Source organism: Thalassophryne amazonica, chromosome 12, assembly GCF_902500255.1.
Source record: "Thalassophryne amazonica chromosome 12, fThaAma1.1, whole genome shotgun sequence".
Taxonomy (NCBI): Eukaryota; Metazoa; Chordata; class Actinopteri; order Batrachoidiformes; family Batrachoididae; genus Thalassophryne; species Thalassophryne amazonica.
Genome location: NC_047114.1, coordinates 103,680,104 through 103,968,461, shown reverse-complemented (window position 1 = coordinate 103,968,461; position 288,358 = coordinate 103,680,104). Strand labels below are relative to the sequence as shown.

The window sequence follows — 288,358 nt, the reverse complement described above, 5'->3', positions numbered from 1 at the left end:
GTCATGGACCTTGACCTCTCGAGTACCTCAATGTTTGTGACCTCATCCTGCCATTTGATACCCAAGATCCTGTGCACGCATCTCAGGTGGTAGACATTCAGCTTGGCCTCTTGTTTGGCATATGGCGTCCAGGTTTCACTGCAGTATAAAAGAGTGCTTAGCACACAGGCCAGGTAGACCTTTAGCTTTGTGTTTATTGTCAGGTTTTTGTTTTCCCAGACTCTCTTGTTAAGTTTGCTCATAATACAGGCTGCTTTGCCAATTCTTATGTTTATTTCAGCATCCAGAGACAGATTGTTGGTGGCAGTAGATCCCAGGTATGTAAACCTATCAGTCACGGCAAGCAGGTAGCCGTTGATCGATATTGAAGGGGGATTGGGGGCATCTTGGGCCATCACCTCAGTCTTCTTTATGCTGATTGTTAAGGCAAACTCTTTACAGGCATTTGAAAACTTGTCTATCAGGCACTGTGGACCATCAGGTGTATGACTCACAAGGGCTGCGTCGTCAGCAAATAGTAGTTCCCTAAGGAGCGCACAAGTTACGTTAGTTTTGGCACATAGATGGGCCAGGTTGTAAAGTTTGCCATTGTGGTGGGTGAAAATATAGACACACCGTTGGAGGAGGACGTAAAGGCATACATCAAGAGTAGTGAAAAGAAAATCCCGAAGAACTTCGGGGCAAACACTCAGCCCTGTTTTACTCCATTTAGGATTGGGAATAGCTCAGACATACTTCCCTCAAAACTGACAGTCTCTGCATGCTACTGTGGAAGGACGTGATTATGCTGAGCAGTTTTGGTGGACAACCTAGTCTCTTAAGTAGCCTGAGCAGCTGATAAGGTCAGAAGCCTTTGTAAGGTCAACAAAGGCGAGATAGAGGGGTTTACGCTGCTCCCAACACTTTTCCTGCAATTGTCTCACAGAGAATACCATGTCAATAGTGGAGCATCCTGCTTGAAACCCGCACTGTACCTCTGGGTATACATGGCTTGCTAGTACCTGTAGTCTGGCAAGAGCCACCTGAGCAAAGACCTTTCCAACTGTGTTGAGAAGTGAGATGCCACGATAGTTATTACAATTGCTTCTGTCCCCCTTGTTCTTATACAGAGTCACAAATGCTAGCATCACGCATGTCCTTTGGTACTTCACCCTCCCTCCAGCATAAGCAGAGAAGTTCATGGAGGTATAGAAGAAGTGCAGATTTCCCCTCTTTGATTACTTCAGGTGGGATTGTGTCATTTCCTGGTGCTTTTCCACCAGTGAGGGCATCAATGGCCTTTTCTAACTCTACTGTACTCAGCGCTGCATCGAGACAGAGTCCGGTCGGAATTAATAAATTCAAGCTGCTTTAAATAAAATCACACCTCTTTCCAAACACTGTAATACAGACAATAAACTACAATCGACTAAAACGTTTTTTCCTCCCAAAATTCTTTATGAATTACATCCTGACGTGCAGCACAGCCAGCTTTAAGAGCTCAGCTCAGATGAATGGAAAGACATTCATGCCAATGAACGCTTCCTATAGCTTCATTGGAAGTTATAGGAAGTGTTTAGAGGCTGTTATTTCTGCAAAAGGAAAATCTACTAAATATTGATGTATTTTTTCAATTGGGGTGCCCAAATTTATGCACCTGCCTAATTTTGTTTAAATAATTATTGCACACTTTCTGTGAATCCTATAAACTTCATTTCACTTCTCAAATATCACTGTGTTTGTCTGCTATATGATTAACTGAAATTTCTGATCCAGACAACCAATGATTTATAAAAGAAAATCATGGAAGTCATCAGGGGGGCCCATTATATATATATATATATATATATATATATATATATATATATATATATATATATATATATATATATATATATATATATATATACGAGGTCTATTAGAAAAGTATCGGACCTTATTATTTTTTGCAAAAACCATATGGATTTGAATCACGTGTGATTACATCAGACATGCTTGAACCCTCGTGGGCATGCGAGAGTTTTTTCACGCCTGTCGGTTACGTCATTCGCCTGTGGGCAGTCTTTGAGTGAGGAGTCGCCCACCCTCTCGTCGTTTTTTCATTGTTTAGGAATGGCTCAGAGACTGCTGCTTTGTTTGATCAAAATTTTTTCAAAAACTGTAAGGCACAACTGAGTGGACACCATTCAATAAATTCAGCTGGTTTTCGGTAAAAATTTTAACGGCTGATGAGAGATTTTGGTCTGGTAGTGTCGCTTTAAGGACGGCCCACAAAGCCTGACGGCGAGCTGCGCTTCGAGGCGGCAGCGTCTCGCCGTTTCAAGTTGAAAACTTCCACATTTCAGGCTCTGTTGACCCAGTAAGTCGTCAGAGAACTTTCAGAAGAAGTCGGCATGAGGAGTTTATTCGGACATTCCATTGTTAACGGACATTTAGTAATGAAAGAACGTGCGGGCAGTCGCATGTCGGGCCGGACCCGACCGCGGGGGGTCGCGACAGGAAAAACACCTCCGTTGGAAACCTTAACGGACAAGTTGGAACATGCCCAAGCTGTTAAACAATTTCTCAGTTACTCACTTGTTGAAAGCCATCAAAAGCCGCCTGAATTTTACAAATGGTTTTCAACACGGAGGTGTTTTTCCTGTCGCGGTGCACACAGATTTGCCGAGTCGTCACGGAAAGGACTCGGCGAATTTGTGCGCACGTCTTTCATTACAAAATGTCCTTAAACAGTGGAATGTCCGCATAAAGTCCTCATGCCGGCCTCTTCTGAATCTTCTCTGTTCTCTCACGACGTCCTGGGTCAACAGAGCCTTAAATTAGGATGTTTTCAGGTTGAAACAGGCCGACGACGGCGCCTGGAAGCGCTGCGCGACGTCCCACTCCGTGGGAAGTCCTTACACCGACAGAAACACCCCATAATCTCTCATCAGCCGTTACACTTTTCACCGAAAACCAGCTTAATTTCTCAAATAGTGTCCACTCGGATATTCCTCACAGGTCCAGAAAAATTTTTGATAAAGCAACGCGCGCCGTCTCGAGCAGCGTGTGAAACAAAGGAATTCAGCTGAGAGGGCAGGACCACATCTCACTCAAGGCCTGCCCACAGGGAAATGACGTCACCGACACGTGTGAAAAAACTCACGCATGCGCACGAGGGTTCAAGCATGATTGGTGTAATCGCACGTCATTCAAATCCATATAGTTAAAAAAAAAATAAAAGGGTCGGTTTCTTATCTAATAAACCTCGTATATGTGTGTATGTGTATATATATATATATATATATATATATATATATATATATATATAGTGACAACCATTATGTCTTTGTTTGTTTACCCATGTTTTCAAAACTTTGTCGGCTTTTTGGCACTGAAAGCAGAATATTGCGGGTGATGTGATGTTTCATTCTGCAGAGTCAGCCCCATCTCTGTGTAAATGTTTGACAGTGAAAGGATTCGTGTGAGCAGGAACAGCTTTTCCTCCTGGCAATCCTGCACAAGCGGGACAACAGACCAGGTTCCATTTGTATGTAAGTCCTTCACATGGTGTCAGATAAATGACAGACGTAGATGAGTCAGCATTTGGAAATGAGTAGTTTCTCTTCTATGGGCTTGGACGGCCTCATGTTCTCTTGGACGTGCTTTGAAATCAAAGCATTGTAACACCTCGACACAGAGGAAAGACTTTGATTGTGAAAAGGTGTCACACGTTCAGGCTCGCGGGGCTGTCGCCATGTTTGGCATCATGTTGTTGAACTAAATAGCTGTTCAGCAGGTCATTTTCTGCACCTAGAAGACGAAAGCGGCTGCAGCAGTGCTTTATTTCTGTACTAAAGAGGTTTTTTGTTCTGTTTGTTTTTCGTTGGGCTTTAGAGCGACCGGCGGAAAGCTCAGGTGGCTATGGAAGCAACCTGGAAATCCATGGAGAAGAAGGAGAAGATTCCATGGATCAAAAAAGCAGCAGAGGATCAGAAGCGTTATGAGGTTCAGTACCAGCCTGTGGTCAGTGAGCCACACCCCTCAGACTCCGCCCAACACCCACTGAGGCCACGCGACACTGTTGCTCCGCCCTTCTTTTGAACAAATAAGATTTTTCAGACTTAATTAAGGAGAAAAACACATCATCATTTTCATAAACTTGGATTAAAAGAAATAATTTGACAGAAATATCACTAACCAGTCAACAGAGAGTCAACCAACATCTATCTATAAAGCAAGAAGCGTGTGTGTGAGTGCGAGTGTGTGGCTCATGTATCTCTCTGTGTGTCAGATTGGCCTCAGCTTACACATATGGCTTGTGCATAACATAATGATAATTTATTTTCAGAACCTTTATTTTAACATTAAACCGTGTGTGCTAAACCTCCGTTTGTACACAGATTTCCTTCAAAATTTGTTTCCATGTTCCGTTTATATCGTCATATAAAACTGCTAACTTAAAAAATATATGTTTTAGGGCTTTATTTTGACACAAAACACACTCTCAAAACGGGTGCCCCATGGGTAAATCAACCTTACCCTTTCTTCTTCTACGGCGTTTGATGGCAGCCAGCATCCTTATTGTTGCACTGCTGCCACCTGCTGCATCAGTCCGTTACGGCAGCACTAAATCCTCTCATTGAGTCCAGTGTCTTTCAAGTATTTAAAAAGCCAACACTTCCCCCTCTCACTTTACTTCATGGCTAAAATACTTCCTACAGAAACTTATTTTAGGCCTTACAATTGATTTTCTTCAGTTTTTATTCTTTAATCAATTCAAAAATGACGAGATATATTTTGAGGTAAAATTAAAGCCCTGTGCTAAATACTGTACAGGTACAGTGAGGAAAATAAGTATTTCATCCACTGTCGATTTTACGAGTTTTCCCACCTACAAAGAATGTTGAGGTCTGTAATTTTTATCGCAGGTACACTTCAACTTTGGGAGACAGAATCTAAAAGAAAAAAAAAAGAAAATCACATTATATGATTTTTAAATAATTAATTTGCATTTTATTGCATGAAATAAGTATTTGATCCAATACAAAAACAGACCTTAATATTTGCTACAGAAACCTTTGTTCAGATGTTTCCTGTAGTTCTTGACCAGGTTTTCACACACTGCAACAGGGATTTTGGTCCACTCCTCCATTCAGATCTTCTCAAGATCTTTCAGGTTTCAAGTTTCAGCTCCATCTAAAGATTTTCTATTGAGTTCAGGTCTGGAGACTGGCCAGGCCACTCCAGGACCTTGAAATGCTTCTCACGGAGCCCCTCCTTAGTTGCCCTGGCTGTGTGTTTGGGGTCATTGTCATGCTGAAGACCCAGCCATGACCCATCTTCAATGCTCTTACTGAGGGAAGGAGGTTGTTTGCCAAAATCTCTCAATACATGACCTCATCCATCCTCCCTTCAACACGGTGCAGTCGTCCTGTCCCCTTTGCAGAAGAGCACCCCCAGAGTATGATGTTTCCACCCCCATGGTTCACGGTTGGGATGGTTTTCTTGGGGTTGTTCTCATCCTCTAAACATGGTAAGTGGAGTTGATTCCAAAAAGCTCTATTCTGGTCTCATCTGACCACATGACCTTCTCCCATGCCTCCTCTGGATCATCCAGATGGTCACTGGTGAACTTCAAACGGGCCTGGACATGTGCTGGCTTGAGCAGGGGGACCTTGCTGCCCTGCAGGATTTTAAACCATGACAACATCATGTGTTACTAATGTAATCTTTGTGACTGTGGTCCCAGCTCTCTTCAGGTCATTGACCAGGTCCTCCTGTGTAGTTCTGAGCTTTCTCAGAATCATCCTTACCCCACAAAGTGAGATCTTGCATGGAATCCCAGACCGAGGGAGATTGACAGTCATCTTGTGTTTCTTCCACTTTCTAATAAATAATCATAACAGTTGTTGTCTTCTACCAAGCTGCTTGCCTGTTGTCCTGTAGTCCATCCCAGCCTTGTGCAGGTCTACAGTTTTGTCCCTGGTGTCCTCAGCTCTTTGGTCTTGGCTATGGTGGACAGGTTGGAGTGTGATTGATTGTGTGAACAGGTGTCTTTTATACAGGTAACAAGTTCAAACAGGTGCAATTAATACAGGTAAAGAGTGCAGAATAAGAGGGCTTCTTAAAGAAAAATTAACAGGTCTGTGAGAGACTGAATTCTTGCTGGTTGGTAGGTGATCAAATACTTATTTCATGCAGTAAAATGCAAATTAATTATATAAAAAAATCATACAATGTGATTTTCTGTTTTGGTTTTTTTTTTCCCTTTGTAGAGTCTGTCTCTCACAGTTGAAGTGAACCTACAATAAAAATTATAGACCTCAACATTCTTTGTCGGTGGGAAAAGTTGCAACATGGACAGTGGATCAAATACTTATTTGCCTCACTGTATATTTATTGGTTATGATTTTTATTATTTATATTAAAACTGGTGGCATTTGAAAGCGCTGCATTCTGGTGATGGTATTTCACAACACTTTATGTAGAATTCAGTTGGTCTGGTGATGGTCTTTTTTTAATTTAATTTATTTAACTATTGCATCAGTTTTACATTACTTATAGTGGCAAAAGACTTTTCATTGACAATAGTTATGTCTTTAAGTGTATTATTTACTAACAGCAGAAAGGGTGCAATTATTGATTTGTTTTATAAGACACACTTGAATTTGATAAATGTAGAATGAAAACAATGAAAGCAGAATTAAAGTCAGTTAATACAGACAGTCAGTCCATCTGTGGAAACTTGTTACAGACAGAACATACAGGTTAGAAAATAAATTTTAATGAAATTAAGACTTGAGCCATATTTTGTTCCAGTATAAGAGTCAAATACCACCGTTTTAAACCAAGAAAAACTGACCAAAGTGCTCTCAGAATGCACTATTTTGCACAATATTTTCAAAATTTCCAGAGGTACATGCCCCCGGACCCCCCAAGGGGACCTCGTGCCTTTGGTGCTTGGCTGTCCACTCACACAAAATGTTCAATCAAAAAAAATGTTCAGTTGCCAGGGCTGTACAGTGCGAGTGTTTTGCTCGCATATTGCGCCTAAAATTTGATTGTGCGAGGAAAACAAAACGGGCGCACGTGTGCGAGAATGTATTTCAACCCTTTCATTCGCATTTTGCTCCTAAAATAAATACAGTGGGCCCTCGCTATAACGCGGTTCACCTTTCGCGGCCTCGCTGTTTCGCGGATTTTCTTTAGTCCAATTTTGCATGCTTTTTTTTTTTTTTTTTTTACAGTGCATTGTGTTCCGCGTCCTCATCAAGCAGCCGGTCACGACACCGCGAAGGGAGAGTACGCGCATTGTGTTCTGCGTGTCTGTTTATAAGAATCTTCTCGCCCAGAAAAAAAAGAGCAGAACAACTACCCATAACTGTGTTCTTCACTCGGAAAAAGACACCTGCAGCGAGGTGTGACTCAGTGGAAAAAGACGTGACAGCGCAACGGTGCCAGGACGAAGAGGCGCGATCAGAGGAACTGTGAAATACTGGTCAGTCACTATTAATCATTTCTTATGTGTCCAACCTCGTATGTTGATTGTTAAAATTAAATTTGTTAGTTCTAAAAGCCATCATAATTATTTATAGGAAAACATTCTGTTTTTATTTCTCAAACAAATGTTTGGGCCTGAAAACAGGTTGGTCTTATTTTTCTACTCAGGTTTGAACTTTGAGAGTGTTTACACACGAGAGAAAAGTGAGAAAATGTTCATGCCTGATTGAGAAAAGTGTATAAAGTGTGTAGTGAGGAGTTTTACAGCCTTAAAACGTCTATAATAATTGTAAAAAATAATGAAGAGCACCAAAAGAAGCAGCCTAGCGGTCTCCACCACTGAAGACCTCATGAGGATCACCCTGGAGGGGCCAGCTTTAGAGGACTTTGATCCACATCCTGCTGTGGACCGTTGGTTGAATGTAGCTAAGCGTAGCAGGCGACCTGAGTATAAAAAGTGGGACGGGGATGTTATGTGTGTGTGAGGGTTTAAAATAATACAAGAAATACACAGCAAAAAGTAATGAAATGGACAAAAGCAATGATGGAAATAACGATAGAAAAGGAAGTAAAAAACAATGAAATAAATACAACAATAGAATCATATAAAATGTGCATGTGTGTGGAAAAGGTACTGTCTGTACAGTATGTGTCTTTGCATTAATAATAAAATTGTATCAAGAAATTTCACAGTGCTCCTAAATTTTTTCATTTAGGAGCACCTGTGCTCCTAGTGAAAAAGCTAAGCGTACAGCCCTGGTTGCTTGCACCCATGATTAAACCTTTATTTTGATTAACATTGTAGCATACATACTTCCAAGATGGCGTGGCTCGCTGATGTTACTGGTAGCCAGTTGTGGCAAATCTGCCAGCCACTACTTAACGAAGATAACTTTTTTATTAGTGGATTAGCTTATCAGCTAACTTTAAAAACCATCAGCTGACCAATTAGCTTCCGCTAATTTTTATTTTTTTTTTTGCTGGCAAGTGAGTAAAGTCAAACAGTCAAAAACATTTATAAACCGTAAAATCATCTAAAGCAAAGCAGTTTTGACTTATGGTTTGATTTATAAACAAAACTAATTCCAGACAGTTTATCGAAATTAATGTCAACTCTGTAATTTTTACAAAGTGAAAATATCATACATATATTTTAGTTTTAAAGTAATGCACTAATTCTGAAGGTTTGAACATTAATAGAAACAGATGCCAAAAGGCATTATGGGAAAATGAGACTCCTCATCAATATACACATTTATTTGTAAAACCAATACACACGTTGCAGTAACTTGTGTGTTGGGATTTAGAAATAAATAAACCAACCAACCAGTGATGAGAGGAGTCTCATTTTCCCATAATGCCTTTTGGCATCTGTGTGTGTTAAAGCTCAAACTTTCAGAATTAGCGCATTACCTTAAAACTAAAACATACATGCGATATTTTCACTATGTAAAAATGACAGAGTTGACGTTAATGTTGATGAGCTGTACGGAATTAGTTTTGCTTATAAATCAATCAATCAATCAATCAATTTTTTTTATATAGCGCCAAATCACAACAAACAGTTGCCCCAAGGCGCTTTATATTGTAAGGCAAGGCCATACAATAATTATGTAAAACCCCAACGGTCAAAACGACCCCCTGTGAGCAAGCACTTGGCTACAGTGGGAAGGAAAAACTCCCTTTTAACAGGAAGAAACCTCCAGCAGAACCAGGCTCAGGGAGGGGCAGTCTTCTGCTGGGACTGGTTGGGGCTGAGGGAGAGAACCGGGAAAAAGACATGCTGTGGAGGGGAGCAGAGATCGATCACTAATGATTAAATGCAGAGTGGTGCATACAGAGCAAAAAGAGAAAGAAACAGTGCATCATGGGAACCCCCCAGCAGTCTACGTCTATAGCAGCATAACTAAGGGATGGTTCAGGGTCACCTGATCCAGCCCTAACTATAAGCTTTAGCAAAAAGGAAAGTTTTAAGCCTAATCTTAAAAGTAGAGAGGGTGTCTGTCTCCCTGATCTGAATTGGGAGCTGGTTCCACAGGAGAGGAGCCTGAAAGCTGAAGGCTCTGCCTCCCATTCTACTCTTACAAACCCTAGGAACTACAAGTAAGCCTGCAGTCTGAGAGCGAAGCGCTCTATTGGGGTGATATGGTGCTATGAGGTCCCTAAGATAAGATGGGACCTGATTATTCAAAACCTTATAAGTAAGAAGAAGAATTTTAAATTCTATTCTAGATTTAACAGGAAGCCAATGAAGAGAGGCCAATATGGGTGAGATATGCTCTCTCCTTCTAGTCCCCGTTAGTACTCTAGCTGCAGCATTTTGAATTAACTGAAGGCTTTTTAGGGAACTTTTAGGACAACCTGATAATAATGAATTACAATAGTCCAGCCTAGAGGAAATAAATGCATGAATTAGTTTTTCAGCATCACTCTGAGACAAGACCTTTCTGATTTTAGAGATATTGCGTAAATGCAAAAAAGCAGTCCTACATATTTGTTTAATATGCGCTTTGAATGACATATCCTGATCAAAAATGACTCCCAAGATTTCTCACAGTATTACTAGAGGTCAGGGTAATGCCATCCAGAGTAAGGATCTGGTTAGACACCATGTTTCTAAGATTTGTGGGGCCAAGTACAATAACTTCAGTTTTATCTGAGTTTAAAAGCAGGAAATTAGAGGTCATCCATGTCTTTATGTCTGTAAGACAATCCTGCAGTTTAGCTAATTGGTGTGTGTCCTCTGGCTTCATGGATAGATAAAGCTGGGTATCATCTGCGTAACAATGAAAATTTAAGCAATACCGTCTAATAATACTGCCTAAGGGAAGCATGTATAAAGTGAATAAAATTGGTCCTAGCACAGAACCTTGTGGAACTCCATAATTAACTTTAGTCTGTGAAGAAGATTCCCCATTTACATGAACAAATTGTAATCTATTAGACAAATATGATTCAAACCACCGCAGCGCAGTGCCTTTAATACCTATGACATGCTCTAATCTCTGTAATAAAATTTTATGGTCAACAGTATCAAAAGCAGCACTAAGGTCTAACAGAACAAGCACAGAGATGAGTCCACTGTCCGAGGCCATAAGAAGATCATTTGTAACCTTCACTAATGCTGTTTCTGTACTATGATGAATTCTAAAACCTGACTGAAACTCTTCAAATAGACCATTCCTCTGCAGATGATCAGTTAGCTGTTTTACAACTACCCTTTCAAGAATTTTTGAGAGAAAAGGAAGGTTGGAGATTGGCCTATAATTAGCTAAGATAGCTGGGTCAAGTGATGGCTTTTTAAGTAATGGTTTAATTACTGCCACCTTAAAAGCCTGTGGTACATAGCCAACTAACAAAGATAGATTGATCATATTTAAGATCGAAGCATTAAATAATGGTAGGGCTTCCTTGAGCAGCCTGTTAGGAATGGGGTCTAATAAACATGTTGATGGTTTGGATGAAGTAACTAATGAAAATAACTCAGACAGAACAATCGGAGAGAAAGAGTCTAACCAAATACCGGCATCACTGAAAGCAGCCAAAGATAACGATACGTCTTTGGGATGGTTATGAGTAATTTTTTCTCTAATAGTTAAAATTTTGTTAGCAAAGAAAGTCATGAAGTCATTACTAGTTAAAGTTAATGGAATACTCAGCTCAATAGAGCTCTGACTCTTTGTCAGCCTGGCTACAGTGCTGAAAAGAAACCTGGGGTTGTTCTTATTTTCTTCAATTAGTGATGAGTAGAAAGATGTCCTAGCTTTACGGAGGGCTTTTTTATAGAGCAACAGACTCTTTTTCCAGGCTAAGTGAAGATCTTCTAAATTAGTGAGACGCCATTTCCTCTCCAACTTACGGGTTATCTGCTTTAAGCTACGAGTTTGTGAGTTATACCACGGAGTCAGACACTTCTGATTTAAAGCTCTCTTTTTCAGAGGAGCTACAGCATCCAAAGTTGTCTTCAATGAGGATGTAAAACTATTGACGAGATACTCTAACTCCCTTACAGAGTTTAGGTAGCTACTCTGCTCTGTGTTGTTATATGGCATTAGAGAACATAAAGAAGGAATCATATCCTTAAACCTAGTTACAGCGCTTTCTGAAAGACTTCTAGTGTAATGAAACTTATTCCCCACTGCTGGGTAGTCCATCAGAGTAAATGTAAATGTTATTAAGAAATGATCAGACAGAAGGGAGTTTTCAGGGAATACTGTTAAGTCTTCTATTTCCATACCATAAGTCAGAACAAGATCTAAGATATGATTAAAGTGGTGGGTGGACTCATTTACTTTTTGAGCAAAGCCAATAGAGTCTAATAATAGATTAAATGCAGTGTTGAGGCTGTCATTCTCAGCATCTGTGTGGATGTTAAAATCGCCCACTATAATTATCTTATCTGAGCTAAGCACTAAGTCAGACAAAAGGTCTGAAAATTCACAGAGAAACTCACAGTAACGACCAGGTGGACGATAGATAATAACAAATAAAACTGTTTTTTGGGACTTCCAATTTGGATGGACAAGACTAAGAGACAAGCTTTCAAATGAATTAAAGCTCTGTCTGGGTTTTTGATTAATTAATAAGATGGAATGGAAGATTGCTGCTAATCCTCCGCCCCGGCCCGTGCTACGAGCATTCTGACAGTTAGTGTGACTCGGGGGTGTTGACTCATTTAAACTAACATATTCATCCTGCTGTAACCAGGTTTCTGTAAGGCAGAATAAATCAATATGTTGATCAATTATTATATCATTTACCAACAGGGACTTAGAAGAGAGAGACCTAATGTTTAATAGACCACATTTAACTGTTTTAGTCTGTGGTGCAGTTGAAGGTGCTATATTATTTTTTCTTTTTGAATTTTTATGCTTAAATAGATTTTTGCTGGTTATTGGTAGTCTGGGAGCAGGCACCGTCTCTACGGGGATGGGGTAATGAGGGGATGGCAGGGGGAGAGAAGCTGCAGAGAGGTGTGTAAGACTACAACTCTGCTTCCTGGTCCCAACCCTGGATAGTCACGGTTTGGAGGATTTAAGAAAATTGGCCAGATTTCTAGAAATGAGAGCTGCTCCATCCAAAGTGGGATGGATGCCGTCTCTCCTAACAAGACCAGGTTTTCCCCAGAAGCTTTGCCAATTATCTATGATTGGCATATCAAATCAATATATTGGCATATCAAATAAGCAAATCAAAGCCATAAGTGAAAACTGCCTTCTTTTGATGTCTTCTGCTACACGTCGGTACTGTTATATGTTGAAAGTAAATGATTCTTCCTTCCTTGCACGGTGCACAAAGACAGATGACGAGTTAGACTCGTTGTTTGTGCTGGGTTTCTGCTCGCCTTTGAGTCTACTCAGAAGTGTCGGCGGTGCTTAAACTCAAAACTGGCTTCTCAGTAGCTGAGTGTACCGGAGTCCATGCTAAAAGTTACCGGGTAGCTGTCGCTTCTGCTAAATAACTGCTTCTGCTAAGTAACCTGCTTAAGAGGAATCCTTTTATTTTCATATAACTGATAAGACTGATTTATTTTTTTTTCAACCATATGAAATACTATAGTCAAATAAAAATGTAACCTATCAAGGAAAACATAAACCTGAATGACATAAAAAAAAGTGCTTACTATCAACTCAATCCTTTATTATAAAGTTTTTGGGATTTATTTTAAAAACCTTTATTTCGAAGAAGCTTGTTGGGACCACCCCCAACACACACACACACACACACACACACTAATAATGTCTGTATCTTTGCACTATTCTTCTTCAAGCTTCAACACTTAATTCAACAGTTAATATTGTGTTTCATTTGATTTTCAGAAAGCATGGAATTAGTTTTGTGGTTATCTTTACTAAACACACTCTGGAATGTTACCTTATTCTGTCGCCAACTCCGACCATCTTAGACTGTTAATGATAATAACCTTGAACAGTGTGAAGTTAATCATCAAATGACAGCAACCAAATGTATTAACTAATATCTTTCTTTCTTTGTTCAACATCATTTTAATTTGATTTTATTTTGCAGTGCAGGTGATATTTGCCCCCCCCCCCTCCCCCATAAAAGTAAAAAAAACAAACAAAACAAACTTCCTTCTGGCTGATTTGGAGGAAAATAAAATAAAATAAAAAGCAGCAGTATAATTAGTGAATATCACTGGGTTGATTATAAATAAAACATAAAGGGGGATGCAATACAGAACTCCACGGTTAAACAACCCTGGTAAAAAAAAAAAAAAAACAACATTCACAGGATTTGAACCTGCACATCCTAATTACTAGACGGCAACTCTACCACTGTGCCACAATCACTGTCTTGTAACAGGAGCGTGAAACGGCTCTAATCAACAGACAAACATATTTTCTCAAAAAAAGAAGAAAAACACTGTGATAACTGAACAAACAGTGTTTGCTATGGTATATTTCTGCTGATATGCGACTGAAAGTGGCGTATTTGTCGTACTATTGGCCTGTCATATGGTTCTGCGTTGCCCCGCTTACGTCCTGTCAGACAGACTTGAGGTACAGATCGCCTGCTACGTGTCCACATGAACTGATGCTCCGGTCCAGCTGAACCTGTCAGTGTGCTTGCTTTCCAGCCGGTCGCAAGTAATATGTTTTTATGTTTTCGATGCGAGTACAGCAAGAGATGTCAACAACTGCCACGCCCCCGTCCGTCCAGTGCACAGACCAAAGTGTCCCTCTGTGATCACATGAAATACGCCTCGCCTGCGGGGGGGTGCAGACCACACACATGCACGTGTTGGCGGGAGCGGGGGAGCGCACGACACATACACACACACACCGACGGCACACCACATCTCCACAACTCCACAGTCTTGTGGAACGTAGATAAATTTCACTCCCGTACAACAGTGGTCGTCTGCAGTCTGCTGTCGTACCAAGAGTGCGACTGGCCACGCATTTTCTAAGTGCCATGTGAGCGGTGTAAGGTGTTTGTGCGTGTCACCTGCAATTTGGCCGACACCTGTCGTGAGAGTGTGCCATGGGATCGCACAGAGCACACTTTGTCTTTCAGGTGCTTGTGTGCACAAATAGTTGTAGCAGCAGGTGTATGAGGCATTAGCGACAGGGACGACATTGCACGGTTTGCACACGATTCCTGCGTCATGTGCACTAAGTGTGCACTTTGTCCAAACTTTGCACTATGTGTGAAGGGGCCCTAAGGAAAAACTCCCTCTGAGGAAGAAACCTCAAGCAGACCAGACTCAAAGGGGTGACCCTCTGCTTGGGCCATGATACAGACATAAATTACAGAACAATTCACGGACAAATATACAAGAATTGCTGTTGGTGCACAGGACACAAGGGTTACAGAAACAGACACCACACCCATCTCTGGATGGAGCTGCACCTCAAACAGAATCAGGCATCAGAAAGACAATAAATACAGTATAATTTGCCAGCATTAAGCTACAAGAAAAACAGAAGAAATACTAAGGTGATCGCCGGCCACTAGCCCTAAACTTCACTAAAAGACCCAGAATTTAGATAAAGTTGAGGCCGTGGCACACTCAGTTTACTAAGAAAATTAATTAAAAGAATAAAAAGCATAGTAACATACTATGCCAGTATGCTAGTCATACGAAAGGGAAAATAAATGCGTCTTAAGTCTGGACTTGAAAGTCTCCACAGAATCTGACTGTTTTATTGATGCAGGGAGATCATTCCACAGAACAGGGGCACGATAAGAGAAAGCTCTGTGACCCACAGACTTTTTATTCACCCTAGGGACGCAAAGTAGTCCTGCACCCTGAAAACGTAAAGCCCAGGCCGGTATGTAAGGTTTAATTAGGTCAGCTAGGTAGGAGGGTGCCAGTCCATGAATAATTTTATAGGAAGCCAGTGAAGAGATGCCAAAATGGGTGTAATGTGGTCAAAAGTTCTGCTTCTTGTCACATACACATATTCCATAGGTATTAAAGGCACTGCGCTGCGGTGGTTTGAATCAAATTTATCTAATAGATTACAATTTGTTCATGTAAATGGGGAATCTTCTTCACAGACTAAGGTTAATTATGGAGTTCCACAAGGTTCTGTGCTAGGACCAATTTTATTCACTTTATACATGCTTCCCTTAGGCAGTATTATTAGAAAGCATTGCTTAAATTTTCATTGTTACGCAGATGATACCCAGCTTTATCTATTCATGAAGCCAGAGGACACACACCAATTAGCTAAACTGCAGGATTGTCTTACAGACATAAAGACATGGATGACCTCTAATTTCCTGCTTTTAAATTCAGATAAAACTGAAGTTATTGTACTTGGCCCCACAAATCTTAGAAACATGGTGTCTAACCAGATCCTTACTCTGGATGGCATTACCCTGACCTCTAGTAATACTGTGAGAAATCTTGGAGTCATTTTTGATCAGGATATGTCATTCAAAGCGCATATTAAACAAATATGTAGGACTGCTTTTTTGCATTTACGCAATATCTCTAAAATTAGAAAGGTCTTGTCTCAGAGTGATGCTGAAAAACTAATTCATGCATTTATTTCCTCTAGGCTGGACTATTGTAATTCATTATTATCAGGTTGTCCTAAAAGTTCCCTAAAAAGCCTTCAGTTAATTCAAAATGCTGCAGCTAGAGTACTGACGGGGACTAGAAGGAGAGAGCATATCTCACCCATATTGGCCTCTCTTCATTGGCTTCCTGTTAATTCTAGAATAGAATTTAAAATTCTTCTTCTTACTTATAAGGTTTTGAATAATCAGGTCCCATCTTATCTTAGGGACCTCATAGTACCATATCACCCCAATAGTGCGCTTCACTCTCAGACTGCAGGCTTACTTGTAGTTCCTAGGGTTTGTAAGAGTAGAATGGGAGGCAGAGCCTTCAGCTTTCAGGCTCCTCTCCTGTGGAACCAGCTCCCAATTCGGATCAGGGAGACAGACACCCTCTATACTTTTAAGATTAGGCTTAAAACTTTCCTTTTTGCTAAAGCTTATAGTTAGGGCTGGATCAGGTGACCCTGAACCATCCCTTAGTTATGCTGCTATAGACTTAGACTGCTGGGGGGTTCCCATGATGCACTGAGTGTTTCTTTCTCTTTTTGCTCTGTATGCACCACTCTGCATTTAATCATTAGTGATTGATCTCTGCTCCCCTCCACAGCATGTCTTTTTCCTGATTCTCTCCCCTCAGCCCCAACCAGTCCCAGCAGAAGACTGCCCCTCCCTGAGCCTGGTTCTGCTGGAGGTTTCTTCCTGTTAAAAGGGAGTTTTTCCTTCCCACTGTTGCCAAGTGCTTGCTCACAGGGGGTCGTTTTGACCATTGGGGTTTTTCCGTAATTATTGTATGGCCTTGCCTTACAATATGAAGCGCCTTTGGGCAACTGTTTGTTGTGATTTGGCACTATATAAATAAAATTGATTTGATTTGTCAAAAGTCTGGCAGCAACATTTTGAACGAATTTGAAACCCCTAATGCTGGACTGGGGTAAACCAGAAAATAGAACATTGCAGTAGTTCAATCTAGAAGAGATAAACACATGAATCAGGGTCTCAGCATCAGCCATAGACAGGATGAGACGAATTTTTGCTATATTTCACAGGTGGAAGAAAGCAGTCCTAGTAATATTTCTAATGTGGAGGTCAAAGGACAATGTAGGATCAAAAATTACCCCAAGGTTCCTCACTTTGTTAGTGTGATGTATGACACAGGAGCCTAGGCTAGGCGCTAGCTGGTCAAATTGATGCCGATGTCTCACTTCAGTCTTATCAGAGTTTAAAAGTAGGAAGTTTCTAGACATCCAGCTTTTCACTGATGCAAGGCAACCTTCTAAGGATTTTATGTGGATGAGATTACCAGCAGTTATCGGCATGTATAACTGAGTATCATCAGCATAGCAGTGAAAGGTAACCCCAAAATGATGCAATATGTGCCCAAGGGGTGCTATATAAAGGGAGAAAAGCAGGGGGCCTTAGACAGACCCCTGTGGAACCCCAAATTTCATGATACTAAGGTTAGAGGTAGCGTTACTGTACAAAACAGTGAGAATGACGGGTCAAGTATGATGTCAGCCATGCAAGGGCACTCCCAGTAATCCCAAAATGATTTTCCAGAGTTTAGTGAGAGCCGTCTCTGTGGAATGATATTTTCTAAAAGCAGACTGCAGTGGCTCAAAGAGATTATTCTCAGTAAGATAGTCCATGAGCTGCCGTGACACCACTTTTTCCAGAATTTTAGAGCAAAATGATAGATTTGATATCGGCCGATAGTTTTCAGTACACTAGGGTCAAGATTAGGTTTCTTAAGTAATGGTTTAATCACTGCATATTTGAAACATTTAGGAACAGATACAGAAGTTAAAGAAAGGTTAATAATTTCCAGCACAGTCGGCCCAAGAGTGGGCCACAGGTCCTTAAACAGTTTTGTTGGTATAGGATCAAATAAACAGGTTGTGCTTTTTGTTGACATTACGAGTTTTGTCAGCATGTCTAGTGAGATACTATCAAATTCTGTAAATCTAGGTAATACCTCAGTAGTGGCGCCCACCTCAATAGCAGGGTGTAGTGGCTGGGTTAAGGCATGCTGGGATATGTTTAACCTAATGTCTTCTATTTTCTTCCCAAAGTAATCCAGGAAATCTTGTGCTGTAAAAGGAGAGTGAACTACAGGTGGTTGTCCATGAATAAGTGCTGCTACTGTGTCGAACAAGAACTTTGAGTTATGCTTGTTTTTGTTGATCAAATCAGAGTAATAGGTCCACTTTGTAGCCAATAATGCATGTTTATAGTCTAAGATAGCATCACGTCACGCAAGGTGAAATACTTTGAATTTTGAACTACGCCATTTCCGTTCTAGACCTCTTGCTTTATGCTTGAGGTCACGCAGGTAATCATTGAACCAAGATGACTGTGATTTGGGGGAGCGGGGTTTTTAACACAGGTGGTGCAATCATGTCGAGTGTAGTTTTGAGCACTGAGTTTAAACTGTCCACAAGTCTGTCTACTGATTGGGCATTTTCCAGACATGAAGCTAAGACATCAGGCAGTCTAGCTTCGAGTTCAGTTTTAGTTGAGGAGTTGATGCATCACCGCAGTGATAAATAAGGTTGTTGTTCCACTAAACACGGCAGCGAAACTGTAAACTTAATAAGTGAGTGATCAGAGACAACTGATGTAAGAGGCATGATGTCAATATTCATGACAGCAATACCACGTGCGAGAACCAAATCCAGGGTATTTCCACTAATGTGTTGAGTCCTGAATGTATTGCTAAAATCCTAATGCATCCACAATTTCCATAAATGATTTGCAGAGGGGATCAGAAGGCTTATTTATATGAATGTTAAAGTCACTGATCAGAATGTTATCTGCACTATTCAACAAGTTAGAGATGAACACACCAAATTCTTCTAAGAATTCAGAATATGGGCCAGGAGGCGTATATATAGTGACAAAGTAATACGGCTGATTTTTTTCTTCTGACCATGGCAATACGTAGCATTGTGGGCCGAGCGGAGAATTAGATGCTCAAATGAGTTCTATTCGTGACCCCCAACAGCTCACGAGGGACGTGACTAAATGTATATGCTGGTGGGCAGGCTTCATTTAAGGGGAGGACAGCTGTAGGTTTACGCCAGGTTGCACATAACCCAGTCATATCTAAGTGATGATCCATTTTCTTGCATATTCTTTTCAAAGTTCTGATACTAATGATAATGTGCACAGATGGACCAAAAGATGAAGTATTTCCTTATTTGTAAAACTTATACTGAAGTACAACTTAACAAAGCGCTCTACAAATCTCATTTTGAGATGCGAAGTTTTATCTTTTTTTATCTTTTTTATCTTTATTCTCATATTATTACAAGTTTATTCTCAAAATATTACAAATTTATTCTCATAATATTATGACTTTATTCTCATAGTATTTCAGGTTTTTCTCATAAAATTGTGAGGTTTTTGTCAGAAAATTACAACTTCATTCTCGTAATATTGACTTTATTCTTGTAATATTACAAGTTTTTTCTCATAAATTTACAACTTTATTCCTGTAATATTTTGACTTTATTCGCATAATATTGCAAGTTTTTCTTGTCATATGGCTTTATTCTCGTAATATTATAACTTTATTCTCATAGGATTGAGTTTTTTCTCATAACATTACGAGTTTTTTCTCATAAAATTTACGTTATTCATATAATATTATGACTTTACTTTATTCTCATAATATAAGTTTTTTCTCATAAAATTACAAGTTTTTCTCTTAAAATTACAACTTTATTCTCGTAATATGACTTTCTTGTAGTATTGAGTTTTTTCTCATAAAATTATGATTTTTTTTCTCATAAAATTACGACTTTATTCTCGTAATATTGTGACTTTACTTTATTCTCGTAATATGACTTTCTCGTAGTATTGAGTTTTTTCTCATAAAATTATGATGTTTTTTCTCATAAAATTACAACTTTATTCTCATATTATGACTTTATTCTCATAGTATTTCAGGTTTTTCTCATAAAATTGTGAGATTTTTGTCAGAAAATTACAACTTCATTCTCGTAATATTGACGTTATTCTTGTAATATTACAAGTTTTTTCTCATAAATTTACAACTTTATTCCTGTAATATTTTGACTTTATTCGCATAATATTGCAAGTTTTTCTTGTCATATGGCTTTATTCTCGTAATATTATAACTTTATTCTCATAGGATTGAGTTTTTTCTCATAACATTACGAGTTTTTTCTCATAAAATTTATGTTATTCATATAATATTATGACTTTACTTTATTCTCATAATATAAGTTTTTTCTCATAAAATTACAAGTTTTTCTCTTAAAATTACAACTTTATTCTCGTAATATGACTTTCTTGTAGTATTGAGTTTTTTCTCATAAAATTATGATTTTTTTTCTCATAAAATTACGACTTTATTCTCGTAATATTGTGACTTTACTTTATTCTCGTAATATGACTTTCTCGTAGTATTGAGTTTTTTCTCATAAAATTACGACTTTATTCTCGTAATATTGTGACTTTACTTTATTCTCGTAATATCACAAGTTTTTTTCTCATAAAATTGAGTTTTTTCTCCTAAAGTTCCGAGTTTATTCTTGTGATATTTTGACTTCATTAAAACAAACAAAAAACAATGTGACCCTAACACGCCGCTGTACAACAAATGGACGGAACAAGTTTGTGGGAACATTTTGGACATGAGCTCATATAAACCTGTCAGCAAAACATGAATATCTGAGCACTGAAGCATCATGGGATATCATGGCTCCAAAGATCAGACCACGTGGGTTAGTGAGCGATGGTTTACTTTTCAGCTGGAGCAGGTTATGTTCAGAGTTTTATTTTAAATAAAACATGAGGCAATTCCAGGAATTTTTTTTCCCAGTTGTACAACATAGAACACACACCCACACACACACAGACTTATTCCTACACATGACAAAAAAAGATCTTTTCAAATTCCCCCAGTTTGAGTGTTTTGTTGCACAGTGGCTGATCCACAGACCAAATCAAAAACTTTAAGAATTCATCATCAAAATCATTTTGTTTTTCAAGGAAGCAACCTCAACGTCTGAATGACTGAATGCTTGTTTTTGTTACACAAAGTTCTTTTATATTGATCAAAAAATGAATTGACAGATGAAGTGAGAATGGAAGTAAACGTTAGTTGCAGTCATAAATTTTGGCCTGCTGGGTGTTTTGAGTTTGCTGTGATGTAACTGGTGATGCAGCATGTTGACCCACATAAACAAAAACAAACTTCTTCTTCTTGTGATAATTGCTCTGCTGGTTTTGTGTGTGTCTGTTTTGTAATAACTGTTGGTGTCCTGCAGAGGGAGCTGCTGGAGATGAGGGCTCCACCAGCAGCACAGGGTCAAAGGAAGCCCAAGTTTGATGGAGAACCAAAAAAACCTCCTGTGTGAGTTTTCCATCCAAATTCTGTTTTCACCAAACATGAAGACGAGGTTGACTCTGACCTGGAAGAGAAAGCTGTGTCTGAAGGGGCGGGACCAAGGGATGTATTGTGAATCTTTTATCGTATGTGCTGTAAAGTAGCCAAATAACATATTGTCTTTTTGAGATCACTTGTTTGCTGTCCTGGATCGTGGTCGACCTGTTTATCAGGCCAATTTATGCCATTTGCCATCCATCTATATAAGAAATGCAACAAATATGAAATTGGTGCAGATTTTACACACACAGTATCCTCAGGGTGCAGAGTGAACAGCATGTGAAGTCACCACTGGCAGAGCAACGCACGTTTGTCTTCATCACGGCATTTTTCTGCCACAGAGAGAATATTTCAATCAGTGCAAGAGAGAAATTGATGACATTTAAATAAAGCTGTTAGTCAAACACCACAAAATGTTATTTTGTGATTGTTTCACTGCGGGTAAGCTGTAAAACACAAACATGGCCACACAGCATCGTGGATTGTGGATTATCTTGCTGAAAATAACCCTCCAGCTGCTGCAGAACACACCGCTCTGCAGAGACAGCACTTATTAATGTGGTGAATGATCTTCTGCTCACATTGGAAATGGATACCACCGCAGTTCTGCTACTGTTACATCTTCATGCTGCGTTTCATATTGTCAATCATTGTATATTATTAGATAGGCTTGAGGGTGGTTATGGCAGTGTTTTCATTTGGTTCACATCTTACTTATCCATTCACTCTCACTGTGTCTTTTATAACAACGTGACTACAAATCTCATTCCAGTAAAATGCATGGGTCCATATTAGGCCCTCTCTTATTCTCTGATGTTTTCAAGAAGAATTTAAAGCCTTTATTGTACTTGCATACATACAATGAAATTTGCATTTAACCCCTCATATTTACAGTTAGACACAATCCAACCACTAGGGGCAGTGGGCAGATTTCAGACAACTTTATTGATCCCAAAAAAGGGCAATTACGTCGACAGCCACAGTCCGACGCCCGGGGACCAAATCCAGCTGTAGAGACACTGTCTTGGTCGGGGCAGAGAAAGGAGCAGACTCTAAACAAGCATGTTTTTGATTGTGGGAGGAAACCCACACAGACACAGGGAGAACACACAAACCCCACACAGAAAGGACGGGAATCAATCCCACAACCTTCTTGCTGTGAGGCAACAGTGTTAACCGTTATACCGTGGACTTACTTTTCATTACTGTGCGGATGCCACTCAATTGCACATGCTGATAACTGCAGATAATCTAACCCACACAAAGACTTAAGAGGACTGTCAGGCTTCAGTGAAAAACTGGATGTCCAGCAACATCTTGCTCTTACATTCTGAGAAGAAGGAGATGATGGTCATTGGTCCTGAGAAACACAGGTGTCAATTTGACCAGCTAATGTTACCCTTAGGCGCATGTGAAAAATCTTGGGGTGTCCTTTGACCGACACATCAGAGAGCAGTTAGACTGCGTTCTATCACCTCCATAATGTTGCAGATATTTGACCTATTCTGTCTATGGCAGATGCAGAAACACTGTTCTGTGCCTTTATCTCTTCTATGCTGGATTACTGTAATGTCCTATTCTCCAGCTGGTTCAGAATTCTGCTGCTAGAATTCTGACTAGGAGAAGAATGTTTGATCATATCACCCAGACTTTGGCCTCCCTTCACTGGATTTCTGTCTGTGCGCAGTCATTTTTAAAGGTTTTGTTATTGGCATTCAAAATCCTTCATGGACTAGCATCTCCCTGTCTGGCTGATCTAATTAAACCTTATGTACCAGCCTGTGCTCTGTGTTCTCTGGATGCAGGATTCCTGTGTGTCCCGAAGGTTAAAAGAAGTCAGCAGGCCACAGAGCTTTCTCGTACTGCGCGCCTGTTCTGTGGAACAATCTTCCTGCAGAGATATGTAAAACAGTCAGATTCTCTGGAGACATTCAAGTCCAGATTAAGGACCCATCTGTTCCCTTTATCATATAACTAACAAAGACTTGCTGTGTTGAATTCCCCTCGATCTTAAATTTCTGTTACGACTAGTGGTTGGAATCAGTCTCATCTAAATTTTGTGATAGTCAAAGGTAGGAGTGTGTTGCCAGTGATCACGCTGGCATCCTGTCTGTTATTTTGCTGTTGTGAAATATTGTTAGTTGTGGGGAAGTGATTTCTGCTGTCTTCTTGTCTGAGGTGTTGCTGTCGAATAAACTGCAGGAGCGATGTCGCTGACAGCCGAGAGGAGCGTCACATGTTTCTTGTGTCATGTCCTATCTGAGCGTTTGTTGTGAGATTTGTGATGTCTGCCTTTTCCTTCACTGGACTGTGATTGGGGCAGGGAGACTAAGAGCCCGGTAAGGATCCATGTGGAGGTTTGGGCACTTGTGATCGCTGCAGAGGTTTTTTGAAAAGAGCTGTCGCTTGGCTGGGAAGTTCTTCACAGGTCTGTGAGTTTTACCACTTGTGAACTGCGGGTCACTATGACCACTGGACATTTTAAGCGCCTGGACACATGGTTCCACCATCTCTGTTTTGCATGTTTGACAAAATTTTTATCAGACGTTTGGCCAAAGCAATTGGTCACCGCTCTGAGTCTGGTTTGCTTGAGGTTTCTTCCTACAATCTAAAAATGTCTGACGGAGTTTTTCCGTACCACTGTTGTCAATGTGCTTGTTCAGGGGGGTTGGTGAGGTTAGCGTGTTAGGTGTTAACCCCTTAACGCCCAAATGTATATAGCTGTATATAAAAAAATGTTTTGTGTGTGTTTTTGCCTATAAGTAGATGGTAAATAATGTTGAGATTGTTCATTTCACTTTTGCACAAAAACTAGATAGTAATATTTGGTATTCTGGTAATGACTTTATGTTATAATAATAATGATGGTATGTTGCAAATTTGCAACAACAGGCATACAGGTCAATTTGGTAAGTTGCATATTTGAGTCAGAGATTGTAGCATATATGCGACGATGGGCGTTAAGGGGTTAATAATGACTGTCAGCTGAGAGCAAGAGAAACTATTGATTGATGGATTTAACTCAATGCAGCTGACGAGATGGAGAAATCTGTGCGTCTGCTCACAGAATTTCCAGTTTGGCATTAAGACACTTGCTGTGGTAAGCTTTGACGCGCCAACCACACCCTCTCATGACGATTCTCCCACCAAATTACTTACAGAAAACTAAACCATGCAAACATTAGAATTGGATTAGAATGGGAATAACCCTGTTGTGTCTGATGATTTGCAGACGTTCATGCTGGATTACAGTCGCAAATATCCCTTTTACCGTTAAAACTCAATTTGCAACCATAAAATCCAGCATGAACGTCTGCAAATCATCAGACACAACAGGGTTATTCACTAATTTGACAATTAAGCATTTGCGCTGTGTGTAAGCCCCACCCCTGATGTCTTTATCCAATAGGAGCGGCTACCAGATGTTCTCACAGGAGCTGCTGACAAACGGCGAGTTGAATCACTTCAGCCTGAAGGAGCGGATGGTGGAGATCGGAAAACGGTGGCAAAAACTGAGCCAGAGTCAGAAGGACAAGTACAAGAAACAGGTGGAGGAGCAGCAGGTGGAGTACAAAGCTGAGCTGGATGCCTGGATCAAGGTACTGGCCGGCTCACGTCCCGGCACAAACCTCCTTCTTTCACATGGTTTTAAAGTTTTTGTTTCCTTTGCTGCCTGATTGTAGGAAACAAAGTCTCCTATAAATGACAGGAAGTTTTTAGCCAGTCAGAGCTCAGCAAGCTCTTAATACCGGATGACTAAACAAGCCTTTGCTGCCCTCTGGCTGCTTTCACAGTGAACACCACTGACTGCTTCTGTTCTTATAAAATCTATAATTGTAAGGTTGCTGTAGTACCAGCCCGGTCTCACATTTTTCCCGTGCCCCGTCATGAAAAACGTGCGCTTTTCATGACCCATTTTCTCGTTTGGATAAAAAAATTAAAACTTCATAAAACAAGCTGGTGAGGCAGGTGGAAATCATCATGCAGCCTTTCTACTCAAAGATATGGCTGCATCGTATTAAATGGTGGCGAGAAGTTCACAAACAAGAGTCTGGCATGTGTCTGTGACTTCTCCAGATGTTTATACAGGGAGTTGAGAATAAAAAGCTTTGCATCCTCCTCCCCCCTCCCTGCCTGGTAACCAAACTGAAGTGTGTCCAGGGCTCCATCCACCGTTTCCAGAATAAGCTTCTTCAGGATTCTCTCAAAGCTTTCATTATTAATGACGTTAAAGTGACAGGTCTAAAATTGCTAAGTTGCTTCAGTTTAGTCGTCTTTGGGACTGGGATCACTGTCAGTGATTTCCAACTGACCAGGATTTGGTTAAAATTGAGAGATATTTGAAAAATATCCTGGAGTGCACCACTAAACTGGTCTGCACAATATCATAATGTGCGCCCACAGATGTTATCTGAACCTGGGGTCTTTCTAATTTTTTTATACCATTCAGAATGTTTCTGACACATTCCTGGTCAATAAAAACATCAGACTAAGGACTGAGAGATTCTCTAAATAGGGAGATGTTTCTGAAAAAGTCGTGCTTTTCAAAGTGAGAATAAAAAACATTAAACTTGTTAGGGAGATCAGAATCCTTCATTCTCCCGATTTTAAGAGGTTCCCTGTCAGTACATCTGTCCCACTGAGTGACTAAATCCCCTCCAAGCTGCCCATAGATCACCACTACTGTACTTCTGTTCCAGTTTATCCTTGTACACTACAACCCCTGGCAAAAATGATGGAATCACCGGCCTCGGAGGATGTTCATTCAGTTGTTTAATTTTGTAGAAAAAAAGCAGATCACAGACATGACACAAAACTAAAGTCATTTCAAATGGCAACTTTCTGGCTTTAAGAAACACTATAAGAAATCAGGAAAAAAAAATTGTGGCAGTCAGTAACGGTTACTTTTTTTAGACCAAGCAGAGGGAAAAAAATATGGAATCACTCAATTCTGAGGAAAAAATAATGGAATCATGAAAAACAAAAGAACGCTCCAACACATCACTAGTATTTTGTTGCACCACCTCTGGCTTTTCTAACAGCTTGCAGTCTCTGAGGCATGGACTTAATGAGTGACAAACAGTACTCTTCATCAATCTGGCTCCAACTTTCTCTGATTGCTGTTTCCAGATCAGCTTTGCAGGTTGGAGCCTTGTCATGGACCATTTTCTTCAATTTCCACCAAAGATTTTCAATTGGATTAAGATCCGGACTATTTGCAGGCCATGACATTGACCCTATGTGTCTTTTTGCAAGGAATGTTTTCACAGTTTTTGCTCTATGGCAAGATGCATTATCATCTTGAAAAATGATTTCATCATCCCCAAACATCCGTTCAATTGATGGGATAAGAAAAGTGTCCAAAATATCAACGTAAACTTGTGCATTTATTGATGATGTAATGACAGCCATCTCCCCAGTGCCTTTACCTGACATGCAGCCCCATATCATCAATGACTGTGGAAATTTACATGTTCTCTTCAGGCAGTCATCTTTATAAATCTCATTGGAACGGCACCAAACAAAAGTTCCAGCATCATCACCTTGCCCAATGCAGATTCGAGATTCATCACTGAATATGACTTTCATCCAGTCATCCACAGTCCACGATTGCTTTTCCTTAGCCCATTGTAACCTTGTTTTTTTTTCTGTTTAGGTGTTAATGATGGCGTTCGTTTAGCTTTTCTGTATGTAAATCCCATTTCCTTTAGGCGGTTTCTTACAGTTCGGTCACAGACGTTGACTCCAGTTTCCTCCCATTCGTTCCTCATTTGTTTTGTTGTGCATTTTCGATTTTTGAGACATATTGCTTTAAGTTTTCTGTCTTGACGCTTTGATGTCTTCCTTGGTCTACCAGTATGTTTGCCTTTAACAACCTTCCCATGTTGTTTGTATTTGGTCCAGAGTTTAGACACAGCTGACTGTGAACAACCAACATCTTTTGCAACATTGCGTGATGATTTACCCTCTTTTAAGAGTTTGATAATCCTCTCCTTTGTTTCAATTGACATCTCTCGTGTTGGAGCCATGATTCATGTCAGTCCACTTGGTGCAACAGCTCTCCAAGGTGTGATCACTCCTTTTTAGATGCAGACTAACGAGCAGATCTGATTTGATGCAGGTATTAGTTTTGGGGATGAAAATTTACAGGGTGATTCCATAATTTTTTCCTCAGAATTGAGTGATTCCATATTTTTTTCCTCTGCTTGGTCTAAAAAAGTAACCGTTAACTGACTGCCACAATCTTTTTTTCTTGATTTCTTATAGTGTTTCTTAAAGCCAGAAAGTTGCCATTTGAAATGACTTTAGTTTTGTGTCATGTCTGTGATCTGCTTTTTTTCTACAAAATTAAACAACTGAATGAACATCCTCCGAGGCCGGTGATTCCATCATTTTTGCCAGGGGTTATAGATTAGCCTTCCTTGTCTCATACTTTACCTTCCTTGTGATTTCTTTCTTTTCCTGGCTATTCCCTGTATAAAAAATATGTTTCTTTTTATTTAAGATGTTTTTCAGTTTAACCCATGGTTTATTATTAGGGAATGAGCAATGACCTTCTGGGGAATATTAGAGTCCACACAAAAAAGGATATATACGAGGGCTGTCAATAAAGTAACAGTCCTTTTTATTTTTTTCAAAAACTATATGGATTTCATTCATATGTTTTTACGTCAGACATGCTTGAACCCTCGTGCGCATGCGTGAGTTTTTTCCACGCCTGTCGGTGACGTCATTCGCCTGTGAGCACTCCTTGTGGGAGGAGTCGTCCAGCCCCTCGTCGGAATTCCTTTGTCTGAGAAGTTGCTGAGAGACTGGCGCTTTGTTTGATCAAAATTTTTTCTAAACCTGTGAGACACATCGAAGTGGACACGGTTCGAAAAATTAAGCTGGTTTTCAGTGAAAATTTTAACAGCTGATGAGAGATTTTGAGGTGATTCTGTCGCTTTAAGGACTTCCCACGGTGCGAGATGTCGCTCAGCGCTCTCAGGCAGCGTCATCAGCCTGTTCAAGCTGAAAACCTCCACATTTCAGGCTCTATTGATCCAGGACGTCGTGAGAGAACAGAGAAGTTTCAGAAGAAGTCGGTTTCAGCATTTTATCCGGATATTCCACTGTTAAAGGAGATTTTTTTAATGAAAGACGTGCGGACGGATCCGCGCATCGGGACGCAGCCGACGGGGTGCGGCGGCACAGGAAAAACACCTCCGTGTTGATAACCATTTGTAAAATCCAGGCGGCTTTTGATGGCTTTCAGTGGAGTGAGTATATGAGAAATTGTTTAACAGGCAGGACATGTTCCAACTTGTCCTTAAGGCTTTCAACAGAGGTGCTTTTCCAGTGGCGGAGCGTCGCGGCGGCTGCGTCCCGACGCGCGGACCCGTCCGCACGTCTTTCATTAAAAAAATCTCCTTTAACAGTGGAATATCCGGATAAAATGCTGAAACCGACTTCTTCTGAAACTTCTCTGTTCTCTCACGACGTCCTGGATCAACAGAGCCTGAAATGTGGAGGTTTTAAGCTTGAAACAGGCTGATGACGCTGCCTGAGAGCGCTGAGCGACGTCTCGCACCGTGAAAAGTCCTTAAAGCGACAGAATCACCTCAAAATCTCTCATCAGCCGTTAAAATTTTCACTGAAAACCAGCTTAATTTTTCGAACCGTGTCCACTTCGATGTGTCTCACAGGTTTAGAAAAAATTTTAATCAAACAAAGCGCCAGTCTCTCAGCAACTTCTCAGACAAAGGAATTCCGACGAGGGGCTGGATGACTCCTCCCACAAGGAGTGCTCACAGGCGAATGACGTCACCGACAGGCGTGGAAAAACTCACGCATGCGCACGAGGGTTCAAGCATGTCTGATGTAAAAACATATGAATGAAATCCATATAGTTTTTGAAAAAAATAAAAAGGACCGTAACTTTATTGACAGCCCTCGTACGATTAAACGGTAAATGCCAGATCATGTATACCAGGCCGTGAGCTATAAAAAACCTCCCAGTCAGTACAGTCAAAACAAGCCTGTAAGCTGGCAAAGCTGTTTTCTGTCCAGCTGTTTCCTATTTTAACGGTTTGCTCACGGCCCTGAAGGCGCCAGGTACTGAGCCGTAGCATAAGTCAATGGTGGAATTCCTTTTAGTCATTGCACAAGTAACATATTGTTCATGTTTTTTAAAATCTTCTGAACCTGACAATGATTAAAATCACCTACCGCACCTAATCACCGTCAGGTGAAAGGGCGTCTAGTCTGTCTGTCACCTCCTCAATCAGCTGTGTGGCTGATGTCACATGAGCACGTGGATGAATTTAAACGAGTGAAAAAGAGCAGACGGAGCTCCCTCGGCAAGTAAAAGGGGTGGAGTCAAATAGACAACAATTCAGTGTTGGGGTGCACATTCTTTCCTGAACTACAACCGTATTGCAGTAGTTTTTGTCGATGTAAAAGTACACTCCACCTCCGCACGATTTGTTTGTAATGACAGGTGACCGATCCATACGAACAGGCTGCCCAAAGTCGCTGATGTAAAGATCCTCGTTGAGATCTGCGTCTCCCAGCCACAACCAACAGACGTGTTTCTGAAGTCCAACCATCATATTCCAAATGGACTGTACATTTAAGAGGATGGATGGAAGCAGAGGGAGCCAATAGAGAGATAAAGAAAATGGGTTTAAACAAAATGTCTCAATGGAACAATGTCCCTTTAATTTTTAATGCATTAGACAAAAATAATAATAATGATAGTTAATGTTTGCTACCACAGCTACTAATCTAAACTTTGTCCCTCTGTGTCCAGGCTCTGTCCCCTCAGGACCGGGCCGTCTACAAGGACTTTGTGTCCTCGGTGAGTGATCCTGTATGCTTTCTTTTATTAGTGCGACTTCACAGCAATCACAGGTGTTGTCTATTGCTTTTATTCCATCCAGACTTTGAACCCTAAACCCTTTGCCAGGCTTTCATCTCTCTCATTCTTGACATAAATGCTGTTAATCAGTTTCAATTCAAATTTGATTTTATATTAATGTTTTATAGTTTGGTTGGCTTTTTAATTAATTAAATTTAATTTAACTTAATTCTCTAGGTATAATGCAGTGACACAAATGAGGCACCATTGTTTTGCTCTTTCTCTATTTATATCTACAGCACAAATTCACAACATGTGTCATATGAGCGAGGTTTAAATCCTGACCCGGCCCTCAAGTGAGCAAATTTCAATTCAATTTATGTCAATCTATATAGTGCCAAATCACAACAAAGTCGCCTCAAGGTGCTTCACACAAGTAAGGTCTAACCCCCAGAGCAAGAACACAGGCGACAGTGGGAAGGAAAAACTTCCACTGAGGAAGAAACCTCAAACATACCAGACTGAAAGGGGTGACCTTCTGCTTGGGCCATGATACAGACACAAATTACAGAACAATTCACAAAACGAACATACAGGAAATGTTGTGGTGCACAGGACAGGAGGGTTTCAGAAACAGACACCACACCCATCTCTGGAGGGAGCCGTACCTCAAACAGAGAGAAAAAACAGAATTAGGCATCAGAAAGACAACAAATACAGTATAATTTGTCAACATTAAGTAACAACAAAAACAGGAGAAATACTAAGGTGGTCCACTCGGTCCGAGTGGACCATGTTCTCCACCTCCATTGTCGATGCGGCTGCTGGTAGCTGTGGTCGCAAGGTCTCTGGTGCCTGTCGCGGCGGCAATCCCCGAACCCGGTGGTGGACACCGGAAGTAAGGGATGCCGTCAAGCTGAAGGAGTCCTACTTATCTTTGTTGGTAGGTGGGACCCCAGAGGCAGCTGACAGGTACCGGCAGGCCAAGCGTGCCGCAGCCCGTGCGGTTGCAGAGGCAAAAACTCGGGTCTGGGAGGAGTTCGGGGAGGCTTTGGAGGAGGACTATCGGTCGGCCTCGAAGAGATTCTGGCAAACCGTCCGACGCCTCAGGAGGCGGAAGCAGCGCTCCACCAGCACTGTTTACGGTGCGGGTGGGGAGCTGTTGACCCTGACAGGGGATGTTGTCGGGCGGTGGAAGGAGTACTTCGAGGATCTCCTCAATCCCATCGTCACGTCTTCCGAAGAGGAAGCAGAGACTGGGGACTCAGAGGCGGACTCATCCATTACCTAGGCCGAAGTCACCAAGGTGGTTAGAAAGCTCCTCGGTGGCAAGGTTCCTGGGGTGGATGAAATCCATCCTTAGTACCTTACGTCTCTGGATGTTGTGGGACTGTCTTAGCTGACACGCCTCTGCAACATTGCGTGGCGATTGGGGACAGTGCCTCTGGATTGGCAGACCGGGGTGGTGGTCCCTCTGTTTAAGAAGGGGGACCGAAGGGGGTGTTCCAACTATAGGGGGATCACACTCCTCAACCTCCCCGGTAAGGTCTATTCCAGAGTACTGGAGAGGAGAATTCGACCGATGGTCGAACCTCGGATTCAGGAGGAGCAGTGTGGTTTTTGTCCTGGTCGCGGCACACTGGACCAGCTCTACACGCTCCATCGGGTGCTCGAGGGTTCATGGGAGTTCACCCAACCAGTCCACATGTGTTTTGTGGATCTGGAGAAGGCATTCGACCGTGTCCCTCGGGGCACCCTGTGGGGAGTGCTCCGGGAGTACGGGGTCCGGGGTCCTTTGGTAAGGGCTATCCGGTCCCTGTACGGCCGCAGCAGGAGCTTGGTTCGCATTGCCGATAGTAAGTCAAACCTGTTTCCAGTGCACGTTGGCCTCTGCCAGGGCTGCCCTTTGTCACTGGTTATGTTCATTATTTTTATGGACAGAATTTCTAGGCGCAGCCAGGGTGTAGAGGGGGTCTGGTTTGGGAACCACAGAATCTCGTCTCTGCTATTAGCGGATGATGTGGTTCTGTTGGCTTCATCAAATCAGGACCTTCAGCGTGCACTGGGGTGGTTTGCAGCCGAGTGTGAAGCGTCCGGGATGAAAATCAGCATCTCCAAATCCGAGGCCATGGTTATCGACCAGAAAAAGGTGCTTTGCCCTCTTCAGGTCGGTGGAGTGTCCTTGCCTCAAGTGGAGTTTAAGTATCTTGGGGTCTTGTTCACGAGTGAGGGACGGATGGAGCGTGACATCGATAGACGGATCGGTGCAGCATCTGCAGTGATGCGGTCGCTGTATCGGACCGTCGTGAAGAGAGAGCTGAGTAGGGGGGCAAAGCTCTCGATTTACCGGTCGATTTACGTTCCGATCCTCACCTATGGTCATGAGATTTGGCTCATGACCGAAAGAACGAGATCGCGAGTACAAGATGAGTTTCCTCTGCAGGGTGGCTGGGCGCTCCCTTAGAGATAGGGTGAGGAGCTCGGTCACTCGGGAGGAGCTCGGAGTCGAGCCGCTGCTCCTCCACGTCGAAAGGAGTCAGTTGAGGTGGCTCGGGCATCTTTTCCGGATGCCCCCTGGACGCCTCGCTGGAGAGGTGTTCCGGGCACGTCCCACTGGGAGACCCAGGACACGCTGGAGGGACTACATCTCTCGACTGGCTTGGGAACGCCTTGGGGTTCCCCGGAGGAACTGGGGGACGTGTGTGTGGATCGGGAGGTCTGGGCGGCTTTGCTTGAGCTGCTGCCCCCGCGACCCGACTCCAGATAAAGCGGAAGAAAATGGATGGATGGATGGATACTAAGGTGATCGCCAGCCACTAGCCCTAAGCTTCACTAAAAGACCCAGAATTTAGATAAAGTTGAGGCCACGGCACGCTCCGTTTACTAATAAAATTAATTTAAAAGGGTAAGCATAGTAACATACTATGTCAGTATGCTAGCCATACGAAAGGGAAAATAAATGCATCTTAAGTCTGGCCTTGAAAGTCTCCACAGAATCTGACTGTTTTAGTCATGCAGGGAGATCATTCCACAGAACAGGTGCATGGTAAGAGAAAGCTCTGTGACCCACAGACTTCTTATTCATCGTAGGGACACATAGTAGTCCTGCACCCTGAGAACGTAAAGCCCGGGCCAGTATGTAAGGTTTAATTAGGTCAGCTAGGTAGGGAGGTGCCAGTCCATGAACAGTTTTATAGGAAGCCAGTGAAGAGATGCCAAAATGGGTGTAATGTGGTCGAACTTTGTGCTTCTTGTCAAAAGTCTGGCAGCAGCATTTTGAACCAATTGGAGAGCCCTAATGCTGGACTGCGGTAAACCAGAAAATAGAACATTGCAGTAGTTCAGTCGAGAAGAGACAACCGCATGGATCAGGGTCTCAGCACCCCCTTTTCTATTTTTTTTTTTTTACTAATAGCCCAATTTCATAGCCTTAAGAGTGTGCATATCATGAATGCTTGGTCTTGTTGAATTTGTGAGAATCTACTGAATCTACTGGTACCTTGTTTCTCATGTAACAATAAGAAATATACTCAAAACCTGGATTCATCTTTTTAGTCACATAGCACTACTATTATTCTGAACACTACTGTAAATGGATGCTGCACTCACTGCAGTTTATTGTCTGGAATAGTCCCAGATTGCATTTCAGAGCTTCTAGAATTCAAACATTTTCGTGCAGGTGGTGTTGGGGGGTAATTTTCGGTTTCATCTTTTTTTGTTTTTCACCACTTTCATCCCTGAATATGTCAATCGTGAGTCACTTTTGTGCAGATTAAAGTTACTAACTGGGACTCCAGTCTTGTTGCGAGAAAGAAACGAGAATTGTCCTCCGTTCTGTTCACACAGATCCAAACGCTGTCCCTATGTATAACTGAGTATCATCAGCATAGCAGTGAAAGGTAATTCCAAAACACCAAAATATGTGCCCAAGGGGTGCTATATAAAGGGAGAAAAGTAGGGGGCCTAAGACGAACCCCTGTGGAACCCCAAATTTCATGTCACTAGGGTTAGAGGTAGTGTTACTGTACAAAACACAGTGAGAATGACTGGTCAAGTATGACATCAGCCATGCAAGGGCACTCCCAGTAATCCCAAAATGATTTTCCAGCCTATCAAGTAGAATATGATGATCCACTGTATCAAATGCAGCACTGAGATCTAACAGCAACAGAACCGTAGTGGTGTCCGAATCCATTGTAAGCAGAAGATCATTCACCACTTTAGTGAGAGCCGTCTCTGTGGAATGATATTTTCTAAAAGCAGACTGCAGTGGCTCAAACAGATTATTCTCAGTAAGATAGTCTACGAGCTGCTGTGACACCACTTTTTCCAGAATTTTAGAGCAAAATGATAGATTTGATATCGGCCTATAGTTTTTCAGTACACTAGGGTCAATATTAGATTTCTTAAGTAATGGTTTAATCAGTGCAGATTTGAAACATTTAGGAACAGATCATTGATCAACAATGATTTTGAGGACAGTGATCTTATGTTAATGAGACCCAGACTAAGGACCTCAGTGAGGTTGACTGTTGGACTGTTTGGATTTAGGGGTAGTTCCAGTGTAGCACATATAAGATGCCTGGAAATCGGTTTAGGTTTGAGACATTCCACACGAGTTGTAGGGAGCAGACACGAAATCTTTGATATTGCTTGAACAGCCAACGGGCCATCCTCAATTTCATCCAATTTAAGTAATAGGTATTAAGTTTGCAAAGCATATCCCTCTATCATTTTTATGGACACATCTACGGAAGCAGTCCACAGTCTCAACTTGATGAATGTCCCTCCCTGGCACAAAAACTGCACTATCACCATAGTGGATTTTCTGCACTGATTTCCCCGCTAAGCTATTGGATTCCACATCCACATTTGTCATAACCCTTGCAGCGTCTCGAATCACCTGCTCCGTGGCATGATGTAAAATCCTGATTTAACCCTGTTAATGTTACCTTCAACCCCCAACCCCCTCGAGTGACCGAGGTTTAACCCCTGACCCGGCCCTCGGGCGAGCAAGGTTTAACCCCGACCCGGCCCTCAAGTGAGCAAAGCGAGGATTAACCCTCAACCTGGCTCTCCAGTGAGCATAGTTTAACTTCTGACCCGGCACTCGAGTGAGCAAAGCGAGGCTTAACCCCCGATCCGGCCTTTGAGTGCGTGAATCAAGGTTTAACCCCCGATCTGGCCCTTGAGTGAGCGAAGTTTAACCCCCGACCCGGCCCTTGAGTGAACAAGGTTTAACCCCCAGCACTCAAGTGAGCGAAGCGAGGTTTAACCCCCGACTCCACCTTCGAGTGAGTGAAGTTTAACCCCCCGACCCGGCCCTTGAGTGAGCAAAGCGAGGTTTAACCTCCAACCCGGCCTTCGAGTGAACAAAGCATAACCCTCGACCCGGCCCTCAACTGCGCAAAGTTTAATCCCGAATTGGCCCTCGAGTGAGTGAAACGAGATTTAACCCCCAACCCGGCCTTTGAGTGAGCAACGCAAGGTTTAATCCCCGATCCGGCCCTCGAGTGAACGAAGTTTAACCCTCAACCCGGCCCTCGAGTGAACGAAGTTTAACCCTCAACCCGACCCTCGAGTGAACGAAGGTTAACCCTCGACCCGGCCCTCGAGTGAGCAAAGCGAGGTTGACCCGGTCCTCGAGTGAGTGAGGTTTAAGTCCCGGCACTCTAGTGAGCCAAGCGAGGTTTAACCCCCGACCCGGCCCTCGAGTGAGCAATGTTTAACCCCCTACCCAGCCCTCAAGTGAGTGAGGTTTAATCCCCGACCCCACCCTCGAGTGAGCGAAGTTTAACCCCCGACCCAGCCCTCAAGTGAGCGAAGCAAGGCTTAACCCCTGATCTTGCCATTGAGTGAGCGAAGCAAGGTTTAACCCCCAATCCGGGCCTCAAGTGAGCGAAGAGAGGTTTCACCCCCGACCCGATCCTCGAGTGAGCAAGGTTTAACCCCCCGACCAGGCCCTCATGTGAGCGAGGTTTAATCCTTGACCCGGCCCTCGAGTACGCAAAGTTTAATCCCGAATTGGCCCACGAGTGAGCGAAGCGAGGTTTAACCCCCGATCTGGGCCTCGAGTGAGCGAAGAGAGGTTTCACCCCCGACCTGACTCTCGAGTGAGCAAGGTTTCACCCCCGACCAGGCCCTCGTGTGAGCGAGGTTTAATCCCGAATTGGCCCTCGAGTGAGCAAAGCGAGGTTTAACCCCCAATCGGCCCTCAAGTGAGTGAGGCTTAAGCCCCGTCACTCAAGTGAGCAAAGCTAGGTTTAAACCCCGGCCCTAGAGTGAGCGAAGTGAGGTTTAACCCCTGACCTTGCCATTGAGTGAGCGAAGCCAGGTTTAACCCCTGATCCGGGCCTTGAGTGAGCAAAGAGAGGTTTCAAACCCGACCCTTGAGTGAGCGAGGTTTAACCCCCGACCAGGCCCTCGAGTGAGCGAGGTTTAACCCCAGACCCCGCCCTCGAGTGCGCGAAGTTTAATCCCGAATTGGCCCTCGAGTGAGCAAAGCGAGGTTTAACCCCCAATCCGGCCCTCAAGTGAGTGAGGCTTAAGCCCCGGCACTCAAGTGAGCCAAGCGAGGTTTAAACCGGCCCTAGAGTGAGCGAAGCAAGGTTTAACCCCTGACCTTGCCATTAAGTGAGCGAAGCCAGGTTTAACCCCCGATCCGGGCCCCGAGTGAGCGAAGAGAGGTTTCACACCCGACCCTCGAGTGAGCGAAGTTTAACCCTCGACCCCGCCCTCGAGTGAGCGAAGTTTAACCCCCGACCCCGCCCTCGAGTGAGCAAAGCGAGGTTTAACCCCCGACCTGGCCCTCGAGTGAGCAAGGTTTAACCCCCGACCAGCCCCTCGAGTGAGCGAGGTTTAACCCCCGACCAGCCCCTCGAGTGAGCGAGGTTTAACCCCCGACCTGGCCCTCGAGTGAGCGGGGTTTAACCCCCGACCTGGCCCTCGAGTGAGCGAGGTTTAACCCCCGACCCGGCCCTCGAGTGAGCGAAGCGAAGTTTAACCCCCGATCCGGGCCTCGAGTGAGCGAAGAGAGGTTTCACACCCGACCCTCGAGTGAGCAAAGTTTAACCCCGACCCCGCCCTCGAGTGAGCGAAGTTTAACCCTCGACCCCGCCCTCGAGTGAGCGAAGTTTAACCCCCAATCCGGCCCTCGAGTGAGTGAGGTTTAAGCCCCGGCACTCTGCTGAACCAAGCGAGGTTTAAACCCCGGCCCTAGAGTGAGCGAAGCAAGGTTTAACCCCCGATCCAGCCCTCGAGTGAGCAAAGTGAGGTTTAAGCTACAACCCAGTCCTCGTGTGAGCGAAGCGAGGATTAACCCACAACGTGGCCCTCGAGTGAGCGAATCAAGGTTTAACCCCCGACCCAGCCCTCGAGTGAGCGAAGCGAGGTTTAACCCCTTGACCCTGCCCTCAAGTGAGTGAAGTTTCACCCCTGATCCGACCCTCGAGTGAGTAAAGTTTCACAGGTTTAAAGTAAACTTTAAACCTGTGAAGAATTTTCAGAACTTTTGTCTGACTTAGTGCTTAGCTCAGATAAGATAATTATAGTGGGCGATTTTAACATCCACACAGATGCTGAGAATGACAGCCTCAACACTGCATTTAATCTATTATTAGACTCAATTGGCTTTGCTTAAAATGTAAATGAGTCCACCCACCACTTTAATCATATCTTAGATCTTGTTCTGACTTATGGTATGGAAATTGAAGACTTAACAGTATTCCCTGAAAACTCCCTTCTGTCTGATCATTTCTTAATAACATTTACATTTACTCTGATGGACTACCCAGCAGTGGGGAATAAGTTTCATTACACTAGAAGTCTTTCAGAAAGCGCTGTAACTAGGTTTAAGGATATGTTTCCTTCTTTATGTTCCCTAATGCCATATACCAACACAGTGCAGAGTAGCTACCTAAACTCTGTAAGTGAGATAGAGTATCTCGTCAATAGTTTTACATCCTCATTGAAGACAACTTTGGATGCTGTAGCTCCTCTGAAAAAGAGAGCTTTAAATTAGAAGTGCCTGACTCCGTGGTATAACTCACAAACTCGCAGCTTAAAGCAGATAACCCGTAAGTTGGAGAGGAAATGGCGTCTCACTAATTTAGAAGATCTTCACTTAGCCTGGAAAAAGAGTCTGTTGCTCTATAAAAAAGCCCTCCGTAAAGCTAGGACATCTTTCTACTCATCACTAATTGAAGAAAATAAGAACAACCCCAGGTTTCTTTCAGCACTGTAGCCAGGCTGACAGAGTCAGAGCTCTATTGAGCCGAGTATTCCTTTAACTTTAACTAGTAATGACTTCATGACTTTCTTTGCTAATAAAATTTTAACTATTAGAGAAAAAATTACTCATAACCATCCCAAAGATGTATCGTTATCTTTGGCTGCTTTCAGTGATGCCGGTATTTGGTTAGACTCTTTCTCTCCGATTGTTCTGAGTTATTTTCATTAGTTACTTCATCCAAACCATCAACATGTCTATTAGACCCCATTCCTACCAGGCGGCTCAAGGAAGCCCTACCATTATTTAATGCTTCGATCTTAAATATGATCAATCTATCTTTATTAGTTGGCTGTGTACCACAGGCTTTTAAGGTGGCAGTAATTACTTAAAAAGCCATCACTTGACCCAACTATCTTAGCTAATTATAGGCCAATCTCCAACCTTCCTTTTCTCTCAAAAATTCTTGAAAGGGTAGTTGTAAAACAGCTAACTGATCATCTGCAGAGGAATGGTCTATTTGAAGAGTTTCAGTCAGGTTTTAGAATTCATCATAGTACAGAAACAGCATTAGTGAAGGTTACAAATGATCTTCTTATGGCCTCAGACAGTGGACTCATCTCTGTGCTTGTTCTGTTAGACCTCAGTGCTGCTTTTGATACTGTTGACCCTAAAATTTTATTACAGAGATTAGAGCATGCCATAGGTATTAAAGGCACTGGGCTGCGGTGGTTTGAATCATATTTATCTAATAGATTACAATTTGTTCATGTAAATGGGGAATCTTCTTCACAGACTAAGGTTAATTATGGAGTTCCACAAGGTTCTGTGCTAGGACCAATTTTATTCACTTTATACATGCTTCCCTTAGGCAGTATTATTAGACGGCATTGCTTAAATTTAAGCTAGAGTACTGACGGGGACTAGAAGGAGAGAACATATCTCACCCATATTGGCCTCTCTTCATTGGCTTCCTGTTAATTCTAGAATAGAATTTAAAATTCTTCTTCTTACTTATAAGGTTTTGAATAATCAGGTCCCTTCTTATTTTAGGGACCTCATAGTACCATATCACCCCAATAGAGCGCTTCGCTCTCAGACTGCAGGCTTACTTGTAGTTCCTAGGGTTTGTAAGAGTAGAATGGGAGGCAGAGCCTTCAGCTTTCAGGCTCCTCTCCTGTGGAACCAGCTCCCAATTCAGATCAGGGAGACAGACACCCTCTCTACTTTTAAGATTAGGCTTAAAACTTTCCTTTTTGCTAAAGCTTATAGTTAGGGCTGGATTAGGTGACCCTGAACCATCCCTTAGTTATGCTGCTATAGACTTAGACTGCTGGGGGGTTCCCATGATGCACTGAGTGTTTCTTTCTCTTTTTGCTCTGTATGCACCACTCTGCATTTAATCATTAGTGATTGATCTCTGCTCCCCTCCACAGCATGTCTTTTTCCTGGTTCTCTCCCTCAGCCCCAACCAGTCCCAGCAGAAGACTGCCCCTCCCTGAGCCTGGTTCTGCTGGAGGTTTCTTCCTGTTAAAAGGGAGTTTTTCCTTCCCACTGTCGCCAAGTGCTTGCTCACAGGGGGTCGTTTTGACCTTTGGGGTTTTTTACGTAATTATTGTATGGCCTTGCCTTACAATATAAAGCGCCTTGGGGCAACTGTTTGTTGTGATTTGGCGCTATATAAATAAAATTGAATTGAATTGAATTAAACTGGGATTTTGTGCTATCTGAAGATCCTCTGTAGTTTTTCTATAGTCTTGCTAAATAAGGGAGAGACACTCCTCTTCTTCTTGCCTCCGTCTCCTGTCTGTCTGGTCTCTTTGTTCTTTGGGACTTCTGCACTTTAGTTCACCCTAAGGACAGGATCCCTCATATTCTCTCAGATGTCAGGATAACTATAACGAACAGTACATAGGTGAGACTAAGCAGCCGTTGCAGCCAGAGAAAAGAAATGGTGTGAGAGGGGTGTGAAAGAAGCATTGTATGTGAAACAGTTGAAACCCAGCCTTAAGGGTCTGAGACACGCTTTGTTTCCTGTTTACAATGGGTACTCAGGTCAAAGCAGTTTCAATCATTTGTTCATGGTAATGAGTCATTCACATCGTCAGGAGAGGCGTCAGTCCCATTGTTAAGCCCCTTTCACATTGGCGTATTCATAGAGCTGCGTATTGCAGTGTTGTGTTTCATTTAAATATGCCTGAAATGCGCGCATACTCAGCCTTTTTCCACGTTCATTTCATACTTGCAGCTTTGTGTGTTCGCTTTTTAATGTGTGCACACAGTCGCATGTACCATGCCGCTATTAAACCAGTTCAGTGCTATTTTCTGCCTCTGTGGAAGTGCGCTCTGTTCTCTACTGCAGGTGTGGTGCAGCTCAAAAACAGAGTCATTTAACATTATTATTATTATTATTATCATTTGTCTTGGTGGATCACTTTCATTGTGTTCAGATGCTGCTGAGTCTGGCTGCTGTGAATGAAACGCTGTGACTCGTTAAACTTTTAAACTTCTGGTTGCTCCGATCAGGTCCGCTGATTTGATCAGACCTGATCGATCAGGGCGATGAGGACACCGACATGCAGCGAGTGCGCTTTTATTTTAAAGTCACAGCTCTTTTCAGATTTGATCAGACCTGATCGATCAGGGCGTTTGATGAACGCACCGACATGCAACAACGAGGCTTTTCTTTTAAAGAGTCACAGCTCTTGTCAGGTTTGATCAGACCTGATCGATCAGGTGTTTGATGAGCGCACCGACATGCAGCGTGTGCACCAACACCAATGCCCTTGTGAAAAAGGCACAGCAGCTTCTGTACTTTTTAAGGTCACTGAGGAAGGTCAACCTGTCCCAGGAACTGTTCTGTAGAGAGCGTCCTCACCAACAACATCTTGGTGTGGTACAGGAGCTGCTCTCAGGCTGACAAGAAGGTTCTGGAGAGAGTCAGGAAGTCAGCACAGAACATCATAGGAGTGCAGCTGTCCTCTCTGTCAGACATCTATAACACCAGATGTCTGCACAGGGCCAGAAGCATCAGCTTGGATGGTTCACACCCTGGGCACAACCTGTTCTCACTGCTGCCCTCAGGAAAGAGGTACCGGTCCATCAAGGCCCGCACATCCAGACTCACCAACATGTTCTATCCAAGTGCAATACGGGTATTGAATGCACATTAGCCTACAGTCTGCACTGTTCATTGCATTTATTTTATAAAGGTGAATGCAATGAATAGTACAGACTTCTATTTATATACAGCTACTGGCTCCTTGTAAATACATGTACTTATTCTTATGTCTTTTTATATTTACTTTTACACCTTTGCACTACGGGAGTTGTCTTTTAATTTCATTGTACCTTGTGTATAATGACAATAAAAAGCATTCTATTCTATTATTTTAAAATCACAGGTTTGATCAGATACAGAGAGAGAGAGAGTGAGCGACCCACCTGCTGTTTCTGTATTTCTGAGTTGAGGTTCGATTCCCTGTTCTGATCACACAGGTGCTGTGGGCTGTGTGATCATGTTCTCAGTTGATTTCTCTGGATTCACACACTCAGTTTTTGGTTGTGTACAGAAGTGCAGTGTTGCACAGACTTGGATGCAGTAACGCTGTGCTGCACAGTGTCAGATCCTGCTATTTTTTTAGATACAGGGCACACGCTCACCCTCCGATGAGTGTGTTTGTGTACTAAACCAGCTCTCCGTCTCTGGGGTCCGACCTTCGTGTCTCCACGGGTATTACCCGGCAGGGCTGCACAAAGGCTGTTCAAGCTGGTGGCGAGGAGATTCGTCTAGCCGCTCACTGCCTCCATCCGGACGTCCACCCCGCTGACGCTGATCTCGCACCCCGGTCGAATAGCCTTCTCTGGAACCAGGATACGAACCGGCCACGCCCGTTAACGGCAGCTCTCCTCTTATGGATCAGGGCTCTTGGAATGTTGCTAGATTTTGAATTTAGTGACTCGTACAGCGAGTCCCCAGGATGTATTAATTTCATTAAAAACCAGACTAACCTTTTAGAGCACTTTTTGATGTTGTACACCCAATAAACTTTAACTTTTACACCTTAAGAAGCATCAATAAATCCAATGTCCAAGCCTTAACACTTTAACTGCATGCTTGGAAATTTATTGCAGGTTTTGCAAGTGCCGACAGCATAATCAAAATAGGTTATATGATGATAATTTCACAACAGTAATTCGAGTATAATTAGAATAATGATTGGCAGAGATTTTTGTTTTTAATTCAATAATACTGTCTGATCTTACTTTGACTGGACTGGATTGACTTCTTAACAATTTTTCTAGGAGTGAGGGAAGGAGGTTTTTGAGGTTAAAGTCCCCAGCTCGATGAACTTGATTTCCTCTTCATCAGCTATTAGTCGTTAGCTTACCACGATCCTTGTGTGATGTTGTAATCCTTCAGGAAATTAATCCACATAAGAGTTTATTCCTTCTTCAATCAACCAAAAGTTGATCTAATCCATTCTGGTATGCTGTGATGTTCCTCGAGAGAGAAAACGTTGAACCTTCCCCACTCAGACTTAAGGCCAGTGATTATTCTCCAATGCTCTGCTACTCCGTGACTGGACGGCCTGAGTGGGAGTTGAAAACTCTCTCAAATGATCTCTTATGGCTCCAATCCTGTCACTTCACGATTCCAATTGCTGCTCACAAGATGGTCAATTCTTGTGATCTCCTCGTAGCAGGGGAGAAGTGACAACAGCACCTCTCCCTGGAAGAATAACCCAGTTTCCTGGTGTTTCACAGTTTATATATGTGCTTGACTCTTTGTTGTCCTCAGATGATCTTGGTTACTGTGGGGACGCTGGTGACTCAAAACCTCCTCCCTTCTCCTTCCCTTACTGGAAGCTATCTGCGGCCCTTTGCCAGTAACTTATTTCTCAAGTTCCTCTTTTCTGTTAACACTTCAGCTTTTCTGAGAATTCATTCTTTTAAATCATTTCTTTAAAATCACATCAGTCATATTCAATCATTTCATTACAACTCTCTTTCACATAAAAATAATTCATATGGTCATATACAAACATTTTCATTCCTTATTATTAATTTCATATTTTACCACATCTTAATCATTTGATCAGTTGTTTATCATCAGCTTTTCTTGCCTCGTTGCAACATCTTCTTCACTTCCTCTTTCTCTCTGACTGCACTCTTTATGAAAAACAACTCATATAATCATTCATTTCACTTATTTGTAACATACTTTTTCTAATCAACTCTTAATTTAACACATTAATTCTTCATTTGATCATACTTGTCATGTTAGAATCATTCTTAGACATATTCCATCGTCTTCACCACTGAGTTCATTCCGTGGGCCTCCCCATTTGCAATGGAAAAGTCCGGTATGACCTCACTTACTCCGGGAAAGTACCAAACACTGTTCAGTTTAATCCAACAGCATGTATATTAATCCCATGGCACGTACTATATTTCAAGATGAAAACAAGCTGAAAGCAAGCTTAAAGTCATCTTTCCTGACAGCAGACCTGCTTAAAACTGTGTCCAGCGCTCTACTCCGAAGAGAATTAAACATGTTTAATTTCTTCCGTCCTACGCACGTAGCCCTCAACATACTGCTGCGTAGGGAGAAAAAACTCGATGTAGAGCTGCTAAAAGTGGGCATAGAGCTGCTCAACTCAGCATAGACGATACGCCACGATGAGCAGCTCTATGAATATGCCAATTTGAAAGCGGCTTTAGGAGGGACAGCTGCCCTGTCATTAGGAGGGTGCTAACTAAAGCACAATAGGTGCTAATTAGAGCAGTTGTTAGTCACTAGCCAATAGCAGTCTGCCTGTTGGTAGGAAGGGTCTGGTTAGGTTTAAAACTCCAGCTTTTGCTGGCTTCTGTTGTTCTTCTCTACAAGAGTCAAGACAGAAGTCAGACTACCAGAGCAAGAATTTTAGCTGAGGAAGCTTCTGCAATTTGAAGTGAAACGTCCTCACGTCAGACAACCCAGTCCAGTCAAAGATTCAAGCTTCTCTACTATGGAAACCACCTGGACAACTGAGAGCCTTCACAGAAACCTGGGCACCTATCTTTGAGCAGTTTGGTCCATTCCTCTTTGCAGCACCTCTCAAGCTCCATCAGGTTGGATGGGGAGCGTCTGTGCACAGACATTTTCAGATCTCTCCAGAGATGTTCAGTCGGATTCAGGTCTGGGCTCTGGCTGGGCCACTCAAGGACATTCACAGAGTTGTCCTGAAGCCACTCCTTTAATATCTTGGGTGTGTGCTTAAGGTCATTGTCCTGTTGAAAGATGAACCGTCGCCCCAGTCTGAGGTCAAGAGCGCTCTGGAGCAGGTTTCAAAATCAAATCAATTTTATTTATATAGCGCCAAATCACAACAAACAGTTGCCCCAAGGCGCCTTATATTGTAAGGCAAGGCCATACAATAATTACGTAAAAACCCCAACGGTCAAAACGACCCCCTGTGAGCAAGCACTTGGCGACAGTGGGAAGGAAAAACTCCCTTTTAACAGGAAGAAACCTCCAGCAGAACCAGGCTCAGGGAGGGGCAGTCTTCTGCTGGGACTGGTTGGGGCTGAGGGAGAGAACCAGGAAAAAGACATGCTGTGGAGGGGAGCAGAGATCAATCACTAATGATTAAATGCAGAGTGGTGCATACAGAGCAAAAAGAGAAAGAAACACTCAGTGCATCATGGGAACCCCCCAGCAGTCTAAGTCTATAGCAGCATAACTAAGGGATGGTTCAGGGTCACCTGATCCAGCCCTAACTATAAGCTTTAGCAAAAAGGAAAGTTTTAAGCCTAATCTTAAAAGTAGAGAGGGTGTCTGTCTCCCTGATCTGAATTGGGAGCTGGTTCCACAGGAGAGGAGCCTGAAAGCTGAAGGCTCTGCCTCCCATTCTACTCTTACAAACCCTAGGAACTACAAGTAAGCCTGCAGTCTGAGAGCGAAGCGCTCTATTGGGGTGATATGGTACTACGAGGTCCCTAAGATAAGATGGGACCTGATTATTCAAAACTTTATAAGTAAGAAGAAGAATTTTAAATTCTATTCTGGAATTAACAGGAAGCCAATGAAGAGAGGCCAATATGGGTGAGATATGCTCAGTACTCTAGCTGCAGCATTTTGAATTAACTGAAGGCTTTTCAGGGAACTTTGAGGTCAACCTGATAATAATGAATTACAATAGTCCAGCCTAGAGGAAAAAAATGCATGAATTAGTTTTTCAGCATCACTCTGAGACAAGACCTTTCTAATTTTAGAGATAATGCGCAAATGCAAAAAAGCAGTCCTACATATTGGTTTAATATGCGCTTTGAATGACATATCCTGATCAAAAATGACTCCAAGATTTCTCACAGTATTACTAGAGGTCAGGGTAATGCCATCCAGAGTAAGGATCTGGTTAGACACCATGTTTCTAAGATTTGTGGGGCCAAGTACAATAACTTCAGTTTTATCTGAGTTTAGGAAATTAGAGGTCATCCATGTCTTTATGTCTGTAAGACAATCCTGCAGTTTAGCTAATTGGTGTGTGTCCTCTGGCTTCATGGATAGATAAAGCTGGGTGTCATCTGTGTAACAATGAAAATTTAAGCAATGCTTTCTAATAATACTGCCTAAGGGAAGCATGTATAAAGTGAATAAAATTGGTCTCTTAGAAAATCTCTTAGATAAATATGATTCAAACCACCGCAGCGCAGTGCCTTTAATACCTATGGCATGCTCTAATCTCTGTAATAAAATTTTATGGTCAACAGTATCAAAAGCAGCACTGAGGTCTAACAGAACAAGCACAGAGATGAGTCCACTCTCTGAGGCCATAAGAAGATCATTTGTAACCTTCACTAATGCTGTTTCTGTACTATGATGAATTCTAAACCCTGACTGAACTCTTCAAATAGACCATTCCTCTGCAGATGATCAGTTAGCTGTTTTACAACTACCCTTTCAAGAATTTTTGAGAGAAAAGGAAGGTTGGAGATTGGCCTATAATTAGCTAAGATAGCTGGGTCAAGTGATGGCTTTTTAAGTAATTGTTTAATTACTGCCACCTTAAAAGCCTGTGGTACATAACCAACTTACAAAGATAGATTGATCATATTTAAGATCGAAGCATTAAATAATGGTAGGGCTTCCTTGAGCAGCCTGGTAGGAATGGGGTTGAAGTTAAAGGAATACCTGGCTCAATAGAGCTCTGACTCTTTGTCAGCCTGGCTATAGTGCTGAAAAGAAACCTGGGGTTGTTCTTATTTTCTTCAATTAGTGATGAGTAGAAAGATGTCCTAGCTTTACGGAGGGCTTTTTTATAGAGCAACAGACTCTTTTTCCAGGCTAAGTGAAGATCTTGTGAAGTGAAGTGTCTGACTCCGTGGTATAACTCACAAACTCGTAGCTTAAAGCAGATAACCCGTAAGTTGGAGAGGAAATGGCGTCTCATCTAGTTATCTAGATCAATCTAACTGCACAGATTAAACAGCTAACAGATACAGCAAAACACCGCTGTGCTCCGGAACAGGAAGTGATCCAGGATGTCTCTGTACATTGCTACATTCATCTTTCCCTCAATCCTGACTCGTCTCCCAGTTCCTGCTGCTGAAAAACATCCCCACAGCATGATGCTGCCACCACCATGCTTTACTGTAGGGATGGTGCCTGGTTTCCTCCAAACATGACGCCAAAGAGTTCAATCTTTGTTTCATCAGACCAGAGAATTTAGTTTCTCCTGGTCTGAGAGTACTAAAGGTGCCTTTTGTCAAACTCCAGGTGGGCTGCCATGTGCCTTTTACTAAGGAGTGGCTTCTGTCTGGCCACTCTACCATACAGACCTGATTGGTGGATTGCTGCAGAGATGGTTGTCCTTCTGGAAGGTTCTCCTCTCTCTACAGAGGATTGCTGGAGCTCGGACAGAGTGACCATCGGGTTCTTGGTCACCTCCCTGACTAAGGTCCTTCTCCCTCGATTGCTCATTTTAGAGTCCTGCTGGATCTGAACGTCTTCCATTTACAGATGATGGAGGCCACTGAGCTTATTGGGACCTTCAAAGCAGCAGAAATGTTTCTGTTCCCTTCCCCAGATTTGTGATTTGTGCCTCCAGACAGTCCTGTCTCTGAGGTCTACAGACAATTCCTTTGACTTCATGCTTGGTTTGTACTGTGACTGTCAACTGTGGGACCTTATACAGTGTTGTGAAAAAGTGTTTGCTGCCTTGAGCTTTTACATGTTTGAAATTTTTTTTAGGACATCCAAAAACAAAACAAAAATCCAGGCTTTTCATATTAAATTTTCTAAAATTGTGCCCTTTAAACTCACTGTGAAAAGTAGTCTCTACATTATGAATGAAAAGAAATAAAAATCAAAAAGCCAAAGTGATGGTGTGAATAAATAAGTGCCCCCTTTAGTATAACACATACAAACCATCACTTTTACATCCAGTCTTCTTCTGTCAAGTAAGGGGATGGATACATTTCCAAGACACTGAATATGTCTTGGACTTTATTCACACCAAACATGAAGAAATACAAACAAAATGGTACTGTATGGTAAACCTGGGTGGAGTAGACAGTTCTCAAAAACTGAGTGACTGTGCAAGAATGAGAAGAGTGAGGAAAGACACCCAGACAACCCAGAAGAAGTTATAGGCTTCTGTGGCTGTGACTGGAGGAATTGTGCACAGTGCAAGTTTTGAATTTTACATCACCAGTTACACTGCTTCATGATTAAGTGGTACAGAGGAGGATTTTCTGAAAAAGAAGACCTGGAAGTACAGCTATCAATCAATCAATTTTATTTATATAGCGCCAAATCACAACAAACAGTTGCCCCAAGGCGCTTTATATTGTAAGGCAAGGCCATACAATAATTACATAAAAACCCCAACGGTCAAAACGACCCCCTGTGATCAAGCACTTGGCGACAGTGGAAAGGAAAAACTCCCTTTTAACAGGAAGAAACCTCCAGCAGAACCAGGAAAATCCTTCAGTTGGGCTTTATATTTGACCCTTTACTTCCTCAACCTCACTGACACCTCGCGCACTTTCCGAATTTTTGGCTTTCCCAATTGAACCTACGATCAGTGATAATTTGTGGGTGTATTTGATTTGTGGACATGCCCCCGTTTGTTTGTCGTTTACCTCTGACAGAAGAGACGAAGCTCCACCAAAGTGCACGGAGCTCCAGGAGCCAAAGTCCATCTGACAGCAAAGGGGAAGGCACTGAGTTCAAGACTCACGACTCCAGGTGTCACCGTCGGCAAGAGGGCCATGGCCTACCGAGCCAAGGTAACACAAAAACACACACAGCTACACACACAGCGACACACACAACACACGACACACACAACTACACACTGTCACACACTCTAACCCTAACACACAGTAATACCCAATATCAAAGGTTGCTCCTGACTTGTGTCCACCAGGTCATTTGCTCAGTCACCCCATCTCTCACTCTGGTGATTGTTCTGTAAGCATGTCTGTCGCTCTACCAGTTGCTCTGCCGGTTCCTCTGCCACCCTGTCTGTTGCTGTGCCGGTTGCTCTGCCAGCCTGTCTGTCACTCTGCCTGTTGCTCTGTCACCCTATCTGTTGCTCTGTAAGCCCGTCTGTCACTCTGCCAGTTGCTCTGCCACCCTGTCTGTCGCTCCGTCAGTTGATCTGTCACCCTGTTTGTTGCTCTTGTCACCTTGTCTGTCACTCTGGCGGTTGCTCTGTCACCCTGTCTGTCCCTCTGCTGTTTTCTCTGTCACCCTGTCTGTCGCTCTGTCTGTTGCTCTGTCACCCTGTCTGTCGCACTCCCAGGTGCTCTGTCACCCTGTCTGTCACTTTGCCGGTTGCTCTGCCACCCTGTCTCTTGCTCTACTGGTTTCTCTGCCAGCCTATCTGTTGCTCTGCTGGTTGCTCTGTCACCCTGTCTGTCGCTCTGGCGGTTGCTTTGTCACCCTGTTTGTCACTCTGCTGGTTGCTCTGTCACTCTGCTGGTTGCTCTGCCACCCTGTCTCTCGCTCTATCTGTTACTCTGCCTGTTGCTCTGTCACCCTGTCTGTCATTCTGGCAGTTGCTTTGTCACCCTGTCTGTCACTCTGCCAGTTGCTCTGCCACTCTCTGTTTGCGCTGTCTGTTGCTCTGTCACCCTGTCTGTCTCTCTGTCTGCTGCTGTGGCACCCTATTTGTCACTCTGCCGGTTGCTCTGCCACCCTGTCTGTCGCTTTGTCACCCTGTCTGTCACTCTGGTCGTTGCTCTGCCACCCTGTCTGTCTCTCTGTCTGCTGCTGTGGCACCCTATCTGTCACTCTGCCTGTTGCTCTGCCACCCTGTCTGTCTCTCTGTCTGCTGCTATGGCACCCTATCTGTCACTCTGCCGGTTGCTCTGGCACCCTGTCTGTCGCTTTGTCACCCTGTCTGTCACTCTGGTGGTTGCTCTGGCACCCTGTCTGTCGCTCTGTCTGTTGCTCTGTCACCCTGTCTGTCTCTCTGTCTGCTGCTATGGCACCCTATCTGTCACTCTGCCGGTTGCTCTGGCACCCTGTCTGTCACTCTGCCGGTTGCTCTGGCACCCTGTCTGTCGCTTTGTCACCCTGTCTGTCACTCTGGTGGTTGCTCTGGCACCCTGTCTGTCGCTCTGTCTGTTGCTCTGTCACCCTGTCTGTCTCTCTGTCTGCTGCTATGGCACCCTATCTGTCACTCTGGTGGTTGCTCTGTCACCCTGTCTGTCTCTCTGTCTGCTGCTATGGCACCCTATCTGTCACTCTGCCGGTTGCTCTGGCACCCTGTCTGTCGCTTTGTCACCCTGTCTGTCACTCTGCCGGTTGCTCTGTCACACTTTGTGTTCTGTCTTCCAGCAGGATATATCTGACTCAGATGAAGAGGAGGAGAAGAGCAATTCGTCGGATTCGGATGAAGATGACGAGACATCTGGAAGTACAGACAGTGATGAAGATGATGATGATGACGATGAGGTGAGGCAGTCATTCCAAACGTGACACACACTGATGACCTGTGACTAGGGCTCTATACATTTTTCAAAACTCGATACCATGCGATACATTGGATGCCTGGTACTCGATAAGTATCACGATATCGTTACATTTATATGTTTAATTGTGCTTATATGAATTTTATTTAAATTCATTCATAAATTACTGTATAGTGTGTGTGTTTGTGTGTAACTGGGTTTTTAATACTTTAGTTGTACTGCTTTATGTGTGTTGTATTAATTTCTTTTGCACATTTTCACCTTTTCTTTGACTTTATACCAAAGTGACATCACAACCTACATGTTTGATAAGATTAATAACACCAAGAGCATCATCATTTTCATTGATGGCTTCCCTCATCCTGACTGACCTGAACCCCAAACCGACCCAGTTATGCCCAAACCTAAGGCCTTGTCACACCTTGACGATTAGCCAGTGTATGCTGACAGCCCCATTTGCACCGAGTGGTTCAGGTCAGTACTGCACGGTGTGGTGCGGGTCAGAAATAGAGTAAGATGTGGTAAACGCTGCCGTGAATGAATGAAGCGCTGTGAGTCTTTAAACTTTTAAAGTGTTGGTCGCAATGAGACCGCGACCAGTGCTTTGATGGGTTCTCACTGTCTGATCAGTCACATGGGGGGGGGTCAAAATGCTGGTTGCGGTCTGATCGGTTCCTCAGATGGGGAACCGATCAGACCAGCATCCTCTGAGAAACACACTTGGAGCAGAAGAACCACAGAGGGACTTGCTTTAAAACTCTACGTTTCCAGCCACGACAAGGAATGAAAGTATTTTCAGATGTCATTTTTGAAAACCAGGAGCTTTATGTGGATACGTTTTTGTCAGATGACAAATCCCACTGAAACAAATGGGTCAGACTTTATATTTACTGTGTGTGTGACTGAAACAGTCTGTCCACATGAGGACTGCTGCTGTCAGCCAATCAATGACCAGCTTTGATGGACATATTTCGACTTATGAGTAAATTACATGAAACGTGTGCCAACAATCACATAACTTACCTACAGCTTATGTTCTGCATGTGCCGGACGTACGAGTCACACGCTGGAATACCTAGAAAATTTTCAACATGTCCAAAATTTTCCAAGGTGCTCGGCGTATTACGACATATTTCAGTGTGCTTCAACGTGCTCTTAACTTATAAAAAACATTCCCATAACATATTAGACGTATGCTAGTGTTTTAATACGGTCGGCATATCCGGGCTAAACCGTCAGGGTTAAAAACTTACGAGGATAACTACTACCTTCAACTCTTACAATTTATTCAAGTTCTCTTTCAAATTGCATCTAAACATGCTGCACTTTCTGTTTACGTCTGCAGAACAATGACGACGATGAGGATGAGGATGAAGACCAGACCTCCTCAGATGAATCCAGCGAGTCTGAGTCAGACTAGGTCTTTGTTGTCAAGAGGACAGGCTGTGCAGGCCACACCTCCTCACATGCCAGTCACCCTGGTGGACCAATAGGAAGTGGTGACTTTAGACCGCTAGAACGCTGGCCCTACCCACCTCCGTCCAAAGAAGGCGGAGTGTGGATGGAGTGTTTGTTACTTGTGTACTTTGAATGTTTTTTTTTTATCTCAGTGCTTTTGTTGCTTTTGACCCTGATGGATGTTTTCAGAAGGACTTTGGTTTATTGTTTATTGTTTTTCAGTGCGACGGGGCGTGTACAGAAATTTGATGGGCAGGGGAGGGGGCGGAGTTCTGCTGCCTGCCAGGTCAAATTACACAAATAAATAAATGCACTTTTTTCATAACAGAAGTTGTTCTTATTGAGTAATCAAACTCACTACGCCGCCTTCAGGTGCAGGTGGAAGTTGTCTATTTAAGAGTTCAGGTCATTTCATGCAACTTTGCACCACTCACTCACTCACTCACTCATCTTCAACCATTTACTCCAATTAAGGGTTTGGGGAGCTAGAGCCTATCCCAGCAGTCAGAGCGTGAGGTGGGGTTGAATGAATGAATGAATGAATTAATTTATTCAGCACACAGATCCAGAACAAAAAAAGAAAGAAAATAATCCATCAACGCACCATGCGCCCAAAAGGGTGTAGGCAGAAGCAAAAGCTTGTAAACACCCACCTCTTTAACCAAAAATAAAAATACATATTTATGTAAAATAATACATATACCCATCATAACTAATACAAAGTATAAATTGATCCTTGAACTAGAATTAAAAAAAAACACAAACATGCAAAGAGCAGTGCACCAAAATCACAACAAAATCAGTAAACCTAATTCATCATGTTATAGCAAGGAATCAAATAATTTTTAGAGAGCCTTTTAAAGCCAACCAAACTATCGAGTGATTTTATATTATCCAGACAATTATTGGGAGTAACTGGCACACACTCTTTGGTCCCCCTTTTTAAATATGGGGACCACCACCCCAGGTTGCCACTCTTTAGTCACTGTCCCAGACCTCAACACTGTTGAAGAGACGTCTCATCCTCCACACCCAGAGCCTTCAACATTTCTGGACGGATCTCATCAACCCCTGGGGCCATGCCACTGCGGAGTTGTTGGACTACCTCAGTGACTTCCAGGAGGGAAATTGTGAGTTGGTGATCCACGCCCTGCTCAGCGTGGCGTGATCGTGGGATCGGGGTGAGACTAACGCACGGGTTGAGTGTGCGGCGTCGGTAGAAACCATTCAGAAAACGGGCTGTCAGCACTCGGTGGAGAGTCTGCTGTGGCTGAAAACGAACAAGATGAGCTACTTGTTGCTCGTCTTGCTGCTCCAACAAAATAGCTAGAAAGATCTGTGGGGAAATGCCTCGTTTCTTGCCCAAGATTTTGCTTTCTATGTAGTCCACGCACTTTCTGTCTTCTTTTTGTTTTGTAATTCTTCTTTCCTATCTTGTTTTATTATGTTCAATAAATAAATCTTGTCTTGCTGATGGTCACAAGCTTCAGGAAGAAGAACCAGATTGTGAATCCTCGAGAATGACATGAACTGAGTGCCATAAACTTGTTAATTCATATTACAAGGGCAATTTCCCAACTTCAAAATTTTATTGTATTGTTTGTTTCTAAGAAAAAAATCATTTTTTTTATGGGGCCTAATATATATAGTTTATCATCCTTGATGTCAGAAAAAACTGATGGGGGGGCATTTTATTATTATTATTTTGTGAAAAACAGCCTGCACACATAAGTGACAGTAGCCTAAATTTCACTGCAAAGCAGCCTTAGGAACAATTACCCCCATCCCAAACAACAACAAAAAAAGGTTATCATCATTGACATTGATGAGGGATTTTACTGCCATAGTTTTGGTTTATATAGGGATGACTTTGGTCTTGGCCTCTACTGGTGGTTGGCTCTCACTGCGGTATTGTATCACTTCCTGTTCCGGAGCACAGCGGTGTTTTTCTGTATCTGTTAGCTGTTTAATCTGCACAGTTAGATTGATCTAGTTATCTAGATTACGATTTGTTTCCCAGTGTAATCTTTACGTGCCTTAACTAAAGCACTCCCTCTGCTGGATCACCTCTAAATTATTTACACATTATTCACTTTGCGTGTTTTTAGGAATCCGCTAGCTTAGTGTAGCTACTAGCTCTTAGCCGGTTTAGCATGGCGGCTTCTCCTGTCTCTCCCGCACTTTTCTGCTCTGGGTGTGAAATGTTTAGTTATTCCTCGGCCTCCTTTAGCACTAATGGTACTTGTAATAAGTGTAGCTTATTCGTAGCTTTGGAGGCCAGGCTGGGCGAATTGGAGACTCGGCTCCGCACCGTGGAAAATTCTACAGCTAGCCAGGCCCCTGTAGTCGGTGCGGACCAAGGTAGCTTAGCCGCCGTTAGTTCCCCTCTGGCAGATCCCGAGCAGCCGGGAAAGCAGGCTGACTGGGTGACTGTGAGGAGGAAGCGTAGCCCTAAACAGAAGCCCCGTGTACACCACCAACCCGTTCACATCTCTAACCGTTTTTCCCCACTCGACGACACACCCGCCGAGGATCAACTCTGATTATTGGCGACTCTGTTTTGAGAAATGTGAAGTTAGCGACACCAGCAACCATAGTCAATTGTCTTCCGGGGGCCAGAGCAGGCGACATTGAAGGAAATTTGAAACTGCTGGCTAAGGCTAAGCGTAAATTTGGTAAGATTGTAATTCACGTCGGCAGTAATGACACTTGGTTACGCCAATCGGAGGTCACTAAAATTAACATTAAATCGGTGTGTAACTTTGCAAAAACAATGTCGGACTCTGTAGTTTTCTCTGGGCCCCTCCCCAATCGGACCGGGAGTGACATGTTTAGCCGCATGTTCTCCTTGAATTGCTGGCTGTCTGAGTGGTGTCCAAAAAATGAGGTGGGCTTCATAGATAATTGGCAAAGCTTCTGGGGAAAACCTGGTCTTGTTAGGAGAGACGGCATCCATCCCACTTTGGATGGAGCAGCTCTCATTTCTAGAAATCTGGCCAATTTTCTTAAATCCTCCAAACCGTGACTATCCAGGGTTGGGACCAGGAAGCAGAGTTGTAGTCTTACACACCTCTCTGCAGCTTCTCTCCCCCTGCCATCCCCTCATTACCCCATCCCCGTAGAGACGGTGCCTGCTCCCAGACCACCAACAACCAGCAAAAATCTATTTAAGCATAAAAATTCAAAAAGAAAAAATAATATAGCACCTTCAACTGCACCACAGACTAAAACAGTTAAATGTGGTCTATTAAACATTAGGTCTCTCTCTTCTAAGTCCCTGTTAGTAATGATATAATAATTGATCAACATATTGATTTATTCTGCCTTACAGAAACCTGGTTACAGCAGGATGAATATGTTAATTTAAATGAGTCAACACCCCCGAGTCACACTAACTGCCAGAATGCTCGTAGCACGGGCCGAGGCGGAGGATTAGCAGCAATCTTCCATTCCAGCTTATTAATTAATCAAAAACCCAGACAGAGCTTTAATTCATTTGAAAGCTTGACTCTTAGTCTTGTCCATCCAAATTGGAAGTCCCAAAAAACAGTTTTATTTGTTATTATCTATCGTCCACCTGGTCGTTACTGTGAGTTTCTCTGTGAATTTTCAGACCTTTTGTCTGACTTAGTGCTTAGCTCAGATAAGATAATTATAGTGGGTGATTTTAACATCCACACAGATGCTGAGAATGACAGCCTCAACACTGCATTTAATCTATTATTTGACTCTATTGGCTTTGCTCAAAAAGTAAATGAGTCCACCCACCACTTTAATCATATCTTAGATCTTGTTCTGACTTATGGTATGGAAATAGAAGACTTAACAGTATTCCCTGAAAACTCCCTTCTGTCTGATCATTTCTTAATAACATTTACATTTACTCTGATGGACTACCCAGCAGTGAGGAATAAGTTTCATTACACTAGAAGTCTTTCAGAAAGCGCTGTAACTAGGTTTAAGGATATGATTCCTTCTTTATGTTCTCTAATACCATATACCAACACAGTGCAGAGTAGCTACCTAAACTCTGTAAGTGAGATAGAGTATCTCGTCAATAGTTTTACATCCTCATTGAAGACAACTTTGGATGCTGTAGCTCCTCTAAAAAAGAGAGCTTTAAATCAGAAGTGCCTGACTCCGTGGTATAACTCACAAACTCGTAGCTTAAAGCAGATAACCCGTAAGTTGGAGAGGAAATGGCGTCTCACTAACTTAGAAGATCTTCACTTAGCCTGGAAAAAGAGTCTGTTGCTCTATAAAAAAGCCCTCCGTAAAGCTAGGACATCTTTCTACTCATCACTAATTGAAGAAAATAAGAACAACCCCAGGTTTCTTTTCAGCACTGTAGCCAGGCTGACAAAGAGTCAGAGCTCTATTGAGCCGAGTATTCCATTAACTTTAACTAGTAATGACTTCATGACTTTCTTTGCTAACAAAATTTTAACTATTAGAGAAAAAATTACTCATAACCATCCCAAAGACGTATCGTTATCTTTGGCTGCTTTCAGTGATGCCGGTATTTGGTTAGACTCTTTCTCTCCGATTGTTCTGTCTGAGTTATTTTCATTAGTTACTTCATCCAAACCATCAACATGTTTATTAGACCCCATTCCTGCCAGGCTGCTCAAGGAAGTCCTACCATTATTTAATGCTTCAATCTTAAATATGATCAATCTATCTTTGTTAGTTGGTTATGTACCACAGGCCTTTAAGGTGGCAGTAATTAAACCATTACTTAAAAAGCCATCACTTGACCCAGCTATCTTAGCTAATTATAGGCCAATCTCCAACCTTCCTTTTCTCTCAAAGATTCTGAGAGGGTAGTTGTAAAACAGCTAACTGATCACCTGCAGAGGAATGGTCTATTTGAAGAGTTTCAGTCAGGTTTTAGAATTCATCATAGTACAGAAACAGCATTAGTGAAGGTTACAAATGATCTTCTTATGGCTTCGGACAGTGGACTTATCTCTGTGCTTGTTCTGTTGGACCTCAGTGCTGCTTTTGATACTGTTGACCATAAAATTTTATTACAGAGATTAGAGCATGTCATAGGTATTAAAGGCATTGCGCTGCGGTGGTTTGAATCATATTTGTCTAATAGATTACAGTTTGTTCATGTAAATGGGGAATCTTCTTCACAGACTAAAGTTAATTATGGAGTTCCACAAGGTTCTGTGCTAGGACCAATTTTATTCACTTATACATGCTTCCCTTGGGCAGTATTATTAGACGGTATTGCTTAAATTTTCATTGTTACGCAGATGATACCCAGCTTTATCTATCCATGAAGCCAGAGGATACGCACCAATTAGCTAAACTGCAGGATTGTCTTACAGACATAAAGACATGGATGACCTCTAATTTCCTGCTTTTAAACTCAGATAAAACTGAAGTTATTGTACTTGGCCCCACAAATCTTATAAGCATGGTGTCTAACCAGATCGTTACTCTGGATGGCATTTCCCTGATCTCTAGTAATACTGTGAGAAATCTTGGAGTTATTTTTGATCAGAATATGTCATTCAAAGCGCATATTAAACAAATATGTAGGACTGCCTTTTTGCATTTACGCAATATCTCTAAAATCAGAAAGGTCTTGTCTCAGAGTGATGCTGAAAAACTAATTCATGCATTTGTTTCCTCTAGGCTGGACTATTGTAATTCATTATTATCAGGTTGTCCTAAAAGTTCCCTAAAAAGCCTTCAGTTGGTTCAGAATGCTGCAGCTAGAGTACTGACGGGGACTAGCAGGAGAGAGCATATCTCACCCGTGTTGGCCTCCCTTCATTGGCTTCCTGTTAATGCTAGAATAGAATTTAAAATTCTTCTTCTTACTTATAAGGTTTGAATAATCAGGTCCCATCTTATCTTAGGGACCTCATAGTACCATATTACCCCATTAGAGCGCTTCGCTCTCAGACTGCGGGCTTACTTGTAGTTCCTAGGGTTGTAAGAGTAGAATGGGAGGCAGAGCCTTCAGCTTTCAGGCTCCTCTCCTGTGGAACCAGCTCCCAATTCAGATCAGGGAGACAGATACCCTCTCTACTTTTAAGATTAGGCTTAAAACTTTCCTTTTCGCTAAGGCTTATAGTTAGGGCTGGATCGGGTGACCCTGGACCATCCCTTGGTTATGTTGCTTTAGATGTAGACTGTGTTTCATAATTATTGTATGGCCTTGCCTTGCAATGTGGAGCGCCTTGGGGCAACTGTTTGTTGTGATTTGGCGCTATACAAGAAAAAAGTTGATTGATTGATTGATTCCTACCAGGCTGCTCAAGGAAGCCCTACCATTATTTAATGCTTCGATCTTAAATATGATCAATCTATCTTTGTTAGTTGGCTATGTACCACAGGCTTTTAAGGTGGCAGTAATTAAACCATTACTTAAAAAGCCATCACTTGACCCAGCTATCTTAGCTAATTATAGGCCAATCTCCAACCTTCCTTTTCTCTCAAAATTCTTGAAAGGGTAGTTGTAAAACAGCTAACTGATCATCTGCAGAGGAATGGTCTATTTGAAGAGTTTCAGTCAGGTTTTAGAATTCATCATAGTACAGAAACAGCATTAGTGAAGGTTACAAATGATCTTCTTATGGCCTCGGACAGTGGACTCATCTCTGTGCTTGTTCTGTTAGACCTCAGTGCTGCTTTTGATACTGTTGACCATAAAATTTTATTACAGAGATTAGAGCATGCCATAGGTATTAAAGGCACTGCGCTGCGGTGGTTTGAATCATATTTGTCTAATAGATTACAATTTGTTCATGTAAATGGGGAATCTTCTTCACAGACTAAAGTTAATTATGGAGTTCCACAAGGTTCTGTACTAGGACCAATTTTATTCACTTTATACATGCTTCCCTTAGGCAGTATTATTAGACGGTATTGCTTAAATTTTCATTGTTACACAGATGATACCCAGCTTTATCTATCCATGAAGCCAGAGGACACACACCAATTAGCTAAACTGCAGGATTGTTTTACAGACATAAAGACATGGATGACCTCTAATTTCCTGCTTTTAAACTCAGATAAAACTGAAGTTATTGTACTTGGCCCCACAAATCTTAGAAACATGGTGTCTAACCAGATCCTTACTCTGGATGGCATTACCCTGACCTCTAGTAATACTGTGAGAAATCTTGGAGTCATTTTTGATCAGGATATGTCATTCAAAGCGCATATTAAACAAATATGTAGGACTGCTTTTTTGCATTTACGTAATATCTCTAAAATCAGAAAGGTCTTGTCTCAGAGTGATGCTGAAAAACTAATTCATGCATTTATTTCCTCTAGGCTGGACTATTGTAATTCATTATTATCAGGTTGTCCTAAAAGTTCCCTAAAAAGCCTTCAGTTAATTCAAAATGCTGCAGCTAGAGTACTGACGGGGACTAGAAGGAGAGAGCATATCTCACCCATATTGGCCTCTCTTCATTGGCTTCCTGTTAATTCTAGAATATAATTTAAAATTCTTCTTCTTACTTATAAGGTTTTGAATAATCAGGTCCCATCTTATCTTAGGGACCTCGTAGTACCATATCACCCCAATAGAGCGCTTCGCTCTCAGACTGCAGGCTTACTTGTAGTTCCTAGGGTTTGTAAGAGTAGATTGGGAGGCAGAGCCTTCAGCTTTCAGGCTCCTCTCCTGTGGAACCAGCTCCCAATTCAGATCAGGGAGACAGACACCCTCTCTACTTTTAAGATTAGGCTTAAAACTTTCCTTTTTGCTAAAGCTTATAGTTAGGGCTGGATCAGGTGACCCTGAACCATCCCTTAGTTATGCTGCTATAGACTTAGACTGCTGGGGGGTTCCCATGATGCACTGTTTCTTTCTCTTTTTGCTCTGTATGCACCACTCTGCATTTAATCATTAGTGATCGATCTCTGCTCCCCTCCACAGCATGTCTTTTTCCTGGTTCTCTCCCTCAGCCCCAACCAGTCTCAGCAGAAGACTGCCCCTCCCTGAGCCTGGTTCTGCTGGAGGTTTCTTCCTGTTAAAAGGGAGTTTTTCCTTCCCACTGTAGCCAAGTGCTTGCTCACAGGGGGTCGTTTTGACCGTTGGGGTTTTACATAATTATTGTATGGCCTTGCCTTACAATATAAAGCGCCTTGGGGCAACTGTTTGTTGTGATTTGGCGCTATATAAAAAAATTGATTGATTGATTGATTATATGCATTTTACGTTGCATTATGCGTATTTTACATGGCATTTGGGAGTTTTTTTTTTTGTTTGTTTTGTTTTTTGGGCACCTAGCACTCGGTAAACTTCGGCCGTCTTTGGCCACAGCATACTCACCACTGAGCACTGACACCCCCCTTCCTCAGAATGGTTTGTGCCGACACTGCACACTCAACCGGTGTGTTGGTCTCACCCGTGGGAATAGCTTGCTGGACTACTTTCTGACCCACTCTAGCAATGCGCTTCTAAGCTTTCACAATGCCTAATGCAAGAAAACTGGTTCCATATCATTGCAGTAGTGTGTGTATAAAACATATGATTCTGAGTGGTGAAATCATTAGGATTTTTCCTGGTGAAAATTCAACCAAAGTAAATGTCTACCTGTGGACAACACAGAATGTGTCTCTTTGTCCCAGATTGATCTCTTTCAGTGCAGCTTCTTGTTCTGACTTATTAACCCCCAAGTCTTTCATCTCCAACTGTAAATGGTCATCAAAACATTCCAATTGTATCTTTCTGAACTCTTCCGCATTAAACTCCATTGTGTCAATGTTTACAATGTGCTTGAGCAAAAACAGGTGAAGTTGGTCATAAACTTTAAGTTTCTTAAATATTTATTACTGCCACTCATTAGAATTTATTCCTGGTAAATTTTAGAATTGATTTAGATGAGATATACTCATTATCTCACAGGAATATATAACAATTATTTGGGATCTACTTTTTGCGCAAGAATTCATCAAGCACATCAGCCGTGTACTCACACTGAATATACAGAAACTGGATATCGTTCTCCACTGCCTGAGCTAGTGGCAGGCATGAGAGTATGGGCATTCCAGTCTTTCTACTTCTATTATCTTGCCTGCCGTTCTATCTTTGCTGTGCGAGCTTTCTGAGGAGTGGTCCATCTTGCCCGCCGTACTATCTTTGCTGTGCGAGCTTTCTGAGGAGTGGTCCATCTTGCCCGCCGTTCTATCTTTGCTGTGGACGCTCGGCGGTAAACATGGCGCTGTTCAGGATTGTTGGTTCTATGTTCCGTGTGAGTTGGACCTTGAGAGGTTCTGCTGCTCTCATCCCGAATAGGTCAGCGCAAACATTTTTTTAAAGGCTGTTTTTATGTTTTATTCGCTAAAGTCAGTGAATGTTAAACAGCGAGCTGTCAGTCATCCAGCTCCGCCCTCTGGCTCCGCCCTCTGAGCGGAGGTTCTGCTGCCGCAAAAAGAGAAAATTTAACAAATTCCAAAACACCAAAAACAGCTGAAACAGGTAAATGCGGGTTAGTTACGGACCACAGAGGAAGTGGTGTCTGTGATACTGGGGGCGGGGCTACGCGCTCACCTTGCTGGACAGAGGTGTTGGCTGAGGTCAAAGGTCAGAGGTGTTGGCTGAGGGTCCGAGCCTTTAGGGTCCTGCTGCTTCCTGCCTCACTGTCTGGGGTCAGGACTGGATGTCCACCTGCTCTGCGTGTTGCTGTCACACACAGAAAGTGTCTCTTTGTCCCAGATTGATCTCTTTTAGTTCTGACTTTAACACCAACTTCAGCATCAAACTCCATCGTGTCCATGTTTACAGTGTGCTGAACAATAACAGGTGAAGGTGCTCATAAACTTTAGTTTCTTAAATATTTATTATGACCACAAAACTTCAGTTCTCTTTAACGAACACAGAAGACCCAGAAACTGGACAGTTGTTCAGCCATAACGAGAACGTCCACTTTTGGCGCTTGTGAGAGTGTGGTGGACGTCTGTGGCAGAGGCGTCGGACTGCGGGGGGGTAAAGGGTACTGTGAGCATGGCGGGGGGGGGGCACAAAAAACTGGCATTAAATACATTTTTGTGTTGCATGTTATTAATGTCCATCCAATTCATGTTGTAAAAGAATATAATTAGAATGAATGTATAAATGTTGCGAAACATAATTCTGCTCTAACAATAATATCGAAAGATCTCTGAGGGCCCCTCCACCCTGCACAGGCGGCATGCTGCCACACACACACACACACACACACACACACACACACACACACACACACACACACACGGCATCTGACAGCATGAGGAGAGGTGTTTAGTAGAGCTGAAACAACTAATTGATTTAATCGATTAAAATTGATTATTAAAATAGTTGTCAACTAATTTAGTCATCAATTAGTTGCTAAATAACTTTATTTTACTGCAAATGTTTTCTGCAGCGCGGCTTTGCTTTGAATCTTGAACCAATCTTGAAGCCTCGCTTCGATCTGCTGCTTCATTGGTCTTTGTTTTAGTTTACTTTCTCTTAACTTTCCCTGCTAAAACCCTAAAGATCATATGTCTGTGAGTATTATTTACCTTTTTTATGTTAAACCAACCTGTTATGGTCTTCTGAAACAGTTGATAGATGTATTTTATAACTTAAAAACGGGACCGATGCTAACATGTTAGCATGTCTATGGCATTTTCAATAGGCCTGGGCAATATATCAATTTTAAAGATTAATTCAATTTTTTTGTTTTGCGGACGATTTAAAAAATAAAAATTTGAGCTTTTTCTCCTTGCTGCTTCGCACCTTTTTGTCCTCAGGACCTTCCGTAGCTTACCCCTCCCCCCCCTGTTTCCTTCACACAATAACAAACATGGCTAACTGTATGGAGCTAAATCAAGGCCAAAAGTGTTATAATCTGAAAATAAAAAAAGATTGAAAAAAATAAATTTTTAAACTGAAAATTCAATGTTTGTTCTTGAATTTTATAATCATTTAAAAAGTATTCTCAAAATAAAATAATTGTAAGATATATGTTTTTTCAGTTTAAATAAATTTTTGATTCAGCTCTGTAATTTTTTTGATCAAATAATTTATTTTCATTCATATTTCTTTTTTTCACCTTCAGATCTTTTTTTCACTTTCACATCTTATTTTTTCAGTTTCAAACTTTTGGCCCCGTTCTGGCGTGGGAGGGCGTGGCTTCGATTGAGAGGGGCGTGGAATTGTGAGTGACAGCAGAGCAATCAGTCCTCATGATGTTGCTTTCAGGAAACGTGGGTACTTTGATAGATAATGACTCTGCTCCCATCTCCATCGTTTATTTACTACACGGCTGGCGTGTGAAAGAAAATAGAGAGAATGAAAGTTTATTACAAGGTTTTAAACCCTCGAGATAAAGCTGTTTGTTGTGATCAATGTGTAGCAGTTGGTTCAGTGGATCGGTATGTTGTACCGGATAGTGAATTTAATGACGATGTAACAAAGTCGACCGCCCGTAAATCCAAAGCTGCCCGTAAGAGCGCTCCGGCTACCGGCGGAGTGAAGAAGCCTCACTGTTACAGGCCCGGTACTGAGAGAGATCCACCGCTACCAGAAATCCACCGAGCTGCTGATCCGCGAGCTGCCGACCAGGTCAGCCTCGCCGGCCTCCTGCAGAGCATCACAGCGGAGCTCTGAAAGCGGAGGTCGGTCTTAAAGTCTCACCAGGTGCTGGAAGGGCAGCTTGTGGATCAGCAGCTCGGTGGATTTCTGGTAGCAGCGGAGTGCCACAGTGCCAGTGTTCTGTAACGGTGAGGTTTCTTCATACCGCCGGTAGCCGGAGCGCTCTTCTGGGCGGTCTACTTGGTTGTGTCCATATTAAAGCTACCTTCAGATCTGCTGAGCCTGGACTCTCTGTGTGTGTCACTGAGAAAGCTCGTAACTCTTCACTGCAGCCTGTAAAATGAGCGATTACAGGCTGCGATGCTGCGCTGCGTTCACGGTCTTGTGTGGATTTGGGACACATCGGTTTTTTAGGGATAGGTGTTAAACTTTACAATCTTGCATATTTTCCAGTTTTTAAACATCAAAAATGACCAAGAGTGGTCTAGAATGACTTGTAATAGACATCTTTAGCATCACTTTATTTACAGGTATCAAGACAACACAGTGAAGAGAAAGTGTTAAATCAATTTTTTTTATATAGCGCCAAATCACAACAAACAGTTGCCCCAAGGTGCTTTATATTGTAAGGCAAGGCCACACAATAATTACAGAAAAACCCCAACGGTCAAAACGACCCCCTGTGAGCAAGCACTTGGCTACAGTGGGAAGGAAAAACTCCCTTTTAACAGGAAGAAACCTCCAGCAGAACCAGGCTCAGGGAGGGGCAGTCTTCTGCTGGGACTGGTTGGGGCTGAGGGAGAGAACCAGGAAAAAGACATGCTGTGGAGGGGAGCAGAGATCGATCACTAATGATTAAATGCAGAGTGGTGCATACAGAGCAAAAAGAGAAAGAAACACTCAGTGCATCATGGGAACCCCCCAGCAGTCTAAGTCTATAGCAGCATAACTAAGGGATGGTTCAGGGGTTAAGTCATTATCAAAGTACCCACGTTTCCTGAAAGCAACATCATGTGAGGACTGATTGCTCTGCTGTCACTCACAATTCCACGTCCCTCTCAATCAAAGCCACGCCCTCCCACACCAGAACGGGGCCAAAAGTTTGAGACTGAAAAAATAAGATCTGAAAGTGAAAAAAAGATCTGAAGGTGAAGATACAAGATAATTTATTGATCATATGCAGGTTAACACAGAGTCAACAGTGCAATGAAATGCTTAGGATGAGAAGGACTGTTTAAACTCGCAGGAAGTACTAATAGCATGCAATATAAGTACCGAAAATATAAGCATATGTAAAAAAAAACAAAAAATAATAATAGTCAGCAGTAGTCAGGTTGTACTATTGTTCATATTGCACATAGTATTATTGCACATGACATATTGCACAGTCGTGTAGCAAGTTATTGCACAGGTAATAATAAATAGTAAAGACTGAGATGAGTTATGGTTAAAGGTAAGGTGGTGACATACAAGATACAGTCACATTGATAACAGCAACAGACATATAGTGTTAAAGAAGTGGCTTAGTGCAGTGTTATCATAGTTCTGTGTTATTTAGAGAAAAAAGAAATATGAATGAATATAAATTATTTGATCAAAAAAATTACAGAGCTGAATCTTATTTTTATTTTGATAATACTTTTTAAATGATTATAAAATTCAAGAACAAAACGTTTTCAGTTTCAAAATTAATTTTTTAAATCTTTTTTTATTTTCAGATTACAAAACTTTTGGCCTTGATTTAGCTCCCGCACAATAAACTTATTCCAGCGTCTAAAATAGAGGCATCCAGCTGCATGGGAGAAATGCCACACTGACTTTACGAGGGGAACAAGAGCGCAAACGCCCGCTAAAAAGCACCTTACTCTGGTGGAATCATTTACCCAAATGGAACAAAATGGAGCCTAATAATCACGAAATGGGGGTAAAAAGTAAAGAAATGGGGCAGATTGACCCAGACTGACTCCAAATCACTCAATTAATTATTTTAATTTAATTATTTTTAAGCGAAATGGAGGCTGATAATAACGAAACGGGGGTTAAATGTAGTCAAATGGAGCAGAGTGACTCCAAATATGAGGTGAGTGCAGATAGAGTTGAATAAATTAACCTTTTAAGCTGAAATGATTGTTTAAAGAACAATAACTATGATTTTTTTTTTCATGAACTTTTCACAACCTTGTTCTCTAAAAAACGTATCACATGTAACTATCACTAACCAACAGTTTATATGTCATAAAACTGTCATTCCTATTACTCCTTATTGGCGGTTTTAAATGGCTGCGCCCCAGTTTAACGGCTGCATTCATCAACCACATGGGTCACCATGATGTCACAGTGGCGCAGCAGTGACGTCATAGTGACATGATGATCAGCGGCTGATGTCTGCAGCCTGTCCCCCGAAAACCCAGGGTGCAACAGGTGTATCCTGAATGACCAAATGAGTCACTGTGTAATTTCTGTTTTAAGACAAAATAGTTGGTACATTTACAACAAAAGTACAATGTCGTGATCCATATGAACTCATGTTTAGAAGTAAAATAAAAATAAGTACAGCCACTACACTAGCTCAAGGTTGCTAGGCAACAGGAAGTACAGGCGGGACAGCAATGCTGTGTGGGCCAGACGGTCGGTTCAGCCTCCGCGGCCTCTGAAGTGCAGGTCTTTGTGGGATGCCGTCGTAGGAGGATGCAGCCCCTGAATTGGGACAGCAACTAAATGATGTCCACTCAAGTGTCTCTTCATCTCTATTATCAGCAGGAACACGAGGTGTCGCTGTCATGCTGCAGGTGTTCACGCACAGTGTAAATATAAAACGAGAGAAGCAGTGCTTCAATCAGTCAAAGGACATTTAAGGATTTAGATGCTTTTTCAAAGTTTAAATTCACAGTTATGTTCATTCATTATATGTTTACTGATGATTGAGATTTCTCAAATCCTTAAGGAGGTTCTATGCAGCTGTCACAAGTTAATTTCACCAGATGATATATATACTCAACAAAAATATAAATGCAACACTTTTGGTTTTGCTCCCATTTTGTATGAGATGAACTCAAAGATCTAAAACTTTTTCCACATACACAATATCACCATTTCCCTCAAATATTGTTCACAAACCAGTCTAAATCTGTGATAGTGAGCACTTCTCCTTTGCTGAGATAATCCATCCCACCTCACAGGTGTGCCATATCAAGATGCTGATTAGGCACCATGATTAGTGCACAGGTGTGCCTTAGACTGCCCACAATAAAAGGCCACTCTGAAAGGTGCAGTTTTGTTTTATTGGGGGGGATACCAGTCAGTATCTGGTGTGACCACCATTTGCCTCATGCAGTGCATCACATCTCCTTCACATCATCCGTGAAGAGAACACCTCTCCAACGTGCCAAATGCCAGCAAATGTGAGCATTTGCCCACTCAAGTCGGTTACGACGACGAATTGGAGCCAGGTCGAGACCCCGATGAGGACGACAAGCATGCAGATGAGCTTCCCTGAGATGGTTTCTGACAGTTTGTGCAGAAATTCTTTGGTTATGCAAACCGATTGTTTCAGCAGCTGTCCGAGTGGCTGGTCTCAGTCGATCTTGGAGATGAACATGCTGGATGTGGAGGTCCTGGGCTGGTGTGGTTACACGTGGTCTGCGGTTGTGAGGCTGGTTGGATGTACTGCCAAATTCTCTGAAACGCCTTTGGAGACGGCTTATGGTAGAGAAATGAACATTCAATACATGAGCAACAGCTCTGGTTGACATTCCTGCTGTCAGCATGCCAACTGCACGCTCCCTCAAATCTTGCGACATCTGTGGCATTGTGCTGTGTGATAAAACTGCACCTTTCAGAGTGGCCTTTTATTGTGGGCAGTCTAAGGCACACCTGTGCACTAATCATGGTGTCTAATCAGCATCTTGATATGGCACACCTGTGAGGTGGGATGGATTATCTCAGCTAAGGAGAAGTGCTCACTATCACAGATTTAGACTGGTTTGTGAACAATATTTGAGGGAAATGGTGATATTGTGTATGTGGAAAAAGTTTTAGATCTTTGAGTTCATCTCATACAAAATGGGAGCAAAACCAAAAGTGTTGCGTTTATATTTTTGTTGAGTGTATATATATATATATATATTACCTCAGAAAAAATCATGAAAAACAATAATATGATAATAATACCATTGATGTCATTTTATGACCATTTTGTGCCATTCATATATTGTACAACCCGAATTCCAGTGAAGTTGGGATGTTGTGTGAAATGTAAATAAAAACAGAATCCAATGATTTTCAAATCTTCTTCAACCAATATTCAATTGAATACACCACAAAGACAAGATATTTAATGTTCCAACTGATAAACTTTATTGTTTTTGTCCAAATATTTGCTCATTTTGAAATGGATGCCTGCAACACGTTTCAAAAAAGCTGGGACAGTGGCAACAAAAGGAATGTTGATGAATGCTCAAAGAACACCTGTTTGTAACATTCCACAGGTGAACAGGTTAACTGGAAACAGGTGAGTGTCATGATTGGGAATAAAAGGAGCTTCCCCAAAAGTCTCAGCCGTTCACAAGCAGAGATGGGGTGAGGATCACCACTTTGTGAACAACTGCATGAAAAAATAGTCCAACAGTTTAAGAACAATGTTTCTCAATGTTCAATTGCATGGAATTTAGGGATTCCATCATCTACAGTCCATAATATAATCAGAAGATTCAGAGAATCTGGAGAACTTTCTCCACGTAAGCAGCAAGGCCGAAAACCAACACTGAATGCCCGTGACCTTTGATCCCTCAGGCGGCACTGCATTAAAAACCAACATCGTTGTGTAAAGGATCTTGCCTCGTGGGCTCAGGAACACTTCAGAAAACCATTGTCAGTTAACACAGTTTGTCGCTACGTCTACAAGTGCAAGTTAAAACTCTACCATGCAAAGTGAAAGCCAAACATCAACAACATCCAGAAACGCCGCCGCTTTCTCTGGGCCCGAGCTCATTTGAAATGGACAGATGCAAAGTGGAAAAGTGTGCTGTGGTCTGATGAGTCCACATTTCAAATTGTTTTTGGAAATCATGGACGTCATGACGTCTGGACAAAAGAGGAAAAATACCATCCAGATTGTTACCAGAGCAAAGTTCAAAAGCCAGCATCTGTGATGGTATGGGGGTGTGTTAGTGTCCATGGCATGGACAACTTACACATCTGTGATGGCACCATCAATAGTTACAAGTTCTCCAGGTGTTCTTTGAGCATTCATCAACTTTCCCAGTCTTTTGTTACCACTGTCCCAACTTTTTTGAAACATGTTGCAGGCATCCATTTCAAAATGAGCAAATATTTGTACAAATACAATAAAGTTTATCACTTTGAACATACACACCGTGTACTTACGTACTTGGATGTTGTGGGGGGGGGGGGGGGGGGGGGTGCATTGTGAGGATGATTTTCTTTGACTTCTCCAGTGCTTTTAATACAGTCTATCCCGGCTTCTTGCAGGATAAACGTAACATCATGGCTGTGGACGCTCAACTTGTACGCTGGATTTCAGACTATGTGACCAACAGGCCACTTTTTGTTTGTGCTGGGGGGCTGTAGGTCTTCCTCATTGATCTGCAGCACTGGAGCTCCTCAGGGCATGGTGCTCTCGCCCCTTCTCTTCACCATCTATACTGTTGATTTTCAGTACAACTCAGGTACATGACATGCAGAAGTTCTCTGATGACACTGCAGTTGTGGCCTGTATTAGTGAGGGTGAGGAGGGGGAGTACAGGGGCCCGGTGGAGAATTTTGGGAGGTGGTGTCAGCAGAATAAGCTCCTGCTGAACACCACCAAGACCAGGAGGTGGTGCTCATTTTTTGACAGAGGCCAACCTCTCTGCAGCCCATCATTATTGATGGATCGGAGGTGGAGGTGGTCTCCACCTACAAGTTCCTACAGCTGGACCACAGGCTGAGCTGGACAGCCAACATGAACAATGTGTACAAGAAGGGGCAGAGCAGGATGTACTTTCTTAGAAGGCTGGCTTCTTTTAGTGTCACTTCGAAACTTCTGTACATGTTTTGTCAGTCCATTGTGTTCAGTGTCCTTTTATGGTGTTGTGTGTTGAGGGGCAGTTTTAAGAAAAAAGACATTTTCAGGCTGAAACGGCTCATTAAGAATGTGGGCTCTGTGGTTGGACTGGGTCTAGACTCTGTGGAGAAGGTGGTGGAGCACAAGACGCTCTCCAAGATCATGGCAGTCCTGTCCAATCAGAACCACCCGCTGAACTCGGTCTTCTCTCACCAGAGAATCTCCGTCAGCAACAGATTCCTCTGAGAGACTGAAGAACTCGTTTGTCCCTCGTGCTGTCAGGCTGCATAATGCAGCTACTTCAGCCAGGGGCAGGACAAGTGAACCGGAAATGTCCCATGTAGGGCTTTAAACTCCTTCTAAAATTTTATTATTTAAATTTTATTGTGCTGTATTATTTAATGTTACTTTTACGATATGCACTATTAATTTGTGTGTTTTATTTGTGTGAATGCAAGACTGCCACATAATTTCCTTTGGGATAAATAAAGTATCTATTCTATTCTATTCTATTCTATTCTATCTCTCTATCTATCTTGTCTTTGTGGTGTATTAAATTGAATATAGGTTGAAGAGGATTTGCAAATCATTGTATTCTATTTTTATTTACATTTTACACAACGTCCCAACTTCATTTTAATTGGGGTTGTATAAAGTAAAACTGGATCCGGATCCAGATCACCTCAAAAATGTGATGACATGATTTCAAACAGTAATGAACTTTTAATTCTCAAGAATGTACAACATTGAAATTGAAACGTGGGAATAAATAAATAAACTATCCTATATCAGTATTTCATATTTCCAAAGGGTGGTAATGGCCCTCAGTGCCTGAAGTAATGGGCCATTTTCTCCATAGAATGGACCCTTTTCAGTGGGCCTGTACAAAGTGGAATAAAATAAATAATTAAATATTTGTCATGTTTTTAATATATTGAAAGAGCCGCACCTTCAGCCAATTCAAGTTAAAGTTACTTTTATATGATATAAAAGTAAAACCCTTCAGCTGCTACTTTGTTTTCACTCAGGGACACCACAGCAGATCCAAGGTGGGTCTGCATGTTGATTTGGCACAAGTTTTACACCAGATACCCTACCTGGCACAACTCCACATTACATAGAGAAATGTGGCTGGGGTGGGGTTTGAACCAGGTACCTTCTGCACTTGCTCTTTGTCGCTCTAAATTTCTTTGTTCACTTTTTTAATTTTGCTCTTAAATTTCTTGTTTAATGGGGGAACTGTGTGTGTGTGTGTGTGTGTGTGTGTGTGTGTGTGTGTGTGTGTGTGTGTGTGTGTGTGTGTGTGTGTGTGTGTGTGTGTGTGTGGCCTTGGTTCCTGCCGGGTCCTGCTTTGGAGCTGATCAGCTGTCACTCATCATCAGCCCAGGTTCCACACCCAAACCCTGACCTCCAGAGATCCGGCACCTTGTCGGCCCCGTGGGCTGCCACCAGGCTTCGGACGTCATCCTCACCATCTCTGATCATATAAAACAAAGTCACGAATGTGATACGCATTCCGCACCGATTGTCATGGTAACCGGTCTGATATGCGAAAACATCAGACTGGAAATCGACCAATCAGAGCGCACGTACATCACATGGCTCTTATAAACACGCCAACTTACAGTATCGCCTGAATATGAAAGCTGCTGAGGGTTTTGGGCTCGTAGTCCGACCTGCTTGCTTCACCTCCATGAAGAACTTGCTAACAGATGGTTTGGTCGTTAGCTGGTAAACTTTCAAGCTGTGTTTGCTCCGATGCTGTTTAGATATTTATGGAGTACGTTCATATCCAACTTGGTTTTTTAATCATGTTTTTTTTTTCTTCCAGGTTTGTAATGAAAACATGTGTTACAGACCGATTGTCATGGTAACCAGTCCGGATATGGGAAAATATCCGACCAGTAATCAGCCAATCAGAGCACGTGTAGCGTCGCAGCCATATTATTTTTCCGGAGATGTGGACTTTCAGCCACCTCTGCTGTGCACGTGCTTCTGGTGCGACACAGCTGCACATACACACACACAGACATACGTGCACATAGAGAGACATGTGCACACACTGACACACACCCATACACACTGACACATACAGAGACACATGCACACAGAGACAGTGACATGTACATACACACACGCACAGACATACGTGCACACAGAGAGACGTGTACACACACATACACACTGACACACATACACACACAGTGACACAGAGACAGAGACACATGCACAACGACACGCACAGAGATACACGGGCACAGAGACACACATGCACAAAGAGACACATGCACACACACAAACACATTCACACACATGCACACAGACGCATGCACAAACAGAGACACACGCGAACATACAGAGACACACACACAAAGACTCATGCGCATACAGACACATGCGCATACAGACACATGCGCACACATGTACAGAGACACACACACACATACACATTCACACACATGGCGAGGTGATAATCTAGTGGTTAAGCGTTAGGCTTTAGACCAGAGGATCCTCGGTTCAAATCCCAGCCTGACTGGAAATCACTAAGAGCCCTTGGGCAAGGTCCTTAATCCCTGAGTTGCTCCTGGTGTGTAGTGGGCACCTTGTATGGCAGGCGCACTGTCCAATGTGACAGTTTGTTGTGATGTCTTGCTTGCCTCTTGCTTGCCTCTACTGGTGGTTGGCTCTCACTGCGGTATTGTATCACTTCCTGTTCCGGAGCACAGCGGTGTTTTTCTGTATCTGTTAGCTGTTTAATCTGCGCAGTTAGATTGATCTAGTTATCTAGATTACGATTTGTTTCCCAGTGTAATCTTTACGTGCCTTAACTAAAGCACTCCTTCTGCTGAATCACCTCTAAATTATTTACACATTATTCACTTTGCGTGTTTTTAGGAATCCGCTAGGTTAGCGTAGCTACTAGCTCTTAGCCGGTTTAACATGGCGGCTTCTCCTGTCTCTCCCGCACTTTTCTGCTCTGGGTGTGAAATGTTTAGTTATTCCTCGGCCTCCTTTAGCAGTAACGGTACTTGTAATAAGTGTAGCTTATTCGTAGCTTTGGAGGCCAGGCTGGGCGAATTGGAGACTCAGCTCCGCACCGTGGAAAATTCTACAGCTAGCCAGGCCCCTGTAGTCGGTGCGGACCAAGGTAGCTTAGCCACCGTTAGTTCCCCCTTGGCAGATCCCGAGCAGCCGGGAAAGCAGGCCGACTGGGTGACTGTGAGGAGGAAGTGTAGCCCTAAACAGAAGCCCCGTGTACACCACCAACCCGTTCACATTTCTAACCGTTTTTCCCCACTCGACGACACACCCGCCGAGGATCAAACTCTGGTTATTGGCGACTCTGTTTTGAGAAATGTGAAGTTAGCGACACTAGCAACCATAGTCTTCCGGGGGCCAGAGCAGGCGACATTGAAGGAAATTTGAAACTGCTGGCTAAGGCTAAGCGTAAATTTGGTAAGATTGTAATTCACGTCGGCAGTAATGACACCCGGTTACGCCAATCGGAGGTCACTAAAATTAACATTAAATCGGTGTGTAACTTTGCAAAAACAATGTCGGACTCTGTAGTTTTCTCTGGGCCCCTCCCCAATCGGACCGGGAGTGACATGTTAAGCCGCATGTTCTCCTTGAATTGCTGGCTGTCTGAGTGGTGTCCAAAAAATGAGGTGGGCTTCATAGATAATTGGCAAAGCTTCTGGGGAAAACCTGGTCTTGTTAGGAGAGACGGCATCCATCCCACTTTGGATGGAGCAGCTCTCATTTCTAGAAATCTGGCCAATTTTCTTAAATCCTCCAAACCGTGACTATCCAGGGTTGGGACCAGGAAGCAGAGTTGTAGTCTTACACACCTCTCTGCAGCTTCTCTCCCCCTGCCATCCCCTCATTACCCCATCCCCGTAGAGACGGTGCCTGCTCCCAGACCACCAATAACCAGCAAAAATCTATTTAGCATAAAAATTCAAAAAGAAAAAATAATATAGCACCTTCAACTGCACCACAGACTAAAACAGTTAAATGTGGTCTATTAAACATTAGGTCTCTCTCTTCTAAGTCCCTGTTGGTAAATGATATAATAATTGATCAACATATTGATTTATTCTGCCTAACAGAAACCTGGTTACAGCAGGATGAATATGTTAGTTTAAATGAGTCAACACCCCCGAGTCACACTAACTGTCAGAATGCTCGTAGCACGGGCCGAGGCGGAGGATTAGCAGCAATCTTCCATTCCAGCTTATTAATGAATCAAAAACCCAGACAGAGCTTTAATTCATTTGAAAGCTTGTCTCTTAGTCTTGTCCATCCAAATTGGAAGTCCCAAAAACCAGTTTTATTTGTTATTATCTATCGTCCACCTGGTCGTTACTGTGAGGTTTCTCTGTGAATTTTCAGACCTTTTGTCTGCTTAGCTCAGATAAGATAATTATAGTGGGCGATTTAACATCCACACAGATGCTGAGAATGACAGCCTCAACACTGCATTTAATCTATTATTAGACTCTATTGGCTTTGCTCAAAAGTAAATGAGTCCACCCACCATTTTAATCATATCTTAGATCTTGTTCTGACTTATGGTATGGAAATAGAAGACTTAACAGTATTCCCTGAAAACTCCCTTCTGTCTGATCATTTCTTAATAACATTTACATTTACTCTGATGGACTACCCAGCAGTGGGGAATAAGTTTCATTACACTAGAAGTCTTTCAGAAAGCGCTGTAACTAGGTTTAAGGATATGATTCCTTCTTTATGTTCTCTAATGCCATATACCAACGCAGTGCAGAGTAGCTACCTAAACTCTGTAAGGGAGATAGAGTATCTCGTCAATAGTTTTACATCCTCATTGAAGACAACTTTGGATGCTGTAGCTCCTCTGAAAAAGAGAGCTTTAAATCAGAAGTGTCTGACTCTGTGGTATAACTCACAAACTCGTAGCTTAAAGCAGATAACCCGTAAGTTGGAGGGGAAATGGCGTCTCACTAATTTAGAAGATCTTCACTTAGCCTGGAAAAAGAGTCTGTTGCTCTATAAAAAAGCCCTCCGTAAAGCTAGGACATCTTTCTACTCATCACTAATTGAAGAAAATAAGAACAACCCCAGGTTTCTTTTCAGCACTGTAGCCAGGCTGACAAAGAGTCAGAGCTCTATTGAGCTGAGTATTCCATTAACTTTAACTAGTAATGACTTCATGACTTTCTTTGCTAACAAAATTTTAACTATTAGAGAAAAAATTACTCATAACCATCCCAAAGACATATCGTTATCTTTGGCTGCTTTCAGTGATGCCGGTATTTGGTTAGACTCTTTCTCTCCGATTGTTCTGTCTGAGTTATTTTCATTAGTTACTTCATCCAAACCATCAACATGTTTATTAGACCCCATTCCTACCAGGCTGCTCAAGGAAGCCCTACCATTATTTAATGCTTCGATCTTAAATATGATCAATCTATCTTTGTTAGTTGGCTATGTACCACAGGCTTTTAAGGTGGCAGTAATTAAACCATTACTTAAAAAGCCATCACTTGACCCAGCTATCTTAGCTAATTATAGGCCAATCTCCAACCTTCCTTTTCTCTCAAAAATTCTTGAAAGGGTAGTTGTAAAACAGCTAACTGATCATCTGCAGAGGAATGGTCTATTTGAAGAGTTCAGTCAGGTTTTAGAATTCATCATAGTACAGAAACAGCATTAGTGAAGGTTACAAATGATCTTCTTATGGCCTCGGACAGTGGACTCATCTCTGTGCTTGTTCTGTTAGACCTCAGTGCTGCTTTTGATACTGTTGACCATAAAATTTTATTACAGAGATTAGAGCATGCCATAGGTATTAAAGGCACTGCGCTGCGGTGGTTTGAATCATATTTGTCCTAATAGATTACAATTTGTTCATGTAAATGGGGAATCTTCTTCACAGACTAAAGTTAATTATGGAGTTCCACAAGGTTCTGTGCTAGGACCAATTTTATTCACTTTATACATGCTTCCCTTAGGCAGTATTATTAGACGGTATTGCTTAAATTTTCATTGTTACGCAGATGATACCCAGCTTTATCTATCCATGAAGCCAGAGGACACACACCAATTAGCTAAACTGCAGGATTGTCTTACAGACATAAAGACATGGATGACCTCTAATTTCCTGCTTTTAAACTCAGATAAAACTGAAGTTATTGTACTTGGCCCCACAAATCTTAGAAACATGGTGTCTAACCAGATCCTTACTCTGGATGGCATTACCCTGACCTCTAGTAATACTGTGAGAAATCTTGGAGTCATTTTGATCAGGATATATCATTCAGAGCGCATATTAAACAAATATGTAGGACTGCTTTTTTGCATTTACGCATATCTCTAAAATCAGAAAGGTCTTGTCTCAGAGTGATGCTGAAAAAGTAATTCATGCATTTATTTCCTCTAGGCTGGACTATTGTAATTCATTATTATCAGGTTGTCCTAAAAGTTCCCTAAAAAGCCTTCAGTTAATTCAAAATGCTGCAGCTAGAGTACTGACGGGGACTAGAAGGAGAGAGCATATCTCACCCATATTGGCCTCTCTTCATTGGCTTCCTGTTAATTCTAGAATATAATTTAAAATTCTTCTTCTTACTTATAAGGTTTTGAATATCAGGTCCCATCTTATCTTAGGGACCTCGTAGTACCATATCACCCCAATAGAGCGCTTCGCTCTCAGACTGCAGGCTTACTTGTAGTTCCTAGGGTTTGTAAGAGTAGAATGGGAGGCAGAGCCTTCAGCTTTCAGGCTCCTCTCCTGTGGAACCAGCTCCCAATTCAGATCAGGGAGACAGACACCCTCTCTACTTTAAGATTAGGCTTAAAACTTTCCTTTTTGCTAAAGCTTATAGTTAGAGCTGGATCAGGTGACCCTGAACCATCCCTTAGTTATGCTGCTATAGACGTAGACTGCTGGGGGGTTCCCATGATGCACTGTTTCTTTCTCTTTTTTGCTCTGTATGCACCACTCTGCATTTAATCATTAGTGATTGATCTCTGCTCCCCTCCACAGCATGTCTTTTCCTGGTTCTCCTCCCTCAGCCCCAACCAGTCCCAGCAGAAGACTGCCCCTCCCTGAGCCTGGTTCTGCTGGAGGTTTCTTCCTGTTAAAAGGGAGTTTTTCCTTCCCACTGTAGCCAAGTGCTTGCTCACAGGGGGTCGTTTTGACCGTTGGGGTTTTACATAATTATTGTATGGCCTTGCCTTACAATATAAAGCACCTTGGGGCAACTGTTTGTTGTGATTTGGCGCTATATAAAAAAATTGATTGATTGATTGATTGATTGATGTCATTTATGTTGCAGAAGCCTTTTGAGCTCACTGGCTGCAGGAGGAGCAACAGGAGGAGGAGGAGGAGCAGCAGGAAGAGGCGCTCTTTTGGCAGCAGTAGGTATGTTCGAAATCAAATTTCTTGCCAATTAAGTTGTCACATACAAGGAATTTGATCTGGTGTTGTTGGTGCATAAACAACAATAAAAGAAAATGAAAAAATACGTCTGTAAGAAGTTACTGAGTCAAGTAAGTGGGGTCTCTGGCATTATTTATAAGTGTAGCTGCAGATGGAAAAAAGCTGTTCACTCGTTCACATGAAAGTCATTCAGGAAACTATTTTGAAATCAGTTTCTGAACCCTTGATTATTTTTGAGGAGTGTGTCATCTGAGAGCGCAGTGCTCATATGTGCCCTCTGTTGGTCACGCAGGGGACAGCAGGCAGCAGTGTGGTCCACACCTTGGGGGTGTGGCCAAACAGCCTCCTGTCACAGTTGTTTCCTGGTCATGTGGCACTTTTGTTTTTGCTCATTGTTGTTTCATGTAATCTATGTTCGTCACGACTGAAGGTTCCAGGTTCCCTTCCCGCCTGGTCCTTTGCGTGTGTGTGCATGTTTGCGCGCATGTTTGCGTGTGTGTACATACATGTGTGTGCCTGCATGTATGTTTGTGCATGCATGTGAGTGTGTGTGTGCATGCATGAGTGTGTGTGTGTGTGCATGCATGTGGGTGCGTATGTGTGCATGCATGTGTGTGCCTGCATGTATGTATGTGCATGTTTGTGCATGCATGTGAGTGTGTGTGTGTGTGTGTGTGTGTGTGTGTGTGCATGCATGTGGGTGCATGTTTGTGCATGCATGTGGGTGCCTGCATGTATGTATGTGCATGTTTGTGCATGCATGTGAGTGTGTGTGTGTGTGTGTGTGTGTGTGTGTGTGTGTGTGCATGCATGTGGGTGCATGTTTGCATGCATGTGTGTGCATGCATGTATGTATGTGCATGTTTGTGCATGCATGTGAGTGTGTGTGTGAATACATGTATGTGCATGTTTGTGCATGCATGTGAGTGTGTGTGTGTGCGTGCATGTGGGTGCGTGTGTGTGTGTCGAGCATTATTCCTTATTTTACTGCGCCCCACGCTCGAAGGGATTTCACCCGCAATTCCTTAATCATGCAGCAGATGTTTTACTCAGATGACGCTGTAACATTTTCCACTTCTTGTTTATTGGGTTTTGCTTTAATGCCACCAGGTAAAAAACCTTAAAACACACATACACACACAACTGTAAATATAATATACCATAAACCATTTCCAAATAACTCAAATTAACTTAGCGACACGTGCCTTATCATTTAATCAATTTCATTTCCTAAAATACATATAAAAGCCGCCAACACCAAATTATTGTCCTCATTATCACTACTGATTGACGCAGCCACGCGATTGAACAAATTACTCCTTACACAATAAATAATCAGCAGCTTATATTATCAAACTATAAAGTAACAATCAAAAATCGTAATTTAAAACATAAGCCCGCAGCCAAGCGGCTTGCAGCTTCAGTGCACGTGAATTTAAATGAATATTCACGCCCACACCACATACACAAAAAATCCCCTTTCGTACAAACAACAAGTATCTACGAATCATCCCATCCAAACTACACACGAACAACGCCCCATGTTGCCTACAGCGCCTTCACAAGCGCATGTAGCGACGTGGGGCAGAAGTAAAGACGCCCAACAGTGTGATCATATTAATACACAAAAATCTTACCGGCTGCCTTTCACAGATTATTTGCAGGTACGCGCGCAGTTGTTTAAAGTCAAACGGAACGAGCATAACTTAAAGCTCGCCCCACAACCACTACTTGTCGCTACAGTAACATCCGGTATGAATAAAGTCCGCCCCTATAAAGGGCCTGGGTACGCGCGCTAACCGGCCGACAGTTCCGCCCTAATCAGCACAAATGACAAACAGCTGATCAGCGCGACACCTCCCACTCGAGCTTCATGCGCACACGCACCCAAGTTACATTGTCCGCATTGAAGGTCACCCACATCAAAATTATAACCCCTGTTCCTCAATAGGTAGCAGAACAACTAGCCGCCTCACATCCCTGTGAAGTACAAGCCCACTACCCCTCGCCCTCAGATCTTCCCCTAATTGTCCGGGCTGTAAGGCAAGAGGACACTGGCCAGAAGTGACGAGCACATCCACATCTCTCACGACACCTCTGCAATCCGGGTTGACAGCAACAATCCTTCCCAGACGAAACTGACCACGCAGAGCATTCTGGTCACAAAGCCAGACAACATCTCCGACAGCAACATTCCTCTCGAGCGTATGCCACTTACTTCTAATAAAGAGATTTGGACCAGCCAATTGACACCAGAACCTCCAAAAGCTTTTAACTTGGGTTTGAATCTCTTGAAGGCGTTTGAACGGATAACCTTCGAAATCAAAGGTCTTGAAGTCTCCATCCTGAGACGCCCGACCCAGCAGGAGATGGTTCGGTGTCACATACTGGATCCGATCTTCTTGACTCTGGATTCTTGCATCAATTGGACGCTCATTCACCAAGTTAGCCGCCATCTGAAGAGCCGTGAGGAATTCGTTGAAAGTGAGATTGACTGTTTTATTGAGATTTTGAAGAGCCCGCTTCACAACCCGCACTGCAGCTTCCGCAGCTCCATTTCGATGGGGAGAGTCAGCAGGTAATACTTTCCAGGCTCAGCTTGTGCCATTACTTGCAGCATACTCCTCCAAGCCAGCAGTATCTTGAGCGAGAAGGAATGCATAAAGATCTTTTAAGACTGGTTTAGCCCCAATGAAGTTGGTCCCAGGGTCTGACCAGACCTTCTGGGGATGACCTCTCAAAGCGACAAACCTTTGATAGGCCATAAGAAAGCTTTCTGTTGACATGCTGCTGACAAGTTCAACGTGAAGTGCTCTACTTGCAAGGCAACTAAAGACGACTCCCCAGACTTTAGTTGTTACCCTTTTTTTGACATCATCCTTCACCAGATACGGTCCAAACATATCCACTGCGATGAACTGAAAGGGGGCAGTAGGCCTTGTCCGTTCAAAGGGTAGGTCACCCATCACTTGCTTACATACTTTTGCTCTTGCTTTTCGACAGACAATACATTGGTTAATGACCTTTTGGGCCACTCGTCTACCATGAACAACCCAAGCCTTGCTCCTCATCCTTAATAGCGTTCCAGCAGCCCCTTCATGCCCTTCTTGATGACTTTGTCGGGCCAAGAGAACACCAAGCCAAGACTCAGCCGGTAATAATGGAACACCGATCTTGTCTTCCTTGAAGTGTTGAATTCTACCACCACAAATCAATAACCCACTTGCTTCATCCTTGCACACGACAAGTCTGTCCATGGTGGTATTAGAGAAATTCTTACCCTCCTGGGCTGCCAGACAGAGATCTCGGAAAGCATCATCACGCTCCTGGGGCGTACAAACTCCAGCCAGCTGGACTGCCTCCCACTTTAATCCTCTGGCCCTTCCTTGAAGGAAGATTTTTGCTGCCCTCCATACCAACGCAACAGTTTTCAGCAGCTTCCTCAGATTGCCGAACCTTTTAACATCCAGCAGCTCTTTCAACATTGTTCCTGCCACGGGCCTGTGTAGGTCTAATTCAGGCTTATCCGAGATCCTGTCAAACTTTTTGGCTCGAACCCGGGTCAGTGAAGCACCAAAAGTCTTCTTTTGGATTTTAATAACATTGTCTCTTGCAGCTGCAGCAACATCCTTTGCAGACTTCAAGGGCCACTCCCATTCTGGGAGATGAAGAAATCCCGGCCCAGCCTGCCACTGGGACCCTTGATCCAAATCTTTGGGTCCAGCTCCTCTAGTGACAATATCTGCGATGTTCAAAGACCCCGGGACCCACCACCAGTCTTGGGAATTGGTGTTACTTTGAATTTCTCCAATTCGGTTGGCAAAAAAAGTTTGATAGCCATAACTCTCTCGCTGAATTGCCCCAAGGACCGTCTGGCTGTCCAACAGATGGTACCACTTCCCCACATTAATCTTACAACTCTTCAGGAAGTATTTCTTCAAACGAGAAGCATAGACAGCCCCACAGACCTCTGCTTTGACCGCATCTCCCTTATGCTCCAACGGTGTCAGCTTGGCCTTTGATTCAACCAACCGAACAAACACCTTTCCTTGGCATCTCCATCTCAAATACAGCACTGCGCCATAAGAGTACTCACTGCCGTCAGAGAAGGTAATGCCCCAAGGCTCAGCTTTTGGGTCAGAAGGAGTCAGTGCCCTCTGGAATCTCAGCTTGCCAAGCTTGATATAATCCTCCAGCAGGCAGATAACGTCTTCTCGAAGCGAGTCAGACAGAGGTGTGTCCCACGTGCTCTCAACTTGGCTGCCCTTTTCCTTCACTTCTTGAAAGGCTCTCCTTACAAGGATAGCTCCCCTTTGCTTAACAGGAGTCACAAATCCAAGAGGATCATATAACCCAGACACTTGACTAAGGAGCTCCCTTCGAGTGAGCGGATTCGGAGCCTGCAGCTTCACTTCCTCCTTTGACAGGTCAGCACCCAGCCTCATCTTTCTCCGCTTCCTCGAGAAGTTTACAGCAACCATTAAGTGGAACTCATCCACACCTGGGGTATAACCCATTCCCAACGCCTTGTTATCTTCCTCAGTAAGCTGATTTGGAAGAACAAAGACAGCGGGGGTAACTCGCTTTCGCTTCTCCAGGTCTTCCCTCCCACTCTGAACGGAGTACACCCAAGGCTTGAGCTGAAACCCACCCGCTTCAAGGATTTGCCCAACATTAGCTGTCAACTGCTTGAGTCGTTCTAAGTTGTCATGGGAGGTAAGTATATCATCGACATAAGAATCTTCCTCCAATATACGGCGCTCTTCCTTAAGGTGGACAAACTCCGGCAAGCTTGCAGTCTCTCGCATTGCTACCTGTGCAATACAACCAGCAGGTTTATCGCCAATGTTGACTCTTGTAATAGCGTATTCCTCAATGTCCTCAGCCTCAGAATCTCTCCAGAGAAACCGATGGAGGTGCACCTCTCTGTCCTCCAACCAAACCGAGTTATACATCTTTTTAACATCACCCAATGCAGCATACACGCCTTGCCGAAACCGAAGTAGGACAGCACGAATGTTATTCAGCACGTCGGGGCCTTTAATAAGGAGGTCATTAAGACTCTGGCTCCTAAATTTCTGACTACTGTTCCAAACAAGACGAACAGGGGTGGTGACTGAATGGGGGTTTGGAGCAATAAGGTGGTTTACGTACCATACGGGCCCAGCCCAACTCTTTACCATCTCCTCTGAGAGCTTGATGGCAGCCTTCCGCTCAAACATATCATGGACTTGCGCCTTGTAGGCCACTTTCCACTCAGGCTCCTTGCCCAATTGCCGCTCTGTCCTCAAGAACATAGCCTCCACAGCCCTTCTGTTGTTCGGTAACGTTAGAGGGTCCTCCGTCCAAGGGTACCTTGCATGCCAATGAGGCTTGTCACTATGGTGGTCCCCAGCTACATAGGTCAGGCCACTCCTCACCTGCTCAAGCTCTCGTTCCTCCAACAGGGTCATCTCCTTTCCCCCGGGCTGACACCTGCCACAACGGCACCCGCCACATCGGGGCTCACAGGCAGCACCAATGCTATCCCACTTCCACCAGCTTATAAAATCTTGACTGGTGCTTAAGGTAGTAGCGAGAGTGTCCTGAGGTAGCCTCTTTTCGCACTTGTGAATGAACTCTGTATACTTTTCCGCAGCACTCCGCATAGAGCGGGCAAAGTGAGTACGTGAGGCATGGGCTGTGATGTTAACTTCCTCCATGAGGTCGGGGTGAGAGCCTGCAACAGTTTTACCCAAAGGGCCATCCCACAGAACGAGGTCTCCTACTGAACGCACCTTTTGTGGAACAAGTCGACCCTCCTTATGGCTGATGAGTAACTGAATTTGTGTCGGACGAACAAGTTCCCTCAAGGGGACATCTGAAAAGATGTTTTGCAACCTTTTGGCAGAGACATGATGGTGAATCTCTGCAATGCTTTCAAGACCATAGCAAACAAGTTGGTGAGATCTCGAGGTGCCCTTTGAAGTATTAACTCTAATTTTCAGCAGGTATCTCTTTGTTTCCACCATAGTCTGCATGCCATCAACTCCGTGCACTACAAGAATGACATCTTCACTTCTCAGCTTCAATTCACTTGCAGCTTTATGAGTAATATAGTTGGTATCTGATGCAAGGTCTATCAAAGTCCCAATTTTCTGCCCGGCATTAGCAGTGACCTCCAAAATCATCATAATAACCGGGAACTCTTCAGGACTGTCGTCATATATCAACTGATCACCAAGTACGGAATTAAATGTCCTTGCGGTGGTGTTACAGAAGACACTACGACATTGCTTGGCCAATTCTGGGGGAAGCTGCGTTAGGAACTCCTCTTGCTCTTCGGTGCACCTTCTCCCACTATGATCCACTGAATTCAGTTTTGGTCTGGCTTTCGGCATGCCTTTCTGAGAACCCAGAGCATTAGGACATAGAAGGTAATGATGCGCCTTCACCCCCCTGCCCTTACAGCTTTCGTCTTTACAACAGAATGACGATTTACATTCCCCCCCCTCATGGACCTCAAGACAGTTAATACATGCCCCAAGCTTCTGAACTGCTTCCTTCTTTTGAGCAAGGCTGAGAGATTTAAACCTTCTGCACCGATACAGACGTCACTTGTGACCATTTTCCCCACAGACAATGCAGCCTCCTTGGGGGTTTCCTGTCCTTGTTGCCTTTGTCCTAGCGAGCTTTGGTTGAACTCTTTGCTCCCTTCTTAGGAATTCCTCATCTTTCAACTGTTCCGATTCCTCATAAATTTGCTCTTGACCTTTTAGAAATGCGAATAGCATCTCAAAGCGGTCCCTTTGTGGCTCTTCACACCTCTTCTCCGCAACAAACAAAAGCCACTCCTTTTTTAACAAATCCGGCAACTTACTTTCCAGCGACTTTGTCATTAGTGGATTCCTTAAAGCCCCTATGTCACCCAGCTCACTTAGGTCACTCAAGGCTTTCTCAATCACCCTTATAAGGTCCACAATTCTCCGAGGCTGATGACCCTTCACCGGGGGCAGAGCCTGCAGCTCCTCCACTATTTCCAGTGCTATAGCTGTTTTGTTTCCAAAGCGATTCTCTAAAACTCGAAATATATCTTCTGCAGTAGCACATGTAGATAGCCGCAGGTCTCTTGCCACCTTTTCCTCCAAACTGTCAAGCAACTGGAACTTCTTGACCTCTTTCGAACCAGTAGGTTCCCCTTGCCTCTGGAGTGCTTCCCAGTCTTTGCGCCAACTATAAAAGCTCCTCTTGTTGCCATCAAATCGGGGAAGGGCAGCAGGTCTCAGCTTAATTGCAGGTGCCTGTGAACAGGGATCAAAGACTCTTTGCACTTCGTTTTCCACCCTTGCCTGAATCAGGAGAACCTTCTCTGAAAACAGCTTAGCTGCACAAATCTCGACTTCCTTAATTCTCTGCTGAAGATCCTCCCTCACCGCAGAAGGGGCCCACCGGCTCCACTTGTGATGCGCCTCCTTTGCCGCTTTGACACGAGTCTCCAGTTGACTTAGCATATACTCATATGCTTCCATCCTCATGTCTGCAGCATGGGCCGAGGATCTCTCATACTCAGCTTCAGCCAACTCTAGTGCAGTAGATAACTCAGGGTGCCCAAAATTGCTCCAAATCATATGTCGAATCCTACTTTGCTCCTCCTCCAATCGCTGTTCGCACACACCTGCAGTACTCTTGATGTCTTCACACTGTTCCCGCTTCAAAGCAGATCCACCATCTTTATCCCAGGTTTCTGACAGAGCCGCCTCTAGGTCGTCATTTGCATCAATCACTTTGTCTGCTTCTACTGCAATCTTGGTAAAAGCATCCTGCAGCTCATCCACGGACATGCTCTTACATGATCTTGCAATTGAGTTAGCTAGTCTTGAAAACTGCCTCTTAGCGGTGATCCTGTTAGTCTTTAGCTGTTGCAAACCTTTTGATTCCGCCATTATTTTAGCTGGAGCTTAAACTTTGTTTCTTATCTTGCTGATGACTGGCTCCGGTTTTTTACTGTCGAGCGTTATTCCTTATTTTACTGCGCCCCACGCTCGAAGGGATTTCACCCGCAATTCCTTAATCATGCAGCAGATGTTTTACTCAGATGACGCTGTAACATTTTCCACTTCTTGTTTATTGGGTTTTGCTTTAATGCCACCAGGTAAAAAACCTTAAAACACACATACACACACAACTGTAAATATAATATACCATAAACCATTTCCAAATAACTCAAATTAACTTAGCGACACGTGCCTTATCATTTAATCAATTTCATTTCCTAAAATACATATAAAAGCCGCCAACACCAAATTATTGTCCTCATTATCACTACTGATTGACGCAGCCACGCGATTGAACAAATTACTCCTTACACAATAAATAATCAGCAGCTTATATTATCAAACTATAAAGTAACAATCAAAATCGTAATTAAAACATAAGCCCGCAGCCAAGCGGGCTTGCAGCTTCAGTGCACGTGAATGTAAATGAATATTCACGCCCACACCCACATACACAAAAATCCCCTTTCGTAACAACAACAAGTATCTACGAATCATCCCATCCAAACTACACACGAACAACGCCCCATGTTGCCTACAGCGCCTTCACAAGCGCATGTAGCGACGTGGGGCAGAAGTAAAGACGCCCAACAGTGTGATCATATTAATACACAAAAATCTTACCGGCTGCCTTTCACAGATTATTTGCAGGTACGCGCGCAGTTGTTTAAAGTCAAACGGAACGAGCATAACTTAAAGCTCGCCCCACAACCACTACTTGTCGCTACAGTAACATCCGGTATGAATAAAGTCCGCCCCTATAAAGGGCCTGGGTACGCGCGCTAACCGGCCGACAGTTCCGCCCTAATCAGCACAAATGACAAACAGCTGATCAGCGCGACAGTGTGCATACATGTGTGTGCCTGCATGTATGTATGTGCATGTTTGTGCATGGATGTGAGTGTGTGTGTGTGTGTGTGTGTGTGTGTGCGTGTGTGTGCATGCATGTGGGTGCGTGTGTGTGCATGCATGTGGGTGCGTGTGCCCTGTGGCAGCCTGTCCAAGTGTAGCAGGTTTTTTATATTTTATTTTTTACAGTGTATGTTGTCACCAAGGCAGGTTCAGCGGAGGGCGTGTGGGTGTGTGCGCATGTGGGCGTGTCCTACAAGGGCACCAGTTTAATTAAGAGATGGTCAGACTTGTGGCTTCATGTGGTGAGTTGTCTTTTATTGAAATGATTTATTTGTTGGCATTTCTGTTTTTATGTTAAGTTTCTTTATGGGGTTATTTTTGTTTTCTTTGAGAGCAGCTTTGTGCCTTTAAGAGAGGAGACGTTTCACTGTGATGTCTGAAGCAGGAGAAAACCACAGCGAGAGACAAAGAATGAGTTGGACTGACTGTCTTACACAAATAATGAATGTTTTTGAGTGCAGTCGCCTTGTTGAATGGAACATTCTATCTTTCACCTTGTGAAATGTACTTTCCATTAAATGAATGAAAAAATCATTATTTGTTTGATATAACACCTATTCATTTATAAGCAAGAGAAAGGGACTGACATTTTGGTTGTGTTCACTAGTCCTTTGACATCAAGAGATCCAAACACTCCAACACGAATTTAAATATCAGTCCAATCCATGGATTGGACTGTTGGTACCTTGCAACTGCCTCTGGAGTCCTCTGAGATAACATATCCGGAAGGCTTCCTTCTTTCAGTCGGATGGCTTCCCTGACCACCAGTATTCACCACCGTGTTTGAGTGTTGCCACCCCTTGAGGCACCTAAGACCTTCAGGCCACTGAAGGCTGCAGCTTCAGCAATGTAAGCTTTGAATGTTGCCACATTCTGGTTCAATGCCTCACCTCCACAGGGATGCTAGAAAATGCTCCACTGGAGGTGTGAGTTGAAGATCTGTCTGACAGTGGGCTCCTCCAGACGTTCCCATTTCACCTGCACTATGCATTTGGGCTTACCAGGTCTGTCCAAAGTCCTCCCCCACCCTCTGATCCAACTCACCATCAGATGGTGATCAATTGACAGCTCTGCTCCTCTCTTCACCTGAGTGTCCAGAACATGAGGCCTCAGATCAAATGATACAATCACAAAATCAATAATCGATCTTCGGCCTAGGGTGCTCTGGTACCATGTCACTTATGAGCTTCCTTATGTTTGAACATGGTGTTCGTTATGGACAGTCCATGACTAGCACAGAAGTCCAATAACAAACGACCATGTCGGGTTTAGATCGGGGGAGGCTATTCCTCCCAATCAGGTGTCTCTGTCATTGCCCATGTGTGCATTGACGTCCCCCAGCAGAACAATGGAGGGCCCCCCACTGGAGGCCCCACAAAGGACTCCATGCAGGGACTCTAAGAAGGTGGAATACTCCAATGCTGTTCGGTGTATACGCACAAACAACAGTTCAGAGCCCCCCCCCCCGTCACACGAAGGCGCAGGGAGACGACCCTCTCATCTTTAACCTGTGTGTAAACTCCAATTGTAGCGGCACTCAACGGGGCTCGTGCGTATTCCCCACACCCAGCCTGGTGCCTTCACACCCTGGGCAGTTCCAGGAGAAGAATATAGGTCCACACCCTTATCCAGGAGAGTGGTTCCCAGAGCCAAGCGCTGTGCGTGGATCACCAGATCTAATCGTATCGCCTTCCCTCCCGGCACAAGCTCCGGCTCCTTCCCCACACAATGAGGGTGACGTTCCAACACCCCCAGAGCTCTAGCCTCTGCCGCCCGGGTCTTGTCCACGAGTCCTCGACTTCTGGACTGCCACCCACACCCATGGAAATTTAGACAGCGCACCTGCCATCAGCGGTTCCTCTGTGCGGTGGTGGTGAGCCCACAGGGTGGAGATGGAAGCTCCACATTGCCTTTTGTTCTGTGCCCGACTGGGCTCCATGGCAAGCCCAACCACCAGGCACTCGCTGACGGGCCCTACATCCATGCCTGGCTCCAAATGGGAGCTATCCAATCTCTGTACTCACAAAGCGAGATTTGTGTTTTGGGTGCTCGGCAGTAAGTCGGACTTGTTTCCAATGGGGGTTGGCCTCCGCCAGGGCTGTGCTTTGTCACCATCCTGTTTGTGATATTCATGGACAGGATATTGAGGTGTAGTCGGGGGGTGAGGGTTTCTGGTTTGGTGGGCTCAGGGTCTCATCACTGTTTTTTGCAGATGATGTGATCCTGTTGGTGTCATCAGCCTGTGACCTCCAACACTCACTGGATCGGTTCGCAGCTGAGTGTGCAGCAGCTGGGATGAGGATCAGCACCTCTAAATCTGAGGCCATGGTTCTCAACAGGAAAACCGATGGATTGCGTACTCCGGGTAGGGGATGAGGTCTTGCCCCAAGTGAAGGAGTTCCAGTACCTTGGTGTCTTGTTCACAAGTGAGGGAAGGATGGAGCGTGAGATTGGCCATAGAATCAGCGCAGCAGGGGTATTCGCTCTACCGTACTGTTGTGACGAAAAGGGAGCTGAGGCCAAAAGGCGGAAGCTCTCGACCTACTGGTCAGTCTTTGTTCCTACTCTCACCTGTGGTCATGAGGGATGGGTCATGACCCAAAGAACTAGATCGGCGGGTTACAAGTGGCCGAATGGGCTTCCTCAGGAGGGTGGCTAGTGTTTCCCTTTAGAGAGGGGAGCTCATAGTAGAGCCGCTGCTCTTAGGAGCCAGCTGAGGTGGTTTGGACATCTGGTAAGGATGCCTCCTGGGCGCCTCTCTAGGGAGGTGTTCCAGGCACATCCATCTGGGCGGAGACTCTGGGGAAGACCCAGGACTAGGTGGAGAGATTATATCTCTACACTGGCCTGGGAACACCTCGGGATCCCCCAGTCAGAGGTGGTCAATGTGGCATGGGAAAGGGAAGTCTGGGGTCCCCTGCTGGAGCTGTTTGCCCCTGCAACCGAACCTGGAAAGTGGTTGAAGATGAGATGAGATGAAATTGTGCTGTGAGCTTTCATAAGTGTGTATTACATGTAATATTAATGATGTGGGGAAAGACTAAAATTTCTGAAAAAAGGTTAGAAAATGATTGATTTTTTGTCTCGATTTGTATTCTGTAAAGTAGTGACTTCAGTTTTACTGCCTGACTGTTTTCTGGTGATAATTATCTCACCATTTGTTTAGTGATTCCATCAGAAGTCTCAGTTATCCCTTTTTAATTAGCCTCTGGTTTGTTTTTTCTTCACATCAGGTTTCCATCCTGAGATTTTCTGTTCAGAGCAAATTCATAAATAAGAATTTTTTTTTTTCTCTCAGTTTGGTGGGTCACATGACAGTCGCTTTTACTTTGGATATTCTACTAATATAAGAATACACGTGAATGAGATTAATTTCTCTGTGATATACTGAATATTCCAGTGAATAATCTGACTTTCACCCTGGCTGGCTGTTTCATTTTATTTATATTAGTTGATATTTCTGTGGAGAAGTGCTGCATAAAAGCAGGTGGGTTCAGATCAGCCTTTAATATTAATATCTTTAATATGATGTGAGCGTGTGAAGCTCTAACTTTCACCCCTGATTATTTGCCATCTTTAACTTCATAATGAAATTAATTAAGGATCAGACTAGTGTCTGGTGTCGTGGCAGACACACAGTGTGTTTGACAAGCTGATGGTATTATTTTCTCTCTGTACTCATTCAGTCTATTCTATAAACAGTCTGATCCTCTTCTGTGTTTGTTTGGAGACATAGTGTCTCAACAAATGTGGGACTGAGTTTGAATAAATGTAAGAGCACAGAAAAAGCAGATTTATCCTGAAACTCTCTTGAAAACAATGATCATGACCATTGATTTCTATTTATGTCTGGTTGTCAGACGCTAACCAAGATGGCGGCGCTCTGGCAACAGCCAGCGAATGAGTGGATGGCAGTGGTCCTCCATCTAGTGAGTAAATAGAAATCGATAGTCCAGTCCAAAGTTGTACTCAGTCAACTTGCAAAAATAGTCAGGTGGTTCAGAAACAATCCTGACCATGTCGTCCATAGCTGAGGCCGTAACCGACGTCTGCTTTTCTCTGTCCAGCGAAAATTTGCGTCAGAAATCTGTTGAGCTCTTCATCTGATAGTGGATCTAGTTCACCTGGAGATGCCCCAGCAAATACTGCAGATGCCTCCAGATGATCTGTGGTGTACTGCATTTGTTTTGTTTTGTATTAGACGAAAAGGAGGGTCAATAAGCTCACGCTATGTTTGTTTTTAGGCTAAGCGCAGCTCAGTGTGCCAGTTAGGGTTAGCACAATAAATGGAACCAAATTGCACAATGGCAAATGGGACAAATGATCAATATCATGTGACATATAAACCCACCAATCAAATGACCAGGATCTATTCAGGTGTTATATAAAAATAAATATAAGACGTAGAAAGGGTGGATCCTAAAACCTGGAAACATTCAGCAACATCTCAGAAACATCTTGGAAACGGAAACATTACTTACTATGAGGATTAATGCACTTCATGATATGTCTGTCTATAATTAAAAGTAATATTGTAAAAGTTGTTTTAAATGGAGTAATTCTGTGCAGTTTTAAGACCGACTTACTGACAAATCGATTTGTTTCCGACCAGGTTGAAGATGTCCTCAGCCACCCCCATTGTAAACATCTCAACAATATTACTTCTAATTATAGTCAAAATGTCATAAAATGCATTAATCTGCATCATAAGTAATGTCTCTGAGATGTGTCTGGGTTTTAGGGTCCACCATAGAACGGTCCGGGAGTGTTTACTGGCTGCCGTGTGGAGTTAACTGAGTGACTGAAGCTGAAGCTCATTGGTCCCTGGAGGACCACAGAGAGTCGTCCCCGACACTCTGTGACTACGTTTGGGGAGCTGAGTAGAAAAGTTCAACAGTGTGGATCAGTGAATTATGTGTTATGGTGTGAAAGATGTTGCATTTAAAGCTTTATGTACGCTGAGTGCACGTGTTGTATCAACGGTATGTGTCAAAGTCAAACTGTGTTGTGTCCGTGTTAGCGTGATAAGCAGAAGGACAGCATGTATCATGACACACAACATAAAGTTATTATTATTACCACCATTATCTGTATAAGGAGATATGAAGCTATTAGCAGTATTATTATATGAAGTTAGCAATGTAGCAAATTGGCCCTGAGACATACTGGCCCAACATGATGGAGCTGCAGCCGGGCTCTATGTCTGTTAGAAAACAGTCAACACCATCTCTTGGTCTCACTCCCGTTTAGCTCCACAAACTCCTGAAGAGCTGCTCCATGCTGCTGTGAGCTTACCTGAGACCATGGACAGAGAGCTGTATCATCAGCATACTCACTAGGTGGCGCCGAGGCAGATCTGCAGTCATCGGTGTAAAGGATGGAGAGCAGACGTGAAGGCACGCAGGCCTGGGGGGGGGGGGGGGGGGGGGAGTCGTAGAGGTCAGAGGAGGCGTTATTAACCCGGACTCTTTGTGACCTATGGGTTAGAAAGTCCAGCACCCACAGGATGAGCTGATGGTCCAGGTGGAAGTAAGAGGTGAGTTTGTTGGCCGGGATATGAGGCTGCATCGTGCTGAATGCAGGTGAGACGTGACGTGAATGAAGACCAAGATGATAAAAACTCGAGGAAACTCTCAGCCAGGAGCTCCGTGTTTACAGACAGACACCTGTTGTTTAGCAGTGCGCTCGTGATCCCGGTCCAGTCTGAGAGGGGACAAGAAACTGCCAATGTGCAACGTACTTACTCATTGTCATTCTATTCGGCCACGGATCAGTGAAAACAAGAACAGAGGCAGGTCTGTATTCATGCATGTGGTAAACATTGGCTTATGGCTCGTCCGTTTTATTGCAGAGAGCGCACACGTTAGCCAGAATAATAGATGTTGTTTACATGTCTCCTGTTTAAGTCTAGCTTTAATTCACCCCATTTTATCATGAACATGGTTCTCTGTGTTGGATAAGTTCTTACGAAGCATTTCTGTGGGAAAAGTGTCCGTGAGAAGGTTGGAATGACATAAGAGTCCGAGCTGCAGCAGAACATGATCTTGCCTTCGGGAATATTGTTAGAATTTGCAGAAACAAACAGAGGTACAGAGGTACCAATAAACGAATGAGATTAAAAGTTGATTTGGCACAAGTTTTACAGCAGATGACCTTCCTGACGCAACTCCACATTACATGGAAAAATGTGGCAAGGGTGGGGTTTGAACCGGAAACCTTCTGCACTGAAACCAAGTGCACTAAGCACTTGGCCACAACCCCCGCAATTGAATTTTTTATATAGCGCCAGTTCACAACATAAGTCACCCGAGGCTCCTCACACGGGTAAGTTCTGACCTCACCAACCCCCCCGAGCGCGTAGGCTGCAGTGGTCAGAAATAACACCTGCCAGCATTTTTGAGCAAGAAACCTCAAGCAGACCAGACTCAGAGGGGCGACCCGCAGTTTAGACCAAACTAACGGTAACAAAGATCAGAGAAACTATGGCTGATTTTCACAGATCTGGCAACTTGCTTCCGACGGATTGTTTGTTACTGTGACGCCACTCTGAACTTCACACGGTTGTATACTCTTCTTTTATTTCTGTTTAGCACTCTTCTGGTTATTAATTGTATCTACTCTGAACGTTATTAACAACAGTCCTGTTGTGAATCACTAGCAGTTAGCATTCGCTAGCAGTTAGCATTCACTAGCTAGGTCGACCCCTCCCCTCTCCATTGTTACGTTTTATAGCTGCTTCTTTTCTACCCTTTAATACTTCTGTTTGTTTTTCAGTTGAACTTCTGTGAATTTTAGGTATTTATTTTACTCCTGTGTAAAAATCTTAGGAGCGGCTAGCATTTTCACTAGCGGTTAGCTTGCGTTAGCTATGAAGCAGCAGGACCTTCGTGGCCGGGACGACGGTGAGGATCGAACCCACGCAGCTCGCACAAAAGACCATTCCTCTATCAGGTCAGCCAAAGGGGAACTCCCCGTTAGCCAAGCTAGCTGGAATGTCTTTTCAATTGGGACCCGGGACTTTCATCCTGCTACACATCTCCCCACCATTTTGACTTGTGTCCCGAAGTCACAGGTGCATGTTAGGGTAATCCTGTGATCCACATCCTGTTCGTGATGCAGATTGAAGCAGCAGGACCTTCGTGGCCGGGACGACGGTGGGGAGTTCCCCTTTGGCTGACCTGGTAGAGGAATGGTCTTTTGTGCGAGCCGCGTGGGTTCGATCCCCACCGTCGTCCCGGCCACGAAGGTCCTGCTGCTTCAGCTATTTCAGACCCTTGTGATAATTTTTTCATTTCATTTTTTTACACTCCTGTTAGTTAATTAACTGTTTAGTGTATTTTATAGCTGCTGCGTTTTTACCTGTTTAATACTTCTGTTAGTTTTCAGTGTAACTGCTGTGAATTTTAATAAATTTATTTGCGTCTGTGTGAGCCTTAGGAGTGGTTAGCTTATCCATTATTGGTTAGCTCGTGTTTGCTTGGCTACATTTCTTGAATTTCTTAGTGCACAAAGTACACTACAAATTCTACTTTACACCCTCCGTAAATCCTGTGTGATGTTGGAAGATAGGGTGGCTCTCTTAGAGAGCCGTGTCCGTACGTTAGAGCAGCTTCTTAGCTCAGTGGAGTTAGATGTTACGGGCACTCCAGATAAGGTTAGTGTTGGGCCGGCTAGCAAGCCCATTAGCATCAGCTTATAAACACCGGCTGTGGAGGACGGCTTTCGGACTGTGGCTAGGTGGAGGAAGCCCCGTAGGGCTGTGGTACCCCGATCACACTCGCCACTGCGAACTGTGAATTGGTTCTCCCCCTTGGATTTGCCTGATGTGAATTCTCTGAGCCCACAAGTGACTTCCACTCCTGTCTCCAGGCCGAAACACCGGACTTTAGTGATAGGGGATTCTATCACCCGCAAAGTCAGGTTACAGACGAAGGCTGACGTTAAATGTATTCCTGGGGCCAGAGCTCTCGACATTGCATCTCATCTTAGGGTGCTGACGCTGCAGAAGGGACGAAGGAACATGACATGAGATATAGTCACATCGTTATTCACGTTGGCACCAATGATATCAGGATGAAGCACTCAGAGGTCACAAAAATGGACATAGAGAGGACTTGTGACCTTGATGAGGCATTTAGTAGGCTGACATCGTTAAATAGGTGGCTGGCGCAGTTTTGTAGACAGCAAGGTTTTAGCTTTATTGATAACTGGCCTTCGTTCTGGGGCTGCCGTGGCTTGTTGATGCCGGACAGCCTCCACCCTACTGGGGAAGGCGCCGCCATTTTGTCTGCGAACATAGATAGAGCTCTACAGGGAGGGTAACATTAGGAATCTACAGCATGCCACGGAGCAGGTGATTAGAGACCCTGCAAGGCTTATGACAAATGTGGGTGTGGAATCCATTAGCTTAGTGGGGAATTTAGTGCAGAAAATCCCGTATGGTGTTAGTGCAGTTTATTTGCCAGGGAGGGAATTTCAACAAGTTGTGACTGTGGCCTGCTTCCGTAGTCGTGTCCATAAAAATCATAGAGGGATATGCTTTCCAAACTTAATACCCATTACTATATTGGATGATGTTGAAATTGAGGATGGCCCAGTGGTTGTTCCAGCAATAGCAAAGATTTTGTGTCTGCTACCTACAACGCGCGTGGAATGTCTTAAACCTAAACCTACTTCTAGGCATCTTATATATGCTACTCTGGAACCACCCCTAAACCCAAACAGTTCAACTGTCAACCCCACTGAGGTCCTTAGACTGGGTCTCATTAACATAAGATCACTGTCCTCAAAATCATTGTTGATCAATGATCTAATTATTGATCATCACTTAGACATGATTGGGCTATGTGAAACCTGGCTTAAACCTACAGCTGTCCTCCCCTTAAATGAGGCCTGCCCACCAGCATATACATTTAGTCACATCCCTCGTGATGCAAAGCAAGGCGGGGGTGTTGCTCTTATTTATAAATCTAGGTTTAGCTTATTAGCTGTTGGGGGTCACAAATATAACTCGTTTGAGCATCTGATTCTCTGCTCTGCTCAGGATATTACGCATTGCCAAGGTCAGAAGAATAAAAATCAGCCATACTACTTTGTCACTGTATATAGGCCTCCTGGCCCATATTCTGAATTCTTACATGAATTTGGTGCGTTCATCTCTAACTTGTCAACTAGAGCAGATAACATTCTGATCATTGGTGACTTTAACGTTCATATAAATAAGCCTTCTGATCCCCTCTGCAAATCATTTATGGAAATTGTGGATGCATTAGGATTTCGGCAATGCATTCGGGATTCGACACACATTAGTGGAAATACCCTGGATCTTGTTCTCGCACGTGCTATTGCTGTCATGAATATTGACATCATGCCTCTTACATTAGTGGTGTCTGATCACTCACTTATTAAGTTTACAGTTTCGCTGCCGTGTTTAGTGGAACAACAACCTTATATATCATTACGGCGATGTATCAACTCCTCAACTAAGACTGAACTCGACACTAGACTGCCTGATGTCTTAGCTTCACATTTGACAAATACCCAGTCAGTAGACAGACTTGTGGATAGTTTAAACTCAGTGCTCAAAACTACACTCGACATGATTGCACCACCTGTGTTAAAACCGCGCTCCCCCAAATCACAGTCACCTTGGTTCAGTGATTATCTGCATGACCTCAAGCATAAAGCAAGAGGTCTAGAACGGAAATGGCGTCATTCAAAATTAGAAGTATTCCACCTTGCGTGGCGTGATGCTATCTTAGACTATAAGCATGTATTATTGGCTACAAAGCAGACTTACTACTTTGATTTGATCAACAAAAACAAGCATTACTCAAAGTTCTTGTTCGACACAGTGGCAACACTTTTGCATGGACAACCACCTGTAGTTCGCTCTCCTTTTAGATTTCCTGGATTACTTTGGGAAGAAAATAGAAGACATCAGGTTAACATATCCCAGCATGCCTTAACCCAGCCACTACACCCTGCTATTGAGGTGGGTGCCACTACTGAGGTATTACCTAGATTTACAGAATTTGATAGTATCTCACTAGGCATGCTGACAAAACTCGTAATGTCAACAAAAAGCACAACCTGTTTATTTGATCCTATACCAACAAAACTGTTTAAGGACCTGTGGTCCACTCTTGTATCTGTTCCTAAATGTTTCAAATCTGCAGTGATTAAACCATTACTTAAGAAACCCAATCTTGACCCTAGTGTATTGACAAACTATTGGCCGATATCAAATCTATCATTTTTCTCTAAAATTCTGGAAAACGTGGTGTCACGGCAGCTTGTAGACTATCTTACTGAGCGACTGCAGTCTGCTTTTAGAAAATATCATTCCACAGAAATGGCTCTCACTAAAGTGGTGAATGATGTCCTGCTTACAATGGATTTGGACACCACTACAGTTCTGTTGCTGTTAGAGCTCAGTGCTGCATTTGATACCGTGGATCATCATATTCTACTTGATGGGGCTGGAAAATCACTTTGGGATTGCTGGGAGTGCCCTTGCATGGCTGATGTCATACTTGACCTGTCGTTCTTACTGTGTTTTGTACAGTAACACTACCTCTAACCTTAGTGACATGAAATTTGGGGTTCCACAGGGGTCTGTCTTAGGCCCCCTGCTTTTCTCCCTTTATATAGCACCCCTTGGGCACATATTGCGGCGTTTTGGGATTACCTTTCACTGCTATGCAGATGATACTCAGTTATACATGCAGATAACTGCTGGTAATCTCATCCACATAAAATCCTTAGAAGATTGCCTTGCAGCAGTGAGAAGTTGGATGTCTAGAAACTTCCTACTTTTAAACTCTGAAAAGACTGAAATGATGGTTCTTGGTCCAGTGAGACATCGGCATCAATTTGACCAGTTAATGCTTCACCTAGGCTCGTGTGTCATACATCACACTGACAAAGTGAGGAACCTTGGGGTCATTTTTGATCCTTCATTGTCCTTTGACCTCCACATTAGAAATATTACTAGGACTGCTTTCTTCCACCTGCGAAATATAGCGAAGATTCGTCCCATCCTGTCTATGGCTGATGCTGAGACCCTGATCCATGCATTTATCTCTTCTAGATTGGACTACTGCAATGTTCTGTTTTCTGGTTTACCGCAGTCTTGCATTAGGGCTCTCCAATTGGTTCAAAATGCTGCAGCCAGACTTTTGACACGAAGCAGAAAGTTCGACCACATTACACCCATTTTGGCATCTCTTCACTGGCTTCCTGTCCCAGTGAGATCAGATTTTAAGGTTCTGCTACTAACCTATAAAATTATTCAAGGACTGGCACCTCCCTACCTAGCTGACCTAATTAAACCTTACGTACCGGCCCGGGCTTTACGTTCTCAGGGTGCAGGACTACTTTGCGTCCCTATGGGCCCTGTCCCACTGGCGTTTAGGAGCATTTGCGTATGGATTGCGCACAAAATTGGCCCATATTCGCCAAACATCCGCAATATCCGTGTAACATGCCTGTATGAGTCGGCCGTCATCCGAACACGCCCGTGATCATCCGCAGAGGCACGCATGTCCGCAGCAAGGATTTTTGAGCTGTTCAAAAATCTGAAAGCGGATAACATCGGACTCACATACTCCAAATATACTCAAGTCATACACAATACATACTCACTCTATGCGCTGTATATCTGCCGTTAACCGCTGATATCTGCAACTGACGGGGATTTGCAGTTTGACAGTGGACTGGGACAGTGTGTAAAACAGATATATATCGTGCCCATCGTGTCCACATCACAAACTAAAATATGTTGTAGCGACTGCATACAGATTGGCCACGAATAAAGCGTTTTTATTACATCTGCTTTGCAGCTGACTTGCGGACATTCTGTGAATGCATAACAAACACGTCACGTAAACCCAAAGTACTATATTTGGCAGAAAGCAACATACCTGCCAGTCAGTGCTGGTCCGGCTGTGTAGATCCACAAAGATGTAGCTGCTGCAATCCAGGACTTTTATTTAACACCAACAAAAGAAAGAGTTGATATTTTAGCCACAACTCACTCAAAAAAAACAACAAAAAAAAAACAACACCGTCTCACACCCAGAGCGTCTTCACCCCTCCCACTCGCCAAACTCATGAACAGTTAACCCTCACATGACAACAAGAACATTAACTCTGTGATCAACTTGTCCAAGTCCACCAAATACTCCAGAGTCTGTATTGCTGGTGTGAATAGTGATGCTGACGGCCCGAGTGCGCTTATTTTATGACCGCAATGCAGATGCCGTGCACGCACAACACGTGCGCAATGCATCATAATACACCCGTAATACTGCCGTGATAATCTCAATGTGTTGGATCCGTTTCCTCACTACATGCGTTATATAACCGTGATTGTTCATCATATATTCGCTATATATTATTGTTATTATATAACAATAAAACAGATAAAACTGAAGTTATTGTACTTGGCCCCACAAATCTTAGAAACATGGTGTCTAACCAGATCCTTACTCTGGATGGCATTACCCTGACCTCTAGTAATACTGTGAGAAATCTTGGAGTCATTTTTGATCAGGATATGTCATTCAAAGCGCATATTAAACAAATATGTAGGACTGCTTTTTTGCATTTACGCAATATCTTTAAAATTAGAAAGGTCTTGTCTCAGAGTGATGCTGAAAAACTAATTCATGCATTTATTTCCTCTAGGCTGGACTATTGTAATTCATTATTATCAGGTTGTCCTAAAAGTTCCCTAAAAAGCCTTCAGTTAATTCAAAATGCTGCAGCTAGAGTACTGACGGGGACTAGAAGGAGAGAGCATATCTCACCCATATTGGCCTCTCTTCATTGGCTTCCTGTTAATTCTAGAATAGAATTTAAAATTCTTCTTCTTACTTATAAGGTTTTGAATAATCAGGTCCCATCTTATCTTAGGGACCTCGTAGTACCATATCACCCCAATAGAGCGCTTCGCTCTCAGACTGCAGGCTTACTTGTAGTTCCTAGGGTTTGTAAGAGTAGAATGGGAGGCAAAGCCTTCAGCTTTCAGGCTCCTCTCCTGTGGAACCAGCTCCCAATTCAGATCAGGGAGACAGACACCCTCTCTACTTTTAAGATTAGGCTTAAAACTTCCCTTTTTGCTAAAGCTTATAGTTAGGGCTGGATCAGGTGACCCTGAACCATCCCTTAGTTATGCTGCTATAGACTTAGACTGCTGGGGGGTTCCCATGATGCACTGTTTCTTTTTATTCACCTCTTTTTGCTCTGTATGCACCACTCTGCATTTAATCATTAGTTATTGATCTCTGCTCCCCTCCACAGCATGTCTTTTTCCTGGTTCTCTCCCTCAGCCCCAACCAGTCCCAGCAGAAGACTGCCCCTCCCTGAGCCTGGTTCTGCTGGAGGTTTCTTCCTGTTAAAAGGGAGTTTTTCCTTCCCACTGTCGCCAAGTGCTTGCTCATAGGGGGGTCGTTTTGACCGTTGGGGTTTTTCTGTGATTATTGTATGGCTTTTGCCTTGCAATATGAAGCGCCTTGGGGCAACTGTTTGTGTGATTTTGGCGCTAATATAAATAAATTGATTTGATTAATTGATTTGATTTGATATATTATTAATATCTCCGTGATTCATACCGGGACATTTGTCATTTTGGCCATTTTTGTTGTGGAAGACAACGACACCTGCAATTGTTGTACTCAATTCATGCGCAATTGATCCTCTCCCCAGTGGGGACAGGGCCCTAAGGTGAATAAGAAGCAGGGCTGTGAAAACCTGCGGATCCGCGGGATTTCGCGGATTTCATCATGGTGAGGTGGGGCTGGGGGTGTTAGTGATGTACTCCTTAATGAATGAATGAATTTATTTGGCACACAAACTCAACAATAATCGTGAACATCACTGAGTTTTAAAATGCTTAGCACAAACGCGTTCTTTTTTTACGACATCGTGTAAGTTTTAGAAGTCCGCGGACACTGATCTGTGTGTCACAGATACAAATCATTTCCTCAGATCCGCGGAGTTCGCCGGCGGAAAAAATGCCACTCAAGCGTAGCTGTTATGACAGTTGTCGTAAGCAGACTGGTTGGTTGCTGCGGCGACGCTGTGTGGCCTCCTGTGCGACGCCACCGTTAAAACGTAGCATGTGGAACATCCCAAACTTTTAGAGCTTTCAAGTTTTTAAAAGAAGATTTGTTGCAGCACGTCTGTGTCACGGAGCGATGTCACACAGAGAGAAGATGGTGAGAAAGACAGTTTGGAAAAGTCTTATAAGGACAAGATCCGTGGAATCGTCACTGTGCTTCATCAACACACCTGAAGATAAAAGAAACAGGAAAACTGAACTTTGCTCTCTCAGGAAACATGGTAAGAATTTTTATCTCCGGGAAAATAAACATTCTGCTGTTGCAAACAGGATTTTAGACAAGATTATGTGACTTTTTTTTTCACTAATCTAGACTTTCTTTCATTGTAAAAAAGACGTGGCTTTGAATGGATTTAGGCTCGCAATGAATTTACACAAGAATATAAGTGACTTTTTACTATAAGGTATAGTTATTGATATTTTACCATGATTTTCCCAAATATTCTACAAGCTTTTAGCTGTTTTTTGAAGTCTTCATGGAATTTCATGTTAGTTTAATTGTTCTGAGTTAATGCATAATTGGTTTACAATTAAAAGGAAATCATTCCAGGTCCTACTTCCAATTCGTATTCTGTTATTTCAACATCATCATTGACAGGTCAGATAAAAGGTTGAAAAATAGGATCATTTAAATATCCACTAATTTTGACATTTGTTCTTCCAGGTAGATGCTGAAAAAGTATCATTTAATTCTGGGGCCCCACAGGGCCCTAGACCCTGGCTCCTGGGGTGCTGAACCCCCCCCCCCTGCAAATTTTCCTCGGATTTCACAATTTTCATTTCACAGCCCTGAAGAAGTCTGTGGGTCACAGAGCTTTCTCTTATTGTGCCCCTGTTCTGTGGAATGATCTCCCTGCATCAATAAAACAATCAGATTCTGTGGAGATTTTCAAGTCCAGACTTAAGACGCATTTATTTTCCCTTTCATATGGCTAGCATACTGGTACAGTTTTGTTTTACGCTTTTTACTCTTTTAATTCATTTTATTAGTAATTGGAGCGTGCCGCGGCTCAACTTTACCTAAATTCTGGGTCTTTTAGTGAGTTTAGGGCTCATGGCAGCCGATCACCTTAGTAATTTCTTCTGTTTTTCTTGTGGTTAATGCTGACAAATTATACTGTATGTTTTGTCTTTCTGATGTCTGATTCTGTTTTTTTCTCTCTGTTTAAGGTGCAGCTCCATCCAGAGATGGGAGTTGTATTCATGTTGGAGATCCTCCTGTCCTGTGCACCAACAGCATTTCCTGTATATTTGTTCTGTGAATTGTTCGTAATGTGTGTCTGTATCATGGCCCAAGCAGAGGACACCCCTTTGAGTCTGGTCTGCTTCAGGTTTCTTCCTCAGATCCTCAGAGGGAGTTTTTCTTGCCACTGCTCCTCTGGGGGTTAGTAAGTTTAGACCTTACCTGTGTGGAAGCGCTTGAGGCAGCTCTGTTGTGATTTGGCGCTATATAAAGGAAAATAATTGAAATTGAAATTGAATGCAGCTCTACGCCGAGTTTGAGCAGCTTGTTGTTTTATTGCATGCCCTTCTATTCCTACTGTCTATGCTGCGATGTGACACGGAAATTTCCCATTGAGGGATGAATAAAGGCTTTTCTTATCTTCTTATCTTATCTCTACGCCACGTTAAGCAGCTCTACGCTGAGTTTAAGAAGGCTCTACGCTGAGTTTAAGAGCTCTACGACCACCGTTCAGAGGACATGCCCATGTCCACGTCCACATCTCACAGAGGGATTGCGCGGCCTTTTTTTCACCTTCTTAAGTTGTCTCACGATTGTGGCACGTTAATAAAGTCCATTAACTCCTGGAAATAATATATTCAGACTTTTACCAATGTATCAAATCCATCTGCATGTCCAGGCAGTCGCATCATGGAGCCAAGCTCCTTCTGTGTGCAAGGTTTTTTTTCTCTCTCTGACTGGCAGAGTCAGTGGAGGGGCTTGTGTTATCTGCTGCTGTGTGTGGCCCAGGCAGGATGTTCTTAAATAAACTGAATTAATAACCAGATCGATCAGCCAGTTTGGAAATGAAGGAGGTTTTGGTGTCTGCAGGCTTCGCTCTGTTCAGCAGCTCTGATGAAGACCATCAAGATGAAGGTCAGAAGAACGAGGACAAGATCATCCTGCTGCTGAAGAAGGCCAAGGTACGACTGGAACCATTATCTCAACAGTCCCCCAGAAAAAGTGCAATAACTCTGAAGTAGTACTCATCAAGCCGGTAGTACGTCAGCGTTCCTGCCTCCTGACATGTTCACTGAGGCTGATTGGGAGGTCACATGATCACTGTACGTTACAACCCCAATTCCAATGAAGTGGGATGTTGTGTAAAATGTAAATAAAAACAGAATACAATGATTTTCAAATCCTCTTCAACCTATATTCAATTGAATACACCACAAAGACAAGATATTTAATGTCAAACTGAATAACTTTATTGTTTTTGTGCAAATATTTGCTCATTTTGAAATGGATGCCTGCAACACGTTTCAAAAAAGCTGGGACAGTGGTAACAGAAGGAATGTTGATGGATACTCAACTGTACTACGAAGCGGGGTTAACTTACTCAGATGTAACCCAGGGTCAACCTCTTAAACCGGGGTTGACAAAACCTAGTTTCCTCAAGTGGTGTTAATCGGTACTACGACGCTGAATAAGATGTTGATTTGTTGAACCTGTGTTAACCTAATTGGAGTTTGTGCGCGTTCACATAAAAGGGGCGGGTTGCAGCACACGTCACCATTTTTCAATGATGGCGCGGTCACCTTACCTTACCGAAGAAGAATGCATGATTATTATGCAGAGCTACGAGGAATTTAAATTAATGTTAAGGGGGAAATCGAACACATCGTCTGCCAATAAAGCAAGACAGGCTTGTTGGCAACGTATTGCTGATCGGGTAAATGCGTACGTACAATTCAATTGTTCTCCAAATCTGTTACAGATGATTAACCTGTGGAATGTCTAATATGTGTAAAAAAAAATGACCTTCTTCCATTAATTACGTCCAGATGCAACACGATTCAGAAGTGGGCATAGGCCTACTAATAAATGTTAGGTTAATTTAATGTTTCCTAAATAGGCTACCTTGACTGTATGATTGCTATTCCTAATCCTGTCAATATGTCAGATGCAGCTTGATAAGCCCCACTTCACCTAATTAATGGACATGCATTAGACCTATTTTGATATTAGTAATTACCCGCGATTGCATAAAACCCTTCATTGATTTGCATTGTGGATAAATGGTCAGGGAAAACGACAAATGCATCCAACAGTTTAGACAGAGCAAGTACTACCTTGAGAATCATAGGACATACAGTATTCTTGTTCAGGTGTTCAGCATCACCGATGGAATACATAAAGTGTCCACTGGACAAATATCGCAAGGCACATTATCTGCTCGATCGTCGGGGCATTGCTACACTGTAAAAAATGACTTGTTTTTACAGGAAAACACTGGCAGCTGTGGTTACCAGTGAATCCCTGTAAAACATACAGCAGCACAGTAGATAACGTTACAGACATATTATGTATATGGATTTACAGTGAATGAACCACGGCTGACTCACATTAAAAGAACTGTTAAATCTACAAACAAGAGCTCTCTTTTTTTTGTACATTTAACTGCTGTATTTTTTACAGGAATTCCCTGGGAACCACAGCTGCCAGTGTTTTCCTGTAAAAACAACAGTCTTTTTTTACAGTGTACGATTTGATATATACTTTTAATGTCCCCATGGGGAAATTTGTCTTGGACTTCTCAAAAATCATGACCCATACAAAGATACAAGAACAAGACATAAACAGTTCATAACAATAAATAAAATAAATAAATACATAAATAAAGAATAAAAATAAATAAATAAAAAACATACAAATACTAAAACCTCCTAATGTGCCTGATTGTTAGCGGTGTTTATTATGATATATGTTAAGGGCTATGATTGATATAGGAACAAAAGAGTTCCTATATCTATTCAGTCTGCAATGGGGGACTCTGGAACGCCGGCCCGATGGTAGCAACTCGTATTGCGTGTGCAGAACATGGGAGGGATCAGAAAGAATTCTGTCCGCTTGCTTCATCACGCACTGATCAAAAATTGACTGAGGATTGTTATACTGTTTCAAACCAATGATTTTCATTGCTGTGAGAACAAGGTAGTTTAATTTTGATCTTAGGGACACAGGAAGGTTCCCAAAGCAAGTGGTTATGCCATATCTTAGAATGCTTTCAAGAACTGCCTGATAAAACAGTAACATAATTTTTTGGTCGACTCCATGAAAACGCAAACGCCGTAGAAAATAGAGTCGTTGATTCAAGCGGGAACATAACCAGTCAACATGAGTGTTCCATGTAAGGGAGCTGTCTATACAGACACCAAGATATTTGTACGATTGCACCTGTGTGATTGGTTGCTGGTGTATAATTACAGAGTTGTGATTGCCAACTAACTTTGGATCAAAAATGACTTCCTCTGTCTTTTTAACATTTAAAGTAAGGTAACTGGAATCACACCACTCAACAAACTGCCTCACTTCTGAATGATAGATGGGTGATGTTACAGACTTCTGGCCCGATCAGCTGACAAAGATAACAAATTCCCTCAGCTGAGAATCTATATCTTTCATAGAGAATATCATCCGGGTATGTCAGCGGATTCTGACAGTCTTTAAAAACCCTCGCCCTGCGAAGAGAGCCCCTCACAATTTGTGCTACAATATCAAACGGATCATCCAGGTAGGCCGGCATTGTCTTCGGAGTGATGGAAGGTGGATGGACAGTACTTATAATGGGAGTGGTTAAGCGAAAACCTCAAGCTAACCGAGAACATAACCTGCTTGGAGCAGGTTTGGCGCACAGCATAAATTGCCATGGCAGCATACCTCGATCAAAACCTATCCACCTTTCGTAGTACGGGTTAACCGGGAAGTTACTCCACACGTCATCAACTTACTCCCAAAGTTACCCTGATAAGCCAGTAACCCTGCTTCGTAGTACAGGCCCCTGTTTGGAACATTCCACAGGTGAACAGGTTAATTGGAAACAGGTGAGTGTCATGATTGGGTATAAAAGGAGCATCCCCAAAAGGCTCAGCCGTTCACAAGCAAAGATGGGGTGAGGATCACCACTTTGAATGACAGCCTCAACACTGCATTTAATCTATTATTAGACTCTATTGGCTTTGCTCAAAAAGTAAATCAATCAATCAATCAATTTTTTTTTATATAGCGCCAAATCACAACAAACAGTTGCCCCAAGGCGCTTTATATTGTAAGGCAAGGCCATACAATAATGATGTAAAACCCCAACGGTCAAAACGACCCCCTGTGAGCAAGCACTTGGCTACAGTGGGAAGGAAAAACTCCCTTTTAACAGGAAGAAACCTCCAGCAGAACCAGGCTCAGGGAGGGGCAGTCTTCTGCTGGGACTGGTTGGGGCTGAGGGAGAGAACCAGGAAAAAGACATGCTGTGGAGGGGAGCAGAGATCGATCACTAATGATTAAATGCAGAGTGGTGCATACAGAGCAAAAAGAGAAAGAAACAGTGCATCATGGGAACCCCCCAGCAGTCTACGTCTATAGCAGCATAACTAAGGGATGGTTCAGGGTCACCTGATCCAGCCCTAACTATAAGCTTTAGCAAAAAGGAAAGTTTTAAGCCTAATCTTAAAAGTAGAGAGGGTGTCTGTCTCCCTGATCTGAATTGGGAGCTGGTTCCACAGGAGAGGAGCCTGAAAGCTGAAGGCTCTGCCTCCCATTCTACTCTTACAAACCCTAGGAACTACAAGTAAGCCTGCAGTCTGAGAGCGAAGCGCTCTATTGGGGTGATATGGTACTACGAGGTCCCTAAGATAAGATGGGACCTGATTATTCAAAACCTTATAAGTAAGAAGAAGAATTTTAAATTCTATTCTAGAATTAACAGGAAGCCAATGAAGAGAGGCCAATATGGGTGAGATATGCTCTCTCCTTCTAGTCCCCGTCAGCACTCTAGCTGCAGCATTTTGAATTAACTGAAGGCTTTTTAGGGAACTTTTAGGACAACCTGATAATAATGAATTACAATAGTCCAGCCTAGAGGAAATAAATGCATGAATTAGTTTTTCAGCATCACTCTGAGACAAGACCTTTCTGATTTTAGAGATATTGCGTAAATGCAAAAAAGCAGTCCTACATATTTGTTTAATATGCGCTTTGAATGACATATCCTGATCAAAAATGACTCCAAGATTTCTCACAGTATTACTAGAGGTCAGGGTAATGCCATCCAGAGTAAGGATCTGGTTAGACACCATGTTTCTAAGATTTGTGGGGCCAAGTACAATAACTTCAGTTTTATCTGAGTTTAAAAGCAGGAAATTAGAGGTCATCCATGTCTTTATGTCTGTAAGACAATCCTGCAGTTTAGCTAATTGGTGTGTGTCCTCTGGCTTCATGGATAGATAAAGCTGGGTATCATCTGCGTAACAATGAAAATGTAAGCAATACTGTCTAATAATACTGCCTAAGGGAAGCATATATAAAGTGAATAAAATTGGTCCTAGCACAGAACCTTGTGGAACTCCATAATTAACTTTAGTCTGTGAAGAAGATTCCCCATTTACATGAACAAATTGTAATCTATTAGACAAATATGATTCAAACCACCGCAGCGCAGTGCCTTTAATACCTATGGCATGCTCTAATCTCTGTAATAAAATTTTATGGTCAACAGTATCAAAAGCAGCACTGAGGTCTAACAGAACAAGCACAGAGATGAGTCCACTGTCCGAGGCCATAAGAAGATCATTTGTAACCTTCACTAATGCTGTTTCTGTACTATGATGAATTCTAAAACCTGACTGAAACTCTTCAAATAGACCATTCCTCTGCAGATGATCAGTTAGCTGTTTTACAACTACCCTTTCAAGAATTTTTGAGAGAAAAGGAAGGTTGGAGATTGGCCTATAATTAGCTAAGATAGCTGGGTCAAGTGATGGCTTTTTAAGTAATGGTTTAATTACTGCCACCTTAAAAGCCTGTGGTACATAGCCAACTAACAAAGATAGATTGATCATATTTAAGATCGAAGCATTAAATAATGGTAGGGCTTCCTTGAGCAGCCTGGTAGGAATGGGGTCTAATAAACATGTTGATGGTTTGGATGAAGTAACTAATGAAAATAACTCAGACAGAACCATCGGAGAGAAAGAGTCTAACCAAATACCGGCATCACTGAAAGCAGCCAAAGAGAACGATATGTCTTTGTAATGGTTATGAGTAATTTTTTCTCTAATAGTTAAAATTTTGTTAGCAAAGAAAGTCATGAACTCATTACTAGTTAAAGATAATGGAATACTCAGCTCAATAGAGCTCTGACTCTTTGTCAGCCTGGCTACAGTGCTGAAAAGAAACCTGGGGTTGTTCTTATTTTCTTCAATTAGTGATGAGTAGAAAGATGTCCTAGCTTTACGGAGGGCTTTTTTATAGAGCAACAGACTCTTTTTCCAGGCTAAGTGAAGATCTTCTAAATTAGTGAGACGCCATTTCCTCTCCAACTTACGGGTTATCTGCTTTAAGCTACGAGTTTGAGAGTTATACCATGGAGTCAGACACTTCTGATTTAAAGCTCTCTTTTTCAGAGGAGCTACAGCATCCAAAGTTGTCTTCAATGAGGATGTAAAACTATTGACGAGATACTCTATCTCCCTTACAGAGTTTAGGTAGCTACTCTGCACTGTGTTGTTATATGGCATTAGAGAACATAAAGAAGGAATCATATCCTTAAACCTAGTTACAGCGCTTTCTGAAAGACTTCTAGTGTAATGAAACTTATTCCCTACTGCTGGGTAGTCCATCAGAGTAAATGTAAATGTTATTAAAAAATGATCAGACAGAAGGGAGTTTTCAGGGAATACTGTTAAGTCTTCTATTTCCATACCATAAGTCAGAACAAGATCTAAGATATGATTAAAGTGGTGGGTGGACTCATTTACTTTTTGAGCAAAGCCAATAGAGTCTAATAATAGATTAAATGCAGTGTTGAGGCTGTCATTCTCAGCATCTGTGTGGATGTTAAAATCGCCCACTATAATTATCTTATCTGAGCTAAGCACTAAGTCAGACAAAAGGTCTGAAAATTCACAGAGAAACTCACAGTAACGACCAGGTGGACGATAGATAATAACAAATAAAACTGTTTTTTGGGACTTCCAATTTGGATGGACAAGACTAAGAGACAAGCTTTCAAATGAATTAAAGCTCTGTCTGGGTTTTTGATTAATTAATAAGCTGGAATGGAAGATTGCTGCTAATCCACCGCCCCGGCCCGTGCTACGAGCATTCTGACAGTTAGTGTGACTCGGGGGTGTTGACTCATTTAAACTAACATATTCATCCTGCTGTAACCAGGTTTCTGTTAGGCAGAATAAATCAATATGTTGATCAATTATTATATCATTTACCAACAGGGACTTAGAAGAGAGAGACCTAATGTTTAATAGACCACATTTAACTGTTTTAGTCTGTGGTGCAGTTGAAGGTGCTATATTATTTTTTCTTTTGAATTTTTATGCTTAAATAGATTTTTGCTGGTTATTCGTAGTCTGGGAGCAGGCACCGTCTCTACGGGGATGGGGTAATGAGGGGATGGCAGGGGGAGAGAAGCTGCAGAGAGGTGTGTAAGACTACAACTCTGCTTCCTGGTCCCAACCCTGGATAGTCACGGTTTGGAGGATTTAAGAAAATTGGCCAGATTTCTAGAAATGAGAGCTGCTCCATCCAAAGTGGGATGGATGCCGTCTCTCCTAACAAGACCAGGTTTTCCCCAGAAGCTTTGCCAATTATCTATGAAGCCCACCTCATTTTTTGGACACCACTCAGACAGCCAGCAATTCAAGGAGAACATGCGGCTAAACATGTCACTCCCGGTCTGATTGGGGAGGGGCCCAGAGAAAACTACAGAGTCCGACATTGTTTTTGCAAAGTTACACACCGATTTAATGTTAATTTTAGTGACCTCCGATTGGCGTAACCGGGTGTCATCTGGCCCCCGGAAGACAATTGACTATGGTTGCTGGTGTCGCTAACTTCACATTTCTCAAACAGAGTCGCCAATAACCAGAGTTTGATCCTCGGCGGGTGTGTCGTCGAGTGGGGAAAAACGGTTAGAAATGTGAACGGGTTGGCGGTGTACACGGGCTTCTGTTTAGGGCTACGCTTCCTCCTCACAGTCACCCAGTCAGCCTGCTTTCCCGGCTGCTCGGGATCTGCCAGGGGGGAACTAACGGCGGCTAAGCTACCTTGGTCCGCACCGACTACAGGGGCCTGGCTAGCTGTAGAATTTTCCACGGTGCGGAGCCGAGTATCCAATTCGCCCAGCCTGGCCTCCAAAGCTACGAATAAGCTACACTTATTACAAGTACCATTACTGCTAAAGGAGGCCGAGGAATAACTAAACATTTCACACCCAGAGCAGAAAAGTGCGGGAGAGACAGGAGAAGCCGCCATGCTAAATCGGCTAAGAGCTAGTAGCTACGCTAAGCTAGCGGATTCCTAAAAACACGCAAAGTGAATAATGTGTAAATAATTTAGAGGTGATTCAGCAGAATGAGTGCTTTAGTTAAGGCACGTAAAGATTACACTGGGAAACAAATCGTAATCTAGATAACTAGATCAATCTAACTGCGCAGATTAAACAGCTAACAGATACAGGAAAACACCGCTGTGCTCCGGAACAGGAAGTGATACAATACCGCAGTGAGAGCCAACCACCAGTAGAGGCAAGCAAGAGCCCAGCTGTTATTCCACCCACCACTTTAATCATATCTCAGATCTTGTTCTGACTTATGGTATGGAAATAGAAGACTTAACAGTATTCCCTGAAAACTCCCTTCTGTCTGATCATTTCTTAATAACATTTACATTTACTCTGATGGACTACCCAGCAGTCTGGAATAAGTTTCATTACACTAGAAGTCTTTCAGAAAGCGCTGTAACTAGGTTTAAGGATATGATTCCTTCTTTATGTTCCCTAATGCCATATACCAACACAGTGCAGAGTAGCTACCTAAACTCTGTAAGTGAGATAGAGTATCTCGTCAATAGTTTTACATCCTCATTGAAGACAACTTTGGATGCTGTAGCTCCTCTAAAAAAGAGAGCTTTAAATCAGAAGTGTCTGACTCCGTGGTATAACTCACAAACTCGTAGCTTAAAGCAGATAACCCGTAAGTTGGAGAGGAAATGGCGTCTCACTAATTTAGAAGATCTTCACTTAGCCTGGAAAAAGAGTCTGTTGCTCTATAAAAAACCCCTCCGTAAAGCTAGGACATCTTTATACTCATCACTAATTGAAGAAAATAAGAACAACCCCAGGTTTCTTTTCAGCACTGTAGCCAGGCTGACAAAGAGTCAGAGCTCTATTGAGCTGAGTATTCCATTAACTTTAACTAGTAATGACTTCATGACTTTCTTTGCTAACAAAATTTTAACTATTAGAGAAAAAATTACTCATAACCATCCCAAAGACGTATCGTTATCTTTGGCTGCTTTCAGTGATGCCGGTATTTGGTTAGACTCTTTCTCTCCGATTGTTCTGTCTGAGTTATTTTCATTAGTTACTTCATCCAAACCATCAACATGTTTATTAGACCCCATTCCTACCAGGCTGCTCAAGGAAGCCCTACCATTATTTAATGCTTCGATCTTAAATATGATCAATCTATCTTTGTTAGTTGGCTATGTACCACAGGCTTTTAAGGTGGCAGTAATTAAACCATTACTTAAAAAGCCATCACTTGACCCAGCTATCTTAGCTAATTATAGGCCAATCTCCAACCTTCCTTTTCTCTCAAAAATTCTTGAAAGGGTAGTTGTAAAACAGCTAACTGATCATCTGCAGAGGAATGGTCTATTTGAAGAGTTTCAGTCAGGTTTTAGAATTCATCATAGTACAGAAACAGCATTAGTGAAGGTTACAAATGATCTTCTTATGGCCTCGGACAGTGGACTCATCTCTGTGCTTGTTCTGTTAGACCTCAGTGCTGCTTTTGATACTGTTGACCATAAAATTTTATTACAGAGATTAGAGCATGCCATAGGTATTAAAGGCACTGCGCTGCGGTGGTTTGAATCATATTTGTCTAATAGATTACAATTTGTTCATGTAAATGGGGAATCTTCTTCACAAACTAAAGTTAATTATGGAGTTCCACAAGGTTCTGTGCTAGGACCAATTTTATTCACTTTATACATGCTTCCCTTAGGCAGTATTATTAGACGGTATTGCTTAAATTTTCATTGTTACGCAGATGATACCCAGCTTTATCTATCCATGAAGCCAGAGGACACACACCAATTAGCTAAACTACAGGATTGTCTTACAGACATAAAGACATGGATGACCTCTAATTTCCTGCTTTTAAACGCAGATAAAACTGAAGTTATTGTACTTGGCCCCACAAGTCTTAGAAACATGATGTCTAACCAGATCCTTACTCTGGATGGCATTACCCTGACCTCTAGTAATACTGTGAGAAATCTTGGAGTCATTTTTGATCAGGATATGTCATTCAAAGCGCATATTAAACAAATATGTAGGACTGCTTTTTTGCATTTACGCAATATCTCTAAAATCAGAAAGGTCTTGTCTCAGAGTGATGCTGAAAAAGTAATTCATGCATTTATTTCCTCTAGGCTGGACTATTGTAATTCATTATTATCAGGTTGTCCTAAAAGTTCCCTAAAAGGCCTTCAGTTAATTCAAAATGCTGCAGCTAGAGTACTGACGGGGACTAGAAGGACAGAGCATATCTCACCCATATTGGCCTCTCTTCATTGGCTTCCTGTTAATTCTAGAATAGAATTTAAAATTCTTCTTCTTACTTATAAGGTTTTGAATAATCAGGTTCCATCTTATCTTAGGGACCTCGTAGTACCATATCACCCCAATAGAGCGCTTCGCTCTCAGACTGCAGGCTTACTTGTAGTTCCTAGGGTTTGTAAGAGTAGAATGGGAGGCAGAGCCTTCAGCTTTCAGGCTCCTCTCCTGTGGAACCAGCTCCCAATTCAGATCAGGGAGACAGACACCCTCTCTACTTTTAAGATTAGGCTTAAAACTTTCCTTTTTGCTAAAGCTTATAGTTAGGGCTGGATCAGGTGACCCTGAACCATCCCTTAGTTATGCTGCTATAGACGTAGACTGCTGGGGGGTTCCCATGATGCACTGTTTCTTTCTCTTTTTGCTCTGTATGCACCACTCTGCATTTAATCATTAGTGATCGATCTCTGCTCCCCTCCACAGCATGTCTTTTTCCTGGTTCTCTCCCTCAGCCCCAACCAGTCCCAGCAGAAGACTGCCCCTCCCTGAGCCTGGATCTGCTGGAGGTTTCTTCCTGTTAAAAGGGAGTTTTTCCTTCCCACTGTAGCCAAGTGCTTGCTCACAGGGGGTCGTTTTGACCGTTGGGGTTTTACATAATTATTGTATGGCCTTGCCTTACAATATAAAGCGCCTTGGGGCAACTGTTTGTTGTGATTTGGCGCTATATAAAAAAATTGATTGATTGATTGTGAACAACTGTGTGGAAAAATAGTCCAACAGTTTAAGAACAATGTTTCTCAACGTTCAGTTGCAAGCAATTTAGGGATTCCATCATCTACAGTCCATAATACAGTGAGGCAAATAAGTATTTGATCCGCTGTCGATTTAGGTAAGTTTTCCCACCTCCAAAGAATGTTGAGGTCTGTAATTTTTATCATAGGTTCACTTCAACTGTGAGAGACAGAATCTAAAAAAAGAAATATCAGAAAATCACATTGTATGATTTTTAAATAATTAATTTGCTTTTTATTGGATGAAATAAGTATTTGATCACCTACCAATTAGCAAGAATTCTGTCTCTCACAGACCTGTTAATTTTTCTTTAAGAAGCCCTCTTATTCTGCACTCTTTACCTGTATTAATTACACCTGTTTGAACTTGTTACCTGTATAAAAGACACCTGTTCACACACTTCAATCAATCACACTCCAACCTGTCCACCATAGCCAAGACCAAAGAGCTGTCTAAGGACACCAGGGACACAACTGTAGACCTGCACAAGGCTGGGATTGACTACAGGACAACAGGCAAGCAGCTTGGTAGAAGACAACAACTGTTGGCGTAATTATTAGAAAATGGAGGAAACACAAGATGACTGTCAATCTTCCTCAGTCTGGAGCTCCATGCAAGATCTCACCTTGTGTGGCAAGGATTATTCTGAGAAAGCCCAGAACTACATGGGAGGACCTGGTCAATGACCTGAAGAGAGCTTGGACCATAGTCGCAAAGATTACATTAGTAACACATGACGCCATCATGGTTTAAAGTCCTGCAGGGCAGCAAGGTCCCCCTGCTCAAGCCAGCACATGTTCAGGCCCGTTTGAAGTTCGACAGTGACCATCTGGATAATCCAGAGGAGGCGTGGGAGAAGGTCATGTGGTCAGATTAGACCAAAATAGAGCTTTTTGGTATCATGTTTGGAGGATGAGAAGAACCTCAAGAACACCGTCCCAACCGTGAAGCATGGGGGTGGAAAAATCATTTTTGGGGGTGCTTTTCTGCAAAGGGAACAGGATGACTGCACCGTATTGAAGGGAGGATGGATGGGGTCATGTATTGCAAGATTTTGGCAAACAACCTCCTTCCCTCAGTAAGAGCATTGAAGATGGATCATGGCTGGGTCTTTCAGCATGAGAATGACCCCAAACACACAGCCAGGGCAACTAAGGAGGGGCTCCGTAAGAAGCATTTCAAGGTCCTAGAGTGGCCTGGCCAGTCTCCAGACCTAAACTCAATAGAAAATCTTTGGAGGGAGCTGAAACTCCAAACCTGAAATATCTGGAGAAGATCTGTATGGAGGAGTGGACCAAAATCCCTGTTGCAGTGTGTGAAAACTTGGTCAAGAACTACAGGAAACGTCTGACCTCTGTAATTGCAAACAAAGGTTTCTGTACCGAATACAACCCCTGGCAAAGATTATGGAATCACCGGCCTCGGAGGATGTTCATTCAGTTGTTTAATTTTGTAGAAAAAAAGCAGATCACAGACATGACACAAAACTAAAGTCATTTCAAATGGCAACTTTCTGGCTTTAAGAAACACTATAAGAAATCAGGAAAAATAATTGTGGCAGTCAGTAACGGTTACTTTTTTAGACCAAGCAGAGGAAAAAAATATGGAATCACTCAATTCTGAGGAAAAAAATTATGGAATCACCCTGTAAATTTTCATCCCCAAAACTAACACCTGCATCAAATCAGATCTGCTCGTTAGTCTGCATCTAAAAAGGAGTGATCACACCTTGGAAAGCTGTTGCACCAAGTGGACTGACATGAATCATGGCTCCAACACGAGAGATGTCAATTGAAACAAAGGAGAGGATTATCAAACTCTTAAAAGAGGGTAAATCATCACACAATGTTGCAAAAGATGTTGGTTGTTCACAGTCAGCTGTGTCTAAACTCTGGACCAAATACAAACAACATGGGAAGGTTGTTAAAGGCAAACATACTGGTAGACCAAGGAAGACATCAAAGCATCAAGACAGAAAACTTAAAGCAATATGTCTCAAAAATCGAAAATGCCCAACAAAACAAATGAGGAACGAATGGGAGGAAACTGGAGTCAACGTCTGTGACCGAACTGTAAGAAACCGCCTAAAGGAAATGGGATTTACATACAGAAAAGCTAAACGAAAGCCATCAACAACACCTAAACAGAAAAAAAAAACAAGGTTACAATGGGCTAAGGAAAGCAATCGTGGACTGTGGATGACTGGATGAAAGTCATATTCAGTGATGAATCTCGAATCTGCATTGGGCAAGGTGATGATGCTGGAACTTTTGTTTGGTGCCGTTCCAATGAGATTTATAAAGATGACTGCCTGAAGAGAACATGTAAATTTCCACAGTCATTGATGATATGGGGCTGCATGTCAGGTAAAGGCACTGGGGAGATGGCTGTCATTACATCATCAATAAATGCACAAGTTTACATTGATATTTGGACACTTTTCTTATCCCATCAATTGAAAGGATGTTTGGGGATGATGAAATCATTTTTCAAGATGATAATGCATCTTGCCATAGAGCAAAAACTGTGAAAACATTCCTTGCAAAAAGACACATAGGGTCAATGTCATGGCCTGCAAATAGTCCGGATCTTAATCCAATTGAAAATCTTTGGTGGAAGTTGAAGAAAATGGTCCATGACAAGGCTCCAACCTGCAAAGCTGATCTGGCAACAGCAATCAGAGAAAGTTGGAGCCGATTGATGAAGAGTACTGTTTGTCACTCATTAAGTCCATGCCTCAGAGACTGCAAGCTGTTATAAAAGCCAGAGGTGGTGCAACAAAATACTAGTGATGTGTTGGAGCGTTATTTTGTTTTTCATGATTCCATCATTTTTTTCCTCAGAATTGAGTGATTCCATATTGTTTTCCCTCTGCTTGGTCTAATAAAGTAACCGTTACTGTCACAATTTTTTTTTCCTGATTTCTTATAGTGTTTCTTAAAGCCAGAAAGTTGCCATTTGAAATGACTTTAGTTTTGTGTCATGTCTGTGATCTGCTTTTTTTATACAAAATTAAACAACTGAATGAACATCCTCCGAGGCCGGTGATTCCATCATTTTTGCCAGGGGTTGTATTAGGGTCTGTTTTTCTATTCTATCAAATACTTATTTCATGCAGTAAAATGCAAATTAATTATTTAAAAATCATACAATGTGATTTTCTGAATTTTCTTTTTAGATTCTGTCTCTCATAGTTGAAGTGTACCTATGATAAAAATTACAGACCTCTCCATTCTTTGTAGGTGGCAAAACTTGCAAAATCGAGTGGATAAAATACATATTTGCCTCACTGTATAATCAGAAGATTCAGAGAATCTGGAGAACTTTCTACATGTAAGCGGCAAGGCCGAAAACCAACAGTGAATGCCCGTGACCTTCAGTCCCTCAGGCGGCACTGCATTAAAAACTGACATCATTGTGTAAAGTTAGGATCTTACCACGTGGGCTCAGGAACACTTCAGAAAACCGTTGTCAGTTAACACAGTTTGTTGCTACATCTACAAGTGCAAGTTAAAACTCTACCATGCAAAGTGAAAGGTACATCCAGGTTTTGGAGCAACACATGCTGCCATCCAAGCAACGTCTTTTTCAGGGACGTCCCTGCTTATTTCAGCAAGACAATGCCAAGCCACATTCTGCACGTGTTACAACAGCGTGGCTTCGTAGAAAAAGAGTGCGGGTACTAGACTGGCCTGCCTGCAGTCCAGACCTGTCGCCCAGTGAAAATGTGTGGCGCATTATGAAGCGCAAAATACGACAACGGAGACCCCGGACTGTTAAACAACTGAAGTCGTACATCAAGCAAGAATGGGAAAGAATTCCACCTACAAAGCTTCAACAATTAGTGTCCTCAGTTCCCAAACGCTTATTGAGTGTTGTTAGAAGGAAAGGTGATGTAACACAGTGGGAAACATACCACTGTCCCAGCTTTTTAGAAACGTGTTGCAGGCATCCATTTCAAAATGAACAAATATTTGCACAAAAACAATAAAGTTTATCAGTTTGAACATTAAATATCTTGTCTTTGTGGTGTATTCAATTGAATATAGGTTGAAGAGTATTGAATTGTATTCTGTTTTTATCTACATTTTACACAACATCCTAATTTCATTGGAATTGGGGTTGTACTATTGCTTTCTTTTCCTTAACAACTGTATCAGTATTTGAGTAGAAATATGTTGGATAATCTGTGACAATGTTTTTTTTTTTTTTTTTTGATGTCATTTAAGAGCTTCCAAGTACCTTTGATGTTTGTTCTTATTTTTTCCACCAAATCACTATAATACTGCCTTTTGCAAGATTTAATTATATTAGTTAACTTGTTTTTACAGTAGTGTTCAGAATAATAGTAGTGCTATGTGACTAAAAAGATTAATCCAGGTTTTGAGTATATCCAACAAGACCAAGTATTCATGATATGCACACTCTTAAGGCTATGAAATTGGGCTATTAGTAAAAAAAAGTAGAAAAGGGGGTGTTCAAAATAATAGTAGCATCTGCTGTTGAAGCTACAAACTCAAAACTATTATGTTCAAAACTGCTTTTTTATCAATCCTGTGAATCACTAAACTAGTATTTAGTTGTATAACCACAGTTTTTCATGAGTTCTTCACATCTGCGAGGCATTAATTTTGTTGGTTTGGAACCAAGATTTTGCTGGTTTACTAGTGTGCTTGGGGTCATTGTCTTGTTGAAACTGTTGTGTGTTGGGGGGGGGGGCGTGGCTGGATGTTTTGGTGTTCTTTTCTTTTCTTTGCTCTCCAGGTGGCATGAGGGCTGATTTGTCTGTGAAGAAGGTGCTGGCTGAAGAGTCTTCACCCTCATCAACATCATGGAAGCACCTGTGATTGGTGCTCACGTGCAACCTGGACGACTTGCAGCTGAAGCAGATAATTGGATGGCGTTCTGCATTAAGTCATGTGTGAGTTCAAGCAGAACTGCCGGAGAACGCGACCTTGTGACGTTTCGTTGTGAGACGTTGAGGACCGCGCCTGGGTTTGACCATCGAGCCCGTGAAGCAGGAGGTGTGAGGACACATGCTGTCAGCACACACGAAAGTAATAAGTGTTAAGTACTTGTTGATAGAACTTGGTGTTTGTTACACAGTGTACTGGAATTGTAAGAGAATTGCGTATTTGCTTCTCACTGCTGTGGCGTGAAGGATAAGTGATCCTCCACTTGTTGTGAGAGGCTGCTCATTTGCATAAAGTAAAAAAAAAGGACCACTGACCTGAGTGTGTTGCTGGCAGCGTGTGTTTTATTGGAAGATATAGTTGTATCTGTTGATTTACCTCACCGTCTCTTTGCTTCACAGGAGAATCAGAGGGACGTTTGTTTTTTTATGTTTTTTACACTATAAACACAGGTGTATAATAAATAGTTTTTGTTTGGAAACCGTTTTCTGGTTATTTTTAGCGCTGGGTCCTGTCTGACGCAGGTTCGCTCCTCAATCCGCGTCGACACATAACAGAAACACCCATTTCAAGGGCATGTCCTCTTCAGCATAAGGCAACATGACTTCTTCAAGTATTTTGACATATCCAAACTGATCTATGATACCTGGTATGTGATATATAGGCCCAACACCATAGTAGGAGAAACATGCCCATATCATGATGCTTGCAGCACCATGCTTCACTGTCTTCACTGTGAACTGTGCTTGAATTCAGAGTTGGGGGTCGTCTCACAAACTGTCTTGTGGCCCTTGGACCCAAAAGAACAATTTTACTCTCATCAGTCCACAAAATATTCCCCCCATTTCTCTTTAGGCCAGTTGATGGTGTTCTTTGGCAAATTGTAACATCTTCTGCACATGTCTTTTATTTAACAGGAGGGACTTTGTGGGGGATTCTTGCAAATAAATTAAATAATGATTATTCTTCTATCCATTTGATGGTGCTTTTCCGTTTTTCTTCCACGCGTCTCTGGTTTTTTGTCCATTTTAAAGCATTGGAGATCATTGTAGATGAACAGCCTATAATTTTTTGCACCTGCGTATAGTTTTCCCCTCTCCAGTCCACTTTTTAATCAAACTACGCTGGTCTTCTGAACAAGTCTTGAACGTCCCATTTTCCTCAGGCTTTCAAAGAGGGAAAGCATGTTCAACAGGTGCTGGCTTCATCCTTAAAATAGGGACACCTGATTTCACACCTGTTGTTCCACAAAACTGATGAACTCACTGACTGAATGCCACACTACTATTATTGTGAACACCCCCTTTTCTACTAATAGCCCAATTTCATAGCCTTAAGAGTGTGCATATCATGAATGCTTGGTCTTGTTGGATTTGTGAGAATCTACTGAATCTACTGGTACCTTGTTTTCCCATGTAACAATAAGAAATATACTCAAAACCTCAATCTTTTTAGTCATATAGCACTACTATTATTCTGAACACTACTCTATTTGCCTTATATTTACTCTCAGCCTCAATTGTTCTGCGTTTTAAAAATTGCTTGAACAAAAACTTTTTTCTTTTTACATGCATTCAGCATTCCCTTTGTGATCCAAGGTTTATCAGTATTTCGCTTGCGTCCAACATTTAATATCAGTGGACAATGTTTATCATATAACTTGGAGATAATAGAGATATTATGTCATATGATTGGTCAGTGTCTTCAGTATAGATCTCACCAATTTTGGTGCGATAAATCCGTTCAAAGATTTGCCATAGATTCCTCAGTTATTTTACTTTTGAAAGTTGGAATTTCAGTATGATCAACTTTATCAACTAATGAATTGTAAACAATAAAAAAACGGCAAGTGATCACTGATGTCACTAATAAGTAATCCAACAATAAATTCCCAACAATAACATTTCTTAATATATTGTTAATGACTGTCTATGTGAATGAATGAGTTTATTCAGCACACAATTCAACAACAAAAACATAAAACTCATAACAAAGCAACTTTACAAAAGTCCTGTGTGGCCGAAAGGGTGACGGCAGAAGCAGAGCTTATAAATGCCCACCCCTTATACTAAAAAATAACAAACATATACACACAAACAAAATTTCATAAATACATATATATATATATATATATATATACATGTACACATATATACATACGCAGATATATAAATGTACACATACCTACATGTACGTACATACATACATACATACGCACACACGATGACAATACCAAAAAGAAAAAAAAACATGCAAACTTAGTCAATGAACTCAAATTTACAAAATATAACCAGACAATACCGGCACACAACACACAAACCCAAAAGTAATAACAAGACCTAAGTCTTCAACTATAGCATGCAATTTTGTTATTCTTGTAATGTCTTTTAGTACTTTAATGTTGTCAGGACAGTTGTTCCAGATGTTAACACCTTTGACAGATACACAATGACTTTTTGCAGTAGTTCGGATTCTTGATTTTTCAAACAATAAAATTCCTCTCAAATTATAACTGGAGGTCCCCAGTTAAACAGATCCTGGACACGTTGTGGCAGCAGTTTATTTTTAACTTTATACATAATTTGTATTGTAAAGTAATCAACCAAGTCCCAGAATTTTACAATATGTAAACAGGCAAACAATGGATTCGTTGGCTCACAATGCGATTTGTTACAAATAATTCTTACAGCTTTCTTTCGCATCAAAAATATTGGATTAGTATTAGTTTTATATGTATTTCCCCACACCTCAATACAGTAGGTCATGTATGGAACGAGCAATGAGTGATATATATATATATAAAACTTCAGTTAATTCAAAATGCTGCAGCTAGAGTACTGACGGGGACTAGAAGGAGAGAGCATATTTCACCCATATTGGCCTCTCTTCATTGGCTTCCTGTTAATTCTAGAATAGAATTAAAATTCTTCTTCTTACTTATAAGGTTTTGAATAATCAGGTCCCATCTTATCTTAGGGACCTCATAGTACCATATCACGCCAATAGAGCGCTTCGCTCTCAGACTGCAGGCTTGTAGTTCCTAGGGTTTGTAAGAGTAGAATGGGAGGTAGAGCCTTCAGCTTTCAGGCTCCTCTCCTGTGGAACCAGCTCCCAATTCAGATCAGGGAGACAGACACCCTCTCTACTTTTAAGATTAGGCTTAAAACTTTCTTTTTTGCTAAAGCTTATAGTTAGGGCTGGATCAGGTGACCCTGAACCATCCCTTAGTTATGCTGCTATAGACTTAGACTGTTGGGGGGTTCCCATGATGCACTGAGTGTTTCTTTCTCTTTTTGCTCTGTATGCACCACTCTGCATTTAATCATTAGTGATTGATCTCTGCTCCCCTCCACAGCATGTCTTTTTCCTGGTTCTCTCCCTCAGCCCCAACCAGTCCCAGCAGAAGACTGCCCCTCCCTGAGCCTGGTTCTGCTGGAGGTTTCTTCCTGTTAAAAGGGAGTTTTTCCTTCCCACTGCCGCCAAGTACGTGCTCACAGGGGGTCGTTTTGACCGTTGGGGTTTTTCTGTAATTATTGTATGGCTTTGCCTTACAATATAAAGCGCCTTGGGGCAACTGTTTGTTGTGATTTGGCGCTATATAAATAAAATTGATTTGATTTGATATAAAATAGTTAATGAGTGTTGGGAAATTAAATCTTGTGCTTAATGCTGAATTGCAATGGCTTTTGACATTTTGGATTTAACAAAATTAATATGCATTTTCCAGCTCAGTTTATCATCAATAACAACACCAAGAAATTTGTATCAGTTACAGTGTTATGTGTCGGACGCAGCCCGGAGAACCGACCAGCGTTTGAAGGACCCAGTATAAAATAAGCAGAGCACGGTACAAAGGATAACAGGGTTTAATAAACATAACAGTGATGTGAAAAAATACAAACAAATAAGTACGCGGTCTGGCGTGGCGGATTTGCGGTCTGCTCCCAGCAGCACAAAACGGTCCGGAGCCAGAACCAGTTCGGACCCAAGGACCCCGCCGACACCCCCCAGGTGGCCGCGACAAACTGAGTCTGTGAAAGAAGAAATCATCATGTGAGTCCACACTCTACACACAGAGGGACCGCTCAAAGGTGTACAAACAGCAAACACTTCCTGGCTTAATTACTAATCAGCTTCCCACCCTGCAGGCATAGAACACCCTGTTCACAAAACTCCACTGCAGTGGAAGCTGATTAAACGACTACATACAGCTCAATATAATAAGGTGTGAGGGACACCACATTTACTGACTGTATAAATGTTAGTCACAAAATCTAACGTACCTCAGGAAGTGTGCTGACGAGCGTGAGACCTCACCCCCTCCTCTTTCACAGACCATGCATCAAACCTGGACGTTCTCTGCATCCACTGATGATGAGATGGCTCTCGAGACGACGATCTCACCCGTCTGGTCACAAGGTCGAGTCTCTGGCAAATACACACTGTGTACTCCAGACTTAAATGCTACCGTGTTCCAATCCATGTAGATGCACCACAGCTGTGAGTCCTGACGAGCTGCACGTGATCAGCCTCAGGTGATCAGGGTGAGGTCCTGATAAACTCAGCTACACAGCCACTCAGTCCCAAATGCGCACCACCTGGGAGGAAAACCAAAAGACAGAAACAAAAGACACACAAAAGCCAGCCAGGCACGCCAGCCACAACATACAGTTTCAGTTTCAATATCATTTAATAATAAATTTCTGCAGGAACTCCTGGACTTGTTTCCAAATATAATACACTTTGTCTTACCAAAGTGGAGCGATAATTTGTTTGAATCAACCATTGTTTAAACTTCTGTAGTTCTTTCTCCATCATGTCCAAGGTCTGTCCCAAGTGATCCCCACTATAAAACACAGTCGTATCATCAGCAAACAAAATACATCTGACGGACTTGGAAACCAAACATATGTCATTAATATACAGAAGAAACAACAACAGCCCCAGAACTGAACCCTGGGGCACCCCACAAGTAATTTTCATGGGTTCAGATTTTGCCCCACCAATATGTACATACTGATATCTATTGTATAAATAGCTAACTATCCAATCATATACCAATCCCCTGATACCATACCACTGTAGTTTGTCTAATAGCACAGTGTGTTCTATAGTATCAAATGCTTTCTGTAAAAAAAACCCAACAGTATATTGCTTATTTTCAATTGCATTTGTAATCTGTTCAACAAAATCAATTACAGCCAGTGAAGTAGTGTGATTTTTATTCTAAAACCATATTGCTGTTCACTAAGTATGTGATGTTTAGTTATGAAATCATATAACCTCTTTAAAAATACCTTTTCCAAAATTTTGGAAAATTGTGGCAGGAGTGAGATTGGTCTATAATTTGCGAAGACATTTTTGTCTCCAGATTTAAACAGCGGTATCACTTTAGCTAATTTCATTCTGAAAGGAAATTTCCTAGTCATTAGTGACAGGTTACAAATATACGTAAAAGGTCTAACAATACAATCAATATTTTTAATCAAAGACATATCAAAACTATCACTATCAATTGATCTTTTCCCCTTGAAGTTACGAACAATATAAATTATTTCATATTCATCAGTTTCTTTAATGAACATTGAATCCTGAATTTTGTTGTTTTACAGTAATCGAAAGAACGCAGTCCAGAAGACACAATTGAATCAGCTAAATTTTTACCCACATTTACAAAGTAATCATTAAAATGATCTGCTATAGCTTTATTTTCCTTAACAGCTGTACTGTTGTGAAAGTGAAATGACACGGATCCACAAATCAAATCAGTTTTATTTATATAGCGCCAAATCACAACAAACAGTTGCCCCAAAGCGCTTTATATTGTAAGGCAAGGCCATACAATAATTACATAAAAACCCCAACGGTCAAAACGACCCCCTGTGAGCAAGCACTTGGTGACAGTGGGAAGGAAAAACTCCCTTTTAACAGGAAGAAACCTCCAGCAGAACCAGGCTCAGGGAGGGGCAGTCTTCTGCTGGGACTGGTTGGGGCTGAGGGAGAGAACCAGGAAAAAGACATGCTGTGGAGGGGAGCAGAGATCGATCACTAATGATTAAATGCAGAGTGGTGCATACAGAGCAAAAAGAGAAAGAAACAGTGCATCATGGGAACCCCCCAGCAGTCTACGTCTATAGCAGCATAACTAAGGGATGGTTCAGGGTCACCTGATCCAGCCCTAACTATAAGCTTTAGCAAAAAGGACACAACAAGCACAACAGGGGGCGTAAATGAACGGACAATGGAAATGCCAAAATATAACAGTTTAATGTTGTGAAATGTGCACAACGGAATACAGATGCTGCTTTTAGGTAACAGTCAATTATATCACAGATGGCGTGTGGGCAGGCTCGAGGATAGGAGACGCCTGTCCAGAGAAGAGCCGGGCCCCACACGACTTCCACCGCCAGGTCCTGAGTCCCCAGGTGGCCACTGCCTCCAGCTGTCAGATCTGGTACTGCTGGCAGGAAGAGCAAACAGGTTATGGTGGGTGTGTGAACACCCAGTAAGCAGTCAGCAAAAAGTCACAGTTCCTTCCTGAGGGAAAATCCACCGCTCCCAGAAACAGGAAAACTGAGAACGTGCAGTACCAATAGTATACTTAAATGATTAAGAAAGTGAGGAGTGGGAAACGCCAACTCCCTCTAACTTCCACAAACCCAGCTCCAAGCTGCGAGCATACAAAGGTTACGACTGCAAAAAACTCAGTAGCAAGTAATGTGCGACCGGCACAGAAACGGCTGAGAGGTTACCTGTCGGGTAAGCTGATTTCTCGGCAGAGATGTTGTGTGTCCTCCAGGCTTTTATGGTGATGATGATGATTGCTGACAGCTGACAGTCCTGGCTCCTGGATGGCAACTGCGCCCTCTAGTGCCTGAAGCCCGCCTTCAGGCAGGGCGCTCTCTGGTATTGGGCCAGCAGTACCCTCCTCTTCTGGCAGCCCACACAACAGGACCCCCCCCCTCAACGGGCGCCTCCTGGCACCCTACCAGGCTTGTCGGGATGTCGGCTGTAAAAATCGGCCAGGAGGGCCGGGTCCAGGATGAAGCTCCTCTTCACCCAGGAGCGCTCTTCAGGTCCGTAACCCTCCCAGTCCACCAGATACTGGAATCCCCGACCCTTCCAACGAACGTCCAGGAGCCTGCGGGCAGTCCACGCAGGCTCTCCGTCAATGATCTGGGCAGGAGGCGGCGCCGGTCCGGGGGTGCAGAGGGTTGAGGTGTGGTGTGGCTTAATCTGGGAAACGTGGAAGACTGGGTGAATCCGCAGTGAAGCTGGTAGCCTCAGGTTCACTGCGGCCGGGCTGAGGACTTTAATGATCGGAAATGGTCCAATGAAATGGTCCTTCAGTTTTTGGGATTCCACTTGAAGCGGTATGTCCTTGGTAGAAAGCCACACCTCCTGCCCGGGCTGGTATGCAGGGGCTGGGGAACGCCGGCGGTCTGCATGGGCCTTGGCCCTCATCCGGGCCATCAGCAGGGCAGAGTGAGCAGTGCGCCACACCTGACGGCACCTCCTGAGGTGGACCTGGACCGAGGGAACCCCAACCTCTCCCTCCACGAGCGGGAACAATGGGGGCTGGTACCCCATTGGTAGGGTTAGGGTTAGGGCATGACCTCAGCGCACCCGACGGCCTGGAGCATACTCGATCCAGGGCAGATGGTTGCTCCAGGCAGTCGGGTGCGCTGAGGTCATGCAGCGGAGGGCCTGCTCCAATTCCTGGTTCGCCCGCTCTGCCTGTCCGTTCATCTGGGGATGATACCCGGACAAGAGGCTCACGGTGGCCCCCAGTTCCCTACAGAAACTCCTCCAGACTTGCGAGGAGAACTGGGGACCACGGTCAGAGACGATGTCAGTTGGAATCCCATGCAGACGTACGACATGGTGGACCAGGAGGTCTGCTGTCTCCTGGGCCATTGGGAGCTTCGGGAGGGCCACGAAGTGGGCCACCTTGGAGAACCGGTCCACTATCGTGAGGATGGTAGTCATGCCCTGGGACGGCGGGAGGCCCGTAACAAAGTCCAGGCCGATGTGGGACCAGGGGCGACGAGGCACAGGCAACGGCTGGAGGAGTCCTTGTCCCTTTTGTGGTCAGCCTTGCCCCTGGCGCAGGTGGTGCAGGCCTGGACGTATTCCCGTACGTCGGTTTCCATGGACGCCCACCAGAAGCGCTGCTGGACCACTGCCACGGTTCTTCGCACCCCTGGGTGGCAGGATAGCTTAGAACCGTGACAGAAGTCCAGGACGGCAGCCCTGGCCTCTGGTGGGACGTACAGCTTGTTTGGGGGTCCATTCCCCGGGTCCGGGTTCCGTGTCAGGGCCTCCCGGACGGTCTTCTCCACATCCCAGGTGAGGGTGGCCACGACAGTGGACTCGGGGATGATGGCGTCTGGTGGATCTGACAGTTCTGTCTTGACTTCCTCCTTGTGCACCCGGGACAATGCATCGGACTGTTGATTTTTGGTCCCGGGGTGATACGTGATCCGGAAGCCAAAACAACCGAAGAACAATGACCAGCGGGCTTGCCTGGGGTTCAGACGCCTGGCGGTCCGGATGTATTCCAGGTTCCGATGGTCCGTGAAAACTGTAAATGGTACCGCAGCTCCCTCCAACAAGTGTCTCCACTCCTCAAGGGCCTCTTTCACCATCAGGAGCTCCCGATTGCCGACGTCATAGTTCCTTTCAGCCGGGGTCAACCTGCGGGAAAAATAGGCACAAGGGTGGAGGACCTTATCGGACTCCCTGCTCTGGGACAGCACGGCTCCTATCCCTGAGTCAGAGGCATCCACTTCAACAATGAACTGGCGGTTAGGATCGGGCTGCACTAGAACAGGCACAGTCGAGAACCAGCGTTTCAACTCCCTAAACGCGGCTTTGCACCGATCCAACCAGGTGAAGGGGACTTTTGTGGAGGTCAGAGCCGTCAGGGGACTAACCACCTGGCTATAGCCCTTTATGAACCTCTGATAGAAATTTGCAAAGCCGAGGAACTGTTGCAGTTTCCAACGGCTTGTTGGTTGGGGCCAATCTCTCAACGCCGCAACCTTGGCTGGTTCAGGGGCAACGGAGTTGGAGAAGATTATAAACCCCAGGAAGGACAAAGAACTGCGGTGGAACTCACACTTCTCGCCCTTCACAAACAGCCGGTTCTCCAATAACCACTGCTGGACCTGACGTACATGCATGACATGGGTCTCAGGATCCGGGGAGAAGATGAGAATATCGTCCAGGTATACAAGGACGAACCGATGCAGGAAGTCCCGCAAGATATCATTTACCAAGGCTTGGAACGTCGCGGGCGCATTTGTGAGGCCGAATGGCATGACCAGGTACTCAAAGTGACCTAACAGGGTGTCGAATGCCGTCTTCCACTCATCTCCCTTCCGGATCCGAACCAGGTGATATGCATTTCTAAGATCCAACTTTGTGAAAATTTGGGCTCCATGCAAGGGCATGAACACTGAATCTAACAGAGGTAACAGGTATCGGTTGCGAACCGTGATTTCGTTCAGCCCTCTGTAATCAATGCATGGACGGAGTCCGCCGTCTTTCTTGCCCACAAAAAAGAAACCAGCACCCATCGGGGAGGTGGAGTTCCGGATCAACCCGGCAGCTAAAGAGTCCCGGATGTAGGTCTCCATTGATTCGCACTCAGGACGTGAGAGGTTGTACATCCTGCTGGACGGGTACTCAATGCCCTGGATCAAATCAATGGCACAATCGTACGGACGGTGCAGGGGCAGCGTGAGTGCCAGATCGTTGCTGAAAACGTCAGCAAGATCGTGGTACTCGGCTGGCACCTCCGCAAGATTGGGGGAGATTTGAACCTCCTCTTTAGCGGTCACACCGGGTGGAACCGAGGATCCTAAACACTCCCGGTGGCAGGTTTCGCTCCACTGAGCCACAACCCTAGACGGCCAATCTATCCGGGGATTGTGCTTAACCATCCATGGAAAGCCCAAAATCACTCGGGAGGTAGAAGGTGTTACAAAAAACACGATCTCCTCCCTGTGACTCCCAGACACAACCAATGTCACGGGCTGTGCCTGGTGTGTGATTAGTGGAAGAAGGGTGCCATCTAGTGCCCATACCTTCAATGGTGAAGGGAGGGCTACTAGAGGGAGCCCTACTTCCTTTGCCCATCTGCTGTCCAACAGATTCCCTTCCGACCCCTTCTCCACCAATGCTGTGGCGTGAAGGGTTAGATCCCCACTCAGGATCGTGACTGGGATGCGTGCGGATTTGTGTGGGTTCCCCGCGTGGGTATTGTGACCCACCCTTAGCCCAGTCTCTAAGGGCAAGTGTTGTTGTTTTGACCGTTTGGGGCCGTTTTTGTCTGTGATCTGACTTTCTTTTGGCCCTGCTCGTTTCCATAGCAACGTCAGCAGGGGGAGCTGTCGTCATGTGGAGTGCTGTGGCTGTGGAGCGTGGGGAAGGCGGCGCCTTTTCGGACCCGGAAGGAAGAGGGACGGCTCGTGCTTGACCACACCCTTCGTCTCGCTCCCGTCGACGTTCTGCTATTAAATGGACTGCATTTATATAGCACTTTTCCATCTGTATCAGACGCTCAAAGCGCTTTACAATTATGCCTTACATTCACCCCGATGTCAGGGTGCTGCCATACAAGGCGCTCACTACACACTGGGAGCAATAGGGGATTAAAGGCCTTGCCCAAGGGCCCTTAGTGATTTTTCCAGTCAGGCGGGCATTTGAACCCATGATCTTCTGGACTCAAGCCCAACACCTTAACCACTAGACCATCACACGGACCCACAACAGGGGGCATAAATGAACGGACAATGGAAATGCCAAAATTATAACAATTTAATGTTGTGAAATGTGCACAACAGAATACAGATGCTGCTTTTAGGTAACAGTCAATTATATCACAGATGGAGTGTGGGCAGGCTCGAGGATAGGAGACGCCTGTCCAGAGAAGAGCCGGGCCCCACACGACTTCCACCGCCAACAGAGACCTGCAACACACCGGAGCCGCCAAGTCCTGAGTCCCCAGGTGGCCACTGACTCCAGCTGTCAGATCTGGTACTGCTGGCAGGAAGAGCAAACAGGTTATGGTGGGTGTGTGAACACCCAGTAAGCAGTCAGCAAAAAGTCACAGTTCCTTCCTGAGGGAAAATCCACCACTTGTTTTATTTTTTTTCCAATAAATCACTATAATACTGCCTTTTACAAGATCGCATAATATTAGTTAGCTTATTTTTATATGTCTTATATCTTTTCTTGTACAGATGTGCTTGTATGTGTTTGTCGTAACCCTGGTTGGGTGTGTTATTGCTGAATATAATCCCATACAGAACACATAATCTAAGAATTCTGCTATGTGTATTTTGCTATGAGGATTTAGAAAATCTGTGTTAAAGTCTCCACAAAAAAATAAAAGCTCATTGGTTTGAATTGAGTTCTACATTTCAATCAGTTTCTCCACAAAAAAGTTTATATTTGATCCAGGAACTCTGTAAATACAACTTCTAATTATGTTTTTTGATTTTTCACATTTTCCACAGTAACACATTCCATAACATCATTCAAAGAAAATGACATATTTGGAACAATTTCACAGCGATAATTAAGTCCCAACTTCATTGGAATTGGGGTTGCATGATGATATGTGTGTTCTTCTTGTAGCTGAGTGTGTATGGTGGCGAGCTTCAAGCGGCTTCCGCTTTCCTCCGCCAGGCCGTCGATCTAGCTCAAAGGACCAACCACAACCAGGCACTGATCTACACCTACAACCTGGTAACGCCGCCTCTTTTGAATGAACAGCAACTTCGGCTTCAGTTCATGTAATCTCACGTCTTTGAGCTAACATCATTAATACCCCCATCATACTAGAGGCCGAATGCCGGTCGAAGGGAAATTTGACCCACATTCGGGAGGTGTCAAGGTGCATTCATGGTTGTCAGATGGCATTCTGAATGCAGTCCATTCGTCCACATTCGACGTGGAAGAATCTTGAACGGTAGTCAAAGTGCCATCTGATTGCAGTCTAAACAATCACACGGCGTGAAAAGGGCATTTGTGACATTTTGATCGCATTCAGGAGGATGTTCGGCATGTTTCCACCACGTCGAACCGTGGCCGAATGTGCCTGAACGCACCACGAGTACACCTTGAGTGCTGCTGGAATATATTCTGCCAAACCACAATCGGGCCGCAGTCGTATGTCTTGTAAGTTTGTTCTTATTGCATTCTGGCAGCTGTCCAGACACTCTTACTGTGTTCCACCTACATTTGTACTGCGTTTGGAGGCTCATGTGTACGGATTAGTCGGGGCAGGTCTGAGTCTGGGTATTTGAATGGCTGTCCTTTGCAATTCCTATTACCTCCCAGATATGGCACGAATTTATTTATTTTTTTATATATACATTCCGCCTGATTTGGCTTGGCTTGTGCTCACTCGTTCTATGTGTGATGGGGCCCTTAGACCCCCATCACACATAGAACGAGTGGGGCCAAATGGCATCCAAATGATGAATCAACCCACATCCGAAAAGTGCCTAGGTGCAGTCTGAAAATGTCAGACACCAGTCTCAGAGCAGTCGACGCAGGCAGGCCCATTTGCCTGCCTTGAATGTTTTGCACATGTGCAAAGCACTCGTGGCGCAGTCCAGGTGGGACACCCATCAAATGGCAGCCAATGTGCAGTCTGAGTGCCATCCCCCTGCAATCTACATATTCATAGGGCGTAACAGCATTTGGAACAATCTTATCGCAGTCTGAGGAACCCCAAAATGGATCAGGCACGTCAAATACTGCCGGCATACGTGCACCCCCACTGGATCCTGTTCAGTGAGCACAAAGGATATAAATTTATTATTAAATTATATAGCACCAAATCATGACAATTCACCTCAAGGCTCTTCACAAACATAATTTAACCCCTTAAGCCTTAGAGCCTGTTTCACCACATCACATACCCGTACATTATGATTTATTTCTCAGCTTGTACAAGGTCAAAAATGCAAAAGTTTGGATCAGCTAGAAGACAGGTCCTAGGGGATGTTGTGGATGCAAAAAAATTGAAAGTAAATAATATTTGGTAGGAGTAAATGAGGGTTTTTTATCCAAAACATGAACTCTGATTTATGTCTTTATTTGCTTGGCATTTCAGCTGTGGTTAGTTGATATGTGATTGAAGTGGATACCTTTGTAGAGGAGACTTCACTTGACATTTTGATGTATAATAAGTGTATGTTGGTGTCAGCATTTGGTTAGTTATGAGTGTTCAAATGTTCCAAAACAGGGCAAGTCCCCAAATTTGGGGTCTCTAGGGTTTAAGAGGTGAAAAGGCAGAATAAAATGAAATAAAGATTAAAAACACAATAAAAAAAATAAAAAAACGGAATAGGAAACAGAAAAGGAATAAAATAAATAAAAGGAATAAAAGAAGACACACAATCGTATAAAATGCTAATGATAAAACAGGGAACAAAAGTGTGTCTTCAAAGTAGCATTAAAAGTCTCCACAGAGTCTGATTGTTGGATCTGCGTAGGCAGATCATTCCACAGAGCTGGGGCGTGGTGGAAAAAGGCTCTGTACCCCACTGACTTTTATTCACCCTGTGGACGCACAGTAGGCCTGCACCCTGTGAACACAGGGCCTGAGCCGGTACATAGGGCTCAACCAGGCCAGCCAGGTAGGCGGGTGCCAGTCTGTGGACAGTTTTATAGGCCAATAATAACACTTTAAAATCCAATCTCAAAGAGTCCGGAAGCCAGTGAAGGGACACCTGAACTGGCGTTATATTGTCAAACCTTCTGCTTCATGTCAGAAGTCTGGCAGCAGCATTTTGAACCAGTTGAAGACCCCTGATGCTGGACTGCAGTAAACCAGAAAACAGAACATTACAATAGTCCAATCTGAAAGAAATAAAAGCATCAATCAGAGTCTCAGCATCAGCCATAGACAGGATGGGACGAATCTTTTCTATATTTCTTAGATGGAAGAAATCAGTCCTCGTAATGTCCCTAATATGATATGTTGATCTGCAACATGTATGTGGCACACATCCATCATGTGCAGTGGATGTGGACATTGCGCAGTCAAACTGAAAGCACCTTGTGGTGTGGTTGTTTGTCCTGGTGTGTTGTATTGTGGTCACACATGCACACCACGTTCACTCACACACTCCATACCTCCCGTCTTGCAATAATCAATTGCATATATATATATATATATATATATATATATATATATATATATATATATATATATATATATATATGTATTAATGTAAATAAATGATTCTGCCAGTGTGGCTTTTACCATCACTATATATGCAGACAGGGAAAAAAAAACTGAAAGCACTGTCTGTCACTGCGAGTCAATGCATCATTGTGCACGTCAGAGGCGCAACGCCCACAGTGCAGCTGAACAGGATGTCACCCCCGTAATACACAGATTATGACATGTTCACCATCTTACTCTTTCAGGGGAGTGACGGTGGAATTGTTTCACCATGGTACCATAAATAAACATGTAAACTCACCTTCGGGACAGCCCCAGGTGTGTGTCAGTGCAGGGCGCACACCGGCTCGGCGCTGCAGCCTGTGGTTAAGTCCCTCTCGCTGTGGCTGTGCCGTGTGCTGACAACATCGTCTCACAAATGCTTCATCCACCACAGCATAAATATGTCCTATGTCAGGTGCCGTCCCGTAGCGCGCAGTGCCCCGATGATCTGACAGGACGGCACGGTGCACAGCCACTCTGTGCACTTGGTGTGCTCAGCACATCAGCCTCGCCGTGCTGTGTCCTTGAGCACAGTGCTGACAGTCCATCATGTGTGGGACACACATGTCCATCCTATGGCACAATGTCCTGCTCAGAGGTCAGTGCGCGTGAGGGAGTGAGTGGACGAGTGAATCGGTGAGTGAGTGACAGCACTTGGGCAGTCTGAGTACTTTATTTATGATTCGGTGCAGTCTGACAGCAGTCCGTATATATATGGACTGCAGTATACTGTTGTCTAACAACGTTTGGGCTGCGGTCGTGTGGATGTGCACGATTCAGTCTGGACGGGATCCGCCGACATTCTGTGTGGTCATCCGGCAGTTGTACACATCTGTCTCCGGCTTCAGAAAGTAAAAGTCCAACCACATATTTGTTCCATTGTCCTAATAAACCAGCTGATTGTAATCAGTTCATCTCTTCAGGCAGGTGGATGAGCTCATTATTGAGGTCACCTGTTTTAGGTGCACAGGTAGAAGCAACACATGGGAGGGTTTTGGAGTTTTCCACCTCTGCTCCCGACTGCGCCTCGAAGTTTCAGTTTTTTTCCCCATCCTGGCTGATTCTGCTTGATTCCTGCTCATTCTTCTCGTGTGTGATGGGGGTCTTAGCTTGAAGCTTCTTCTGAGGAACCAACCTGCCAGTTTTGTTTTAGCTGTGTTCTGACCTTTGGCCTTTTTGCTCTGATGTCTCTGTGCAGATGGCAAACTTGGCGTTCCTGCAGGGTGACCTGGACAGTGTAAGTACTGACTCATGATTTCCTGCTGTTGCCAGCAGGGGGCAGTGAGTGCTCTGGACTGAAGTGGTTCTGTTGATGGTTTTGCTCTCAGGCTGAGAAACTCTTCAAAGAAACAGTTGGACTCATGTTGTCTGCTGGAACACCACAGGTCAGTATGTTGGAGCAGTATGTCTCATGGACAATTCACTACTTTGCTAACTTCATATAATACTAATAATAATATATAATAATACTGCTAATAGCCTCATATCTCCTTATACAGATAATGGTGGTAATAATAATAACTTTATGTTGTGTGTCATGATACATGCTGTCCTTCTGCTTATCACGCTACACAGACACAACACAGTTTGACTTTGACACATACTGTTTAATACAACGCGTGCACTCAGCGCACATAAAGCTTTAAATGTAACATCTTTCAACCATAAACACATAATTCACGGCCCGCCCATCTGGGGGCGGAGCTGGGGGCAGAGTGTGTGTGTGATCAGCTTGCAGGCTGCGGCACAGATGAGCTGTTCAGTGAAGGCATCTACGAGGGCTGTCCATAAAGTATAGGTCCTTTTTATTTTTTTCAAAAACTATATGGATTTCATTCATATGTTTTTACGTCAGACATGCTTGAACCCTCGTGCGCATGCGTGAGTTTTTCCACGCCTGTCGGTGACGTCATTCGCCTGTGAGCACTCCTTGTGGGAGGAGTCATCCAGCCCCTCGTCGGAATTCCTTTGTCTGAGAAGTTGCTGAGAGACTGGCGCTTTGTTTGATCAATCAATCAATCAATCAATTTTTTTTTTATATAGCGCCAAATCACAACAAACAGTTGCCCCAAGGCGCTTTATATTGTAAGGCAAGGCCATACAATAATGATGTAAAACCCCAACGGTCAAAACGACCCCCTGTGAGCAAGCACTTGGCTACAGTGGGAAGGAAAAACTCCCTTTTAACAGGAAGAAACCCCCAGCAGAACCAGGCTCAGGGAGGGGCAGTCTTCTGCTGGGACTGGTTGGGGCTGAGGGAGAGAACCAGGAAAAAGACATGCTGTGGAGGGGAGCAGAGATCGATCACTAATGATTAAATGCAGAGTGGTGCATACAGAGCAAAAGAGAAAGAAACAGTGCATCATGGGAACCCCCCAGCAGTCTACGTCTATAGCAGCATAACTAAGGGATGGTTCAGGGTCACCTGATCCAGCCCTAACTATAAGCTTTAGCAAAAAGGAAAGTTTTAAGCCTAATCTTAAAAGTAGAGAGGGTGTCTGTCTCCCTGATCTGAATTGGGAGCTGGTTCCACAGGAGAGGAGCCTGAAAGCTGAAGGCTCTGCCTCCCATTCTACTCTTACAAACCCTAGGAACTACAAGTAAGCCTGCAGTCTGAGAGCGAAGCGCTCTATTGGGGTGATATGGTACTACGAGGTCCCTAAGATAAGATGGGACCTGATTATTCAAAACCTTATAAGTAAGAAGAAGAATTTTAAATTCTATTCTAGAATTAACAGGAAGCCAATGAAGAGAGGCCAATATGGGTGAGATATGCTCTCTCCTTCTAGTCCCCGTCAGCACTCTAGCTGCAGCATTTTGAATTAACTGAAGGCTTTTTAGGGAACTTTTAGGACAACCTGATAATAATGAATTACAATAGTCCAGCCTAGAGGAAATAAATGCATGAATTAGTTTTTCAGCATCACTCTGAGACAAGACCTTTCTGATTTTAGAGATATTGCGTAAATGCAAAAAAGCAGTCCTACATATTTGTTTAATATGCGCTTTGAATGACATATCCTGATCAAAAATGACTCCAAGATTTCTCACAGTATTACTAGAGGTCAGGGTAATGCCATCCACAGTAAGGATCTGGTTAGACACCATGTTTCTAAGATTTGTGGGGCCAAGTACAATAACTTCAGTTTTATCTGAGTTTAAAGCAGGAAATTAGAGGTCATCCATGTCTTTATGTCTGTAAGACAATCCTGCAGTTTAGCTAATTGGTGTGTGTCGTCTGGCTTCATGGATAGATAAAGCTGGGTATCATCTGCGTAACAATGAAAATTTAAGCAATACTGTCTAATAATACTGCCTAAGGGAAGCATATATAAAGTGAATAAAATTGGTCCTAGCACAGAACCTTGTGGAACTCCATAATTAACTTTAGTCTGTGAAGAAGATTCCCCATTTACATGAACAAATTGTAATCTATTAGACAAATATGATTCAAACCACCGCAGCGCAGTGCCTTAATACCTATGGCATGCTCTAATCTCTGTAATAAAATTTTATGGTCAACAGTATCAAAAGCAGCACTGAGGTCTAACAGAACAAGCACAGAGATGAGTCCACTGTCCGAGGCCATAAGAAGATCATTTGTAACCTTCACTAATGCTGTTTCTGTACTATGATGAATTCTAAAACCTGACTGAAACTCTTCAAATAGACCATTCCTCTGCAGATGATCAGTTAGCTGTTTTACAACTACCCTTTCAAGAATTTTTGAGAGAAAAGGAAGGTTGGAGATTGCCCTATAATTAGCTAAGATAGCTGGGTCAAGTGATGGCTTTTTAAGTAATGGTTTAATTACTGCCACCTTAAAAGCCTGTGGTACATAGCCAACTAACAAAGATAGATTGATCATATTAAGATCGAAGCATTAAATAATGGTAGGGCTTCCTTGAGCAGCCTGGTAGGAATGGGGTCTAATAAACATGTTGATGGTTTGGATGAAGTAACTAATGAAAATAACTCAGACAGAACCATCGGAGAGAAAGAGTCTAACCAAATACCGGCATCACTGAAAGCAGCCAAAGATAACGATACGTCTTTGGGATGGTTATGAGTAATTTTTTCTCTAATAGTTAAAATTTTGTTAGCAAAGAAAGTCATGAACTCATTACTAGTTAAAGTTAATGGAATACTCAGCTCAATAGAGCTCTGACTCTTTGTCAGCCTGGCTACAGTGCTGAAAAGAAACCTGGGGTTGTTCTTATTTTCTTCAATTAGTGATGAGTAGAAAGATGTCCTAGCTTTACAGAGGGCTTTTTTATAGAGCAACAGACTCTTTTTCCAGGCTAAGTGAAGATCTTCTAAATTAGTGAGACGCCATTTCCTCTCCAACTTACGGGTTATCTGCTTTAAGCTACGAGTTTGAGAGTTATACCATGGAGTCAGACACTTCTGATTTAAAGCTCTCTTTTTCAGAGGAGCTACAGCATCCAAAGCTGTCTTCAATGAGGATGTAAAACTATTGACGAGATACTCTATCTCCCTTACAGAGTTTAGGTAGCTACTCTGCACTGTGTTGTTATATGGCATTAGAGAACATAAAGAAGGAATCATATCCTTAAACCTAGTTACAGCGCTTTCTGAAAGACTTCTAGTGTAATGAAACTTATTCCCTACTGCTGGGTAGTCCATCAGAGTAAATGTAAATGTTATTAAAAAATGATCAGACAGAAGGGAGTTTTCAGGGAATACTGTTAAGTCTTCTATTTCCATACCATAAGTCAGAACAAGATCTAAGATATGATTAAAGTGGTGGGTGGACTCATTTACTTTTTGAGCAAAGCCAATAGAGTCTAATAATAGATTAAATGCAGTGTTGAGGCTGTCATTCTCAGCATCTGTGTGGATGTTAAAATCGCCCACTATAATTATCTTATCTGAGCTAAGCACTAAGTCAGACAAAAGGTCTGAAAATTCACAGAGAAACTCACAGTAACGACCAGGTGGACGATAGATAATAACAAATAAAACTGGTTTTTGGGACTTCCAATTTGGATGGACAAGACTAAGAGACAAGCTTTCAAATGAATTAAAGCTCTGTCTGGGTTTTGATTAATTAATAAGCTGGAATGGAAGATTGCTGCTAATCCACCGCCCCGGCCCGTGCTACGAGCATTCTGACAGTTAGTGTGACTCGGGGGTGTTGACTCATTTAAACTAACATATTCATCCTGCTGTAACCAGGTTTCTGTTAGGCAGAATAAATCAATATGTTGATCAATTATTATATCATTTACCAACAGGGACTTAGAAGAGAGAGACCTAATGTTTAATAGACCACATTTAACTGTTTTAGTCTGTGGTGCAGTTGAAGGTGCTATATTATTTGTTCTTTTTGAATTTTTATGCTTAAATAGATTTTTGCTGGTTATTGGTAGTCTGGGAGCAGGCACCGTCTCTACGGGGATGGGGTAATGAGGGGATGGCAGGGGGAGAGAAGCTGCAGAGAGGTGTGTAAGACTACAACTCTGCTTCCTGGTCCCAACCCTGGATAGTCACGGTTTGGAGGATTTAAGAAAATTAGCCAGATTTCTAGAAATGAGAGCTGCTCCATCCAAAGTGGGATGGATGCCGTCTCTCCTAACAAGACCAGGTTTTCCCCAGAAGCTTTGCCAATTATCTATGAAGCCCACCTCATTTTTTGGACACCACTCAGACAGCCAGCAATTCAAGGAGAACATGCGGCTAAACATGTCACTCCCGGTCTGATTGGGGAGGGGCCCAGAGAAAACTACAGAGTCCGACATTGTTTTTGCAAAGTTACACACCGATTTAATGTTAATTTTAGTGACCTCCGATTGGCGTAACCGGGTGTCATTACTGCCGACGTGAATTACAATCTTACCAAATTTACGCTTAGCCTTAACCAGCAGTTTCAAATTTCCTTCAATGTCGCCTGCTCTGGCCCCCGGAAGACAATTGACTATGGTTGCTGGTGTCGCTAACTTCACATTTCTCAAAACAGAGTCGCCAATAACCAGAGTTTGATCCTCGGCGGGTGTGTCGTCGAGTGGGGAAAAAACGGTTAGAAATGTGAACGGGTTGGCGGTGTACACGGGGCTTCTGTTTAGGGCTACGCTTCCTCCTCACAGTCACCCAGTCAGCCTGCTTTCCCGGCTGCTCAGGATCTGCCAGGGGGGAACTAACGGCGGCTAAGCTACCTTGGTCCGCACCGACTACAGGGGCCTGGCTAGCTGTAGAATTTTCCACGGTGCGGAGCCGAGTCTCCAATTCGCCCAGCCTGGCCTCCAAAGCTACGAATAAGCTACACTTATTACAAGTACCATTACTGCTAAAGGAGGCCGAGGAATAACTAAACATTTCACACCCAGAGCAGAAAAGTGCGGGAGAGACAGGAGAAGCCGCCATGCTAAATCGGCTAAGAGCTAGTAGCTACGCTAAGCTAGCGGATTCCTAAAAACACGCAAAGTGAATAATGTGTAAATAATTTAGAGGTGATTCAGCAGAAGGAGTGCTTTAGTTAAGGCACGTAAAGATTACACTGGGAAACAAATCGTAATCTAGATAACTAGATCAATCTAACTGCGCAGATTAAACAGCTAACAGATACAGAAAAACACCGCTGTGCTCCGGAACAGGAAGTGATACAATACCGCAGTGAGAGCCAACAACCAGTAGAGGCCAAAATTTTTTTTTTTGATCAAAATTTTTTCTAAACCTGTGAGACACATCGAAGTGGACACGGTTCGAAAAATTAAGCTGGTTTTCAGTGAACATTTTAACGGCTGATGAGAGATTTTGAGGTGATACTGTCGCTTTAAGGACTTCCCACGGTGCGAGACATCATGCAGCGCTCTCAGGCGCCATCGCCTGCCTGTTTCAAGCTGAAAACCTCCACATTTCAGGCTCTATTGATCCAGGACGTCGTGAGAGAACAGAGAAGTTTCAGAAGAAGTCGGTTTCAGCATTTTATCCGGATATTCCACTGTTAAAGAAGATTTTTTTTAATGAAAGACGTGCGGACGGGTCCGCGCGTCGGGACGCAGCCGGCGCGGTGCGGGGGCGCAGGAAAAACACCTCCGTGTTGATAACCATTTGTAAAATCCAGGCGGCTTTTGATGGCTTTCAGTGGAGTGAGTATATGAGAAATTGTTTAACAGCTGGACATGTTCCAACTTGTCCTTAAGGCTTCCAACAGAGGTGTTTTTCCTGTGGCGGAGCGTCGCGGCGGCTGCGAGCCGACGCGCGTCTTTCATTAAAAAAATCTCCTTTAACAGTGGAATATCCGGATAAAATGCTGAAACCGACTTCTTCTGAAACTTCTCTGTTCTCTCACGACGTCCTGGATCAATAGAGCCTGAAATGTGGAGGTTTTCAGCTTGAAACAGGCTGATGACGGCGCCTGAGAGCGCTGCGCGACGTCCCGCTGTTTTGGAAGTCCTTAAAGCGACAGTATCACCTCAAAATCTCTCATCAGCCGTTAAAATTTTCACTGAAAACCAGCTTAATTTTTTGAACCGTGTCAGCTTCGATGTGTCTCACAGGTTTAGAAAAAATTTTGATCAAACAAAGCGCCAGTCTCTCAGCAACTTCTCAGACAAAGGAATTCCGACGAGGGGCTGGACGACTCCTCCCACAAGGAGTGCTCACAGGCGGATGACGTCACCGACAGGCGTGGAAAAACTCATGCATGCGCACGAGGGTTCAAGCATGTCTGACGTAAAAACATATGAATGAAATCCATATAGTTTTTGAAAAAAATAAAAAGGACCTATACTTTATGGACAGACCTCGTATATAATACATCTAAAAGTGAAGTCTATTTCCTGTCATTTTTAGAATCGCTCTGGTCAACCCGGGAAAAATCGGAAAACTTATCGCTACAGCACCAAGTGTGAGAAGAATATGTTGGAACCAAATGTACGAGCAGGAGAGACAGGACTGTGAAGATCAGCATTCAGATCTTAGCTGGCAGGAAGAGGTGCTGAACAGAGGGAATAAGTTTAAATGCATAGGAACTGTGGGACTTGAGGTGGAGAACTGGTTGCAGAAAAAAATACTGTGATGGGAGAGGTGGGTTAGGAGTGTGACCCCAGAGGTTAAAGGTCAGGTCAGATGCTGTGATTCTTAAAGTCCTGATTATAAATTACAGCTGAATTATGACTTTGTCACATTTGATAACATTTTAAAGATGCCACATGTCAAACATGTTTTTAAAAATATTTTGATGTCAGTTTGATTTGTTTTTCTCTCTCTGTTGCCAGGATGATAACGCCATCGTCAGCATGTCACTTAAACTGGCCGCAATCTATGCCGAGCAGAACAAGTAAGTCTTGAGCTGTGATTAGTTAAACACTGTCAAATGACAAACAGGTGCCATCTTGACACCCAGCCCCCGTGTGTGTGCATTCATTCATACAACCCCAATTCCAATGAAGTTGGGACGTTGTGTAAAATGTAAATAAAAACAGAATACAATGATTTTCAAATCCTCTTCAACCTATATTCAGTTGAATACACCACAAAGACAAGATATTTAATGTTCAAACTGATAAACTTTATTGGTTTTTTTGTGCAAATATTTGTTCATTTTGAAATGGATGCCTGCAACATGTTTCTAAAAAGCTTGGACAGTGGTATGTTTACCACTGTGTTACATCACCTTTCCTTCTAACAACACTCAATAAGCGTTTGGGAACTGAGGACACTAATTGTTGAAGCTTTGTAGGTGGAATTCTTTCCTGTTCCTGCTTGATGTACGACTTCAGTTGTTCAACAGTCCGGGGTCTCCGTTGTCGTATTTTGAGCTTCATAATGCGCCACACATTTTCAATGGGTGACAGGTCTGGACTGCAGGCAGGCCAGTCTAGTACCTGCACTCTTTTACTACGAAGCCACGCTGTTGTAACACGTGCAGAATGTGGCTTGGCATTGTCTTGCTGAAATAAGCAGGGACGTCCCTGAAAAAGACGTTGCTTGGATGGCAGCATGTGTTGCTCCAAAACCTGGATGGACCTTTCAGCATTGATGGTGCCATCACAGATGTGTAAGTTGTCCATGCCATGGGCACTAACACACTCCCATACCATCACAGATGCTGGCTTTTGAACTTTGCTCTGGTAACAATCTGGATGGTGTTTTTCCTCTTTTGTCCAGAGGACACGACGTCCATGATTTCAAAAAACAATCTGAAATGTGGACTCATCAGACCACAGCACACTTTTCCACTTTGTGTCTGTCCATTTCAAATGAGCTCGGGCCCAGAGAAGGCGGCAGTGTTTCTGGATGTTGTTGATGTTTGACTTTCGCTTTGCATGGTAGAGTTTTAACTTGCACTTGTGGATGTAGTTTACGAACTGTGTTAACTGACAATGGTTTTCTGAAGTGTTCCTGACCCACGCAATAAGATCCTTTACACAATGATGTCAGTTTTTAATGCAGTGCTGCCTGAGGGATCAAAGGTCACGGAAATTCAGTGTTGGTTTTCTGTCTTGCCGCTTACATGTAGAAAGTTCTCCAGATTCTCTGAATCTTCTGATAGTATTATGGACTGTAGATGATGGAATCCCTAAATTCCTTGCAATTGAATGTTGAGAAACATTGTTCTTAAACTGTTGGACTATTTTTTTCACACAATTGTTCACAAAGTGGTGATCCTCACCCCTTCTTTGCTTGTGAATAGCTGAGCCTTTGGGGGATACTACTTTTATACTCAATCATGACACTCACCTGTTTCCAATTAGGTGTTCTTTGAGCATTCATCAACTTTCCCAGTCTTTTGCTGCCCCGTCCCAACTTTTTTGAAACATGTTACAGGCATCCATTTCAAAATGAGCAAATATTTGCACAAAAACAATAAAGTTTATCAGTTTGAACATTAAATATCTTGTCTTTGTGGTGTATTCAATTGAATATAGGTTGAAGAGGATTTGAAAATCATTGTATTGTTTTTATTTACATTTTACACAACGTCCCAACTTCATTGGATTGGGGTTGTACACAATGTATAAAAATGTATTCACAAATAATTACAAAATAAAACACAGCAGCTACAAAGCGAAAATCATCACTGCTACCGGAAGTATGTTGATCCACAAACAAAAAAAGAGGATGATGCTATGCATTCTGGGTTGATTTTTCCTATGTGTGGCTGTCCCAGGGAGCAATCCGATCAACTGACTCAAACGCTTTACAAAAATCAGCATAGGTTGGAAAGAAGCACTGCCAGTTGTCACAATTTCTTCCTGTGAGTACTCACAAGGCAGAATACAGTCGATGGCTACTTCTTATGCGGCGTTCACACCGGGCGCGACGAGACGTTGCGTGGCGACGGACGCGCCACCATCACCCGGCGTGTCACTCTGCTTTCACTGCTAAAATTCACCCCAGTGCGTCATCAAATAGGAGGAGCTTCCATTCGCCAGCTCCGATTGTCAGTCAAGTTAACATGACGAACTTTGATCACACGGAGCAAATTGCTGTGCTCTTAATTGTTGTGGAAAGCTGACAAACATCGCCACTGGTGCTGTCCCTAGGTTCACAACATCCTCATGAGATGTTCCCAATTCGGGGAATATCATTATTTGCTACAGGAGCTGCGTCTGGATGATGGCTGCTTTCAGCGGTCCTTCCACCTCTGTAGGACCCAGTTTGAGGACCTCCTGTCCCGTTCACGCGCGCACATGTAAACAATTAAAAAATAACAAAAAAAACTTTCCGCTGCCCCTGCTGCGGTGCTGCTGCTCGCTCTCTGTCATAATTGTGTTTATAAACCACTCACCATTTGTTGTATTATACATCTGTGTAGTTTTTTTTTCTCTGGGTTTCTCCCCAATCGGACCGGGAGTGACATGTTTAGCCGCATGTTCTCCTTGAATTGCTGGCTGTCTGAGTGGTGTCCAAAAAATGAGGTGGGCTTCATAGATAATTGGCAAAGCTTCTGGGGAAAACCTGGTCTTGTTAGGAGAGACGGCATCCATCCCACTTTGGATGGAGCAGCTCTCATTTCTAGAAATCTTGCCAATTTTCTTAAATCCTCCAAACCGTGACTATCCAGGGTTGGGACCAGGAAGCAGAGTTGTAGTCTTACACACCTCTCTGCAGCTTCTCTCCCCCTGCCATCCCCTCATTACCCCATCCCCGTAGAGACGGTGCCTGCTCCCAGACCACCAATAACCAGCAAAAATCTATTTAAGCATAAAAATTCAAAAAGAAAAAATAATATAGCACCTTCAACTGCACCACAGACTAAAACAGTTAAATGTGGTCTATTAAACATTAGGTCTCTCTCTTCTAAGTCCCTGTTAGTAAATGATATAATAATTGATCAACATATTGATTTATTCTGTTGGGAAAGTGTAGTGACACGGACCCACAACAGGGGGCGTAAATGAACGGACAATGAAAGAGTCGAATATGAACACTTTACTGTTGTGAATGAGCACAACCACAATACAGAGGAATACAGAATTTTGCAAACAGTCAATCCACAAAGGTGACGTGTGGGCAGGCTCGAGGATAGAAGACGTCTGTCCTGAGAAGAACCAGAACCACAGGATTTCTTCCGCCACCGAACCTGGAGAATACTGGAGCCGCCAAGTCCCGAGTCCCCAGGTGGCCACCGTCTCCGAATGTCGGATCTGGTACTGCTGGCGAGGAGCAGAAACAATAAGATGTGGGTGTGTGCACACCCAGTAGCAACAGTGGTGGAGAGTCCACCTCCACCTCTCACACACACTCGTGCAGCTCCTGTCTCAAACACTTATCTGGCTGGGGTGTGAAGCGAAGCCGTCGCTGATCAATCAATCAATCAATTTTTTTTTTATATAGCGCCAAATCACAACAAACAGTTGCCCCAAGGCGCTTTATATTGTAAGGCAAGGCCATACAATAATTATGTAAAACCCCAACGGTCAAAACGACCCCCTGTGAGCAAGCACTTGGCTACAGTGGGAAGGAAAAACTCCCTTTTAACAGGAAGAAACCTCCAGCAGAACCAGGCTCAGGGAGGGGCAGTCTTCTGCTGGGACTGGTTGGGGCTGAGGGAGAGAACCAGGAAAAAGACATGCTGTGGAGGGGAGCAGAGATCGATCACTAATGATTAAATGCAGAGTGGTGCATACAGAGCAAAAAGAAAAAGAAACAGTGCATCATGGGAACCCCCCAGCAGTCTACGTCTATAGCAGCATAACTAAGGGATGGTTCAGGGTCACCTGATCCAGCCCTAACTATAAGCTTTAGCAAAAAGGAAAGTTTTAAGCCTAATCTTAAAAGTAGAGAGGGTGTCTGTCTCCCTGATCTGAATTGGGAGCTGGTTCCACAGGAGAGGAGCCTGAAAGCTGAAGGCTCTGCCTCCCATTCTACTCTTACAAACCCTAGGAACTACAAGTAAGCCTGCAGTCTGAGAGCGAAGCGCTCTATTGGGGTAATATGGTACTACGAGGTCCCTAAGATAAGATGGGACCTGATTATTCAAAACCTTATAAGTAAGAAGAAGAATTTTAAATTCTATTCTAGAATTAACAGGAAGCCAATGAAGAGAGGCCAATATGGGTGAGATATGCTCTCTCCTTCTAGTCCCCGTCAGTACTCTAGCTGCAGCATTTTGAATTAACTGAAGGCTTTTTAGGGAACTTTTAGGACAACCTGATAATAATGAATTACAATAGTCCAGCCTAGAGGAAATAAATGCATGAATTAGTTTTTCAGCATCACTCTGAGACAAGACCTTTCTGATTTTAGAGATATTGCGTAAATGCAAAAAAGCAGTCCTACATATTTGTTTAATATGCACTTTGAATGACATATCCTGATCAAAAATGACTCCAAGATTTCTCACAGTATTACTAGAGGTCAGGGTAATGCCATCCAGAGTAAGGATCTGGTTAGACACCATGTTTCCAAGACTTGTGGGGCCAAGTACAATAACTTCAGTTTTATCTGAGTTTAAAAGCAGGAAATTAGAGGTCATCCATGTCTTTATGTCTGTAAGACAATCCTGCAGTTTAGCTAATTGGTGTGTGTCCTCTGGCTTCATGGATAGATAAAGCTGGGTATCATCTGCGTAACAATGAAAATTTAAGCAATACCGTCTAATAATACTGCCTAAGGGAAGCATGTATAAAGTGAATAAAATTGGTCCTAGCACAGAACCTTGTGGAACTCCATAATTAACTTTAGTCTGTGAAGAAGATTCCCCATTTACATGAACAAATTGTAATCTATTAGACAAATATGATTCAAACCACCGCAGCGCAGTGCCTTTAATACCTATGGCATGCTCTAATCTCTGTAATAAAATTTTATGGTCAACAGTATCAAAGCAGCACTGAGATCTAACAGAACAAGCACAGAGATGAGTCCACTGTCCGAGGCCATAAGAAGATCATTTGTAACCTTCACTAATGCTGTTTCTGTACTATGATGAATTCTAAAACCTGACTGAAACTCTTCAAATAGACCATTCCTCTGCAGATGATCAGTTAGCTGTTTTACAACTACCCTTTCAAGAATTTTTGAGAGAAAAGGAAGGTTGGAGATTGGCCTATAATTAGCTAAGATAGCTGGGTCAAGTGATGGCTTTTTAAGTAATGGTTTAATTACTGCCACCTTAAAAGCCTGTGGTACATAGCCAACTAACAAAGATAGATTGATCATATTTAAGATCGAAGCATTAAATAATGGTAGGGCTTCCTTGAGCAGCCTGGTAGGAATGGGGTCTAATAAACATGTTGATGGTTTGGATGAAGTAACTAATGAGAATAACTCAGACAGAACAATCGGAGAGAAAGAGTCTAACCAAATACCGGCATCACTGAAAGCAGCCAAAGATAACGATACGTCTTTGGGATGGTTATGAGTAATTTTTTCTCTAATAGTTAAAATTTTGTTAGCAAAGAAAGTCATGAAGTCATTACTAGTTAAAGTTAATGGAATACTCAGCTCAATAGAGCTCTGACTCTTTGTCAGCCTGGCTACAGTGCTGAAAAGAAACCTGGGGTTGTTCTTATTTTCTTCAATTAGTGATGAGTAGAAAGATGTCCTAGCTTTACGAAGGGCTTTTTTATAGAGCAACAGACTCTTTTTCCAGGCTAAGTGAAGATCTTCTAAATTAGTGAGACGCCATTTCCTCTCCAACTTACGGGTTATCTGCTTTAAGCTACGAGTTTGTGAGTTATACCACGGAGTCAGACACTTCTGATTTAAAGCTCTCTTTTTCAGAGGAGCTACAGCATCCAAAGTTGTCTTCAATGAGGATGTAAAACTATTGACGAGATACTCTATCTCCCTTACAGAGTTTAGGTAGCTACTCTGCACTGTGTTGGTATATGGCATTAGAGAACATAAAGAAGGAATCATATCCTTAAACCTAGTTACAGCGCTTTCTGAAAGACTTCTAGTGTAATGAAACTTATTCCCCACTGCTGGGTAGTCCATCAGAGTAAATGTAAATGTTATTAAGAAATGATCAGACAGAAGGGAGTTATCAGGGAATACTGTTAAGTCTTCTATTTCCATACCATAAGTCAGAACAAGATCTAAGATATGATTAAAGTGGTGGGTGGACTCATTACTTTTTGAGCAAAGCCAATAGAGTCTAATAATAGATTAAATGCAGTGTTGAGGCTGTCATTCTCAGCATCTGTGTGGATGTTAAAATCGCCCACTATAATTATCTTATCTGAGCTAAGCACTAAGTCAGACAAAAGGTCTGAAAATTCACAGAGAAACTCACAGTAACGACCAGGTGGACGATAGATAATAACAAATAAAACTGGTTTTTGGGACTTCCAATTTGGATGGACAAGACTAAGAGACAAGCTTTCAAATGAATTAAAGCTCTGTCTGGGTTTTGGATTAATTAATAAGCTGGAATGGAAGATTGCTGCTAATCCTCCACCCCGGCCCGTGCTACGAGCATTCTGACAGTTAGTGTGACTCGGGGGTGTTGACTCATTTAAACTAACATATTCATCCTGCTGTAACCAGGTTTCTGTTAGGCAGAATAAATCAATATGTTGATCAATTATTATATCATTTACCAACAGGGACTTAGAAGAGAGAGACCTAATGTTTAATAGACCACATTTAACTGTTTTAGTCTGTGGTGCAGTTGAAGGTGCTATATTATTTTTTCTTTTTGAATTTTTATGCTTAAATAGATTTTTGCTGGTTATTGGTAGTCTGGGAGCAGGCACCGTCTCTACGGGGATGGGGTAATGAGGGGATGGCAGGGGGAGAGAAGCTGCAGAGAGGTGTGTAAGACTACAACTCTGCTTCCTGGTCCCAACCCTGGATAGTCACGGTTGGCTGATTACGCCAATCTCCCAGATAAGGCACTCCACAGGAAAACAGCTGTAAAACGAGTTCAGACTAAGACACAGTTAGTTTTAAGGCTGAGAATATTACCTTCACAGGTCGATGATATCTCGGCAATGAGGTGGAGATGACGTCCAGTTTTTATGGAGTGGTATGACGAAGTGTAGATGGGTGACAGCTGTCATGAGATAATGAGTGACAGCTGTCACCCCCGGCTGTGTCCGTGGCGGCAGCGCCCTCTCGTGCCTGAAGCCCGCACTTCAGGCAGGGCGCCTGCTGGTGGTGGGCCAGCAGTACCTCCTCTTCTGGCGGCCCACACAACATATTCTGCCTTACAGAAACCTGGTTACAGCAGGATGAATATGTTAGTTTAAATGAGTCAACATCCCCGAGTCACACTAACTGTCAGAATGCTCGAAGCACGGGCCGAGGGGGAGGATTAGCAGCAATCTTCCATTCCAGCTTATTAATTAATCAAAGACCCAGACAGAGCTTTAATTCATTTGAAAGTTTGACTCTTAGTCTTGTCCATCCAAATTGGAAGTCCCAAAAACCAGTTTTATTTGTTATTATCTATCGTCCTCCTGGTCGTTACTGTGAGTTTTTCTGTGAATTTTCGGACCTTTTGTCTGACTTAGTGCTTAGCTCAGATAAGATAATTATAGTGGGCGATTTTAACATCCACACAGATGCTGAGAATGACAGCCTCAACACTGCATTTAATCTATTATTAGACTCAATTGGCTTTGCTCAAAATGTAAATGAGTCCACCCACCACTTTAATCATATCTTAGATCTTGTTCTAACTTATGGTATGGAAATTGAAGACTTAACAGTATTCCCTGAAAACTCCCTTCTGTCTGATCATTTCTTAATAACATTTACATTTACTCTGATGGACTACCCAGCAGTGGGGAATAAGTTTCATTACACTAGAAGTCTTTCAGAAAGCGCTGTAACTAGGTTTAAGGATATGATTCCTTCTTTATGTTCTCTAATGCCATATACCAACACAGTGCAGAGTAGCTACCTAAACTCTGTAAGTGAGATAGAATATCTCGTCAATAGTTTTACATCCTCATTGAAGACAACTTTGGATGCTGTAGCTCCTCTGAAAAAGAGAGCTTTAAATCAGAAGTGCCTGACTCCATGGTATAACTCACAAACTCGCAGCTTAAAGCAGATAACCCGTAAGTTGGAGAGGAAATGGCGTCTTACTAATTTAGAAGATCTTCACTTAGCCTGGAAAAAGAGTCTGTTGCTCTATAAAAAAGCCCTTTGTAAAGCTAGGACATCTTACTGTTCATCACTAATTGAAGAAAATAAGAACAACCCCAGGTTTCTTTTCAGCACTGTAGCCAGGCTGACAAAGAGTCAGAGCTCTATTGAGCCGAGTATTCCTTTAACTTTAACTAGTAATGACTTCATGACTTTCTTTGCTAATAAAATTTTAACTATTAGAGAAAAAATTACTCATAACCATTACAAAGACATATCGTTCTCTTTGGCTGCTTTCAGTGATGCCGGTATTTGGTTAGACTCTTTCTCTCCGATGGTTCTGTCTGAGTTATTTTCATTAGTTACTTCATCCAAACCATCAACATGTCTATTAGACCCCATTCCTACCAGGCTGCTCAAGGAAGCCCTACCATTAATTAATGCTTCGATCTTAAATATGATCAATCTATCTTTATTAGTTGGCTATGTACCACAGGCTTTTAAGGTGGCAGTAATTAAACCATTACTTAAAAAGCCATCACTTGACCCAGCTATCTTAGCTAATTATAGGCCAATCTCCAACCTTCCTTTTCTCTCAAAAATTCTTGAAAGGGTAGTTGTAAAACAGCTAACTGATCATCTGCAGAGGAATGGTCTATTTGAAGAGTTTCAGTCAGGTTTTAGAATTCATCATAGTACAGAAACAGCATTAGTGAAGGTTACAAATTATCTTCTTATGGCCTCAGACAGTGGACTCATCTCTGTGCTTGTTCTGTTAGACCTCAGTGCTGCTTTTGATACTGTTGACCATAAAATTTTATTACAGAGATTAGAGCATGCCATAGGTATTAAAGGCACTGCGCTGCGGTGGTTTGAATTATATTTATCTAATAGATTACAATTTGTTCATGTAAATGGGGAATCTTCTTCACAGACTAAGGTTAATTATGGAGTTCCACAAGGTTCTGTGCTAGGACCAATTTTATTCACTTTATACATGCTTCCCTTAGGCAGTATTATTAGACAACATTGCTTAAATTTTCATTGTTACGCAGATGATACCCAGCTTTATCTATCCATGAAGCCAGAGGACACACACCAATTAGCTAAACTGCAGGATTGTCTTACAGACATAAAGACATGGATGACCTCTAATTTCCTGCTTTTAAACTCAGATAAAACTGAAGTTATTGTACTTGGCCCCACAAATCTTAGAAACATGGTGTCTAACCAGATCCTTACTCTGGATGGCATTACCCTGACCTCTAGTAATACTGTGAGAAATCTTGGAGTCATTTTTGATCAAGATATGTAATTCAATGCGCATATTAAACAAATATGTCGGACTGCTTTTTTGCATTTGCGCAATATCTCTAAAATTAGAAAGGTCTTGTCTCAGAGTGATGCTGAAAAACTAATTCATACATTTATTTCCTCTAGGCTGGACTATTGTAATTCATTATTATCAGGTTGTTCTAAAAGTTCCCTGAAAAGCCTTCAGTTAATTCAAAATGCTGCAGCTAGAGTACTGATGGGGACTAGAAGGAGAGAGCATATTTCACCCATATTGGCCTCTCTTCATTGGCTTCCTGTTAATTCTAGAATAGAATTTAAAATTCTTCTTCTTACTTATAAGGTTTTGAATAATCAGGTCCCATCTTATCTTAGGGACCTCATAGTACCATATCACCCCAATAGAGCGCTTCGCTCTCAGACTGCAGGCTTACTTGTAGTTCCTAGGGTTTGTAAGAGTAGAATGGGAGGCAGAGCCTTCAGCTTTCAGGCTCCTCTCCTGTGGAACCAGCTCCCAATTCAGATCAGGGAGACAGACACCCTCTCTACTTTTAAGATTAGGCTTAAAACTTTCCTTTTTGCTAAAGCTTATAGTTAGGGCTGGATCAGGTGACCCTGAACCATCCCTTAGTTATGCTGCTATAGACTTAGACTGCTGGGGGGTTCCCATGATGCACTGAGTGTTTCTTTCTCTTTTTGCTCTGTATGCACCACTCTGCATTTAATCATTAGTGATTGATCTCTGCTCCCCTCCACAGCATGTCTTTTTCCTGGTTCTCTCCCTCAGCCCCAACCAGTCCCAGCAGAAGACTGCCCCTCCCTGAGCCTGGTTCTGCTGGAGGTTTCTTCCTGTTAAAGGGAGTTTTTCCTTCCCACTGTTGCCAAGTGCTTGCTCACAGGGGGTCGTTTTGACCGTTGGGGTTTTTCTGTAATTATTGTATGGCTTTGCCTTACAATATAAAGTGCCTTGGGGCAACTGTTTGTTGTGATTTGGCGCTATATAAATAAAATTGATTTGATTTACTAAATAAAACAATCTTCACGGACGATTCACTCGCACGCGCACGTGAAGAAAAAGAAAACTCTGCTGCAGCTGCTGTGGTGCTGCTGCTCGCTCTTCCCCCAAACTCTGTCATAATTGTGAAATAAAGGACAAAAGGGACATAATTCCTGCTCACAGGCTGGTTACCAGAGACAGGACATGTTCACATCCAACTCAGTCAAACTCCAGACATCTCCACGTCACTACATATCCAGTCCCTGATTGGTCATCGTGGCGCAACAAGACGAAAAGTTCAGATTTTTCAACTTGGGGAGGAGGGCGATGCGACACGATATCGCACCACAAACACGCCAATCGCTCAAAATCACTTCACTCGCGTCGCATCATTCGCGTCCATCGCATCGCGTTGCGTGGCTTGGCTCCACAACGCGTCTTTCCATAGGGATTACATGGCAACCTGTCGCTACTGTTGCTCGCGTCGCGCCCGGTGTGAATGCGGCTTTATACCTATCAAGCTTGGTGTTGACAACTGGCTGGACACAAATGCAGAACACAAACTCACCGATCTGTAGGCTCAACTCTTTTTCTGGGTTGGTTAGCAGGGGTCAGTACACGGTAAGGCAGTCAGACAAGAGCAGAAGTACAACAATCATCAAGCGAGAGACGTGGTTGAGAAAAACTAGCAGGTGGTCAAAAACACAATGAGGCAAAACGAAGCAAGGCAATGGTACAAGAGAAGGCTGGAAAGAAGGCTCAAGCACATCAATCTGGCGAAGGACCAGAGCAAAAAGAAAGTCTTAAATACACCCAAGTGATGAGCAGCAAATCAAGGACAGGTGTGAGGGGAGGCGACTAGAACAGGGGTGTGGTCAAACAAAGGAAAACGCCCACCACCAAGAGAAAGACAGAGAGAACCCAAACAGAAAGCAACAGGCAAAGAACTGACAACACCCAAAAATAAGACAAAATGTACAATAAAACAGAGCACAAACCCAAAACCTGACAATACTCCAGTCACACTAGAGCCTGAATGAGCTCGAATGCCACACGAATGGTCATTTGAACTACAGTTGAGCAAGTTCAAGCTGCATTAGAAATCCTCATACAATATTCTTGTGTGCATGCCACACAGTCGGGCACAATCGTGCAGCCAGCTTGAATGTAGAGCACATGCACACCACTCTCGAGCTGCGTTAGAAGTGGGGAAAGCTTGAACAGTGGTCAGAGTGCAGTCTGATTGTAGTGTGACTGTATCTTGAGGGCGTCAAAACAGCATTCGAAACACTCTGATTGTGTTTGAAGGTAATTCGCGATGGTCTAGTAGCTGGAACTGAATCATGTTAAGACTGATCCTTGTAGGCACCTTCTCTGGCACAGAGAGCAGTGTGATACCCCTATTGTTGTTACAATCCACGTGTTCACCCTTTCCTTTCCAGATTGGGACAACAAGTCTTCTTCAATCTGTAGGGATGATACACATCTCCTGGATTGAAACAAAAATTGTTTCCACTGCCACAAGAACAACACAAATCCCTGGAACATTCCCCATCTTTAGTTGTTTCACTGCCTTTGCAATCTCACCAAGATTTGGTGGTTCACAGTTGACTGAATAATCTGCTATAAGAACCCTGGTGCCAGAAATGGCTAACATCCCAGAAGGAGGATCAGCTTGACACAGCTGCTCAAAGTAGCTGACCCTCCATGACAGTACAACAGAGGCATCTCTGAGAACTGAATCATCTTCTGCAGTGGATGAGTTGTGGGTCTGGAGGAACAAAGTGCTTTGATTCCTCTGTAAGCAGGTGGAGGGTCACTAGACCGCAGATGGTGAGTCACCTGATCACAGATTCCTCCAATATACTCCTCTTTGTCCACACTCAGGACCATCACAGGCTGCTCTCTCAGCTCCCTGTACATCACAAGAGGAGGTGTTTCATTTCTGAGGGAACTCTGAAGGTCATCCAGAAGAATTATAGTGTGTAGTGTGATGACTGTACCTGGAAAACACCACCTCAGCGAATTAGCAACATTCATAAAGGTTTAGATCTCAGATGTAGTTCAATGAAGCTTCAAAAAATAAATCAATAAATAATACGTTTATGTTTTGTTTTGTTATTATTTATTTATTTATTTATGTAGTTTTGGTTCCTCCTGGAGATTTTCAAATCTTTCAGTTTGGAATGAACGCTGATTTTGTCACTCCAAACTGGCTTAGCAGAGTCAATGTCATGTATTTTGTTTGTTTGTTTAAGGCTGGAGCAAGCTGAACACTTATTCAATCACTGTGCAGAGTCTCTGGAAGCAAAACTGTTGAAGGAGCAGCAGAAGGTACCACCAGAGGAACAGCAGGATGAGCAGACAGGTAGAAGCAACAGTGACATCATGTGGGCTAGGGGTGGTGTCATATCTGTTCTCGTCTTGCTGCAGTTCAGTTTATTTGAACAATGTGAAATCACACCATAATTTGCCCCAAGGAGCTACACGCGAGCAAAGTTTATACCTTACCCAACCCATGAGCAAGAACATTGGTGACAGTGGAAAGTAGAAACTCCTTTAGGTGTATTTTGATTGCAGGAAGAAACCTCAAGCAGAGCAGACTCTGTGGCGAAGCACCATCTGCTTTGGCTATACTACCAAATAAAAGTACAATACAGACTCATTAGAACATAGAGTGACAGGATTGTCACAGCTAAACAACCACATACAGTCCTGAGTTTACAGTGACAGGTGATTGAAAAGACAAGCAGGTAAAGGTGAGAGTCCTAGTTATGTGGTTTACAGTTGTTGAGTCAGTGATTGTATTGATGTCATTGTAAGTGGACAGATTTCACTGTAATCCTACAAGATGCCCCACAAGCAAGTTCTGGAGTTCAGAAGGCTCCTGTGTAGACCTCCCACATCCTAGTGCAGGATTGTCACACCCAGATGTGATGCAATATAAGTGATGTCTACCATTACATTAATGAAGTCACAATGCAAATCTATCATTTTGCTCTAAAATTCTGGAAAAAGTGGTGTCACGGCAGCTCGTAGACTATCTTACTGAGAATAATCTCTTTGAGCCACTGCAGTCTGCTTTTAGAAAATATCATTCCAAAGTGGTGAATGATCTTCTGCTTACAATGGATTTGGACACCACTACAGTTCTGTTGCTGTTAGAGCTCAGTGCTGCATTTGATACAGTGGATCATCATATTCTATTTGATGGGGCTGGAAAATCATTTTGGGATTACTGGGAGTGCCCTTGCATGGCTGACGTCATACTTGACCAGTCGTTCTCACTGTGTTTTGTACAGTAACACTACCTCTAACCTTAGTAACATGAAATTTGGGGTTCCACAGGGATCCGTCTTAGGCCCCCTGCTTTTCTCCCTTTATATAGCACCCCTTGGGCACATATTGTGCTGATTTGGGATTACCTTTCACTGCTATGCTGATGATACTCAGTTATACATGCCGATAACTGCTGGTAATCTTGTTCACATAAAATCCTTAGAAGCTTGCCTTGCAGCAGTGACAAGTTGGATGTCTAGAAACTTCCTACTTTTAAACTCTGATAAGACTGAAATGACGGTTCTTGGTCCAGTGAGACTTCGGCATCAATTTGACCAGTTAACGCTCAGCCTCGGCTCGTGTTTCATACATCACACTGACAAAGTGAGGAACCTTGGGGTAATTTTTGATCCTACATTGTCCTTTGACCTCCACATTAGAGATATTACTAGGACTGCTTTCTTCCACCTGTGAAATATAGCGAAGATTCGTCCCATCCTGTCTGTGGCTGATGCTGAGACCCTGATCCATGTGTTTGTCCTTCTAGATTGGACTAATGAAATGTTCTATTTTCTGTTTTTTTGTTTTTATATTTGAACTTGATGTTTTAATATTGTATTTTAAGTTTAATATTAACTGTTGTTTTGGCTGTAGGATTTTGATGTTTATTTTTTGTAAAAATGTTCCACTTCATTTTCCATGTAAATACATATTATCATCATTATTATGATTATTATTATTATTATTATTACAATATTCATTCATTTTATTAATTCATTTTCAACCGCTTATCCGGGTCCGGGTTGCGGTGGCAGTCGAGCAAACAGCTCGTCCCACAGTTCCCTATCCTCTGTCAAGTACTCTAACTTTTCCTGGGGGATCCCAAGGTGTTCCCAAGACAACTGGGTAATATAATCCCTCCAGTTTATCCTGGCTTTTCACAAGAGCCTCCTCCCAGTTGGACATGCCTGGAAGACCTCCTTAGGGATACGACCAGGGGGCATCTTCACTAGGTGCCCAAACCACCTCAGCTGGCTCCTTCCGATGTAAAGAAGTAGTGGCTCCACTTCGAGTCCCTCCTGGATAGTTAAGCTTCTCACCTTGTCCAGGAGTGTAAGTCCAGATACCCAAAGGAGGAATCTCATTTCCGCCCCTTGCGTCCGCAGTCTTATTCTTCCGGTCGTTACCCAAATTCATGACCATAGGTGAGGATAAGACTGTAAACTGACTGGTAAATTGAGACTCTCTCCTTCTGGCTCAGCTCCTTCTTCACCACGATGGTCCGGTACAGTGTCCATAAAACGTCAGACTCTGCCCCAATCCGTCTGTTGATCTCTTACTCCAAATATCCGCCACTCGTGAACAACATCCCAAGATACTTAAACTCCTCCACTTGGGGCAGGAACTCCTCCCTGACCTGGAGGGGACAATCCACCGTTTTCCAACAGAGGACCATGGTCTCGGATTTGGAGGTGCCGATTTTCATCCCAGTTGCTTCACACTCGGCCTCAAACCTGATCAGTGCACATTGGAGGTCATCAAAAGTCACCACCCAATGAAGTCAACACAACCACATTATCTGCAAAAAGCAGAGATGCAACTCTGAGGTCACCAAACTGGACGTCCTCTGGCCCCTGAGTGCACCTTCAAATCATGTCCATGAACATCACAAGCAGGACTGGTGACAAGAAGCATCCCTGGCAGAGTCCAACACCCACCGGAAACAGGTCATGTCGAGAATGCGGACAAAGCTCCCGCTTTGTTCATATAGAGACTGAATTGCGTGTTACTGTTATTATTATTATTATTGTTAGGGGTTCAAACCCCGAAGGGGCAAAGACCCCTATTGAAATTGTACAGATTTTTCTTAATAGTATTATTTTTTTTTCTCCCCTAAAACTATCTGGAGGTCAGAAACTGCAAAGGTTACAAAAACAAACTTAGCAAGTATGTCCAAAGTGCAGTCCAGAGTGCAGATGGCCCCCTTTTCACCCTCCAGTCTCCTCTGCCTGAGTGGGGCGCAGATTCAACCTGTCACCTTTTTTTTATTTTGTCTTTTTAACTTCTTTTATGTCAGTCAAACACGGCACTTGATGCTGCAGGGGTGTACCCCTATGCACCGGCTGTAGAGGACTCTACATCTCTTCCCAGTACGGCATACACCCTGTTTCCTGGTGTCTGCTGACCAAACGGTCCCCCCTAAAAATCGGTGCCCCCCGCCTTCACTGTGCATGCGTCATCAGCCGCGGTTCACTGATTATCACCTTGTTTCTGCTTCAAACTGCCTCCAGTCTTCCTCTATCTCAGCGACAGATATCGGAAGCTTTTCTACAACAATCATTTCCACATAAATTCAGCATTATTTCATCATAAAAAACAGGGGAAGTGATCAGAGCGCCGCAGCAACGCATCATACTCAGACGTGCTGCTGCGGCGCCTGCGTCATTTCGGAGTGTCAGTCGCGAGTCTCCGATTATCACCACCCCTGCCACATTTCTCCATGTAATGTGGAGTTGCGCCAGGAAGGGCATCAGGTGTAAAACCTGTGCCAATTCAACATGCAGATCCACCTTGGATTTGCTGTGGCGACCCCGAGTGCAAACAAGGGAGCAGCTGAAGGGACTTACTGTTTACTTTGTCAACTAATGGTTAATAATCACATTATTCCCTTTGATCACTTTGGGTGAAGAGACTCAGAGAGTCAGACTGAGACGTGCTGCTCTGGTCCCAAATGATGCATGCACAGTGAAGGCAGGTTGAACACATTTTTAGGAGGGGTCGTTCGGTCGGCGACACTAGTTGTAGAGGACTGTACGTCTCTTCCTGATACGGTGTACCGCTGCGTTCCTGCTTACTTTCACCCTTTTAAAATTATTCACTAATTTCTGGATCAAGTTGAAAGAAATCTGAAAACTCTTCACTGGAATATTCAGCATATCACAGAGAAATTAGTAGAATATACAAAGTCAAAGCGACTGTCATGTGACCCACCAAAGTGAGAGGAAAAAACATTTCTGTTCTATGAATTTGCTCTGACAGAAAATCTCAGGATGGAAACCTGATGTGAAGAAAAAAACTGAGGCTAATTAAAAAGGGATAAACTGAGACTTATGAAAGTGAGACTTCTGACGGAATCACTAAACAAATGGTGAGATATTTATCACCACAAAACATTCAGGCAGTAAAACTGAAGTCACTACTTTACAGAATACAAAAAGCCGAGCACTCTGACAACCTGGTGAGTGAAACCGTCCCTCCGTCAGCTGGTCCAGGTCCAGAGATGCCGCAGTCTCCTCCCTGACGGTAGCAGGCTGAAGAGGTGGCCATGTTGGCCCCGCCTACCTTCATTTTGTAGCTTGGTGGCCATTTTGATGTATTCATACTCTTTGCTAATATCATTTCTTGCTCAGACGCCACAAGTGTGACAGCAGTGAGACCTATCAGATCTTCCCCAAGGCACTCACTATTCATGGAAAAAAATAATCACACTTATAGTCCACATGGTGGCGCCATAATAGCCACATTTGCCTGTTGGTTCATTACTCCTGAACCGTAATACATAAAGTAAAAGTTTTTGGACATTTAAATTCTTTTGAGTACCCTACAGTTAACAACACTGACCACACCCACTTGCCTGAAACATTTTTCGCCATTTTGAATAGTATGTGAATGTGTTTTTTTTCAGTACTCCTCCCATAATTTTTCTTCAATCTTCATAAAATTTGGCACATACCATGTCTGGACTGAGCCGCACAAAAGTTAGCACATGGATTTTTGTTCTTTCTTTCTGCTCTGCTGCTGTTGGCTGCCAAATATGAGTGGATGTGGCTTAAAACACTAAATGTGCTTTCGATACTCTTTGAAGTCAAACTTGGCGAACATGATCAGTATGAAATTCTACAAAAACCGATACCTTAGGTGACCTGATGGGGGTGGTACAACCACCGGCAACCACTACTTATGAAAAAAACAATTTTTAGGATAAACAGACAGGTCATCTGAGTGGCAGGGGATGGGGAGAATTGCCACACCCATTACTTACGTGAGTTTAAATGTGCGAACAGGGTTTGGACCCCGACAATCACCTGTTTTTTATTATTGTGATTACAATAATTATTTTATTTCCATTGCTGTTCACTCCTGGCTGCACAGTCAACAAGGTTTTATTTTTACCAGGGCTTTGAACCAATTTTTTCCCCCCCCCCAACTGGTTCTTTCCTAACAGAAACAGAATTTTAACTTTTCTGGTTTTTGGGTTCCACCCCAAAATTGACATTCCTCAAATGGCTAAAGCAAAAACATACTTCAGGAAGGTTAATAACGTTCCAAGTTGGCTGTGGGACACTGAATATGGGCACTGTATGTGGTACTGTAACACTCCCACGAAAAACAGAGAAGACCATAGAGAAAGAGGGTCTGATCACCTGAAATACACTTATTGTGTATTTAAAGTGAAGGCGTGTGTTTCTTGTATTTTTAAAAGACACGGCGCTGTGTTGTTGTCAGCCTCACAGAGAACTTTGCGGTACCTACCCATGGTTTGGCTCAGCAGCAAAAGTGACAGTCCTCACACAACCTTAACATTTTCTTTTGTAAGACGTTGTCTGGGAAATACTTTAATTCCTTATCATGGAAATTACTGAAGAAACAACATTTTGAAAGATACCCCTCAGCGTTTGTCTGCGCCGGGTGTGTTTCTCAGCCTGAACCAGTGATCCAGTGCTTTGTCCCGTCAACAAGAAAAATAAGCTATTTTAAAAGTTGAAATATATTCCTGCCAGTGTTCAGCCATCTGACAAGGAGAAAAGGACTTGTACCGATTGAGCAGACAAAGGGACAGCGCTAGAAATGATGTTCAGCAGGTAATGTGCTGACAAGGGAGGAGACTGTGTTGAGAAGGTGGAATATTTTGAGGAGCTGATGAATGAAGAAAAGAGGGAATAAATGTTGTGTGGGCCGCTGAAGAGGAGGTACTGCTGGCCCACCACCACCAGATGGCGCCCTGCTTGGAGTGCGGGCTTCAAGCACAAGAGGGCGTCGGAGCCACTGGGAGTGACAGCTGTCACTCATCATCAGCACCAGCTGTCACTCATACAACTCATCACCATCACCATAAAGGCCGGACTGCAACTCCACCTCCTCGCCGAGAAATCAGCTACCATAAGAGGTAATTTCTCTGCTGTATTCAACGCTGACAAATAGTCTGAACTCTTTTTGCAGCAGCTTTCCTGTGGTGTTGCCTTATCTGAGGGATTGGCGTTAGGTGTGACCTGACCTTCACACTCCAACCAGATAAGTGGTTAGACAGGAGCTGCACGAGTGTGTGATTGGAGGTGGAGGTGCTCCCTCCCAAAAGAACACAGACTGTGGGATTACTGAGTGTGCAAACTCACACTCATCAACTCTGTTTCTGTTCTCTGCCAGCAGTACCAGGTCTGACAGCTGGAGACGGTGGCCACCTGGGGATCCAGGACTTGGCGGCTCCGGTGTTGTTCAGATCCGTTGGCGGTGAGGGTCGTGTGGGATCCGGCTCGGTTCTGGACGGACGTCTCCTGCCCTCAAGCCTGCCCACACGTCACTCAACATATAATTGTTTGTAGTACCAAGAACTGTATTTGTCTGTATTCTGTTGTGCACTTCACAACATTAAATTGTTACTGTTTGGCTTATCCATTGCCCGTTCATTTAACGCCCCCTGCTGTGGGGCCGTGTTCCTACACTTTCACAACAATAAAGGTTGGATGATGTGGAGAGAGTAAATCAGGAAGTGCAAGAGATAAGTAAGGATGAAGTGAGGATAGCTATGAAGAGTGGAAAGGCAGTTAGTCCAGATGACATTCCAGTGAAGGCATGGAAATGTCTATGAGAGATGGCAGTGGAGTTTCTAACCAGATTGTTTAATAAAATCTTGGAAAGTGAGAGGATGCCTGAAGAGTGGAGATGAAGTGTGCTGGTTCCTATTTTCAAGAACAAGGGTGATGTGCAGAGCTGCAGAATCTACAGAGGCATCAAGTTGATCAGCCACAGCATGAAGTTATCAGAAAGCATAGTAGAAGCTAGGCTTAGAAAACAGGTGAAGATCTGTGAGCAGCAATATGGTTTCATGCAGAGAAAAAGCACTACATATGCACTGTTTGCTCTGAGAATCGTGTTGGAGAAGCATAGTGAAGGCCAGAAGGAGTTACCATGTGTGTTTATGGATTTAGAGAAAGCTTATGACAGGGTGCCAAGAGAAGAGTTGTGGTATTGTATGAGGAAGTCTGGAGCGGCAGAGAAGTATGTTAGGGTAGTGCAGGACATGAACAAGGACAGTGTGACAGCAACGAGATGGGCAGTAGGAATGACAGACTCATTCACGGTGGAGGTGGGATTACACCAAGGATCAGCTCTGAGTCCTTTTGTTCGCAATGGTGATGGACAGGTTGGCAGATGAGACCAGACCGGAGTCTCCATGGACTATGATGTTTGCAGATGACATTGTGATGTGTATTGACAGTAGAGAGCAAGTTGAGTCTAGCCTGGAGAGGTGGTGATGCACTCTGGAGAGAAGGGGAATGAAAGTCAGTGGGAGTAAGACTGAGTCCATGTGAGTGAATGAGAGGGAGCTGAGGATGGAGCCACCAGGCAGGAGGAGAAGAGGGAGGACAAAGAGGAGGTTTATGGATGTGCTGAGGGAGGACATGCAGGTGGTTGGTGAGACAGAGGAAGATACAGAGGACAGGGTGAGATGAAAATGACTGATCTGCTGTGGCGCCCCCTAACGGGAACAGCCAAAAGAGAAAGTAGTAGTTGACGTATCTTCAGCATCCTGCTCACGATGAAAATGAATCCCATTTCATCCACCAAGACAAAAAAAAAGAATAATAATGAGCCGAATAAATGCAGTGTTGTTAAAGAAGTCCCTCAATGTTTGTCTGCTCTGGGTGCATTTTTCAGCATGAAACATGGGACGACAGTGCTTTAACAAGATGGCGGCGCGTGCATACGCTGCGGCTTCTCTCTCTCCCGACGCACAGGAGTTTTTCCTTGTTTTTGTTTGTCTTCGTCGTCATTTTCACTGGGTCGTGTCTCACACCATCTGAGGCATACATACAGCCGTGAGTTTCTACTCAGGAACTCGTCATTTATCTCCAATCTACATCCAGCGGTCACGGAAACGCTATGGAGCTATGGTCTGCTACGGAGGCCCAGACTGCCACCGACCCCCACCCCTACACCTCGCCCAGAGTGGAGGCGCTACAAGCGGCGTGAGAGGAAACACAAGAGGGGGAAGCGCGGAGGCATCCGAGCGAGGTTAGCAGCTAGCCCACATAAGCCGGCAATCCCCACCATCGTGCTGGCTAACGTTCGCTCCCTGGACAACAAACTGGACCACATACGGCTCCTGAGGAATACCCAGAGGAGTGTGAGAGACTGTCGTGTTTTTGTGTTCACGGAAACTTGGCTTAACAACAACGTAGCGGACCACGCTATTCAGCTCGAGCGGCTAACTTGCTACCGGGCGGACAGAGCCCTCATCGAAGGAGGTAAAACGCGAGGGGGGGGGGGGGGGGGGCTCTGTGTTTACATCAATGACGCTTGGTGTCGGGACGCTGCGGTGGTTACTAAACTCTGCTTGCCGCTTGTGGAGCTTATGATCGTGAAGTGTTGGCCATTCTACCTACCGAGGGAATTCAGTGCTGTAATGATAGCTGCGGTGTACATTCCCCCTAGCTCCAACAATAACACCAGGAAGGAGGCACTGAACGAATTGCACCACCACATTAGTGAGCAGCAGACAGCCCACCCAGATGCCTTCCTCATCTTGGCTGGGGATTTCAATCAGGCTAACCCCAGGACAGTGTTTCCCAAACTACAACAACACATAGACTTTCCAACTCGGGGCAACAACACTCTGGACCATGTTTACACCTTCCAGAGAGGAGCCTACAAAGCTTTCCCCCTTCCCCACCTTGGCGCCTCTGACCACATCATCATGCTGCTGCCTGCTTACAGACCACGGGTGAAAGTAGTTAAACCAGTTCGGAAGCAGGTCAGAGTGTGGCCAGAGGGAGCTGTAGAGGCACTCCAGGATTGCTTCAACACCACATACTGGGCGATGTTCAAGCAAGCTGCCTTACACAACTCCACCACCATTGACCTCCAGGAGTACACAGACTCGGTTACAGCGTACATCTCCAAATGTGTGGACGATGTAACAGTCTTAAAGACCATCGCCATCCGAGCCAACCAGAAGCCGTGGCTGACAGGTGAAGTCTACAGGCTTTTGAAGGCCCGGAATGCGGCCTTCAAAGCGAAAGATCAAGTTGGCCTGAGGACAGCTAAAGACAACCTAAGCCAAGAAGGAGTACTTCAGGAGAATAGCCCACCGCTTCAGCGACAGCAGGGACGCACGCAGCATGTGGCAAGGACTGCAGTCTTTGACTGACTACAAGCCACCGCCACAGACCTGCGGCAACTCCACCTCCCTGCTGAATGACCTTAATAACTTCTTCGCCCACTTTGAGGCCCTTAACACCACACCGGCGCACAAGTCCCCCCCCCCCTCTGGGTGACCAGGTGATCACACTGACTGCAGACAGTGTGAGGAGAACATTCAGCAGGATCAATGCCCGGAAAGCATCTGGTCCTGACAACATTGCTGGCCGCGTACTGAGGGATTGCGCGGGGGAACTCGCAGATGTCTTTTCGGACATCTTTAACACCTTGTTGCGCCAGTTGGTCGTTCCCACATGCCTCAAAGCCACCATCATCATCCCCTTGCCGAAGAAGTCCACACCATCCAGCTTCAACGACTACCGTCCTGTCGCACTTACCCGCATCATCATGAAGTGCTTCGAACGGTTAGTCATGAAACACATCAAGTCTGCACTCCCCCCCTCCCTAGACCCCTTCCAGTTTGCATACCGGTCCAATCGCTCAACAGAGGATGCCATCAGTGCTGTCCTCCATCCAGTCCTCACACACTTGGACAATAAAGACTCATATGTTAGGATGCTGTTCATTGATTTCAGTTCAGCATTCAACACCATCATCCCTCAGCAGCTGGTCATCAAACTCGACCAACTGGGTCTGAACACCTCACTGTGCAACTGGCTGCTGGACTTCCTGACCGGGAGACCTCAGGCAGTGCGGGTCAGCAGCAACACATCCCACACCATCACTCTGAACACGGGGGCCCCCCAGGGATGTGTGCTGAGCCCCCTTCTCTTCACACTGCTGACCCACGACTGCACACCACTTCACAGCTCAAACCTCATCGTCAAGTTTGCGGATGACACAACCGTGGTGGGTCTCATCAGGAACAACGACGAGACCCACTACAGGAGCGAGATCAGCCGGCTGACCATGTGGTGCGAGAACAACAATCTCCTTTTGAATGTGGAGAAGACGAAGGAGATTGTTGTGGACTTCAGGAGAGTGCACACCCAACACTTCCCTCTGACCATCGATGGTGCTGCTGTGGAGAGGGTGAGCAGCACCAAGTTCCTGGGTGTGCATGTGTTGGAGGATCTCTCCTGGACCACTAACACCGCATCACTGGCCAAGAGGGCTCATCAACGCCTCTACTTTCTCCGCTAACTTCGAAGAGCCGGAGCAACACCACACATCATGTGCATGTTCTACAGGGGTACGATCGAGAGTGTCCTGTCATGCTGCATCACGGTGTGGTACGGCACCTGCACAGCGACTTGCCGTAGGTCCCTTCAACGCATCGTGAGAGCAGCGGAGAAGATCACGGGCACCTCTCTCCCACCCCTCCAAGAACTGTACAACACCCGCCTCACCCGGAAAGCCACTAGGATCGTAAGTGACCCCACTTATCCATTACGTAGTCTCTTCAGCCTGCTGCCGTCGGAGAGTCTCCAGGCCAAGCGCAGTCTCCAGGCCAAGACCAGCCGGCTGAGAGACAGCTTTTTCCACCAGGCTGTCAGGACACTCAACTCCCTCCCTGCTTTGCCCCCTTTCCCCCTGCTGCCCTCCACTCACACATAAACACAAACTGGACTGTTTCACTTTCCACTCCCGCCAATTCCCTAACCTCCCTACCCTAAGCTGCTGTGAAGATATTGCACTTTATACATACAATACTCTCTGCACAATGATCAACAACTGTATATATTCTTGCTCTGGTCATGGAATTTGCACATATCCATTACTGCTGAATGTTGTCCTGTCACTTTGCACTGCAAGTATTTGTTGTTTACAATTTACCTTTTGTATAATTTTGTTACAATTACACTATTACAACTTTTTTTTTTTTTTCTTCTCTACACTTGATATTATACCTTGTTATTATATTTCTTAAATACCTTCTTTTGTGAGGTCAGGGAGTCCAGAGATCAGGTATTTCAGTTCTCAATATGTCTGTGATGTATTGTAGAAATGACAATAAAGTTGACTTGACTTGACTTGACTTGTCCCATCAACAACAACCAAAATAAACGACAGGCGGAAGTGAACCTCATGAGTCTTCTTCTGTTGAGTTTTTTGGTGCTTTGCAAACTGACACGGTGCAATACCGCCACCAGTTGTTTGGGTGTGGAGCATTAATGGAGTCTGACATCCTCACCGAGTCATTTCAAATGGAAACCATTTCAAAAACAAAAAGTAATGGTATTAACCGGTTCTGATTATTTTTAATAAAGTGTGCTGTCCCGGACCTTAACAAAATATCAAGTTTCTGGTTTCACTTTTGAAACCAGTTCAAAGCCTTGATTTTTACCCATTTTTAGAGGTGACATTTTTTGAGCTGGATATGTGATGCGTACTACATTTGCAGAAAATATCTGTTTTTCAGGGACAAAGTGCAGTCTGTAATCTACGCTGGATGATGCACGACGAAGCGCACAAACAGGTTTTCCTGAACAACATCTTCACAGCTTTATATTGTTTTTATGTTTGTTCATCAGAGTTGGAGCAGACTTTGTGGAAAGACACCCGCCTGCTGCTTGGTATGTGTTTGGAGTCACGAGCTCGATACCGAGCATCTAAAGGAAACCTGGGAGATGCTGAACATGACCTTGGGAGAGCTCTGAGCATCTGCCGCCAGGTGAAAGGTGAAGCAGACCCTCAGGTACCACACGACAGCACTGTGTGTGCTACTGCTTTCAGGACAAAGTTCAATCCATAGAGCTGTATATGAGTAGTAGAGAGTGCAGTCGCAGTGAGACACGTGCTGGCAAGGAGGCGTGGTCACCATTTTGACACCGGGCAACTCAGTGGCTGCGTGTACCAGTGTAGCTCATAGATCTTTTCAACAAACAGCTGAAAAATGCCAGAAAGCTGCGCATGTTGGCAAAGCCACAACCAGAAGAAGAAGGGAGACAACATTTCCGTCCATATTAAGTAGTTTTGGTTATTGTTACTTTTTTTGTGACCTTTAGGCAATAAACTGGTGTATCTTGCAGAGCGTCATCATGCCTGTGCAATGCATGAATACGAAGTTGTACACCGTTTATATACGATATTGCCTGGCAGTGCCTGGAATAAAATGTGACTCATGAATGATCAACCACAAAAGAATTGATTATTGGATTTTTACTGTAACTTTTGAAGGGCCTGTATCCAATCTGAGGATTCAGAAACCAAAAATGGATTTACCATGTGGAATTAATTAATGCAGCCTGTGTGCCCAGTCTGGACAGTGTGATATTGTGCCTTGATATGTTTGCCAAATTTGGAAGCTGGAACATAACGGATGTGTGTAAACTTTCAACACTAAAGCCACCTTGACACTTGCACAGATTTGATCCCTGGACTGCACCATGCAATTCGTCGTGCTAATGCAACCCACTTTTGTCCCACTTGATGCCATGCGATATTAAAATTAAATGAAATAATTAATTCATAGCCAATGACGCATTTGCTCTCATAACTTGGCTGATGAAACCATCTCTCATCACTCCCACAGTCACAGAGAAATGATCTACAGCTGCAGGTTGTCTTGTGTATGTCGTGCCGTGGAAAACGCATTTGGAATCATCTCAAAGGTCATTATTTCTAATATGTATGTTGTAATGGATTGGTAAAACAGTTGCATTTTCAATCCTTCTCATGAATTAGTTAATGTATCTGTAAAAGTATGTTTATTATAGATGTAACATCTCATCATAATCATTCAGATGTGCTGCGCTACGATTATGACTGTTTTACTGTGACAAATTGCGCAGCAGTGTAGGGATTAAATTCATGCAAGTGTCAAGGTGGCTTCATTTGTTTAGATTATGACATGTTCAACTTCTGTACCTTGATAGTGCCTGGAATAAAATGTGACTCATGAGTGATCATCCACAAAGGAATTGATTGAAGCTGGAACAGATCGGATCTGTGTAAACTTTCAACATTAATATTTTGGAATGTGTTGATGTCAGGGTAAATCAATCAGTCAATCTTTATTTGTGAAACGTAGCATATACATAATCACGAAACATATATTCAAACATATTTACATTTTCAGTAATCCATGAAGTATAATAAATATATTAAAAGAAGTGTGACAGTGTATGTTGCACACGAATAAAAGAATGAAGATTATTGAATAACAAGACGCGTACGATTTTTATTTTATCATTGGGTAAAAATGCATCTGTCAGATTTTCACTCTGGATCCAGCCCTGGAAGCAACCTAGTGCCGAGACAATGTGGCCACAACAGCACGAGGGACGCAAAGGACGAAGCAAATCAGACGCCAAAAATTAGTCACATCAGGGCAAAGCGACGGTACTCAGCGTGACTGGAAGGCACACCCTCACAATACAACGTTACCTGACGCCAATTTATGATTCCTGCTGTGTTCCATTGTTCCCGAAGTATAAATAAGGCAGGATTGTTTTTAAACCGTGTACACAATGCAGTAAAAACTGCACACTCAAAAAGAGCACAGAAAAAAAAAATGCTGATTTACTCTTAAATTCTCTCACAAATGTGTTTAAATAAAGTCCATAAAAGTCCTGCTCACAGACTGATTGCCAGAGACAGGACATGTCCACATCCAGTAAAATGTCAGGACATCTCCAGTCCACTCATGGATGATTCGTTCGCGTGCGCACATGTAAACAATAAAAAAAAAAAAATTTGTCTGGCCGCAGGCGGCTGCACTCAGACTCTCTCATCATTGTGTTAAATAAAAGACAAAAAAGGACATGAGTCCTGCTCACAGACTGATTGCCAGAGACAGGACATGTCCACATCAAGTTCCAGACATCTCCACATTTACTCACGGACGGTTCGTACACGTGCACGCGAGCATCTCGCAGTCAAAGGAAGAAAGATAAACTATAACAGAAATCAGAGCGCAGACCTGCAGCCCTGCAAAAGAACAAATATAAACTGGAAGAGAAATCAGAGTGCACAGTCTGTCTGCAGCCAAACTGCACTCTGATTTCTCTGTGCAGAGAACCTGCATGCAGACTCTGCGCGCTCATCTCCTTTCTGCCCCCCAGCTGCGCGCACCTGATGCAGACATTCCTGCGTCGTCATGACGCCACATGAATCAGCCTCTGTGAAAGGGGCTTTAGTGACATGAAACAGTACAAAACACAAGGTCAAGAGCTGGAGAGAAGGCACAGGGCACAGCCAGAGACAGAGAGCGAGACAGCAACAGACACACCCCAACTAGAAAAGGAATACAAAGCAAAGCATACATGAACAAAAGGAAGATAACAAAACTGACCAAAAACAACACAGACAACCCACCCAGCCGTCAATCCCTGACAATAATAATGTCACAGCTGAAGATATCTAGAAATCTTGTCTTTGTAATAAAAAATTATCCTTTAGACTTTGAAAACTCATAAAAGTATCCTTCTGTATAATGCTGCACATTGATGTGATGCTTTTTTCGGTTCAAGCTTTGAATCTATCGTCAAATTTATTTGGTATAAAATCTGAATCATAGATACACCAACTTAGAATTCTAACCTCCACATCAAGTTTATATTTTCTAATTAGTGATCTCCAAATCTTGAGGGAGGATTTCACTCATGGATTCTCGAGTCTATCGATGTACTGTTGTAGATTTTTATCCGGTTATACGGCCTGTATATGTAAGTCAGGTATCAGACTGCACTCAATACCTTTCCATTGTGCTTTGCAGGAGGAATTGCACCAGCAGAGCAATGCTCTCATTTGTGCTGAGACATAATATTTTTCCAGGCATGGTTGACCCCACCCCCCCCCCCTTCTGTTTAGGTAGCTGTAATGATTTATATTGCATTCTGGGTTTCTTCTCTTGCCATGTAAATCTTGATATTATTTTATCCCATTCACCAATTTGTTTTTTGTTTGTTTGTTTGTTTTTCGGTTGTTTGTAATTAGGATTGATAGCATTTGAAATAGGTAAAGGAACCTCGGTAATATATTAATTTTTATTGTTTCAGTTCTTGCGCTCAGACTCAGGATGGGTATAAGATTCCACCTCCTAAGGTCCTCCTTGATTTTACAGAGCAGAGGTTCATAATTTTTCTCATAAAGTTTTGTCAAATCTTTCCATAGGTTTACTCCCAGGTATTTAAAGAATTCTGTTTTCCATCTTAAAGGATATTTTTCTTAGTTTAATTTTCTTAATTTTTCACATGGACTGAAATTGTATGCTAGAGTTTCAGTTTTATTGACATTTAGTTTATACCCTGACATAGAACCTGAGTTTTTTATAAACGTCAAAACCTCTGGCAGGGATGTTTCTGGGTTTTTGAGGTACAGGAGGACATCATCTGCATAGCATGCTATTTTATGTTCAATTTTGTTGATATGAATTCCCTTAATTTTAACATTCTGTCTAATGTGTTGGGCTAGTGGTTCTAGGAATAGGGCAAAGAGGAGTGGAGACCAGGCACATCCCTGCCTCACTCCTCTCTCTAAGGTGAGTGGTTTGGATAGGTAGCCGTTTATTTTGATTCTTGCCATAGGGTTGTTATAAATAGCTTTGATGCTATTTACCATTATTTTATTAAAACCAAATTTGATTAGGACTTTAAAGAGATATTGCCAGCTGACAGAATCAAAAGCTTTTTCTGCATCTAAACTTAGAATTAAGGCCTTTAACTTATGTTGTTTAATGTGGTCCATAATGTGTAGGGTGCGTCTTCGATTGGAAGATGGCGCCTGTGACTGGCGTGGCCGTCGCTCAGCTCCTGTTGTGTTGGTTATTAATGGCCACTTTTACAACATATGTTATTTTAGCAGCCCGACTAGCAGATGGAGGTGTCTTGGCTTTACGGACTTACGATCGGGACTCTTTGTTTCATATCAAGGAGACAATGGAGAGCCTATTTGCTACACGAGACAGGTACAACCAGGCGTTTCCTCCACCCCTATCTATCGGCTCTGACTCACCTGATTATCCGCTGCTGTTGCAGGCACCGTGTAAGATCCGCAGGAGACTGAGGAAAAAAGGCTTTTTGGATAAGAGGAGAAGAGGCTCGCGGGCTGGTGTCCAGGTGAAGAGAAGGCGTGCAGTGGCGCGTTTGGGCGCGGGCGCCAGCACTGGCGGCCGAGGACGGGCTCGCTTCCTCTACCACATTCCTCTCTTTGATGTGTGCGATGGCACATCTGCATCGACACCTGTTTGGTTAGATACGGGTGTTCTAGACTTTTCTCAGCGCTGGTATCCTGGTGGCGTAGTTCCATCGCTACTGTGCACTTCCGTGTTTACGCCTCCGCCTGCACGGATCAGCTGGAGTCCACGTGACCGCTGTCTTCGTCCTATCCCATTGCGAGCCTCAGACAGCGCCTACGTGACGTCGTCCACCTTGCACCTTGGTTTATTGAACATGCGTTCAATCGCCTGAATGATCTTATATCAACGGAAATGTTGGACTTAATGTGCCTTTCGGAGACTTGGCAGAGAGAAGAGGAATTTCTTCATTTAAATGAGCTCTGCCCTGCTGGGTTCTGTGTCCTTGGGAAGCCCCGCCCCTGTCGCCCTGGTGGGGGCCTTGCCATCATTTATAAAGAGGATTATGTGTGTAAAGGGGTACAGTCACAGGATTTTCCCTCCTTTGAATCACAGTTGGTCAAGGTGGGTTTCTCAAACCCATTTTTCTGTGTGTTGGTTTACCGCCCCCCCCAGGCCCTGCTACTGCCTTTCTTAAGGATTTTAGTGACTTTTTATCCTCTATTATAACGTTGGAATCTGTTTTAATTCTTGGAGATTTTAACCTCCATGTTGATGACAAGTTATCTTGCTCTCCTATGGAGCTTTTATCGTTGACTGAAGCTTTTAATTTTGTGCAACATGTTTCTGAGCCCACTCAGCAAAAGGGTCACATTTTAGATTTAGTTTTTACACTTGGCCTAGAGATTTTAAATATGTCTATAAAAGATCTCCACTTGAGCGACCATAGTCTTGTTTCGTTTGACCTGCATTCCAGCTCTGATCAGAAGCCCTTAGAAGTTAAGTCTCGGAGGCGTATCATCACTGCTGAAACTGCAGAAAGATTTTCTTCTATGTTTAATCCTTGTTTGTTCACTGATTTCCTTGATATGGACAATTTTATCCAGTATTTTAACCAACACTGTGATTCTATTCTTGATCAGTTGGCTCCTGTTAAATACAAACGGGTCTTTACAGAAAAATGAGTGCCCTTGGATAAATGAAGAGCTCTTAAGTCTTAAGAGACTGTGTCGTAGGACTGAACGCCTGTGGAAATCCTCTAAACTTGAGGTTCACAGGCTTCATCTCAGGGAGCTGGTTCTATCATATAACAAACTGGCAGAGAGTGCCCATTCTGTCTACATACGTCAGCTGGTGTCTGTGAATAAGAAGAATCCCAGAGTGTTGTTTGATACAATCAACTCTCTTGTATGTCCTGCTGCTTCAGTTACTCCTGTGTTTTCTGAAGCTGACAGCAATGCTTTTTTGAGTTTTTTCATTGACAAAATCAAGTTAAGGATAAAACTCCACCCTCCCTGGTACTTCTACTGTTGTTGAGCCTGTTCCCAGCATTTGGTCTTCATTTAGGGCTGTGACACTTGCTGATATTTCGGCATTGGTGAGCAAGATGAAACCTTCCTCTTGCTCAGTGGACATCCTTCCCTACAGGCTCTTTATTAAAGTATTTGAGGTAATTGGTCCGTGCATTACTAGAATGGTAAATCTTTCTTTGTCCACCGGTGTGTTTCCCAGTGCTTTCAAGCATGCCATAGTGTTGCCTCTACTGAAAAAAACAGGTTTAAAGGAGACCTGCATTGAAAAAAATGCAGTCAGATTTTTGAACAAAAAATGACTTACATTTACACATGAGATCCTTCTGAATGTAGTAAAGTAAATCTGCAAGCCCAGATCTGTCATTCAACGGAGAAATCTTCATTTGAAAATGACAAATTTACAGCTAACATTTAGCCCTCCGCAAATTGTCCCTCTCATCATGGACGCTGCCCTCTCCCAGCATGCATTGCGCCAATTGTAATTTGTGGATTTACGTCAGTTTGCATCTGCACTTTTTTCTTGTCTTATACAGAAGGATCTACTTTTTTAAAATGTCATATTGTCTTGCGGCACGTTTGATGAGTACACATTTCTTTTATTTGTGCTTGAAAATTATTTTGGGGGACTTTTTCATACGCCTGTTTGATTGAGTGGTGTCACAATGAAAATCTACTGTCTTTTGCCTCCGGTACCATCGCGGGATATGGAGGCGAGACCCGCAAAGAATCCCAGTCATTAAAAATATATAAACCTCTCTCAGCGTCCATGGAGCTCTGGGGCTCTGATTGCCGAGACGTGCGGTGCTGTGGATTTTGCCACAAGAAGTCTGTCCTTGCAGCAACAGGTGTACCGGCCGCTTTGCATTAAAACAGCGAGCGTAATCTCAGGACTTGTGCCAAGTGTGCTGCAGCTCCATTCAGTAGACAGAGAGGTGATGCCGGTGTTGTGCGTTGAATCTGGCACGACACCGGCTGCAAAGCAGACACGGGCGGTGTGAGTGGCCCGCGTCGGTGGTTAACGAGCTCATTAACGAGCCCGCAGACTTAATAAGCGCAGCAGAGGCAGAGAGCGGGAGAGGAAGAACGGCGCCCGCTGTCGATGTCGTTGCTGATCTGAGCACACAGATCTGTATCTCACATTCATTGCAGCTTACTTTTGGATGTTGAAACCAGGACGTGTATAAGTAACATTACTAACAGATAAAATCAATTTCAATGCGGGATCGGACTGAAGGCGGGAGCGTGTCGTCTTGTCCCTGACGTCATGGAAATGATACGGCTGTACAAACTGTTTTCACAGAGGGCTAAATTTTAGCTGCAAATTTGTCATTTTTAAATGAAGATTTCGCCGCTGAATTACAAATTTGGGCTTACAGATTTACTTTACTGCATTCATAAGCATGTTATAAATACATATCAGCTATTTCTTTCTGAAATCTGACCACATTTATTTCATTGCAGGTCTGCTTTAAATCAAATGGAGCTAAGTAGTTTTAGACCTATTTCTAAGCTCCCATTCCTGTCTAAGATCCTCGAGAGGGTGGTTTCAGACCAACTGACACTCTTCCTGGATCAGAATAACATTCATGACAGGTTTCAGTCCGGTTTTCATAGACAACACTCTACGGAAACGGCTCTTTTGAAAGTGTCCAGTGACATTATGATGTCTGCTGATGCTGGGAAATCCACCATGTTGCTTCTTTTGGATTTGTCCTCTGCCTTTGATACTGTTGACCACCAGGTCCTGCTGAATAGATTGAGGGATCATGTCGGACTGTCGGGGTCAGTTCTTCGGTGGTTTTTTTCATATCTGTCTGGGCGTAGCTTTAGCGTTTTTGCTAACCAGATAAGGTCAGAGTCTGCGGACCTGTTATGTGGAGTCCCTCAGGGTTCTGTATTGGGCCCCATTTTGTTTTTATTGTACTTGATCCCTTTAGGTAGGATCATTCAAAGATTTACTGATGTCTCTTACCAGTTATTTGCGGATGACATCCAGCTTTACTGCTCCTTTAAGCCATCTGAGATTAAGTGGCTTGATTCCCTCCTCCATTGTTTGGCGGAAATTAAACAATGGCTAACGAATAACTTTCTTCAGCTTAACGCAGACAAAACAGAGACATTGGTTATTGCCCCTGATGCCCATATTCCAGGTATTCAGCAGTACGTGGGAGACCTGGGCCAGTCTGCTAAATCATGTCTTCGAAACCTGGGTGTCATTTTTGACAAAGACATGTCGTTGGTACAGCATTGTAAACAGCTGAGGAGGAATTGCTTCTTTCAATTAAGAAACATCTCTAAGCTCAGGAAAATGGTGTCTCCAAATGATTTAGAGCTTATTATTCATGCTTTTGTGTCAACACGTTTAGACTATTGTAACAGTTTGTTTTCATGTCTAAACAAGGAGGAGTTGCGTCGACTGCAGTTAGTACAGAACTCTGCAGCGAGAATTCTGACACAAGCTAACAGGAGGACTCATATTTCCCCAATTTTAAAGGAGTTGTTATGTGTCGACGCGGGTTGAGGAGCGGACCTGCGTCTGACAGAACCCAGTGCTAAAAATAACCAGAAAGCGGTTCCAAAACAAAACAATTTATTTTTTACCCTCTTTGGTGCATAACAATGTGTACAAACTAAACAGCGTCTTTCTGGTGGAGTGAAGGCTGGCACGCTCTCCAGTGCCCGCAAGGATCAAAGCCCGGCGCTCCTGGACCCACTACCACCGCCAAACACCCCCCAGGTGGACACGACAAACTGACTCTCTGTGAAGCAAAGAAGAGGTGAGGTAAGTCAGCAGTTACAACAATATCTTTCAAAAGACACACGCTATCAGCAACACATTCAGGTCTGTATCTTTTTAACTTTATGCAAATGAGCAGCTTCTCACAACAGGTGGGGGACCACTTGTCTGCACGCCACAGCAGTGAGAAGCAAGCTGCACAATTCTCATCACAATTCAAGTATACTGTGTAACAAAACACCAAGTTACTATCAACAATTAGTCAAACACTTAATCACCTTTGATGTGTGCTGACAGCATGTGTCCTCACCCTTCCTTGCTTCACGGGCTCGATGTGTCAAACCCAGGCGCGGTCCTCAGCGTCTCACAAACGAACATCACAAGGTCGAGTTCCCGGCAGTTCTGCTTGAATCACACATGCCTTAAATGCAGAACGCCATCCAATTATCTGCTTCAGCTGAAAGTCTTTAAGGTTGCATGTGAGCACCAGTCACAGGTGCTACACATGATGTTGATGAGGGTGAGGACTCTTCAGCCAGCACCTTCTCCACAGACAAATCAGTTTCCATGCCACCTGAAGAGCAAAGAAAAGAAAAGAACACCAAAATGTCCAGCCACACCCCCCAACACACAACAGGAGTTTCATTGGCTGCCAGTGTCCTTCAGGATCAATTTTAAAATTTTGGTTTTAACTTTTAGAGCTCTACATGGCCAGGTGCCTCCCTATATCTGTGACCTCATCCAGCCTTATGCCCCTGCCAGGGCTTTGAGGTCTGTGGACCAAAATCTGTTGATGGTTCCTCGCACCCATTTTTCAACCAGAAGCGATCCTTCCAGGCTGTTGCTCCCAGGCTTTGGAATGGTCTCCCGCTCTCTCTGCGCTCACTGGACTCTGTCGATACTTTTAAAAGCCAACTTAAGACTTTCTTTTTTACTCAAGCGTTTGCTTAGCTTTTAGGCTGCTCTGTGATCCTATGTTATGTTTTATGTTTTTATGTCTCGGCCATTGTCTGATGTTTTGTGTGGTGTACTCTGCTTTTATGTTGTGAAGCACCATGTGGCTCTTGTCTGTGAAAGGTGCTATATAAATAAAATTTACTTACTTACTTATGTTGTTGTCTTGCATGAGTCGTGCGTGTATAAAACCTGTCTGGTCATCGTGAATTAGGGTGGGCAGCATTTTTTCCATTCTTTTGGCCATTATCTGTTGTGGGCTGGGGTGTTTGGCTGGCTTGGTTTTTGTTTTCTGTTTCTCCCACCAGGTGGTATGCATTCAGGACTGAGTGGCTGAGCATTAGGACCTCACCCTGAACACCTGAGGCTTGTTTTTACATGCAGGTCATCAGGACTCACAGCTGTGGTGTATTTTGTCTTGATCAGAGATTGTTGCACTTAAACCTTGAATGCACAGTGTGTGATTGCCAGAGACTCGACCTTGTGAGCAGACGTGTGAGATCGACGTCAGGAGAACAATCTCACCATTACGGACGCAGAGACCGCTCCAGGTTTGACGCCACAGTCTGTGAAGGAGGATTGGGTGAGGTCTCACGCTCTTCAGCACACTTCCTGAGGTAATTTGGTTTTGGTGACTTTTATGAAGTAATGACAGTGGATTTGGTGTCCCTCACACCTTGTTGTATTGAGCTGTCACGTTATGCTAATTGTCTAATCAGCTTCTGCTGCAGTGGAGATTTGAACTGAGTTGTTCCGTGCCTGCAGGGTGAGAAGCTGATATATATATTTAAGCCAGGAAGTGTTTGCTGATTGTGTGCACCTTTTGAGCTGTGTCTCTCTGGGTGGAGAGTGTTGGACTCACCTCATGTTTTCTTTCTTCACAGACTCGGTTTGTTGCGGCCACCTGGGGGGTGTCGGCTGGGTCCCTGGGTCCGAACTGCTGTGGCTCCGGACCGTTTGCGCTGCTGAGAGCGCGCCGTGTTTCCACCTCACCAGACCGCAGACATTTTTGGTTGTTTATCACTGCACTCATTATGATTATTAAATTCTGTTATCTTTTGAACTGTGCTCTGCTTATTTCATGCTGGGTCCTGTCAAAAGCTGGGTCAGTGGTCCGACCGCGTCCGACACATTAAAATGATCGATGTGTATGCGGTAATCAACATTAAGTATCGAAATCAATCTATATGACCAGCACTCGGTTTTGTCTTTCCCTCTTTATGTATAAAGGTAATAATGGCTTCTTTCCAAAAAGGTGGGGTCTCTGCTTTTTTCAGTGCCCAGTTACATGCAGTTAGCAATATAGGCATAAGTTCGACCTTAAATGCCTTGTACCATTTGGATGTAAACCCATCACTACCTGGTGATTTATTGCTTTTTAGTCTGTTTATTGCATCTAATAGTTCTTTTGGGGTTATTTCTGTACTTAGAGCTTTGTTTTGTTCCTGTGTCATGACTGGTAAATCTAGAGTTTGAGTCTATTTGATCCCCTTGAGCCTCTGTTGTCCAAGAATAGAGCCGCTTGTAGAATGATTTGAATGCTGCTTCAGTCTGCTTTCAATGCTATTTTTTTCTAGATCTCGTATTTTATATATTATTTGCATATTCCTTTTTTCAGTTTCCAAGCCAGTGATTTTGTGAATTTAGGACCATTTTCATAATATGTTTGTCTAGTAAAGAGCATTTTCTTCTCAGTTTCCTGTGTATACATTAGATTAATTTCATTTCTGACAGCGGTGTTTTGCTGTATCTGTTAATTTTGGCTCTCTGTTGGGACTGTTTACACAGAGACTGCTACCTGCTGCTTTGGACTTTGAACTAATAGTCTTTTTCAAGACTTTTTTACTTTTTTACCTTTTTATTTATTTTTTTTTTTTTTACTTTTTTACTTGACTCTACTGGTGGTCGGCTCTCACTGCGGTATTGTATCACTTCTTGTTCCGGAGCACAGCGGTGTTTTTCTGTATCTGTTAGCTGTTTGATCTGCGCAGTTAGATTGATCTAGTTATCTAGATTACGATTTGTTTCCCAGTGTAATCTTTACGTGCCTTAACTAAAGCACTCCTTCTGCTGAATCACCTCTAAATTATTTACACATTATTCGCTTTGCGTGTTTTTAGGAATCCGCTAGCTTAGCGTAGCTACTAGCTCTTAGCCGATTTAGCATGGCGGCTTCTCCTGTCTCTCCCGCACTTTTCTGCTCTGGGTGTGAAATGTTTAGTTATTCCTCGGCCTCCTTTAGCAGTAATGGTACTTGTAATAAGTGTAGCTTATTCGTAGCTTTGGAGGCCAGGCTGGGCGAATTGGAGACTCGGCTCCGCACCGTGGAAAATTCTACAGCTAGCAAGGCCCCTGTAGTCGGTGCGGACCAAGGTAGCTTAGCCGCCGTTAGTTCCCCCCTGGCAGATCCCGAGCAGCCGGGAAAGCAGGCCGACTGGGTGACTGTGAGGAGGAAGCGTAGCCCTAAACAGAAGCCCCGTGTACACCGCCAACCCGTTCACATCTTTAACCGTTTTTCCCCACTCGACGATACACCCGCCGAGGATCAAACTCTGGTTATTGGCGACTCTGTTTTGAGAAATGTGAAGTTAGCGACACCAGCAACCATAGTCAATTGTCTTCCGGGGGCCAGAGCAGGCGACATTGAAGGAAATTTGAAACTGCTGGCTAAGGCTAAGCGTAAATTTGGTAAGATTGTAATTCACGTCGGCAGTAATGACACCCGGTTACGCCAATCGGAGGTCACTAAAATTAACATTGAATCGGTGTGTAACTTTGCAAAAACAATGTCGGACTCTGTAGTTTTCTCTGGGCCCCTCCCCAATCAGACCGGGAGTGACATGTTTAGCCGCATGTTCTCCTTGAATTGCTGGCTGTCTGAGTGGTGTCCAAAAAATGAGGTGGGCTTCATAGATAATTGGCAAAGCTTCTGGGGAAAACCTGGTCTTGTTAGGAGAGACGGCAGCCATCCCACTTTGGATGGAGCAGCTCTCATTTCTAGAAATCTGGCTAATTTTCTTAAATCCTCCAAACCGTGACTATCCAGGGTTGGGACCAGGAAGCAGAGTTGTAGTCTTACACACCTCTCTGCAGCTTCTCTCCCCCTGCCATCCCCTCATTACCCCATCCCCGTAGAGACGGTGCCTGCTCCCAGACTACCAATAACCAGCAAAAATCTATTTAAGCATAAAAATTCAAAAAGAAAAAATAATATAGCACCTTCAACTGCACCACAGACTAAAACAGTTAAATGTGGTCTATTAAACATTAGGTCTCTCTCTTCTAAGTCCCTGTTGGTAAATGATATAATAATTGATCAACATATTGATTTATTCTGCCTAACAGAAACCTGGTTACAGCAGGATGAATATGTTAGTTTAAATGAGTCAACACCCCCGAGTCACACTAACTGTCAGAATGCTCGTAGCACGGGCCGGGGTGGAGGATTAGCAGCAATCTTCCATTCCAGCTTATTAATTAATCCAAAACCCAGACAGAGCTTTAATTCATTTGAAAGCTTGTCTCTTAGTCTTGTCCATCCAAATTGGAAGTCCCAAAACCAGTTTTATTTGTTATTATCTATCGTCCACCTGGTCGTTACTGTGAGTTTCTCTGTGAATTTTCAGACCTTTTGTCTGACTTAGTGCTTAGCTCAGATAAGATAATTATAGTGGGCGATTTTAACATCCACACAGATGCTGAGAATGACAGCCTCAACACTGCATTTAATCTATTATTAGACTCTATTGGCTTTGCTCAAAAAGTAAATGAGTCCACCCACCACTTTAATCATATCTTAGATCTTGTTCTGACTTATGGTATGGAAATAGAAGACTTAACAGTATTCCCTGATAACTCCCTTCTGTCTGATCATTTCTTAATAACATTTACATTTACTCTGATGGACTACCCAGCAGTGGGGAATAAGTTTCATTACACTAGAAGTCTTTCAGAAAGCGCTGTAACTAGGTTTAAGGATATGATTCCTTCTTTATGTTCTCTAATGCCATATACCAACACAGTGCAGAGTAGCTACCTAAACTCTGTAAGGGAGATAGAGTATCTCGTCAATAGTTTTACATCCTCATTGAAGACAACTTTGGATGCTGTAGCTCCTCTGAAAAAGAGAGCTTTAAATCAGAAGTGTCTGACTCCGTGGTATAACTCACAAACTCGTAGCTTAAAGCAGATAACCCGTAAGTTGGAGAGGAAATGGCGTCTCACTAATTTAGAAGATCTTCACTTAGCCTGGAAAAAGAGTCTGTTGCTGTATAAAAAAGCCCTTCGTAAAGCTAGGACATCTTTCTACTCATCACTAATTGAAGAAAATAAGAACAACCCCAGGTTTCTTTTCAGCACTGTAGCCAGGCTGACAAAGAGTCAGAGCTCTATTGAGCTGAGTATTCCATTAACTTTAACTAGTAATGACTTCATGACTTTCTTTGCTAACAAAATTTTAACTATTAGAGAAAAAATTACTCATAACCATCCCAAAGACGTATCGTTATCTTTGGCTGCTTTCAGTGATGCCGGTATTTGGTTAGACTCTTTCTCTCCGATTGTTCTGTCTGAGTTATTCTCATTAGTTACTTCATCCAAACCATCAACATGTTTATTAGACCCCATTCCTACCAGGCTGCTCAAGGAAGCCCTACCATTATTTAATGCTTCGATCTTAAATATGATCAATCTATCTTTGTTAGTTGGCTATGTACCACAGGCTTTTAAGGTGGCAGTAATTAAACCATTACTTAAAAAGCCATCACTTGACCCAGCTATCTTAGCTAATTATAGGCCAATCTCCAACCTTCCTTTTCTCTCAAAAATTCTTGAAAGGGTAGTTGTAAAACAGCTAACTGATCATCTGCAGAGGAATGGTCTATTTGAAGAGTTTCAGTCAGGTTTTAGAATTCATCATAGTACAGAAACAGCATTAGTGAAGGTTACAAATGATCTTCTTATGGCCTCGGACAGTGGACTCATCTCTGTGCTTGTTCTGTTAGATCTCAGTGCTGCTTTTGATACTGTTGACCATAAAATTTTATTACAGAGATTAGAGCATGCCATAGGTATTAAAGGCACTGCGCTGCGGTGGTTTGAATCATATTTGTCTAATAGATTACAATTTGTTCATGTAAATGGGGAATCTTCTTCACAGACTAAAGTTAATTATGGAGTTCCACAAGGTTCTGTGCTAGGACCAATTTTATTCACTTTATACATGCTTCCCTTAGGCAGTATTATTAGACGGTATTGCTTAAATTTTCATTGTTACGCAGATGATACCCAGCTTTATCTATCCATGAAGCCAGAGGACACACACCAATTAGCTAAACTGCAGGATTGTCTTACAGACATAAAGACATGGATGACCTCTAATTTCCTGCTTTTAAACTCAGATAAAACTGAAGTTATTGTACTTGGCCCCACAAATCTTAGAAACATGGTGTCTAACCAGATCCTTACTCTGGATGGCATTACCCTGACCTCTAGTAATACTGTGAGAAATCTTGGAGTCATTTTTGATCAGGATATGTCATTCAAAGTGCATATTAAACAAATATGTAGGACTGCTTTTTTGCATTTACGCAATATCTCTAAAATCAGAAAGGTCTTGTCTCAGAGTGATGCTGAAAAACTAATTCATGCATTTATTTCCTCTAGGCTGGACTATTGTAATTCATTATTATCAGGTTGTCCTAAAAGTTCCCTAAAAAGCCTTCAGTTAATTCAAAATGCTGCAGCTAGAGTACTGACGGGGACTAGAAGGAGAGAGCATATCTCACCCATATTGGCCTCTCTTCATTGGCTTCCTGTTAATTCTAGAATAGAATTTAAAATTCTTCTTCTTACTTATAAGGTTTTGAATAATCAGGTCCCATCTTATCTTAGGGACCTCGTAGTACCATATTACCCCAATAGAGCGCTTCGCTCTCAGACTGCAGGCTTACTTGTAGTTCCTAGGGTTTGTAAGAGTAGAATGGGAGGCAGAGCCTTCAGCTTTCAGGCTCCTCTCCTGTGGAACCAGCTCCCAATTCAGATCAGGGAGACAGACACCCTCTCTACTTTTAAGATTAGGCTTAAAACTTTCCTTTTTGCTAAAGCTTATAGTTAGGGCTGGATCAGGTGACCCTGAACCATCCCTTAGTTATGCTGCTATAGACGTAGACTGCTGGGGGGTTCCCATGATGCACTGTTTCTTTTCTTTTTGCTCTGTATGCACCACTCTGCATTTAATCATTAGTGATCGATCTCTGCTCCCCTCCACAGCATGTCTTTTTCCTGGTTCTCTCCCTCAGCCCCAACCAGTCCCAGCAGAAGACTGCCCCTCCCTGAGCCTGGTTCTGCTGGAGGTTTCTTCCTGTTAAAAGGGAGTTTTTCCTTCCCACTGTAGCCAAGTGCTTGCTCACAGGGGGTCGTTTTGACCGTTGGGGTTTTACATAATTATTGTATGGCCTTGCCTTACAATATAAAGCGCCTTGGGGCAACTGTTTGTTGTGATTTGGCGCTATATAAAAAAAAATTGATTGATTGATTGATTGATTTCTAACTTTTTTATTTTTTGCAGTGTATATGAATCTTGATTTAGTGCATGGTAGCTTTCCAATTGTTTTAATTGTTTTTGTAGATCAAGTAGTTTTCCTTGGCATAATTTCTTTTTGAGCGAGGACATAGCCATGGTCCTGCCCCGTAGAACAGCCTTTGCTGCATCCCATACCATAAGTGGTGAGGTTTCTCCATTAGCATTTTCCTTTATGTACATTTGAATTTCATTTGTCATTTGCTTCTTGAACAGTGGGTCATTGAGGAGGCTGGAGTTAAACCGCCATGTTGTATTCCTCCTGCAACTTTCCAGATTGAGAGTGAGGTATATTGGGGCGTGATCACTTAGGTCCATTGTGCCAATTTCTGAGTCCACAATCCTTGACTTGTCTCGGGGTAAAATAATGAAGTAGTCAATTCTAGTGTATACTGAATGGGCGGTGGAATAGTGTGTGTATTGTCTACCAGAAGGGAACATTTCTGTCCATATGTCAATTAATCCTACTTCATTCATCAATTCTTTAAATTTCTTACTTCTTGCTTTAGAGGCATACGAGGGTTTGATACATCTAGCTTTGGTTGTAAATGCAGTTTCAAATCTCCCCCACATATTAATGCCCCATTTGACTGACTCACTATCCTATCAAAGATCTTTTTGTAGAACAAAAAATTACTTTGGGGGGGAGCATATATATATATATATTTTTTTTTTTCTTTTTTTTCAGTAGAGTGACATCTGTCCCTTCTAGTATACCTCTAACCAGGATAAATCTACCTTCTTTATCTTTCTGAACATGGGTCTGTTGAAAAGCCAGTTTGTTGGAAAGTGAAATAGCAACTCCTCTCTTGTGCTTTATATGATGAAAAGAAAACGTTTGAGGACCCCATTTTCCTTAATTCCTCATGTTCTGCATCATTTAAGTGTGTTTCTTGTAGATACACAATTTGTGCCTTTTTTTATTTTCGACAGTATCTTACTGTGTTTCACTGCGTTCAATATTCCATTCACGTTGAAGGAAACAAATTTGAGTTTTTGATGAGCCATTTCCTTTTTTAGCCAAACTCAGAATATCATAACTATATGCTACAGATCGTCCCTTTGGTGAAATATTGAGGAGCAAACAAATGAATAAACAAGGCAGCTATTAACATTAAACAAGATGAACAAGTCCAACACATTAGCTTTAAAAAGCCAGAGTATCTCTGCCAGTAATCATTCTCGCAGGATCTTGCTGCTTGTTGTGCCGCCTTCTTGGTATTCTTTAGAATGGCTGATGTTCTTGGGTTTGGATTGCCCTTGTTGTGTACAAGAGCTGTGCACTTGGTCTCCAAAATTGTCTTCATGATTTCTACATTTGCTTCAAACCAGTCTGCATTTTTCCTCACTTTCTTGCCAAAGGTGGCAATAGCAGTGCTGTATATGGAATTATGGAGGAGATCCCATTTACCCTGCATATCCAGACTCTCATTGTAGCTGTTGGCCATGTCTGCTTGAAGCTCTTCCTTGAATTGACTTTGCATTCAAGGGGTAGCTGCATTGAAGGTGTTAATCCTGGGATGACACTTCTGTTTGGATATATGAAGTTTCTTCAGTTTCAGTCTCACCCTGCTGCCAACTAGAAAGTGATCTGAGTTACAGTCTGCACTGTGGTAACTGCGGCAGCTGAGAATGCTGTTCAGGTGAGACCATTTGGTGATAACAAGGTCCAGTTGGTGCCAATGTTTAGATCTGGGATGTCTTTCCAATGCCAAACTGTCCAAGGCATATTGGCCATGATGTGTGATCTCTTCCAACCCTGGCATTGAAGTCCCCAAGTGCATACAGATGTTCTGAGATGGGTATAGCACTTAACATTCCATCTAGATCGTGATAGAATTGATTATTAATTTCAGTTGGTGAGCACAGCGTTCGGGCATAAATACTGAGGATGTTAACCAATCCAGCTGACAGTCAGAGAATCAGGATTCGCTCAATCCCACTTAAGGGGGTTCTACTGAAGGAAGTAGGGAACTCTTGACTGCAAAACCAACTCCATAGAGGCGATGTTCAGTTTCCGGTTTGCTTTGCCAGAAGAAGGTGAAGTTTTCCTCTTGCAGCGATCCACTTGATGGAAGCCTGGTTTCCTGGAGTGCAGCAATGTTGATGTTGAGTCTTGTAAGTTCCAGGTCTATCACAGCAGTTTTCCTGCTGTCATCAGTTTTCTCTAGGTCTTCGAATAAGCCAGTACATAGTACGTACATTCCATGTTGCTAGCTTAAGGGATGGGTTGCTTTTTGTCATTCTTCTTTGTTTTGCCAGGCACACAATTTACAGTCCACTTGTTGAGTACATGTGGCACTCCCAGCTCCAAGCACCCTTTGAAGGAGATGGACTGTGGCGTGTCAACACCTTAATGGCCGGGGACTGCCCAGCTTGAGGGTGGTGGTAGCTGACCAGTGAGATGCGATGGTCTCTCCCAGGGCTCTCTACAGGGGCTCCACTCCTGAATAAATAATGGAATTTCTGGATGGACATCAATGGCTCTTAATTAAGCCGATGCTGTTAGAGAAATAGATTTTGTTTTTCGTTCTACCAGACTACCCATTCACATTGACCTGACCTTATCTGTATCTGTTTGTGTATATATATATATATATATATATATATATATATATACAAGGTCTGTGAGAAAAGGATCGTACCTTTTTATTTTTTTCAAAAACTATATGGATTTGAATCACGTGTGATTACATCAGCCAACCTTGAACCCTCGTGCACATGCGTGAGTTTTTTCACGCCTGTCGGTTGCATCATTCGCCTGTGGGCAGGCTTTGAGTGAGCACTGGTCCACCCCTCCCGTTGGAATTCCTTTGTCTGAGAACTTGCTGAGAGACTGCCGCTGTGCTTGATCAAAATTTTTTCAGAAACTGTGAGACACATCCAAGTGGACACCATTCGAGAAATTCATATGGTTTTCAGTGAAAATTTTAACGGCTGATGAGAGATTATGGAGTGTTACTGTCGCTTTAAGGACAGCCCAAGGCGCCGGCCGAGCCGCCGTCGTCAGCCTGTTTCAAGCTGAAAACTTCCAAATTTAAGCCTCTGTTGACCCAGGATGTCGTGAGAGAACAGAGAAGTTTCAGAAGAAGTCGGGATCAGCAATTTATCCAGACATTCCACTGTTAAAGGAGATTTTTTTAATGAAAGACGTGCGGATGGATTCGCATGTTGGCACGCAGCCGCTTATCGCGTGGCGGCACAGAGAAACACCTCCGTATTGGAAACCATTCGAAAGATTCAGGCGGTTTTCGATGGCTTTCAGTCGAGTGAGTATTACAAAATTTCCTTTAACAGTGGAATGTCCGGATAAACTGCTGATCCCAACCTCTTCTGAAACTTCTCAGCTCTCTCACGACGTCCTGGGTCAACAGAGGCTTAAATTTGGAAGTTTTCAGCTTGAAACAGGCTGACAACGGCGGCTCGGGGTGCAGCGCGCCGTCCGGCGCCGTGGGCTGTCCTTAAAGCGACAGTAACACTCCATAATCTCTCATCAGCCGTTAAAATTTTCACCGAAAACCGTCTGAATTTCTCGAATGGTGTCCACTTGGATCTGCCTCACAGTTTCTGAAAAGCGGCAGTCTCTGAGCCATTCCTAAACAATGAAAAAATATACGGGAGGGGTGGACCAGTGCTCACTCAAAGCCTGCCCACAGGCGAATGACGCAACCGACAGGCGTGATAAAACTCACGCATGCGCACGAGGGTTCAAGGTTGGCTGATGTAATCATACGTGATTCAAATCCATATAGTTTTTGAAAAAAATAAAAAGCTCCCATACTTTTCTCACAGACCTCGTATATATATATATATATGTGTGTGTGTGTGTCTGGGTGTCTTTCCTCACTCTTCTTCAGTTTTTGAGAACGGTCTGCTCCACACAGATTTGTTTTTCTACATAACTAATGGAAATAAAGTTGAAGACACATTCAGTGGCAGCTTCACCATCAGAGAGCCTCGTCCACAACCACCACAAAAGACTGTTAAAGGGGACAAGACACAGCATTAAGAGCAGTGGGATGGAAACTTCTGTTGTCATTATGATTTAAAAAGAGGAAACACAGCTGTCTGACAATAAATGGCTTCACACAACCACTAACCATGAGTGTTATCAAACATATTCTCTGAAAAATGGCTAATGTGTGTGTATATACAGTAGTGTTCAGAATAATAGTAGTGCTATGTGACTAAACAGATTAATCCAGGTTTTGAGTATATTTCTTATTGTTACATGGGAAACAAGGTACCAGTAGATTCAGTAGATTCTCTCAAATCCAACAAGACCAAGCATTCATGATATGCACACTCTTAAGGCTATGAAATTGGGCTATTAGTAAAAAAAAGTAGAAAAGGGGGTGTTCACAATAATAGTAGCAACTGCTGTTAACGCTACAAACTCAAAACTATTATGTTCAAACTGCTTTTTTTTCAATCCTGTGAATCACTAAACTAGTATTTAGTTGTATAACCACAGTTTTTCATGATTTCTTCACATCTGCGAGGCATTAATTTTGTTGGTTTGGAACCAAGATTTTGCTGGTTTACTAGTGTGCTTGGGGTCATTGTCTTGTTGAAACACCCATTTCAAGGGCATGTCCTCTTCAGCATAAGGCAACATGACCTCTTCAAGTATTTTGACATATCCAAACTGATCCATGATACCTGGTATGTGATATATAGGCCCAACACCATAGTAAGAGAAACATGCCCATATCATGATGCTTGCACCACCATGCTTCACTGTCTTCACTGTGAACTGTGGCTTGAATTCAGAGTTTGGGGGTCGTCTCACAAACTGTCTGCAGCCTTTGGACCCAAAAAAGAACAATTTTACTATCATCAGTCCACAAAATATTCCTCCATTTCTCTTTAGGCCAGTTGATGTGTTCTTTGGCAAATTGTAACCTCTTCTGCACACGTCTTTTATTTAACAGAGGGACTTTGCGGGGGATTCTTGCAAATAAATTAGCTTCACACAGGCGTCTTCTGTCACAGCACTTACAGGTAACTCCAGACTGTCTGTGATCATCCTGGAGCTGATCAATGGGTGAGCCTTTGCCATTCTGGTTATTCTTCTATCCATTTTGATGGTTGTTTTCTGTTTTCTTCCACACATCTCTGGTTTTTTTGTCCATTTTAAAGCATTGGAGATCATTGTAGATGAACAGCCTATAATTTTTTGCACCTGTGTATAAGTTTTCCCCTCTCCAATCAACTTTTTAATCAAACTACGCTGTTCTTCTGAACAATGTCTTGAACGTCCCATTTTCCTCAGGCTTACAAAGAGAAAAGCATGTTCAACAGGTGCTGACTTCATCCTTAAATAGGGGACACCTGATTCACACCTGTTTGTTCCACAAAATTGACAAACTCACTGACTGAATGCCACACTACTATTATTGTGAACACCCCCTTTTCTACTTTTTTTACTAATAGCCCAATTTCATAGCCTTAAGAGTGTGCATATCATGAATGCTTGGTCTTGTTGGATTAGTGAGAATCTACTGAATCTACTGGTACCTTGTTTCCCATGTAACAATAAGAAATATACTCAAAACCTGGATTAATCTTTTTAGTCACATAGCACTACTATTATTCTGAACACTACTGTGTGTGTGTGTGTGTGTGTGTGTATATATATATATATATATATATATATATATATATATATATATATATATATATATATATATATATATATAATTTATTATTATTTATTTATAAAAAAAAATTTCCCCAAGTGAACAATAGCCCATGAAGAATGAATAATTTCAAGCACTACCGTAGGCAGCACTGCACTATGGTAGATATCTCCATGGCCTAATCAGTAATTCACAGCAAGAGAAAAGCTGGAGTGAGGGAGTGAAGCCTCAGAGGAGTGACATAAGATTCTGGTGCACTCTGCTTTTGAAGGTCATAACACCATTTTCAGTGATGTTGCCAACTATATCATCTGGCAAGCTGTTCCAGACATGTACTGCTGCATGGATGAAAGTCCGGCCAGTAGAGATGGTGGCACTGCAAGGGCATGGCGAAGCATTGACAGACTGGTACAGGTGGCTCTCCTAACAACATATGGCTGAGGAAGTAGAGCACAAAGGTCCATTGGACATATGCTGGTGTGCATTTTGTAGAGAACTGATGTCTTTGATGGAGAGTTGTGATGTTAAATTTTGATTGTGCTTCATCCTCATCCACGCCAATAGCTCAAAGCGCCTTCCTCTGAATGGAGTCAAGTTGTTGGGTTTGCACCCTGTTTTTAAAGAAATGAGAGGCACAAACACTGAAAAGAAACCAGTCAGAGAGAGACAAATGTATATATTTTTTGCTCTGCGCAGAGGAGGAGAGCAAGAAACAGCTTGTAAGTGCTCAGCTTCAAAGCTCTCCTAAAATCTCCTCCTCTGGCCCAGCCTTTTATTTAGTTCATCAACATGAGAAAAAACAAACAAGGACAGTCGGAAGAGGTTACACATGAGTCATGTCTGCAAGAGGGTGATAGCAAAGCAAGGTAACGGCTGAAACCTTCCATTCCTGCAACATGAGCCTTGTGGCTCGTCAAAGCAGGATAAGGCAAAATGAAAAATAGTTTGCTCAATCATGAAGAATGCAGACAACAAGTCTTTCTTTCTAAAACCTCCTCTTCTCACAAAGAGGAAAAATAATAAGCATAAACTATAAGAAAATAAATAATAATAATATAAGCATAAACTAAAGAAAATAAATGATAAGAGCATGAACTATATAAAATCCTTCACACAAGTAATCCAACTGTTGTTGGGCTAGCACTCATCCCAGAGAGTGATGCATACTCCATTACACTTCTAACTTGGACCTTGTAAACAGTTGCTCTACCTGTCTTGTCCAGTTTGTTAGCCACTCTCCGTAGGGCTCCAGGTTTCTGCCCAGCTCTCAATGCGATGTTGGAGACATGCTTCTTCCAGGTCATTTTGCTGTCAATTGTAACACCTAGAATCTCCAGCTCATTCACCTCCGCCAGAATTGTGCTACCAAACAGTGGGTCGAGTCTGGTTGGATTCCTTTTCCTGGAAAGAGTCATTACCCTACATTTTAATGGTTCAGATGTCACCCATTCAGTTCTGGCTTGGTTTAAACTTTGATTAGTGTAATTCACTCCCTGTATTTGGTTCCTGTTCAGCATCACATCACGACATGACTCTTCTCAGTACGTTATGAGTGCTGCTGTTGGCTGAACAGCGTGACGGAGAACATGTCCAGAGGCAGCAGGAGACAAAGAAAATTACGAGGCTCTCTGTGTGTGTGTGTGTGTGTGTGTGTGTGTGTGTCAGTCCATTAACATAATGTCAGTTGTTGTCGTCGGTAATTACTTTCTCAGTGGGTTGCCGTTTGTGATGACACAACATATCAGAGCTACTGTTTAACAGAAAATGATTTAACTGTTGTTTTTAAGTTCTTTGACTCAGTTTCATTAAACAAATGTCTTTTTTGAAGCTTTTGTTGATGAATTGAAAGCACGCTTGGTCTGGTTCAGGTCATGTGACGTCACTGCTGTTTATGTCCCATCAGACTCTGGTCCTGATGAATGACTTGGCTACTTTCCTCGACCTGCACCGTCGCCACGACGAGGCCCTGACCATCTTTCTGCAGGCTGTGGATCTGGGCCGTGCCAGCAGCTACTCAGACCTGCATGTACTGCTGGGAAATACAGCTGCCCTCCTGCTGCACACAGGTCAGACAAGGTCAAAGGTCACAAAGTTTGACTAATAATATCCAAATTGTCTCTCACATATTTTCACGTTTCTGGTCTTAAACAGCCCGTTTGTGAGCTGACATCTTTACAGCTATACCCCCATTCGTACAGATCAGACTTTTACACAGCAACATCAGCCTCCATCTGAACTGAGACCCGGACGCGGTGCACATTATCAAGGGCAAGTTTAATCATGTGGAATTAAACTCAGTCAGACTTCATCAACATGTCAAATGTGCCACAAGAGGAGAAAATACACCAGACAAAGTTTACACCAACAGGACCAGACCTGCTCCACATACAGGACAGTCAGATCACATCTCTCTGTAACTCATCCCTGCATATACCTCCCTCTGGAAATCCACCCCCACCACCTTTAAGATGGTGAAAACACGACCAGACGAGCTTCTCAGCAGCTGCTGAGGGAGAGAGACTCCACCTTCAGAGCTGGTGATGGGGCACTGTACAGCACAGCCAGCTCCAACCTGAAGAGAGGCATCAGGAAGACCAAGGAGGACTTCAGGAGGAGGATCCACGACCACATGGACACCAACAACAGCAGGCAGGCGTGGACAGAGGTCCAGCACCTCACCAACTACAAACACAACATCAGAGCTGCTGAAGGTGACGCCGCGATAGCAGAAGAGCTAAATCTTTTCTCTGTTCCCTTTGAGACTGTGACACCAGGAGCAGGCGCGTCACCGCCAGCAGCCAGGAGTAACTTCACGGTGGGGGAGCACGAGGTGAAGCGTACACTGAGGGGGGTCAACCCATGAATGGGCCCCCGATGGCGTCTCTGGATATCTGCTGACAGACTGTGCAGACCAGCTTGCTGGGATTTTCACCAAAATCTTCAACTGGTCCCTGACACAGTCTGATGTCCTGTCACGCCTGAAGGCCTCCACCATAGTCCCCCCACCCAAGAAACCCCCCATAATCAGTGTCAGTGACAACCAGCCTGCTGCACTCACACCGGTGGTGATGAAGTGTTTTGAAAAACTGGTTAGAAGTCACATCCTGTCATTTCGAACCCCCACTTCAGACCCAAACCAATTCACTTACAAGGTCAACAGGTCAACAGAGGATGCCATGACCTCTGCCCTCCACACCACGCTGACCCACCTGGACCAACAGGGTAACTACGCCCGTCTTCTCTTCATGGATTATAGTTCAGTATTCAACACCATCGTCCCCCACGGCCTCGTGATGAACCTGCTGAACATCGGTCTATCTCATTCCACATGTCTTTGGATTAAGGACTTTCTGTCAGATGGCTCACAGAGACTCAGGATTGGCCCCCACATATCCACAGCTCTCACACTCAGCACCGGTTCCCCTCAAGGCTGTGTGCTGAGCCCGCTGCTCTTCAATCAATCAATCAATCAATTTTTTTATATACAACTACAGATGATACCCAGCTTTATCTATCCATGAAGCCAGAGGACACACACAAATTAGCTAAACTGCAGGATTGTCTTACAGACATAAAGACATGGATGACCTCTAATTTCCTGCTTTTAAACTCAGATAAAACTGAAGTTATTGTACTTGGCCCCACAAATCTTAGAAACATGGTGTCTAACCAGATCCTTACTCTGGATGGCATTACCCTGACCTCTAGTAATACTGTGAGAAATGTTGGAGTCATTTTTGATCAGGATATGTCATTCAAAGCGCATATTAAACAAATATGTAGGACTGCTTTTCTGCATTTACGCAATATCTCTAAAATCAGAAAGGTCTTGTCTCAGAGTGATGCTGAAAAACTAATTCATGCATTTATTTCCTCTAGGCTGGACTATTGTAATTCATTATTATCAGGTTGTCCTAAAAGTTCCCTAAAAAGCCTTCAGTTAATTCAAAATGCTGCAGCTAGAGTACTGACGGGGACTAGAAGGAGAGAGCATATCTCACCCATATTGGCCTCTCTTCATTGGCTTCCTGTTAATTCTAGAATAGAATTTAAAATTCTTCTTCTTACTTATAAGGTTTTGAATAATCAGGTCCCATCTTATCTTAGGGACCTCATAGTACCATATCACCCCAATAGAGCGCTTCGCTCTCAGACTGCAGGCTTACTTGTAGTTCCTAGGGTTTGTAAGAGTAGAATGTGAGGCAGAGCCTTCAGCTTTCAGGCTCCTCTCCTGTGGAACCAGCTCCCAATTCAGATCAGGGAGACAGACACCCTCTCTACTTTTAAGATTAGGCTTAAAACTTTCCTTTTTGCTAAAGCTTATAGTTAGGGCTGGATCAGGTGACCCTGAACCATCCCTTAGTTATGCTGCTATAGACGTAGACTGCTGGGGGGTTCCCATGATGCACTGTTTCTTTCTCTTTTTGCTCTGTATGCACCACTCTGCATTTAATCATTAGTGATCGATCTCTGCTCCCCTCCACAGCATGTCTTTTTCCTGGTTCTCTCCCTCAGCCCCAACCAGTCCCAGCAGAAGACTGCCCCTCCCTGAGCCTGGTTCTGCTGGAGGTTTCTTCCTGTTAAAAGGGAGTTTTCCTTCCCACTGTAGCCAAGTGCTTGCTCACAGGGGGTCGTTTTGACTGTTGGGGTTTTACATAATTATTGTATGGCCTTGCCTTACAATATAAAGCGCCTTGGGGCAACTGTTTGTTGTGATTTGGCGCTATATAAAAAAATTGATTGATTGATGTTAGCAAAAAGGTCATTTTACTGTGTGAGCACTTTAGTGATTAACTTGGAAAGTAATATTAAGTGAAATCGCATACATATATATATATATATATATATATATATATATATATATATATATATATATAGATATATATATATATATATATATATTATATATACGAGGTCTATTAGAAAAGTATCTGACCTTATTATTTTTTTCAAAAACCATATGGATTTGAATCACGTGTGATTGCGTCAGACAGCCTTACAGAAACCTGGTTACAGCAGGATGAATATGTTAGTCTGTTACCCAGACAGAGCTTTAATTCATTTGAAAGCTTGACTCTTAGTCTTGTCCATCTAAATTGGAAGTCCCAAAAACCAGTTTTATTTGTTATTATCTATCGTCCACCTGGTCGTTACTGTGAGTTTCTCTGTGAATTTTCAGACCTTTTGTCTGACTTAGTGCTTAGCTCAGATAAGATAATTATAGTGGGTGATTTTAACATCCACACAGATGCTGAGAATGACAGCCTCAACACTGCATTTAATCTATTATTAGACTCTATTGGCTTTGCTCAAAAAGTAAATGAGTCCACCCACCACTTTAATCATATCTTAGATCTTGTTCTGACTTATGGTATGGAAATAGAAGACTTAACAGTATTCCCTGAAAACTCCCTTCTGTCTGATCATTTCTTAATAACATTTACATTTACTCTGATGGACTACCCAGCAGTGGGGAATAAGTTTCATTACTCTAGAAGTCTTTCAGAAAGCGCTGTAACTAGGTTTAAGGATATGATTCCTTCTTTATGTTCTCTAATGCCATATACCAACACAGTGCAGAGTAGCTACCTAAACTCTGTAAGTGAGATAGAGTATCTCGTCAATAGTTTTACATCCTCATTGAAGACAACTTTGGATGCTGTAGCTCCTCTGAAAAAGAGAGCTTTAAATCAGAAGTGTCTGACTCCGTGGTATAACTCACAAACTCATAGCTTAAAGCAGATAACCCGTAAGTTGGAGAGGAAATGGCGTCTCACTAATTTAGAAGATCTTCACTTAGCCTGGAAAAAGACTCTGTTGCTCTATAAAAAAGCCCTCCGTAAAGCTAGGACATCTTTCTACTCATCACTAATTGAAGAAAAATAAGAACAACCCCAGGTTTCTTTCAGCACTGTAGCCAGGCTGACAAAGAGTCAGAGCTCTATTGAGCTGAGTATTCCATTAACTTTAACTAGTAATGACTTCATGACTTTCTTTGCTAACAAATTTTAACTATTAGAGAAAAAATTACTCATAACCATCCCAAAGACGTATCGTTATCTTTGGCTGCTTTCAGTGATGCCGGTATTTGGTTAGACTCTTTCTCTCCGATTGTTCTGTCTGAGTTATTTTCATTAGTTACTTCATCCAAACCATTATTTAATGCTTCGATCTTAAATATGATCAATCTATCTTGTTAGTTGGCTATGTACCACAGGCTTTTAAGGTGGCAGTAATTAAACCATTACTTAAAAAGCCATCACTTGACCCAGCTATCTTAGCTAATTATAGGCCAATCTCCAACCTTCCTTTTCTCTCAAAAATTCTTGAAAGGGTAGTTACAGCTAACTGATCATCTGCAGAGGAATGGTCTATTTGAAGAGTTTCAGTCAGGTTTTAGAATTCATCATAGTACAGAAACAGCATTAGTGAAGGTTACAAATGATCTTCTTATGGCCTCGGACAGTGGACTCATCTCTGTGCTTGTTCTGTTAGACCTCAGTGCTGCTTTTGATACTGTTGACCATAAAATTTTATTACAGAGATTAGAGCATGCCATAGGTATTAAAGGCACTGCGCTGTGGTGGTTTGAATCATATTTGTCTAATAGATTACAATTTGTTCATGTAAATGGGGAATCTTCTTCACAGACTAAAGTTAATTATGGAGTTCCACATGGCCTGGACATGCCAGAACATGTCCCGTGAGGCTTCATCACAGCGTTGCTGTGCGCCATGCGGCACCGCCGTGACGTGCAAAGCCTCCGCTCCTCTTTCCATGACAAATCTCTTTTTAAATGTGAAATCTGCCGGCAAAATGGTTGATGGTCCAGCTCTTGTGATAACCAGAGAAATGGCACACGATGGTCACGGATCCAGACAGCCATCCGTTTAGAAATGAAATGGTCGTTCAGCCTGTCGATGGCGGCTTCGGAGTGTGGCGCGCCCCACAGCCGCTGGGGGCCGTCCTTAAAGTGACAGTAACACTCCTTATTCTCTACCAAGCCCGTAACATTTTCACCGAAAGCCAGATGAATTTTTCTAATGGTTTCCAGCTGCCAGTCTCTAACAGTTTCTGAAAAAATTCTGATGGAAAAAAAGCCCAAATCATTCCGCCATTTCCTGGCAATGAAACCACGACGAGGGGGCTGGACCACTCCTCACTCAAAGCCTGCTCACAGGCGAATGACGCAACCGACAGGCGTGGAAAAACTCACGCATGCGCACAAAGGTTCAAGCTTGTCTGACGCAATCACACGTGATTCAAATCCATATGGTTTTTGAAAAAAAAATAAGGTCGGATACTTTACTAATAGACCTCGTGTATATGTATATGTGTATATACTCTAGCTGCAGCATTTTGAATTAACTGAAGGCTTTTCAGGGAACTTTTAGGACAACCTGATAATAATGAATTACAATAGTCCAGCCTAGAGGAAATAAATGCATGAATTAGTTTTTCAGCATCACTCTGAGACAAGACCTTATATATATACACAGTGAGGAAAATAAGTATTTGAACACCCTGCGATTTTGCAAGTTCTCCCACTTAGAAATCATGGAGGGGTTCTGAAATTTTCATCTTAGGTCATGTCCACTGTGAGAGACATAATCTAAAAAAGAAAATCCAGAAATCACAATGGTATGATTTTAATAATTTATTTGTATGTTACTGCTGCAAATAAGTATTTGAACACCTGTGAAAATCAGTGTTAATATTTGGTACAGTAGCCTTTGTTTGCAATTACAGAGGTCAAACATTTCCTGTAGTTTTTCACCAGGTTTTCACACACTGCAGCAGGGATTTTGGTCCACTCCTCCATACAGATCTTCTCTAGATCTTTCAGGTTTGGAGGTACAGCTCCCTCCAAAGATTTTCTATTGAGTTCAGGTCTGGAGACTGGTCAGGCCACTCCAGGACCTTGAAATGCTTCTTACGGAGCCCCTCCTTAGTTGCCCTGGCTGTGTGTTTGGGGTCATTGTCATGCTGAAGACCCAGTCATGACCCATCTTCAATGCTCTTACTAAGCGAAGGAGGTTGTTTGCCAAAATCTAATACATGACCCCATCCATCCTCCCTTCAATACGGTGCAGTCGTCCTGTCCCCTTTGCAGAAGAGCACCCCCAGAGTATGATGTTTCCACCCCCATGCTTCATGGTTGGGATGGTTTTCCTTGGGGTTTTTGTCATCCTCTAACATGGTAAGTGGGAGTTGATTCCAAAAAGCTCTATTCTGGTCTCATCTGACCACATGACCTTCTTCCATGCCTCCTCTGGATCATCCATATGGTCACTGGTGAACTTCAAACGGGCCTGGACATGTGCTGGCTTGAGCAGGGGGGCCCTTGCTGCCCTGCAGGATTTTAAACCATGACAGCATCATGTGTTACTAATGTAATCTTTGTGACTGTGTCCCAGCTCTCTTCAGGTCATTGACCAGGTCCTCCTGTGTAGTTCTGGGCTTTCTCAGAATCATCCTTACCCCACAAAGTGAGATCTTGCATGGAATCCCAGACCGAGGGAGATTGACAGTCATCTTGTGTTGCTTCCACTTTCTAATAAATAATCATAACAGTTGTTGTCTTCTACCAAGCTGCTTGCCTGTTGTCCTGTAGTCCATCCCAGCCTTGTGCAGGTCTACAGTTTTGTCCCTGTTGTCCTTAGACAGCTCTTTGGTCTTGGCTACGGTGGACAGCTTGGAGTGTGATTAATTGAGTGTGTGAACAGGTGTCTTTTATACAGGTAACAAGTTTTTTTTTTTCCTTTATATAGCGCCAAATCACAACAGAGTTGCCTCAAGGCGCTTCACACAGGTAAGGTCTAACCTTACCAACCCCCAGAGCAACAGTGGTAAGGAAAAACTCCCTCTGAGGAAGAAACCTCAAGCAGACCAGACTCAAAGGGGTGACCATCTGCTTGGGCCATGATACAGACATAAATTACAGAACAATTCACCTACGAATATACAAGAAATGCTATTGGCGCACAGGACAGGAGGATCGCCAACACAAACACAACTCCCATCTCTGGATGGAGCTGCACCTTAAACAGAGAAAAAACAGAATCAGGCATCAGAAAGACACAAAAATACTATATAATTTGTCAGCATTAAACAACAAGAAAAACAGAGAAATACTAAGGTGATCGCCGGCCACTAGCCCTAAACTTCACTAAAAGACCCAGAATTTAGGTAAGGTTGAGGCCGCGGCACACTCCAATTACTAACTTACTTACTGCTTCGTGTCAAAAGTCTGGCTGCAGCATTTTGAACCAGTTGGAGACCCCTAATGCTAGACTGCGGTAAACCAGAAAATAGAACATTGCAGTAGTCCAATCTAGTAGAGATAAATGCATGGATCAGGGTCTCAGCATCAGCCATAGACAGGATGGGACGAATCTTCGCTATATTTCGCAGGTGGAAGAAAGCAGTCCTAGTAATATTTCTAATGTGGAGGCCAAAGGACAACGAAGGATCAAAAATTACCCCAAGGTTCCTCACTTTGTCAGTGTGATGTATGACACACGAGCCGAGGCTGAGCGTTAACTGGTCAAATTGATGCCGAAGTCTCACTGGACCAAGAACCGTCATTTCAGTCTTATCAGAGTTTAAAAGTAGGAAGTTTCTAGACATCCAACTTGTCACTGCTGCAAGGCAATCTTCTAAGGATTTTATGTGAACAAGATTACCAGCAGTTCTCAGCATGTATAACTGAGTATCATCTGCATAGCAGTGAAAGGTAATCCCAAAACGCCACAATATGTGCCCAAGGAGTACTATATAAAGGGAGAAAAGCAGGGGGCCTTAGACGGACCCCTGTGGAACCCCAAATTTCATGACACTAAGGTTAGAGGTAGTGTTACTGTACAAAACACAGTGAGAACAACTGGTCAGGTATGACGTCAACCATGCAAGGGCACTCCCAGTAATCCCAAAATGATTTTCCAGCCTATCAAGTAGAATATGATGATCCACTGTATGAAATGCAGCACTGAGATCTAAGCAACAGAACTGTAGTGGTGTCCGAATCCATTGTAAGCAGAAGATCATTCACCACTTTAGTGAGAGCCGTTTCTGTGGAATGATATTTTCTAAAAGCAGACTGCAGTGGCTCAAAGAGATTATTCTCAGTAAGATAGTCTACGAGCTGCCATGACACCACTTTTTCCAGAATTTTAGAGAAAAATGATAGATTTGATATCGGCCGATAGTTTGTCAATACACTAGGGTCAAGATTAGGTTTCTTAAGTAATGGTTTAATCACTGCAGATTTGAAACATATTTGCAAGACTCAGGTAGGCAGTTAGGGTTTGAGCCAAACTTTAGTGAGGTGAAGAGCACAGGTTGGTACACGGAGAGACAGTCCAAAAAACACAGCAAAAGTACCATAGACATCAGGCTTAAACAAGGTCGGAGTGAACAGGCTGGTGGTCGGTAATACTCAAAAGCAGGCAGGACAATGGACACAGGAATCGGAGGCGAGAAAGAAGGCACAGGGCGCATCAATCTGGTGAAGAAGCAGTGCAACATGAGCAATATATATATCTTCTGATAATGAGGCAAAGAGACAGGTGTGCGCAGAAGGCACCAGAAAGAGGGCGTGGCCAAGGCGAGAAAGAGAGAGAGGGAGACAGAGAGACACGCCCACATCCCAGAGAGCGAGAAAACCCAACACAGGGAAAAAGTCAACCAAAAACATAATTAAAAGAAAAGAAAACAACCAATCAGATAAAAACTAATCAAAACCCCGCAGCAGATAAACTCATGCCTTGACAGGATCAAATAAACAGGTTGTGCTTTTTGTTGACATTACGAGTTTTGTCAGCATGTCTAGTGGGATACTATCAAATTCTGTAAATCTAGGTAATACCTCAGTAGTGGCGCCCACCTCAATAGCAGGGTGTAGTGGCTGGGTTAAGGCATGCTGGGATATGTTTAACCTGATGTCTTCTATTTTCTTCCCAAAGTAATCCAGGAAATCTTATGCTGTAAAAGGAGAGCGAACTACAGGTGGTTGTCCATGAATAAGTGTTGCCAACGTGTCGAACAAGAAGTTATGCTTGTTTTTGTTGATCAAATCAGAGTAATAGGTCCACTTTGTAGCCAGTAGTGCATGCTTATAGTCTAAGATAGCATCACACCACACAAGGTGAAATACTTCTAATTTTGAACGACGCCATTTCCGTTCTAGACCTCTTGCTTTATGCTTGAGGTCACGCAGGTAATCATTGAACCAAGGTGACTGTGATTTGGGGGAGCGTGGTTTTAACACAGGTGGTGCAATCATGTCGAGTGTAGTTTCGAGCACTGAGTTTAAACTATCCACAAGTCTGTCTACTGACTGGGTATTTGTCAAAAGTGAAGCTAAGACATCAGGCAGACTAGCTTCAAGTTCAGTCTTAGTTGAGGAGTTGTGTCGCCACAGTGATAAATAAGGTTGTTGTTCCACTAAACACGGCAGTGAAACTGTAAACTTAATAAGTGAGTGATCAGAGACAACTGATGTAAGAGGCATGATGTCAATATTCGTGACAGCAATACCACGTGCGAGAACCAGATCCAGGGTATTTCCACTAATGTGCGTCGAATCCCGAATGCTTTGCTGAAATAATTTTTTCAATTTTAATTTTAATTTTTTTTAATTTATTTCCTTTATATAGCTCCAAATCACAACAGAGTTGCCTCAAGGCGCTTCACAGAGGTAAGGTCTAACCTTACTAACCCCCCAGAGCAACAGTGGTAAGAAAAAACTCCCTCTGAGGAAGAAACTCAAGCAGACCAGACTCAAAGGGGTGACCCTCTGCTTGGGCCATGATACAAACATAAATTACAGAACAATTCACAGAACAATTCACGGAAGAATATACAAGAAATGCTTTTGGTGCACAGGACAGGAGGATCTGCAGCACAAATACAACTCCCATCTCTGGATGGAGCTGCACCTTAAACAGAGAAACAACAGAATCAGGCATCAGAAAGACAAAAAATACTGTATAATTTGCCAGCATTAAGTCCCAGTATCTGTCTGACATTATTTCCACAAATGGACATAACCCTCGTGTGTTGTTCAACACAATTAATTTGGTTGTGAACCCCCGCACCCCTCATTTTGAAAATGCCACTGTTTCTACCTGTGAGGACTTCTTACACTTTTTGTGGATAAAGTGATGTCAGTGAGAGCACTGAGAAGCTGCAGTATCAATCTGGAGGAGTCTGTTACTACTTGTTGTGAAAGTGTAGGAACACGGATCCACAACAGGGGGCGCAATGAACGGACAATGGAGAGAGTAAATAACAAGATTTACTACTGAAACAAGCACGAGTAATACAACAAACACAATTTGGGGTCGAATCCGCTGGTGTCGTGTGGGCAGGCTCGAAGGTAGGAGACGTCTGTCTCAGTCGAACCGGAACCACCCAGATCTCCTCTGCCACCGAACCCTGGAAATACTGGAACCGCCAAGTCCCGAATTCCCAGGTGGCCACTGCCTCCGCTCGTCGGATCCGGTACTGCTGGCAGGAGAGAGCAACAACACACAGGAGTGGATGAACGCACCCAGTAACAGAGAGGGGAGAAGCCGCCTCCACCTCTTGGCAAAGTATAGCAGAAGGTGAGTACTTATCCAAAGAATGAGGTTTTCAGTAGTCACCAGTCCTGAAAAAGGTTTTAACAGTCTTAGCTGATGATGCAATGTATAACTGCAGAGAATACTACCTTGGTCTTAGGCGATATCTCGGCACTGAGGTGGAGACGCCGTCCTCCTGATATACCTCGGTGCTGAGTAGAACAGCTGTGTCTGGTGATGGGTGACAGCTGTCACCCAGGCTACTCCCATGATGCGGCAGCGCCCTCTGGTGCCTTGGAGCCCGCACTCCAGGCAGGGCGCCCTCTGGTGGTGGTGGGCCAGCAGTACCTCCTCTTCAGCGGCCCACACAACAGGACCCCCCCCTCAACGGGCGCCTCCTGGCGCACGACCGGGCTTGTCCGGATGGCGTCGTAGAAGTCGGCCAGGAGGGGCCGGGTCCAGGATGAAGCCCTTCTTCACCCAGGAGCGCTCCTCGGGGCCGTACCCCTCCCAGTCCACCAGATACTGAAAACCCCGGCCCATCCGACGGACGTCAAGGAGCCGGCGGACAGTCCAAGCCGGTGCTCCGTCGATGATCCGGGCAGGAGGCGGCGCCGGACCCGGGGTGCAGAGGGGTGAGGTGTGAAGAGGCTTGATCCGGGAAACATGGAAGACTGGATGGATCCGCAGTGAGGCCGGAAGCTGGAGCCTCACTGCGGCGGGGTTGATGACCTTGAGGATCTTATAAGGTCCGATGTACCGTTCTTGCAGTTTTGGAGAATCAACCTGTAGGGGAATGTCCTTCGTGGACAACCAGACCTCCTGCCCAGGACGATACTTGGGGCCGGGGCTCGCCGCCGGTCTGCATGTTTCTTCGCCCTCGTCCGGGCCTGCAACAAGGCAGAGCGGGCGGCCCGCCACACCCGACGGCACTTCCGTAGGTGGGCCTGGACCGAGGGCACACCGACCTCTCCCTCAACCACCGGAAACAAGGGGGGCTGATACCCCAAGCACACCTCAAACGGGGAGAGGCCGGTGGCTGATGACACTTGGCTGTTGTGGGCGTACTCGATCCAGGCCAGGTGGGTACTCCAGGCCGTCGGGTGCGCGGCTGTCACACAGCGAAGTGTCTGCTCCAGTTCTTGATTCTCTGGTGGGACGTATAGTCTGTTTTTTGGTCCGTTTCCGGGGTCCGGGACACGGGTCAGGGCCTCCCGGACGGTCTTCTCCACGTCCCAGGTGAGGGCGGCCACGATAGCGGACTCCGGGATGATGGGATCCGGGGGATCCGACGGTTCCGTTTTGACCTCATCTTCGTGCACCCGGGACAATGCATCCGATCTCTGATTCTTGGTCCCGGGACGGTAGGTAATCCGGAAGTCAAAACGGCCAAAGAACAGTGACCAGCGGGCTTGCCTGGGGTTCAGACGCTTGGCGGTTCTGATGTACTCCAGGTTCCGATGGTCAGTGAAAACCGTGAATGGCACGGCTGTTCCCTCCAACAGATGTCTCCACTCTTCGAGGGCCTCTTTCACAGCAAGGAGTTCCCGATTGCCGACGTCATAATTCCGTTCAGCGGGGGTCAACCTGCGAGAAAAATAGGCACACGGGTGAAGGACCTTATCGGTCTTCCCCGCTCTGGGAGAGCACCGCTCCTATCCCTGAGTCCGAGGCATCCACTTCAACCACTAACTGGCGGCTAGGATCGGGCTGCACCAGAACTGGTGCAGACGAGAAGCGCCGTTTCAACTCCTTGAACGCGGCCTCGCACCGGTCCGACCAGGTGAAGGGAACTTTTGGAGAGGTCAGGGCTGTCAGGGGGCTAACTACCTGACTGTAGCCCTTAATGAACCTCCTATAAAAATTAGCAAAACCGAGGAACTGTTGCAGCTTCCTACGGCTTGTAGGTTGGGGCCAATCTCTCACCGCCGCAACCTTGGCCGGGTCCGGGGCGACGGAGTTAGAGGAGATGATAAACCCCAGGAAGGACAAAGAAGTGCGGTGGAACTCACACTTCTCGCCCTTCACAAACAGGCGGTTCTCCAACAACCGCTGCAGGACCTGACGGACATGCCGGACATGAGTCTCAGGATCCGGGGAAAAGATGAGTATATCGTCCAGATACACGAAGACGAACCGGTGCAGGAAGTCCCGCAGGACATCGTTTACCAACGCTTGGAAGGTCGCGGGAGCGTTAGTGAGACCGAACGGCATGACCAGGTACTCAAAATGGCCCAACGGGGTGTTAAATGCCGTCTTCCATTCGTCTCCCTTCCGGATCCGAACCAAATGATAGGCATTCCTAAGATCAAGTTTGGTGAAGATATTGGCTCCATGCAAGGGGGTGAACACCGAATCCAACAGGGGCAATGGGTATCGATTGCGAACCGTGATTTCGTTCAACCCCCTATAGTCAATGCATGGACGAAGCCCGCCATCCTTTTTACCCACAAAAAAGAAACCAGCACCCATCGGAGAGGTGGAATTCCGGATCAACCCGGCAGCTAATGAGTCCCGGATGTAGGTCTCCATTGATTCACGCTCCGGCCGTGAGAGGTTGTACAGCCTACTGGACGGAAACTCACTGCCTGGAACCAAATCAATGGCACAATCGTACGGGCGGTGAGGAGGAAGCGTGAGAGCCAGATCCTTGCTGAACACATCAGCGAGGTCATGGTACTCCGCTGGCACCGCCTTCAGATTGGGCGGGACTCGGACCTCCTCCTTAGCTTGGGAGCCGGGAGGAACCGAGGAACCTAGACACTCCCGATGGCAGGTTTCGCTCCACTGAACCACTACCCCGGACGGCCAATCAATCCGGGGATTGTGCTTTAGCATCCATGGAAACCCTAAAACCACACGGGAGGTGGCCTGAGTCACGAAGAACTCGATCACCTCCCGGTGGTTACCTGACACCACCAGAGTTACTGGAGGTGTCTTATGTGTGATTGGTGGGAGTAGGGAGCCATCTAGCGCCCGAACCTGCACAGGCGAGGTAAGAGCCACCAGAGGGAGCCCTATCTCCCTGGCCCATCTACTGTCAAGCAGATTCCCCTCAGAGCCCGTGTCCACCAGTGCTGGGGCCTTCAGGGTTGAATCCTCATAAAGGATCGTGACTGGGAGTCGTGTAGCAATGTGGGTGTGTCCCACGTGAATGTTTTGGCCCACCCCTGGCCCAGTCTCTAGGGGCGGGCGTTGGAGTTTAACCGCTCGGGGCAGTCGTTTGCCATATGCTCACTCGAGCCACAAACATAACAAGCTCCGTGGGCCCGCCTCCTTTGTGCTCCAGGTGCCCTAAATGTTGCCCTGCTCGTGTCCATAGCTTCGTCAGCAGGGGGAGCCATAGGCGCACGGAGCGCAGGAACAGAGGAGCGTGGGGAGGGCGGAGCTCGATCGGACCCGGAAGGGAGAGGGACGACGCGTGCCTGGCCACGCCCTTCGCCTCGTTCCCGACGGCGTTCTTCTAACCGGTTGTCGAGTCGTATGACTAGATCGATGAGCCCATCTAAATCCCGCGGTTCGTCCTTAGCCACCAGGTGCTCTTTTAGGACCAGAGACAGTCCGTTACAAAGGCAGCGCGGAGGGCAGTGCTATTCCAGCCGGATCTCGCCGCCGCGATGCGGAAGGCGACTGCATAGGCAGCTGCGCTCCGACGTCCCTGTCGTATGGACAGTAGTGCGGTTGAAGCGGACTCTCCTCTGTTGGGATGATCGAACACCGTTCTGAGCTCCCGTACAAACCCATCGTATGTATGAAGGAGCCGTGAGTTCTGCTCCCAGAGCGCTGTAGCCCAAGCGCGTGCCTCCCCGCGAAGCAGATTTATCACATAAGCTACTTTGCTAGCATCAGTCGCGTACATCACGGGACGCTGAGCGAAGACGATGCGAACACTGCCTCCGTAACGGTTCTGGAGGGCTTATGTATGCTTCTGGGGACGGAGGGAGGGACCGTTGAACGACCAGTGGAACGTTACTTTCGCACGCAGGGTCCTCGGGAGGGAGAGCTGCAGCGGCGCCCGAAGGGCGCGCCTCCACTTGTGCGGCGAGAGCCTCCACCCTGCGGTTTAGGAGAACGTGCTGCTCGGTCATTAAGTCGATCCGAGAGGTGAAAGCGGTGAGGATCCGTTGCAACTCACCGATTACCCCTCCCGAAGCCTCCGCCGCGCCTTGGTCTTCCATTGGCCGTTCAACAGCCGGTTGACGCCCCTCGGGATCCATGACGCTGGCCGAGATATCCTGTTGTGAAAGTGTAGGAACACGGACCCACAACAGGGGGCGCAATGAACGGACAATGGAGAGAGTAAATAACAAGATTTACTACTGAAACAAGCACGAGTAATACAACAAACACAATTTGGGGTCGAATCCGCTGGTGTCGTGTGGGCAGGCTCGAAGGTAGGAGACGTCTGTCTCAGTCGAACCGGAACCACCCAGATCTCCTCTGCCACCGAACCCTGGAAATACTGGAACCGCCAAGTCCCGAATTCCCAGGTGGCCACTGCCTCCGCTCGTCGGATCCGGTACTGCTGGCAGGAGAGAGCAACAACACACAGGAGTGGATGAACGCACCCAGTAACAGAGAGGGGAGAAGCCGCCTCCACCTCTTGGCAAAGTATAGCAGGAAGGTGAGTACTTATCCAAAGAATGAGGTTTTCAGTAGTCACCAGTCCTGAAAAAGGTTTTAACAGTCTTAGCTGATGATGCAATGTATAACTGCAGAGAATACTACCTTGGTCTTAGGCGATATCTCGGCACTGAGGTGGAGACGCCGTCCTCCTGATATACCTCGGTGCTGAGTAGAACAGCTGTGTCTGGTGATGGGTGACAGCTGTCACCCAGGCTACTCCCATGATGCGGCAGCGCCCTCTGGTGCCTGGAGCCCGCACTCCAGGCAGGGCGCCCTCTGGTGGTGGTGGGCCAGCAGTACCTCCTCTTCAGCGGCCCACACAACACTACTGCTCACTCTGCAGTGTTTGATCATTTTGATCCCATCACTAAGTGGTTAATGCACTTGGTTTCAGTTCAGAAGGTTCCGGGTTCAAATCCCACCCCTGCCACATTTCTCCATGTAATGTGGAGTTGCGTCAGGAAGGGCATCCGGCGTAAAACTTGTGCCAATTCAACATGCAGATCCACCTTGGATTTGCTGTGGCGACCCCAAGTGCAAACAAGGGAGCAGCCGAAGGGACTTACTTTTACTTTGACATCCCTCACTGACATTGTTAAATGCATAAGGGTCACTAACTGCCCTTTAGATTTTCTTCCTGCTAAATTACTGAAAGAACTGTTCACCACTGTTGGCCCGTCCCTCTTGATTTTAATTAACATGTCTTTAATTTCAGGATGTTTTCCTGATGCTTTCAAACATGCTGTGGTGAGACCACTGCTTAAAAAACCACGCCTTGACACTTTTGTTCTATCTAATTTTAGACCTGTGTCAAATTTGTCTTTTATTTCAAAAATTATTGAAGAAGTTGTTTTTAAACAGTTACAAGTGTTCTTAGATAGTAATTTTATTCTTGAAAAATTTCAGTCAGGGTTCAGAACAAGACACAGCACAGAATCTGCACTCCTCAAAGTCCACAACGATGTGGCTCTGTTGCTTGATGCTAAATGTCCAGTTCTTTTAGTGCTTCTTGACTTGACAGCAGCATTTGATACTGTTGATCACAGGATCCTCTTGTCTCGTTTAAAGCACCATGTGGGCATTTGTAGCACAGCATTAAAGTGGTTTAGTTCCTATCTAATGAACAGAACATTTTCTGTCATGATAGGTGACTTGTCCTCCTCTGCTGCAACCTTGTCTTGTGGAGTACCCCAGGGTTCCATTTTGGGCCCCATTTTGTTTTGTCTCTATATATTACCACTGGTCTCCATTATGGAGAGACATAACATGTCTTTTCACTGCTATGCAGATGACCTGCAGATTTATCTGCCAGTGTCTTCAAATACAAATGACGCTATCAAACGTTTGTCAGACTGCATGGCTGATATAAAGCTGTGGTTACAGCAAAATTTTCTCCATTTGAATGAGGACAAAACTGATTACATTTTGTTTGGTGACCCTGCTCTTCTAGGTTCTGGTTTGTTGTCTGTGTCTTTGAAACCTACAGTAAGAAATCTTGGGGTGGTATTTGACAATTCTTTTATATTTGATAAACAAATTGACAGCGTGGTAAGAACAAGTTTTTATCAGTTGCATCTTTTATCGAAGGTTAAACCATTTTTAAACCACACTGATCTTGAAAAAACTATCCACGCTTTTATTAGCTCTAGAATTGACTATTGTAATGCCCTTTATGTCGGAGTTCCTCAGACATCTCTAAGTCATCTCCAGCTGGTGCAAAATGCTGCAGCCCGATTTTTAACAAACATATCAAGACGTCAGCACATCACCCCAGTTCTTTTTAATTTGCACTGGCTTCCAGTCTCTTTCAGAGTTGATTTTAAAATTTTGATGTTTGTCTTTAAAGCCCTTAATGGCCTGGCCCGTCCTTATTTGACTGAGCTTTTGCATCCTCGTGTCTCAAACAGGTCTTTGAGGTCTGTAAATCAGCTTTTACTGGAGGTGCCCAGGTCCAGGTCTAAGCACTGGGGTGATCGGGCCTTCTCTGTTGCTGGGCCCAAACTTTGGAATAAATTGCCCCCTGAAATGAGAATCATCTCTGACTTGGAGCTTTTTAAGTCCAGGCTCAAGACGCATTTGTTCAGCCTGGCTTTTAACACTCAGAAGCATGATGGCATTTTACTTTATGCTATTAATTGTTTTTATACATTTTTTATATAATTGTTTCTGTAATGGTCTTATTGTTGGATATTCGTTTTTATTACGTTTTGTTTTTAAATTTTGTTGTAAAGCACTTTGGTCACTTTGAGTGTTGTAAAGGACTCTAGAAATAAACTTGATTGATTGATTGATTGAGCATTAATCAACAAGAAAAACAGAAGAAATACTAAGGTGATCGCCGGCCACTAGCCCTAAGCTTCACTAAAAGACCCAGAATTTAGGTAAAGTTGAGGCCGCGGCACGCTCCAATTACTAATAACATGAATTAAAAGAGTAAAAAGCGTAAAACAAAACTGTACCAGTGTGCTAGCCATATGAGAGGGAAAATAAGTGCGTCTTAAGTCTGGACTTGAAAGTCTCCACAGAATCTGATTGTTTTATTGACACAGGGAGATCATTCCACAGAACAGGAGCACGATAAGAGAAAGCTCTGTGACCCACAGACTTCTTATTCACCCTTGGGACACAAAGTAGTCCTGCACCCTGAGAACGTAAAGCCCGGGCCGGTACGTAAGGTTTAATTAGGTCAGCTAGGTAGGGAGGTGCCAGTCCATGAATAATTTTATAGACTAGCAGCAGAACCTTAAAATCTGATCTCACTGGGACAGGAAGCCAGTGAAGAGACACCAAAATGGGTGTAATGTGGTCAAACTTTCTGCTTCGTGTCAAAAGTCTGGCAGCAGCATTTTGAACCAGTTGGAGAGCCCTAATGCTGGACTGGGGTAAACCAGAAAATAGAACATTGCAGTAGTCCAATCTAGAAGAGATAAACACATGAATCAGGGTCTCAGCATCAGCCATAGACAGGATGGGACGAAACTTCGCTATATTTCGCAGGTGGAAGAAAGCAGTCCGAGTAATATTTCTAATATGGAGGCCCAAGGACAACGAAGGATCAAAAATTACCCCAAGGTTCCTCACTTTGTCTGTGTGATGTATGACACACGAGCCGAGGCTGAGTGTTAACTGGTCACATTGATGCCGATGTCTCACTGGACCAAGAACCATCATTATCAGAGTTTAAAAGTAGGAAGTTTCTAGACATCCAACTTCTCACTGCTGCAAGGCAATCTTCTAAGGATTTTATGTGAACGAGATTACCAGCAGTTATCGGCATATATAACTGAGTATCATCTGCATAGCAGTGAAAGGTAATCCCAAAACGCCACAATATGTGCCCAAGGGGTGCTATATAAAGGGAGAAAAGCAGGGGGCCTAAGACAGACCCCTGAGGAACCCCAAATTTCATGTCACTAAGGTTAGAGGTAGTGTTACTGTACAAAACACAGAACGACTGGTCAAGTATGACGTCAGCCATGCAAGGACACTCCCAGCAATCCCAAAATGATTTTCCAGCCTATCAAGTAGAATATGATGATCCACTGTATCAAATGCAGCACTGAGATCTAACAGCAACAGAACCATAGTGGTGTCAGAATCCATTGTAAGCAGAAGATCATTCACCACTTTAGTGAGAGCCGTTTCTGTGGAATGATATTTTCTAAAAGCAGACTGCAGTGGCTCAAAGAGATTATTCTCAGTAAGATAGTCTACGAGCTGCCGTGACACCACTTTTTCCAGAATTTTAGAGAAAAATGATAGATTTGATATCGGCCGATAGTTTTTCAATACACTAGGGTCAAGATTAAGTTTCTTAAGTAATGGTTTAATCACTGCAGATTTGAAACGTTTAGGAACAGATCCAGAAGTTAAAGAAAGATTAATCATTTCCAGCACAATCGGCCCAAGAGTGGGCCACAGGTCCTTAAACAGTTTTCTTGGTATAGGATCAAATAAACAGGTTGTGCTTTTTGTTGACGTTACGAGTTTTGTCAGCATGCCTAGTGAGATACTATCAAATTCTGTAAATCTAGGTAATACCTCAGTAGTGGCGCCCACCTCAATAGCAGGGTGTAGTGGCTGGGTTAAGGCATGCTGCGATATGTTCCACCTAATGTTATCTATTTTCTTCTCAAAGTAATCTAGGAAATCTTGTGCTGTAAAAGGAGAGCGAACTACAGGTGGTTGTCCATGAATAAGTGTTGCCACCATGTCGAACAAGAACTTTGAGTTGTGCTTGTTTTTGTTGATCAAATCAGAGTAATAGGTCCACTTTGTAGCCAATATTGCATGCTTATAGTCTAAGATAGCATCACGCCACGCAAGGTGAAATACTTCTAATTTTGAACGATGCCATTTCTGTTCTAGACCTCTTGCTTCATGCTTGAGGTCACACAGGTAATCATTGAACCAAGGTGACTGCGATTTGGGGGAGCGCGGTTTCGAAAAAGGTGGTGCAATCATGTTGAGTGTCATTTTGAGCACTGAGTTTAAACTATCCACAAGTCTGTCTACTGACTGGGTATTTGTCAAAAGTGAGGCTAAGACATCAGGCAGTCGAGCTTCTAGTTCAGGCTTAGTTGAGGAGTTGATGCATCGCTGCAGTGATAAATAAGGTTGTTGTTTCACTAAACACGGCAGTGAAACTGTAAACATAATAAGTAAGTGATCAGAGACCACTGATGTAAGAGGCATGATGTCAGTATTGGTGACAGCAATACCACGTGCGAGAACCAGATCCAGGATATTTCCACTAATGTGTGTCGAATCCCGAATGCATTGCCGAAATCCTAATGCATCCACAATTTCCATAAATGATTTGCAGAGGGGATCAGAAGGCTTATTTATATGAACGTTAAAGTCACCAATGATCAGAATGTTATCTGCTCTAGTTGACAAGTTAGAGATGAACGCACCAAATTCATGTAAGAGTTCAGAATATGGGCCAGGAGGCCTATATACAGTGACACAGTAATACGGCTGATTTTTATTCTTCTGACCTTGGTAATGTGTAATATCCTGAGCAGAGTGGAGAATCAGATGCTCAAATGAGTGATATTTGTAACCGCCAACAGCTAATAAGCTAAACCTAGATTTATAAATAAGAGCAACACCCCCGCCTTGCTTTGCATCACGAGGGACATGACTAAATGTATATGCTGTTGGGTAGGCTTCATTTAAGGGGAGGACAGATGCAGGTTTAAGCCAGGTTTCACATAACCCAGTCATATCTAAGTGATGATCAATAATTAAATCATTAATCAATGATTTTGAGGACAGCAATCTTATGTTAATGAGACCCAGTCTAAGGGCCCTGTCCCACTGGCGTTTAGGAGGATTTGCGCATGAAATGAGGAGACAAAAGCTGAGCGTCCGCAACAAAGGTGGGCGGAAATGACAAATGTCCCTGGGTGGATCAGCGAATACATGAGGAAGAAAAGCGGATATAACAGGGAACAGACGTGAAGGCGACCGCGGAGGCGCCCCCATGAGGGGCACAGCGGCCGTGATGCACTCACTTCATCCGTGCCCACTCTGTCTGCATGCGCGACATACCATCTGCAACCGCGATGTGGCTGTGCTGGGCACGCATCATATCTGTTTTGCACGCTGTCCCGGTCCGCCGCCAATCCGCGCCAACCCGTCGGTTGCGGATATCAGCGGATGACAGGGGATATGCAGCACGTTGGTTGTGTATGTCCTGCGTATGTCTTCAGTATGTGTTCAGGCAGTGATGCGGATCTCATCCGCAGCAGGATTTTTGAGCCGCTCAAAAATCCTGGCTGCGGACATGCGTGCCTCTGCAGATGATCACGGATGTGTTCGGATGGCAGCCGACTCATACAGGAATGTTACACGGTTATTGCGGTTGTTTGGCGGATGTGTGCCACTTTTGTGCGCATTCCATCCTCAAATCAATCAATCAATCAATCAATTTTTTTTTATATAGCGCCAAATCACAACAAACAGTTGCCCCAAGGCGCTTTATATTGTAAGGCAAGGCCATACAATAATTATGTAAAACCCCAACGGTCAAAACGACCCCCTGTCGTTTTCCTCCTAAATCCTCCTAAACGCCAGTGGGACAGGGCCCTAAGGACCTCAGTGGGGTTGACAGTTGAACTGTGTTGTGTGGGCCGCTGAAGAGGAGGTACTGCTGGCCCACCACCACCAGAGGGCGCCCTGTCTGGAGTGCGGGCTCCAGGCACCAGAGGGCGCTGCCGCCTCACAGGAGCAGCCGGGGTGACAGCTGTCACTTATCGCCTACGACAGCTGTCACCAATCATCTGATCAGCAGTGGTATATCAGCAAGACGACATCTCCACCTCTTTGTCGAGATATCGCTCTACCTAGGAGCAGTACCAGATCCGACACGCGGAGGCAGTGGCCACCTGGGAGTTCGGGACTTGGCGGCTCCAGTATTCCCGGGGTTCGGTGGCGGAGGAAATCGTGTGGTTCCGGTTCTGCTTTGGACAGACGTCTCTTATCTTCGAGCCTGCCCACGTGACACATTTTGTGAATTGACTTCTTTGTCTATTGTTGTAATCTGTTGTGTTTGTTGTGCTTATTCACAACAGTAAAGTGTTGTTATTTGACTTCCTCCATTGTCCGTTCTTTTGCGCCCCCTGTTGTGGGTCCGTGTTCCTACACTTTCCCAACAAACTGTTTGGGTTTAGGGGTGGTTCCAGAGTGGCATATATAAGATGCCTAGAAGTAGGTTTAGGTTTGAGACATTCCACGCGCATTGTAGGTAGCAGACACGAAATCTTTGCTATTACTGGAACAACCACTTGGCCATTAGGGCGGAGGCCGTCCGGCATCAGCAAGCCACGGCGGCCCCAGAACGAAGGCCAGTTATCAATAAAGCTAAAGCCTTGCTGTCTACAAAACTGTGCCAGCCACCTATTTAACGATGTCAGCCTGCTAAACACCTCATCAGTACCCCAGGAGGGGAGGGGACCAGAGACTATTAATCAGTGCTGAAACATCTTTCTGGCAAGGTCACAATTCCTCTCTATGTCCATTTTTGTGACCTCTGAGTGCTTCATCCTGATATCATTGGTGCCAATGTGAATAACTATGTGACTATATCTCATGTCATGTTCCTTCGTGTGTGTTCCCTTCTGCAGCGTCAGCACCCTAAGATGAGATGCAATGTCGGGAGCTCTGGCCCCAGGAATACATTTAACGTCAGCCGGCGTCTGTAACCTGACTTTGCGGGTGATAGAATCCCCTATCACTAAAGTCCAGTGTTTCAGCCTGGAGACAGGAGTGGAAGTCAATTGTAGGCTCAGAGAATTCACATCTGGCAAATCCAAGGGGGAGAACCGATTCACAGTTCGCACTGGCGAGTGTGATCGGGGTGCCACAACCGGGCACCAAGCCCTACGGGGCTTCCTCCACCTAGCCACAGTCTGAAAGCCGTCCTCCACAGCCGGCGTTTCTAAGCTGATGCTAATGGGCTCGCTAGCCGGCCCAACACTAACCTCATCTGGAGTGCCCGTAACATCTAACTCCACTGAGCTAAGAAGCTGCTCTAACTTACAGACACGGCTCTCTAAGAGAGCCACCCTATCTTCCAACATCACGCAGGATTTACAGAGGGTATAAAGTAGAATTTGTAGTGTACTTTGTGGACTAAGAAATTCAAGAATGCAGCCAAGCAAACACGAGCTAACCAATAATAGATAAGCTAACCACTCCTAAGGCTCACACAGACACAAATAAATGTATTAAAATTCACAGCAGTTACACTGAAAAACTAACAGACGTATTAAACAGGTAAAAAAGCAGCAGCTATAAAATACACTAAACAGTTAATTAACTAACAGGAGTGTAAAAAAATGAAATGAAAAAATGATGATGGGGGTCCGAAATAACTAACACAAGCTAACCGCGTTAGCTGCTCCTAAGATTTTACACAGGAGTAAAATAATTACTTAAAATTCACAGACCTTCGACTGAAAAACGAACAGAAGTGTTAAACGGGTAAAAAAGAAACAGCTATAAAAAGTAACGACGGAGAGGGGAGGGGTCGACCTAGCTAGCGAATGCTAACCGCTAGCGAATGCTAACTGCTAGCGATTCAGGACTGTTGTTAAATAACGTTCAAAGTAGATAATAACCAGAAGAGTGCTAAACAGAAATAAAAGAAGCGTATACAACCATGTGAAGTTCAGAGTGGCGTCTCAGCAACAAACAATCCGTCAGAAGCAAGTTGCCAGGTGCAGTTCAAACAGGTGCAATTAATACAGGTAAAGAGTGCAGAATAAGAGGGCTTCTTAAAGAAAAATTAACAGGTCTGTGTGAGCCAGAATTCTTGCTGGTTGGTAGGTGTTCACTTAAAACATCACCTTTGGCATATGGCAAAAGTATCCAACAAAACCTCAGATTGGCAGTCTTACAGAGCTTAAAGAAATAGGTGCACTCAGTCCGTTTGACAAGCAAAATCCAACTGTTTTAAGCTGCAGCTCTTTAATGGCCCTGACCCCAAATAATTTTGGAACACTATAAAAACTTTGGAGAACAAAAAATCATTCTCTCAGCTTCCTACTGTTATAAAATGAACATATCATTGTCACCAACAAAAATAAAATAATTGAGTATTTTAACAATAATTTTGCTAAAGCTGGTTGTTACCATACATCTCAGTCCACACACACCCTCTGTGTCTCTTCACCTGCCCCGGGACCCCCCTCATTCTCATTCCAACCTATACAGGAATCAGGTGTACTTGCTGAACTGTGTAAACTGGACACTCATAAACCAGCTGGACTGGACTCATTAGACCCCTTCTTTTTCAAGACAGCAGGTCATATCATTACTGTCCCCATCTCCTACCTGTTCAGTCTGTCCTTGCAGTCTGGTGTTTTTCCTCAGAACTGGAAATCTGCTGCTGTCACCCCTCTTTTTAAAGGAGGTGACAGCACAGATTTAAACTGTTATAGACCCATCTCTGTTTTGCCCTGCCTGTCGAAAATCCTAGAGAGTCTGGTCAACAAGCAGCTCGTGTACCACCTAGAGAGTCACAACATCCTGAGTCCAGTTCAGTCTGGCTTCAGAGCGGGACATAGCTGCATTTCGGCTACTCTGAAAGTTGTTAATGACATTATCTGTGCCATTGACAGCAAAGAATATTGTGTTGCTGCTTTTGTTGATCTGGCTAAGGCCTTTGACTCTGTGGACCATCATATACTGTTGAATAGACTCAAAGAGATAGGCCTCCCTGAAAGCTGTCTGTCATGGTTTAGTAATTACTGCTCTGGTCGGTCTCAGTCTGTAAGGGTAGAGGGTCTTTTGTCTTCCCCTCTGCCCCTCCTTAAGGGTGTTGCCCAAGGCTCTATATTGGGCCCAACTTTATTTAGCATTTATGTTACTAACATTGCCCTTGCCGCATGAAATGCTAATATTCACCTGTATGCCGATGACACTATCTTATACACATCTAGTCCCTGTCTTAACACTGCCTTGTCCTCACTCCAAACCAGCTTCAACAATATTCAACTGGCCTTTGCTCACCTTAACACTGAATACTAATAAAACAAAATGCATGCTCTTTAGCAGATCTCTTCCATGTTCTAGCTGCCCTCTAACCATCACTTCAAACGACGGCTCTGTAATTGATTTTTAATTGATTTTTGAAGTATCTCGGTATCTGGTTAGACAGTTCACTTACATTCGAATCACACATCAATACAAATCAAATCAAATCAATTTTATTTATATAGCGCCAAATCACAACAAACAGTTGCCCCAAGGCGCTTTATATTGTAAGGCAAAGCCATACAATAATTACGGAAAAACCCCAACGGTCAAAACGACCCCCTGTGAGCAAGCACTTGGCAACAGTGGGAAGGAAAAACTCCCTTTTAACAGGAAGAAACCTCCAGCAGAACCAAGCTCAGGGAGGGGCAGTCTTCTGCTGGGACTGGTTGGGGCTGAGGGAGAGAACCAGCAAAAGACATGCTGTGGAGGGGAGCAGAGATCAATCACTAATGATTAAATGCAGAGTGGTGCATACAGAGCAAAAAGAGAAAGAAACACTCAGTGCATTATGGGAACCCCCCAGCAGTCTACGTCTATAGCAGCATAACTAAGGGATGGTTCAGGGTCACCTGATCCAGTCCTAACTATAAGCATTAGCAAAAAGGAAAGTTTTAAGCCTAATCTTAAAAGTAGAGAGGGTGTCTGTCTCCCTGATCTGAATTGGGAGCTGGTTCCACAGGAGAGGAGCCTGAAAGCTGAAGGCTCTGCCTCCCATTCTACTCTTACAAACCCTAGGAACCAAAAGTAAGCCTGCAGTCTGAGAGCGAAGCGCTCTATTGGGGTGATATGGTACTATGAGGTCCCTAAGATAAGAAGGGACCTGACTATTCAAAACCTCATAAGTAAGAAGAAGAATTTTAAATTCTATTCTAGAATTAACAGGAAGCCAATGAAGAGAGGTCAATATGGGTGAGATATGCTCTCTCCTTCTAGTCCCCGTCAGTACTCTAGCTGCAGCATTTTGAATTAACTGAAGGCTTTTCAGGGAACTTTTAGGACAACCTGATAATAATGAATTACAATAGTCCAGCCTAGAGGAAATAAATGCATGAATTAGTTTTTCAGCATCACTCTGAGACAAGACCTTTCTAATTTTAGAGATATTGCGTAAATGCAATAATGTCTTACATATTTGTTTAATATGCGCTTTGAATGACATATCCTGATCAAAAATGACTCCAAGATTTCTCACAGTATTACTAGAGGTCAGGGTAATGCCATCCAGAGTAAGGATCTGGTTAGACACCATGTTTCTAAGATTTGTGGGGCCAAGTACAATAACTTCAGTTTTATCTGAGTTTAAAAGCAGGAAATTAGAGGTCATCCATGTCCTTATGTCTGTAAGACAATCCTGCAGTTTAGCTAATTGGTGTGTGTCCTCTGGCTTCATGGATAGATAAAGCTGGGTGTCATCTGCGTAACAATGAAAATTTAAGCAATGCCGGCTAATAGTACTGCCTAAGGGAAGCATGTATAAAGTGAATAAAATTGGTCCTAGCACAGAACCTTGTGGAACTCCATAATTAACCTTAGTCTGTGAAGAAGATTCCCCATTTACATGAACAAATTGTAATCTATTAGATAAATATGATTCAAACCACCGCAGCGCAGTGCCTTTAATACCTATGGCATGCTCTAATCTCTGTAATAAAATTTTATGGTCAACAGTATCAAAAGCAGCACTGAGGTCTAACAGAACAAGCACAGAGATGAATCCACTGTCTGAGGCCATAAGAAAGCAGCCAAAGATAACGATACGTCTTTGGGATGGTTATGAGTAATTTTTTCTCTAATAGTTAAAATTTTATTAGCAAAGAAAGTCATGAAGTCATTACTAGTTAAAGTTAATGGAATACTCAGCTCAATAGAGTTCTGACTCTTTGTCAGCCTGGCTACAGTGCTGAAAAGAAACCTGGGGTTGTTCTTATTTTCTTCAATTAGTGATGAGTAGTAAGATGTCCTAGCTTTACGGAGGGCTTTTTTATAGAGCAACAGACTCTTTTTCCAGGCTAAGTGAAGATCTTCTAAATTAGTGAGACGCCATTTCCTCTCCAACTTACGGGTTATCTGCTTTAAGCTGCGAGTTTGTGAGTTATACCACGGAGTCAGGCACTTCTGATTTAAAGCTCTCTTTTTCAGAGGAGCTACAGCATCCAAAGTTGTCTTCAATGAGGATGTAAAACTATTGACGAGATACTCTGTCTCACTTACAGAGTTTAGGTAGCTACTCTGCACTGTGTTGGTATATGGCATTAGAGAACATAAAGAAGGAATCATATCCTTAAACCTAGTTACAGCGCTTTCTGAAAGACTTCTACTGTAATGAAACTTATTCCCCACTGCTGGGTAGTCCATCAGAGTAAATGTAAATGTTATTAAGAAATGATCAGACAGAAGGGGGTTTTCAGGGAATACTGTTAAGTCTTCAATTTCCATACCATAAGTCAGAACAAGATCTAAGGTATGATTAAAGTGGTGGTGGACTCATTTACATTTTGAGCAAAGCCAATCGAGTCTGACAATAGATTAAATGCAGTGTTGAGGCTGTCATTCTCAGCATCTGTGTGGATGTTAAAATCGCCCACTATAATTATCTTATCTGAGCTAAGCACTAAGTCAGACAAAAGTACTGAAAATTCACAGAGAAACTCACAGTAACGACCAGGAGGACGATAGATAATAACAAATAAAACTGGTTTTTGGGACTTCCAATTTGGATGGACAAGACTAAGAGTCAAGCTTTCAAATGAATTAAAGCTCTGTCTGGGTTTTTGATTAATTAATAAGCTGGAGTGGAAGATTGCTGCTAATCCTCCTCCTCGGCCCGTGCTACGAGCGTTCTGGCAGTTAGTGTGACTCGGGGGTGTTGACTCATTTAAACTAACATATTCATCCTGCTGTAACCAGGTTTCTGTAAGGCAGAATAAATCAATATGTTGATCAATTATTATATCATTTACTAACAGGGACTTAGAAGAGAGAGACCTAATGTTTAATAGACCACATTTAACTGTTTTAGTCTGTGGTGCAGTTGAAGGTGCTATACAGTTCTAACAAAAGTCAAATCCCGTATCAGCTTTCTTTTTCGCAATAAATCCTCACTCACTCACTCTGCCAAACACCTCCTGGTCAAGATCAATCAATCAATCAATTTTTTTTTTATATAGCGCCAAATCACAACAAACAGTTGCCCCAAGGCGCTTTATATTGTAATGCAAGGCCATACAACAATTATGTAAAACCCCAACGGTCAAAACGACCCCCTGTGAGCAAGCACTTGGCTACAGTGGGAAGGAAAAACTCCCTTTTAACAGGAAGAAACCTCCAGCAGAACCAGGCTCAGGGAGGGGCAGTCTTCTGCTGGGACTGGTTGGGGCTGAGGGAAAAAAACAGGGAAAAAGACATGCTGTGGAGGGGAGCAGAGATCGATCACTAATGATTAAATGCAGAGTGGTGCATACAGAGCAAAAAGAGAAAGAAACAGTGCATCATGGGAACCCCCCAGCAGTCTACGTCTATAGCAGCATAACTAAGGGATGGTTCAGGGTCACCTGATCCAGCCCTAACTATAAGCTTTAGCAAAAAGGAAAGTTTTAAGCCTAATCTTAAAAGTAGAGAGGGTGTCTGTCTCCCTGATCTGAATTGGGAGCTGGTTCCACAGGAGAGGAGCCTGAAAGCTGAAGGCTCTGCCTCCCATTCTACTCTTACAAACCCTAGGAACTACAAGTAAGCCTGCAGTCTGAGAGCGAAGCGCTCTAATGGGGTGATATGGTACTACGAGGTCCCTAAGATAAGATGGGACCTGATTATTCAGAACCTTATAAGTAAGAAGAAGAATTTTAAATTCTATTCTAGAATTAACAGGAAGCCAATGAAGAGAGGCCAATATGGGTGAGATATGCTCTCTCCTTCTAGTCCCCGTCAGTACTCTAGCTGCAGCATTTTGAATTAACTGAAGGCTTTTCAGGGAACTTTTAGGACAACCTGATAATAATGAATTACAATAGTCCAGCCTAGAGGAAATAAATGCATGAATTAGTTTTTTCAGCATCACTCTGAGACAAGACCTTTCTGATTTTAGAGATATTGCGTAAATGCAAAAAAGCAGTCCTACATATTTGTTTAATATGCGCTTTGAATTACATATCCTGATCAAAAATGACTCCAAGATTTCTCACAGTATTACTAGAGGTCAGGGTAATGCCATCCAGAGTAAGGATCTGGTTAGACACCATGTTTCTAAGATTTGTGGGGCCAAGTACAATAACTTCAGTTTTATCTGAGTTTAAAAGCAGGAAATTAGAGGTCATCCATGTCTTTATGTCTGTAAGACAATCCTGCAGTTTAGCTAATTGGTGTGTGTCCTCTGGCTTCATGGATAGATAAAGCTGGGTATCATCTGCGTAACAATGAAAATTTAAGCAATACCGTCTAATAATACTGCCTAAGGGAAGCATGTATAAAGTGAATAAAATTGGTCCTAGCACAGAACCCTGTGGAACTCCATAATTAACTTTAGTCTGTGAAGAAGATTCCCCATTTACATGAACAAACTGTAATCTATTAGACAAATATGATTCAAACCACCGCAGCGCAGTGCCTTTAATACCTATGACATGCTCTAATCTCTGTAATAAAATTTTATGATCAACAGTATCAAAAGCAGCACTGAGGTCCAACAGAACAAGCACAGAGATGAGTCCACTGTCCGAGGCCATAAGAAGATCATTTGTAACCTTCACTAATGCTGTTTCTGTACTATGATGAATTCTAAAACCTGACTGAAACTCTTCAAATAGACCATTCCTCTGCAGATGATCAGTTAGCTGTTTTACAACTACCCTTTCAAGAATTTTTGAGAGAAAAGGAAGGTTGGAGATTGGCCTATAATAAGATGACAGTTCTCCCCATCTTTGATTATGGAGACATCATCTACAGGTCTGCTGCTAAAACCCTTCTTCACAAATTAGATGTTATTGTCCATTCTGCTGTCCGTTTTGTTACTGGTGCTCCATTTCACACTCATCATTGTAACCTGTATTCACTAGTCAACTGGCCCTCCCTTCACTCCCGCAGACTGGTCCACTGGTACCTTCTCATCTACAAAACTCTAATTGGTTAAACTCCACTATATCTTCGTTCTCTTCTTCTGATCCATAATTCTGCCCGTACATTGCGCTCTAACAGTTTAATTAATTTAGTTGTCCCTAAAGCCCATACTTCCTTTGGTCGCTTCTCGTTCCAGTTTTCCGTCGCAAATGACTGGAATCAGTTACAGTTATCACGTAACTCAGCTCGTTTGTTTCAATCAGTACCTTTAAAAATTCATTGCATTCTCTGGTCCATGATCAGTGTACCTGTTTTAACCTGTTTGGTTTGATGTAACTATGGATTCTGTTTCTTTGCATTGTGTCTTTTTATATGAATGTTTGTGTTATGTTTTTGTGCTGTCTGCTTACGCTGCCTCTTGGCCAGGTCGCCATTGCAAATGAGAATTGGTTCTCAGTTGGTTTACCTGGTAAAATAAAGGTTAAATAAATAAAAAAATAAAGTGTTCAAATACTTATTTGCAGCAGTAACATACAAATACATTATTTAAAAAATCATACATTGTGATTTCCGGAATTCTTTTTTGATTATGTCTCTCACAGTGGACATGCACCTAAGATGAAAATTTCAGACCCCTCCATGATTTCTAAGTGGGAGAACTTGCAAAATCTCAGGGTGTTCAAATACTTATTTTCCTCACTATATATATCAAAGACAGAATCTAAGACATTAAAAATTGATAAAGTATATTTACAATTCTTTAACAGAGAGCCAACACCATCCTAAAGGACTCGTCCCACCCTGGACACTGTCTGTTTGAGCGCTGCGCCATCAGCAGATGGTACAGGACCATTAAAGAAAGAAGAAACAGACTGAAAAACAGTTTCTACATAACTGCTCTTAGAGCTTTGAATGGAACCAAACCAGGTCACATGACACAACTGGAATGAGGGAAATATTTGTTTATGTGAAAATCCACAGTTTTGTACATACTTTTCTCTTTTTTATATGTAATCTTTTTTGCTACTATGTACTTGTAATTTTCTATTTATTTAATTTTTATTTTGTGCTCTGGACATGCCTTTTTCAGTCTGTTAAATTTTATGTTTATTTTTCTTTTCTTCTTCAGACCTTTTAAGTCTGCATGTGGTTTACTCAATTCAATTCTGTGTGTTGACGTACACAGTGGGCCTCATGTATCAAAGTGCGCACTTGTGGCATAAATTTACGGTGTAAATTTGAAATACACCAAAGTTGCCGTGACATGTATCAAGCAGTGCGCACCTGCCCATTTCCGGCGTACGCCCAACGTGACCTTGATAAATGCGGCGGGTGGAAACAATCGTAATTATAATGAACACGCCCATAAATATTCAGACTCCACTTCAGACACACCCTCATTTTACAACATGGGAAGCCAGGAAGACAGCAAAGAAAAAGAACTCCACCAATCATGACGCGTTGCCAATAGGAGCGTCAAAAGCGGCGTTGTATCAATATTGTTTGTATATAATCAATAAAGTGTTAACAGTGGTCCCTCGTTTATCGCCGGGAGTTATGTTCTAAAAATAGCCCGTAATACGCGAAAACACAACGTAGTCAGCGTTATTTTTTACAATTATAGACGTTTCAAAGCTGTAAAAACCACTTTATACACAGTTTATACACTTTTCTCAATCAGGCATGAACATTTTCTCACTTTTCTCTCGTGTGTAAACACTCTCAAAGTTCAAACCTTAGTAGAAAAATAAGACCAAACTGTTTTCAGGCCCAAACATTTGTTTGAGAAATAAAAATAGAACGTTTTCCTATAAATAATTATGATGGCATTTAGAACTAACAAATTTAATTTTAACGATCAATGTACGAGGTCGGACTTATAAGAAATTATTAATAGTGACTGACCAGTATGTCACAGATCGCGCCTCTGCGTCCTGACGCCGCGCCTTTTTCCACTCACACCTCTCTCCAGGTGTCTGTTTCCGTGTGACAAACACAGTTATGAGTAGTTGTTGGCGCTCTTTTTTCTTCTGGGCGAGAAGATTCTTATAAACAGACACACAGAACACTGTAAAAAAAAAAGCATGCAAAATTGGACTAAAAACTCTGTGAAACGACGAGGCCGCAAAAGGTGAACCGTGTTATAGCGAGGGACTGTATTCTCTTTTCACATGTCAATAATTCTTGACATGTGGATATTTGCTCGCTCAGTTAATAAGACACGCCTAATTTTTCAGATTTCTTTATTCTTAAAATGTATTTCTTTATTTATTTTATTGTAACAGCCGAATGGAGACGACAAAACCTGGTTGCAGCACGGGCGAATTAAGGGAATAACGAAACTACAGTTGTTATGATCAATTTCATAGTCTACAACGATCACACCACATGAAGTTAAGCTCAGCGCTGCTCTGGCTCCAGGCTCTGGAGAAAAAGGCGAGCAGCGCTTTCTTTGCAGTCAGTGCTGTGACCACAGATTGTGCTCCATAGACCAGCAATCCCGCAAAAGCGGGATTTGTATTACTTATGTAGTATAATCAGGAAAGTGTTATTTATCTAAGATATGCATTGATTTGTATAATGGCATTGTTTATCAGGCCGATCATATTCATTTTTATGTGGATTCCAGCGCAGGTTCATTTTGGTGTATAATTTACGCCACCTCTCGACCTGGTGTTTATTTTCAGCGCAGCGTACGCCAACGACCACATTGATAAATGCCAAGTGGCGCAGCCATTTTGGCGTACACCCCATATACGCTCAAATATCGCCGTATGCACGTTGATACATGAGGCCCAATGTGAGTGTCCAGTCGGAATTGGTTCACCGTCACATGGTTTTCCAAAATCCAGTCGTAGGGCAGATTTACCTCATGTGATCAACCAATGATCGTTTTTAGCAGTGATGTGTTACTAGTTGGCCCCTTTGAATAGCCATCTGGCTGTTGGCTCCAATGCGCCCTGTGCCATTGCACAAGTGAGCAGACAGAGCGCCTCTCACACAATCTCACATGCTGAAACACAGAGTGTGTGAGTTTCAAAGATGCTCCACCCTCATTACCTGTGAATGTTATTGAATAAGCCTGTGGCAAGCTGTCTCGCTCCAGCATAAAGCACCATTTACCATATCAATGGAGCGAGGGGGAGGGCCACTCCTCAGAGTGTAAATGGGCCAAAGTGTCAAAGCTGCTTTCAGAGCAGGACAGAACACTCCAAAACACAGTAGAAGTAGAAGTTTGTGATGTGACCTTTGTGTAATGGCAGACAGAAATTGCTTTGACATGAAGACAAACAAAACGCATAGACCATTTTTGTATATATTGTTCAAAATGTGCATTTGTGTTTATTGTTTGAACCTTTTTGTTGTACAGTCTTTCACACAAGACCTCAAATTACCTTTATAAAGTGTCAAAACAGTTGTTTATTATAGTTTGCTGTGTGTTTTGAATAAATGTGTGTGGAAAACACATATAAAACACAACTACTTATAAAACACAACTATAGCATACATATTTTGAAAGTACAGGTTGTCCTGAAAAAAAGAGACATAAAACTTGATTGTGGGATGCAGGGAGAGCTGTTAACAGCAATAATAAAACATTTATGCCAGGCGAGTGAACTGTCCAAAAAATGTCCTCGGACCCCAGAGGGTTAAAAACTGACATCATTGTGTAAATGATCTTACCGCATGGGCTCAGGAACACTTCAGAAGACCATTGTCAGTTAACACAGTTCGTCGCTACATATACAAGTGCAAGTTAAAACTCTACCATGCAAGTGAAAGCCAAACATCAACAACATCCACAAACAGCGCTGCCTTCTCTGGGCCCGAGCTCATTTGAAATGGACAGACGCAAAGTGGAAAAGTGTGCGGTGGTCTGATGAGTCCACATCTCAAATTGTTTTTGGAAATCATGGATGTCGTGTCCTCCAGACAAAAGTGGAAAAAGACCATCCAGATTGTTACCAGCGCAAACTTCAAAAGCCAGCAACTGTGATGGTATGGGGGTGTGCTAGTGCCCATGGCATGGACAACTTACACATGGCACCATCAATACCGAAAGGTACATCCAGGTTTTGGAGCAACACATGTTGCCATCCAAGCAACGTCTTTTTCAGGGACATCCCTGCTTATTTCAGCAAGACAATGCCAAGCCACATTCTGCACGTGTTACAACAGCGTGGCTTCGTAGTAAAAGAGTGCAGGTACTAGACTGGCCTGCCTGCAGTCCAGACCTGTCGCCCATTGAAAATGTATGGCGCATTATGAAGCGCAAAATACGACGATGGAGACCCCGGACTGTTGAACAACTGAAGTCGTACATCAAGCAAGAATGGGAAAGAATTCCACCTACAAAGCTTCAACAATTAGTGTCCTCAGTTCCCAAACACTTATTGAGTGTTGTTAGAAGGAAAGGTGATGTAACACAGTAGGAAACATACCACTGTCCCAGCATTTTAGAAACATGTTGCAGGCATCCATTTCAAAATGAGCAAATATTTACACAAAAACAATAAAGTTTATCAGTTTGAACATTAAATATCTTGTCTTTGTGGTGTATTCAATTGAATATAGGTGGAAGAGGATTTGAAAATCATTGTATTCTGTTTTTATTTACATTTTACACAACGTCCCAACTTCATTGGAATTGGGGTTGTATATGATAACAAGAATCTAAACAATTTATAAATACATTAAGAAAGTAAATTAACATTAAAAAATTACGTAATTAACAGGAAGGGCAACACGGTGGTTTAGTGGTTACCAATGTCGCCTCACAACAAGAAGGTCATGGGTTCGGTTCCCCTTTCTGTATGGAGTTTGCTTGTTCTCCCCGTGTTCCTTCCAGGTGCTCCGGCTTCCTCCCACATCCAAATACATGAAGGTTTGGTGGACTGGAAACTTTAAACTGTCCGTAGGTGTGAATGTGTTTGTTTGGCTTTATGTGACCCTGCGACAGACTGGCGTCCTGTCCAGGGTAAACCCCACCTCACGCCCTATGACTTTTGGGATAGGCTCCAGCCCTCTGCGACCAAATCTTGGATAAGCGGTTGAAGATGAGTGCGTGAGTCTGTAATTAACAGGAAATAAAAGGGTTGAGTTCTTCTAAAAACTGTTAAGGTCTAAGGTTGATGCCATGCCTGGAGCTAATGCAGCAGATGTCTTGAATTCCTGTTTTCTGTTTCTTCTGCTCTGTAAAAATTTGTAAAAACCTGTGAATTTGAGGGTGTGACTGCCCTGCAGAATCATGAACATCAGCTGTGGGCTGTTGGTTATGTTCCTGATGATGGATGAGTGATGTTTCCAGATTCATCCTCAAACAGAGGTTTGGACATGTGTCCGGGTCAGAGTGAAAACTGGGGAATGTCCGATTGATTGACTGATCTGGGCTTAGTCCATTTTACTGGGACTCAGAACCTTCACCTTCTGGTCATCATTTGAGCCATTGGTCGTTGCGATCTCTGGATTCTGTCTGTTTATGATGACAACTGTAACATTTCTGGTTCTAAGTGTTTGACAATTCTTTGATGTGTTTTATTAGTCTGACCAAAGCAGATGGTCACCACGCTGACTCTGTTCTGCTCCAGGTTTCTTCATATCATCAAAAAACACTCCAGTGTTCTTACTCATGGCCTGGGTCATGACCTGTCTCTTGACGGTGATGATGATGGTTTGACGTTAATGATGGTTTCACGATGATGACGCTTTGATTGTTGATGATGATGATGGTGGCTGTCATCTGTTCTTCATCAGGCCAGCTGGAGGAGTCAGTGCGGTTCTACAAGGAGGCTCTGGTTCTGTCTCGGAAGTCCAAGGATCAGACAGCTGTGGCCCACTTTGAGGATGGACTGAAGGAAGTGATGAAGAGGAGGAGCCAGCAGAACAAGGAGGAGGCTACTAATGACTGAGGGGTGGGTTAGGGGATTCTGGCTGCTGCATGTGGGTTTGATTGGTATTTGCTCCGAGCTGAGGAGGCAGCTGACTTTTCACTCCAGAAGAAGCTTCTCCTAATTTATTTTGTTCATAAATTTTGTGTTATTGATTTCAGTGAAACAAAGCTTTGATCAGTGGTGTTCAAACTATTCCAGAAAGGGCCAAGAGGGTGAAGGTTTTCTTTGCAGCCACTGAGTCCAGCAGGTGATTTCACTGATTAACATCACTTGGAGCAGGTGGGATGAGTTCATCAGTGAAATCACCTGCTGGAGTCAGTGGCTGCAAAGAAAACCTGCACCCTCTCGGCCCTTTCTGGAATAGTTTGGAGACCACTGGCTTTGATTGTAAAGTAAGACTTCAGTTCAACTCTGAGAGATTAATTATAATCCTACAATAATAATTTATTTTATTGTCATTGTACATACAACAAAATTTGTCCTCTGCAGCCAGTACAGTCTGAGTTCCGGTCCCAAGACCAGATAAATGATGAGGGTCCGGCATAAAATAAGTCAAAATAAAGATGCAGAGTACAGATCAAATTTCCATACCAGATTTATTTGAGGCCCGGTGTCACAATCTGATTGGTCCCCCTAAAAATCGGTCTGCCTGCCTTCACTATGCCTGCGTCATTTCTGAGCGTTAGCAGCAATTTACAGATTATGACCCCGTTTCTGCTTCACACTGCCTACAGTCATCATCTGTCTCAGTGACAGATATCTGAAGCTTCCCAGACAGCAAATGGATCCGGGCCAGATGTAGTCCAACATCCGGTACCAATCCTGAAAACGGATCCGGTCCAGACAGTTTTTGCACCCTGGCCCAGATCCGGCACGGCTCCACTTTACAGTTCTGGACAGACCAGACCAGACCTGGACCAGATCTGAACTGGATCTGCAAAAGACCAACCATTTACAGCCCATATCTGGCACGGATCTGGGACAGATGTGGTCTGCATCACAGCACCATGGCAAAAACATGGGGCTAGCATAATGATAAGCAATTTTATCTGCACTCGGCAGAAACTATCCATTAGCGGTTATAAACTCAGGGCTGTGAAAACTCTGTGAATCATGGGGAGGAGGGGGCGGTGTTAGTGTGTACTCTTTAATCGTGATCGTCACTGAGATTTTAAATGCTTATCGCAAAGCGGTTTGTTTCTTTACAACGAGCAAGTTTTATAAGTCCATGGACACTGAGCTGTGTTAAATCAGTTTCCTCGGATCCACGGAACTTACCCCTGTAATGCCGTGTTCACACCGGACACCACGCAACGCCACAAATTCGCATCCCTCGCCTGGCGATGGACGCGCCACCATCGGCCAGTGTGTCGCTGTGCTTGAGCCGCGTTCACACCGGATGCCATGCGACACCACACATTTATCATTTGCTGCAGGAGCTGCGTCTGGATGACGGCCACTTTCAGCGGTACTTCGCCTCTCCAGGTCCCAGTTTGACGACCTCCTGTCCCGTTCACGTGCGCACATGTGAACAAAAAAAACCTGGCTGCTGCTGCAGTTCCTCACGCTCCCCTCCAATTCTGTCATAATTGTGTTATAAACCAGTCACCATTTGTTTTATTATACGTCTGTGTAGTTAATAAAATTATCCTCACGGACGATTCGTTCGCGCGCGCACATGTGAACAAAAAAAAATCCTGGGTGCTGCTGCTCGCTCTCCCCTCAGACTCTGTCATAATTGTGAAATAAAGGACAAAAGGGACATAAGTCCTGTTCACAGGCTGGCTGCCAGAGACAGGACATGTCCACATCAAGTATAAACTCCAGACATCTCCACGTCTCTACATATCCAGTCCCTGATTAGTCATCGCAGCATGACAAGATGAAAAAGTTCAGATTTTCAACTTGGGGAAGAGGGCAACACAATGCAATGCGATATCACGCCACAAACGGGAAACCAGGCTACTGCTGGGCGAAGAAGAAGAAGAGGAGGAGGAGGAGAATGTGTCCAGAGACACCGGGAGAAAAAAGAGGGAATCTAGAAGAGTGGAAGTGAGAGTCGAGACTTTGAATGTTGGCCGTCTGACTGGTAAAGGGAGAGAGCTGGCTGCCATGATGGAGAGGAGAAAGGTAGACATACTGTGTGTGCAAGAGACCAAGTGGAAGGGAAGTAAGAGCAGGAGCATAGGAGGTGGGTACAAGTAGTTGTATCATAATGAGTACAGGAAAAGAAATGGTGTTGGGGTCATTTTAAAGGAAGAGTATGTTAAAAGTGTGTTGGAGGTTAAGCGAGTGTCTGACAGAGTGATGAGTGTAAAGTTGGAAATTGAAGGGGTGATAATGAATATCATCAGTACATATGCCACACAGGTAGATTGCAAGATGAAGGAGAAAGAAGATTTCTGGAGTGAGTTAGATGAGGTGGTGGAGAGTGAACCCAAGTATGAAAGAGTGGTGATAGGAGCAGACTTCAATGGGCATGTTGGTGAAGGAACAGAGATGATGTGGAAGTAATGGGTAGATATGGTATCAAGGATAGGAATGGGGAAGGACAGATGGTAGTTGATTTTGCAAAAAGGATGGAAATGGCTGTGGTGAACACCTACTTTAAGAAAAGGGAGGAGCACAGGGTAACATATATGAGTAGAGTGGAGTGGAGTGCACCTGAAGGTGCACACAGGTGGACTACATTCTTTATAGGAGATGCAAACTAAAAGAAACTGGAGACTGTAAGGTGGTGACAGGAGAGAGTGTAGCTACACAGCATAGAATGGTGGTTTGTAGGATGACTTTAGAGGTGAAGAAGAGGAAGAGAGTTAGAGCTCAAAGGATCAGATGGTGGAAGCTGAAGGAGGAAGACTGTTGTGTGAAATTTAGCGAGCAGGTGAGAGAGTCACTGGATGGAGAAGAAGCAACTGGAAAGTACTGCAAATGTAGTGAGATGTTGTGATGAGACAACTAGGAAGGTACTGGGTGTGACATCTGGACAGTGGAATGAAGAGGTCCAGGAAAGCACAAAGAGAAAGAGGTTGGTGAAAACGTTTTGAGGTAGTCGGAGAGATGAAGAAAGTAGACAGGAGTACAAGGAGATGTGGCGTAAGGCGAAAAGACAAGTGGCAAAAGATGAGAAAAGGGATACAGTGAGCTGTACAAGACGTTGAACAGGAAGAAAGGAGAAAGGGACTTGTACCAATTGGCCAGACAAAGGGACAGAGCTGGAAAGGATGTGCAGCAGGTTAGGGTGGGAAAAGATGCAGATGGTGATCTCTTCTCTGTTCAAGATGCACATATCGATAGCCAAGGTCAGGAGTATAAAACTCAAACATGTTACTTTGTCACTGTATACAGGCTCCCGGGCCCATATTCTGAATTCTTTGATGAATTTGGTGAGTTTATCTCTAATTTGACAACTCATGCAGATAACATTCTGATTGTTGCTGACTTCAACATTCATGTAACAAAGGCTTCTGACCCCTCTGCAAATCATTTATGGACATTGTAGATGTATTAGGATTCCAGCAATGCATTCGGGATTTGACTCACATTAGTAGAAACACCCTGAATTTGGTCCTCTCTCTTGGTATGACTGTTTCAAATATTGATATTGTGTCTCTTGTGTCTGTGGTTTTAGATCACTCACTCAGTTTACAGTGTCTTTGCCTTGTCCACTCAGACAAGACGCTCATTTATCATCACAGCGATACATCAATTCCCTCAACTACAAATTAACTTGGAGCCAAACTGCCTGATATCTTAGCGTCACATGATCACACAGTTTAACGATCACAAACACATTGAGCATGATTGCTCTGCCTACATTAAAACTATGCCCTCCCACCAAAAAACATACTCTTCTTGGTCTAATGATTATTTACGTGGCCTCAAGCACAAGGCTAGAGGTCTAGTGCGAAAATGGCGTAGCTCTAAACAAGAAGTATTCCACCTCTCGTGGCACATTGCTGTTCTATACTATAAGCATGCACTACTTTAGACTTCAGACAACTTTATTGATCCCAAAAAAGGGCAGTTACTTTTACACTCCAATTACCTCAGACAAGATACAGCAATTAATCCACAATTATTACTTGTTTACTGTAATAATGACACACATCAAAATTAAAGACAACACATATACATTTGACATTGTTTATGTGCACTAAACTTGAAGCAGTCCGTCATCCGAATTGAGGTAAAGTGGGTGAAGGCCGCTGCAACTGGAGTCATGCCTCCGCTAGCTTGGGGGGAACGGGGACTTGCCGCAGCTTAAAAACCGCGCAGCCCCCGGAGGGGGGAGAGGTGGCGTGAGCGGTGGCCGGGATGGGGTAAAGTGATGAGGGAGCAGGAAGGGAGGTAAAGGGAAAAAAATATGGAGCATGCTTCAGTCTTGTCCATGTGTAAGTCTGTCAGGTTATTGTCTTTGTGGGTTGAGATAAGAAGGAGCCAAATAATCTCACCAGAGCCTGAAGACATTCCTCTGGAGGTAAACATTGGGCAGTTTGTCCTTGAAGCTAGATAAGCCTGGAGTGTTGTGGTTGAGCAGTGAAAAACACTTTTAACAGTTCCACTTGGACTAAGAGACTCTATGTACAGTGGGTCAGGTCCCTACCATGCTGAGCACCTGGACATACCTGCAGACATACAATGGAGACAGAGAGGCTGCAGGGGTGGCTGTACGAAACAGAGAAGGACTTATATTCCATCTGTGGTCATGGGGAATGTTAGGTCTCTCCGCAACAAGACCGAGGAGCTAGCAGCGGTAACCCATTTCCAGAGGCTGTATAGGGGCTGCAGTCTCAATGGGCTTCACGGAGACGTGGTTGGATGGACATGTAACGGACTCTGTTATTAACATGGTCGGCTTCGTACTTATCCGTATGGACAGGACGCTGGTGGAGAGCGGGAAGAAAAGAGGAGGGGGGCTCGCTGTTTATGTGAGTGAGAGATGGTGTAACGCAGCTCATGTTCACGTGAAGGATCAGATCTGCTCCTCGGACATGGAGCTACCCGCGGTGAGCATGAGGCCGTACTATCTCCCACAGGAGTTTGGGAGTGTGATTGTGCTCTGCACGTATATTCCTCCCTCTGCAGATGCCACCGCTGCCTGTGAGCGGGTTCACAGTGCAGTTACACGGCTGCAGACACAGCACCCCATGCTCTCCTCCATCACCGGGGACTTTAACCACGCTTCCCTCTCCGCCACCCTCCCTACGTTCACCCAGTACATTACATGTAAAACCAGGGACAATAGAATACTGGATCTTTTTTATGCTAATGTGGAGGACGCTTACACCTCCGCCCCTCTCCCCCCGCTCGGACGCTTGGATCACAGTGCATGGCAGAAAAGGTTGGTGAAACTCTGGACTGAAGAGGCCAATGAGAGGCTGAGGGACTGTTTCAGAACCACAGACTGGAGCATGTTTCAAAACTCTCACGGAGAAGACATCAACGGCCTGACCCAGTGTGTCACTGACTACATGAACTTCTGTGTGGAGAGCACTGTGCCCTCCCGGGGGGTACGGTGCTTTCCCAACAACCACCCCTGGGTGACCCCTGAGCTGAAGGTCCTGATGAACCAGAAGAAGAGGGCTTTCAACTCAGGAGAGAGAGAGAGGAGCAGCGTAGAGTCCAACGGGAACTCCAGTGGAGGATCTGGGCAGGAAGGAAGATGGAGGAGCAGCTGGCCCAGAACAACGTCAGGGATGTGTGGAGAGGCCTCAAGACCGCCTCTGGATTTGGGTAGGGTGCCAGTAGGACTGCAGATGGAGATTCTCGGTTTGCAGAGGAGCTAAACTGTTACTTTAACCGTTTTGGCTCCTCCACACCTGGCCCCCTGCCTGCTCTCGGCTCTCCACACGTCTCCAGCCTCCAGTCCTTCAGGCCCCCCACCTTCTTCCCCCGGCCACCTCCACTGCACCACGGACTTTGTCCCTCCTCTCCCCGGACTGTATTCAGCACCAGCCCACCTCAGCTCACACCTCAGCACCCCTCCCTCCCCCCTCACTGTGACTCCATGTTAGGTTTAAAACCACCTAAACATCATAAAACTGTAACAGAGAAAGACACAACAGTCAAATAAGAGTCAGAGAGTAGAATTCAATTGTTAATGCTCGCGAGGAGTGCAGCACAGAGACAAACTCTTCTAACAATCTCCAAACTGCACTAAACTCTGGCTGCACTCTCGCTCTTTTTATTAGGACGTCATACAGGTGCGGTTGTCAGCATACGTGGCATAAGCAGTTGAGCAATCATAAACAGGTCTTGCAACTACAGTTGAGCAAGATTTGCGACTTCTGGTTTCTGCGACCTCAGGCTACTGGTTTGGGGAAGGTGCGGTCAGGACTTCTCTCCTGGGCTCCATTCTTCAGGCGTTATCTTCAGCCAGCACATGTCGGTTAACCTTTTGTTCTTTCCTGTGGTTGAAACCACATGCGTGCAGTAGAAACATCATTTGGCAACACAGCTTGTAACACAATTTGCAGTACAGCATACTTTCTTTTAGAATCATATTCAATCTTTCCATTACAACTCTCTTTTGCACAAAAGCAATTAATATGATCATATACAAACATTTTCATTCCTTATTATTTATTTCATTCTTTTATTATATCTTTAATTGTTTGATCAGTTGTTTTGGACATCAACTCTTCTGACCTCGCTTTGCGACATCACTTAAGTTCCTCTTTCTCTCTAACTGCAAGGATAAAAACAACTCATGTAATCATTCATTTGTAACATACTTTATCAAGAGGTCATCAAGAAGTCAGCAACAGACTTCTAACAGATACAATGAGTTCATTTCTATTACTAAAGTATTAATAAAAGAATGTATAATAAAGGAATATAGAATAAAAGAATGTATAATAAAAGAATGTGTGATAACTAACATATCCATATATACATAAATCCAACATTTCCCCCCTGTTTATCATGCATTCTTACGGTATAAAACATTCACCCATGAACAAAATTTATTCTAACAACCACTTCTTTTCAGATTTTCAGTTGCGGGATCATCCAACAGTGGTAAGGATGCATTTACACTTGGGAGGCTTGGAGGTCATCGTCGTCATCAGGTTCACCGTAGTCACCTGGGTCTGGGAACAGGTCGGGCAAGTGCACGCTGTCATCGAAGTCATCATGACAGCAGCCTTCTTTATCATCTGTGTCAGGGTTGTCTCCTAAGAGGGGGTACATCTGAGCATTGTCTTTTCCTGCTGGTGAGATGGCAGTGGTGATCATTCTAGTGATTAGAGATCGTAGACAGGGTATACAACAACATCCACACAAGGTCAAAATAGCAGCAAAGACAGCAATAGAGATGAGTGCAGATGAGACTAACGTGCGATATCTCCCAAACATATCCAACCACGAGTCCCAAAACGCAGTGTTAACTCCGCTGTGCTCCTTCATTTTATGATTCAGGGTGCGCAGACCCTCGATAGCCAGGGTCAGGCTGCCATTAGCCGCTGTATTGTTTGGAATGAACGTGCAACACTGTTCTCCAAACATGGCGCAAACCCCACCCTTTTCAGCCAACAGCATGTCAAGGGCTATACGGTTCTGGAACGCCATCAAGGATGTGGCGGCTAGTTGGGAGCGCACTGCTCGGAATCCTTCCTCAGTCCAATTGCTTAATCTTTGAACGTTGTAATGGATGTAATTGATCCTATCCACATTTTTGTTAACAGTACACCACCAACAAATAGAGGATTCAAAACCAGCTGCGATCTGATCAGCTAATTTATACTCATCTGGAACCCCTCTAGGGACCCCTATAGCGTCAATGTAAGTTGGATCTCCAGCAGTCTTCCATGCGTTTCGCTTAGTGCAGGTCCAATGTTCAGGGATGACTGCTTTGGCATTTAAAGTTAGTTCTTCAACAGTCATGGGCAACACTTGTACAGGCAAAAGGAATGATACTAGAGTACAGTGACCCGAGGCATCGTTTGGTAATCTATCAAAAATCCTATTATCTCCACACCACCACCACACATCACTTCTAGCAATGGGTTTAAAAGGGCTTGGTGGTGTGAGAGTGTGGCTACACCACACGGTCTCATTTAGTTCCCCTAACTTTTGACCAGTACCTGGAAGCTTAACACAGGTAAAATTTCCCTCTGCCACATCTTCAGAGAACAGGGGTTTAATCTTGGCCATGTTGGCCACAGGATAGATGGTATCCCAACTTATGCACCTGTGATTCAAAGGAATGAACGTGTTCACCATAATTTCAAGCAAACAATCGGAGGTCAAAGGGGCTGGTACTACACGCAGTATTGGACGAGGCCCTAAGCACACTACACAGTCTTTTTTGGCAGGTTTTGCTGCCTGCTCTGCCATGAGCAACCAATTGTTTCTTTGTCCACTAATTCCTGTGGTCACCAAAAACCAATCATCGGTTTCAATTTTCCCATTTATGATCTGAATTTTTGTCACAGACGTTTGTGGACCCAATGACAGTCCTACCGCTGTGGGTGTCATCGGAGAAGAGTCAGTTCGTTTTGTTATGTTAGTACAAATTGAGAAGTCGGTATGTGGGTCAGTGTAAACACCGGGCCTGTACACAAATAATGTTAAATGATAACAAGATGCCTCTGTATATGAGTGTATTCTGGGAGGTTTTTCTAGAAGCGGCTGATCGGTAGTATTGAACGACAGCAGGAGATGGTTATCATGTCGAGTCAGAGTTAGTCTACGCTTCCACTCTTTGGCATGCTGGGTGGTAGGATATGGTGTCCAGTCACTACCAGTATACGTAAAAACTGTTCCCCAATCTTGGTCCCAATCAACACTGGAGAGATACCATTCATGCCATTTCCAGTGAGTGCCGGAACTCATTTCTGGAGTGGCCTGTCCTCCCACCCGTATGATTGAAAAAGGTATAACAATTTTTGAAACAAACTGAGTGGCATTGTAACAGACATAAAGGTCTCTGGTAATGACTGTATCAGTTGTAGTCGGGGAGCAAGGATTAGTGAACTGTCTGGCCCCAGCAGTCCCAGTACATCCTCCCCTACAAAAAGAGCGTCTCACTCTGTTGCGATTATAATTATCAATTGCAGGGTCATAATCATAATTGTTAACCGTAGGATCATACTCATGGATCACCTGTTCAGTTCTATTTACAGTGTCAATTGTCCAAGTTTCAGCCAATTTCCCCCTTAGGGGTATTTTTTTACACGAGTACCGTTGTGAAATCCATGAGTACCATCCCCAATAGATAAGTAACAGGAGTACCACCTGTATACTTCCTGTGATACACATCAGTTTAGGTAAGGCCATCTTGTCAAAGCCGGTGTCAGCCTAAGTTCAGGTCAGTGGCAGTAAAAACTTCACTGGCTTTCGTGTCAACCCTGGATCTTAACACCAGAATCCCACACTATTACCAGACTTTGCTTCACTTCCCTTACTTGATTACCGGGTTTGCCCAGATGACCCTTTTAACATGTGTGAGGTGTACCCAAGTTCCTCTCTCTGCTATTTTAAGGGCTGTTGGGGTTGTCAACAGGACCTGATATGGTCCTTCCCACTTAGGTGAATGCCAACATTTCCTCTTGATGCTCCTGATTAGAACCCAGTCACCCGGTTTCACCAACAGGTCGTCCTGTGGAGAGATGGGGGTTTCTTCGTCAGTGGGTATTTTCTGTTTCTCGAGCATTTTTCTCATATAATCTGCTAGGTTAGGTTCATCTTCTATGTCCCAGGGACTTTTAAAGTGAGGCAATTTAAATGGTCTTCCAAAAAGGGTCTCAAATGGTGTCAATCCTATAGTACTAGTGATGTTCATGTACAGCTGTACTAGTTCAAGACACTGAGTCCATGGTCTCCCTGTTTCTTCCATTGTCTTTTTGAGTCGGTTTTTTACTGTTCCATTTGTTCTTTCTACTAATCCTGCGCTCTGAGGGTGGTACGCACAGTGGTTTTTTAGTTCAATGCAAAACATAGTTCCTATGTTTTTAATAACTTCATTTACAAAATGAGCGCCATTATCACTATAGATTCGTTCAGGTATGCCATAGCGGGGTATGATGTTTTTGCATAACGATTTGGCTACAGTCAATGCATCAGGTCGTTTGGTTGGAAAAAGTTCTACCCATTTGGAAAAGGCATCCACAATTACTAAACAATATTCTTTGCCCTCACTTTTACTTAGTTGAATGTAGTCCATATGTATAACCTGAAAAGGATATTGTGGAGTGGGAAATTTTCCTCTTTTAGGTCTCAAATTGCCTTGGGAGTTGTGTTTGGCACACGTGAGACATGCTCTGCAAAAATGTTTAGAGTACGTGTTAAATCCAAAGGTTGTATAGATGGCATTAATCTGGCTCATCATCCCCCCCGTTGAGACATGAGAAATTCCATGGCTCAATATGGCAGCCCATCTATACAAATTTTTAGGTAAAATGGGTTTCCCCAATGGTCAGCAATAAATGCCATCACGGATAGTAGCTCCACGTTTAGTCCATAAGTCCTTTTCTACATCTGAACTCTGATGTTGCATATCAGAGAGAACTTGAGAAGATAAACTGTTTTTGTCAACAGGAAGTGTGACGTCCTGTACTGGGTCAACATGGAGTACACTAAGCTCTCCTGCTGCAGCAGCCTTTGCAGAAATATCTGCATAATGATTTCCTTGAGATACAGAGTCAGATTTCCCTGTGTGAGCTGCACATTTGCATACTGCAATTTTGGAGGGTAACTGAACAGCAGCCAGGAGGCGGTTTAGTTGTTCTCCATGTGTGACAGGTTTACCAGTGGAGGTCACCATCCCCCTGTTTTTCCAATGTTGAGCAAATACATGAACGGACGCAAATGCATATTGACTGTCAGTGTAAACAGTGACTGGTTTGTCTTTATATAAAGTGCAGGCATGTGAGAGAGCAATTAGCTCTGCAGCCTGAGACGAGAAATGCGGTGGCAGGCGCTCGGCTCGCAGAACGCGAGTATTTGTGACTACAGCATAACCTGTTAAAGTTATGCCCATATCATTCTTCCTAGAAGATCCATCCACGAAAACTACATCGCCAAGTGTCAGGGGCGTGTCTTGTAAGTCCGGTCTGGATTTTGCTACAGTCTGAGTCGAATCTAGACAGTCATGTGGTTCCCCGTCATCAGGAAGTGGAATCAAAGTTGCAGGATTCAGTGTGGTGCATCGTTCGATTGTGACATGCGGTTGGGACAGCAGCGTGGCCATGCAAGACAGATGGCGTGCCGGTGATAAAAAGGTCATGTTGGTTTGTAGCAGCAATGCCGACACTGCGTGTGGCACTTTGAGGATTAGTGGGTGGAAGAGGACTACGCCAGCACTGCATTCCACAGCCATTGATGCTGCCACAACAGCACGTACACAATGGGGGAGGGCGCAAGCCACACTATCCAATTTGGCAGAGTAGTACGCAACTGGGCGGAGTTTGGTTCCATGTTGCTGTGTGAGTACGGAAGTCATAAAGTGGCCCTTACAGTCAATCATTTGTACAAAAGTTTTGTTATAATTTGGAAGTGCCAAAGCAGCTGCAGAGGTTAATGCTTGTTTTATTTTTGAAAATGCGTCTTCTGCTTCAGAGGTCCATTTAACAGTTGTGTTCATTGAAATGTCTTCAGTGTACATTAATCTGTTTAAAGGGTGCACAATTTGTGCATAGTCAGGCACCCCACTTCTGCAATAGTTTGTCAGGCCCAAAAAGGACATCACTTGTCGTTTAGTCAGTGGTTTGGGGGCCTGTAGAATGGCTGTTTTCCTGTCTGCTACGATTGTTCGTCCTTCACAACTCAAATTGTGACCCAAATACTTTACTTCATTTTTCCACAACTGCAATTTATTCTTACTGACTTTGTGACCTTCTTTCGCCAGGTGGAATAATAGAGCAAGAGTGTCTCCTACACATGTTGTTTTATCGGGTGAGACCAGCAAAATATCATCAACATACAGGAGAATTTGACTGTTTCCTGGTGGAACAAAGGATGCCATGCTGGCAGACATTACTTGCGAATAAATTGTGGGACTTTCACAATAGCCCTGCGGTAGGCGAGTAAACGTGTATCGCTTTCCCGCAAAGGTGAAAGCAAACCAGAACTGACTATCCTTGTCTACAGGAACGGAGAAAAAGGCATTGCTGATGTCCACAACCGTGAAGAACGTAGCATCAGGTCGAAGAGAATTCAGCAATGTATGTGGGTCAGGTACACAAGGTGCCCTCTGGACTACAGCATTATTGGTGGTATGGTCCTGTAAGTCCTGGACCATTCTCCAACCAGTGGAAGGAGCTGCCTTTTTCACCGGAAAAATTGGAGTGTTGCATGGTGAATCAGGACACTCCACAATGACCTTTGCTTGAATAAGATCTGCTATGACGGGTTTGATGCCTTCCAATGCATCGGGTTTTAATGGATATTGTCTGATACAAGGTCTGTATTCAGTCTTTGGCCTGATGACTACAGGTAGTGCTCCCTTGACTAGTCCAACATCAGTTGGCCCTGAAGACCACAAATGTGGCGGTATTTCCGTAAGGAGTGACTGCTCTTCTTGAGTTAGTACAAAATTTCATGCATCAGAGCTGTCATCAGTATGAACTCCAACAGGAGTGTCGATTGGAAGATAAATTTGAGTCCTAGTCAACCCTGTCTGAGGGCTTTCCCAAATATCCCTAGTTTTCCTCACCCAATTGGTGGTTTTTTGTCCCATGTCCACTAGTGCTGATAAGCAATGCCAAGGGACAACAGAATCTTTGAACAGGGAAACGTGTGGTGGCCCGCTTTGTTTGTACAAATGCATCACAGCGTCCGATAACTGTTCCACTCCGCACGCCGCGTTGGAGATCCCATCACTGTAGATATAGGTCACCAACGGTCGTGGAGTAGGAAGAGTGCGTAAGGTGGTTTCATATTGCAAGTCGGGACCTGGCGTATTTTTGTACCACATAGTTATGTGGAGTTGTTCTGCTGACATTTCGTCCTGGACCTGTGTTAGGGTGTCCCTTCCCCAATTTAGGAGTAAAGAAGCAAAGTTTTGCGGTTCAACATTTGGAATATCCAATGTGTAATAAAACTTATCAGTTGCATCAGTGGTCAGGACATTAAGATCTGTAGGTTGTAAATCATTTTTTCACTTCACAATCATATTATTCCCCTGAGGCACCAGTGCTAGTCTCAGTTGACAAAGTCCATCTCTGCCCAACAGATTAACTGGACATTCAGGCATCAGTAAAATAGGCATGTAACATGATTGTCCCTCAGGGTCCCGCAGCCATATTGGGTCAGACAGTGGGACTGGTGTAATTTTCCCATTTGCTGATCGAACCCAATATATTTCGCTTCCGCGATGGACACCAGGAATCTTCACATTACAGGTTGTCTTACAGGCACCTGAATCGCACAAGAAGGACACAGAGTGTCCATTCACCAAAAGCGTTATTTCTGGTCGGACACTTTCAACTGACATGAGTTCCTGCAGATCAAGATCAACAGGCATGTCTGGACCTAATTTTGGTGATTGGTCGGTTAGTCATTTACTCTGATGTGTGTTTTGTCCTCTGCGAGGACAGTCCCGAGAGATGTGTCCTTCCTCATTACAGATCCAACACTGTCGCGGCCCTGTTGGTGGTGGAAAGTCCTGTCTCTTCTGATTTCCCCTGTCATTGAATCTGTCGCTATTTTGACTCCAACGTGGAGGTCCACCTCTCTGTTCTATGTGTCGGCGTCCTTCCTGAAATCTTCCCTTGAAATTCCCTCGGCCTTGTTGACCACGATCCGGGTATCCTCTTTGATAATAGAGGTCCTCGTTTGGATCATCGGTCAGGTCAGCCAGGAAAACAGCAGGTGTTTTCCCTGTGTTTTTCTTCTGACTTTGGACCTTATCAGCATGCATAGCATGGTCAACATAGTTATCTAACGTGGATGTGGGAAAATTTATCATGTGTTTTTCAATCCAATGTTTAACTCCCTGTTTGCTGTTTTGATGGAGGGCGTTTTTGAGTTGTTGTTCGTATACTCCTTCTTCCTGCTCTGGTACTAGACCACTGTTTGCACGGAAAACCTTTTCCATTCTTAACTTGTAATCTTCAAAAGGTTCATCGTCTTTTTGTTTAGTACGATTAATATCAGCATAATTAGCTTGTTTTTTGAATTTTTCTTTGATTCGTTTTTGTAACGCTGTCACTCGCTGGGTCAGTATGTCGCTATTATGTGGTAAAGCTGTGCCGTCGCCACTTGCAGGTGACCAATCCCCTTTTACAACCCCCCAGTATTTCTTTAAAGCTCCCATATAAACCTGCTGGACCTCCGTGCCATCTAAATTATATGAACCACGGAGGTTTTCTAAATCTCGACAGCACTGTTCAACATCTTCCTGAGGATCCGCCACCCCTGTTAATGCGGACTTTATGTCGTCCATTGTCCAAGTGCGGTAGACCAAAAGTGTAGGTCTTTGATCCACTGCCACATTTGGATTAGCTACTTGTATCATGGGGTACTGTTCTGTACCATCAAGTGAGTATACGGGTGGTGATTTTGAGCCCTTTAGTTTAACCCAATCCCACCCTGATGCTTCAGGTGCACTGGGAGGGGACAGAATTTCTCGAGATCGTGTCAAGGACCTTGTAACTGGTCTCTGGGGCGGCGGTGAGTGATATGCTGGTGGTTTGTCATCCGTTTGTTGCTCCAGGTCTGGATACAGACTTGGTTTTGTAGAATCAGTCATTTTTTCAGTTTGTTTTGATTCTGATTTGGTGTCATTTATCTGTTCCTTTTCTCCGCGTCTTTCTTCAACATACACTTGCACTCTTATGGGTGGACAGGTGGTTTCATCGTCCTCCTTTTTGTGCAAGAAAATTTCTGAATTTCCTCTTTCAGTCTTGTTTTGTTTTTCCCTGTCTTTCTCCCTACTCTTCCTCTCACCTTCTCGTCTTTGATCTGCAGCTTCCTCCCATGCAATAATTTTGTTCCATCCCTCCTTCATCATTTTCCACTCATCATTTTTGTTTTTCTTTTTAATAGATTCTCTTAATTTTGACAATGATGGTCTGTTTATTTGGCCGTCGAATCCATGTTTTGTAATCCATGTGTCTAAATATGAGACATGTGTAGGATCTTTTTGTTCCATAAATTTCCAATCTTTGTTACCTAGACGGTCCCGCGGATCCTGCCTTTGTGTCTTACTGTTTGACTTCCCCATTTTTACGTTATTTTTATCCTTTTTTTTTTTTTTTTTTTTTTTTTTTTATAAAGATAAAATTTAGACCAGTGGGGTTTCAACACCTACAGTGTTCTAAACACTGGTTATGTGCTTCTTACGGGACAGCAAATTTAATTTTCCACCAGCCAGTGAGTTCCCTTTCTCCTCCCCGAAGGAAGCGGGAAATCCTTGCCTCTGCCTCTGACCAGTGGTCGCTGTTTACTTTCCCGTAATTTTATATAGAGGAGGATCTAATGACCCGTCACTCTCATTCAGTCACCTTTATTACACTGTCACACTTTTTCACTGGTATTAATTTAGACGCCAGAGGAGCCCGTGCCTCCTAATACAGAGTTTAACTAGTTCGATACTAGAGGATTCTGTTCATCCTTACGGGGTTTAACTGCGTTTAACATTACCTGACATTGTCTAGAATTCTCAGGGTTTTAACATGACTTCCTGTCACTATTCACTGTCCTGTCCGTTTATGTGACTACCTGTCACCACACACACTTATAGTTTTTCAATTAAAATTCTACTCACTCGACCGCTGTCTTCCCCTCACGGATTAGTCTTCAACCTTCCGGATCCCAGCCGGCGGACCGAGCCAGTCCCGTCAAAGGGTCTCAGTACCTTGGCCAAGGATTTTCCTGGTGTCAGTCTCGTCCGCTGGAACCCTTCAGGTATGTTGACCTCCGGCTCGAAGGACCAAAGTAATGTTAGGTTTAAAACCACCTAAACATCATAAAACTGTAACAGAGAAAGACACAACAGTCAAATAAGAGTCAGAGAGTAGAATTCAATTGTTAATGCTCGCGAGGAGTGCAGCACAGAGACAAACTCTTCTAACAATCTCCAAACTGCACTAAACTCTGGCTGCACTCTCGCTCTTTTTATTAGGACGTCGTACAGGTGCGGTTGTCAGCATACGTGGCATAAGCAGTTGAGCAATCATAAACAGGTCTTGCAACTACAGTTGAGCAAGATTTGCGACTTCTGGTTTCTGCGACCTCAGGCTACTGGTTTGGGGAAGGTGCGGTCAGGACTTCTCTCCTGGGCTCCATTCTTCAGGCGTTATCTTCAGCCAGCACATGTCGGTTAACCTTTTGTTCTTTCCTGTGGTTGAAACCACATGCGTGCAGTAGAAACATCATTTGGCAACACAGCTTGTAACACAATTTGCAGTACAGCATACTTTCTTTTAGAATCATATTCAATCTTTCCATTACAACTCTCTTTTGCACAAAAGCAATTAATATGATCATATACAAACATTTTCATTCCTTATTATTTATTTCATTCTTTTATTATATCTTTAATTGTTTGATCAGTTGTTTTGGACATCAACTCTTCTGACCTCGCTTTGCGACATCACTTAAGTTCCTCTTTCTCTCTAACTGCAAGGATAAAAACAACTCATGTAATCATTCATTTGTAACATACTTTATCAAGAGGTCATCAAGAAGTCAGCAACAGACTTCTAACAGATACAATGAGTTCATTTCTATTACTAAAATATTAATAAAAGAATGTATAATAAAGGAATATAGAATAAAAGAATGTATAATAAAAGAATGTGTGATAACTAACATATCCATATATACATAAATCCAACACTCCAACTGAGGTGAGAGGCCAGCTCCTGCGGCTGAAGCAGAGGAAAGCGGCAGGACCTGATGTGATCTCCCCGAGGCTGCTGAGGACCTGTGCAGATAGAGCTCTGTTAGGTCCTTAGCCACATCTTTAACAAGAGCCTCAGCCTGGGGGTGGTCCCCACCCTGTGGAAGACCTTCTGTGTGGTCCCGGTTTCCAAAACACCGCACGCCTAGGAACCGGCCGACTACAGACCAGTTGCCCTGACCTTCCACCTCATGAAGACCATGGAGCGGCTCATCCTGTCCCACCTCCGCACCATGGTGAGCAACAGCCTGGACCCGCTGCAGTTTGCCTACAGGCCCAACATCGGGGTAGATGACGCTGTCATCTACCTGCTACAGTGGGCGCTCACCCACTTGGAGACTGGCAGGAGCACTGTGAGAGTCATGTTCTTTGATTTCTCCAGCACTTTCAACACCATCAGACCGGCGCTGCTGCGGAGGAAGCTGGAAGACGCAGGAGTGGGTGGACACGTCACCGCCTGGACCATCGACTACCTCACTGACCGCCCACAGTACATGCAGCTACGTAGCTGTCAGTCTGAGGTGGTAATGTGCAGCACCGGGGCCCCCCAGGGCACCGTCCTCTCACCTTTCCTCTTCACCCATTACACCTCGGACTTCACCTACAACATGGACAGCTGCCATCTCCAGAAGTTCTCTGATGACTCTGCCATTGTGGGTCGTGTGTCTGAGGGGAACGAGCTGGAGTACCAATCGGTCATCACAGACTTTGTGGACCGGTGTGAGCGCAACCACTTGTGTCTCAACACCAGTAAGACGAAGAAGATTGTGATCGACTTCAGGAGGAAACCATCACCTTACCCACCGGTGAACATCCAGGGGGAGGACATAGAGACTGTGGACAGTTTTAAATACCTGGGTGTTCACCTCAACAACAAATTGGACTGGACTTACAACACCGACGCCCTGTACAAAAAAGGCCAGAGTCGCCTCCACCTCCTGAGGAGACTGAGATCCTTTGGAGTGAGCGGGCCTCTGCTTAAGACCTTCTACGACTCTGTCATAGCCTCAGCTCTCCTCTATGCTGTCGTCTCTTGGGCCCCGGGCAGCACAGAGCAGTAGAGAAAGAGACTGAACAAGCTGGTCAGGAAGTCCAGCTCTGTCCTGGGCTGTCCTCTGGACTCTTTGGAGGAGGTGGCTGAGAGGAGGGTGTTAGCCAAGTTCAAATCCATCATGGACAACTCCTCTCACCCTCTGCAACGGACTGTAGTGGAGCTGAGCAGCTCGTTCAGTGACAGACTGAGGCACCCTCAATGCAAGAAGGAATGATACCACAGGTCGTTCCTCCCTGCTGCTGTCAGACTGTACAATAACACTGTGAAATAACCACATGCAATAATATGTCCACAAATCATCAATCAGTCATTCAACATTTATTTATAAAGCGCTTTACAGCACTGACTGGTGTCCAAAGTGCTTAACATTAAAAACACAAATTCACAAAAATAAAACACATATAGAATAAAATTTTTAAACAACACATTAAAAAAAGAACATGTCACCTCCCCACTAAGTGTTAAAAGCCAGTTTAAATAAATAAGTCTTTAACTTAGATTTAAAAAGTGCTAGGTCAGGAATAGTACATAACTCCAGAGGTAGCTCGTTCCACAGTCTGGGTTCAGCTACTGCAAAAGCATGATCACCCCAGCATTTATATCTTGACCTTGGAAAATTTAAGTAAAGCTGGCCAGATGCCATTAATGTCCTACTGTAGGTGCGCAAAGTTAAAATTTCAGACAAGTAGGGAGGTGCAAGGCCATAAATAGCTTTAAAAACAAACATTAAAATTTTAAAATCAATTCTAAAACGAACTGGAAGCCAGTGGAGTGAGTACAGGACGGGCGTAATATGCTCACGTCTAAAAGTGTTTGTCAAAAGATGAGCAGCAGCATTCTGCACCAACTGGAGACGTGCAAGAGACGACTGATTAATGCCCGAATAAAGTGCATTACAATAATCGAGTCTGGAGCTGATGAAAGCATGAATGGCGTCTCAAGATCACGTCTACTGAGAAAGTGCTTTATTTTAGCCAAAAGGCGAAGTTGGAAAAAACTAGCTTTGACAACAGAATTTATCTGTTGATCGAACCTCAAACAGCTGTCAAATATCACTCCCAAATTCTTGACAACTAGTTTTACATAGTTAGCCAAAGCACCAAAATTTGGTGTTACCACATTTGGTATGCCAGAGCGCTCAAACACCATGATCTCAGTTTTACCATCATTCAGGTAAAGGAAGTTTTGGGACACCCACTGCTTTACATCACGAATACAATTAAATAATGATGACAAAGCATCACTCCCATTAGTCCTCACAGGCAGATAGATTTGCAGATCATCTGCATAACAATGAAAGGACAGGTTGTGCTGGGTTATAATTGACCCCAATGGCAGAATGTACAAAGAAAATAGAATCAGCCCAAGGACAGATCCCTGCGGCATTCCACAGCACAGAGGAGCAGTTGATGAGGAGAGGTCCCCAATCATGACAGAAAAGCTCCTTTCAGCCAAATATGATCTAAACCACTTAACTGCAGTACCATGAATGCCAATAAAATGTTCCAACCGGGAAACCGGGAAAGATGTAATAGCTGCTGCCGCTGATCAACATACTGTAAAGCCCCAGCTGCAGAGAAGTCAGCCGTGGACCTCGGGTCTCCTTCAGGACTTTTATTTAACACCAACAAAAGGAAGAGTTGCTGTTTAGGTGCAACTCACGCTGAAGTCTCTGTTTGCTCTGACACTCTCAAAAAAAAAAAAAAAAACACCGTCACACCTGGAGCGGCTTCCCCCCTCTCACTCCAAAACTCATGAACAGTTAACCCTCGCATGACAACAAGAACATTAACTCTGTGATCAACTTGTCCAAGTCCAGCAGTTGCTCCAGAGGCTGTATTGATGGTGTGAATAGTGATGCCGACGGCCCGAGTGCACTTCTTTTATGACAGCAATGCAGATGCCGTGCACGTGCAAAACGTGCGCGATGCATTCATAATACACCCGTAATACTGCCGTGATAATCACAGTGCGTCGGATCCGTTTTCTCACTACATGCGTTATACAACGGTGATTGTTCATCATATATTCGCTATATATTATTAATATATCCGTAATTCATACTGGGACATTTGTCATTTTTGGCCATTTTTGTTGCGGATGACAACGAACGCCCGCAATTTGTGTTCTCAATTCATGCGCAATTAATCCTCTCCCCAGTGGGACAGGGCCCTTAGACAGAAATGGCAGATGAGACACAGGTCTAAAATTGGATAAAACTGATGAGTCCAGGTGAGGTTTTTTAAGAAGAGGTCGAACCACTGAGGTGTGTGCCATTGCTGATGCCTCAGATTTGATATTATTTCACTGCGTGTGCTGACAAAACTTGTAACTTTCGCTAAATGCACAGCCTGTCTTTCGACCCTATACCAAAGAAACTGTTTAACTGTGAAACTGTGGCCCACTCTTGTACCTACTGTATTGGAAATGATAAATTTGTCACTAACCTTGGGATCTGTTCCTAAAAGTTTCAAATCTGCAGTAATTAAACCATACATACATACACACATGCATACGTACATCTTCAGCTGATTATCCGGGATCGGGTCGCAGGAGCAACAGTTCCAGCAGGGGACCCCAAACTTCCCTTTCTTGGGACACATTGACCACCTCTGACTGTGGGATCCCGAGGCGTTCCCAGGCCAGTGTGGAGATATAATCTCTCCACCTAGTCCTGGGTCTTCCCAGGAGGCCCCTCCCAGATGGACGTGTCTGGGACACCTCCCTAGGGAGGCGCCCAGGGGGCATCCTTACCAAATGTCCGAACCACCTCAGTTGGCTCCTCTCAACACAACGGAGCAGCAGCTCTACTCCGGGCTCCTTACAAATGACCTAGCTTCAATGTCAATTTATTTAGTTTATATAGCACCAAATCACAACAAAGCTGCCTCAAGGTGTTTCGCACAAGTAAGATCTAATCTTGCCAACCCCAAGAGCTTCTCACCCTGTCTCAAAGGTAGACACCAGCCACCTTCCTTTAGAAACCCATTTCACCTGCTTGTACCTGGGATCTAGTTCTTTCGGTCATGACCCAACCCTCATGACCATAGGTGAGAGTAGGAATGAAGATTGACCAGTAGATTGAGAGCTTTTGGCTCAGCTTGGCTCAGTGATTAAACCAATACTTACGAAATCTAATCTTGACCCTAGTGTATTGAAAAACTATAGGCCGATATCAAATCTATCATTTTGCTCTAAAATTCTAGAAAAAGTGGTTTCATGGCAGCTTGTGGACCACCTTACTAAGAATAACCTTTTTGAGCCACTGCAGTCTGCCTTTAGAAAACATCACTCCACAGAGACAGCGTTTATTAGAGTGGTGAATGATTTTCTGTGTGCATTGAATTCGAAAACCACAATGGTTTTAGTGCTTTTAGATCTTAGTGCTGCGTTTGATACTGTGGATCATCGTGTTTTACTTGATAGGCTGGAAAATTACTTTGGGATTACTGGAAGTGTCCTTGCTTGGTTAACGTCATACTTGTCCAGTCGTTCTCATTGTGTTGTGTATAATAACACTACCTCTGGCCTTGGTGAAATGAAATTTGGGGTTCCACAGGGGTCTGTGTTAGGCCCCTTGCTTTTCTCACTTTATATAGGGCCCCTTGGGAATATTCTGCAGCATTATGGGATTGCCTTTCATTGCTATGCTGATGATACTCAATTGTACATGCCGATAACTGCTGGTAATCTTACCCATATAAAATCATTAAGATTGCCTTGTATCTGTGAGAAGTTGGATGTCTAGTAACTTCCTACTCTTAATTTCTGATAAGACTGAAATGATGGTTCTTGGTCCAGCCAGACATCGGCATCAATTTGACAATCAGACTTTTGACACAAAGTAGAAAGTTTGACCACATTACACCCATTCTGGCATCCCTTCATTGGCTTCCGGTTTCTATAAAATTGTTCATGGACTGGCTCCTTCCTACCTGGTGGACTTGGTTAAGCCCTACGTACCTGCGCGGCCCTTGCGTTCGCAGGGTGCAGGGCTTCTGTGTGTTCCTAGGGTGAATATAAAGTCTGTGGGGTATAGAGCCTTCTCCTACCGTGGCCCTACTCTTTGGAATGATCTACCTGCAGTTATAAGGCAGTCTGACACGGTGGAGACTTTTAAATCAAGACTGAAGACCCTCTTATCATTAATCGATTCTGTTTTATGTTTACTTTGTAATTTCTTTTTATTCTACTGTGTTTTACCTTTTTATTGTGCCCTTTTGATTTTAAATTTTGATTTTAAATTACTTTGTGTTGTCATAAATTGTGTGTTATGTGAAGCACCTTGGGGCGACTATGTCGTGAGATGGCGCGATATAAATTAATAAATTGAAATTGAATTGAGACAGCTCTCACGAAAGTGGTGAATGATCTTCTGCGAGCAATGGACTCGGACACCACTATGGTTTTGGTGCTGCTAAATCTTAGTACTGCGTTTGATACCGTGGATCATCATATTCTACGCGATAGGCTGGAGAATCATTTTAGGATTACCGAGAGTGCCCTTGCATGGTTGACGTCATACCTGACCAGTTGCTCTCACTGTATCCTGTACAGTAACATCACCTCAAACTTTGTTCCGATGAAATATGGGGTTCCACATGAGTCCGTCTTAGGCCCTCTGCAATGTTATAAGATTACTTTTCCCTGCTGTGCTGATAATACTCAGTTGTACATGCCAATAACTGCTAGTAGTCTCATACACATCAAGAAGCTGGAGGATTGCCTTGCTTCAGTAAAAAGTTGGATGTCCAGCAATTTCTTTCTTTAAATTCAGAGAAGGCTAAAATGATGGAACTTGGTCAACATTAGTTTGACCAGCTAACACTTAGCCTAGGCTCTTGCGGCATATGTCACACTGACAGAGTGAGGAACCTTGGGGTAATTTTTGATCCTACGTTGTCCTTTGACCTCCACATCAGAAATATTACTAGGACTGCTTTCTTCTACCTGAGAAATATAGAGAAGATTCGTCCCATCCTGTCTATGGCTGATGCTGAGACCCTGATTCATGCTGTCTCTTCTAGATTGGACTACTGCAATGTTCTATTTTCCCGGTTTACTACAGTCCAGCATTAGGGCTCTCAAATTGGTTCAAAATGCTGCTGCCAGACTTTTGACATGAAGCAGAAAGTTTGACCACATTACACCCATTTTGGCGTCTTCACTGGCTTCCTGTCCCAGTGAGATCACATTTTAAGGTTCTGCTATTAACTTTTAAAGTTATTCACGGACTAGAACCTCCCTATTTAGCTGACCTACTTAAACCCTACGTACTGGCCTGGGCTCTGCGTTCTCAGGGTGCAGGACTACTTAGTGTCCCTACAGTGAATAAAAAGTCTGTGGGTCACAGAGCTTTCTCTTGTAGTGTACCTGCTTTGTAGAATAATCTCCTTGTGCCAATCTATGACCAGGTGCATAGCCTCTTTAAAATAACCCACAAAGAAACTCTCTTTTCTGTTTGCTTTTTTTTTTTTTCGGCTCATTTCTGCTCTTCCACTCTTCCTGTGTTCAACACTCTCTAAGCCCTTAGCTCGTAGCTTCTGTTTCATTGTGTTTCTTTTTGTTCTGTAACTTTCATTGTTTGATGCAATAGAGTCTTCAAATTCACAAGGAACATTCTTAAGAAACCAGACCTTGGATAAGTTCAAAGATGGCTAACCTTGACCTATTTTAAGAGTTTAAAAAGTCACATTCTGTTCCTGTTTTTATACTATGAATCATGCAAATCCTTTTTTTTCTCTTTTTTTTTTTTCTTTTTTTGAGGGGCAGGGGTAACACCTCTGAAAACACCTCTGAAGTGATTTACAAGACATTTTGCGGACGTTTACATGGTGACGTCACTGGCTGGTCTTGCTAGCTGCTAACTGAGCTATGTTTGTGTGTAAATATAACATCATTCTCATATATTATGGAAAAGCTAGCAAAAAGTAAACTCTTCTAAAACTGAAAATGCTGTTTTTGTAACCTCTGAAATTATTTACAAGACATGTCATGGATGTCAGCATGCACGCACATCACACGCGGTCAAAGCTAACTTCCACTCTTTTCAAATGCTCATCTATGCGAACATGCTAACTGCTGGCTAAGGCTAAGCGTAAATTTGGTAAGATTGTAATTCACGTTGGCAGTAATGACACCCGATTACGCCAATCGGAGGTCACTAAAATTAACATTGAATCGGTGTGTAACTTTGCAAAAACAGTGTCGGACTCTGTAGTTTTCTCTGGGCCCCTCCCCAATTGGACCGGGAGTGACATGTTTAGCCGCATGTTCTCCTTGAATTGCTGGCTGTCTGAGTGGTGTCCAAAAAATGAGGTGGGCTTCATAGATAATTGGCAAAGTTTCTGGGGAAAACCTGGTCTTGTTAGGAGAGACGGCATCCATCCCACTTTGGATGGAGCAGCTCTCATTTCTAGAAATCTGGCCAATTTTCTTAAATCCTCCAAACCGTGACTATCCAGGGTTGGGACCAGGAGGCAGAGTTGTAGTCTTACACACCTCTCTGCAGCTTCTCTCCCCCTGCCATCCCCTCATTACCCCATCCCCGTAGAGACGGTGCCTGCTCCCAGACTACCAATAACCAGCAAAAATCTATTTAAGCATAAAAATTCAAAAAGAAAAAATAATATAGCACCTTCAACTGCACCACAGACTAAAACAGTTAAATGTGGTCTATTAAACATTAGGTCTCTCTCTTCTAAGTCCCTGTTAGTAAATGATATAATAATTGATCAACATATTGATTTATTCTGCCTTACAGAAACCTGGTTACAGCAGGATGAATATGTTAGTTTAAATGAGTCAACACCCCCAAGTCACACTAACTGTCAGAATGCTCGTAGCACGGGCCGGGGCGGAGGATTAGCAGCAATCTTCCACTCCATCTTATTAATTAATCAAAAACCCAGACAGAGCTTTAATTCATTTGAAAGCTTGTCTCTTAGTCTTGTCCATCCAAATTGGAAGTCCCAAAAACCAGTTTTATTTGTTATTATCTATCGTCCACCTGGTCGTTACTGTGAGTTTCTCTGTGAATTTTCAGACCTTTTGTCTGACTTAGTGCTTAGCTCAGATAAGATAATTATAGTGGGCGATTTTAACATCCACACAGATGCTGAGAATGACAGCCTCAACACTGCATTTAATCTATTATTAGACTCTATTGGCTTTGCTCAAAAAGTAAATGAGTCCACCCACCACTTTAATCATATCTTAGATCTTGTTCTGACTTATGGTATGGAAATTGAAGACTTAACAGTATTCCCTGAAAACTCCCTTCTGTCTAATCATTTCTTAATAACATTTACATTTACTCTGATGGACTACCCAGCAGTAGGGAATAAGTTTCATTACACTAGAGGTCTTTCAGAAAGCGCTGTAACTAGGTTTAAGGATATGATTCCTTCTTTATGTTCTCTAATGCCATATACCAACACAGTGCAGAGTAGCTACCTAAACTCTGTAAGTGAGATAGAGTATCTCGTCAATAGTTTTACATCCTCATTGAAGACAACTTTGGATGCTGTAGCTCCTCTAAAAAAGAGAGCTTTAAATCAGAAGTGCCTGACTCCGTGGTATAACTCACAAACTCGTAGCTTAAAGCAGATAACCCGTAAGTTGGAGAGGAAATGGCGTCTCACTAACTTAGAAGATCTTCACTTAGCCTGGAAAAAGAGTCTAAAATAAAATTGATTTGTTTTGATTTGACATGCAAGCCCTCCTGCAGACGCCATTAAAACATAAATAAAAAATTGATTGTGATTGATTGAGTTTATTATCCAACATCAGTATAAACATAAAGAGTTGAATCTATCAATGATACACTGATAACACAATAAAGCATAAATGCTTATTTCCATTGTGTCCTTGTGAAATTATCATGTGACAAAATAGAGGGACTTAATTGAACATGTACAAATTGTAAATAGGACAATAGAATCTTAATAATTAATGTAAATAACAATAAATGTACAAGTGTGTGTATACACACACACACATACACTTTGCAATGGGATACCAATTAAACAACTGCAAATTATAAAAAAGACAATGCTCATATGGCTGAGGGTATTTTAGCATTGCGTTACATTTAATAATCCATTTTCCGCTCAATGTCACAAGTGTTTTTGTTTAATTTTTCTCCACAACTTTCTTTGCAAAGCCTTGAACTTTTTCTAAATTTTTACAAAGATTTTAAATTGATTTTACACAAATTTTGGAAGCTGCCGGAGCATTTTTGACAGCAAACACTGAAACCTTCATCCTGGGTTGCTCAGTGAACCCACTGGCTCGGTACGGAACCGGCGAGCCATTACATTCGGTCTTGCTGTGAAACCAACTAAGCAGTCTGCACGCCTGTAGTCATCAGGGAGGTCCAGCAGCTTAACCCAACGCAGGTGAAACGAGGCCAGCAAAGGCCAATCAGGAAACCCGATCCAAAGGACCCAGATAAGTGAACCTTTAACTGTTCTGATGGTCTTTGCTGTCAGTGATGCAAAGTGGCTTTCGTTGTTAATTTTCTTAATAATAACAATAATTTGTGAACCCAGAATTCACCACTAAATTCCAAACAGGTTTATTCCTATTAATGTCTATATTTAGTGCAATATTTCGTTGTTTAATTTGTCTTGCTTTTCACCTCTCATCAGTAATAAAACTATGAACCATTACCCATATTATCAAAATCTCAGTCACATTTGTTTGTACCTGTACATATGTAAATAATTGTGTAAATGTTTGCCTGCTGTTTGTCTTGTGTCTAGAGGTTTAATCAATCATATTCAGAACCTTTGACTTTCAGATCAAAGACCAATTAATATCAATCATGGCTTGGCTTAGAACTCCGGTGAAGGCGGCCGCTAGAGGTGGGCGGATCAATCCTAATATCGATACCAACGCTGGTACTGATATTTCATTTCATTTCATTTCATTTATTTATTTATTTCATTCATTTAAAAGAAAAAAAAAAGCAGAAATAAAGCATCTCCATTACCAGAATGAAAAGGAGCAGAGAGAAGAACAAGTCTTATATTTTCTGCCCCTTTTTACAATACAATCTTTCAATATCCAGCATCATTTTTCAACATTATTTAACAGATTGTATTTCTTTAACTTGTCACATACCACTGACTTATTTCATAATTATGACCATTATTAAATAGATTACATCTGTGACAGGTTACATTTTTAAACTTAAAACATTTTATACATTATTAACAAATTACATTTTTTTTTTTAACTTCCTTACAGCCCACTAACTTATTTTATAGTTTCATACTTACTTAATACATCTACTTTAATACGTTTTTTAAATAATTTAAGCAACCTTAATTCTTTAATTTCTTTGTTGAGATTGTTCCATAATTTTACACCATTTACTGCAATACTCTGTTCTTTTACTCTGGTTCTGTATCTTGGTTTTCTAAAGACTTCTATTCCTTTCAGTTTATAACTACTTACTCTTTTCTCAAACATATTTTGAATGTTTGTTGGTAAAGTATTTTTATTTGCTTGGTACATTGTTTGTAATATTTTCAAATCGACCAAATCATGAAATTTAAGTACCCTATACTTAATGAACAGTGTATTAGATGGATCTCTAAAACCACTGTTACTAATCACCCTTAAAGCCCTTTTCTGCAGAATAAACAAAGGTTGTATATAAGTTGTATATGTTGATCCCCAGATTTCTACACAATAAGTTAAATATGGGAAAATCAATGAATTGTACAATGTTAATAAACCATAACTATTTAATGAATATTTTACTTTATGCAAAACAGCAATGGCTTTCGCTATTTTTCCTTTTATGTAATTTATGTGCGACTTCCATGTAAGATCTTCATCAATTATGACTCCTAAAAATTTCATTTCTTTTACCCTTTGTATATCCATTCCATCTATTTGTAATGACACGTTATTTTTTTTTTTTTGCTCTGTCATTAAACAATATGAAATTTGTCTTATTAATATTTAGTGACAGTCTGTTTATATCAAACCAATGCTTAACCTTTTCCAATTCTGTTTTTATCATTTGTGCTACTTCCTGTATATCTGATCCAGAGTAAAACAGCGTTGTATCATCAGCAAATAAAATGCTACCAAGCACATTAGATACATTCACAAAATCATTGATATACAAAATAAACAGTTTGGGTCCAAGTACTGATCCTTGTGGTACTTCATAAGCAATATTACACAATTCTGATTTGATGTTATTTATCTGAACAAACTGTTTTCTGTTTTCTAAGTAGCTTTTTACCCACTGATGTGCAGCACCTCTTATTCCATATTGTTGTAACTGTTGGGAAGGTGTCGTAGCACGGACCCACAACAGGGGGCGCAAATGAACGGACAATGAGTAAGCCAAAAGGTAACAATTTAATGTTGTGACAATACACAACTAAATATACAGAAATTGCAAAGTCAATTAACACCAGGTGACGTGTGGGCAGGCTCGAAGATAGAAGACCCCGACGAGAGAGAGGCCGCGTCCCACACGGCCTCCACCACCAACGGTCTGAAGAACACCGGAGCCGCCAAGTCCCGAGTCCCCAGGTGACCTCTGTCTTCGGCTGTCGAACCTGGTACTGCTGGCAAAAAGCAGAGACAAGATGAACACTCAGTGGTCTACAGTCTGTACACACACAGTCAGGAGGAGGACCTCCACCTCCGAATCACACACTCGTGCAGCTCTTGTTTAACCACTTATCTGTGGCGCAGTCGTCGTCGTCACGCCACACGCCAATTCCCCAGATAAGGGCGAACACCACAGGATACCGGCTGCAACAGAAGTTCAGAAATTACTCAACGATATGAGTCAGCAGAGAAATTACCTCTCGGTAGTCGATTTCTCGGCGGGGAGGTGGAGTTGCAGTCCGGCTTAAGTACTGGTGTAGATGAGTGACAGCTGTCACTTCCTCTGGGTCTGGCGCCCTCTCGTGCTTGGAGCCCGCACTCCAAGCAGGGCGCCCTCTGGTGGTGGTGGGCCAGCAGTACCTCCTCTTCACCGGCCCACACAACAGTAACTTGTGAAGCAATCTTGAGTGGTCAATAACATCAAAAGCTTTTTTCAAGTCAATAAAAATACTTACAAAATAATCCTTATTTTCTATTGTTGTTGATATTTTCTCTATTAATTCCATAATTGCCATAGCTGTCGAGTGTTTTGTTCTGAATCCATACTGAGCATTATTTAAAATATGATGTTTCTCAGTGAATTTATTCAACCTTGTCACAAAAACTTTTTCCATAATTTTAGAAAACTGTGGAAGCAATGATACTGGCCTGTAATTAGAGAATTTATGTTTGTCTCCATTTTTATATAATGGGACTACCTTGGCAATTTTCATTTCATCTGGAAAAATCCCAGTTGACAGAGACAGATTACAAATATAAGTAAATGGTTCAATAACAGTTTCTATTATACTTTTTACAGTCATCATGTCTAAATCTTCATGGTCAGTTGATCTTTTGCTTACACAGTTTTTTTACAATATTTCTTATTTCATCTTTTTCCACATTGTCCAGGAAAATACTATTGAGCGTATTTACAAGTGTATGTAATGTATCTTCTATTATTGGTTTATTTCCCACCAGACTTGATCCTACATTTGAAAAATAATCATTAAACCCATTTGCCACTTCTTTTATGTCATATATCTCTTTATTTCTTTGACAAAGTAATTTGGAAAAGTTGCTTTCGCTCCATCACTTTCAATCACACTTTTTATAATTCCCCATGTTGCCCTCATATTATCTTTATTCTTATTTAATTGTTCACTATAATAATCTTTTTTTTGTTTCCTAATTATTGTCAATAGTTTATTTTTTATATTTGTTGTATCTGTGTTCTGTTTCCTTTGTTTGCATTTTTAAAAAGCACCTGTATAAATAGTTTTTCTTTGCACAAGCATTTTTTATTCCCTTTGTCAGTCATGGTTTATTTACTCTTTTCTTACTAATTTCTATTAATTTACAGTTTTTATTATATGATTTCATCAATATTTTCATAAATGAGTTATATGCTACATTAACATCACTGACATAAACTTCTTCCCAGTTTTGATTTTTAAGATCATATTTTAATGCCTCTAAGGCTTTTACTGACTTATCTCTTTTAAGTTTATAACAGTTTTTTTCTTGTACCTATTTTTATATTTAAATATTGAAAAGACTGGTAAATGATCACTAACATCTGTCGTCAAGATCCCATTCCTGATTATTTCATCTGTTCTATTTGTAAATATATTGTCGATTACCGTTGCACTTTGCGATGTGATTCTGGTTGGTTTTGTTATCAAGGGGAATAACCCCAAACTATACATTGAATTCACAAAATCACTTATTCTTTGGCAACTGGAGCTCTCTATGTTAATGTTAAAGTCTCCACATATAAAAAGCGTTTTGTTTTTAATTTGATGGAATAACTCTATTATTCTATCTGTAAATTTCACAACACAAGTGTCTGGTGCTCTGTATACACAACTGATTAAAATATTTTTAGATGTTTCATGTACAAGTTCCACTGTTACAATTTCAATGATGTCATCCACAGTTGTCATTTCTTCTACAATTGTACATATCAGATCTGCCTTTATGTACAGAGCAACACCACTGCCCCTTTTATCTCTTCTTGTCACAAAATACAGCTCATATCCCTCTATTTGAACATCAGTCATGAGATCATCATTAGCCAAGATTCAGTGATTGCAACACTATTAAATTTATTTTTAACTGATTTAAATAATCTTTTATTTTGTGACATTTTACATACAAGCTTCGACTGTTTTATATGTATGAGTGACAGGGTATCTTCTGCAATTTTTTCACTATTTTAGCTGTTCTACCGTATAATACTCGCAACCAATCGTTTTTTAAGTCAAATATACGTTCATCATATTAGTGTCTATGTCATATTTTATCATCTGTTTCCATGTTTGATCAGATTTTTTTTTTTGTTGGTCCATTACCAACAGACGTCATATCTGATTGTCTATTCAGGTCTGTATTTCGTAAGGTCCTCCATGTTTTTGATTTGTATACCGTTTGTTCCTTCTTTTACTCTAATCCACACCCTACATATTTGAACGATCCTCGTTGTAAAAGATCAATACTCAAGCTTTTTCTCTCTCCTGCATGCAATGACTGCACGCAGAGTCGTCAAAGTCTACTTTCAGTCTGTAAGAGCAGCGCTGCTCTGTGTCACACAACACGGCAGCAGCGCACCTTGTATTGTGGTTTGTCAGCCCTGTACCTCAGGAGATTTTGTTTTAAGTTGTGCTGAGTGATATTTTTTAAACAAAAATGTTGATTGTGATATTTTGTTGTCACGTACAATGCTTGGGCTATGTTCTCGACACCTGGGAGGAAGTGGCGCGTTGCATGCTTGGCACCACTTTCCGTGGAAGACGTCAAAGATTTATTCTGTATTTGCTTTTTATGGTAGGAGGGCTAGGGCTGATTGGGTTATGCGCTGCCCTGACCTACTGGAAAACTGGCAAGACGCTGCTACCAGAACCACAACCCACATCTGTCCATCATGATTAATGAAGTGGGCAAAGTGGTACAATCTCAGACTGCATTAACTTTTTGAACTCAAACGCAGTTGGAAAACTCTCAGAGCAAATATCTGCCTTGCAAAGGAAGATGTTGGAGACCAGGCGAATATTCATAACTTGGATTTCAACGGTCAGAGGAAGCTCAATGGAATTTCTGTGTCTCTACCGTACTGAAAACATGGGAGCCTTATCAGGTACTGAAGGTCAAAACACCCCACTTGTTTTCCTCAGAACGGATTTCAATATCCTTGGTGAAGGCTTCGGCTCGCTTCTTATCTGCCCTCCTTACAGCCTGCTGTTGTCAAGGCAACTCAGACTTTATGCACACCGGACAGAGACTGAGGCACGCCTCCCCCCTCCCACTCCTACACCACCCCCCCCCCCCTTGTGTTTCGACCCTACCCCCCCAAGGCCTCCACTCTGCCATTCCCGGGAGATCGCGTGGCACAAGATGCAGCACCCCCACCCCCAAGCCCGGCTGCGCAGGACTCTGCTGCGGCCTACAACTTACTTTGCCTCAATTTGGATGACGGACTGCTCCAAAGTTAGCCACACATAACATACCAAATGTAGTGTGCGGTTGTTTTAATTCTGATGTTACGTTCAGCTAGTAATAATTGTGGATTAATGTTGTATTTTGTCTGAGGTAATTGGGTGGGAAGCTTAATTTTGTTATGCCCTGCGCGGCACTTGCACCGCGAGGGGGGGCATATAGCACTCAGGGTGTCGTCCGTCCGTCCTTCTGTCTGTAAGTGTGTTCATCTGTCCGTCCGTCTGTCTGTCCATCCGTCCATCTGTCCGCCGCAATTCGTTCGCCGCACAATTGCTCGGCACCTGTTGCTCGGTGCCTGTGCTCGCAAAAACTTCATATTTGGTGGGTACATGTCTTGGAGGAGTACTTCGCATGGGTCAAAGGCCAGTGACCTTGACCTACTTTGAAGGTCACCAGTGGTCACAACTGTCAAATCCTTCGCTGCAACATAGCTTGGCACCTATTCAATCAATCAATCAATTTTTTTATATAGCAGCCAAATCACAACAAACAGTGCCCCAAGGCGCTTTATATTGTAAGGCAAGGCCATACAAAATTATGTAAAACCCCAACGGTCAAAACGACCCCCTGTGCGCAAGCACTTGGCTACAGTGGGAAGGAAAAACTCCCTTTAACAGGAAGAACCTCCAGCAGAACCAGGCTCAGGGAGGGGCAGTCTTCTGCTGGGACTGGTTGGGGCTGAGGGAGAGAACCAGGAAAAAGACATGCTGTGGAGGGGAGCAGAGATCGATCACTAATGATTAAATGCAGAGTGGTGCATACAGAGCAAAAAGAGAAAGAAACACTCAGTGCATCATGGGAACCCCCCAGCAGTCTAAGTCTATAGCAGCATAACTAAGGGATGGTTCAGGGTCACCTGATCCAGCCCTAACTATAAGCTTTAGCAAAAAGGAAAGTTTTAAGCCTAATCTTAAAAGTAGAGAGGGTGTCTGTCTCCCTGATCTGAATTGGGAGCTGGTTCCACAGGAGAGGAGCCTGAAAGCTGAAGGCTCTGCCTCCCATTCTACTCTTACAAACCCTAGGAACTACAAGTAAGCCTGCAGTCTGAGAGCGAAGCGCTCTATTGGGGTGATATGGTACTACGAGGTCCCTAAGATAAGATGGGACCTGATTATTCAAAACCTTATAAGTAAGAAGAAGAATTTTAAATTCTATTCTAGAATTAACAGGAAGCCAATGAAGAGAGGCCAATATGGGTGAGATATGCTCTCTCCTTCTAGTCCCCGTCAGTACTCTAGCTGCAGCATTTTGAATTAACTGAAGGCTTTTTAGGGAACTTTTAGGACAACCTGATAATAATGAATTACAATAGTCCAGCCTAGAGGAAATAAATGCATGAATTAGTTTTTCAGCATCACTCTGAGACAAGACCTTTCTGATTTTAGAGATATTGCGTAAATGCAAAAAAGCAGTCCTACATATTTGTTTAATATGCGCTTTGAATGACATATCCTGATCAAAAATGACTCCAAGATTTCTCACAGTATTACTAGAGGTCAGGGTAATGCCATCCAGAGTAAGGATCTGGTTAGACACCATGTTTCTAAGATTTGTGGGGCCAAGTACAATAACTTCAGTTTTATCTGAGTTTAAAAGCAGGAAATTAGAGGTCATCCATGTCTTTATGTCTGTAAGACAATCCTGCAGTTTAGCTAATTGGTGTGTGTCCTCTGGCTTCATGGATAGATAAAGCTGGGTATCATCTGCGTAACAATGAAAATTTAAGCAATGCCGTCTAATAATACTGCCTAAGGGAAGCATGTATAAAGTGAATAAAATTGGTCCTAGCACAGAACCTTGTGGAACTCCATAATTAACTTTAGTCTGTGAAGAAGATTCCCCATTTACATGAACAAATTGTAATCTATTAGACAAATATGATTCAAACCACCGCAGCGCAGTGCCTTTAATACCTATGGCATGCTCTAATCTCTGTAATAAAATTTTATGGTCAACAGTATCAAAAGCAGCACTGAGGTCTAACAGAACAAGTACAGCGATGAATCCACTGTCCGAAGCCATAAGAAGATCATTTGTAACCTTCACTAATGCTGTTTCTGTACTATGATGAATTCTAAAACCTGACTGAAACTCTTCAAATAGACCATTCCTCTGCAGATGATCAGTTAGCTGTTTTACAACTACCCTTTCAAGAATTTTGAGAGAAAAGGAAGGTTGGAGATTGGCCTATAATTAGCTAAGATAGCTGGGTCAAGTGATGGCTTTTTAAGTAATGGTTTAATTACTGCCACCTTAAAAGCCTGTGGTACATAGCCAACTAACAAAGATAGATTGATCATATTTAAGATTGAAGCATTAAATAATGGTAGGGCTTCCTTGAGCAGCCTGGTAGGAATGGGGTCTAATAAACATGTTGATGGTTTGGATGAAGTAACTAATGAAAATAACTCAGACAGAACAATTGGAGAGAAAGAGTCTAACCAAATACCGGCATCACTGAAAGCAGCCAAAGATAACGATACGTCTTTGGGATGGTTATGAGTAATTTTTTCTCTAATAGTTAAAATTTTGTTAGCAAAGAAAGTCATGAAGTCATTACTAGTTAAAGTTAATGGAATACTCAGCTCAATAGAGCTCTGACTCTTTGTCAGCCTGGCTACAGTGCTGAAAAGAAACCTGGGGTTGTTCTTATTTTCTTCAGTTAGTGATGAGTAAAAAGATGTCCTAGCTTTACGGAGGTCTTTTTTATAGAGCAACAGACTCTTTTTCCAGGCTAAGTGAAGATCTTCTAAATTAGTGAGACGCCATTTCCTCTCCAACTTACGGGTTATCTGCTTTAAGCTACGAGTTTGTGAGTTATACCACGGAGTCAGGCACTTCTGATTTAAAGCTCTCTTTTTCAGAGGAGCTACAGCATCCAAAGTTGTCTTCAATGAGGATGTAAAACTATTGACGAGATACTCTATCTCACTTACAGAGTTTAGGTAGCTACTCTGCACTGTGTTGGTATATGGCATTAGAGAACATAAAGAAGGAATCATATCCTTAAACCTAGTTACAGCGCTTTCTGAAAGACTTCTAGTGTAATGAAACTTATTCCCCTATTGCTCGCAGAAACTTCATATTTGGTGGGTACATGCCTTGGAGGAGTACTTCGCATGGGTTCGAAGGCCAGTGACCTTGACCTACTTTTCAAGGTCACCAATGGTCACAACTGTCAAATGCTCACCTGAAATTTGTTTGCCGCAATGTACCTTGGCACCTATTGCTTGCAAAACTTCATATTTGGTGGGTGCATGCTTTGGAGGAGTACTTTGCATGGGTTTGAAGGCCGGGTGACCTTAACCTAGTTTAAAAAATTACCAATAGTTGCATTTGTTCGAAGGCTACCGACTTTTTATGGTCACTGTTGGCCACATCCTCTAAATAAATATAATGTCAATCTCCAACTGTGTATCCTAGTTTACATCAAACACATGAGGGTTCAACCAAATACCTACCCCACACGTACATATTACTGCACTTTACATGGAAAATAGTACTGCGCGTGGGGCATTTTGTGACGAATGTCTCTTGTTGCACTTCTAAGTGTAAGGACAATAAATGATCATCTCATCTCATAACAATTTTTCCTACAGTTGTAATTAGGAGGTGCCCCTTCCAGGTATTTAATTAAATTTCATATTTAATAAAATATTGTTTTAACTTATATCCGCTCCAGCAGCCAGTAAGCCTCACTGCCCAACAGCTAAAAGGATTCTCTTGTCACAAGGCAGTGTTGTATAGTAACAAAGTAAAAATACTTCACTACTGTACTTAAGTACATTTTGGGAGACTTTGTACTTTACTTGAGTTTTTTTAATTCGGTTTACTTTCACTTTTACTTCACTACATTTCCGACCTTAATTGCATACTTCTACCCGACACATTTTCTATTCGCCATGCCATTACTCGTTACAAAAAAAAACAAACACACACACATGAAAAAAGTTGTGTTTTCAGCCAGAGACAACTAGTGACTGCAACGAAGTCAGGCTGATTTGTCATGAGTCATGTCCGGTAGGCTTTTTTGCAGTTGTGCACTTGTCAGGAAAATGATCATTTCTCTACATTGATTACAGACCTGCAACTGGTCTGTAATCAACTTTTGTGCAGCGCGGGCTTTGCTTTGAACCTTGAACCAATCGAACCAGTGATTCGCAGGTCGAAGCAGTGCTTCAATCTATGATTCATGGATTTTATTTCGCTTTAGCCTAATTTTTCCCCGCTAAACCCTAAAGAGCATATGTCTGTGAGTAATATTTACTATTTTTATGTTAAACTGACCTGTTGTGGTCTTCTGAAACAGTTGATAGATGTATTTTATAACTTAAAAACGGAACCGATGCTAACGCGTTAGCATGTCTATTGCATTTTCAATGTTAAAGTTAGCATTAAGCTGTTCACATCAGCATGTTTGTGTTGATTGTTTTCTGTATAATTAATTGCTCAGTGTTCATTGTCGTTAAAGAGTCAAATTGTAATTTTTTAAATGTATTTATCATATATTATAGCAACAACAATAACAGTCTACATAATAGACAATAATAGTCAATAATAATAGAATAATAATGTTACAATACAATTTTAGAGAAAGAGACAAAAATAACCTAATGAAACAAAACACAACAGAAAAGATAAAACCATGTAACAATGAAAATAAATAAATACATACAGAAATAAATAAGTGTATCCTGTGAACACCTAGTAAGTAGCCTACTGTCGTTTAGGTTTTGAAACCTTGTTTCTGAAGTGTTTTGTGTGATGTGCACAATTTCAGTATTTTGACTAATACTACCAGTCATTTACAAGCCTAGATAAACTTTTATAAAAAAAAAAAAGTCTGTTTTTGATTATTAACATTTACTTGTACTTTTAGTTCAATACTTGAGTACATTTAGTTGTACGTTACTTGTCATACTTAAGTACAATAAATGCTAGGTACTTTAAGACTTTTACTTGAGTAGCATTTCAATCAGTGACTTGAACTTCTACCAAAGTCATTTTTTTAATGGGTATCTGTACTTTTACTTAAGTGTGATTTTCCCGGTACTTTATACAACACTGTCACAAGGTCCGGGCCCTGGGTTTTAGCCTTGTGGTTAAACAGTCCACCTCCCATGCCGGAGGTCATACTCAACCAAGTCCCAGAATTTGAAAATATATAAACTGATAAATAATGGGTATGTTGGTTCATGTAAGGGTTTGTTGGTTTGTCATGAATAATTCTTATAGCTTTCTTTTGTAGTTAAAAATACTGGTTTTGTATTAGTTTTTGTATGTGTTTCCCCAAACCTCAATACAATAGGTCATATATGGACCAAGTAGTGAATGATATAAAATAGTTAATGAATGTTGTGAGAGGAAGTCTTTTGCTTTATACAGGATTGCAATGGCTTTAGACATTTTAGATTGAACATAATTAATGTGTATTTTCCAACTTAATTTGTCATCAATAAAAAAACCCCAAGAAATGTTTCCGTTACAAGTTCAATTTCAGTATCATCTATATAAAGGGCTATGTCTCTCTGTCTGTCTCTCTGTCTGTCTGTCTGTCTGTCCAGGATAAACTCCCAAACAATAATATGTAGCCCTAAAAACTATATATTCTGAATCCTCATGACACGGGGAACAAACTGGTACCATTTTTTAAAAGTTGAACTAAAATTACCCCCAAAATAGCGGCTGTGGGTATGACCAGGCAGATTCAATTTCCAGCCCTGTATATGTGTTGGCCATCTCTGTTTATTTAATCCCTTCCTTCAGCTACTTTATGTTCTCAACTGTTAAATACCTGACTGTCCTGTACAACCCAGTTTACCTTCCTGTCTGAATACATTCATTTTATGTTTGTAAAATTGCAATGTAAAAACAGTGAAATACACCACGACCTCAATTTTGATTAATTGATATTTACATTTACTGTTACCTACCTTTTGGGTGTAATTTTGTTATAAATTTGATTGCAAAATAAAGTCTGCATGAAGGACTTCAAATGTGTTTGTCTTTTAACCAAGTATTTCCACTTAGTTTGGGGAGTCCACCTCTTATAGTTCTGCTGGACAAACTTTAGCCCATTAAACTATTATATTGTATAAGACATCAGCATTACAAAAACAAATGTTAGGCAATTGTTTTGATTAAAATGATTGGCATTTGGCTTATGTCTAAAACAGGTGAACCCGGGCAGCGCCGGGTACCCCAGCTAGTGTAATAATACATTCTGCTTAAATTCCCAGGCTCATTTCCAAATATAATCCACTATAATTTGGGATGGGTATTGATAAGATTTATCAATATCGATGCCATTATCTATTCCGCTTATCAATCCGATTCTTTATTGATTCCTTATTGATACCTCTTGTGAATTTTCTGTGTACTAAAAGTAGGTTTTACAGATTTCCTATGTCAGCACCATTTTAAATTGGTCACTGGATCCTTGATCTGGACGTAAATAAAATAATGAAATCTGTAGTTTTTGTCAAAGCATTTCCTTTCAGACATTTTGGCATGAATGTCTCTACATACCTCTGAGCTGAGCTCAGCCGGCTGCTGCAATCAGAGCAGGACGTTCTCATTTTGGGAGGAAAAAAAACATTTTGATCTATTGCAGTTTGTTTTATTACAACATTTGGACAAGAGGTGTCATTTGATTTAAACGGTGTTTCACTTTCAAGTTATTAATTCAGACTGGATTTCTATTGTTCTATCTTGACTCCTCATGAGAGCCGCGCAACGTTGGAGCTGTGTGAACAGAACGGAGGACGATTCTCTTTCTTTCTCCCAACAAGACAGGAGTCCCAGTTAGTAACTTTAATCCACACAAAAGTGACTCACGATTTACATATTCAGGGATGAAGTGGTGAAAAACAAAAAAAGCTGAAACCCAAAATTAACCCCAACACCACCTGCACGAAAATGTTTGAATTCTAGAAGCTCTGAAATGCAATCTGGGACTATTTCAGACATAAATTGCAGTGAGTGCAGCATCCATTTAGTGAGAAAAAAAAACAACTTAGCCTTATTTAAATTCATTCCAGTAGTATTCTGCTCTTACTAGGATGCGCAGTTTTCTAGTTTGGCAGATAGTTCTGGAAGAAATCACTGAGAATTAATAAACTGAAAATATGGTTGACCGAAACAAAATGTCATAACTTAAATAAAACAGGGATGAATGGAGGTGGAAGAGTCACTAGGTTCACAGGAAACACATTTATTTCTATATGTATTTATTTATTTTCATTGTTAGTTGGTTTTATATTTCTGTTGTGTTTTGTTTTATCAGGTTCTTTTTGTCTGTTTCTCTAAAATTGTATTGTAGCATTATTAGGGCCCGAGTAGGCAACAGCCTACGAGGACCCTATTGTAATTGCACTGTTTTTTATTATTATTATTATTATTATTCTATGTCTACATATCTTACGTTCCCACCTCCGCCATAGCGCCCCCCGGTGGTGGCGGGAAATGTCCTATTTTTACTTTAAGAGCTCCTGATGTCACATATTTAACCCAATCAACGTCATTCCACTTCTAAAACATGCAGAACAAGTTGGTGAATGTAGGCGATGAACGCCGTGAAGTTACGAGTAATGGCGTCCGTGTGGCGGCGTGTCGAATATTGCCCATTTGCCATGAAATTACGTTCTTCCTTTTGACGGCTTTAACTTTGTCATATCATCATGAATTCATAGGGGCGTCGCCCATGGGTGGGGCAAAATGCCTCAATAGCGCCCCCTTGAAACTTTCAAAGACCCTCCCCATAGGGGTTTTTTTGGAGTAGGGAGATGAAAATTGGTACACGTGTGACTTGCATAGACGTACAAAAAAGTCTCTTGCACCATGGGTCTACTCCAAACAGGAAGTCGGCCATTTTGAATTTTCTTGTCATTTTGGCGTGATTTCCACATGTTGTATTTGAACGAACTCCTCCTAGGGATTTTGTCCAATGCACTTCAAATTTCTTCCAGATCACCCAGAGATGATACTGACCAAAAGTTATCGAAAGCTTTTCTTTATGTTGAAGGGTGTGGCTGCTATGACGCCGCCATTTTGACCCTTCTGTTGTGGCTGGCGTGCCTGGCTGGCTTTGTGTGTCTTTTGTTTCTGTCTTTTGGTTTTCCTCCCAGGTGGTGCGCATTTGGGACTGAGTGGCTGTGTAGCTGAGTTTATCAGGACCTCACCCTGATCACCTGAGGCTGATCACGTGCAGCTCGTCAGGACTCACAGCTGTGGTGCATCTACATGGATTGGAACATGGTAGCATTTAAGTCTGGAGTACACAGTGTGTATTTGCCAGAGACTCGACCTTGTGACCAGACGGGTGAGATCGTTGTCTCAAGAGCCATCTCATCATCAGTGGATGCAGAGAACGTCCAGGTTTGATGCATGGTCTGTGAAAGAGGAAGGGTGAGGTCCTCACGCTCGTCAGCACACTTCCTGAGGTACGTTTGGTTTTGTGACTAACATTTATACAGTCAGTAAATGTGGTGTCCCTCACACCTTATTATATGAGCTGTATGTTAGTCGTTTAAATCAGCTTCCACTGCAGTGGAGTTTGTGAACAGGGTGTTCTATGCCTGCAGGGTGGGAAGCTGATTTGCAATTAAGCCAGGAAGTGTTTGCTGTTTGTACACCTTTGAGTGGTCTCTCTGTGTGTTGAGTGTGGACTCACATAATGATTTCTTCTTTCACAGACTCGGTTTGTCGCGGCCACCTGGGGGGTGTCAGCGGGGTCCTTGGGTCCGAACAGTTTTCTGGCTCCGGACCATTAGCGCTGCTGGGAGCGCACCGCAATCCACCACGCCAGACCGCGCACTCTTTTGTTGTTTTCGTATCACTTCACTGTTATGTTTATTAAACTCTGTTATCCTTTGTACCATGCTCTGCTTATTTCATACTGGGTCCTTCAAACGCTGGTCGGTTCTCCGGGCTGCGTCCGACACATAACAGTAGTCTCTGGCCAAACATCACAGACCCAGCGGTAGCAGAGACGGTAACGCGCCGGGAAGGCGGCAGCAGACGTTCAGAAGTTATCCGGATCAGTTGCGGGTGCTCTCCGCCCGGATGGTGCGTGTTTGAGAACCCATTACTGAATACTGATTTGTGCTATCTTGCAGCTGTGTTTCCTGTGTTTGTGCCTTATCCGTGGGTCGTGGTGGAGTGTGACTGGCGACGGCTTCGCGTCACACTTCGACCGGATAAGAGGTTTAAACGGGAGCTGCAGGAGTGTTCGTAATGGGTGAACGCGCACGGCGGAGCTCTGTTTAATAAAAGAATGTATATAAAGGAATATAGAATAAAAGAATGTATAATAAAAGAATGTGTGATAACTAACATATCCATATATACATAAATCCAACACTCCAACTGAGGTGAGAGGCCAGCTCCTGCGGCTGAAGCAGAGGAAAGCGGCAGGACCTGATGTGATCTCCCCGAGGCTGCTGAGGACCTGTGCAGATAGAGCTCTGTTAGGTCCTTAGCCACATCTTTAACAAGAGCCTCAGCCTGGGGGTGGTCCCCACCCTGTGGAAGACCTTCTGTGTGGTCCCGGTTTCCAAAACACCGCACGCCTAGGAACCGGCCGACTACAGACCAGTTGCCCTGACCTTCCACCTCATGAAGACCATGGAGCGGCTCATCCTGTCCCACCTCCGCACCATGGTGAGCAACAGCCTGGACCCGCTGCAGTTTGCCTACAGGCCCAACATCGGGGTAGATGACGCTGTCATCTACCTGCTACAGTGGGCGCTCACCCACTTGGAGACTGGCAGGAGCACTGTGAGAGTCATGTTCTTTGATTTCTCCAGCACTTTCAACACCATCAGACCGGCGCTGCTGCGGAGGAAGCTGGAAGACGCAGGAGTGGGTGGACACGTCACCGCCTGGACCATCGACTACCTCACTGACCGCCCACAGTACATGCAGCTACGTAGCTGTCAGTCTGAGGTGGTAATGTGCAGCACCGGGGCCCCCCAGGGCACCGTCCTCTCACCTTTCCTCTTCACCCATTACACCTCGGACTTCACCTACAACATGGACAGCTGCCATCTCCAGAAGTTCTCTGATGACTCTGCCATTGTGGGTCGTGTGTCTGAGGGGAACGAGCTGGAGTACCAATCGGTCATCACAGACTTTGTGGACCGGTGTGAGCGCAACCACTTGTGTCTCAACACCAGTAAGACGAAGAAGATTGTGATCGACTTCAGGAGGAAACCATCACCTTACCCACCGGTGAACATCCAGGGGGAGGACATAGAGACTGTGGACAGTTTAAATACCTGGGTGTTCACCTCAACAACAAATTGGACTGGACTTACAACACCGACGCCCTGTACAAAAAGGCCAGAGTCGCCTCCACCTCCTGAGGAGACTGAGATCCTTTGGAGTGAGCGGGCCTCTGCTTAAGACCTTCTACGACTCTGTCATAGCCTCAGCTCTCCTCTATGCTGTCGTCTCTTGGGCCCCGGGCAGCACAGAGCAGTAGAGAAGAGACTGAACAAGCTGGTCAGGGAAGTCCAGCTCTGTCCTGGGCTGTCCTCTGGACTCTTTGGAGGAGGTGGCTGAGAGGAGGGTGTTAGCCAAGTTCAAATCCATCATGGACAACTCCTCTCACCCTCTGCAACGGACTGTAGTGGAGCTGAGCAGCTCGTTCAGTGACAGACTGAGGCACCCTCAATGCAAGAAGGAATGATACCACAGGTCGTTCCTCCCTGCTGCTGTCAGACTGTACATAACACTGTGAAATAACCACATGCAATAATATGTCCACAAATCATCAATCAGTCATTCAACATTTATTTATAAAGCGCTTTACAGCACTGACTGGTGTCCAAAGTGCTTAACATAAAAACACAAATTCACAAAAATAAAACACATATAGAATAAAATTTTTAAACAACACATTAAAAAAAGAACATGTCACCTCCCCACTAAGTGTTAAAAGCCAGTTTAAATAAATAAGTCCTTTAACTTAGATTTAAAAAGTGCTAGGTCAGGAATAGTACATAACTCCAGAGGTAGCTCGTTCCACAGTCTGGGTTCAGCTACTGCAAAAGCATGATCACCCCAGCATTTATATCTTGACCTTGGAAATTTAAGTAAAGCTGGCCAGATGCCATTAATGTCCTACTGTAGGTGCGCAAAGTTAAATTTCAGACAAGTAGGGAGGTGCAAGGCCATAAATAGCTTTAAAAACAAACATTAAAATTTTAAATCAATTCTAAAACGAACTGGAAGCCAGTGGAGTGAGTACAGGACGGGCGTAATATGCTCACGTCTAAAAGTGTTTGTCAAAAGATGAGCAGCAGCATTCTGCACCAACTGGAGACGTGCAAGAGACGACTGATTAATGCCCGAATAAAGTGCATTACAATAATCGAGTCTGGAGCTGATGAAAGCATGAATGGCGTCTCAAGATCACGTCTACTGAGAAAGTGCTTTATTTTAGCCAAAAGGCGAAGTTGGAAAAAACTAGCTTTGACAACAGAATTTATCTGTTGATCGAACCTCAAACAGCTGTCAAATATCACTCCCAAATTCTTGACAACTAGTTTTACATAGTTAGCCAAAGCACCAAATTTGGTGTTACCACATTTGGTATGCCAGAGCGCTCAAACACCATGATCTCAGTTTTACCATCATTCAGGTAAAGGAAGTTTTGGGACACCCACTGCTTTACATCACGAATACAATTAAATAATGATGACAAAGCATCACTCCCATTAGTCCTCACAGGCAGATAGATTTGCAGATCATCTGCATAACAATGAAAGGACAGGTTGTGCTGGGTTATAATTGACCCCAATGGCAGAATGTACAAAGAAAATAGAATCAGCCCAAGGACAGATCCCTGCGGCATTCCACAGCACAGAGGAGCAGTTGATGAGGAGAGGTCCCCAATCATGACAGAAAAGCTCCTTTCAGCCAAATATGATCTAAACCACTTAACTGCAGTACCATGAATGCCAATAAAATGTTCCAACCGGGAAACCGGGAAAGATGTAATAGCTGCTGCCGCTGATCAACATACTGTAAAGCCCCAGCTGCAGAGAAGTCAGCCGTGGACCTCGGGTCTCCTTCAGGACTTTTATTTAACACCAACAAAAGGAAGAGTTGCTGTTTAGGTGCAACTCACGCTGAAGTCTCTGTTTGCTCTGACACTCTCAAAAAAAAAAAAAAAAAACACCGTCACACCTGGAGCGGCTTCCCCCCTCTCACTCCAAAACTCATGAACAGTTAACCCTCGCATGACAACAAGAACATTAACTCTGTGATCAACTTGTCCAAGTCCAGCAGTTGCTCCAGAGGCTGTATTGATGGTGTGAATAGTGATGCCGACGGCCCGAGTGCACTTCTTTTATGACAGCAATGCAGATGCCGTGCACGTGCAAAACGTGCGCGATGCATTCATAATACACCCGTAATACTGCCGTGATAATCACAGTGCGTCGGATCCGTTTTCTCACTACATGCGTTATACAACGGTGATTGTTCATCATATATTCGCTATATATTATTAATATATCCGTAATTCATACTGGGACATTTGTCATTTTGGCCATTTTGTTGCGGATGACAACGAACGCCCGCAATTTGTGTTCTCAATTCATGCGCAATTAATCCTCTCCCCAGTGGGACAGGGCCCTTAGACAGAAATGGCAGATGAGACACAGGTCTAAAATTGGATAAAACTGATGAGTCCAGGTGAGGTTTTTTAAGAAGAGGTCGAACCACTGAGGTGTGTGCCATTGCTGATGCCTCAGATTTGATATTATTTCACTGCGTGTGCTGACAACACTTGTAACTTTCGCTAAATGCACAGCCTGTCTTTCGACCCTATACCAAAGAAACTGTTTAACTGTGAAACTGTGGCCCACTCTTGTACCTACTGTATTGGAAATGATAAATTTGTCACTAACCTTGGGATCTGTTCCTAAAAGTTTCAAATCTGCAGTAATTAAACCATACATACATACACACATGCATACGTACATCTTCAGCTGATTATCCGGGATCGGGTCGCAGGAGCAACAGTTCCAGCAGGGACCCCAAACTTCCCTTTCTTGGGACACATTGACCACCTCTGACTGTGGGATCCCGAGGCGTTCCCAGGCCAGTGTGGAGATATAATCTCTCCACCTAGTCCTGGGTCTTCCCAGGAGGCCCCTCCCAGATGGACGTGTCTGGGACACCTCCCTAGGGAGGCGCCCAGGGGGCATCCTTACCAAATGTCCGAACCACCTCAGTTGGCTCCTCTCAACACAACGGAGCAGCAGCTCTACTCCGGGCTCCTTACAAATGACCTAGCTTCAATGTCAATTATTTAGTTTATATAGCACCAAATCACAACAAAGCTGCCTCAAGGTGTTTCGCACAAGTAAGATCTAATCTTGCCAACCCAAAGAGCTTCTCACCCTGTCTCAAAGGTAGACACCAGCCACCTTCCTTTAGAAACCCATTTCACCTGCTTGTACCTGGGATCTAGTTCTTTCGGTCATGACCCAACCCTCATGACCATAGGTGAGAGTAGGAATGAAGATTGACCAGTAGATTGAGAGCTTTTGGCTCAGCTTGGCTCAGTGATTAAACCAATACTTACGAAATCTAATCTTGACCCTAGTGTATTGAAAAACTATAGGCCGATATCAAATCTATCATTTGCTCTAAAATTCTAGAAAAAGTGGTTTCATGGCAGCTTGTGGACCACCTTACTAAGAATAACCTTTTTGAGCCACTGCAGTCTGCCTTTAGAAAACATCACTCCACAGAGACAGCGTTTATTAGAGTGGTGAATGATTTTCTGTGTGCATTGAATTCGAAAACCACAATGGTTTAGTGCTTTTAGATCTTAGTGCTGCGTTTGATACTGTGGATCATCGTGTTTTACTTGATAGGCTGGAAAATTACTTTGGGATTACTGGAAGTGTCCTTGCTTGGTTAACGTCATACTTGTCCAGTCGTTCTCATTGTGTTGTGTATAATAACACTACCTCTGGCCTTGGTGAAATGAAATTTGGGGTTCCACAGGGGTCTGTGTTAGGCCCCTTGCTTTTCTCACTTTATATAGGGCCCCTTGGGAATATTCTGCAGCATTATGGGATTGCCTTTCATTGCTATGCTGATGATACTCAATTGTACATGCCGATAACTGCTGGTAATCTTACCCATATAAAATCATTAAGATTGCCTTGTATCTGTGAGAAGTTGGATGTCTAGTAACTTCCTACTCTTAATTTCTGATAAGACTGAAATGATGGTTCTTGGTCCAGCCAGACATCGGCATCAATTTGACAATCAGACTTTTGACACAAAGTAGAAAGTTTGACCACATTACACCCATTCTGGCATCCCTTCATTGGCTTCCGGTTTCTATAAAATTGTTCATGGACTGGCTCCTTCCTACCTGGTGGACTTGGTTAAGCCCTACGTACCTGCGCGGCCCTTGCGTTCGCAGGGTGCAGGGCTTCTGTGTGTTCCTAGGGTGAATATAAAGTCTGTGGGGTATAGAGCCTTCTCCTACCGTGGCCCTACTCTTTGGAATGATCTACCTGCAGTTATAAGGCAGTCTGACACGGTGGAGACTTTTAAATCAAGACTGAAGACCCTCTTATCATTAATCGATTCTGTTTTATGTTTACTTTGTAATTTCTTTTTATTCTACTGTGTTTTACCTTTTTATTGTGCCCTTTGATTTTAAATTTTGATTTTAAATTACTTTGTGTTGTCATAAATTGTGTGTTATGTGAAGCACCTTGGGGCGACTATGTCGTGAGATGGCGCGATATAAATTAATAAATTGAAATTGAATTGAGACAGCTCTCACGAAAGTGGTGAATGATCTTCTGCGAGCAATGGACTCGGACACCACTATGGTTTTGGTGCTGCTAAATCTTAGTACTGCGTTTGATACCGTGGATCATCATATTCTACGCGATAGGCTGGAGAATCATTTTAGGATTACCGAGAGTGCCCTTGCATGGTTGACGTCATACCTGACCAGTTGCTCTCACTGTATCCTGTACAGTAACATCACCTCAACTTTGTTCCGATGAAATATGGGTTCCACATGAGTCCGTCTTAGGCCCTCTGCAATGTTATAAGATTACTTTTCCCTGCTGTGCTGATAATACTCAGTTGTACATGCCAATAACTGCTAGTAGTCTCATACACATCAAGAAGCTGGAGGATTGCCTTGCTTCAGTAAAAAGTTGGATGTCCAGCAATTTCTTTCTTTAAATTCAGAGAAGGCTAAAATGATGGAACTTGGTCAACATTAGTTTGACCAGCTAACACTTAGCCTAGGCTCTTGCGGCATATGTCACACTGACAGAGTGAGGAACCTTGGGGTAATTTTTGATCCTACGTTGTCCTTTGACCTCCACATCAGAAATATTACTAGGACTGCTTTCTTCTACCTGAGAAATATAGAGAAGATTCGTCCCATCCTGTCTATGGCTGATGCTGAGACCCTGATTCATGCTGTCTCTTCTAGATTGGACTACTGCAATGTTCTATTTTTCCCGGTTTACTACAGTCCAGCATTAGGGCTCTCAAATTGGTTCAAAATGCTGCTGCCAGACTTTTGACATGAAGCAGAAAGTTTGACCACATTACACCCATTTTGGCGTCTTCACTGGCTTCCTGTCCCAGTGAGATCACATTTTAAGGTTCTGCTATTAACTTTTAAAGTTATTCACGACTAGAACCTCCCTATTTAGCTGACCTACTTAAACCCTACGTACTGGCCTGGGCTCTGCGTTCTCAGGGTGCAGGACTACTTAGTGTCCCTACAGTGAATAAAAGTCTGTGGGTCACAGAGCTTTCTCTTGTAGTGTACCTGCTTTGTAGAATAATCTCCTTGTGCCAATCTATGACAGGTGCATAGCCTCTTTAAATAACCCACAAAGAAACTCCTTTTCTGTTTTGCTTTTTTTTTTTTTCGGCTCATTTCTGCTCTTCCACTCTTCCTGTGTTCAACACTCTCTAAGCCTTAGCTCGTAGCTTCTGTTTCATTGTGTTTCTTTTGTTCTGTAACTTCATTGTTTGATGCAATAGAGTCTTCAAATTCACAAGGAACATTCTAAGAAACCAGACCTTGGATAAGTTCAAAGATGGCTAACCTTGACCTATTTTAAGAGTTTAAAAAGTCACATTCTGTTCCTGTTTTTATACTATGAATCATGCAAATCCTTTTTTTTCTCTTTTTTTTTTTTCTTTTTTTGAGGGGCAGGGGTAACACCTCTGAAAACACCTCTGAAGTGATTTACAAGACATTTTGCGGACGTTACATGGTGACGTCACTGGCTGGTCTTGCTAGCTGCTAACTGAGCTATGTTGTGTGTAAATATAACATCATTCTCATATATTATGGAAAAGCTAGCAAAAAGTAAACTCTTCTAAAACTGAAAATGCTGTTTTTGTAACCTCTGAAATTATTTACAAGACATGTCATGGATGTCAGCATGCACGCACATCACACGCGGGTCAAAGCTAACTTCCACTCTTTTCAAATGCTCATCTATGCGAACATGCTAACTGCTGGCTAAGGCTAAGCGTAAATTTGGTAAGATTGTAATTCACGTTGGCAGTAATGACACCCGATTACGCCAATCGGAGGTCACTAAAATTAACATTGAATCGGTGTGTAACTTTGCAAAAACAGTGTCGGACTCTGTAGTTTTCTCTGGGCCCCTCCCCAATTGGACCGGGAGTGACATGTTTAGCCGCATGTTCTCCTTGAAACTGCTGGCTGTCTGAGTGGTGTCCAAAAAATGAGGTGGGCTTCATAGATAATTGGCAAAGTTTCTGGGAAAACCTGGTCTTGTAGGAGAGACGGCATCCATCCCACTTTGGATGGAGCAGCTCTCATTTCTAGAAATCTGGCCAATTTTCTTAAATCCTCCAAACCGTGACTATCCAGGGTTGGGACCAGGAGGCAGAGTTGTAGTCTTACACACCTCTCTGCAGCTTCTCTCCCCCTGCCATCCCCTCATTACCCCCATCCCCGTAGAGACGGTGCCATGCTCCCAGACTACCAATAACCAGCAAAATCTATTTAAGCATAAAAATTCAAAAAGAAAAAATAATATAGCACCTTCAACTGCACCACAGACTAAAACAGTTTAAATGTGGTCTATTAAACATTAGGTCTCTCTCTTCTAAGTCCCTGTTAGTAAATGATATAATAATTGATCAACATATTGATTTATTCTGCCTTACAGAAACCTGGTTACAGCAGGATGAATATGTTAGTTTAAATGAGTCAACACCCCCAAGTCACACTAACTGTCAGAATGCTCGTAGCACGGGCCGGGGCGGAGGATTAGCAGCAATCTTCCACTCCAGCTTATTAATTAATCAAAAACCCAGACAGAGCTTTAATTCAGTTGAAAGCTTGTCTCTTAGTCTTGTCCATCCAAATTGGAAGTCCCAAAAACCAGTTTTATTTGTTATTATCTATCGTCCACCTGGTCGTTACTGTGAGTTCTCTGTGAATTTTCAGACCTTTTGTCTGACTTAGTGCTTAGCTCAGATAAGATAATTATAGTGGGCGATTTTAACATCCACACAGATGCTGAGAATGACAGCCTCAACACTGCATTTAATCTATTATTAGACTCTATTGGCTTTGCTCAAAAAGTAAATGAGTCCACCCACCACTTTAATCATATCTTAGATCTTGTTCTGACTTATGGTATGGAAATTGAAGACTTAACAGTATTCCCTGAAAACTCCCTTCTGTCTAATCATGTCTTAATAACATTTACATTTACTCTGATGGACTACCCAGCAGTAGGGAATAAGTTTCATTACACTAGAGGTCTTTCAGAAAGCGCTGTAACTAGGTTTAAGGATATGATTCCTTCTTTATGTTCTCTAATGCCATATACAACACAGTGCAGAGTAGCTACCTAAACTCTGTAAGTGAGATAGAGTATCTCGTCAATAGTTTTACATCCTCATTGAAGACAACTGTGGATGCTGTAGCTCCTCTAAAAAAGAGAGCTTAAATCAGAAGTGCCTGACTCCGTGGTATAACTCACAAACTCGTAGCTTAAAGCAGATAACCCGTAAGTTGGAGAGGAAATGGCGTCTCACTAACTTAGAAGATCTTCACTTAGCCTGGAAAAAGAGTCTAAAATAAAATTGATTTGTTTTGATTTGACATGCAAGCCCTCCTGCAGACGCCATTAAAACATAAATAAAAAATTGATTGTGATTGATTGAGTTTATTATCCAACATCAGTATAAACATAAAGAGTTGAATCTATCAATGATACACTGATAACACAATAAAGCATAAATGCTTATTTCCATTGTGTCCTTGTGAAATTATCATGTGACAAAATAGAGGGACTTAATTGAACATGTACAAATTGTAAATAGGACAATAGAATCTTAATAATTAATGTAAATAACAATAAATGTACAAGTGTGTGTATACACACACACACATACACTTTGCAATGGGATACCAATTAACAACTGCAAATTATAAAAAAGACAATGCTCATATGGCTGAGGGTATTTTAGCATTGCGTTACATTTAATATCCATTTTCCGCTCAATGTCACAAGTGTTTTTGTTTAATTTTTCTCCACAACTTTCTTTGCAAAGCCTTGAACTTTTTCTAAATTTTTACAAAGATTTTAAATTGATTTTACACAAATTTTGGAAGCTGCCGGAGCATTTTGACAGCAAACACTGAAACCTTCATCCTGGGTTGCTCAGTGAACCCACTGGCTCGGTACGGAACCGGCGAGCCATTACATTCGGTCTTGCTGTGAAACCAACTAAGCAGTCTGCACGCCTGTAGTCATCAGGGAGGTCCAGCAGCTTAACCCAACGCAGGTGAAACGAGGCCAGCAAAGGCCAATCAGGAAACCCGATCCAAAGGACCCAGATAAGTGACCTTTAACTGTTTCTGATGGTCTTTGCTGTCAGTGATGCAAAGTGGCTTTCGTTGTTAATTTTCTTAATAATAACAATAATTTGTGAACCCAGAATTCACCACTAAATTCCAAACAGGTTTATTCCTATTAATGTCTATATTTAGTGCAATATTTCGTTGTTTAATTTGTCTTGCTTTTCACCTCTCATCAGTAATAAAACTATGAACCATTACCCATATTATCAAAATCTCAGTCACATTTGTTTGTACCTGTACATATGTAAATAATTGTGTAAATGTTTTGCCTGCTGTTTGTCTTGTGTCTAGAGGTTTAATCAATCATATTCAGAACCTTTGACTTTCAGATCAAAGACCAATTAATATCAATCATGGCTTGGCTTAGAACTCCGGTGAAGGCGGCCGCTAGAGGTGGGCGGATCAATCCTAATATCGATACCAACGCTGGTACTGATATTTCATTTCATTTCATTTCATTTATTTATTTATTTCATTCATTTAAAAGAAAAAAAAAAAGCAGAAATAAAGCATCTCCATTACCAGAATGAAAAGGAGCAGAGAGAAGAACAAGTCTTATATTTTCTGCCCCTTTTTACAATACAATCTTTCAATATCCAGCATCATTTTTCAACATTATTTAACAGATTGTATTTCTTTAACTTGTCACATACCACTGACTTATTTCATAATTATGACCATTATAAATAGATTACATCTGTGACAGGTTACATTTTTAAACTTAAAACATTTTACATTATTAACAAATTACATTTTTTTTTTAACTTCCTTACAGCCCACTAACTTATTTTATAGTTTCATACTTACTTAATACATCTACTTTATACGTTTTTTAAATAATTTAAGCAACCTTAATTCTTTAATTTCTTTGTTGAGATTGTTCCATAATTTACACCATTTACTGCAATACTCTGTTCTTTTACTCTGGTTCTGTATCTTGGTTTTCTAAAGACTTCTATTCCTTTCAGTTTATAACTACTTACTCTTTCTCAAACATATTTTGAATGTTTGTTGGTAAAGTATTTTTTATTTGCTTGGTACATTGTTTGTAATATTTTCAAATCGACCAAATCATGAAATTTAAGTACCCTATACTTAATGAACAGTGTATTAGATGGATCTCTAAAACCACTGTTACTAATCACCCTTAAAGCCCTTTTCTGCAGAATAAACAAAGGTTGTATATAAGTTGTATATGTTGATCCCCAGATTTCTACACAATAAGTTAAATATGGGAAAATCAATGAATTGTACAATGTTAATAAACCATAACTATTTAATGAATATTTACTTTATGCAAAACAGCAATGGCTTTCGCTATTTTTCCTTTATGTATTTATGTGCGACTTCCATGTAAGATCTTCATCAATTATGACTCCTAAAAATTTCATTTCTTTTACCCTTTGTATATCCATTCCATCTATTTGTAATGACACGTTATTTTTTTTTTTTGCTCTGTCATTAAACAATATGAAATTTGTCTTATTAATATTTAGTGACAGTCTGTTTATATCAAACCAATGCTTAAACCTTTTCCAATTCTGTTTTTATCATTTGTGCTACTATCCTGTATATCTGATCCAGAGTAAAACAGCGTTGTATCATCAGCAAATAAAATGCTACCAAGCACATTAGATACATTCACAAAATCATTGATATACAAAATAAACAGTTTGGGTCCAAGTACTGATCCTTGTGGTACTTCATAAGCATATTACACAATTCTGATTTGATGTTATTTATCTGAACAAACTGTTTTCTGTTTTCTAAGTAGCTTTTTACCCACTGATGTGCAGCACCTCTTATTCCATATTGTTGTAACTGTTGGGAAGGTGTCGTAGCACGGACCCACAACAGGGGGCGCAAATGAACGGACAATGAGTAAGCCAAAAGGTAACAATTTAATGTTGTGACAATACACAACTAAATATACAGAAATTGCAAAGTCAATTAACACCAGGTGACGTGTGGGCAGGCTCGAAGATAGAAGACCCCGACGAGAGAGAGGCCGCGTCCCACACGGCCTCCACCACCAACGGTCTGAAGAACACCGGAGCCGCCAAGTCCCGAGTCCCCAGGTGACCTCTGTCTTCGGCTGTCGAACCTGGTACTGCTGGCAAAAAGCAGAGACAAGATGAACACTCAGTGGTCTACAGTCTGTACACACACAGTCAGGAGGAGGACCTCCACCTCCGAATCACACACTCGTGCAGCTCTTTGTTTAACCACTTATCTGTGGCGCAGTCGTCGTCGTCACGCCACACGCCAATTCCCCAGATAAGGGCGAACACCACAGGATACCGGCTGCAACAGAAGTTCAGAAATTACTCAACGATATGAGTCAGCAGAGAAATTACCTCTCGGTAGTCGATTTCTCGGCGGGGAGGTGGAGTTGCAGTCCGGCTTAAGTACTGGTGTAGATGAGTGACAGCTGTCACTTCCTCTGGTCTGGCGCCCTCTCGTGCTTGGAGCCCGCACTCCAAGCAGGGCGCCCTCTGGTGGTGGTGGGCCAGCAGTACCTCCTCTTCACCGGCCCACACAACAGTAACTTGTGAAGCAATCTTGAGTGGTCAATAACATCAAAAGCTTTTTTCAAGTCAATAAAAATACTTACAAAATAATCCTTATTTTCTATTGTTGTTGATATTTTCTCTATTAATTCCATAATTGCCATAGCTGTCGAGTGTTTTGTTCTGAATCCATACTGAGCATTATTTAAAATATGATGTTTCTCAGTGAATTTATTCAACCTTGTCACAAAAAACTTTTTCCATAATTTTAGAAAACTGTGGAAGCAATGATACTGGCCTGTAATTAGAGAATTTATGTTTGTCTCCATTTTTATATAATGGGACTACCTTGGCAATTTTCATTTCATCTGGAAAAATCCCAGTTGACAGAGACAGATTACAATATAAGTAAATGGTTCAATAACAGTTTCTATTATACTTTTTACAGTCATCATGACTAAATCTTCATGGTCAGTTGATCTTTTGCTTACACAGTTTTTTTTACAATATTTCTTATTTCATCTTTTTCCACATTGTCCAGGAAAATACTATTGAGCGTATTTACAAGTGTATGTAATGTATCTTCTATTATTGGTTTATTTCCCACCAGACTTGATCCTACATTTGAAAAATAATCATTAAACCCATTTGCCACTTCTTTTATGTCATATATCTCTTTATTTTCTTTGACAAAGTAATTTGGAAAAGTTGCTTTCGCTCCATCACTTTCAATCACACTTTTTATAATTCCCCATGTTGCCCTCATATTATCTTTATTCTTATTTAATTGTTCACTATAATAATCTTTTTTTTGTTTCCTAATTATTGTCAATAGTTTATTTTTTATATTTGTTGTATCTGTGTTCTGTTTCCTTTGTTTGCATTTTTAAAAAGCACCTGTATAAATAGTTTTTCTTTGCACAAGCATTTTTTATTCCCTTTGTCAGTCATGGTTTATTTACTCTTTTCTTACTAATTTCTATTAATTTACAGTTTTTATTATATGATTTCATCAATATTTTCATAAATGAGTTATATGCTACATTAACATCACTGACATAAACTTCTTCCCAGTTTTGATTTTTAAGATCATATTTTAATGCCTCTAAGGCTTTTACTGACTTATCTCTTTTAAAGTTTATAACAGTTTTTTTCTTGTACCTATTTTTATATTTAAATATTGAAAAGACTGGTAAATGATCACTAACATCTGTCGTCAAGATCCCATTCCTGATTATTTCATCTGTTCTATTTGTAAATATATTGTCGATTACCGTTGCACTTTGCGATGTGATTCTGGTTGGTTTTGTTATCAAGGGGAATAACCCCAAACTATACATTGAATTCACAAAATCACTTAATCTTTGGCAACTGGAGCTCTCTATGTTAATGTTAAAGTCTCCACATATAAAAAGCGTTTTGTTTTTAATTTGATGGAATAACTCTATTATTCTATCTGTAAATTTCACAACACAAGTGTCTGGTGCTCTGTATACACAACTGATTAAAATATTTTTAGATGTTTCATGTACAAGTTCCACTGTTACAATTTCAATGATGTCATCCACAGTTGTCATTTCTTCTACAATTGTACATATCAGATCTGCCTTTATGTACAGAGCAACACCACTGCCCCTTTTATCTCTTCTGTTCACAAAATACAGCTCATATCCCTCTATTTGAACATCAGTCATGAGATCATCATTAAGCCAAGATTCAGTGATTGCAACAATATTAAATTTATTTTTAAACTGATTTAAATAATCTTTTATTTGTGACATTTTACAATACAAGCTTCGACTGTTTATATGTATGAGTGACAGGGTATCTTCTGCAATTTTTTCACTATTTAGCTGTTCTACCGTATAATACTCGCAACCAATCGTTTTTAAGTCAAATATACGTTCATCAATATTAGTGTCTATGTCATATATTTTATCATCTGTTTCCATGTTTGATCAGATTTTTTTTTGTTGGTCCAATTACCAACAGACGTCATATCTGATTGTCTATTCAGGTCTGTATTTCGTAAGGTCCTCCATGTTTTTGATTTGTATACCGTTTGTTCCTTCTTTTACTCTAATCCACACCCTACATATTGAACGATCCTCGTGTAAAAAGATCAATACTCAAGCTTTTTTCTCTCCTGCATGCAATGACTGCACGCAGAGTCGTCAAAGTCTACTTTCAGTCTGTAAGAGCAGCGCTGCTCTGTGTCACACAACACGGAGCAGCGCACCCTTGTATTGTGGTTTGTCAGCCCTGTACCTCAGGAGATTTTGTTTTAAGTTGTGCTGAGTGATATTTTTTAAACAAAAATGTTGATTGTGATATTTTGTTGTCACGTACAATGCTTGGGCTATGTTCTCGACACCTGGGAGAAGTGGCGCGTTGCATGCTTGGCACCACTTTCCGTGGAAGACGTCAAAGATTTATTCTTATTTGCTTTTATGGTAGGAGGGCTAGGGCTGATTGGGTTATGCGCTGCCCTGACCTACTGGAAAACTGGCAAGACGGCTGCTACCAGAACCACAACCCCACATCTGTCCATCATGATTAATGAAGTGGGCAAAGTGGTACAATCTCAGACTGCATTAACTTTTGAACTCAAACGCAAGTTGGAAAACATCTCAGAGCAAATATCTGCCTTGCAAAGGAAGATGTTGGAGACCAGCGAATATTCATAAATTGGATTTCAACGGTCAGAGGAGCTGCAAATGGAATTTCTGTGTCTCTACCGTACTGAAAACATGGGAGCCTTATCAGGTACTGAAGGTCAAAACACCCCACTTGTTTTTCCTCCAGAAGGATTTCAATATCCTTGGTGAAGCATTCGGCTCGCTTCTTATCTGCCCTCCCTTACAGCCTGCTGTTGTCAAGGCAACTCCAGACTTTATGCACACACGGACAGAGACTGATGCACGCCTCCCCCCTCCCACTCCTACCACCACCCCCCCCCCCCTTGTGTTTCTGACCCTACCCCCCCAAGGCCTCCACTCTGCCATTCCCGGGAGATCGCGTGGCACAAGATGCAGCACCCCCACCCCCCAAGCCCGGCTGCGCAGGACTCTGCTGCGGCCTACACTTACTTTGCCTCAATTTGGATGACGGACTGCTCCAAAGTTTAGCACACATAAACAATACCAAATGTATGTGTGCGGTTGTTTTAATTCTGATGTTACGTTCAGCTAGTAATAATTGTGGATTAATTGTTGTATTTTGTCTGAGGTAATTGGGTGTGAAGATAATTTTGTTATGCCCTGCGCGGCACTTGCACCGCGAGGCGGGGCATATAGCATCAGGGTTGTCCGTCCGTCCGTCCTTCTGTCTGTAAGTGTGTTCATCTGTCCGTCCGTCTGTCTGTCCATCCGTCCATCTGTCCGGCCGCAATTCGTTCGCCGCAACATTGCTCGGCACCTGTTGCTCGGTGCCTGTTGCTCGCAAAAACTTCATATTTGGTGGGTACATGTCTTGGAGGAGTACTTCGCATGGGTTCAAAGGCCAGTGACCTTGACCTACTTTTGAAGGTCACCAGTGGTCACAACTGTCAAATCCTTCGCTGCAACATAGCTTGGCACCTATTCAATCAATCAATCAATTTTTTTATATAGCGCCAAATCACAACAAACAGTTGCCCCAAGGCGCTTTATATTGTAAGGCAAGGCCATACAATAATTATGTAAAACCCCAACGGTCAAAACGACCCCCTGTGAGCAAGCACTTGGCTACAGTGGGAAGGAAAAACTCCCTTTTAACAGGAAGAAACCTCCAGCAGAACCAGGCTCAGGGAGGGGCAGTCTTCTGCTGGGACTGGTTGGGGCTGAGGGAGAGAACCAGGAAAAAGACATGCTGTGGAGGGGAGCAGAGATCGATCACTAATGATTAAATGCAGAGTGGTGCATACAGAGCAAAAAGAGAAAGAAACACTCAGTGCATCATGGGAACCCCCCAGCAGTCTAAGTCTATAGCAGCATAACTAAGGGATGGTTCAGGGTCACCTGATCCAGCCCTAACTATAAGCTTTAGCAAAAAGGAAAGTTTTAAGCCTAATCTTAAAAGTAGAGAGGGTGTCTGTCTCCCTGATCTGAATTGGGAGCTGGTTCCACAGGAGAGGAGCCTGAAAGCTGAAGGCTCTGCCTCCCATTCTACTCTTACAAACCCTAGGAACTACAAGTAAGCCTGCAGTCTGAGAGCGAAGCGCTCTATTGGGGTGATATGGTACTACGAGGTCCCTAAGATAAGATGGGACCTGATTATTCAAAACCTTATAAGTAAGAAGAAGAATTTTAAATTCTATTCTAGAATTAACAGGAAGCCAATGAAGAGAGGCCAATATGGGTGAGATATGCTCTCTCCTTCTAGTCCCCGTCAGTACTCTAGCTGCAGCATTTTGAATTAACTGAAGGCTTTTTAGGGAACTTTTAGGACAACCTGATAATAATGAATTACAATAGTCCAGCCTAGAGGAAATAAATGCATGAATTAGTTTTTCAGCATCACTCTGAGACAAGACCTTTCTGATTTTAGAGATATTGCGTAAATGCAAAAAAGCAGTCCTACATATTTGTTTAATATGCGCTTTGAATGACATATCCTGATCAAAAATGACTCCAAGATTTCTCACAGTATTACTAGAGGTCAGGGTAATGCCATCCAGAGTAAGGATCTGGTTAGACACCATGTTTCTAAGATTTGTGGGGCCAAGTACAATAACTTCAGTTTTATCTGAGTTTAAAAGCAGGAAATTAGAGGTCATCCATGTCTTTATGTCTGTAAGACAATCCTGCAGTTTAGCTAATTGGTGTGTGTCCTCTGGCTTCATGGATAGATAAAGCTGGGTATCATCTGCGTAACAATGAAAATTTAAGCAATGCCGTCTAATAATACTGCCTAAGGGAAGCATGTATAAAGTGAATAAAATTGGTCCTAGCACAGAACCTTGTGGAACTCCATAATTAACTTTAGTCTGTGAAGAAGATTCCCCATTTACATGAACAAATTGTAATCTATTAGACAAATATGATTCAAACCACCGCAGCGCAGTGCCTTTAATACCTATGGCATGCTCTAATCTCTGTAATAAAATTTTATGGTCAACAGTATCAAAAGCAGCACTGAGGTCTAACAGAACAAGTACAGCGATGAATCCACTGTCCGAAGCCATAAGAAGATCATTTGTAACCTTCACTAATGCTGTTTCTGTACTATGATGAATTCTAAAACCTGACTGAAACTCTTCAAATAGACCATTCCTCTGCAGATGATCAGTTAGCTGTTTTACAACTACCCTTTCAAGAATTTTTGAGAGAAAAGGAAGGTTGGAGATTGGCCTATAATTAGCTAAGATAGCTGGGTCAAGTGATGGCTTTTTAAGTAATGGTTTAATTACTGCCACCTTAAAAGCCTGTGGTACATAGCCAACTAACAAAGATAGATTGATCATATTTAAGATTGAAGCATTAAATAATGGTAGGGCTTCCTTGAGCAGCCTGGTAGGAATGGGGTCTAATAAACATGTTGATGGTTTGGATGAAGTAACTAATGAAAATAACTCAGACAGAACAATTGGAGAGAAAGAGTCTAACCAAATACCGGCATCACTGAAAGCAGCCAAAGATAACGATACGTCTTTGGGATGGTTATGAGTAATTTTTTCTCTAATAGTTAAAATTTTGTTAGCAAAGAAAGTCATGAAGTCATTACTAGTTAAAGTTAATGGAATACTCAGCTCAATAGAGCTCTGACTCTTTGTCAGCCTGGCTACAGTGCTGAAAAGAAACCTGGGGTTGTTCTTATTTTCTTCAGTTAGTGATGAGTAAAAAGATGTCCTAGCTTTACGGAGGTCTTTTTTATAGAGCAACAGACTCTTTTTCCAGGCTAAGTGAAGATCTTCTAAATTAGTGAGACGCCATTTCCTCTCCAACTTACGGGTTATCTGCTTTAAGCTACGAGTTTGTGAGTTATACCACGGAGTCAGGCACTTCTGATTTAAAGCTCTCTTTTTCAGAGGAGCTACAGCATCCAAAGTTGTCTTCAATGAGGATGTAAAACTATTGACGAGATACTCTATCTCACTTACAGAGTTTAGGTAGCTACTCTGCACTGTGTTGGTATATGGCATTAGAGAACATAAAGAAGGAATCATATCCTTAAACCTAGTTACAGCGCTTTCTGAAAGACTTCTAGTGTAATGAAACTTATTCCCCTATTGCTCGCAGAAACTTCATATTTGGTGGGTACATGCCTTGGAGGAGTACTTCGCATGGGTTCGAAGGCCAGTGACCTTGACCTACTTTTCAAGGTCACCAATGGTCACAACTGTCAAATGCTTCACCTGAAATTTGTTTGCCGCAATGTACCTTGGCACCTATTGCTTGCAAAAACTTCATATTTGGTGGGTGCATGCTTTGGAGGAGTACTTTGCATGGGTTTGAAGGCCGGTGACCTTAACCTAGTTTTAAAAAATTACCAATAGTTGCATTTGTTCGAAGGCTACCGACTTTTTATGGTCACTGTTGGCCACATCCTCTAAATAAATATAATGTCAATCTCCAACTGTGTATCCTAGTTTACATCAAACACATGAGGGTTCAACCAAATACCTACCCCACACGTACATATTACTGCACTTTACATGGAAAATAGTACTGCGCGTGGGGCATTTTGTGACGAATGTCTCTTGTTGCACTTCTAAGTGTAATGACAATAAATGATCATCTCATCTCATAACAATTTTTCCTACAGTTGTAATTAGGAGGTGCCCCTTTCCAGGTATTTAATTAAATTTCATATTTAATAAAATATTGTTTTAACTTATATCCGCTCCAGCAGCCAGTAAGCCTCACTGCCCAACAGCTAAAAGGATTCTCTTGTCACAAGGCAGTGTTGTATAGTAACAAAGTAAAAATACTTCACTACTGTACTTAAGTACATTTTGGGAGACTTTGTACTTTACTTGAGTTTTTTTAATTCGGTTTACTTTCACTTTTACTTCACTACATTTCCGACCTTAATTGCATACTTCTACTCCGACACATTTTCTATTCGCCATGCCATTACTCGTTACAAAAAAAAACAAACACACACACATGAAAAAAGTTGTGTTTTCAGCCAGAGACAACTAGTGACTGCAACGAAGTCAGGCTGATTTGTCATGAGTCATGTCCGGTAGGCTTTTTTGCAGTTGTGCACTTGTCAGGAAAATGATCATTTCTCTACATTGATTACAGACCTGCAACTGGTCTGTAATCAACTTTTGTGCAGCGCGGCTTTGCTTTGAACCTTGAACCAATCGAACCAGTGATTCGCAGGTCGAAGCAGTGCTTCAATCTATGATTCATGGATTTTATTTCGCTTTAGCCTAATTTTTCCCCGCTAAACCCTAAAGAGCATATGTCTGTGAGTAATATTTACTATTTTTATGTTAAACCGACCTGTTGTGGTCTTCTGAAACAGTTGATAGATGTATTTTATAACTTAAAAACGGAACCGATGCTAACGCGTTAGTATGTCTATGGCGTTTTCAATGTTAAAGTTAGCATTAAGCTGTTCACATCAGCATGTTTGTGTTGATTTGTTTTCTGTATAATTAATTGCTCAGTGTTCATTGTCGTTAAAGAGTCAAATTGTAATTTTTTAAATGTATTTATTCATATATTATAGCAACAACAATAACAGTCTACATAATAGACAATAATAGTCAATAATAATAGAATAATAATGTTACAATACAATTTTAGAGAAAGAGACAAAAATAACCTAATGAAACAAAACACAACAGAAAAGATAAAACCATGTAACAATGAAAATAAATAAATACATACAGAAATAAATAAGTGTATCCTGTGAACACCTAGTAAGTAGCCTACTGTCGTTTAGGTTTTGAAACCTTGTTTCTGAAGTGTTTTTGTGTGATGTGCACAATTTTCAGTATTTTGACTAATACTACCAGTCATTTACAAGCCTAGATAAACTTTTATAAAAAAAAAAAAGTCTGTTTTTGATTATTAACATTTACTTGTACTTTTAGTTTCAATACTTGAGTACATTTAGTTGTACGTTACTTGTCATACTTAAGTACAATAAATGCTAGGTACTTTAAGACTTTTACTTGAGTAGCATTTCAATCAGTGACTTGAACTTCTACCAAAGTCATTTTTTTAATGGGTATCTGTACTTTTACTTAAGTGTGATTTTCCGGTACTTTATACAACACTGTCACAAGGTCAGGGCCCTGGGTTTTAGCCTTGTGGTTAAACAGTCCACCTCCCATGCCGGAGGTCATACTCAACCAAGTCCCAGAATTTGAAAATATATAAACTGATAAATAATGGGTATGTTGGTTCATGTAAGGGTTTGTTGGTTTGTCATGAATAATTCTTATAGCTTTCTTTTGTAGTTAAAAATACTGGTTTTGTATTAGTTTTGTATGTGTTTCCCCAAACCTCAATACAATAGGTCATATATGGAACAAGTAGTGAATGATATAAAATAGTTAATGAATGTTGTGAGAGGAAGTCTTTTGCTTTATACAGGATTGCAATGGCTTTAGACATTTTAGATTGAACATAATTAATGTGTATTTTCCAACTTAATTTGTCATCAATAAAAAAACCCCAAGAAATGTTTCCGTTACAAGTTCAATTTCAGTATCATCTATATAAAGGGCTATGTCTCTCTGTCTGTCTCTCTGTCTGTCTGTCTGTCTGTCCAGGATAAACTCCCAAACAATAATATGTAGCCCTAAAAACTATATATATTCTGAATCCTCATGACACGGGGAACAAACTGGTACCATTTTTTAAAAGTTGAACTAAAAATTACCCCCAAAATAGCCGGCTGTGGGTATGACCAGGCAGATTCAAATTTCCAGCCCTGTATATGTGTTGGCCATCTCTGTTTATTTAATCCCTTCCTTCAGCTACTTTATGTTCTCAACTGTTAAATACCTGACTGTCCTGTACAACCCAGTTTACCTTCCTGTCTGAATACATTCATTTTATGTTTGTAAAATTGCAATGTAAAAACAGTGAAATACACCACGACCTCAATTTTGATTAATTGATATTTACATTTACTGTTACCTACCTTTTGGGTGTAATTTTGTTATAAATTTGATTGCAAAATAAAGTCTGCATGAAGGACTTCAAATGTGTTTGTCTTTTAACCAAGTATTTCCACTTAGTTTGGGGAGTCCACCTCTTATAGTTCTGCTGGACAAACTTTAGCCCATTAACTATTATATTTATAAGACATCAGCATTACAAAAACAAATGTTAGGCAATTGTTTTGATTAAAATGATTGGCATTTGGCTTATGTCTAAAACAGGTGAACCCGGGCAGCGCCGGGTACCCCAGCTAGTGTAATAATACATTTCTGCTTAAATTCCCAGGCTCATTTCCAAATATAATACACTTATAATTTGGGATGGGTATTGATAAGATTTTATCAATATCGATGCCATTATCTATTCCGCTTATCAATCCGATTCTTTATTGATTCCCTTATTGATACCTCTTGTGAATTTTCTGTGTACTAAAAGTAGGTTTTACAGATTTCCTATGTCAGCACCATTTTAAATTGGTCACTGGATCCTTGATCTCTGGACGTAAATAAAAATAAATGAAATCTGTAGTTTTTGTCAAAAGCATTTCCTTTCAGACATTTTGGCATGAATGTCTCTACATACCTCTGAGCTGAGCTCAGCCGGCTGCTGCACATCAGAGCAGGACGTCTCATTTTGGGAGGAAAAAAAAAACATTTTGATCTATTGCAGTTTGTTTTTATTACAACATTTGGAAAGAGGTGTCATTTGATTTAAACGGTGTTTCACTTTCAAGTTATTAATTCAGACTGGATTCTATTGTTCTATCTTGACTCCTCAGAGAGCCGCGCAACGTTTGGAGCTGTGTGAACAGAACGGAGGACGATTCTCTTTTCTTTCTCCCAACAAGACAGGAGTCCCAGTTAGTAACTTTAATCCACACAAAAGTGACTCACGATTTACATATTCAGGGATGAAAGTGGTGAAAAACAAAAAAAGCTGAAACCCAAAATTAACCCCCAACACCACCTGCACGAAAATGTTTGAATTCTAGAAGCTCTGAAATGCAATCTGGGACTATTTCAGACAATAAATTGCAGTGAGTGCAGCATCCATTTAGTGAGAAAAAAAAACAACTTTCCTTATTTAAATTCATTCCAGTAGTATTCTGCTCTTACTAGGATGCAGCAGTTTTCTAGTTTGGCAGATAGTTCTGGAAGAAATCACTGAAGAAATTAATAAACTGAAAATATGGTTTGACCGAAACAAACTGTCATTAAACTTAAATAAAACAGGGATGAAATGGAGGTGGAAGAGTCACTAGGTGTTCACAGGAAACACATTTATTTCTATATGTATTTATTTATTTTCATTGTTAGTTGGTTTTATATTTTCTGTTGTGTTTTGTTTTATCAGGTTCTTTTTGTCTGTTTCTCTAAAATTGTATTGTAGCATTATTAGGGCCCGAGTAGGCAACAGCCTACGAGGACCCTATTGTAATTGCACTGTTTTTTATTAT

The 288,358-nt window shown here is 42.8% G+C and overlaps 2 protein-coding genes across 3 annotated transcripts in view; both read left to right on the top strand.

Moving 5' to 3' along the window:
* LOC117521361 (nucleolar transcription factor 1-like) overlaps positions 1-52,225 on the top strand; it is a 159,495-nt gene extending 107,270 nt beyond the window's left edge. The window contains exons 8-15 of the mRNA XM_034182650.1: positions 220-317; positions 3,856-3,984; positions 21,291-21,376; positions 24,819-25,008; positions 30,201-30,248; positions 48,613-48,750; positions 50,309-50,425; positions 51,788-52,225. Of these exons, the coding sequence (XP_034038541.1) occupies positions 220-317; positions 3,856-3,984; positions 21,291-21,376; positions 24,819-25,008; positions 30,201-30,248; positions 48,613-48,750; positions 50,309-50,425; positions 51,788-51,862 (881 nt within the window). The 3' untranslated portion in view covers positions 51,863-52,225. The remainder of the gene's footprint in view (positions 1-219; positions 318-3,855; positions 3,985-21,290; positions 21,377-24,818; positions 25,009-30,200; positions 30,249-48,612; positions 48,751-50,308; positions 50,426-51,787) is intronic.
* An 8,793-nt stretch (positions 52,226-61,018) lies between these two features.
* On the top strand, positions 61,019-225,121 carry ttc19 (tetratricopeptide repeat domain 19). Of its 2 annotated transcripts, none has more exons than XM_034183689.1 (11): positions 61,019-61,168; positions 76,814-76,899; positions 102,041-102,132; positions 129,140-129,250; positions 132,943-132,981; positions 133,073-133,129; positions 139,985-140,046; positions 152,805-152,914; positions 164,739-164,902; positions 188,571-188,733; positions 224,206-225,121. In XM_034183689.1, the coding sequence occupies exons 1-11, from the start codon at positions 61,089-61,091 to the stop codon at positions 224,358-224,360; spliced, it is 1,119 nt and encodes a 372-aa protein (XP_034039580.1). In that variant the 5' UTR covers positions 61,019-61,088; the 3' UTR covers positions 224,361-225,121. The 2 variants fall into 2 exon arrangements, with proteins under 2 accessions (XP_034039580.1, XP_034039581.1); XM_034183690.1 differs by lacking the exon at positions 224,206-225,121 and adding an exon at positions 188,819-188,844 and having other exon boundaries at positions 61,020-61,168.
* The last annotated feature ends 63,237 nt before the right edge of the window (positions 225,122-288,358 follow it).

Excerpts from the sequence above, each read along its gene's own strand:
- ttc19 (XM_034183689.1), top strand. The coding sequence starts at position 61,089 with ATGGCGCTGTTCAGGATTGTTGGTTCTATGTTCCGTGTGAGTTGGACC. Across the intron at positions 76,900-102,040 it reads CGCTCTTTTGGCAGCAGTAG|GCTTCGCTCTGTTCAGCAGC; the intron begins GTATGTTCGAAA and ends TGGTGTCTGCAG. Across the intron at positions 188,734-224,205 it reads TGCCCTCCTGCTGCACACAG|GCCAGCTGGAGGAGTCAGTG; the intron begins GTCAGACAAGGT and ends GTTCTTCATCAG.